The sequence below is a fragment of the Gopherus flavomarginatus genome, chromosome 1 (genome assembly GCF_025201925.1).
Source record: "Gopherus flavomarginatus isolate rGopFla2 chromosome 1, rGopFla2.mat.asm, whole genome shotgun sequence".
Lineage (NCBI taxonomy): Eukaryota > Metazoa > Chordata > Testudines > Testudinidae > Gopherus > Gopherus flavomarginatus.
In genome coordinates, this window is record NC_066617.1 from 364,250,133 (window position 1) to 364,483,094 (window position 232,962).

Consider the following 232,962-nt stretch of genomic DNA (forward strand, 5'->3'; position numbering starts at 1 on the left):
GTATTTTTCAGTCATGTCCTTAAGTACTGTTCTGTGGAGCAGTTATCCTTACTACAGTAAATCATTTGGCAGAAAAAAGCCAAAAGGAGATGCCAATGTTGAAGCTAATAGTTTGGGACAGGGAAAATCTTCAGGACATTCCCAGGGTGAACAGAATGGTGCTTCCCCTTGCAGCTCTGACTCTTCTCTACCCGAAAACTTTCTGGAGAATTGAGGAGAAAAGGGTTATTTATCAGTAGTCACTTCCCTGTCCTCCCAGGCATGAAACCATTTGAGTAGTATTAAATTTTACAGTGGGCACACATGTTCCTCAAAGCTCAGGGTTCTTGTCACTTCTCTAACAGATTCATAGACTCTAAGGCCAGAATGGACCAATGATCATATAGTCTGACCTCCTGCATAACCCAGGACACAAAATAAATCCTGTCTCCCTGCTGACCATCCCTCAGATCCTTACTACTGCCAGAAAACTTAGGACATAGCATCTTTTGATGATTAGTTGACTCCCTGGATGTTTGGCAAGTTTTAATGAATGTGTCCTTAAATTGTTTTATGTAATGCAGAAAGTTTGGAATTACACAATTGGATCAAACAATCTCCCATTGAAGCCAATGGCAAAATTCCAATTTTCAATGGAAGCAGGACTGAGTAACATAAAATAATGGCTACAATGACACATACTGATGAAGTTGTATCATACTGCGCACCCTGTATTTCAAACACCTTGCTTTCATTTTCTTGACTGCGCAAATCTGCAATGTAATTTACACAAATTATGAGCTCTGCAGTGCACTGATGTTCCAATCTCTGCTGGGATTGTTTATCACGAAAATAGCTACATGTGCATGAATCTCTTAGTTGTAGATAAGAAAACAATGTTAATTTAATCTTTGGGGATGTGAAGGTGGAGAAAAGGACTACATAGGTTGTCCAAAAGAAACACAAAGTCTCAATCAATGTATTTGCCAGAGGCTTTATTGCAGAAGTCTTGCATCTATCACTAAGAGTAACATCAGTAAAAGCAAAGCTCTTGTAATCTCTGGAATCACAAGTGAGTTGCAGTTTATATTATTATATTAAAATGTCCATACATTTCAGATTAATGTTTCATTTTTATTTTTTTCTCATAGTATCCAGCATGGAGAAAAACATTTTTAACGTAATTTATGTTAACAGGCACCAAAGGATGTGATTTTTTTTCATTTGATTTACCATGTCCGAAGACAGTTTTAAGAGATTATAACAGTAAACTTTGAATGGTTGTTTTCTGTACTAAGGATATCAGAACTGAGCATCACAGAAACTTAGTGGAACAAGCCTAATCAATGAGACATGATAATAGCAGGGTACAAAATATATAGGTATGACAGAGTAAGTCATGATGATGGGGGAATGACATTACCTGTGAAAGAAAGCACAGAGTCAAACTGAGTAAAAATCTTAAATGATTCAAAGTATACTATAAAATCTCTCTGGATAGAAATTCCATGCTTCAATAATAAGAACAGAGCAGTAGGAATATACTACTGACTGCCTGACCAGGATGGTGATGGCGACTATGAAATACTCAGTAGATTTGAAAGGCTATAAAAATAGAAAACTCAATAATAATGGAGGATTTCAACTATGCCAGTAATGACTGGGTACACGTCTCTTCAGGACAGGATGCAGACATTAGGTTTCTTTATACCATAAATAACTGCTTCTTGGACCAGCTAATCCTGGAACCCACAAGGGGACAGGCAATTCTTGATTTAGTCCTAAGTGGCACACAGGATCTGGTCCAAGAGTTGAATATAGCTGAACTACCTGGTAATAGTGAACATAGTATAATTAAATTTAACATCTTTTTAGGGGGACGAGAGCAAAGCAGCCCACCACAGTAGCATTTAACTTCAGAAAGGGGAACGACACAAAAAATGAGGAAGCTAGTTAAACAGAAATTAAAAGGTACAGTCCCAAAAGTTTCAGAGTAGTAGCTGTGCTAATCTGTATCTGCAAAAAGAACAGGAGTACTTCTGGCACCTTAGAGACTAACAAATTCATTTGAGCATAAGCTTTAGTGGGCTACAGTCCACTTCTTCAGATGCATAGAATGGAACATATAGTAAGGATATATATATACACATGAAAAGGTGGAAGTAGCAATACCAAATCTAAAAGGTTAATTAATTAAGATGAGCTATTATCATCAGGAGAAAAAAAACTTTTATAGCGGTAATCAAGATGGCCCATTTCAAACAGCTGAGAACAGGCATGAGGATACTTAACATGGGGAAATAGATTCGATCTATTGTAATGTAATGACTCCACCATTCCCAGTCTCTATTCAAGCCTAAGTTAATGGTATGTGGCTTATATCACATTGGTAGATGTACAGGTGAATGACCCCCTGATGGTGTGGCTGATGTGATTAGGTCCTATGATGGTGTCACTTGAATAGATATGTGGACAGAGTTGGCATTGAGCTTTGTTGCAAGGATAGATTCCTGGGTTAATGTTTTTGTTGTGTGGTGTGTGGTTGCTGGTGAGTATTTGCTTCAGGTTGGGGGGGGGTCTCTGTAAGCGAGGAATGGTCTGTCTCTCAAGATCTGTGAGAGTGAGTGATCATCTTTCAGGATAGGTTGTAGATCTTTGATGTGCTGGAGAGGTTTTAGTTGTTGGAATTAAAACACATAGTAAGAGGACCAAAAAAGTGCCACCGTGGCTAAACAACAGAGTAAAAGAAGTGGTCAAGGGCAAAAAGGTATCTCTTGAAAATTAGAAGTTATATCCTACTGAAGAAAATAGAAAACAGCATAAACTCTGGCAAGTCAAGTGTAAAAGTATAATTAGGCAGCCAAATAAATAAATAAATAAATGTGAAGAGCAACTAGCTAAAGACAAGAAAATTAATAGCAAAACATTGTTTAAGTACATCAGAAGCAGAAAGCATGCCAAATAATGAAAGGGGCCACAGGACAATCAAAGTGCTAAAGGAGCACTCAAGAAAGACACAGCAACTGTGGAGAAGCTAAAGGAATTATTTGCATTGGTCTTCACTGCAGAGGATGTGAGGGAGATACCCACACCCGAGCCATTCTTTTTAGGTGACAAATCTGAGGAACTGTCCCAGACTGAGGTGTAAATAGAGGAGGTTTTGGAAGAAATTGATAAATTAAACAGCAATCCTAACTTTAACATGAGATTAATTGGTTAAAACTATAGTAAATAATTATCAGACACACAGATGAAAATGATTTGTTGTGGACGAGTCAACACAGTTTTTGTAAAGGGGAATCATGCCTCACCAGTCTATGAGAATTCTATGATGGAGTCAACAAATATGTGGACAAAGGATGCCTGCCCATAAGGGTGATCCTGTAGATATAGTGTAATTGGACTTTCTGAAAGCCTGTCACAAGGTCTGTCACCAAAAGCTCTTGAGCAAAATAAGCAGTCACAGGATAAGAGGGGAGGTCATCTCATGGATAAGTCACTAGTTAAAAGATATGAAACAAATAAGGTAGGAATAAACGGTAAATTTTCAGAATGGAGATATGTAAATAGTGGTGTCCCTCGCTGATCTGTACTGGGAATAGTGCTGTTCAACATATTCATAAATGGTCTGGAGAAAGAAATAAACAGTGAAGTGGCAAAATTTGAAGACAATACAAAACTATTAAAGATAGTTAGGTCCAAAGCAGACTGTGAAGAGTTACAAATGGATCTCACAAAACTGGTTGACTGTGCAATAAAATGGCAGATGTAATGTATTGTTGATAAATTCAAATTAATGCACATTGGAAAACCTAATCCCAACTATGCATACAAAATGATGGGGTCTAAATTAGCTACTACTGCTCAAGAAAGAGAACTTGGAGTCATTGTGGATAGTTCTCTGAAAATGTGCTCAATGTGAAGCAGCAATCAAAAACACTAACGATATTAGGAAGCATGAGGAAAGTCATAGACAATAAGATAAAAATTATAATAATGTGAGTATATAAATCTCTGGTTCTCCCACACCTCGAATATTACATGCAGTTCTGGTCACTCCATCTCAATATATACATATACATATATTACAATTGGAAAAAGTAGAGAGAAGGGCAACAAAACTGATTAAGGGTATAGGTGTTGGAATTAGGGGTGCGGGCACAGCAGCCTGTCTGTCTTGAAGTGGTTTCCATCATATATGGGGCTTACAATTTGGTTCAATGACTCTCAGCACCCCCATTATGCAAGTTGGTCCAGCACCCCTGATTAAGGATATTGAACAACTCCTGTATGAGGAACTATTAAAAAGACTGGGACTTTACATCTTGAAAAAGAGATGACTAAGAGGGGATATGACAGAGTAAGTTCATGGAGGATATGTCCATCACTATTAGTCAAGATGGTCAGAGATGCAACCACGTGCTTTGGAAGGAAAGAATCCTGTGGCACCTTATAGACTAACAGACGTTTTGGAGCATGAGCTTTCGTGGGTGAATACCCACTTCGTCAGATACATATAGCGGAAATTTCCAGGGGCAGGTATATATGTGCAAGTAAGCTAGCTTGCATATATATACCTGCCCCTGGAAATTTCCACTGCATGCATCTGACGAAGTGGGTATTCACCAACGAAAGCTCATGCTCCAAAACGTCTGTTAGTCTATAAGGTGCCACAGGATTCTTTGCTGCTTTTACAGATCCAGACTAACACGGCGACCCCTCTGATACTTGACACATGCTTTGGGTGTCCCTAGCCTCTGACTGCTAGAAACAGGCATTAGATGACAGGGGATGGACTACTCGATGATTGCCTGTTCTGTTCATTCCCTCTGAAGCACCTGGAATCGGCCTTTGTTGGAAGACAGGATACTGGGCTAGGCAGACCACTGGTCTGACCCAGTGTGGCTGTTCTAATGTTATCTTATTTTGTTCTCTTTGTTAAGCTAAATAGATAGATTAAAGGATATCAATCACTACAACGTAGGTTTTCTAATACTGTACTGATTCTCATGACTCTTCTCTGAACTCTCTCCAATATATCAACATCCTTCTTGAACTGTTGCACCAGAACTGGACACGGTATTCCAGCAGCAGTTGCACCAGTGCCAAATACAGAAGGAAAATAACCTCTCTATGCATACTCAAGATTTCCCTAACTATGCAGCCAAGGATCACATTAGCTCTTTTGGCCACAGCATCACACTGGAAGCTCATGTTCGGATGATTATCCAACATGATTTTCAGAGTCACTGCTTCCCAGGATGGAGCCCCTGATGCTCTAAGAATGGCCTTCATTCTTTGTTCCTAGATGTGTATCTTTACATTTAGCTGTTTTTAAAGGATATTGTATGTTTGTACCCAGTTTACCAAGCAATCCAGATCACTCTGAATCAGTGACCTGTCCACTTCGTCATTTACTACTCCCCCAATTTTTGTGCCATCTGCAAACATTATCAGTGATTATATATTTTCTTCCAGGTTATTGATAAAGATATTAAATAGTATAGAGTGAAGAAATGACCACTGTGGGACCTCACTGGAAACAAAGCCACTCAATGGCAATTCCCATTCATAGTTACATTTTGAGACCTAAGTTAGCTAATTTTTAATCCATTCCATGTGTGCCAAGTTAATATTATGTCATTCTAGATTGTTTATCAAAATGTTGTGTAGTGCCAAATCATATGCTTTACAGAAGTCTAAGTATCTAATGTCAGCGCTACTACTTTTATCAAACAAACTTGTCATCTTATTAAAAAATATAGTTTGACAGGATCTATTTTCCATAAACCAGTCTTCTACCAAAACAAAGATGGAAAAAGCAGACCGGACAACTGCTTATATCTATATGTCCATCAGGGCTACTAAACTGATGATCTGGCTAACAAATCAAATAACAAAACCACCACATCCTTCAACTATCCACCAAAATCACCTGAGTCTTAATTGAATAAAGAGAGCATGAGCTAGCACACTTGGCCAGATGTAAATTTGAGTAACCACATCGTTGAGATCCAATGAAAGAGATGCATTGTTCATTATATTCAACATACTACTTAAATCATCTCATTCTCTCCCCAGTGGCTTTATATATACATCCTATGGGATGGAAGGCACTGAAAGTTAACTGAAATTGCATGAGGGCGATGAAGGGGACTTAACTACTGGAATATATCCAATATGTTATTTTATCAACAAAGATCTTAAGCAAAACACACATCATTCATGACTCTACCATCTTCCTTGTAATAATCAGGATGATTTCCTAACTGTGTTTTTCATTCTAGATTTTTTCAACAATCAGACTATGAACAACTGCAACAGTAATTCTTCTGCTAAAGACTTTTATCTCATTGGATTTCCTGCACTTCAAGATTTCCAGGTCCCTCTTTTCCTTGTATTTTTGTTATTCTACCTGCTAATACTAATTGGTAATATCATCATTATAGCTGTAATTGTGGTTGATCAAACACTTCACAAACCCATGTACTTTTTCTTAACTAATCTGTCTGTCTTAGATATACTGTTTACAACTACTACCATTCCCAGAATGTTGGCAATGTTTCTGGTCAATGCCAAAACTATTTCTTTTCATATCTGCTTTCTGCAGATGTATTGTTTTCATGGTCTAACAGTGACTGAATCGCTGCTTCTTGTAGTCATGTCTTATGATCGTTATGAAGCAATTTGTAATCCTTTGCATTACCCAGTTAAAATGACAAAGAGAATAAACATTCAACTGGCAGCATGTGCCTGGGTAACTGCATTGTTAATACCAATACCTGTCATTTTTCAGACCTCTCAGTTAACATTTGGTGAAACAACCACAGTTTACCATTGCTTTTGTGATCACTTGGCAGTTGTGCAAGCAGCATGTTCAGATTTCAGTGCCTCTTTACAAACTTTCTTGGGATTTTCCATTGCCATGACTGTTTCAGTTGTGCCATTTATGCTTGTCACCCTATCGTATGTTCACATCATTATCTCCATTTTAAAAATCAATTCTAAAGTAGGTCGCAGGAAGGCATTTTCTACTTGCACTTCCCATTTGATTGTGGTTGTCACTTACTATTCATCCATTGCTGTGGCATATATTTCCTACAGAACAGACATGCCTATTGATATCCATGTAATGAGCAATGTTGTTTTTGCTATTTTAACTCCTTTGTTAAATCCACTCATTTATACTTTGCGAAACAAGGAAGTAAAATGTGCAGTAAAAAAGATTGTTTTTCTGAAGATCTTTCCTCCTTCTAAAAACTGTAATCTCATGGGGAAATATTAGCTCCAATACAGAAGTTTTACACAGAACCAATACATCACATCAACTCCCTGTAAAGGGGTTACTTAGGGCTTGTGGTATTTTATCATCTTTTCAGAACAGAAATAAAATGTACACTTTGTTAAAAATGTACTTTTTCAAAGCTCATTCAAGATTTTAGGGTCAGTTGAGTTTGAGTTGTGGACACAAAGCTTTGATCCACTCTCTTTTTTTATTTTTACTGACTCTCTCATCCATGGTTTAAATACATTCAGCCAGCAGTGTCCGTTGGATCTGTGCATGCACCTTGTAAGCCTTGTACCCATCCTCCCAAGGCCATGAGGGACAAAACAGTCCTCACCATCACTTAGTTCCTTCACTGATACAGACTGGACATTTGTCCATAATATGTGACTCTCCTAAACAAAAGAAGACATTTAGTATGTCTGTTGCTCACAGGCATAGCTGACTTGCAAGTCACTAGATTTAAAAGCCTAGAAACTGAGACTCTGCCATGAGACTCTGGAGACTGAGGAGTACCCTGAGGAGAGTTAGAGGAAAAAACAGTATTGTTGTTTTCTTTTTTGGCACTGAGCATGAATAAAATTTATAACAACTACTAAAAAAACAAGATCAACACTAACAAAGCAGTGTTAGAAGAGTTTTTCTATCTCAGATACTGTGAAGAAGCATTGTGGACTCCGTAGCTCTATTTCGCTGCCATGGGTGGTAAGAAGGAATTGAGTGGCGATTGGAGCTGGTCCGACCTTTGTGCCTGACGGGTGCGGGGCATGCAGGGCATGTTCACAGCACTAACAGACACTGCTATCTAAATGTTTCCAGCCTCACATGTGTAGGGTGCACATACCTACAGTTGAGTTCCACTTACTGTACATCTGTGCAACCAGGTATATAGGTGCAGTGAGATATTTTGTCTACTGTTGCTCCTCAAGCATAGAATAGGGTGTTTGAGGGTATGACTGACCTTTAATGGGAGACAAGGGATGATGGAAGCAGAAGGTCACATGTGGCTAAACTCTTAAAAGTGAAGCAGTCAAAATGTTATGTGTTAAAGCAGGTTGCCCAGAGGATTCAGGGGGCCTGAGACAAAGCAATCTTGGGGGCCCCTTCCATAAAAAAAGTTGTAAATACTATATTCTTGTGGGGGTCCCTGCAGGACCCAGGGCCTGCGGTAAATTGCCCCACTTGCCCCCCCTCTGGGCGGCCCTGATCTCCATTAGACCTCACCAACGCCAGCCAGGAGCACCCATGTCTGCCCAGGTGCCCCCGACCAACCAAAACGAGTTGGACAAGAGCACCAATGGGGAGATGATGACGGTTAGTAGTCGTATTGCACCGTCTGTAAGGCAAGGCAAGGCAAGGGGATGCTGCTGTGTAGCACTGCAGTACTGTGTCTGCCAGAAGCACCCAAGAGACATACCGTGACGGTGAGCTGAGCGGGCTCCATGCTTGCCGTGGTATGTCATCTGCATGAGTAACCCAGGAAAAAAGGCAAGAAACTATTTTTTGCCATTGCTTTAATGGAGGAAGGAAGGGAGGGGGGCCTGACGACATGTACCCAGAACCACCCTCAGCAATGTTTTTGCCCCATCAGGCATTGGGAGCTCAACCCAGAATTCCAATGGGCAGTGGAGGCTGCGAGAACTGTGGGATAGCTACCACAGTGCAACACTCCAAAAGTCAACGCTAGCCTTAGTACTGTGGATGCACATCGCCGACTTAATGCGCTTAGTGGGGACACACACAATTGACTATATCAAATCGATTTCTAAAAAAATCGACCTAATTTTGTAGTGTAGACATACCCAACTTGGTGGGAAACATCTGAGACAATGTCTCTCATTGCAGGTACTTAGCCTGTGTCTCAAAGTAGCAGGTGGGGATGGACGGAGGCCTCCCACATACCATTTTACAGGGTATTTTCAGCATCACCTCTGATGCAGGCTCCCTGTCCTGATGCAGCAGTATTCAGGCTCTGCTGTGGGACAAGAAGCAGAAGCTGATGGAGGAAGAGACTGTTCTTTAGCAACTGTGGGTCCCTTGTTCTGCTCTCCTCTCTCAAAAAGCAGGGAGAGAGCAGAGGATTCTTCAGTTGGCAGCTGCTCAACAATGTCTGAGGATCTGATGGAATAAGGCCACCCCACTAAGGGGTGTCATGTTTGATGCTGTTCCTGAGTGCTCTGCTCCTTCTCAGCTCAGGTGGGAGTGGGGGAGTGCTCTCCTGGGGAGCTGGAATAGGAAAGGGGAAATGAGGTACATTGGAGGGGTTGTGGGGGAGGCAAGGCCAGATAAGGGATGGTTTTGTGGAGTAGGTGAAGCATGGAGTGTGGTATTGCAAGGAAGGGTGGCATGGAGCAGCAGGGCATGTTGAGTGGGATATTTTTTTGTGGGGGAGGAGAATTAAGATAAGGGGTTCCACTCTAAAACCTCCTTCCATGGGTCCCACTCTGCACTATCTACCTAGTGACTCAGGACTTGGTACTTCTCCTGTTGGTTCTTCTACTGTTCTTCAGCCCAGGTAAGGGGGCGCAAGTACTGTGTAATTTATTCTAGAACAAGGAGTCAAGTGGGGGAGGGCTTCTGAGAGAGGAGGAGATAGGGGCCAAGCAGGGAGGTGAAGGTGTAATCTGCCAAAGAGGAGTATGTGGGAGAACAAAAGCAAAGATGGGAAGGCCATGGGCCTGTTGTGGGGGATTAGATTGTGTCTTAGGAGGGGGCCCAGAGGAGGAAACTGGGGATGGAATAGTGGGGGTACAGGAATGTCTCCTCATTAGTCACTTGGAGCAGGATGCCCGGGACACTAGGAGGCTGGTTGGGTCAGCATCTGTGCATCCAGACACTCAGCCTGTGACCCAAGTTTTGAGAAGGAACTGTGTAACTGACCTCCTGGTGGGGAACAATCACACAGCTGACTTCTCAGGGACAGAGAAAGGAGTAGCAGAGGGTCCAGGCCCAATCCAGGCCCCAGTTTGTCAGGATGCTATTTCTGATAAATTTTTGGAACATAACTGTGTCTCTTTAAATCAAGATGCAGCTCCAATGCCTGCGATAACAGAGGAGTTGGGACCAGGAAATTGCCAGGTGGTAGTCTGCCTGAATACAGATAACCCAACTCACAGAGGATGCGGTGCTTTCCCTCAGGCTGGTGAGAGACTGGGGAGCAGTTATGGAAAAGCTGCTGGGAAAAGGTGCATCTGATCAAAGGGTAAAAACACTTAGCCCAGAGAGCACAGATCACAGCCCTCAAGGGAGCAGGGAAGAACTCAGTGCTGGAAGGGAGAAACACAGGGTAATCCCCAAAAGAGAGCTGGATTTTCTGCATATGTCTAGTCCTGGGGTTGGGAGACCGCTCCCCAAAGGGTCAGCCAATGTACAGGATCCTCCCGAACCCTTATCTTGCCAGATCTTGAGATATCAAAATGCCAAAAACATGATTTAAATTAAGAGCCCACACAAAAGGGAACATTGGAGGAAAAGAAAAGCCAGTGACTGATTACATGGGAGAGAGTCAAAGAACACCATGGGTAATGAACAAACTAACCTCAAAACAGAGTACCTGAACAGATGGCATGGTCCATTTGTGATTAAAAAAAAAGTTGGTATTAATGTTAAGTTTTGGGGATAAAAATTTTGACACCGATGTTAAACCGTATGGTAATGTTAGTTCTCAGTTAATACATGTAAACAGATTCAAAGATTATCACAGCAGAGAAGCCATAACAAACCTGGTTTGCTATGTGTGAAAGGGGAAACTGAAGCAGACTGCCTCATGGCCTTAATTGCTGGATGCCAAGAGAACTATAACACAAACTGCCTTCAAGCTAGTCAGTGACTAACCCTCTTGCAGTAAACTAAGGGGGTAGGTGTGATATTCTGTACCACATGGGAATACCCTGCACCCCCCTTGTTCATCCTTGATTGGGTGGTATCTAATGCAAAGTTTGTCACGTGGGGTGTCTTCGGAGGCTCATGATGCACTGAGCATTGTCATAGTGATGTTCTAGTAATTGTTATAGGTTATAGTTTCATATATATAGTTATGAGGCTGAAAATGTGTCTTCATGGCTTAAAATAAGCCCAGGCAAAAACTCTCCAAGAGAACAGAGGCAGTTCACACTTTATCAGGGCATGTATGGGACAAACCCAGCCCAGCCTCACAGGAACAAAGGACACTGCCCTAGGCAGCAACAAAAGGATCTATTGGACTCTCAAGTGAGTCATGCCCCTTTCTTTGGTCACTTTGGGACTGCGATGAGGTAATGCTCACCTGACTCTGAAGGGGAAGCAAAGCCAAGAGAGAAGAAAGAACATGATAAAAGGGAGAGACGTTTGCCATGCTCTTCCTCTCTCTTCTGCCTCCATCTGCAGACATCACCACCAAGCAATTGAAGTGCTGATCAAAGGGTAGAGCCTGACTGAAGGCCAACCACCCAGCCTTTGGTGAGAAGCATCTAAGTTTGTAAGGGCAATAAAAGTGTTCAGATCAGCTTAGAATGCATTTTGCTTTTATTTCATTTGACTAAATCTGACTTCTTATGTTTTGACTTATAATCACTTAAAATTTATCTCTGTAGTTAATAAATCTGTTTGTTTATTCTATCTGAAGCAGTGTGTTTGGTTTGAAGCGTGTCAGAGACTCCTCTTGGGATAACAAGCCTGGTACATATCAATTTCTTTGTTAAACTGATGAATGCATATAAGCTTGCAGCGTCCAGCAGGCATAACTGGACACTGCAAGACGGAGGTTCCTAGAGTTGTGTCTAGGACTGGAGATATTGGCTAGTGTCATTCGGTTGCACAATCCAAGGAGAAGCTTACGTGCTAGAGGCTATGTGTGAACAGCCCAGGAGTGGGGGTTCTCACAGCAGAGCAGGATAAGGCTAGCTCACAGAGTCAAGGACTGGAGTGACCTAGCAGATCACCAGTCCAGATAACACCAGAGGGGAACATCACAGAGGCCTTAAACTGTTTCATATAATGGAAAAAGTTTGGAATTACACAACTGGATTGAACAATCGCCCATTGAAGCCAATGCCAATGGGAGTAGGACTGAATCAAATATAAAATAACAGTTACAATGGCACATCCTGATGAAAGTTTATCTTGGTGTACACTCTGTTTTTCAAATACTTGGCTTTCACTTCCTTCATTGCACAAATCTTCAATGTAATTTACACAAATTATGAGCTCTGCAGTGCATTTGAGATTCCAAATTCTGCTGGGATTGTTTCTCATGAAAATAACTATGTGTGCACGAGTATCTTAATTGTAAATAAGAAAACAATGTTAATTTCATCCTTGGGGACTGAAGGTGGAGAAAAGGACTATGCAGTTTGTTCAAAAGAAACATAAAGCCTCAGTCACTGTATTTGTCAGAGGCTTTATTGCAGAAGTTTTGCATCTATCACGAAGTGTAACACAAATGAAAACAAAGCTCTTACTATCTTTGGAACTCAAAGTGAGTTATAGTTTATATTTTCATATTAATGTCCATACACTTCAGACTAATGCTTCCTTTTAATTTATTTTTTTTCTCATGGTATCCTGCATGGAGAAAACCATTTTTAATATACTTTATGTTAACAGGCACCAAAGGATGTGATTTTTTCATTCAGTACAGTACAAAAATTCTATTTTTGACAAATGGCCCATTTCCAGCAATTGACAAGAAGATATGAGGAACTGTGTGTGGGGGGGTGGGGGGGAATAAGCATGGGGAAATAGTTTTACTTTGTGTAATGGCCCATCTACTCCCAGTCTTTATTCGAGCCTAATTTAACGGTGTCCAATTTGCAAATTAATTCCAATTCATCAGTCTCTAGTTGGAGTCTGTTTTTGACTTTTTGTTGTTGTAATATTGTAACTTTTAGGTCTGTAATCGAGTGGCCAGGGAGATTGAAGTCCGACTGGTTTTTCAATGTTATAATTCTTGACGTCTGATTTGTGTCCATTTATTCTTTTACGTAGAGACTGTCAGGTTTGGCCAATGTACATGGCAGAGAGGCACTGCTGGCACTTGAAGTTATATATCACATTGGTAGATGAGCACGTGAACAAGCCTCTGATAGTGTGGCTGATGTGATTAGGTCCTATGATGGTATCTCCTGAACAGATATGTGGACAGAGTTGGCAACGGGTTTTGTTGCAAGGATAGGTTCCTGAGTTAGTGTTTTTGTTGTGTGGGCTGTGGTTGCTGGTGAGTATTTGCTTCAGGTTTGGGGGCTGTCTCTAAGCAAGGACTGGCCTGTCTCCCAAGATCTGTGAGAGTGATGGATCGTCCTTTGGGATAGGTTGTAGATCCTTGATGATGCTCTGGAGAGGTTTTAGTTGGAGGCTGAAGGTGATGGATAGTGGCATTCAAGCTTATGTTAAAATGAGTTTGTTAGGCGCCACAAGTACTTCTTTCCTTATTATAGGTTGTTTCCCCTCACTATTCTCCTAGTAGGAGGCTGTTATAGAACCTCACACCTCTGATGGTTAGAAACCTTTTTCCAATTTCCAGCCATTTATTCATGGCCAGTTTATAGCCATTTGTTTTTGTACCAACATTATCCTTTAGCTTAAGCAACCTTCTCCCACCAGAGTGTTTCCTCTCCTGAAGTATTTTATAGAGTTCAATCGTGTCCTCTCTCAGCCTTTGGGTTTTAGCACACAAAATCTTATGCCCAAATAAATTTGTTAGTCTTTAAGGTGCCACAAGGATTCCTCATTACTCTTCCTAACAATGAGATTTATGAGAAAGTGGAATGATTTCCCGGGAGAAAGCATGGAAATCCCTCCCTTGAAACATATTAAATTAGCTGAACAAAACAATGATAAATATATAATTTTGTATGTTTATATTTGTGTATCATATATACCAGGAGAGAAAAGGAAACAGTGTTGTATTGGCTGAAGTGATGGAATAGATCTATCTCTAATTACTATTAATCTATGAATAACTTAGTATTTATTCATTCAGTTTATACAGTACAACTATCAATAACTCTTAAGTCACAAAAAATTAAAAAATATATATAATAATTTCAAAATGACATTAAAAGGCCACCCCAATTCCAAATAAAATCTTTCATGTAAGCTAAAAGACTCCCCTTCCTCTTGGGAGGAAAAAACACTGAGTACAATCTAAAGAATTTCAGGTTGAATGTCTCAACTGATCTCAACTGCTGAGTTGTCCCTTAGGGATAGGGGAGTTTTAAAATTGCCAAGATCCAAATTATAAATGGGTTTATAGAGCAAAACTGAATACTTTGAATTCAGAAGTGCAAGATAATGCACATTGGAAAGAACACCAAGAATTACTCATACCCATTCATGAGTTTTAAAAAGTTATCAGAAAAGCAAACGCGATGTTAGCTTTTATTATGGAAGTGACAAAGCAGGGGTTCTCAAACTGGGGGTCGGGACCCCTCTAGGGGTCACAAAGTTATTACAGGGAGGGTCGCAAGCTGTCAGCCTCCACCTCAAAACCTCACTTTGCCTCCAGCATTTATAATGGTGTTAAATATAATAAAAAAGGTTTTTAATTTATAAGGGGGGGTCGAACTCAGAGGCTTGCTATGTGAAAGGGGTCAGCAGTACAAAAGTTTGAAAACCACTGTGATAGAGGATAATACAGAATATATTATAATGCCATTACATAAACTTCTTGGATGTCCTTGCATTGAATGATGTGTTCAGTTCTAGTCCCAATTCAAAAACTATTCTGCAAGAAATGGAGAAGTCCAGAGATGGGATATGAATATGACTGGAGGCATGTATATTGCATATGAGAAGAGATGATGGGGGTGATTAAGTTTAGAGAGGTGACATAATAGTGGTATATAAAAGAAATGCAAGTCGTTTGGGCACTTTTAGTTACCCTGCTCCGCAAAGCAAAGGAACATTCAAAACATTTACACATTTAAAGCTTGTGCTTCCTCTGATACATCTCCTGATATATTATGACATTGGCTTTGTTTTTATTGTACCTAACTGGAGCCAGGGATGTCTCTGGTGCAAAAGTGTAACATGTGGTCCTTCCCTGTATGGTATACTAAGTAAGTGATTAGCTGAATTCAGGCTATACCTGAAGATGACTTGGAAACTGCAGCAGTCTCTGAAGTATAGCTGTACTCATAGAGGTACATAGATTCAACTTTTTCTAGGACACAGTAGAGTGCTCTCATTCCCAGTCTGATTGTCTCTGGACTGTTGAGGATGATGAAAGTCTCAGGGAAGGAGAACATCAAACTGGAGCGGAGGGAAATGATCTCATAGTTGGGACCCTCCTCCCAGATGATGTCAAGGAATCTTCTTGTACTGAGGATACTTCTTGGGAGGAGGTAATCCCAGTTATTTGAAAGACATGGGTAATAGTTGTATCTGTTTTGCAAAGTGGAGCCGGCAGCAACCAGGGCCGGGTTCAATATCTAGGGGTTCCACTGCAAGAATACAACACAGAACAGGCTCGAGTCCCCACTCAGTAAGCTGGGAAGATTACACACCACTCTTAGGTGCCTCTGAGAGGCAAAACTTCCCCACTCACAAGCACAGAGTCAGAGCATAGAAAATAAACTTTTAATGAAAGGAGGGATGTTACCCGACATTAATTAGGGAAAATGCCACAAGCAGGATTCATAATCATAAAACTGAGATCAGGACACCCATCCCAGAGTGCATGGGGCAGTGCATTCTGTCTTATGCTCTTGAGTTCTACAACCAAAAGTTCCTTTTCTGTGCCCCTCTATGCTCCCTCACCATACCCCACTCACAGTGGTTGTCCTTAGTTAGTGAGGACCCACGGTTCAGAGGTGCACCTGCATGAGTTCGCTTCCCACCCAAGGAAGAAGGCACATTGTTTGCTCCACCATCTGAGCACTTGCTCTGACTGGCTGACCTGCCAGCTGAGGTTCCTCTCTACTGGTCACCCCTCCAGTCACTCATTCTGCTCCCTCCTGCTTGCTGCTCCTGCTGGCTAACAGTCATTTACCTTCTGCTGCCACCTGCCTCTCTGCTTTGACCTCTGCAAGTCAGTCTCTTAATGGTTGTCACCTCTTAGTGATTTTCAGCTTTTAGCCATTTGGGCAGACATGCTGTACTATCGCAAGTGATTTCAGGTCTCATTTAAGTACTTAAAATAACAATGGTTCTGAATGGAGCCTATTTAGCACTATCTATGAACAGGTGGGAGGAACAGATTAAATCAGACCAGGGACCCCCTTAGGGAGAGTCCACACCTCCTAGCTGGGACACCTGTCCCCACCCCTCTTACTTTCACAGGGATCTGGCATTTGAGCTCTTGGCTTAAAGAGGTCCTTTCAGCTGATGATGATCCCCTCATTTGGGACAGGTTAAGCACAGTTCTGCTCCCCTTTATCCATACAATAAAGATAACACTAATAACAACATTTCACTGCACCTGCATTCAGTACTAAAGTGATTTGTTACCCAACAAAGTTGATCACTTTGAGCAACACTATCCTATTGGCTGTATATCTTGGAAGAGTAGCTTTGATTATGTAAATACAGCTTGCTCCTGAAGTCTTCCCCCCTCCCACTTAGCTGTCACAGGAGAGCTCATGCAGACCCTGCTTACATAGTAATAGTGGATTTGATCATTAGAAATATAAAAAGTTGCATTTGTGATGCTTGGAAGAACCACATAATGAATTGCCTGCCTGGTGTGAAGCTCTCAAGACATCTAAAGAGACTTATGTGCAGTGCTGGGGAGAAGCAGTGGTTGTGGTACCAATGACACAGGGAAAGGTAGGATAAAGCTCCCAGAGGACAAATTCAGGCTGCTAGGTAAGAGTTTGAAGTCTATGATTTCTATGGTAGCATTCTCCAAAATGCTTCCAGTTCCATGTGCAGGGCAAGTTAGACGGGCAGAACTGCAGGGAGGAGAGGTTTAGGTTTATTGGAAATTGAGGAACCTTTTGGGAAAGGAGTCTTTTGGGAAAGTAGAAGCCTATAAAGGAAGGATGGGCTCCATCTAAACCAAAATGGAACCAGATTGCTGACATATACTATTATAAAGTTTGTAGAGGAGATTTTAAACTAAGGGCTGGGGAAAAGCTGACAGGTGCAGAAGAGCACACAGTTTCGAAAGAGACATCCCTTAGTGGAAATTCTTCATAACCTATTAAGAAGTTGAGGATGGAAGTTGATAAAGTACAGGTAGGAACTGAAGAGAAACAATCAAATGAAAAGAGTCCCATTAAATTACATCACATGAAGGCAGACAGCTAAAAAGAGACAACTTTTATAAGTGCTTGTATTTAAGTGCTAGAAGTCTAAATACCAAGATGGATGAACTTGAGTGCCCGGTATTAAATGAGGATATTGATATAATGAGCATCACAGTAACTTGGTGGAATGATGATAATCAATATGGGACATGGTCATAGCAGGGTACAAAATATATAGGAATGACAGAGTAGGCCATGTTGGTAGGGGAATGGCACTACATGTGAAAGAAAGCACAGCTTCAAACAGAGTAAAAATCTTAAAGGACGAATAAGAACATAAAAACATAAGAACGGCCGTACCGGGTCAGACCAAAGGTCCATCTAGCACAGTATCTGTCTACCGACAGTGGCCAATGCCAGGTGCCCCAGAGGGAGTGAACCTAACAGGTAATGATCAAGTGATCTCTCTCCTGTCATCCACCTCCACCCTCTGACAAACAGAGGCTAGGGACATCATTCCTTACCCATCCTGGCTAATAGCCTTTAATGGACTTAACCTCCATGAATTTATCCAGTTCTCTTTTAAACACTATTATAGTCTTAGCCTTCACAACCTCTTCAGGCAAGGAGTTCCACAAGTTGACTGTGCTCTGTGTGAAGAAGAACTTCCTTTTATTTGTTTTAAATGTGCTGCCCATTAATTTCATTTCGTGGCCCCTAGTTTTCCTTACTTACTTTCTCCACATCACCCATGATTTTATAAACCTCTATCATATTCCCTTAATTTATGTAAGAGCCTTTGGTGAGGGACCTTGTCAAAGACTTTCTGGAAATGTAAGTACACTATGTCCACTGGATCCCCCTTGTCCACATGTTTGTTGACCCCTTCAAAGAACTCTAATAGATTAGTAAGACATGATTTCCCTTTATAGAAACCATGTTGACTTTTGCCCAACAATTTATGTTCTTCTATGTGTCTGACAATTTTATTCTTTACTATTGTTTCAACTAATTTGCCTGGTACTGATGTTAGACTTACTGGTCTGTAATTGCCGGGGTCATCTATCGAGCATTTTTTAAATATTGGCATTACATTAGCTATCTTCCAGTCATTGGGTACAGAAGCTGATTTAAAGGACAGGTTACAAACCATAGTTAATAGTTCCTCAACTTCACATTTGAGTTCTTTCAGAACTCTTGGGTGAATGCCATCTGGTCTCGATGACTTGTTACTGTTAAGTTTATCAATTAATTCCAAAATCTCCTCTAGTGACACTTCAATCTGTGACAATTCCTCAGATTTGTCACCTACAAAAGCTGGATCAGGTTTGGGAATCTCCCTAACATCCTCAGCCATGAAGACTGAAGCAAAGAATTCGTTCAGTTTCTCCGTAATGACTTTATTGTCTTTAAGTGCCCCACTGGTTGTTATTGTCTTTAAGTGCTCCTTTTCTATCTCTATCATCAAGGGGCCCCACTGGTTGTTTAGCAGGCTTCCTGCTTCGATGTACTTAAAAAACATTTTGTTATTACCTTTTGAGTTTTTGTCTCGCCATTCTTCAAACTCCTCTTTGGCTTTTCTTATTACATTTTTACATTTAATTTTGCAGTGTTTATGCTCCTTTCTATTTACCTCACTAAGATTTGACATCCACTTTTTAAAAGATGCCTTTTTATCTCTCGCAGCTTCTTTTACATGATTGTTAAGCCACAGTGGCTCTTTTTTAGTTCTTTTACTGTGTTTTTTAATTTGGGATATACATTGAAGTTGAGCCTCTATTATGGTGTCTTTGAAAAGCGTCCATGCATCTTGCGAGGATTTCACCTTAGTCACTGTACCTTTTAATTTCTGTTTAACTAACATCCTCATTTTTGCATATTCCCCTTTTTGAAATTAAATGCCACTGTGTTGGGCTGTTGAGATGTTCTTCCTACCACAGGGATGTTAAATGTTATTATATTATGGTCACTATTTCCAAACAATCCTTTTATAGTTACCTCTTGGACCAACTCCTGCGCCCTACTCAGGACTAAATCAAGAGTTGCTTCTCCCCTTGTGGGTTCCCGTAACAGCTGCTCCAAGAAGCGTTCATTCAAAGTAGTAAGAAAGTTTGTTTCTGCATTTCATCCTGAGATGACATGTTCCCAGTCAATATGGGTATAATTGAGATCCCCCACTATTATTGAGTTCTTAATTTTGATAGCCTCTCTAATTTCCCTTAGCATTTCATTGTCACTATCAATGTCCTGGTCAGGTGGTCAATAATAGATCCCTCATGTTATATTCTTATTAGAGCATGAAATTACTATCCATAGAGATTCTATGGAACATGTGAATTCATTTATGATTTTTACTTCATTTGATTCTACATTTTTTTCACATATAGTGCAACTTCCCGCCGCCCCCATCGTTCTGTCCTTCTGATACATTTTGTACCCCCAGAATGATTGTGTCACACTGATTGTCCTCAGTCCACCAGGTTTCTGTGATGCATATTATATCAATATCCTCCTTTATCATGAGGCACTCTAGTTCACTCATCTTATTATTTAGACTTCTAGCATTTATGTACAAGCACTTTAAAACCTTGTCAGTGTTTATTTGTCTGCCCTTTTCTGATGTGTCTGATTCTTTTTTATGTGAATGTTTCTCGTCTGATCTGGCCCTTACATTATCCTCTTGCATCTTCTCCTCCTGCCTAAAACCTAGAGAATCTCTGTCAATAGACTCTCCTCTAAGAGAAGTCTGTGTCCGATCCACATGCTCCTCTGCAGCAGTTGGATTTCCCCATCTCCTAGTTTAAAAACTGCTCTGCAACATTTTTAATGTTAAGTGCCAAATTGTACCATAGAATCTCTATGAATATTCCATGCTTGAACATACCTGTATATATATTACTGACCACTTGACCAGGATGGGGATGGTGACTGTGAAATTATTTCAGCTATCCCCATACTGACTGGATACATGTCACCTCAGGACAGGATGCAGAAATAAAAACATAAATCATAAACATCATAAATAACAGCTTCTTGGAGCAGCTAGTCCTGCAACCCACAAGGGGAGAGGCAATTCTTGATTTAGCCCTAAGAGGACATGAAAGAAGCCCACCAAAGAAGTAATTAATTTCAGAAAGGGGAACTACACCAAAATGAGGAAGCAAGTTAAAAAGAAATTTAAAAATATGAATTAATGAAAAAAGGGTAAACCGTGAGGTGGCAAAATGTGCAGACTATGCACAATTACTCAAGATAGTTAAGTACAAAGCAGATTGTGAAGAGTTACAAAGGGATCTCACTAACCTGGGAGACTGGCCAATAAAATGGCAAATGAAATTCAGTGTTGATCAATGCAAAGTAATGCATATTGGAAAACATAATCCCAACTATACACAGAAAATGATGGGGTTTAAATTAGCTGTTACTACTCAAGAAAGAGATCTTGGAGTTATAGTGAATAGTTCTCTATCCGCTCAATGTGCAGCAGCAGTCAAAAAACTAGCAGAATGTTAGGAACCATTAGGAAAGGGATAGATAATAATACAGAAATTGTTAGAATGCCATTATATAAATCCATGGTATGCCCACACATTAAATACTGCGTGCACTGCTGGTCATCTCATCTCAAAAATGATATATTAGGATTGGAAAAGGTACAGAGAAGGGCAACAAAAATGCTTAAGGCTATGGAACAACTTCTGTGTGAGGTGAGATTAAAAAGTCTGGGACTTTTCAGCTTAATAAAGAGATGATTAAAAGGGATATAATAGAGGTCTATAAAATCATCAGTGGTGTGAAGAAAGTGAATAAGGCAGCATTATTTACTCCTTCAAGTAACACAAGAACCAGGGGTCACCCCATGAAATTAATAGGCAACAGGTTTAAAACAAACAAAAGGAAGTACTTCTTCACATAACACATAATCCACTGGTGGAACTCATTGCCAGGAGATGTTGTGAAGGTCAAAAGTATAACATGGTTCAAAAAAGAATTAGATAAGTCCATGACGGAGAGGTCCATCAATAGCTATTAGTCAAGAGGGTGAAGGATGCATCCCCATGCTCTGGGTGACCCTAGCCTCTCATTACCAGAAACTGGGAGTAGATGGCAGGGGATGGAGCACTCCTTGATTGCCTGTTCTCTTCATTCCTCTGAAGCATCTGGCATTGGCCACTGTCGGAAGACAAGACACTGGGCTTGATAGACCATTGATCTGACCCAGTATGGCCATTTGTAAGTTATGTTCTTTTGTTCTCTTTGTTAATGATATCAATCACTATATAGTCAGACTTAAAGCTGAGTAACTACACCATCTAGATCCAATGAAACAGGTAGTATTGCTAATTGTCATCAACATTGTACTTAAACCATCTCATTTTCTCCCCAGCGGCTTCATATACATAAGAACATCAGAACAGCCATACTGGGTCAGACCAAAGGTCCATCTAGACCAATATCCTGCCTTCCAATAGTGGTAAATGTCAGATGGAAGTTAACTGAAAATGCATGAGGGGGACTTAGCTATAAGAATATATCCAATATGTTGTTTTATCAACAAAGATCTTCAGCACATCATTCATGACCCTACAATCTTTTTTGTAATAATTAGGATTGTTTCCTGATTTTGTGTTTTGCATTCTAGACATTTTCAACAATCAGACCATGAACAACTGCAACAGCAATTCTTCTGCTAAAGACTTTTATCTCATTGGATTTCCTGCACTTCAAGATTTCCAGATCCCTCTTTTCCTTGTATTTTTGTTATTCTACCTGCTAATACTAATTGGTAATATCATTATTATAGCTGTAATTGTGGTTGAGTAAACACTTCACAGATCCATGTACTTTTTCCTAGCTAATCTCTCTGCCTTAGATATACTGCTTACAACTACTACCATTCCCAAAATGTTGGCAATGTTTCTGGTCAATGCCAAAACTATTTCTTTTCATGTCTGCTTTCTGCAGATGTATTGTTTTCATGGTCTCGCAGTGACTGAATCGCTGCTTCTAGTAGTCATGTTTTATGATCATTATGAAGCAATTTGTAATCCTTTGCATTACCCAGTTAAAATGACAAAAAGAGTAAACATTCAACTGGCAGCATGTGCTTGGATAACTGCATTGTTAATACCAATACCTGTCGTCTTCCAGACCTCTTAGTTAACATTTGGTGAAACAACCAGAGTTTACCATGGCTTTTGTGATCACTTGGCAGTTGTGATCACTTGGCAGTTGTGCAAGCAGCATGTTCAGATTTCAGTGCCTCTTTACAAACTTTCTTGGGGTTTTCCATTGCCATGACTGTTTCATTTGTGCCACTTATGCTTGTCACCTATCATATGTTCACATCATTATCTCCATATTAAAAATCAACTCTAAAGTAGGTCGCAGGAAGGCATTTTCTACTTGCACTTCCCATTTAATTGTGGTTGGCACTTACTATTCATCCATTGCCGTGGCATATATTTCCTACAGAAAAGACATGCCCGTTGATATCCATGTAATGAGCAATGTTGTTTTTGCTATTTTAACTCCTTTGTTAAATCCACTCATTTATACTTTGCGAAACAAGGAAGTAAAATGTGCAGAACTACCTGAGGTAAGCCCACACCCCAGCCCCATGCCCCAATCCTCTGCCCCAGACCTGAGCTGCCCCAACCCCTGCCTGCACCTCACATGCTTCATCCCTCACCTCACCCCAGAGCCTACAGCCCAGAGCCCTGACCCCCTCCCACACCCCAACCTCTTGCTCCAGCCCAGAACCCCCTCCCACACCCTGAACCCCTCATTCCTGGCCCCACCCCACAGCACTCACCCCCACCTCACAACCCTCTGGCACAGCCCTGAGTCCCTCCCAAACCCTTCATCCCCAGCTCTGTTGAGTCGTGGGTATCTACAATTTTCTTCAACTGGGTTGCCAGAAAAAAAGTTTTAAAACCACTGGCTTAAATGGTTTGTCTTGTATGAGTTCCTCTGCACTGGGGTGATTTTCATCCTACTGTTATCAAGTATTTTTGAACATACTAACTTTCCTCTATATGTTGAAAGAGACAAAAAGTAATTGTGTTTAAAATTTTGCAATTTAGTTTACAGTTTTCCTGTAAATAGAGATCTGAATGCAGTCAGAATCTGAACTGGGGGCACTAGTGCACATGTACTGCAAAATCTGCTACAGTGAAAATATCTGTACTGTGAACAGTGACTTTATAAAAAGGTATCATGGTTCATTATCATTTGGTGATTCTGGATTAAATTTGTTCCATTTACAAGTGGAAAGAGTTTTTTCTTTTTCATAGAGTATCAGGGTTGGAAGGGACCTCAGGAGGTCATCTAGTCCAACCCCCTGCTGAAAGCAGGATAAATCCTCAGATAGATTTTTGCCCCAGATCCTTAAAAAGCCCCCTCAAGGATTGAACTCACAACCCCGGGGTTAAGCAGGCCAATTCTCAAACCACTGAGCTGTCATCTAAATGACAGCCCTTGGAAACCAACCTGGGAGATGAAGTGAAATTATTCTTCCCTTCTTTTGTACTAATACCTGGGAACCTGACCCAACTAAAGTGTATTAAAGGTGTAATTTGGGTATAGCTGGGCTAGGCTTGTTATGTAATGTGCGATAGATTTAAAAACTATTTTAATAGTAAATAGAGTTTAAAATTACATTTTTTTTATCATGATGCAATGTAAAGAAATGAAAAGGTTGATCCTAAATCATCATAAAGCATTTTATCAGACTGAAATATTGACTCCTGCTATGCATGACAGTAATTAACTTGTATCTTCAGCTGCCTATAATAACTGTCTGTTCACTAACATCTTGCTTAGTAATGAAAGCATTTCCAGCACTAAAACTTCCAGTAAATACACCAAATAAAGGTAAAACTAAAACACGATTCTTAATCCTTTCCTCTCTACATTCCACAAGGTTGAATTGAGCATTCTTGTATTGTCTCAATTTAAGATATTTGTACACGTCAGAAGTTATTTTCCTGACAAAGAATCCCAGCAGAATCTGGAGTGTAATTTCCTAGTGTAGAATCTGTAAATTACATTATATTGTAGATTTCAGAAGGGGTGCGGGGAAGAATGTGAGGAACTTGAAATGCAGTGCATAGACCATGATGAAGTGTCATCTGTATGCAAGAGGAAGTACCATCAGCTCTCTGTTTTATCGTATTGTACAGTCGCAAGATTTCTGCATTTGAAGGAGTCCTACTCGGGGTAGGAGCTCCTCCTTGTGCCTGGGTCGGGGAATTAGCTCTCACCCCATCCGGAATTCCATTCCATCAGTTGCTCACACTATGGCCCCTCTCTCTTTCCATGACTCGGGGTACTCCCTCTTCATGAGTTGGCCTTCCAGACACATCCCGATATTGTCCTCCCTTCTGGAGTAACAATGTCCACCAGACATGCTGTCTGTATTCTGTTTCCGGCAATCTTCCATTCCAGCTACAGGTCCTGGACCACTTTCCCAGTGGCTGGTAGGGGGACACAGCCTGCCCACTACTCCAGGTTCCAGCCCAGGGACGCTATGATTAGTAATCCAGGTCAGGTCAGCCTCAGTCTCAGTTACTGTGTCCCTGGGCTCCTTCCTACTCCATCTCTCTATCTCCTGGGTTTACCACCAGAGCTTCCTTTACTCTCCATGGCTACTTCACACCTTTCAGCATCTTGTCAAATTTCCTACTCCAGGGCAGGGCCGCCCGGGGGGGAGGGGCAAGTGGGGCAATTTGCCCCAGGCCCCGGGCCCTGAAGGGCCCCCATGAGAGTTTTTCGGGGGCCCTGGAGCAGGGTCCTTCATTCGCTCTGGGGGCCTGGGAAAACTCTCACGGGGCCTGGGCCCCTGGAGCTTCTTCCACTCTGGGTCTTCGGTGGCAATTCAGCAGCGGGGGGGTCCTTCTGCTCCAGGACCCACCGCTGAAGTGCCCGAAGACCCTCGGGGGGTCCTTCGGCCCCGGGACCCGCCGATGAAGTGCTGGGTCTTCGGCGGCAATTCGGCAGCGGGAAGACCCCAGGCCCCCTGAATCCTCTGTGCAGCCCTGCTCCAGGGCAGGACACCAAGGCTTATTCCCCCCTGGAATTCCTCCTTGATCCTGGAAAACTCCCTTTCTGTCAAGGGAGGGACTGCAGACCTCATCCCTTCAGCCCCTTTCCTACTCTTACTTTCTGGCTTTATATCCTCTCCTAGCTGGGCTTCATCTGCATTTTATCAGTCCTTGCCTCCTCTCCAGATGCAGCATGTAAGGTTACTGTTCTTCAGTCCAGTTAAGGGGAAGCAAGTACAGTATAATTCTAGAACTGGGAGTGAAGGGCCGGGGCGGGGAGGAGGGGTTAGGATAACAGCTTCAGCTGAGAAGAAACATCTCCTTATGGGGCCTCAGTAGGCCCAGTCTTTGCCACCTACACTCAGGGTTGGATCAGGGTACTGTTCATTTGCTGGATCAGGAAGAAGGCCCTGAGACCATTTAAAACCAGGCTCTACCAAAGTCACACATGCTTATGACATCTAATTTTTTACATCTAGATGATGCATTTTAAGTGATAGTCCAAAACATTAAGAGTGCAAATAAGAGTTAGCATTTGCATTTCTAATTTTTTATCTTGGTTTTCAGAAGCATAATATCCAAAAACATCCCAGTTTTTACTGAGAATGAGAAAGAACAATTGATAGCAGATTATCCATCTTTTCAGGTAAGTGTTTTTTTGGTATGTACCTTGGAGAATACAATATTGAGTAAAATTAAACTATTTCTAAAAAGGTTGGCTGAATAAAAGTTTACATTCTTGGTTGGAAATTCCTCGCCGGTTTATTGAACTACCAGATGAAGGTGTTTTTCTATGTAATGAAGAAAAACATAGACTGGATTGAAAGCTGAGAATTTAGCCCTGGATATTGTTAATAATCCCCTAGTTAATAACCCTGAGGTAAAAAACTGGACCATTAAATTAAAGTAGCTAAATTCTAAATCAAAGGAGGATAAGGATTGTCCAGTTTTTAGGGTGCTATGCTAGAATTTGAGAGTCTGGTTTATGTCCCTGCTCCACCATGGACTTCTTGTGTGATCTTGAGCAAATCATTTAGCTACTCTATGCCTCAGTTTTCCCAATCAGTTTTCCTTCCTTGTAGAGATGTTATGAGGAGAAATGCCTTATAGATTGTGAGACGATTACATAGTACATTAACGGGGGATATATAAATACCTAAGATGTATGGGGGAAAAACTCCAGAAAATTTGCTCTTCAAAAACACAGTTGGCCCTTCTTACACCTTCCTCATTTCCCCCACCTTACCTTCCCTCAGGTCAGTGGAGTTCTTCTCCCAGGAGCGGCTGCCAATTTATTACCTATGAAGGGAAGACAGAAAAGTGACATTTTAGTTCCCCCCCCACCCCGCTTTCCAGAGGTGTTCCTATAATTTTAAGCTGGCTAGCTCCTGTAGACCCACTTGCCATGTGGGCCCTTGTTTGATTTAGGGAAGGCTAATTGGGGTCATTGGAGCGCATGGGCCAGGTCCCCCACTAAATCCTTAAGGAGGATAATGTGCCTTTAGATCCCTGTTTTCTTCCTGCAATTCCTGTGAGCTAGTATGATTATTTTCTAACTTTACTGCTGATATGGCAGCGGAGGTGGCAGGTGCTGAGGCTTCCACAGGTCATGCTCCCTCCGAGCCTCCGTTAAGTCCTGGCAAAACACCTCCAGTTCCCTGGTGCCCCCCGCTTTAGTGGCTTGCCAAGCCCAACATGTTTGCCACAGAAGTCACGCTCCCATGGCAGTCTGTCCCCTTTTATCAGGTTTATACAACGCTAAATACTTCTCATAATTATTCTCCAGAGCTAGGATTGTGTCCCATCCCAAGATCACCCCGGGACTCCAGGGATCTGTGCCTAAATTCTGCAGCCATGCTAGAAACGGGGAGGGCCTGTTACAGCGCTCCATTCCCTTTTCTCTGCTTCCCCTTTTTTTTCCTTCTCACCCTTGCCCTTTACGAACATCGACATGGTGGCCCCTTTTCCCCCTCCCGCCGAGACTACCTGGGGGAAGTTGACCCACGCACTTGGGAAACTGAGGGGGGGAGAATACCCAACACTATCTGGGACAGCTAACCTACTCGTGTGATAGTCGGGTCCCAGAAACACACCAAGCCTGTTCATCGGATACTGCTTCAGCTCAATTTAACCCTTTGTTTCCCGGCCAATGCATCAATTAATGTTACCCATTCTTGGAACCAGCCAAGAAATAATCACAAACAAAGGTTGAAGTAAAGCAGTACTGAGGACTGATTGATTACTTGCTTCCCTTATTCGTGCAATTATACTCATACACACATCCCAGTCATACTGGTGACAGGCTGCAGGTGTGGATGTTGCTTTTGATTTTAGATGACTGAGACTGGCCAGGTTCCAGCTGCCCAAAGATTGAAACGTTAGGCGATGAGAGTCCCTGGAATCCCTTTGGATCTACGGGAGGGCTCTACTGCTTCCGGTCCAGTCCCGAGTTCTTGCTGTCATAGGTTACATCTCCTTGTTGGTAACCATCCTGGGCACCCGTCTTGAGATTTATATCTTCACCCCGATAATATCATCGTTCTATAAAAGGTGACATTTGCTTCTTTGCTTTGCCATTGGTTGTCACTCACACCATCTCACTCATTCCTTACATTGATTGATTACATATTCATAAGCATGAATACAATTGGTGATATAGAGCATTGTAGTTTTAAGGACCTTCCATTGTTACCCGTGGTTTTGTAGCAGCACAACAGGAAACAATACAGACTATATGCGAAAGGGCAGTAATTTGTCCAAAAATTAGAAGGGAAGCTATTTGTTTAACAAAACACAGGATACTGGAAGTTTGTAAAAGCAGTGTTTTTCTTATCAGTTCAGCCATTGAAAGAACATGCGGAACCCTGATGAGATAGTGGTGAGTCAAAACTCCCAAGTGATGTGATTCATGGACAATTTCCTTTTTCTTTTTTTTAACTGTTAGTTTATTTTGTTCTGTTCCACTTTTTAATTTGAATAAACAGGTTTTGGTCTTATTTATGGTTCTCTTTCTGTATTCAGATAAATGTCTTCTCAGAACTTCATAGAATTTCATCCTACTTCTAAGTTGGTCCTGTCCTCTGTATCCCTTCAGGGAGAATTGTATGTCCTCTTCTCTGTTTTTCCTGCATTCTGCCATATATTTCATGTTTTAGGAGTCTCGGATGATGACCCAGGATACTGGCACAGTCAACCCATGCAACACATCTATGCGAGGAGGCAATTCTCTTTTGCAACTTTTGCATAACAAATTTGATTAATATCTGAGCTTCTCACCTTCCAGGACAGCAGACAGGGCCAGATCCATCTTCCAGCTCTGTGGGCCTCCCAAAGTGGAACAATGATCAACAAAAAATGCCATCAGTTTTGCTCCTGGGGAGGTTGACAGATGCTTTTCTGCTTCTTTATATGGACCCCCCAACCTGTATGCCTTCCCTCCAATTGCCTTTCTAACCAGGGTCTTTGTTAGGGGGCTTTCCCTTCACCTGCTCCCCTGGTTCTTGTCACACAGACAGAAAGCAGAAGACCAGAAGTCCAAAGTGCAGGCAATGTAATGTTTGTTGGGGTTAGTTTCAAGCAGGCATATCCACAGCTGTACATGCCAGCAGAGTCTGTTTCCCAGTGTTCTGTTCCCAGCTCTGACATTGCATGTCACCGTTTCCTATTGCCTCCTCCTCCTTCATAGCAGGCCTAAATATACCTGCAGTGCACACTCCTGGTCCCACCCCTTACAATTTATGCTCATATCCCATGTTGGAGGGTCATCAGTCTGGGGGCATTGTCCTACCTCTTTTTTATCCTATGGGAGGGGAACAAGTGAGGTTCTGCTCTGGTCAGGGACAGGCTTTCTTTGGCTTTTAGTGTTCCTTATGCCTCTCCCCAACCCCTTCACTGTGCCGAACTGATTGTTTGACCTTGGCTTGAGAAAGGAGCCAGGCAGGCTTCCCGTGTATGCTCGTATATTAAACTCCCCCTAGACCCTGTAACACTTTTAACACCATCTCTTATCTCCTTTCACCCCATCGGCTTGTGAGCAGGTGTAGCATACAATGTGGTTGTTCACACATATTAGTAAGGAGATAAGAGTATCAAAAAGCAAACCCCAAATTTTATGTCAGGCTAATAAACAGGCCTATATGCTAAAAGTCTTGTTCAAAGTCAAAGACGACCATGCTCATTTCATCCTTATAGCACTGGCATGACCTCCCCAGCCCTTGTTCTCAAACCTACTGGCCTTGTCAATCAAGCCTCCTCTCTCTCTCCTGCTGGATCCAGGTGTGATTTCTCAGGACCATGGTTGCCGACTCCATCCCAGCCTGTGAGCTCTCTGCCTAACAGCACGGAGGACTCATGGTTAACACCTCTGGAGAAGTCCTCTTCTAAAGATGTTCAGAAAACTCTCATCTAGGGGTACCTACCTGGCTAAGTCTGGTGGAGGGAGGGGCCGGGGCTGGCCCTGAGGCAACAGAAGCAGTGGGGATGGGGCTGGGCCTGAGGCAGCGGGCGGGGAGGGAGCAGGACTGGCACTGAGGCAATAGGAGCAGAGGGGGTGGGGCTGGCACTGAGACAGTGGGAGGGGAGGGGAGGGGAGGGGGCGGGGCTTGGCCTAAAACAATAGGAGTAGAGGGGGCGGGGCTGGGCCTGAGGCAGTTGAAGGGGTGGGGGCAGGGCTGGCACTGAGGCAGTGGGAGGGGAGGGGGCAGGGCTTGGCCTGAGGCAGTGGGAGGGGAGAAGGCGGGGCTGGCACTGAGGCAATAGGAGTAGAGGGGAGAGGGCTGTCCCTGAGGCAGTGGGAGGGGAGGGGGCAGGGCTGGCACTAGGGCAGTGGGAGGGGAGGAGGCGGGACTGGGCCTGAGGCAGTTGGAGCAGAGCTGGCACTAGGGCAGTTGGAGGGGAGGGGGCGGGGCTGGCACTGAGGCAATAAGAGCTGAGGGGGCAGGGTCTGAGGCAGTGGGAGGGGAGGGGGGCGGGGCCTGAGGCAGTGGGAGGGGAGGGGAGCTGGCACTAGGGCAGTTGGAGGGGAGGGGGTGGGGCTGGCACTGTAGCAATAGGAGCAGAGGGGGCGGGGCCTGAGGCAGTTGGAGGGGAGGGGACAGGGCTGGGCCTGAGCCAGTGGGAGGGGAGGGACCTGGCACTAGGGCAGTTGGAGGGGAGGGGGCGCGGCTGGCACTGAGGCAGTTGGAGGGGAGGGGGCAGGGGCTGGGCTTGAGGCAGTGGGAGGGGAGCAGGTGGGGCCTGAGGCAATAGGAGCAGAGGGGCAGGGGCTGGGCCTGAGGCAGTTGGAGGGGAGGGGGCGGGGCTGGCACTAGGGCAGTTGGAGGGGAGGGGGCGGGGCTGGCACTGTAGCAATAGGAGCAGAGGAGGCAGGGTCTGAGGCAGTGGGAGGGGAGGGGGGCGGGGCCTGAGGCAGTGGGAGGGGACCGGGCAGGGCTGGCACTATGGCAGTTGGAGGGGAGGGGGCGGGGCTGGCACTGGGGCAATAGGAGCAGAGGGGGCAGGGCCTGAGGCAGTGGGAGGGGAGGGGAGCTGGCACTAGGGCAGTTGGAGGGGTGGGGGTGGGGCTGGCACTGTAGCAATAGGAGCAGAGGGGGCGGGGCCTGAGGCAGTTGGAGGGGAGGGGGCAGGGCTGGGCCTGAGCCAGTGGGAGGGGAGGGACCTGGCACTAGGGCAGTTGGAGGGGAGGGGGCGGGGCTGGCACTGAGGCAGTTGGAGGGGAGGGGGCAGGGGCTGGGCTTGAGGCAGTGGGAGGGGAGCAGGCGGGGCCTGAGGCAATAGGAGCAGAGGGGGCAGGGGCTGGGCCTGAGGCAGTTGGAGGGGAGGGGAGCTGGCACTAGGGCAGTTGGAGGGGAGGGGGTGGGGCTGGCACTGTAGCAATAGGAGCAGAGGGGGCGGGGCCTGAGGCAGTGGGAGGGGAGGGAGCTGGCACTAGGGCAGTTGGAGGGGTGGGTGTCGGAGACGCTGTTTCTGCTCTTGCTGCAGGTGCTTGCCCGGTGTCTGTGAGGAGCCGCGGGGATGGGGCTGCAGGTCTGGGCCCTGCTCCTGCTCCTCAGCCCAGGTGAGGGGGACAGTGAGTCTGGTGGAGATGCCAGAGCGGGTAGATATTTGGGGTCATGCCTGCAAGGCAGAGGCCAAGCAGGGAAGGGGGGAGCCAGGAGTCGGAGCAGGGCTGTGAGGGAAAATGGCCAGAACAGGAGGAGGAGCAGGACTGAGGCACAATGTGGGGAGCGGGCTTGAGGGGAGGGGGAATATGGGGATTGGGGGCAGCAGGGAGCCCTGGGGAGTAAATCAGGGAAGTGGGGAATTTGTGAAGCTGGAGCAGGGCCCCTGGAGGGGAGATTCAGGAGGTGCCAGAGCGGGACTAGGAGCAGAATCTGCTGAGAGCAGTTGAGGGCCCAGAATCAGGCAGAAGGCACAGAGGGGCTGTGGGCCTGAGGGTTTATGGAGGCAAACTGGGAAGGGGGCAAAGGGACTCTTTCGGGGCAGGGAAAACTGAGCACACATGACCAAGCAGGAGGTTTGAGGAATGGACAGGGGGGGATTAGAACCAGGGGCAATGGACTTTGAGGCATTTGAATCCTGGAGCAGCAAGGCCTAGAGCACCAGCTGGAAAGGGGCAAGCTGGAGCAGGGAGGGGGCTGGCTGGGAAGCAGCTGATGAGATATCTCTGCAGGCTGGTACTTGGCTGATGTATATGAGGAGCTTCTGGGACTACCTCCTGGGGGTTGTGGGGCCGGGCCGGGCTGGTGCTGGGTGAGATTTTGCTCCTGCCCTCAATCAGCTCAGCTTAGGTGGGGAGGGGAAAGTGGTGCCTCTCTGAGGGGTGTGGTTGCAGGGGTAAGGGAAGATGGGCAATTCACTAAGGCTGGAGAAGGGACTGAGGAGGGGCCTGTCAGGTGGGATTCAGCAGGGAATGTGGAATCAGGCCCACTGACTTTTTTGTGGGGGATGAGAATGATTTTTGTTAGCACAGAGGCAGAATGGGGTAGGAAAGCAGGGGAGACATGTGGAGTAAAGAGATTGGGGTAATGCCTGTGGTCAGGGGTAGTGTGAAGATTGGGATAGGGCCCACAGAAGTCTGGAGGAGTGTTTGAATAGGGAAGGTGGTGTGGGACCCACAAGGGTTTAGTGTTCTGGGGAAGGGGTGGTTGTGAGGGAGACAGGGCTGCTGCGGGGGTTTGAGAACAGTCCAAGGGGGGCTCAGGGGAACTGAGCATGGAGCTGGGCCTCCTAAACAAAGGTTTTCAGGAGCTGTTGTGAATGGGGAGCTGTGTCAGCTGACAAGGAGTTTGTAAGGGATTGAATCAGGGGCACAGTGAAGCTTAACAAGGTGAATTTGGGAGGAAAGAATAGGGAGGGGATGTGGGGTTTGTTGAAGGCTTTATTTGGGGTATGGAGCAGTGAGGGTAGAGTGAGTTCCTCTGAGGTGTGGTTTGGAATACACAGGAAGGAGGAAGGAGTACAACTTGCTAAAAAGGGATGTTGGAGGGACTGCAGGGAGACTTGGAGCAGAACCTGTCAATGAGGCTTTGAGGGGCACTGAGGAGTGTGGAATAGATCCTGCTCAGGGGGCCAGGTGTACTGGCACAGGGAGAGGGGTAGTAGGGCCTGCCAAGATTAAAACAAAAGTGTTCATGGATGGAGTCTGTGTAAGGCCAGCAGATGGAGTGACAGTCCCTGGGAGAGGCAAATTTTTGGAGCAGTGGAGCAGGGCCTGCAGAGTGGGCAGAACCCGGGGGAGGCAGGTTGAAGAAAAGAGAAGAAAGGGAGAGAGAGACTTGCTTACCTAGGGGCAGAGTAGATCGTGGGGCTCATTAAGGAAGGCTTTGATGTGGGAGCAATTTGGGCATGTAGCAGGGACCTGAGCCATCTGATGAAAGCTTGGGCAGGTGGAGAAGGGAGGAGAGGAGTGCAGCCTGCTAAAGATGATGTGGGAGTGGTGTAACAGGAAGGGGTTGTGACTGTGGAGTAGGGAGTGGCCCTGGAAGGGGTATTCATGAGGGATGGAACAGGTAGAAAAGGAAATGAGTCTTGCCCAGAGTTTTGGAGGACATGAGAAAAGAGAGGAAGACAGGTCTTATTGATGGAGGTATAGTTGGGAGTGCAGAGTATGAATAGGGGGAATATGGCTTGATGAGGGATTTTTGATAAAGGAGATGACACTAAGCTGGGAGGAGAGGTAGATATGCTGGAGGATAGGGATAGGGTACAGAGTGACCTGGACAAATTGGAGGATTGGGCCAAAAGAAATCTGATGAGGTTCAACAAGGCCAAGTGCAGAGTCCTGCACTTAGGATGGAAGAATCCCATGCATTGCTACAGGGCTGGAGACCAACTGGCTAAGCAGCAGTTCTGCAGAAAAAGACCTGAGATTACAGTGCATGAGAGCTGGATATGAGTCATCAGTGTGCCCTTCTTGTCAAGAAAACCAATGGCATATTGGGCTGTATTAGTAGGAGCATTGCCAACAGATCGAGGGAAGTGATTATTCCCCTCTCTTTGGCACTGGTGAGGCCACATCTGGAGTTTTGCATCCTGTTTTGGTCCCCCCACAACAGAAGGGATGTGGATAAATTGGAGAGAGTCCAGCGGAGGGCAACAAAAATGGTTAGGGGACTGGTGCACATGACTTACCAGGAGAAGCTGAGAGAACTGGGCTTATTTAGTCTGCAGAAGAAAAGAGAAAGGGAGGATTTGATAACAGCCTTCAACTACCTGAAGGGAGTTCCAAAGAGGATGGAGTTCAGCTGTTCTCAGTGGTGACAGATGACAGAACAAGGAGCAATGGTCTCAAGTTGCAGTGCGGGAGGTCTAGGTTGGATATTAGAAAACACTATTTCACTAGGAGGGTGGTGAAGCACTGGAATGGGTTACCTAGGGGGGTGGTAGAATCTCCATCCTTAGAGGTTTTTATGGTCAGGCTTGCCAAAGCCCTTCCTAGGATAATTTAGTTGGGGTTGGTCCTGCTTTGAGCAGGGAATTGGACTAGATAACCTCCTGTCTCTTCCAACCCTAACATTCTATGATTTTGATGCGGAGTCAGGGGGCAGACATTCTTCCTAGGAGAGGATTGCAGTGGATGGAACAGGGAGTGTGGCATACTGAGTGTGGTTTGCAGTAGTAGGTGATGAAGTGGTGTCCACTGTGATTGCAGTGGCAGAGAATAGGGCTCATTGAAGAGTACAGTGCAGCAATGGGGATATGGGGCTTGCCAAGATTGAGGGTTGTGTGATGCAGAGGAGGGATGGAGGAGCAGGGATTAATGTGGGGTGTATTAGAAGAATGAAGCTGGATGTGATGGGGTCAGATGGACCAGGGAGAGTGTAGTCTGGTAGAGTGAGTAAGTGTTTGCTTGGAAGAGAGAGCCTGTTGGTGGGGGAATACAGTGGTGTTGGTCAGAAAATCAAGAGGCTGGAAGGGGACTGATGGAGAAATTGGCTTGAGTTCAGGTTGGGAAAGGGAACCCAACGGAGTAGTAATGATACTGTGTTCTCGCTGTGTCTAAGCTTATCACATGATTTACAAACACTGAATTAAGATGCAGAGTTCATCCCTGTCCCAGGAATTGTTCCTCCTTCACATTGTACAGAGTGACTGCTGTATAAAGTGATTTTCAGTGTCAGAATCCAGAAGCACGTATCCAAATAACTGTAAACTTATATTCTATTTAACTTATTTGAAACTATTTCTCTTTCTAGGCTTTTCTGAGACTTTGAAATTATCTTATTCTGAAGTAATAGTTCCAAGAAAGCTGGAACCAAGAGATGACATAGACACCAAGGTAGTACCGCTTTCTAAGAAAATTGGAATTTTTGTGTTGACTCAAACTAATGATCCCTGAATCCAGTCTTTGGTAACTGCCAGTATCAGATGCTTCAGCGGGAGGTGTAACCACCTCTATAATAAAGTGTGTAGGGCAGAAAATGTCTTCCTTCTCCTGAGCAATTAGTGGTTTGGTTCTCCTCTGAAGCACAAGGATTGATAATCTTTAATATAGTCTCTGCTTACCTGTGTAACTGCACTTGACATTTTTAGGAGTGGAACTCAGTGCGCATTAATAACATTTATAAATTAATGGAAGTAAAACATATATTATTCATTGCAAGGAGCTAAGGAATTCAGAAGATACTTATATGGCTCTCACTAACAAGGGGTATAAGCACTACAAAATGTTTAAAATGTTTATCCTCACAACACTCCTGTAAAGTAGGGAAGTACCTCTATGAGTTGGCAACCCCCAATAGCCACTGAAAAGGTGTTGTCCTACAGAGCGATGTGCGGTTATGAGAAGCTATAAAGATGAGGCTGCTGCCAAATTAAGACATTAAGAGCATCATACTCTATTCAATTTGATTCTACCCATTATTCCAAAAACGTTATTCACCCTCAATTTGAGACTGCATAGTAGTGCTGTGGCAGTGGTGTTTAGTGTCAACTGTTAGGCTCTGTCTTCGCTGGGGGCATTTTCTAAATGTTTCCCATTTTTGCTGACACTGATTGAGCTACACCAATTTTAGCAATGCTGGGGAGCTTCATGTAAACAGGATCCTAATACTGCTCATGGTGGTCTAACTGGACCAGTATTGGCAACTTTGGGAAATATTTAGCAAACTTCATTGCTGTAGCAAGGCCTTACATGAAGGTGTCATAACATTTCTTCCCAGATCTGGACCTTAGCGTCCAGAATATGGGTGTTAGCATGAAAACCTCCAAGCTTAGTTACCAGCTTGGACCTGGTAATTGCTTCCACCAGCCAGGAATTATACAGTGCCTAGTTCACTGTGGTCTCCCCAAAACCTTGCCTTGAGTCTTACAACAAAGGGAAATAACCCCCTCCCCTTGTTTCCTTGTTACTTCCTCCCAGGCTCCCCTGCCTGGACGACCCTAGGAGATTCCCTGCTTCAAGTCCTTGAAACACAAATACTGAAAGATCAAATCTCCCTCTCCCCTCACCCAGAGGGTATGCAAAGTCAGGCTTAGTAAATCTAACACAAAGAGATTTTTCCCATGACTTCTTCCTCCCACCAATTCCCTGGTGAGCTGCAGACTCAATTCCGTGGAGTCCTCACTAAAGAAAAACTCCAACAGGTCTTAAAAAGAAAGCTTTATATAAAAAGAAAGAAAAAGGACATTAAAAATAGTCTCTGTATTAAGGTGACAATATACAGGGTCAATTGCTTAAAAGAAAAAATGAATAAACAGCCTTATCCAAAAAGAATACAATTTAAAACATTCCAGCAACTACACACATGTAAATACAAAAGAAAACAATATAAACCTATTGTCTTACTATCCTTGTACTTACAACTTGGAAACAGAAGATTAGAAAGCCAGGAGATAGAAAGATCACTCTCAGAGATGAGAAAAGGAACAGACCAAGAACAAAAGACTCACACCCAAAACTTCCCTCCACCCAGATTTGAAAAAGTCTTGTTTCCTGATTGGTCCTCTGGTCAGGTGTTTGGTTCCCTGTGTTAACCCTTTACAGGTAAAAGAACATTAACCCTTAGCTATCTGTTTATGACAGAAGGGAGAAGAAAATCTTCTCTGAACACAATCTGAGGAAATATATTAATACAATTTTTATAAAATTTAATACAATGTGGAGATTGATTAGTCAGAGTTTTAGAATACTATTGAATTATACTTTTTATTTGAATGTTCTAGGAGAAGGTGTCTTATCTAATTAAAGTAGAAGGAAAGTTCCATATTGTTCACCTACTACAGAAGAAGTAAGTGACTGTTTTCTTCCAAACCTTTCATATACTCTTTTTTTTTTAGAGAAATAAGTGTACATGGAGCTTTACAATCAAGTATGGAGACAAAAGCTCCTGGCCCCAGAAGCTGTCAATCTAGATATGAAGAAATAACAGGAGTGATAAAAGAGTATACGGGATGCAGGGAAAACTGTTTTTTATGGGGACCATTAGTTAGAGCAGTAACAGTTAGGAAGGGACAAGCATCTCCATACTTTGAAATTAAAGCTACTTTTCATGATAAAGTTGATTTTTACATGCTTTCTAACTTTGCCAGGAGCAAACCAATTCACACAAAACTCTACACCCATGTAACCTTATGGCATGGAAGGATATTTCAGAAAGGTTTGAGATACACTAAACAATATATGTTAACTATATGAGAACTCAGAACAGTAGTCTCTTCTTGGAGATGAGCTCTGCATATCAGCGCTAATGAGATTCATGCCTCCCTGTGCTGCTGACTTTTGGCAATCTTCTTGAAAAGAGGTGTCTATGGAGACCACACAATAACTACCTCCCAGAACTACTATTCAGAGCTAATATTGGTAAATGTCATACAATCACATATTGCATTGGCTGCTTCTTCTTGGCATGTAGCTGCAGGTATTGGAGATCCTCATTCTGTGCCTGGAGAGAAATTCTTAATCTGAATCTGAAATCTCCTGTCGTCTGATTCAAGTTACTACAGTTTTAGAAAATGTAGATGCTTTTAGATAGCTCTTGCACTGTTGCTCAGTTTAAATTCCTAGACCAACTGAGACTTCAGTTCCTGGCCCATTTCTGATGAGCAGAGCCCTGTACAGATACAAAATTTACATCTGCGGATGCAGCTATCCACAGGTATAAAGCAGATATCCATGGAGCTGCAGGACTCTAGCGACAACGAGTGAGACCAGAAGGGCCATGGCCAGTGACTTGTGAAAGCAGCAGCGTATCACACTGCTCATAGGAGCCAGTTCCCAAACTGGGCAGTTTCATCAGCATGGCTGTGCTGCCCCCAGCCCTGCCCACTGGGGTGGGCACCAGGCTCACTGGCAGTTGTCCCTGGTCACGCTAGTGCATGCAAACTGTTCACATGGTCCCTGACAGGAGTCGCACATGACTGCTTGGATCAGACTCCTGTCTGGGAGCATGCAAGCTTTTTCACACATTAATGTGACTAGGGGCAGCTGCCAGTGAGCCTGGTGACCACCCCACTGGGCAAAACTGGGGGTGACACAGCAGCACTGGAGGAGCTGGGTGCTGGCTCTGGCAAATGGCAGCTCGACATGCTTCTTTCACCACTGCAGTTCCTGGCTCAATCGCTGGCCATGGCCCTGATGGTCTTGCTTGTTGTCACTAGAGCTCTGCAGCTCCACAGATATCTGCTTTATATCCATGGATATCTGCATCACAGATATACATTTTGTGTCCGCGCAGGGCTACTCATGAGACCCTAAAGATCCAACAAGAAAGTTCAGGTTTAAAGAGCATGTCATATCATTTCATGCACCTCTGTCTTGCCAGAGTTGGAGGTATGTACTTGCTGTCTGATATGCATCAGGGATGTTCAATCTATGGAATGTTGTTCTTTTTGCTGGGCATTTAAACCCTGGGCACGAAAGAACAGATACACTCAGCTCCAAGCTTTTCTAATTACAAGCATTAGAATTTAGCTTCTTGGGGTTCTCCTCTTATCAGGCCCCTTTCCTGTGCAAGGACAGAGTAGGGCATAATCTGCTTTGAAACCTGTTGTATTATTTTGATGGAATATATGGGTCCCAAAAGTAAAAGTGTCACCACGATCCAGTCAGTGTGCAGTGTTAAACAAGGCTTTGGGTTTGCTATATAGAAACCTCAACTGCTTAGTACCATGGCACAGAGGCCATTAATAAAGATACAGCCAAAGAAGGAAAAACAGTTAAAGCATTTGAAATGTAAAGTATTAAGCAAGGCTTTAATTTTAACAACATCTCTCTGTAGCCTTATCTATAGTTATGGGTTACTTTAATCAATTACTGAACCCCAAAGTGAGGGATTACATCTACTTTGATCTGTGAACTCATACCCTAAGATCAATTACAGTAGAGAGGTCATCAATAGAAGAGAGACCCCAGGGTGCACAACAGAGACTACATAGTGCTCTTCATGTAATACAGTACACTCCTCTTATAATAATCACATCCGTCCTGGATTATTTGATACCTATAAGCACTTGATTTGTACAAGTTAATATAGGAATAATTTTTGTCCCAGTGGTTTTGATCACTAGATACGGTTGATTCTTGTATCAGTGATTCTTATAGAGTGCACTGTAATTATTTTTATTGACCAAACAAATAACAATCTACAGATTGCAGTCAGGTGAAGGAGAGAGACAACAATATGGAACATCTAGCATTTCTATTACTAATACCACCCTTTGCAGAGAAACGCAAAATATTGGTCACCATCATCATAATCATCTTCACCATCATCGTCACCAACAGCTGTTATCTTGGAATCCTCCTCCAAGGCACACAGGCCGGGATACAGCCTTTATTATGTGTTATGCTGACGCCCACTGGGGTTCATGCATATTTATGAAGGTTTTAACGCCTTTTCCTTATTTGAACTTCCGCACCACATTACTTTTAGGGTACCACATTTTTCATAGGCTAACTCATTACTTCCCCTTGTACTCATTAGCATTAATGTAACTTTATGACCATAGTAATATATGGTTACCCCAAGGAAGTTTGTAACATTTCATCCTCGCTACCAATGGTCAACTTGTGGCATCTACTGATGTTTCATAGACATTATTACCCAAACTCTGTAATTATTTTCAAAACATCAGCATACAAACATAGACACAAGCTCAGTAGGTTCATTATTAAGTTACCAGTGGTAACTTATCCTAAGGCCTAATATTTGACTTCTGTATCCTAAATATAACTGATATATTTTAACTCTGGCTACACCTCATTCCTTTTAGCTGTAAAGAGCCTTTAGAAGGAGGGGGGAAATTCTGTTTGACAGTTTTTTAAATGGTAATGACTGCCACTTTTTTGGAAAGAGAAGATAGTTGAGATGTGCTGGAGCTGTTATTGCTTTTGTTGTTGATGTCCGATCCCATTTCCTAGAAAACAAGATTCAAATACAGAAAAGGGGAAATAAAATATCAGCAAAGATGAAAAATGAAGCTTCTGTCCTTGTTATTGACTCTCGTTTGCAAACTCTCTGCTGAAAAAACTCAGACATAGCACAGGGTCTTAGCAACCACCCTGAAATGTAGCGAACATGTAACAGCATTGAGCTGTTTAGGGGCATTGCATTTAGGTGCCCTTCTGGTCACAAGCTTACAACAGTGTTGCAGAACGTATGGTTTTAGCCAGCTAATCCATACTCTTATTAAACAGAAGGAAAAAGGGATGTATAAGAAAGAAAAGAAATAAGGTGGAGAAGGAAAAGAACATATATGGGCATGGTAGAGAGACAAAATCTCACTGCCCAGATGGGTTTGGGATTTAGTTGGAGCCAGTGGAAGTGATGCTGTCATCTGGATCCCTCTCTCTGGTCCATTCTGGTCAGGACATCTCTTGGGATTAAAAGAAAGAAGGCTTCGGGTCTCAAGGGACAGTAGAAGGGGCAGATATGATGGTGAATTTCAACTTTTCTCAACTTTCAGTCAGCCATTGGCACAATAATGCCCCGCTCCCCCACCCCCCGCCCCAGTCTCTTCTTTTAAGAACCTTGACAAAGAGGGATGGGTAGACTAGCCCATCCCCTAATTATTTTGTCCACTAATTTATTAGACCTTATTTCTGATACACCAATTTTGGTTTATTCTGGTTCCACACTTTTCCTGTTTACCAAGAAATCTTAACACAATATTTGAGTTATATCAGTGGGACTTCTTGTGGAACCAAAGGTTCTCAAACTGGGGGGCAGGCCCTTTTGGGGGGGTGAATGTATTCGGGGGGGGCTGAGAGGCTTTATGGGGGAGGGGGGAAATGTGCTGCACACATTTTACCCACAGCAATGAATGAACTACCAAAGCTGATTCCTCTGGACATACCAGTCCTCAGATGACAGTGCACATTTTGACAGATTTTTGTTGAGCTTGCATAGCATTATACAAAGCAGCTCACATCTGTACATTAATCCATTTGCTATGATGCAAATTTAATTGCCAGCATAGTCCACAATCAAAGTTTTGCCTTTGCTCTTATTACAATTTATCGTTGGCTACTTCATGCAACAGAAAAAAAACCCAACTCAAGTGAAAAACAGAGGCCAAAACTGAGTCAAGTGAAGCACTGCTTCTGCATATATTGGTATATGTACTTGAGGGGCAGGGAGAGGGGAGGCATATACTATTACAGACACAGTGAAGGGAGGGCACTATCAAATAAGTTTGAGAATCACTGGCTTAGACTAATTCAGTCCTTCTGTCTTCCTTTTGAACCTTTTTGACCAACATTTGTTGCTATAGGTTATTGTGACACTTTATAAACATTTCCTCATTTTTTGCAGCTGAGCTCATAATTTGGTTAAATTTAGTGGTCCAATTATCACACCACCATGTTGGTGGAGCACCTTATATCCAGCTTTGGAGCTACACTAGAACCGAAGAAGCTGGATTTATCTTTAGTGTCTGTCGGTGCCATGGATTTCAGATTTGCCTGGTGTAAGGCAGAAGCTCATGAGTGCAGATGATGATGGTCTTTCAGTGCTGGAGACCTTGTCAGCACTGGAAAAGCTCTAAGTAAACCTGCTCCTTTCAGTGCCACATTTCTCTCAGATCCAGCATTTGTGGACAAATTCCTACATCCCTCTCTATTGCCATTTATAAAATGTCATCAATAATACAGAATTGTCTAATGAGGTATTCTTGGGTTTAATTAGGTAATGTGTGAGTGATGCTTAGTAGATAAGGCATTGGACTGGGATTTTATTCCACTCTACCAGTGATCCATTGGGGAACTTTGGATACGTCATTTCATCATCCTGTGCATTAGTCTCCCCACCTCTAAAATAGACATAATGGTATCTCTGCATTAGGTGCACTCAGTTCAGGTTTTCAATTTCTTCTTCAAAGCTACGAGAGCTGGGAATATTTTTTGTAATTAATGCATAGATTCCAGAGCACAGCTCTATGGCAAGAAATGAATTCTCCAGCAAATTCACAGCTGCAGAGTGCACTGGGTCTTGACTGTAGAGTCACATAGGACCATTTAAGTGGCTAAATACCTAAATCACACTGACTTCAGTGAGAGCCAGACACCTAAATACCTTTGAGGAGCTGGGCCTTAGACTTTATGTTACCAACAGTTCTTCGAGTGCTATCCCTCTGCATGCTCAGTTCAGGGGTTGGTGCCTCCTTGCACTGTCAATTGGAGATTTATAGTAGCAGTGTCCATGTGGGTCACGCTTGTGCAGCAAGCGTCTCGCTATGTCATTGGTGCCGCGTCTAGCATGTGCACGACTTGAGCCCTCCAGTTCCTTCTCAATCATCCTCAGCTGAAGACAGAGCTCTTCCAAAACCTTTAGAAATAATAGTTGAAATAGCTAGTTAGTCATATAGAAAGTTAGTGTTAGTGTTAGAGTTAGTTTTATTACAAAAAACATTTATTTTCTCTAGTTACCCTCCCTGCACTGGGGGTGGTTAACTATTAAGATACCTGGATCCCCAAACTTCAAGCAGTGCGGCTCCTGCCATGAAGCAATGCCTGTTTTGGAGAGGCACTCCTTGTGCATACAGTGTCTTGGTGAGGCACATATCCCACAAAAATGTTCCCACTGTAGCAATCTGAAAGCTAGAGCCTGGTGTAATTGGGATATCAGGTTAAAAATTACCTTGGTGCAGAAATCTCTCCAACTTGAAATGGACTCACAGACTGCCTCTCTGGGCACTCCTCCCATAGGAACAGGAGACGTAACCTCCAAAACATCGAGGACGAGAGCACAGATGTCAGTGCCAAGAGCACTGCAGAAACAACGATGATCTCCTGCCAGGTCGCTACCCCCGATGCTGACACATGCTTCGGTGAGCACCTATGATGCTCCAGGTACCTCTGGAGGTTGGTAAGGTGGCTCTTTCTTGCCTCCCCCTCTCCACCTGCCTGCCTGCCTGCTGTTCGCCTCCGTTTGGCTTCTCACTCCGCTCGCCTCCCCACCAGGCACCCATCTCCTCCTGAAGAGTGGGGCCCCCTAAAGCATGGGGCCTAGGGCAGTCACCCTGATTTGCCATACCCTAGGGACGTCTCTGCCTGTGGGATATGGAGGAAATCCCTGCATTTCTCATTAAGCAGTACACTCATCAAATGAAGACGATAATGAGTTACAGGAACCATGCACTTTCTCGCCACACCATTCATCGCTGAAAGAATAGCGACCACCCTGGAGCCATATGGGGCTGAGATACCATTACAACTAGAAGGCTCAACCATGGTGCGGATCGCCTTGGATGTATCCACCAATGGCCTTCCTAATGCAATGGGCACATTGGGAACACTGGCCAACTTACTGGGGCCCCCACTCCAGGCCACCCAGAGCTCGTAGAAGCGAACTGAGGGCAAGTCATGGCTGACTAACTTAATTGCCTTCTATGATGACTGGCTCTGTGGATGAGGGGAAAGCAGTGGTTGTGTTATTCCTTGATGTTAGCAAAGCTTTTGATACCATCTTCCACAGGATTCTTGCCAGCAAGTTAAAGAAGTATGGGCTGGATGAATGGACTATAAGATGGATAGAAAGCTAGCTAGATCATCGGGCTTAACAGGTAGTGATCAATCGCTCCATGTCTAGTTGGCAGCTGGTATCAAGCCGAGTGCCCCAAGGGTCGGTCCTGGGGCCGGTTTTGTTCAATATCTTTATTAATGATCTGGAGGATGGTGTGGATTGCACCCTCAGCAAGTTTGGGGATGACACTAAACTGGGGAGAGGTAGATACACTGGAGGGAAGGGATAGGATGCAGAGGGGCCTAGACAAATTAGAGGATTGGGCCAAAATAAATCTGATGAGGTTCAACAAGGACAAGTGCAGAGTCCTGCACTTAGGATGGAAGAATCTCATGCACTGCTACAGACTAGGGACCAAGTGGCTAGGCATCAGTTCTTCAGAAAAGGACCTACGGTTACTGTGAACAAGAAACTGGATATGAGTCAACAGTGTGCCCTTCTTGCCAAGAAGACTAACGGCATTTTGGGCTTTATAAGAAGGAACATTGCCAGCAGATCAAGGGACATGATCACTCCCCTCTATTTGGCATTGGTGAGGCCTCAACTGGAGTACTGTGTCCAGTTTTGGGCCACTCACTACATGAAGGATGTGGAAAAATTGGAAAAAATCCAGCAGAGGGCAACAATAATGCTTAGGGGCTGGAGCACATGACTTATGAGGAGAGGCTGAGGGAACTGGGATTATTTAGTCTTCAGAAGAGAAGAATGAGGGGGGATTTGATATCTGCTTTCAACTACCTGAAAGGGGATTCCGAAGAGAATGGATGTAGACTGTTTTCAGTGGTACCACATGACAGAACAAGGACTGATGGACTCAAGCTGCAGTAGGGGAGTTTCAGGATGGATATTAGGAAAAACTTTTTCACTAGGAGGATGTTGAAGCACTGGAATGAGTTATCTAGGGTGGTGGTGGAATCTCCTTCCTTAGTGGTTTTTAAGGTCAGGCTTGACAAAGCCGTGGCTGGGATGATTTAATTGGGAATTGGTCCTGCTTTGAGCAGGGGGTTGGACTAGATGACCTCCTGAGTCCTGTCCAACCCTGATATTCTATGATTCTATGACACTGAAATAGATACAGACCAGGAAACTACATCTCTGGCACATAGTTCTACTTAGGCGATCATGCCACCACCTCCTACCTCAGCGGACGATTTCAAGCAGTTCCAGGAACTGTTTAAGCAGGTCGCCCAAAGCCAGGACATCCCATTGGAGGAACTGCAGACAAATTAGCACAAGATAATACAAATCCTATACCCCTCCTCTACTTCCAAGATCACTCTCCGCATCAATGATGCAATCCTGGAACCAGCTGAGACAGTGGCAGATACCGGCCTCAATTCCACTGACGTGCAGAAGGGCTGATAGGAAGTATTACGTCTCCACCAAAGGGATAGATTTCCTCTTCTCACATCCACCTCCCAACTTCTTGGTAGTCGACGCCACTAACCAATGTGGCAAACAAACCCAGTTTAGATGGACACCACGAGATAAAAAACACAAGAGGCTAGACTTGTTCGGGTGCAAAGTTTATTCTTTGAGCACTTTGCAATTCAGTATTACCAGCTATTCAGCCTTGTTAGCTAAATACGATTATGATAACTATGAGAAACTTAGCTCATTCACAGTGGAGTTCCCTGTGGAGAAACAGTCACAATTTCAAGCGATTGTAAATGAGGGTCAACTCATAGCTAAAACAGCCCTCCAAGCATCTTTGGACATCATGGACACGGCAGCCAGAACCATGGCCATGGCTGTAGTGATGCGCCGGACATGCTGGTTGCAGGCCTCGAGCATCCCTAGAGAACTGCAAATGAAAGTAGAAGACCTACCATTTGATCAAGAATTGTTGTTTTTGAATAACACTGATGAGGTGCTCCACTCAGTGAAGGACTCTCAGGCCACTCTGCACATTCTGGGAATTTATACCACACTTGCAAAGAGAAGAAGGTACCAACCTTATCAGAGAACCAGAGACTCCTCCACCAATCAACAGCAATAATGGCCTTACGATAATCAAAGGCAATGTCAACGCTCACAGCACCAGACAGCACCTCAATCCCAAGCACTGACTTCCCAATTGGCTCCTCCCAAACCACAATTTTGAAGCTTTGGTCTAGAGTTTGAATGACCTCCCTCACTAGGCAGCACTTATGCCCAATACGTTCCCATGTTTTGGCTATCACCTTCACCCATTCTACCACATCTAGACCTCAATAACATTGGACCAGTGGGTTTTAGAAATAGTACTTTTGGGATATACCATTCCCTTCACCTCCCAACCACCTACCCTACCCCCTACCCTGTCCCTCTTCAGGGACCTTTCTTACAAGCACGTATTACCACAAGAAGTCAATCATCTTCTACAAGTAGGTGCCGTGGAACGAGTGCCTTCACAGTGCAGGGGGAAGGGATTTTACTCCCACTACTTCTTGACCCAGAAGAAGAATGGAGGATGGAGACCTATCTTGGACATCACGAAGCTCAATAAATTCGTATGCTCTCAAAAGTTCAAGATGGTCACACTGGGCACGATACTTGCAGCACTGCAAAAGAGGGACTGATTTTCAGCGTTCGACCACCAAGAGGCTTATTTTCATATCACCATTCACACTGCTTACAGGAAATTCCTGCGATTCATAATAGGACAGGAACACTTTCAGTACAAAATACTACCATTCAGCCTATCTACTGCATCAGGAATTTTCTCCAAAACCTTAGCGGTAGTTAAAACATATCTACACAAATAGGGAATAATGATCTTCCCTTACCTGGACAATTGCCTTGTCAAAGGCCCAACTCAAGAAGAAACGCTGGACACAGTCCAAATGGCTATCACACTATTCAGGGATCTAGGGCTACAGACAAGAAAACGAAAATCCACTCTAATCCCAGTCCAACAACTGAACTTCATTGGGGCACATCTTGATGCACAGAAGCCAAGGCATCCCTGCCCCTGACCAGATTCACAACTCTAACAAACTATCTTGGAAGAAGGGTCAGTCCTCAAATACCGGCTTGTACTGTCCTGTAACTACTAGGACACATGACAGCCTTGATGTTCGTGGTACAATACACAAGGCTACATAAGTGCAGTGTACAGATCTGGATGAGCACTGTATACATACCCAGCAAGCACTCTGTAACACAAGCGTGGCTCCTGCATGGTTCATCATGATGAACTAGTCAGCTTGGAACAAGTTAAACACGTGTTACTAAACAGCAGGAAGGTGACCACGCATAATACTTACCTTCAATAATGGAAACAATTTTCCTCCTGGTGTCAAGAAAAACACTTGACGGCTTCCATAGCACCGCTATCATTAGTGCTGGAATACCTGCTGGAGTGGAAACACTCAGATTTAGCAATGAGCTTGATCAAAGTCAATCTTGGGGCCACTATTGCATTCCGTCATGAGATTGATGGGACCTTAATCTCTGTGCACCGAACTACTAAAGCTTCCTCGCGGGTCTCCAGACTATTTACCCAGAAGTTCGCCAACCTACCCTGGCCTTGGAACTAAATCTGGTGTTGAGATGCCGCACCAAATCACCATTCGAACTGCTAGCCACCTGCTTCTTACTGCATTTTTCCATGAAAGTGGCCTTTCTGGTTGCTATTATTTCCACCAGATGTGTGAGTGATATGGGGCGCTCATGGCCGATTCTCCCTATACTATATTCTTCAAAGACAAGGTCACGTGGCATATGCACTCAAAATTCTTACCAAAAGTAACATTAACCTTTCTTATGAATCAACCAATCCATTTTTCCTACATTCTATTCTAAGCCTCATGGTACTCCAACAGAGGCCATCTTGCATACATTGGACGTTAGGTGTGCCCTAGCATTTTATCTTGAAAGGACCAAACCTTTCCAGAAATCTCCTAGACTTTTCATTTATACTAACAAGCATTTGAAAGGCTATGCGATATCCTCTCAGAGTTGTCTAAATGGATCTCCACGTGCATTCAACAGTGTTACCATATTCGGAACATGGACCCTCCTGCACACATCAGAGCACATTCTACACGATCTGTTTTAGCCTCGATAGCATTTCTACACAGTGTTCCAATATTAGAGATTTGTAAGGTGGCCAAATGAGCCTCCATCCACACATTTACTGAGCACTATGCAACCACTCATTACTCCAGGACTGATGCCATAGTTGGCCTAATCATACTCAACTCTACAATTCGGACGAACCTGAAATCTCTCTTGCCTTCTCAGGGGCACAGCTCTACAGTCACCTGAAGTGGAGTACCCACAGGGACAGAACTCAAAGAAGCAGAGAGGGTACTCACCTCATGCAGTAACTGAGGTTCTTTGAGATTTGTGACCCTACGGGTGCTCCACTACCTGCTCTCCTCCCCTGTACTTCAGAATTTGCAGTTGGGACTCTGTAATAGAGAAGGAACTGGAGGGCTTGGTCGTGTGCTCCCTAGACGTGTCACCAAAGGTGCCGTGAGATGCCTACTGAGCATGTGAGACCCACTCAGACACTGCTACTGTAAATTTCCAATTGATGGCGCTGGGGCACACTGACACCTGAAGTGGAGCACCCACGAGGGCACACATCTCAAAGGACCTCAGTTACTGCACAAGGTGAATAACCTTCTTTTCAGATGCATCAAGACTGCAGCAGCAGTTGTTGGAATTTTTGGATCTGGTTTTAAGACTAGGCTATGAGTAGACAATTCAACAAAAATATCTTTATTTCCCAAAGGCTGATCAGCCTCTTACCAAGGGAAGTACATCTCGTATGCTGTACTCAATGTCACTATAAACCCCTACTATGATAATGCTTCCCTAAGACTATAAGCAGTGGCCTGTATGTGCCTTAAAACTAGAAGAAGGACCCACCACATCATCCAGGTGGTCTTTGCTGTCCAACAGGCCTACTGAGCTGAAGCTTGATGCTGAAATCCCCATTTTTGTATTCTATGTCAAAGTGCAAGCTGCACGTATTTGTGTCAGCTGGTGTTCCACTTGTCTCAGATACAGCCTCACACAACAGTTTCTGGTTTCTTCTCAAAGCAGTTTTAACTATCTTGAACTAGTTTTGTGGTTTTAGCTGAGAGAAAAACAACCCCTTTCGTTCTTATAAAAACAACATTAATTTACCTAACAGCAAAGCTAATTATAACCAATTTTATATAATGACTGCCTACCATATATTTATATCAAGCTCCATCTTGCATTATCTATATTTCTTCAGCAGGGTCCTGTGCTTTTGAATTTCTAATTTTTTAAAATCTTTACTTTTCAGAATGTTTATAGCCCCAAATATCCCAGTTTTTACTTACAATGAGAAGGGAGACTTGATAACAGATTATCCATATATACAGGTAAGCATGAGACGTACCTTAGAGGGTACAATACTGAGTAAAATTAAACTGCCATGCTCTAGACTGGATAGATGAAGGTTATCAGCTTTGATAATAAATTTCTGGCTTTTTAACTGGATTATAATTTGAGGGACTTTTCTATGTAGTGAGACAACCATACCCTTGGCTGAAAGCTGATGAATTTAAACTTATGTATGGTTAATAAACCCCTGGCTAATAACCCCTGGTTAATAACCTCACCTTAGACCTTCGTTCCTTCTGAATAGCTGACAGATTGGACAGTTGAGTTCCTCTGTTGATTTAAGGTCACTTGCTAGTTGTGGTACTTGTTCCCAGGTGATGACAAAGCATTCAATATTCTCTGTCGCTGTTTTCTGACAGTTCTTCCTTGGCCTTCCTCGTTTACACCCTGAGGTAAAACACTGAATTTTAAAAATTCATTAGCCAAATTCTACATGAAAGAGAGGACAACATGAAGAAAATGAGCTTTCAAACTGCTGAAGATTGCAAAGATTTTTAAAAAAGGTTTAAAAAATGATTGGCCATTCCCACTCTCTGTTCTCATTTCTGCCTTCCCTTGTTACAAGTGAGCTGGACTCATCTTCCCTGAATAGCTGCAAAATATTTTTGCTTTAAAATCAAATTGCTAGGGTGTGGTGGTTGTATTCTGCCAAGCCCTGGCTGGGATGGTTTAGTTGGCGTTGATCCTGCTGTGAGCAGGGGTTTGGACTAGATGAGCTACTGAGGTCTCTTTTAACCTTAATCTTCCATAAATCTGTGATTCTAAGAAGCAGGCGAAGCAAGGTTATATAGTTTGGCTGTTATATTAAGTCTGATTCATCCCTCTTCCTTCAGCTTCCCTGGTCATAACTGTATTAGAAAAATCCATGTCATTTCCAGTAAGTCTCCTTTTATGTTCATACATCTTCAACTAGTTGTTGAGAGTAAGGTAGCAGAAGTGCAAATAGTAAGGTATTAGGAATTAATTGTGAAAAAAGTGTAATATTTGAGAACCTCTCTTTGAAGCACACTCCTCACCACAGGGAGTGTCCCCCCTGCTGCATTATCTCTGCACTATTGACATGAGTGAAAAGCAGTAAAACTTGGTTTTGATACTAAAGTCAGTAGATCTGAGTACACAGGAAAACAGATCTGCTGAGTGAAAAGATGTCATTCATCACTCCTTTTTCATATTAGAACCCCATTTTGAGACCAGATGCAAATAAATTTAGCCTTTGCATTGTGTATATTTAATTTTGTGTAACTAGTATCTGTTATTCTGTTTGACTAAAATTAATGATAGAAAAGAAAAACATGCTTTTGGATCTTGCAGGATGATTGCTACTACTCTGGATATGTGGAAGATGTCCCAGAATCTGTTGCAGTTCTGAGCACTTGCTCTGGACTCTGGTAATGTAGACTCCTCAGTATGCTAGATTGCAAACATAATGCATTTTTTCTTTTGAATCAGAAAGCTAGATTTAACATAACAGAATAACTGTTTAGAGGCCTTTTACCTTTTCCTAATGCAGATTTTATGCCAGGGGTCAATACGACCCAGCTCCCTGTAGCTCTAAGTGACTCCGATTTGCCATTCCTGGCCAATGGGAGTTGTGGGAAGTGACGTGGGCTACAGGGACCTGATGGCCGCTTCTCCCATTGACCAGGAACGGCGAACCGCGGCCACTGGGAGCTGCAGGGGGCTGTGCCTATAGACGGTCAACGTAAGCAAAGTGTCTCATGGCCTGCCAGCGGATTACTCTGATGGGCCTTGATCTGGAGGTTTCTGACCCATTTTATGCTAATCTGTTGTTAAGGGTCATCTGTTGTTACGACATAGGGCTAGAATCACAAGCCTCTAATCTTAATTTTGTATTTTATTTTATAGACTGTAAAATAGTATGTAGTGCAGCGATGACTGATCTGTGGCTTATAAAACAGTAGATACTGCGGTGATGAGTGATGTGTGGCTTGATGCCCATTCAGGGCTCTTCAGTCTCTTAATTGTGCCTCTCAAAGGTGGCTGAGTTACCAAGAACATTTCTATTCAATTGTAAATTGGAAATGTTTTTCCCTCAATAGCACCTTCCTTTCAGGAGGCAAGGGAGGAAATTTCAGTAAAAGTTCTGCAAAAACTGCGTTATACATCAAAAATAATTCAGATGGAAAATTTCTGACTAGTTCTAATATTTTTGTAGAGTTTTTTTAGTTTTCCCAGATCGCTAAATTACACTTCAATTTTGCAATTCTCAGGGGCTATTTCGTGATTTACGATTTAAACTATGAAATTGAACCTGTTAAATCTTCCTCTACGTTTCAACATGTTATTTATCGAATGGCAGTTGATGAAGACTCGCCTGATCGATGTGGAGTAACTGATGAAGATATGGAAGATCAAGCAGCTAAAGACAGAGAACATCAAATATCTAAGGTTCAAATGGAGAGACAGCTTGTAGTAGATGTAAGTGTTTTATATGAGTTCACATAAAGTAAATGGATATTATGTGGAACAGAGGTAGTCAATAGGCAGACAACAGGCCAAATCCAGACCACCAGGTGCTTTTGAATGGACCCAGAAAACTTTTTATTTTCCAGTGGAAAAACATAAAGAACCACTGCTCTACAGAAGCCTATTAGCAAAGGAAAATGATTATACTTTTATAGTAGTACTTATCTAGCACTGTCAGCTTCATGTAATTCTTTTCAAATTCAGAATGTTGATGCCAAGAAAATAGTATTCTGGAGAATGATAGACTCATAGGACAGGAAGGCACCTTGAGAGATCATCTAGACCAGTCCCCTGAATTTATGGCAGGATTAAGTAATATCTAGAGCATTCCTGACAGGTGCTTGTCAAGGCTGCTCTTGAAAATCTCCAATGATGGAGATTCTACAATCTCTCTAGTTTAACCTGTGCTTAACCACCTGTAACAGGGTTCACATCCTGCCCCTCTTCCTAGGCCCGCTTGCTGCCCCCAGTAAGGCTCAGAGAGGCTTCAGGGTTGTGAAACGCCCGTGTCTTTATTTATATAAGGTTCTCCCACCACCAGTGTCTATCTATATACAAGTCTTGCAGGATTAGTCACCTCCTTTACAGGAAGTCAGTCTTCAGCTAAGATGCCTCCAGTTCCCTCTCTGACTGACTTCTCCTTGGCTGCCCCCCACCTTCTGGCTCCATCCCAGCCTGTGGCTTGTCAGGCCAGCAGGTGTTGCCAGTCCTCAGGCCAGCATCAGGCCTTTTCCATCAGCCCAGATCTGCTTCCCCTGAATGGAGCTGACTGGGCAGGGGCTAATTAGGTGCTTTTGCACCAGCACCCTGCTACACCACCCTAACAGGAACAACATAATGTCCAATGTAAACCTCCCTTGCTGCAATATAAATGCCCATTGCTTCTTGTTCTATCATCGGAGGTTAAGGAGAAAATTTTTTCTCCCTTTTCTTTGTAACAACATTTTATATACTTGAAAACTGTTATGTTCCTTCTCAGTCTTCTCTTCTCCAGACTAAACAAACCCAGTTTTTTTCAATCTTCCTTCATAAGTCATGTTTTCAAGACCTTTTATCCTTTTTGTTGTTGTTTTCTGGACTTTCTTCAGTTTGTCCACAACCCTCCTGAAATGTGGCACGCAGAAATTAACATAATACTCCAGTTGAGTAGAAGAATTACTTCTCATATATTACTTACAACACTCTTGCTAATACATTCCATAATAGTTGGGGGGCGGGTTGCAACAGTATTGATCTATTCATTCATATTTAGCTTGTGATCTACTATGACTCCCACATCCCTTTCTGCAGTACTGCTTCCTAGGCAGTCATTTCCCATTTTGTGTGTATGCAACTGATTGTTCCTTCCTAATTGGACTACTTGGCATTTTTCCTTAAGAAAATTTGTATCCTATTTCCTTCAGACCATTTCTCCAGTTTGTCCAGGTCATTTTGAATTTTAATACTATCATCCATGACACTTACAGCCCCTCCCATCTTGGTATCATCCACTAACTTTATAAGTGTACTCTTTATGTCATTATCTAAATCATTGATGAAGATATTGAACAGAACCAGACCCAGTACTGATCCCTGTGGTGTTACCCAACCAAAAGTTTTCAGAACCAAAAGCAGTGGTAACTTAACTATTTCACTCCAGGCAGTGCTAGGAATAAATCAATGGGAACACAGCACTTCTGGCTGATGAAAATCAATACAAATAAGTGTGCCCTTATCTAAAACTACAATTTATTCGGTTGAATCACACACAGACATAACCAATAAGTTTAGAACATCCCAGATAACTATCTAGAATATGAGATGGGATTGAGTAATTGAGAGCAGGTCTGCAATGGCTGGTTGCTTCCCTGCCAGAAAGTAAGGTGGCAGGAAAAAAATCTCTCAGGATTGCATCAGAGAATTGCTCCAAAATATGCTCTCATATCTAGTACTGGGGTAGCTGGGTTAAGTCTGTATCCACAAAAAACAACGGGGAGTCCAGTGGCACCTTAAAGACTAACAGATTTATTTGGGCATAAGCTTTCGTGGGTAAAAAACCCACTTCTTCAGATGCATAGAGTGAAAATTACAGAAGCAGGCATTATTATACTGACACATGAAGAGAAGGGAGTTACATCACAAGTGGAGAATCAATGTTGACAGGGACAATTTGATCAAGGTGGATGTAGTCTACTCCCAATAATTGATGAGGTGGTGTCAATTCCAAGAGAGGCAAAGCGGCTTTTGTAGTGAGCCAGCCATTCTCAGTCCCTATTTAAGCCCACATTAATGGTGTTAAATATGCAAATGAATTTTAGTTCTGCAGTTTCTTTTTGTAGTCTGTTTCTAAAGCTTTTTTGTTCAAGTATGGCTACTTTTAAATCTGTTATAGAATGTCCAGGAAATTGAAGTGTTCTCCTACTGGCTTTTGTATGTTACCATTCCTGATGTTTGATTTGTGTCCATTTATTCTTTTACGTAGAGACTGTCTGGTTTGGCCAATGTACATGGCAGAGGGGCATTGCTGGCACATGATGGCATATATAACATTAGTAGATGTGCAAGTGAATGAGCCACCTGATGGTGTGGCTGATTTGGTTGGGTCCTCTGATGGTGTCACTAGAGTAGATATAGAGGCAGAGTAGGCAATGAGGTTTGTAACAGGGATTGGTTCCTGAGTTAGTGTTTCTGTGGTGTGGTGTGTAGTTGATGGTGAGTATTTGCTTCAGGTTGGGGGGCTGTCTGTAAGCAAGGACTAGCCTGCTTCCCAAGGTTTGTGAGAGTGAGAGATCGTTTTCCAGGATAGGTTGTAGATCCTTGATGATGTGCTGGAGAGGTTTTAGCTGGGAGCTGTTTGTGATGGCAGGTGGTGTTCTGTTATTTTCCCTGTTGGGCCTGTCTTGTAGTAGGTGACTTCTGAGTACCTGTCTCGCTGTGTCAATCTGTTTCCTTACTTCCTCAGGTAGTTATTGTACTTTTAAGAATGCTTGATAAAGATCTTGTAGGTGTTTGTCTCTGTCTGAGGGATTGGAGCAAATTTGGTTGTGTCTTAGGGCTTGGATGTAGACAATGGGTCGTGTGACATGTCCTGGATGGAAGCTGCACCTATGTATGCTGCAAGCAACAAGGATACTCCGAAGATTCCAACTGACGGAACTGGCCCAGATTTTTCAAAGGTGAAATCTGTACACTATAGGTGAAATATCCAGTGGGGTGAGAAAACTTGCTTAATCTAGATGTTGCCCAGTCTAATAAGATTGAGAGTTTAGACTGCGTGCTTATATTTTATTTTATCTTGGTAACTAACTCTGACTTTTTGCCTATCACTTAAAATCTATCTTTTGTAGTCAATAAATTTGTTTTACTGTTTATTTTTACCAGTGACTTTGTATGAGGTGTGTGGCAAATCTGTTCAGGTTTTGCAAAGGCTGGTGAATATCCACTTTCCATTGAAGAAGTAGTGAACCAGTTAATAAATCTGCATTGCTTGTCTTGAGCAGTGCAAGATGATATATTCCTGAGATACAGTGTTGGGGGCTGTGGGGGCAGGATTGGGCTGGTGCCTTTCTCTGTGTGATTCATGAGTGGCTCTGAGAGTATTCATGGAATTTATTTGGGTGTTGGGCTCGACATGCGGTTGTGCTGAGTGATAACAGCACCTGGAGGGGGTTGCTGCTGATCACTAGCGAGGCATTGTGAGAGACAGCCCAGGCTGGAGAGAGTTCAGGGAGCACAGTGGTCCCACGGTTCAAGGCTGCACCATGGGGATCCTGTCACAACCCCCAGGTACTTTTCTATAGTACTCCTTCCCAGGCACTCATTTTCCATTTTGTTTGTGTGCAACTGATGGTTCTTTCCTAAGTGGAGTACTTTGCTTTTTTTCTTGTTGAATTTAATCCTGTTTCCTTAAGACCATTTCTCCAGTTTGTCCAGATCATTCTGTATTTTAATCCTATCCTCCAAAGAACTTGCAATGCTTCGCAGCTTGGTATTGTCCACAAATTTTATAAGTGTGCTCTCTATGCACTTATCTAAACTGAATTACTGATAACTACTCTCTGGGAATGGTTTTCTCACCAGTTATGTAGTCAGTTTATAGTAGCTCCATTTAGGTTGTATTTCCCCAGTTTGTTTATGAGAAGGTCATGTGAAGCACTCTCAAAAGCCTTACTAAAGTCAAGATATACCTCACTTCACCCTATCCTCTAGGCTTGTTATCCTGTCTAAGAATTATAATTCTGTAAGATTTTCCCCTTGGGTGAGTGACATAATACAGGAGGGTATGGTCCAGGGTTATATTTGTGTGATTCTACATGCATTTAAACACCTCAATTTACTGTACATAATCCTGTTTTACGTGTCTTTACTTCCAGAAAGGTGAACTAAACACTTTGTACACATCTACCAGATATTTAGAGTGTTATTTTGTTGCAGACAAAGCAAAGGTAAGTAATCAAATGATAGTGTTTGTTCTAATTATAATGTCAGACTTACAAGCTATTTTAGTAGTGATCCTTCTGCACTTAAATCTCCCAGTAAAATATTTGTATGAAATGTTGAGGTTTGATGTAAAGATTAGGATGTGAATTATTTTCCTTAGTCATTGGCTAGAAATATATATGCCCTTCAATTGATGAAGGTTGGACATTTTAAAATCAGCAGGTCCAAGTAACTCGTGTCAAACAATTTTAAGAGAGCTGGCTGACAGATTTGCTGAAACACCGATGCTGATTTTTTATAAATCTGAGAACACTGGGGAAGTTCCAGAAGACTGGAAGAAAGTTTATGTTGTGCCAATACTTAAGAAGGGTAAATGGGATGACTCAATTAGTTATAAGGCTATGATTTAGTGACAGAGGTCACAGAAGTCATAGAATTTGTGACTTCCAGTGACCTCCATGACTTATGCCTGCAGTGATCAGGAGCTGCAGGGTCCCCTGCCTGTGGAGGCTGGGAGCTGCAAGGTTCCCCACCACCCACAGAGGCCAGGAGCTTCAGGGGCCCCTGCCGCCTGCACACACAGGGAGCTGCAGGGTCACCTGCCACCCAGAGGGGCAGGGACCTGTGGGGTACCCCTGCCACCTGTGGTGGCCCCTGGAACTCAAAGTTTCCAGGGGAACCCCCAGAGCTCCCAGTCACCGAGGACGGTGGGAGAACTCCCAGGCTCCCTGTCACTGCCATGGCCAGGCAGAGGAGCATCCCCACCCAGGTCCCAGCTTCCCTGCTTCAGGCAGTGTGGCGACCCACAGATCCCCATTTTGTCATGGATATTTTTTGTAAAAGTCACGGACAGGTCATGGTTTCTTGAATTTTTCTTTTTTGCCCATGACCTGTCCGTGACTTTTACTAAGAATATCTGTGACAAAATCTTAGCCTTAATAATAGGCCTGTCACACTGACATAGATCCGGGAAACGTAGTGGACTGACTGGTACAGGACTAGATTAATAAAGAGGTAGAGGAGGGTAATATAATTAATGCCAATTAACATGGGTTTATTGGAGAATAGATTCTGTCAGACTAAGCTGTTATCTTTTTTCACGAGATAACGAGTTGGGCTGATAAAGTAATAGTGTTCATGTAATAGACTTCTTTAAAGCATTTGGCTTGATACTGCACAACATTTCAGTTAAAAAACTAGAATGATACAAACTTAACATGGCACACATTAAAAAGATTAAAAGTTGGCTAAATGGTTAGTTCTTAAAATGTAATTGTAACAGGAAATCATCACTGAGTGAGTGTGTTTATAGTGGGGTCCTGCAGGGGTCATTTGTTGTCCCTATGCTATTTAACATTCTTCTTTGAGTGCTTGCTCATGTCTATTCCATTGCAAGTGTGTGTGCTCGCCACATGCACCGGTGCTGGAAGTTTTCTCCTCGGTGGTATCTGTAGGGGACCGGCTCTGGCGCCCTCTGGAATGGTGTGTGTATGCCGCAGCATAAGGGACAATGCCAGCTCCCTCCACTCTCAGTTCCTTCTTACTGTCAGTGTCGGTGCTGGAACGTATACTTGCCTGAGCAAGCTTACTCCCCTCAACTGCTCATTGTTAACTTTGCTGTATCTAGTTGTTGAAAAGTTGTGAGATGTTAGTTCCCTTAGTGTAGTTAAGTGTTAGTTTGTAGTCCCTAATGGGACTTAGCCTACGGGACGGGGCATGCCCACATCCTTGGGCTTCAGTCCCTGTGACTTGCAGAAAACCTATGCCAGTCAGTGACCGTCCATAGCAGTTGTTTGAAGTGCTTAGGGGAAACCCATGTTAGCAACAAGTATTGCATTTGTAAAAGCTTTAAACCTCGGACCAAAAAAGAGCACCAGAGCCATCCAGATCAGACTGTGCTCCTAGCACCATGGTTTCTGTGCGGAGCACGCCGCTGGTGACGACTGCGGACCGGCGTCGATCCCTGTCCCCAGTACCAGTTAGAAAGCAAAGAAAGGCCAGAAGGGGACATTCTCCTGTGTCCCATAAAGGGAAGGAGAGGGCCAGAGGAGGTCAAAGATCTGTGAGGGGCAACTCTTTACCTCTGGATGGAGGTCGGGCCCCAGCTCCTGCTGAGCAAGCTAGCCCACTCCAGGACTCACCCACCACCCCAGGAAGTGGCAAAGGCATTTGACACCTGGCAGTGTTGTCCACACCGGAGGCCTTTCAGGTCTCAGAGGACATTCTGTCCCTACCGGTGCTGGCCGCGCTGGCCACAGAGGTGTCCCGTTCCAGGGGAAAACCTGCCTTGGGATCCTTCCAATGGCCCCATCGGTGCAGCGCAGCTCCTCACCGCTTACAGGTCAGCCCGCTCATCAGAGTCCCTGGCGTCAATCCTCAGACTCCAGGCAGTGCTCCGCTGGTCGAGGAGGTGATCACCAGTGGAATGGCGCAGACCTACAGAGTTGTGGCACCTGTCCTCTTGGCCCCGGTGCTAGTGATGCCCGAGCTGCTCTCCCAGTGTACAGCACTGCTCTGGCGATTCGAGCCGCTGGTCCAAGGACCCTGTTACAAGTTGCTGGAACACCAGTACGGTTCTCTGGCAATGTGCCCATGATCCCTGATGCGATGGCCTACTCACTACCGTTTCTGCTCCCGCTCAGCAGACCACTTGCTAAGCATAAGGGATAGATTGCTGGATTACCGTCACCAATCTATACGAACGGCACCACCAGTCACTGGAGTCATGGCACCGAGGGTCATCGCCCTTGTGCAGATCCTCAGCGGAGCTCTGGGTTTGGCACCAACAGGAATGGGATAGCAGATGGCCTCGGCACTGTCCCGTTCCCCCAGATGTGGACCTTCCTCCTCAGGCTCCAACAGTGAGGAGGATTCCCTATCAGTGAGTCAGGGCCACCCATTGGGGGCACTATCTTTTGCCACAGCACATCCCAGTGCAGTATGGCCTCAGGGCTAGTGGCCTGCTCCTGGCACCTCGGGAATCCCTGGGGGTTTCCATAGCCCTTGCAGGGGCGTAGATCAATTTCAGGGGCATTGGACAAGCAGTCGGTGATGGTCTAATGTCCTAGATGTGACTCTAGAGTGGAGGAGGCGACACAGGTGGCAGACATGCCAGTACTCACCACCTCTTCATCCTCTCCTGACAAGGCTATTACGGAGCCCTCTCACCCAGTCCCAAAGGATGATGCCAAGGCTCATCAAGAGCTCTTAAAGAAGGTTGCCTCAAACCTGGAGCTTGAACCTGAGGGGTATGGAACAGCTTCCATATGAGGACAGATTAATACGAATGAGACTTTTCAGCTTTGAAAAGAGATGACTAAGGGGGGTTATGATAGAGGTCTATAAAATCATGACTGGTATGGAGATTGTAAATAAGGAAGTGTTATTTATTCCTTCTCTTAACAAAAGAACTAGAGTCACCAAATTAAATTAACAGGAAGCAGATTTAAAACAAACAAAAGGAAATATTTCTTTACAGAATGCACAATCAATCTGTGGAACTCTTGGCCTTCATAACATCCTCTGGCAAAGACTATAACCAGGTTTAAAAAGGAACTAGATAAATTAATGGAGGATAGGTCCACCAATGGCTGTTAACCAGGATGGGCAGGGATGGTTTTCCTAACCTCTGTTTGCCAGAAGATGGGAATGAATGATGGGATGAATCACTTGATGATTCCCTGTTCTGTTCATTTCCTCTTGGAGTACTTGGCACTGGCCGCTGTTGGAAAACAGGATAGTAGCTAGATAGACTATTGATCTGACATAGTATGGATGTTCTTATGTTCTAATACATATTTTGCTCAAATTTATAATTTATTATTAGATAATAAATAATGCTAAGATTTAGCCATGGGTATTTTTAGTAAAAGTCATAAATAGATCATGAGCAATAAACAAAAATTCATGTCCCCGTGACCTATCCATGACTTGTACTATAAATACCCCTAAATCTTTGGTGTTCTGGGGGACTACAGGGGCACAGTTGCTGCTCTGGAGGGGTTTTTGGGGCACCCACTGGTGCTGGGGAGGTCTCGGGGGCACCTGTTCGTGCAGAGGGGGTGTCTCCGGGGCACCCACTACTGCTCAGGGAAGGGGCTGTGGGCACCTACTGGTGCTCAGGGTAGGGGCTCCATGGTGCCTGCTGGTGCTCAGGGGGAGAAGGGTGGCCTAGGACAGTGGCAGCCTCTTCTGGCTGGGGGAAGCCCTGCCAGTCCCGGACCACGTGAGTCGCTGCTGGCAGGAGACAGCCCCATTGACCCAGGACTGTGGTAGCTGCTGCTAACGTGGGGTGGCCCCAACGGCCCGGGACTGCAGCAGCCGTGGCTGGCAGAAAGCAGCCCTGCCGGCTTGGGACCGCAGCAGCTGCTGCTGGGATGAGATGGCCCAGGACCACCACTGTTGCTGGTGGGGGTGTGGTATAGCTGGCCCGAGGTCTGCTGGAGCTACTCAGGTGGCCACCGGATCAGTTGCACTTGCTGGCTGCAGAAGTCATGGAGGTCCCAGAGAGTCACGGAATCCGTGACTTGCATGACCTCTGTGACAGACTCGCAGCCTTAAGAAATAATAGATGATAAAAGGCTTGATGCTCAAATCGGGAATTATAGTAGCTAAACTGTGAGTTCTTAATTTTCTACAAAAAGAACAGGAGTACTTGTGGCACCTCAGAGACTAACAAATATATTTGAGCATAAGCTTTCGTGGGCTACAGCCCACTTCATCAGATACATAGAACCGCTGAACTTGAATTAATATACAAACTAGATACCATTAATTTAGGCATGAATAGAAACTGGGAATGGCTGAGTCATTACACGGATTGAATCTCATGAAAGCTTATGCTCAAATAAATTTGTTAGTCTCTAAGGTGCCACAAGTACTCTTGTTCTTTTTGCGGATACAGACTAACATGGCTGCTACTCTGAAACCCTTAATTTCCTAGAAATTATTAGATATTTTTAAAATAGGCGATGTAATTTCATTGTTGTGACTGATTCAAAAATATTTCTGTGCAGCAGCAGTTATTATACCAATTCCTTGCTTAGAAATAATTAGCCATGTCACCCTACTGTATAATCTGGATGATTTGAAAACTTCTAGAAAAGTTATTATTTTATATTGGGAATATATTGAGCTGCAAGAGAGAAATAATAAGATCACCTTCTGCCTTTCATATTTTATTTACTTAACTACAGTAATTCCTCACTTAAAGTCGTCCCAGTTAACGTTGTTTTGTTGCTGATCAATTAAGGAACATGCTCGTTTAAAGTTGTTTAATGCTCCCTTCTAACATCTTTGGCAGCCGCCTGCTTTGTGTACTGCTTGCAGGAAGGGCATCCCGTTGCAGCTAGCTGGTGTGGGCTTAGAACCAGGGTGGACCGGCAGCCCCGCTATCAGCTCCCCCTGTCAGCTTCCCGCTCCCCGAAGTTCCCTGTGCAACAGCTGCATCCCTCCCCCCACTGCCATGTGCTGCTCCTGTCCTCTGCCTTGGAGCTGCTCTCCGAGACTCTGGCTTGCTGTGAGGGGGGGCAGGGAAGAAAGAGGGGGGCTAATGTCAAGGTGCTCCCTCCCCCCAGCTCCTGCACCCCGCTTAGCCCATCTTCCATAGAGCAGGGGGGTCACACCAGGGTTCAGGACAGAGGAAGCTTGCAGCAGCTGAGGTCTCAGCAGGCTGATCTAATTAACAAGGCAGTGTACTTAAAGGGGAAATGTGCATATCTCCCTTCATTCCTGCTGCCTTGTAGAGTGAGAGAGTTAACCCTTGAGGGCTTAGCCAATTGCTAGTTCATCATTTAGCAGTAAGGGAAATATCCCACCCTCTGACTCCTCCACCTCAGCGAAGCTTCACAATCATCATCACTGTATACCAGTATTACATTGTTTGTTTAAAACTTATACTGTGTGTGTGTGATGTATGTATGTGTATGTGTGTATATATATATATATAGTCTTTTGTCTAGTGACAAAATTTCCTGGGAACCTAACCCCCTCATTTACATTAATTCTTACGGGGAAATTGGATTCGCTTAATGTCGTTTTGCTTAAAGTCGCATTTTTCAGGAACATAACTACAACGTTAAGTGAGAAGTTACTGTACTCCTATCTCTAATTAAATAGTGAGATATGAATACCTAAAAAAAAGGAACTAGCCAAGCCTATACTCTGATATTACTACAAGTTTAGGTGATATATATATATATACAGGCAGGGGTGGGGAATCACACCAGTAGCTCACATTGTAGACCAAGGATCAGCAACCTTTGGCATGCAGCTCGCCAGGGTAAGCATCCTGGTGGGCTGGTCCAGTTTGTTTACCTGCCGCATCCACAGGTTCGGCAGATCGTGGCTCCCACAGACCGCGGTTCACTGCTCCCATGTGCTGGCCACCGCTTCCCGCTGCCCTCATTGGCCTGGAGTGGCGAACCGCAGCCAGTGAGAGCCGTGATCGGCTGAACCAGAGGACACGGCAAGTAAAAAAACCAGCCCGGCCTGCCAGGGGTCTTACCCTGGTGGGCTGCGTACCAGAGGTTGCCAATCCTTGTTGTAGACATAGCCATAAATGTGAAGCTGGAAATACTTCAGCTAAATGCGCTGACAGGGTAAAAATGCTCCTGCACAGGGGCTTGAAGAACAGACATATTCAGCAATACAAAGTAAAACAATCCCTAGAGTGACTCCAGCTAGAGTAGGAGTACTTGTGGCACCTTAGAGACTAACAAATTTATTTGAGCATAAGCTTTCGTGGGCTACAGCCCACTTCTTCAGATGCATCCGAAGAAGTGGGCTGTACCCACGAAAGCTTATGCTCAAATAAATTTGTTAGCCTCTAAGGTGCCACAAGTACTCCTGTTCTTTTTGCAGATACAGACTAACACGGCTGCTACTCTGAATCCAGCTAGAGAGGTATTAAAAAGCCCCAGATAAACCTCCAGAAATGCTTGTGCCAAATGTGTCACTGCAATGCCAGTGTGGATATAGCTACATTGCTATGGGCCATATATAACTCTGCAGTGTGGATACTCAGAGGAGGGTTTGGTAAGCACATAGTTGCATATATGGGAGCTCAGACACCTTTAAACTCTGTAGTGTAGCTAGACCCTAAATGTGTGTCCTTACATTTTCCTGTATTAAAATGAGCTTAGTTAACTTAGCGATCCAGATAGTTCTGTATAACGGAACTGTTCTTATTATAAACTGACCATTACCAACACTCTGTTCCGACAAGCGGACAAATACAAAACGACGTGGATGCACCCTAGGTCCAAACAGTGGCATCTGATAGATTATGCCATTGTCTGAAGGCGAGACATCCGAGACGTACTGATCACCAGAGTAATGCGAGGCTCAGAGTGCTAGACAGACTACAGATTAGTCAGGACGTCTCTTCAACTTTACATCGCTCCCCCTTGGCACAAACACCCTAAGCATGTGCGACCTGCTTTCAACATAGCCAAACTGAAGGATGCTCAGTGTTTCAACAATTTCCAGATGAGTCTTGATGACAAACTGACATCCCACGGACAACTGATCTGTACTGTAATCGAAAAGTGGGACCAGTTCAAGCAGATAGTGACTGACACAGCAATAACATCTCTTTGACCAAAGAAAAGAACACGTCAGGATTGGTTTGATGAAAACCAAGAAGAAATATGCTCAGCACTGGAAGTGAATAGAAAAGCCTTTATCGAATGGCAGAATGATCTATCCTCAGTCTCTGAACAGGACCATTTCAAGTACCTTCAGAGCAAAACACAGAAAGACCTCCGTCCGATACAAGTCAACTGGTGAGAGAGCAAAGCCAAAGAAATTGAGCACTGTGCTGAGACCCACAACTCAAAGATGTTATTCAGTGCTGTTAAGACTGTCTATGGACCTTCTAAACTAAGGACCTCCCCACTGCTCTCATCAGACAACACAGCGCTGATTAAAGATAAAGAAGGCATCAACGAAAGATGGCGAGAACACTTCAGCAACCTTCTCAATAGACCATCAACCGTGAATAATAATGTCCTCAGTGAAATTCCACAACAACCTGCTCTGACAGATCTTGACTCTCCGCCTACTATTGATGAGATTAGGAAAGCTGTTAGCCAGATGAGTTCAGGAAAAGCTCCTGGAAAAGATGGGATACCAGCAGAGATATACAAAGCAGCAGGTCCAGCAGCACTAGCAGCGTTCCACAGCGTGATCATCAGCAACTGGGAGGATGAAAACATACCATAGGACCTCCACAATGCTACTATTGTCTCTCTTTTCAAGAACAAAGGCAGCAAAGCAGAATGTGGAAACTATAGAGACATATCCCTCCTCTCTGTTGGAGGGAAGATCATCCCCCGCATCATCTTGAACCACCTAATAGCCCATATTTCCGAGGCAAATCTACCTGAAAGTCAATGTGGGTTTTCGACCTGGCCGGAGCACAGTCGACATGATGTTTGCTGTCAAACAAATGCAAGAGAAGTGCATTGAACAGAACATGCACCTGTATGCTGTCTTCAAAGATCTGACAAAGGCATTTGATACTGTCAACAGGGAAGCCCTTTGGACTATTCCAACACTACTTGGCTGCTCAAGAAAATTTGTCCAGATTATATGCCTTTTTCATGACAGCATGATAGGCGAAGTATTGTCTGATGGAGCCACATCAGCCCCCTTCAACATCACCAACGGCGTGAAACAAGGATGTGTTCTCGCTTCTGTCTTATTTATCCTGTTCTTTGCATGCGTCTTCAACCATGCAATGAAAGATCTGGATCGAGATATATATTTGAAATACCGGCACGATAGTTCACTTTTTGACCTCCGTCGTCTGAATGCAAAGACTAAGACAGTGCAGAAACTCCATCTTGAGGCACTCTTTGCCGATAACTGTTCCCTCATGGCTCACACTGAAAATGATCTTCAGCACATTGTCAACAAGTTTGCCGAGGCCTCACAACTTTTCAGACTAACTATCAGCCTCAGAAAGACAGAAGTTTTCCATCAACCTGCACCTGGATCAAATGCTTCTGTCCCGAGTATCTCCATTGATGGTATTCAGCTTAAAGTAGTGGAGAACTTTAAATACCTGGGTAGTGTCATATCCAGTGATGGATCACTGGATAATGAGATCAATGCACGAATATCCAAAGCAAGCCAGGCACTTGGCTGTCTGCGTGTCAAAGTTTTAAACCACCATAAAATCCGGATGTCAACAAAACTCCTTGTGTACAGAGCTGTTGTTCTTTCATCTCTTTTGTACGGGTGCAAAACATGGACACTATATAGGCATCACATCAAGGAGCTCGAAGCATTCCACATGCGCTGCCTCTGCAACATCATGAAGATCCGCTGGCAAGACAAAGTTCCCGATCTTGAGATCCTCGAGAAAGCCCAGATGACAAGCATCGAAATGATGATCAGGAAGTCACAGCTACGTTGGACCGGTCATGTCAGCCACATGGATGCCAACAGAATCCCCTGCCAGCTTCTGTATGGTGAGCTCTCCTAGGGCATCCAGCATATAGGTCATCCACGGAAACGTTACAAGGACACCATCAAAGCCAAGCTGCAGTACAGCAGTATCAAACCTAGGGACCTTGAGGATGCCGCCAGTGATAGAACACAGTGGTGTGCAACAGTCAGAAATACCTGCATCACCTTTGAGGAAGACCGCTGCCGGTGTCTACAAGAGGCACGCGAACAACGTCACAGAGCACCAGCAGCGCACAGCCCATTGGCCGTGAACTTCCCATGCACCATCTGCAGCAAAATGTGCACTTCTAGAATTGGCTTGTATAGTCATCAAAGCACACACCATGAGACCAACACTAGATGATCTGCACAGATTTGTCATCATCGGATCGATGGACTACCAAGACATTTGCCTGTATTAAAATGAGCTTAGTTAACTAAGCAATCCAGATAGTTCTGTATAATGGAACTGTCCTTATTATAAACTTTACCAGGGATGAGAAACCAATTTAAAATTATTCAAGATCAAATATGCCTACTGGGAGGGGGGCAAACCCAAAACAAACAAAACTATAAATGTTTTAAGTAGAGAAAACAACACGAAGAAAGAAAATCTCCACACTCTGAATGGAGGTGAATGCATAAGGGAAAATCCAGACATAATGTAATCTTCTCTTCTCTAAAAATAATATCAACTATTATTCCCACTCTTCAGAGCAAGAAGCTCAAATAAGGCTGCAATGAGTAGCAATCAGCTTAAGTGGTGATTTGATCAGCCTATAAAATTGGGAGACGATTTCTGATAGTAGAAGATTCTCTAGTCTACCAGACAAAGACATAACAAGACCTAATGTCTGGAAATTGAAACTAAATAAATTCAGATTGGTAAATTTTAATAAGGAAGTTAATTAACCATTGAAACAACTTATGAGGGACATGGTGAAGTTTTAAAATCAAGATTGGATGAGTTCCAAAAAGATATGGTCACTCCATGCTGAACATGAGCTTCCAATGTGATACTGTGGCCAAAAAGGCTAATGTGATCTTTGGATGCTTTAACAGGAATCTTCAGTAGGAGGAGAGAGGTTATTTTGCCTCTGTATTGGGTACTGGTACAACTGCTACTGGAATACTGTGTCCAGTTCTGGTGTCCACAATTCAAGAAGGACGTTTGATACACTGGAGAGAGTGCAGAGTGCCACTATGAGAATGATTAAAGGATTAGAAAATATGCTTTATAGCAATAGGCTCATGGAGCTCAATCTATTCAACAAAGAGAAAGTTAAGGAGTGACTTCATCACAAACTATAAGTACCTTCACGGAGAACAAATATTTGATAATGATCACTTCAATCTAGATCAAATGGTGAAAATCCTGACAGAATATATTCAGAGAAGCAAAAACACAGAAATATAATTGGCACGAAAATGGAAAAAGTAAATGAATAACAAAAAATGAGAAGTGAAATTATATGTAGGAATATTTGTGTGAATCATAGTTAATTTGGAAAGATTTTTCATGAAACATCTGCTGCTGTTTAAAGATCTCACATAGAATTAATTCTTTCTTCAGAATGGAGAGTCTAAGATGTTTTGGTGTTTTTACTCCTAGTTTCGCCATGAAGATTCCAATGAAACTTTGTTGACATTGAAGATGCTCCAGTATGTACATTTAACAAGTGAGGTGAGTTATTTACTCTTATTTATAATTGTGACTGATGTTATATATCTGCACTGAGGAATCAGGGGACATAAGAGGCCTCCTTAGTCCCTACACAGGTTACTTGTATAGAGTGTTGCAGCTCTGATATAGATTAAGTCCAAATGATATATCACCTTCTTTCCCACTGAAAGCAGGGCCTGGCATAATTTGAGGTGGAATTCTGTATTTTGGAAGAAATCAAGCCAGCTTTGTTTCCATGCTCCCACTAATTATCATCGTCATACCCTATTTAAAAGTTCTAACAGTTTTATCTACTAGGTCATTGGAAACTGGATGGTAAGGGGAAATTTAAATATGTTTTATCGGATCCCTGAGGTTGCTCCACTTTAGGTGAGTCTGCCTCCCTGCACCTGCGATCGGAGATTCTTCGCAGTGCCCATTTGGCCCGTACATGCCCGCCCCCCATTTTGTGTCTCCCTCTAGCAGCTATGTGGCACTGAGCAGCCAAACTGCCCTCAGTTTCTTCTCCACCGCCCTTGGCCTGAAATGGAGCCCTTGGCAGCACCTCCTTAGTTTCTTCACGTTTACCTTTTAGAGTTAGTGTTAGGATAGTTATACAATAGAGTTAGCTATAGCTACTCTCCTCTCCCCCACTTATTTCTTTTTAAAAAATCAATTATTATTAGTTACCGGTAAAATTCTGTTCACCCTTATAGTGTAGTCTAGTTTTCACTTCCTTCACCTGGGGGAATGGTACTGATAGAGGCATGCCCAGATCTCTGGGGTTTAAACGCTGTCTTTCAGGCCGTGAGTCAATCCCGGTCAGTGATAGGTACTCTCAATGTGTTCATTGTCTGGGTGAGAGACATGTATCTCAAAAGCGCGCCCATTGCCTCAACCTCAAGACTTGCACCAGAAAAGAACGGGAGCTCAAGCTAAGGCTTATCCTGATGGAAAATTCACCGCATCCAGCTTCCAACCGCAGACCCCACTCAGACACCAGTCCTCATTGACCCCAGTGGTGGCTTCCAGCAGACATCCTTCATCACCCTCAGTAGTAGTGTAAAATTCTGCCACACTTGAGTTGTCTTTATCTGTGATCCCATGTATGATGAAATGAAGTTGACCTCACATTTAATTATCTCAAATTCATGCTTAGGATTCCTGTTGCTGACGCAGCAGTAGATGGACCAATTGTACAAACTGTTTAGTAGCCTTCCAATTCAAGGGAAGGTTCCTGTTATGCCACATTCCCTTTAGAGATGACCTTTCCTGTTTCCTGGAGTAGAACCACTGTTCACCAAAACATAATCTATCTGCAATGGTGGTATAGACTCCACACTGTAATAGCCATGAAAGATTTGATAAGTGGATCAGTTATGTCTCCAGCCACAACTATGTCCAATTAGCATCAGCTTGGATAAAAGTCTGCAATTTAGGCAGAATACATGGTTGCCAGAGAGGCTGAGAGCTTGAGGAAATGGGGAGCAGCAGACAGGGAAGAAGCAGCTCAAGGAGACAGATCTCTAGGGGGACAGGATTAGAGAGTAGCTCTGTGAAAGATGCTTGTAAACAGGCATAGATGGACGCAACCCAGGGAAGTAGCAGGGGATCGTATGAAGCAGACTTTAGCTGATTAACACAAGGTCCCTGGGCTGCAATCCAGAGGGGAGAGAGACCTGGGTTCCCCTCCCACTCCCACAGAATAGAGGTGTGATTTTTTTGGAGTATGTGTGTGAATGGGAGAAACAGGCCTTACCTGATCTAGTGCTGTTGTTTTCAGGTCTGTCCATTGTCCCGTACTGAAAAAGACCCTATAAATATCAATAGGGATCATAAGAGCCATTATAAATAGCTTTTAAAATAATTGTAGTTTTCAAAATGTCGGGACATACTTATTTAAAAGATGCTTTACCAGAAACTTGAACATTGAAAATCTGTTAGGTTTTTTTTTTAAATAAAAAGTTGAGTGTCCCTTTAAAAATATTAACTTAGTATTAGTGCAGTTAATACATAGGTCTTCTATCAAGCCTCATTTAGTTCAGCGTTCTGCCAACATACTATTGGATTGTTCTCTTAAATCATTAATGGTAATCTCCTGACTCAGTTACAGGAAGCAGCATACATGAGGCCCCCAGAGCTGTGCATGAGAGTGGTGATGTCATGTTAATACCTGAGAAAGTGCAAGTGACCATCATCAGAACAGAACAGAGAGACTGGCTGTATACAAAATACTGCCAAACACCCGAAGTGAACAAATGAAAGTAATAGATATTTTTCTGATAAATTCTTTCAGCTTTAGTAATCATGAGTGTTATTTGCAACTATAATATGTAAACACTTTTCCAGACAGAAATGAGATTTTTCAGATCAACAACAGTGTCCCTTTAATATTATGAGTATATTCTGAGCTCCAGTGCAGCTTCTGTGGCTGAAGAGGTAAAGTGGAACACAGACTGTGGAATGACACCAGCAGTATGGATTATATGAAGGATCATAGCTTCACAGTGTTATATGTAGATGATTTTTTTTAATATTTATGTTTTTAGATGTACCGTCCATTTGGCCTTCACGTTGTTCTGATTGCATTAGAGCTTTGGACAGAAAGGGATCTCATGACAATTACTCACCTTTTGGAACAGGTTATTGTATTTTATTCGACCTATGTTCGAAAATTCCTTATGGGCCGTGTACAATTCGACCACACACAATTAATTGTGTAAGATTCTTTTATTTTAATCTTTTAAAATATGGTAATACTGTTCTCTATATTTGTAACCGTCAATATTAAATTCAGTCCTTGAAGATATTTTGCAAGATTTTGTTTGGAAACTAGACAATGTACCCCGCTGCCCCCCACTCAAAAAAAGGATCCTTTATTCTCCTGCATAGCCCAGCTGGCTATTGCAAAATTAGGTTTTCCTTTGGGTTCTGTAGCCTAAGAGGTGTGAGCAGCCTGATAGTCTCCACCTACTTGGGAAAACCCTCAGTTCATTCTACCTCCTAGGCAACAGCACAGATGGTTTCCAGACCTCCTGACCCTCATTGTACAAAGGAAATGTTAAACCCTGCTCAGATTTAAAATGTTTGGCAAGTCGTACAGTTTTTTGTTCAGTTTGTTTCTTGTAATTGATTTTTGGGGGCAGATTTGCTCAGACTTCAGCTCCATGGCACTCTGCTTTATTCGCAGAACTAGAGCTGCTGCATGGGTGAGAAAGTAGGAGAAGGTCCAAATGTTTTCATATTTGTGATTGTACAAGTTGCTGTTTATTAACAGGGATGCTTGGGCATCATGATTGAGAAGTTAGGAGTCTGTGTTTGAAGATACAGAAAATAAATTAAGCTGATGAATCTTTGGATTTAGTTTCCTCGGTTGTTCTTACATGCTCTTTCATAATGCCCTTCATTCCAGCTCTCCGAGGTCCATATTCACAAAGCACTTCAGCACAAGCCTAACCTTTTAGCATGTGGTTAAATCCCATTGAAATCATTGAGACTGCTAAATTGAAACCTAAAAGTGCAGGCAGCAATAGTAGGAGTACTCAGAGCCCACCAACAGCCCTATCATCTCAAAATCAGGTACCAGAATTCTTGAAGGCAAGATATCCTGCAGCAAAGAGAAAGCAGCAGCTGGAAACAAATAGATATTTTATAACTTCATATAAAAGTTTACAACCTGGGTGTATCTGTATACTTTTGCCAATTACTATAAAATAAATTTCAACTCACAGGGTGATGATGGGCTTTTGTAAGCTGCCATGTTTATACAAATACTTTCATTGCACCTTTTTCTGTACTGCTGTAAACTAGTTAACCAGTAGTGAAGACAATTTGGGCCAGAGCATCAGATAATATAGATTGGTATAGCTCCATTAAAGCCAGTTTACACCAGGTGAGCATCTGGCCCTATGTATGTGAGACTGGGACAACTGCATTCTTACATGTATATTTGTCCTCACATAACATAAGCAGGGACAGCTCCAGGCACCAGCACCCCAAGCTAATTATTTCCAATCCTGGAAATTTAGGCCTAACCTGAAAAAAAACATGATGATTACTTTCCATCTGAACAATAAAATGGCTAATACTGAATGTGATGTGCAGTTCTGCGGTGAGAATGTCGGCCATGAGGCTATCCCAAAGTATCTCAGCATTACACTGGACCAGAGTTTGACCCTCTAACAAGATTTCAAGAACACCCATGATAAGCTCAGGTCTCGTGTCGCACTTATTAGGAAAATGGCCAGAACATACTGGGGCTCCAATCCACAGATCCTATGAACCGCAACAATTGCCTTTGTATATTCTGCAGCTGCATAGTGTGTGCCAGTATGGTCGCACAGAATTCACACTAAACTCCTCAATACCCAATTCAATAATGCCATGCGCATAGTATCAGAGATGCTCAAATCAACTCCAGTTGTTTGGCTCCCGGTCATATCGCATATCCGGCCTCCACAGATTAGAATAGCTGCACAGACATCTCGCTTCCTCAACCATGTCAATGCAAATAATCTGCAGAACCCACCAAAGACAAGATTAAAATCTCACAACCCTCTATGGAACCGCATCAAGCCCCTTACACTTAACTTCGACACTGAAGCTCAATGGAGAGCCACGTGGAGTATTTCGATGGCTCAAAACAAACAGTTCGTCATCAACCACACCAAGGAATCACTGGGTTTTGACTTATGTTGGAAAGACGGGTGCAGACTGAATCACATCAGGACATCTCATGGGAGATGTGAACAAAACCTCTTTAAATGGAAATGAGGCAAACACTTATATGCTACAGCGTGCTGGCTATCAAACCTAGATATAGATTTGTAATTGTTGCTACCAAGGCATATAGAAGAAGAAGTGACTTATCTATTAATATGGTCACTGGTCTCAGCAGAATACACTTCAGCAAAGATGTTTCTAGTTGGTTCTGATGGGGTAGACTTTAGCTTTTAAGTAATTCTGGATTGGTGGACATTTATGTTATGAAAAGATGTATTTACAAGTAAGAACATAACGTTTTCTTATAGATTTAAATACGGATCTTATATTTCACTCTTTTATTTATACTGAATTTATTTACAGCTATAGAGAACAGTTTAACATCAAATGAACATTCTGTATTTACATTTACTTTATTTTGTATTTTAGGGGTGGAAAATATCCAGGGATTGATGGATATTCATATGGAGACCATCTGTGCACTGGTACTCCCTCAGTAGCTACTGTCAAAGTATGTGAAATATAGTCTACAGTATGTACACTTCAAAAATTGATATTTTAATTAATGTAAATATTTTCTCCAGTAACATTATGCTAATAATTGATTGTTTCATAGCATTTAAGTCTAGAACTATTAGAACATCTAGACTGACATCCTGTATATCACAGGGCATTACATTGCACCCAGTTATCCCTATATAAAGCCCAATTTCAGACCAAAGCCTTTCAGTCCTTAGATGACTAAACAGTTATGTGACACAGGCAGAGAAAAGAAGAGACCAAGGTGCCACCAAGGCTCCTGGAATGGCAGAGAATTGACTAGGTGAGCTATGTCTAGATGATCCCAGCACGTGATCCATGTCCCATGCTGCAGAAGAAGGAGAAAAAAACCTCAGTGTCCCAGCCAAGCAGATCTGGGCTAAATTCCATCCTTAAAATCCAGTGATCAATTGCACCCTGAGGATACGAACAAGGCATACTGGCTAGTCATCTAAGAAAGAAGGCTCCCTGCACCTTCTCAAAGTCCTAGTCCACCCATCCCATGTCTCCTCTCCAGCTGTAGATAATTGAATACACTCTGATGCGTCAGAGAAAGGTGGGGAAAAAAAACCAGAGTACATTTAATCAGTTTTGATCAATTGTGCATTTTGGGGGCAGGGGAAATCCTTCCTGACCCCTGCAAACACCTGAAACTCTGAAGCATTCACTTTGATTATATTCCTTGTCCTAATGCAGTGCTGCAAGTGTTATGAGCATGTTGAGAGCACTGCAAAGCTTTCTGTTCTCCACGGCTCATGATGAGAGGTAATGAACAAGGGATGCATAGATTCACAAATGTCAGTCAGAAGGGACCACCATGACCATCCAGCCAACCACCCACACACAAAGGCCATAGAAATTTCTCCCAGAATCTTGATTAAAGCATATCTTTTAGAAAGATACCTATTCGCTATGAATTAGCATCTTATTTCAAGGTTGAATTTGTCTAACTTCAACTTCCAGCCATTGGATCTTGTTATGGCTTTGTCAACAATACTGAAACTCCGCCCGCTCCCCCGCCCATATCTGGTCTATGTGTAAAAAGCTATATACAGCAATCAAGTCACCTCTCAACCATCTCTTTAATAAACTGAATAAACTGAGCTCCTTAAGCCTCACGTCGTATTCATATTCATGCTCATATTCATTCCTCCACATTAGGTGTATGCATGCCATCTGCACAATCTCTGGAGATTTTTCCCTCACAGGTATCCATCGGGTCGGCTCTAGTGCCCTTTGTTGCTGAGCACTCATATGCTGATATGAGGGGCCCAGTTGATTCCGCATCCTCTCAGTTCCTTCTTCCCTACTATGATGGTCACAGGAACAGCTCCTCTTGCTTACTGGTTTCCTTATTCCAGTTCTTTATTTTCTCAGCAGATTAATTTTACGTATTGTTAGTTAACACTTCTAACCTTGTTAGCGGATTTTCGTCTGCTCCAGATACTGGAGCATGCCCCAGTCCCCGGGTTTCAAGCTCTGTGCCTCCTGAAGCAAGCCCATGCTTGTGAGTGACCCACACTCCACTTGTCTGAAGTGCCTGGGGGAGACTCATATTAGGGACCGGTGCTAGATCTCTTGGGACTTCAAGCTCTGTACGAAGAAGGACATGGAGGCCAGGTTGAAGTTCCTCCTGATGGAGGCGGCGCTCCATCCCTAATCAGAGCTGAGCCAGTCTTACTTGGCACTCAGTATCTCAGTGTCAGTGTAGAGTGCTCCTTCTGATGTGAAAGAATCTCTGCACTGTTCTCCGCTGGTACCAAATTAAAAACATAAGAAGTAGCTGACAGAGGGGACATTCTCAGACTCTGAAGAAAGCCAACCACATAGAGTGCGATGAAATATGACCTGAGTCTGGCCAGTCCTCTGCCCCTACTCTGAGGGCAACACCATCAACTCTACCTCATAGGCAAGTTCCATTGAGTCTGGTCCTGGACCATCCCTTGGCACTGGAGGAGCAATGTGACACCAGCAAGATTGTGGTACCATTTATTCTGGAGGCATTTGTCGTGGCCAGGGACCTGCTGGTGCTTTCGGTACCACCATTGCCAGCAGTACAAGAGTTGGTGGCATTGGTACCAGGGAGCAGAAGGGAATGTGTGGCCCTGGGTTCCCGTTTGGTACCAGACCCCTCGGTACCATCTAGAGGAAAACCGCCTTACTTGCCTCAACCCAGGTATTTCCACCTCAGCACCATTCCCCGGCACCGATGGATATCTCCCCTCCATGATCCCCAGAGGAAGGCTTGTCATCATACTTGGAGGTAGAATTGTATTCCCACTCGAGGAACTGCTGTCAGTTCCCCACTGGGCAGCCCGACGAATTGATGGACCTGGATGCAGGGGTGTTGCTGAGTACTTGGCACAATGAGCACTTGCTTATACAGATACAGCAGCCATTTTGGAACCTGTGGGGTTTTCCCCCTATGCAAGGGCCCTCTTCCAGACACTCTTACTCTGTAGTCTCGGAAGGAAGAATGCCCCCATTCTATGACCAGCAGATGACCTGGGCTCCAGTACCAAGCCTTAGGACCTAGATCTCTGGGATCCAGTCAGTGCAGAAGGAGAGGAGCAGGACCCCCTTCCAATATAGGCCTCTTCTTTCTCTTCCCTGGATGAGGCAGTGTCTGGGATGCCTGTATCTTCCCCTCATGATGACTTTGCAGCTGACCAGGAGCTGAAAGTGGAGGTAGTCAAAGAATCCTCCCAAAGCCTGGTTCGTATTCTGTCCACTGCAGGCCCATCGAAAGTGGCCCTCCATCTCAATGAGGCCATTATGGTACCAGTTAAAGCCTTGTGGCAAACCATGTCCTCCCTGCCTCCCACTGCAAAAAGTGCCAAAAAGAAGTATTTTCTTCCCACCCAAGTCTATGAGTACTTGTACACCCACCCCTTCAGGGTTCCTGGTTGTCTTGGTGGTCAATGAGAGAGACAGACAGGGACAGCAAGGAGTGACTCCCAAAGCAAAGGACATGAAGAGCCTAGACTGTTTGGAAGAAAGATTTCTTCTACAGGAGATCTACAGCTCCAAAGCTCCAACCAGCAGGCTTTGCTGGGGAGATACAATTTTAATGACTGGAAGTTGATAAGGAAATTGAAAGACTGTCTTCCCTAGGAATCCAGATAGGAGTTCTCTGCTTTGGTGGAGGAAGGGAAGTCTGTGGCCAGGGCCTCCTCACAGGCCACCATTTTTGGAGGATGGATCCTGGCTTCTGCAGTGCTCATGCATATATATTCTGGGCTCCAGTCCTCGGGTGTACCACGGAGGTCTAACAGTCCATCCAGAACCTTTCATTTGAATGCACTTTGCTCTTCTCCAAACAAATGGATGTGAAGTTTTACTCTTGCTCTTCTCCAGACAAATGGATGTGAAGGTTTTGTGGCAAATTGCCAGTACTGTTATGCTGGGTCTCGCGCTTTCTCTTCTTTGGGGAAGGTTCAGGGTACCATTGCTTGCCTCTGAACCGGTATTTTAATTACCCCACTAGTGTCCTTGAGGAGGGGAGTGGAGAGTGAGGGACCTGGGCCCGCCGTCTTCTCCAGGTCCCAACCCAGGGGCCCTGAGGTTTGTGGTGAACCACTTGAACTAGCGGTTCCTTCCCTTGGGCTACTTCCCTCTCCTGCCCTTCAGCTTGTGAAGGGGCTTCTTGCCCTCCTTCTACAGAAGCCAGGTGCCCCTTACCTAGGGTTTCTTTTGGATTTCTCAGCCCACCGCAGCAATCCTCCAAACTTTCCTTTTGTCTCTCTTCAAAACTGTTCTCTTCTCCAACTCCTTCAAACTGCTCTCTACTCCAGCCAAACCTTCCTGCTCCAACCCCCACACTGTCTGACTGAAGCAGGGGTTTTTATCTCATGACTCACTGCTGGTGCTCTAATTGGCTTCAGGTGCTCTAATTGGCTTCAGGTGCTCTAGTTAATCTATAGCAAACCTTCCTCCCCTTGCAGGGAATAAGGCTCCCTGCTAACACTCTCCTGCTGCCCTCTGGCCATGCTGTATCACAGTTTCTAGAGCCACTCTTAAGTCCCTGGGTCTATGTGCCCCAATGCCTTCGAGGAACACTTCAGGCCTCAACAACCAGTCCATTTTTCATCTCTGCCACCGTGCCAGGACCTGTTTAAGAATCAAAACAGGGGTTATAAATGCAGACATTTGCCCCTGCCCACTTCAGCCTCAGTATGGGCCATCACAGATACTTGGGAGGCCCCAAGCAGAACTTTTGATGTGGCGCCTGAGTACCTTATACCAGTTCCTGTACTATATCTTGTCCACCTTTTGTTTTCAAACCATCTCTCCTGCTTCAGCCTAGTGTGGTCCCTCAGCACCTTGGACTACTGGGTACTGAGTATGGTTTATTCCCACCCCTCCATCCCATCCCCCTTCCCCATCCCACTTCAGGAACCCTTCTCACAAGCAGCTTTTAGCCCAGGAGGTGCAACCTCTTTCTGAGTAGAGACGGTGGAGGAGATACCTCAGAGATTGAGAGGGAAAGGATTTTACTCCCATTATTTCCTAATCCCGAAGGCCAAAGGGGGTCTCTGACCCATCCTACACTTGCATTTCCTCAGCAGTTATCTCAAGAAATTGAAGTTCTGCATGGTCTCCCTGGCCTCCATTATTCCCTCCCTGGATCCAGGAAACTAGTACACTGCCCTTGACTTTAAAGGCACCTATTTTTACATCTCCGTATTTCAGGACCACAGAAGATTTCTCAGGTTCATTGTGAACCAAACCCATTACCAGTTTGCTGTCATCCCCTTTGGCCTGTTGGCAGCCCTTCAGGTATTCACAAAATGCATGGCCATACGGTGGCCTTCCTGAGAAGGCAAAGGGAGTGAGTCTACCCTTACCTCGACAACTGGCTGATCATAGGCTCATCCGAGGCCCAGATGAGAGCCAGCATCCATCTGGTACAATCTACATTCCAAGCACTTGGCCTGCTGACAAATGAACAGAAGTCAACACTCATCCCCGTTCAGAGGATAGAGTTTATAAGTATGGTGCTTGATTGCACCTGAGTCACAGCCTTTCTCCCAGAGGCTTCCGTCCAGGCAGTGCCTGGCAATGGGACCGGCTCTGTTCAATATCTTCTTCAACGACTTAGATATTGGCATAGAAAGTACACTTATTAAGTTTGCAGATGATACCAAACTGGGAGAGATTGCAAGTGCTTTGGAGGATGGGTCATAATTCAAAATGATCTGGACAAATTGGAGAAATGGTCTGAGGTAAACAGGATGAAGTTTAATAAAGACAAATGCAAAGTGCTCCACTTAGGATGGAACAATCAGTTTCACACATACAGAATGGAAAGAGACTGTCTAGGAAGGAGTACGGCAGAAAGGGATCTAGGGGTTATAGTGGACCACAAGCTAAATATGAGTCAACAGTGTGATGCTGTTGCCAAAAAAGCAAACATGATTCTGGGATGCATTAACAGGTGTGTTGCGAGCAAGACATGAGAAGTCATTCTTCTGCTCTACTCTGCACTGGTTAGGCCTCAACTGGAGTATTGTGTCCAGTTCTGGGCACTGCATTTCAAGAAAGATGTGGAGAAATTGGAGAGGGTCCAGAGAAAAGCAACAAGAATGATTAAACGTCTAGAGAACATGACCTATGAAGGAAGGCTGAAATAATTGGGCTTCTTTAGTTTAGAAAAGAGAAGACTGATAGGGGACATGATAGCAGTTTTCAGGTATCTAAAAGGTGTCATAAGGAGAAAGGAGAAAACTTGTTCATCTTAGCCTCTAAGGATAGAACAAGAAGCAATGCGCTTAAACTGCAGCAAGGGAGGTTTAGGTTGGACATTAGGAAAAAGCCCTAGAATCCCTTCCAAACCTAGAATCTATGAATACCATGCCTAATATAGCAGGTCAAGGCCCACCTCATCACGACAGTCAATTTCTGCCTCAGACAATTGGGTCATATGGCTGCATGCACATATGTGGTACAACACACAAAACTGCACCTTAGACCTCTTTAAGCATGGCTGGCCTCAGCATACTCACCAAACCGTCATGATTTGGACTCAGTGCTTACAGTTCCCGCCGAGGTTCCCACCTCTCTAGATTTGTGGAGGGACCCCCAGAGGTTAGCTTTGGCATTCCCTTCATCAGTCCCCAAGCATTAGTATCCCCAATCTTGGATACATTTGAGCTAGGTTGAAGGACTCACCTTGAGCAGCTCAGGACTCAACATCTATGGTCCCAGGAGGTGTTCTCCTTGCATATAAATATCAGAGAGCTGAGAGCGGTCCGCCTAGCATTCCAGGTGCTTTACTTCAGATTGCAGGCAAGGTTGTGCAAGTCCCTAAGAACAACACATAGCTACATTTTACATAGACAGGCATGGATGGGCATGCTCTTCCCCCCTATGACAAGAGGCTATTCACTTGTGGGAATTCTGAGGGAAGCACTTGATCCAACTTGTAGCTTCTCACTTTCTGGGAGCCTGGATCAATGTGGCAGTTCCCCTCAGCAGACCTTTCTCCTCTCACCATGAGTGGTTTCTTTGTCCCAATATAGCCATGACCATCTTCCAGTCATGGAGGACTCCCCTCATAGACTTGTGCTCAACCAAGCAGAACAGGAAGTGTCAGCTGTTTTGCTCTCTATGCGGGCACAGCCTGGGCTTGCTCTCAAATGCTTTTCTGCTCACCCTGGAAAAGCACCTGTTCTGTGCATTTCCTCCCATTTCTCTCATGAACAAAGTCTTACTCAAAGTCAAGCAAGGTAGACTATAGGTTATTTTTATAGCCCCATGCCAGCACTGATTCACCATGTTATTGCACCTGTCAGTAGCAACCCTGATGATGCTTCCTCCCCTCACAGACCTGATCTCACAATATCGCAGCCAATTGCTCCACCCGAACCTCAAGGCCCTCCACCTGACTGCATGCAAACTCCATGGATAAACACAGTGGAGGTGGCCTGTTAGGTGCAAGTCCACCAGGTATTGCAAGATAGTAGGAAACCATTTACTTGATCAAATTACCTTGCCAAGTGGAAGTGTTTCTCCATGTAATTCCAATGAGGCCTCTCACCTGCTAGGTCACTTCTCCAGTCCATGCTGGAGTATCTTCTTCATCTGAAACAGAAGGGCCTAGCCATTTTGTCCATTTAGGTACACCTAGCAGCCATTTCTACTTTCCACCCTCCAGTGGATGGTATGTGGGTTTTTCTTCACAAAATGTCCATTTGCTTCCTCAAGGACTTAAGAGAGACTATACTGCAGATTCACAAATCCATTCCACCGTGGAACCTAAATCTTGTCCTGTTGAGACTCATAGGCCCTGAGTCACTGGCATCATGCCCTTTGTCATACCTTTCCTGGAAAGTTGCCTTCCTGGTAGCAATGACTTCGGCAAGGAGGGTCCTGTTGATCCAGAGCTCTAATGTCAGAACCCCCGTATGTGGTGTTCTTTAAGGACAAGGTGCAACTTCATTCTTTCCTTGCATTCCTCCTTAAGGTGGATTCAGTTCCGCAGTAATCAGGCTATCTTCATGTCAGCATTCTTCCTGAAACCGCACAGGAATAGGGAGGAGCAGTATTTCCACATGCAGGATGTTAGACATGCCCTGGCCTTCTATATCGAAAGGACCAAATGATTCTGTAAGTCCACGCAGTTCTTTGTGGCAATAGCAAACGGGATGAAAGGCCTGTCAATTTCAGCCCAAAGAATATCATCCTAGATCATATCCTGCATTCATACGTAATATGAGCAGGTGGGTGCCCCAACTCCTGCCATCATGACCACCCACTCAACCAGAGCTCAAGCTTCCTCAGCAGCATTTCTGGATATTTCTAGAGGGAGAGCTTGGTCTTTGGTTCATAGTTTTTCATCCCATTATGCCATCACCCAGCAAGCTAGAGATGATGCCTGGTTTGGTAGAGCATTGTTGCAATCTGCATATCTATCAACTCTGAGCCCACATCCTAAGGTACCACTTGTGAGTCACCTAATATGGCATGGAAATGAGCAAGCACTCGAGGAAGAAAAAAATGGTTATTAATCTTTCTGTATGTTGTTCTTCAAGATGTTTCACTCACGTCCATTCCACAACACACTCTCCTGTCCCTCGCTCAGAATTAGCCGGCAAGAAGGAACTGAGAAGATGCAGAGCTGGCAAGGCCCCTCATATGCATGCATGAGCGCATGGCACCAGAAGGTATTAGAGCTGGCCCAACAGATACCACTGAGGGAAAAACCTCCATCAACTGTGCACGTGGTGCACACACACCTAACGTGGAATGGACATGAGCATCACATCTCAAAGAACAACAGTTAGTATCTGTTTTTTTTCCCCAGCCCCTGGATCATTTTTGTGGCCCTCCACAAAACTCTCTCCAGTATTTCCACAACTTTCTTGAAGTGTGGAACTAGAACTGGACACAATATTCCAGTAGCAGTCTTACCAATGCTGTGTACAGAGACAAGACCACTTTCCTAGTTGTATTTGATATTCTTCTTTTCATATATTCAAGGATCGCATTAGCCCTTTTTGCCATGCCGTGCACTGACTGTTCACACTGAGGCAATTAGCTTTGATGATCTCCACGTCCTTCTCTTAATCACTGCTTTCCAAGATGGTGTCTTCCATCCTGTATGTATAGCATGCATTTTGTTCATCTTTCTCAGATGTTCTATCTTACATTTGCCTGTATTAAAACACATTTTGTTGGACTGTAATCACTTAATCAGGTGGTTCAGATCTATTTGTAACAGTAATTTGTCTCCCTCATTATTTACTTCCCCACCAATATGTCATCTGCAAACTTTGTCAAACAAGGTATTATATCATCATTGTGATGGGGTGTACAGGCCCTGAGGTTCACTGCTGGAGACCTTGTGGTCTTGTTAGTTAGTCAATTGCTGCCTGGAGCCAGAGGAGCATACCCAGTGCTCCTGGCTGGCTGAAGGAACTGCAATACCAGGGACAGAGCAGTTACTGGCAGGGACAGGGGGAGCAAGAAGGAGCTCCTGGCTGGCTGCTTAAGAAAGACTTCAGCCTGAGCCAAGGGTGAAGGAAAGGAACTGGGAGGCCATGGAGAAGTGGTCCAGGGAAATGCAGCAATTAATACAGGGATGCAGCAGGTGGCTGCTACTTCTAGTGTCCCTGGGTTAGGACCCAGAGTAGCAGGCAGTCCTGGGTTCTCCTCCCCACCCCCCGAAAAGGATCAGTAATTATGGAACTGTGATATACCCTGGAAGGGGATTGAATTAATTGAACTTGAAGTGCCTTAGCTGGAGACCTATTTCCCCAGTTGATACACCCACAGCTTAGTGTTTTTGTTACAATAGCTTTGTAGGGAACACTATGCCACTTGATCATTTTTACAAGTAAATATGCAGACACTCTCCAAAGTGAGAGGAAATTAATCAATATTTTCTACCTTAGTCCTTACTCTCACCAATATGAAGTCAAGAATGCCTTAGGTCTGTATCCTGTGCAATTATTTAGAAGTATTAAAAAATGTGGACTCTCTACAACCAAGATATGGAAGCAATAGGTGAAAGTTATTTACCTATCTTATCTTATCTGAAATTGATATCAGTGATCCATTATGACAAAGTTCTTTCTGCTAATATTCCAAACATGGGGTCTCCACTTTCCCTCTCACCCATTACCTGCTCTTTACTTTCACACAAATGGTGAAAAATTGGAAGTGGTTTAGATGAGATATAAGAGTGATTCAGTCTGAAAAAACCTGCTTTTTAAATCTCTCACCTTAAAGCAGGAATTGATGTCCTTATAAAAGAAATGCTTTAGCACAACCAGAAGTTTATGGAATAGATGTAGGAATTATTATGTAAAATTCTATGGCTTGGGGACCTTGGCAGAGCTAGACATATCACTTGTGAGTGTTTCATTTTTTCCCACTTCTTAAAATGATCTCAGAGGGCAGTGTGAAGAAATTATTCCTTCACACTGAAAGTTCTCTTGTGGGATTCTGACGTGTTCTAGATATATATTTGCAAATTATGTTATCCAGTGTGTGTTCATGCAGTCACACAGCTCTTAAAATTTGGCTTTTTATGTTCATATGTAATTCATAATTCCTTGTCTTGGTGTTTTGTCTAACTGTGTACAGGCGAGATCTAGATCAGTGCTTTATGATGCAATCAGTGTTGCACATGAAATGGGCCATTCTCTTGGCTTTCCTCATGATAATTCTAAGAGAAATACAGCTAGAGGCTGTGTCTGCAAATGCCCTGGAGGAGGAAAATGCGTGATGTGGTCACATGCCTCGTGAGTAATGCTTGGTTTTAAAGTTTGTAATACAATAATTATGTCTTTTGATAAGCTCATAGTAAAGGAGTCTCCTAAGCTTTCTCTCCCAGATGGTGGGATGGTTATTTACACTGGGTGGCTCCAGCAGAGGCCCCAGTTCCTTAAGTTTTCCAAGAAGGTGCTCCTTGTGTCTTTCTGGATGGTGGAATCAAAAGGAAAGTTAAGTACCCTAATGGACTCAAGAGTTTCCCCTTCCCAAGGCCCCTTATAGGGGGGAGACAAGGTCCACAGTGCTGCCAACAATAGAGGACCTATGTAGTGGGTTTTAAGAAATCTCTCAGGCTGGGCTGCTGAGTCAGGCTTACTCTGTCCAGCTTAATATGGATGTTTGCTGTACTGCCCACAGGTCGGGGAGAAGGTTTCCCTGTGAGTTCCCCCTGTGGCTCCAGCTTAGGGTAATCTTGCTCTTCCCCCTCCAGCTGACTGCAGTTTCCTTCATTTCAAAGACCTCCTCCCTACCGTATATGATTGGCAAGACCAGCGGTGTGGGGCTAGCCCTTCCTCCTCGGCATCTGTGGCACCTTCCTCATCAGTGGGGTCTGTACACCCTATCACAGTCATTGGAGAATTAGGGGGCTGCGGTTTTATTTGTATGAACTGGTTGCCCATGGTGCACATGAAACAGGATGGTCCTTCACCTACATTGCATATCATGTAGGAGGCATGAAAATGTTCTCATATTCAGTCACTGACTTCTCTGCCCTTCCTTTTGACATGGCTATTAGGCTTCCTGTCTTTGAAGAATCAATTAAATTCAGAAGTCTTTTTTGTACATATGATATTTTTCCTTTGTGTTTCTCTCTCTCTCTTTCTCTCTCTCTCTCTTTGGCTCCTTTTTCCACTTTTGACCTATCATCAATTGCTTGGCAGATTACTTTTTGAGTTTAGGTTGAAACCCAAGAATGTCAAGGAATTATGGGCCCTACTCTCCTTTTACTGGCCCATAGTACTTTGCAGCAGTGGTTCTCCTTCAAGTGATTGCAGATGTATACATTTCATTGTAGGTGTATGTGTGACCAGTGAACAAGAGTTGAAGATTGTTGCAATCATTACCACTGAGATTGCAAATATGTGCTGTGTCCTCGGGCTCTCACCTGAAGGGTATAAAGGACAAGGCTTCTCCAGCTCCCTCTCAGTTCCTTCTCTCTGGTTGTGATGGAGTTGGAGCACCCTGTGTTCCTTCAAGCCCTGGTTCTTTCAGGTCTCTTTTTCATCTATTGTTACTTGCAAATAGTTAAGCGGTCGCTAACATAAATAGATTAAGTATTTGTTAAATGTTAATTCTTCTTTGAGTGATTGCACATGTGCATTCCACTCTTGGTGTGTGCATATCCCGTGCACAGTTGCCAGAAATTTTTTTCCCTCAGTGGTACCCATTGGGATGGCTTGAGTGCCCTCTGCTGATGCACAATAGTGGCACGAGTACAAAAGAGCCACCCAACCCTCCTCAGTCCCATCTTACCCCCTGTGACAGTCACTGGAACTGCTCTTTTTGCATTTGAAAGTTCTCCCAGTGGACCATGTTCTCTTGTTTTGTAAATAATTAGTGTTAAGGTTATTAGTATTTAGTTAGTTAGATATTTTTTTCTACCATCTCAGAATTTAAATCAACTCCCAGTATTGTGGGATGCCTTGATCACCCAGCTTCAAGCCCTGTGTTTCCTGCAGTAAGGCTATGCCCATGAGCAACCTGCACTCAACTTGCTTGAAGTGCCTTGAGGAAGCTCATATCATAGAGTGTTGCCAAATGTGCAGACTTTAAGCCTTACATGAAGAAAGATCATGAAGCCAGGCTAAAGTTTATGCTCATGGAAGTGTTCTTGAGCTCTCCATCTGAGCCAGATTAGTCAGACTCAGGACCGTGTGCCTCAATGCCAGTAAGGAGTGTGTCTCCTGCCATACCTGAGTCCTGACACTGCTCACCATCCCCAGTGCTTAAGAAGAGGCATAAGAAGCAGGCCAAAAGGGAGAGATCTCAGGCACTGAAATCTGCTAGGCATGGGGATAAGAGTAGACTGTGGTCCAAGCTCTTCTGAGACTGAAGAATAATACGCTGCTGACTTCAGTGCGTAGGCAGTTTTCATCTAGTCCAGAGACAGAAGGATCTCCTTCCACATCTGTGGCACCACAATGACACAATCCTGATAGCGACCCGCCAGAGGCATTTGTGGCTGCCTGGAACATCCTGACCCTGTTAGTGCTGGTATTGCCAGCAATACAACAGTTGACACTATCGGTGCTGGCACACGCAGGACAACTGGCAGGGTCGCTACTACACTCAGTATTGTACCAGCCTCATGTACGCCTGACAGCTCGCCCTTCAGTACTGTCGAAGAGGGAACCTGCAATGCTTGCTTCTCTGTGGGCCTCTCCATCTCAAGCACCAGTCTCTGACATTATCTGAAACTGTACCTCCATGGTGAACAGAAGGAGAAGAGTCGTCTTCTGAGTCAGAGGTTCAATCCTATGTTTTTTGTCCTCTGAGCCACTGTCACTGCTCCTTCTCCTGCCATTTCCACTCTTCCATGGATCCACTCATGGGAGTACCATTGAGTGGTTGGTGAGGAATTCACTGAGGGCCTACGCCTGTCCAGTGGGCTCTTTGGAATCCATGGGGCTTCCCCCCCCATTTACAGATTGTATTCCAGGCACTCCAATTCATTTACCTCAGAAAGGGAAGTGGCACCTACCCACTGGCCACACCTGTTCTTCTTCAAGTAGTGTCCCTATGGGTGCTCCACTGTAGGTGCGCTTCCATCCCTGCACTGCTAATTGGAGAACTTCAGTAGCAGTGTCCATTGGGCTCGCACATGCACTGTACCTCCTTGTGCAGCACCACAAGGCTAGCCCATGTGCATAGGCTAACCCTCCTCAGTTCCTTCTCAATCACCTCTGGCTAGAGACAGAGCCATTAGCAGTCTGTTAAGACTGCTATCTTAATCTACATACCTATAGTTAGTTAGTCTCCTAGTTATAGTTATAGTTGCAGTTTTTCCCCTTAAAAAGAAAAAGAAACTTTATTTTTCCTCTCATGTTTTCTTCCCCATTGGGGATCCTTTCCCCCAACAAGGTATGCCCCCTTTTCTGGGCTTCAAAAAGTGCTTCACTTGTAAAGAGGTGATTCCAATTGCAGATATATGCACTCACTGCATTCACTGCCTCAGGGAGGGCCACATACAATAGAAGTGTGGTCTTTGCCAACAACTCTGGCCAAGATCCTGCAAAGAGAGAGAGCTTTCTCAGAAGATTATCCTCATGGAGGCAGCTAAAACACCAGTTGCCTGGCTGACATGAATCTTCCATACAGCCTTCTACATCTAAGGACTGAGGACTGAAGAAGCAGGCTGTGGAGATCTCTCAAAAATCATCTAAGAAAAGAGCAGGAAGCCCCCATAGTGAGTCATGAGATAGCTGCAAGCGCTCACCATCTTACTCGGTATCTTTGGCAATGAAGCCATCTCATTCTGGCTCCCATGGCTCATGGAAACCAACAGCAACTGGTACCACTGACAAGTCCATGGATTGGATGGGCACAGGCACTGAGCAATCAGCACCGAAGGACAGGAGTAAGCACTCCTTTAAAAAGACGTTCCTGGTACACAAATCCACAGCAATACCACCAGCAATGGTTCACCCAGCATAGGAGCGAGTGGTGTGGACAAGATCCTCGTCTCCCCAGCACTTCCACCAATGCCGGGATGATTGGTAAAGGCATATGTCTGCCATTCAAGAAACATCTGCATGCCAGATGCACCCAAGTCCCCTCCTCTCAGTAACCAAGACCTCTGCACCAAGCCTCTACCAAGCACTGGAATTAGCCCCGCTGCCATGCCATGCCATGCAATGCCCCTCTGCTCTCAACCGAGGGTTCAGACAGTTATCCTGAGGAGGTAGTGTTACAACTCCTCCCTCCTCTTTATGGTGCTCACTACCAACAGACCTCAAGGATATACCCACAGATGGCTCCACCGCCACCATCCTGGTATGGCAACATGTGGGCACCACCACCAGGCTCTATTCCATCACCATCCCAATAGCCATATTAGGACTCTTGGGCAGCGCACTGCCAGCATGCCTCAAGCTCTGAATCTCGCCCAAGAACCCTTGAGGCACACTCCTTGGACTGCACCATCAAGGGCTGCGGAACCATCTCATAATTTAGAGGAACAGGAAGCCAATACTGATGAGGAAGTGACTCCAAGGACCATATCCTCCTCCTCTCCAGATGAAGCCATCATGGCTTCCCCACCATCTTTAGTGAACGACATTCGTCTCTTCCTGGAACTGGCAAAGAGGGTGTCAGACGCTCTCCAGATTCATAGAATCATAGAATATCAGGTTTGGAAGGGACCTCAGAAGGTCATCTAGTCCAACCCCCTGCTCAAAGCAGGACCAATCCCCTGATAGATTTTTGCCCCAGATCCCTAAATGGCCTCCTCAAGGATTGAACTCATAACACTGGGTTTAGCAGGCCAATGGTCAAAGTCAAGAATACCCACCATCAAACCCTTGATATTCTTCATTCTCTTGCCTCCTCAAAGATCACTCTTCCGATTAATGAGGCCATTTTAGACTTGGCAAAGGCTGTGTGGCAAACCCAGCATCAGTGGCCTTAACCTGCAAGCGAGTGGACAAAAAATAATATGTCCCCACCAAGTAATCAGAATTCCTATTCTCCCACCTGCCACCCAGCTCCATCGTGGTGGACCATGTCAACTCTCACAGCCAAGACACCAGTCAAGGGCTTCTCCCTACAACAGACATTAGAACTACAGGCCAGTCAGCCTCACCTCAGTCCCTGGAAAATCATGGAGCAGGTGCTCAAGGAATCAATTTTGAAGCACTTAGAGGAGAGGAAAGTGATCAGGAACAGTCAGCATGGATTCACCAAGGGCAAGTCATGCCTGACTAACCTAGCTGCCTTCTATGATGAGATAACTGGCTCTGTGGTTGAGGGGAAAGCAGTGGATGTGTTATTCCTTGACTTTAGCAAAGCTTTTGATACCGTCTCCCACAGTATTCTTGCCAACAAGTTAAAGAAGTATCGGCTGGATTAATGGACTATAAGGTGGATAGAAAGCTGGCTAGATTGCTGGGCTCAATGGGTAGTAATCAATGACTTCATGTCTAGTTCACAGCCAGTATCAAGCGGAGTGCCCCAAGGGTTGGTCCTGGGGCTAGTTTTGTTCAATATCTTCATTAATGATCTGGAGGGTGGCATGGACTTCACCCTCAGCAATTTTGTAGATGATGCTAAACTGGGAAGTGTGGTAGATACACAGGAGATTAGAAAGAGGATATAGAGGGACCTAGACAAATTAGAGGATTGGGCCAAAAGAAGTCTGATGAGGTTCAACAAGGATAAGTGCAGAGTCCTGCACTTAAGGTGGAAGAATCTCATGCACTGCTACAGCCTAGGGACCAAATGGCTAGGCAGCAGTTCTGCAGAAAAGGACCTAGGGGTTACAGCGGACGAGAAGCTGGATATGAGTCAACAGTGTGCCCTTGTTGCCAAGAAGGCTAATGGCATTTTGGGCTGTATAAGTAGAGGCATTGCCAGCTGATCGAGGGATGTACTGGTTCCCCTCTATTCAACATTGGTGAGGCCTCATCAGGAGTATTGTGTCCAATTTTGGGCCCCACACTACAAGAAGGATGTGGAAAAATTGAAAAGAGTCCAGCAGAGGGCAACGAAAATGATTAGGGTGCTGGAGCACATGATTTATGAGGAGAGGCTGAGGGAACTGGGATTGTTTAGTCTGCAGAAGAGAAGAATGAGGGGGGATTTGATAACTGCTTTCAACTGCCTGAAAGCGGATTCCAAAGAGGATGGATCTAGACTGTTCTCAGTGGTTGCAGATGACAGAACAAGGAGTAACGGTCTCAAGTTGCAGTGGGTGAGGTTTAGGCTGGATATTAGGAACAACTATTTCACTAGGAGGGTGGTGAAGCACTGAAATGGGTTATCTAGAGAGGTGATGGAATCTCCTTCCTTAGAGGTTGTTAAGATCAGGCTTGACAAAGCCCTGGCTGGGATGATTTAGTTGGGAATTGTTCCTGCTTTGAGCAGGGGGTTGGACAATATGACCTCCTGAGGTCCCTTCCAACCCTGATATTCATGATTCTATGAAGTGCCTTGATTTACTCAGTAGAAAAGTGTTCTCCTCAGGCACACTACAATTTTGAATTGCCAATTACCAGGCCCTCACAGCAAAATACAATTACATAAATTACTTGAAGCTGAATGACTTTATTGAAAAGATGCCAGAAGCACACTGTGACTCATTCAAGGCCATTATCCAAGAGGGTCAATTAGTAGCTAAGACATCACTGCAATCTCCCCTCAACGTGGCCAAAATGGCAGCTAGGTCCATCTCCTTTGTGGGTATGAAGCTCTTCGCCAAGAAGACTGATGCATCCCTTCACACCCTGAAAGAGTTCAGGGTTACCCTGAGGTCACTGGGTATCTCTGCACTGAGACAAAAGAGATGACTTAGCCCCCAATCCCAGCACAGACCACAGACATCTCAGTACCAAACTCAGTGCCACCAAGAGCTGCAAAGAAAAGGAAATTCCCTAAACGCAAACCACCTGGCCCACAACCTTCATTGCAGCCCTCTACGTCTAAGCACCACTTCTGATGGGCATGTCAAGGCACTGTTAGACCACTTCCCTCAATTGACACAGCCAACCATTGTTCCACACCCATTTGTCCACTGATTGACAGCATTCTGCAGTGCCTGGGAACACATAACATCAGACTGATGTGTCCTACCGATCATTCTAACCAGATACTCCATCCATTTTACCTACCTACCCCTTCCATGGTCCCTCTTCAGGGACCCTTCTCATGAGCACTTACTAGGCTCAACAACCCCTCAACAACAAGACCTGCAGAGAAAGAAGTTTTAAGTGTGAACCACCTGTCAGTAACCTAGTCCCAGATTTGGACTTTAGCGTCCAAAATATGGAGGTTAGCATGAAAACCTCCAAGCTTAGTTACCAGCTTGGACCTGGTACTGCTGCCACCACCCAAAAAATTAGAGTGTTTTGGGGCACTCTGGTCCCCCCAAAAACCTTCCCTGTGGACCCCAAGACCCAAATCCCTTGAGTCTCACAACAAAGGGAAATAAACCTTTTCCCTTCCCCCCTCCTCCAGGTGTTCCTGGAGAGATACACAGAAGCAACCTCCGTGAATCTAAACAGAGGGATTCCACCCTCCCCATTCCCAGCCTGGAGAACAGAATTACCGAGTGTCAATCTCTCTTCCCCCCTCACCCAGAGTGAATGCAAAGTCAGGCTAGTACATCTAACACACACAGGTTTTCCCCTGACTTCTTCCTCCCACCAATTCCCTGGTGAGCTGCAGACCCAATTCCCTAGAGTTCCTCACTAAAGGAAAACTCCAACAGGTCTTAAAAGAAAGCTTTATATAAAAAAGAAAGAAAAATACATACAAATGGTCTCTCTGTATTAAGGTGACAAATACAGGGTCAATTGCTTAAAAGAAATATGAATAAACAGCCTTATTCAAAAGAATACAATTTAAAGCACTCCAGCAACTATAGACATGTAAATACAAAACAAAAAACCAACTTTGTACTCACAACTTGGAAACAGAAGATTAGAAAGCAGGAAATAGAAAAAATCCTTCTCTAGCTGAGAGAGATTCAGGCAGAAGACAAAGAACTCAGACACAAACCTCCCTCCACCCAGAGTTGAAAAAAGTCTGGTTTCCTGATTGGTCCTCTGGTCAGGTGTTTCAGGATACTTTTTTTTTTCAGGTGAAAGAGACATTAACCCTTAGCTATCTGTTTATGACACGCCCCCCAAATTGCAGACAGTGGGGAAGCTCACTGGCGGCGATTTCCTTCTAGAACTTTAAAATAAACAGATTACTACAACACATGCACCTTTACATATACCACTAAGTATATAACTAACAGACTTCTACATTTTAAGAACACTTTTTAGCTACTAGATTCTGGGAAACTCTCACGGGAGAGTGCATCAGCTACTTTGTTAGAAGCTCCTGTGATGTGCTGAATTTTAAAATTAAAATCTTGGAGAGCTAAACTCCAACTAAGAAGTTTCTTGTTGTTCCCCTTGGCAGTATGAAGCCACTTTAGTGCAGCATGGTCAGTTTGTAGTTGGAACCGCCGTCCCCAAACATATGGGCGTAGCTTTTCCAGGGCGTACACAATGGCATAGCATTCCTTTTCACTGACTGACCAGTGACTTTTCCTCTCAGACAGTTTTTTGCTGAGAAACACGACAGGATGGAAGTTGTGATCTGTTGCGTCCTGCATGAGCACTGCTCCTATACCACGCTCAGATGCATCCGTGGTTACTAGGAATGGCTTGTCAAATTCCGGGGCCCTGAGCACAGGGTCAGACATGAGCGTTGCCTTAAGTTGGGTAAAGGCCTTTTGACACTCATCAGTCCAGTTAACTGCATTTGACTGGGTCTTTTTGGTCAGGTCGGTCAGTGTGGCAGCGATTTGGCTGTAGTGTGGTACAAATCGCCTGTAGTACCCGGCCAAGCCTAAGAAGGATTGGACCTGTTTCTTTGACCTTGGGACAGGCCACTTTTGGACAGCATCCACCTTGGCCTGTAGGGGGTTTATGGTTCCTCGACCCACCTGGTGCCCCAGGTAAGTCACTCTGTTTTTGCCTATTTGACACTTTTTGGCCTTAACAGTTAGTCCGGCCTGCCTGATGCGCTCAAAGACCTTTTCCAGGTGTAGTAGGTGTTCGGGCTAGGAGTCTGAAAAAATGGTGACATCATCGAGGTAGGCAACTGCAAATTCTCCCAGTCCTGCTAGTAGACCATCTACCAGCCTCTGGAAGGTGGCGGGTGCATTTCGAAGGCCGAAAGGAAGGGCATTGAATTCATACACCCCCGCATGGGTAACGAATGCTGACCTCTCCTTGGCAGGTTCATCTAGTGGTACTTGCCAGTACCCCTTGGTTAAGTCTATTGTAGAGATGAATTGAGCACGTCCCAACTTCTCCAATAGCTCATCGGTGCGTGGCATTGGATAGTTGTCTGGACGAGTTACCGCATTTAGCTTACGGTAGTCCACGCAAAAGCGTATTTCCCCATCTGGTTTGGGTACCAGAACCACTGGAGATGCCCATGCACTGGTAGATGAGCGGATTATACCCATCTGTAGCATGTTCTGGATCTCCCGTTCTATAACAGCTTGGGCATGAGGAGACACCCGGTAGGGTGGGATTCTAATGGGGTGAGCATTACCTATGTCAATGGAGTGGTATGCCCGTTCAGTCCGTCCTGTGGTGGCTGAGAACAATGGGGCGAAGCTAGTGCACAGCTCCTTGATTTGTCACCGCTGCAGACGTTCCAGGGTGGTTGAGAGGTTCACCTCTTCCACGCCACCGTCTTTTTTCCCGTCATAGTACACACCGTCAGGCCACTCAGCATCATCTCCCTGGACTGTAAACTGACAAACCTGTAAGCCTCTGGAATAGAAAGGCTTGAGAGAATTAACATGGTACACTCTAGGCTTTAGTGAGGAATTGGGAAATGCTATGAGGTAGTTCACAGTTCCCAGGCGCTCTTGGACCGTGAATGGCCCTTCCCATGATGCTTCCATCTTATGGGCCTGTTGCGCCTTCGAGACCATAACCTGGTCTCCTACCTTGAAGGAATGTTCTCTGGTATGTTTGTCATACCAGGCCTTTTGCTCTTCCTGAGCATCCTTTAGGTTTTCTCTAGCAAGGGCTAAAGAGTGTCGGAGGGTGCTTTGTAGGTTGCTTACAAAGTCCAGAATGTTAGTTCCTGGAGAAGGCGTAAACCCCTCCCATTGCTGCTTCACCAACTGTAATGGCCCCTTAACCTCGTGACCATACACAAGTTCAAATGGTGAAAACCCTAAACTGGGATGTGGTACAGCCCTGCAGGCAAACAGCAACTGCTGCAACACTAGGTCCCAATTATTGGAGTATTCGTTGACGAATTTACGTATCATGGCCCTCAAAGTTCCATTAAACCTTTCCACCAGGCCATTGGTTTGATGATGGTACGGGGTGGCAACCAAGTGATTCACCCCATGAGTTTCCCACAGTTTTTCCATGGTCCCTGCCAGGAAATTAGATCCTGAATCTGTAAGGATGTCGGAGGGCCAACCTACCCTGGCAAAAATGTCTGTTAGGGCCAGGCACACAGTTTTAGCCCTGGTGTTGCCTAGAGCTACTGCTTCTGGCCATCGGGTAGCAAAGTCCACTAAAGTCAGTACGTACTGCTTTCCTCTGGGTGTCTTTTTTGGGAAAGGACCCAGAATATTCACAGCTACTCGCTGAAATGGGACCTCAATTATGGGGAGTGGCTGGAGAGAGGCCTTGACCTGGTCTTGGGGTTTTCCCACTCTTTGGCATACCTCACAAGACCGGACATACTTGGCAACGTCCTTGCCCATCCCCTCCCAGTGGAAGGACTTCCCCAACCGGTCCTTGGTTCTGTTCACCCCAGCATGGCCACTGGGATGATCATGGGCTAAGCTTAAGAGCTTCCCCTGGTACTTAGTTGGAACCACCAACTGTTTTTGCGGCTCCCATTCTTCCCGGTGTCCACCAGAAAGAATCTCCTTGTATAAAAGTCCTTGGTCTATAACAAACTGGGATCGATTAGAAGAGCTGAGAGGCGGTGGGGTGCTCCGTGCCGCCGCCCAAGCTTTTTGAAGGCTGTCATCTGCTTCCTGCTCAGTTTGGAACTGTTCCCTTGAGGCTGGGGTTACCAGTTCTTCCTCAGACTGTGGACTTGGGCTTGGTCCCTCTGGAAGCAATGTAGGTGATGGGGTTGTTTCCGTTGCTGGTGAACTGCTGTCCGCTGGCGCACCTGAGGGTATCCCAGGCTCTGGCTGAGCCTTTTGGGTATGGCTGTTTGTTGCTTCTGCCAGTTCTGGCTTTCTGGCGCCCTCTGGTGTTGAGTTTGAAGATGTGGTTGCACTTGCTGGTGCTAGTTGCTGTTCCAGTTCCGGGCCTGGGACTGGAGGTGCTGTGGCTGTTTCAGTGGTTGGCATGGAATCCGGGTCCATTACCTCTGTCTGGGTCTCTGGTAACACAGACAGGACGTCTGTGGACGGCTCATGAACAGGAATGGGTCTGGAAGCTTGCCTGGTTTGGCTACGTGTAACCATTCCCACTCGCTTGGCCTGCTTCACCTGGTTGGCCAAGTTTTCCCCCAGTAGCATGGGGATAGGATAATTGTCATAGACTGCAAAAGTCCACATTCCTGACCAGCCTTTGTACTGGACAGGCAGTTCAGCTGTAGGCAAGTCTACAGCTTGTGACATGAAGGGGTAAATTGTCACTTAGGCCTTTGGGTTGATGAATTTGGGGTTTACGAAGGATTAGTGGATAGCTGACACTTGTGCCCCCGTGTCTCTCCACGCAGTAACCTTCTTTCCGCCCACTCTCAAATTTTCCCTTCGCTCCAAGGGTATTCGAGAGGCATCTGGGCCTGGGGATCTTTTGTGTGATGGTGGTGTAATGAATTGCACTCGGATGGCGTTCTTTGGACAGTTGGCCTTGATATGTCCCAGTTCATTACACTTAAAGCATCTTCCATCTGATGGGTCACTGGGCCGAGGTGAGTTACTGGAGACTGGAGAGGTGGAAGAATAGGGCGTCTGTGGTTTTACTTGGGTTGTATGTGGGGTCTTTGGCGGTCCTCGGTTGTAGGGTTTATTGTCGGTGTGCCCCCTGGGGTATTCGTTCCCCTTGACAGTAGCTTTCTTGCTTTCTGCCACTTCCATCCATCTGGCTCCAATCTCCCCCGCCTCAGCGAGATTTTTGGGTTTTCCATCTTGTATGTACCGTGTGATGTCCTCAGGAACACCATCCAAGAACTGCTCCATTTGTATGAGGAGGTGCAGTTCTTCCAAGGTTTTAACATTGTGTCTTGATATCCAGGCCTCATAATTTTTCCCAACGTAGTAGGCGTGTTTGGGAAATGACACATCTGGTTTCCACTTTTGGGTTCTGAAACGCCGACGGGCATGATCCGGGGTTATCCCCATTCTGTATCTGGCCTTGGTTTGAAAAAGTTTATAGTCGTTCATGTTCTCCTTAGGCATTTCAGCTGCCACCCCTGCTAAACGTCCACTGAGCTGTGGCCTTAATTCTACCATGTACTGGTCTTCAGGGATGCGGTACCCAAGACAGGCTCTTTCAAAATTTTCCAAGAAGGCCTCGGTGTCATCACCTGCCTTGTAGGTGGGAAATTTCCTGTGCTGTGGAACAATCATTGGCGCAGGGTTGTTAGGGTTGGCTGTGTTTTGCTTAGCCTTTTCTAATTCCATGGCCTGTCGGTGGGCTTCCCTCTGGAGTTCCAGCTGTTTTTGATGGTCTGCATCTTTGGCTGCTTGCTCTCTTTTGTAGGCTGCCTCTCTTTCTCTTTCTCTCAGCTCCATCTCTTGTAGTCTTTTTTCCAGTTCTTGCCTGTGTTCAGCTTCTTTGATTTGTACTTCGGCCTCCATTTTTGTCTTGGTAGGCATGGTTCCTGTTTTCTTGTGTTGGGGTGCCCTCCGGTGTTTATCTTCTGAACTGCAGGCTCTGTTGCCTCCTGGGGTCTGCCAAGCCACAGTGCCTTTTTCCCTTTCTTCCTAGCTAATTTTTTTCAATGTAAAGTAAACCAGAAAAACCACTTTATTTGCATGTATATAGTGCTGGTATTTGCCTCCTAATGGGAGTGCTATTGTGACAAAAGACCCTTAACAGTCTCTTAATGGTTGCTTGCTTAATATGCAAGCCACAGCTGCCAGAGAGAGCAGAGAAAAAAAAATTCTCTCTGGTTCCCTTTTAAAACCAAACTGTTTCTCTCTGCTAAAAAGCCCCTAGCAGAGAAAAGAAAAATATAATATTCCTAGTGGCTTCTGGATTCTATCTTTCCCAACGCTGCCACTCATGTCAGTAACCTAGTCCCAGATTTGGACCTTAGCGTCCAAAATATGGGGGTTAGCATGAAAACCTCCAAGCTTAGTTACCAGCTTGGACCTGGTATTGCTGCCACCACCCAAAAAATTAGAGTGTTTTGGGGCACTCTGGTCCCCCCAAAAACCTTCCCTGTGGACCCCAAGACCCAAATCCCTTGGGTCTCACAACAAAGGGAAATAAACCTTTTCCCTTCCCCCCCCCTCCAGGTGTTCCTGGAGAGATACACAGAAGCAACCTCCGTGAATCTAAACAGAGGGATTCCACCCTCCCCGTTCCCAGCCTGGAGAACAGAATTACCGAGAGTCAATCTCTCTTCCCCCCTCACCCACAGTGAATGCAAAGTCAGGCTAGTACATCTAACACACACAGGTTTTCCCCTGACTTCTTCCTCCCACCAATTCCCTGGTGAGCTGCAGACCCAATTCCCTGGAGTTCCTCACTAAAGGAAAACTCCAACAGGTCTTAAAAGAAAGCTTTATATAAAAAAGAAAGAAAAATACATACAAATGGTCTCTCTGTATTAAGGTGACAAATACAGGGTCAATTGCTTAAAAGAAATATGAATAAACAGCCTTATTCAAAAGAATACAATTTAAAGCACTCCAGCAACTATAGACATGTAAATACAAAACAAAAAACCAACTTTGTACTCACAACTTGGAAACAGAAGATTAGAAAGCAGGAAATAGAAAAAATCCTTCTCTAGCTGAGAGAGATTCAGGCAGAAGACAAAGAACTCAGACACAAACTTCCCTCCACCCAGAGTTGAAAAAAGTCTGGTTTCCTGATTGGTCCTCTGGTCAGGTGTTTCAGGATACTTTTTTTTTTCAGGTGAAAGAGACATTAACCCTTAGCTATCTGTTTATGACACGACCTCCTCCTCCTACCTCTGTTTCAATGCCAGTTCCCAGGATGCCAGACTCACCCTTTTTTTCCTTTATTTGCAAACTGCCTTTCCTATTTCCTCAGTGCTTGGTCCCATATTACCATGCATCGTTGGGCGTTGATCGTGACAGTAGTCGAGTACACCCTACAAGTTATTTCTGCTCCCTCCTACTTACCCTCCCTTCCTGTCCCTCTTCAGGCACTCCGCTTCTGGTCCAGGAGGTGCCACAAAATTTAAGAGGGAAGGTTTTCTACTCCCATTATTTCCTAATTCCCAAAACCAAGAGAGGACTCACGCCTATTTTACACCTGTCTCAGTTCAACAACTATCTTAAAAAATAAACTTTCACATGGTAACCTTGACATGCATTATTTCCTCTCGGGGTGCTGTAGATCAGTACACTGTCCTCAGTTTAAGAGATGCCCACTTTCACGTGTCGATATACCAAGAACACAGAAAGTTCCTCAGATTTGTAATGAATCATTCTCATTACCAGTTCACAGTGCTTCCATTCAGCCTATCTGCAGCTCCTTGAGTGTTAACAGAACATGTCTTCATGGGAGAAGTGTTCTTTGGGAGACTAGGAGTGCAAGTCTACCTTTAAATGAATGACTGGCAAGTCAAGGGCTGTCCAAAGCTTAGGTTATATCCAGTGTTCACCTCATTCAGTCAGCCTTCAAAACCTTAGGACTACTGATCAATGCAGACAAGTCTATCCTTTGTCTAGTAGAGAGGATAAAGTTTATAGGGGCTATGTTGGACTCTACCCAGGCCAAAGAGTCAAGATCTCAATCTATTGAATCTCTCATGAGATTCCTCAAGATTCATTGGATCACAACAGCCAAAAACTGTATGAAGCTGTTAGAAAACATAGCCTTATACAGTTATGTAGTACCACATGGGAGGTGGCACCTCAGATCCCTTCAGATGTGGTTGGCCTCAATGTACTCTCCAAGCTGTCTGCATCTGGATCTTGTGCTTATGGTACCTTCACAGGTTCTAATTTTGCTGAATTAATGGTTGAATCCTCTCAAGATTTGTGTGGGCGTTCCCCTCCTCTGCCTTCAACTGTTGGTAATTTTGGTCTCAGATATGTTGGCTCTTGGGTGGAGAGCTCACCTGGGGCCACTTTGAACTCAGGGTCTTGGTCCTCAGTAGAGCTTTCTCTTCATATCAATGTCAGAGAGTTCAAAGTGATTCATCTTGCCTGTCAGGTTTCCCTACCTCATGCCAGAGGGAGAAACCTGTTTGTCCTTATGGACAACATCATAGCTGTGTTTTACCTCAACAGACAGGGAGGAACTCAGTCATCCCTCCTGTGTCAGGAAGCAGTTCAACTATGGGAATTTTGCATAGCCCTTTCAGTCAACCTTGAGGCCTCTTACCTTCCAGGGGTACAGAATAAGTTAGCAGATTTTGTGACCAGGTCTTTCTCCAGGCACCACAAATGGTCTTCACCTGGATATAGCTATGTGCATTTTCCAGCAGTGGGGGATGCCACAAACTGACCTGTTTATGAACAAATACAACAGAAAATGGCTCCAATTCTTCTCTCTAAAAGGTCATAGCCTAGGCTCCATCACAAATGCCTTCCTGCTATCCTGGGACAGGAAAGCTTTACTGTGTTTTTCCCCCACTCCCACTCCCACTCCCATACAGAGTGCTACTACTGCCCAACACTGATTCTCCACTCTACTGGAGCTATCGGTGGCAACTTCAATCTCACTCCTGTTGCACCTGAATTTGATCTCCCAGAACTATGGTCAATTGCTGCACCTAAACCTGCAATTCCTTCATGTAATGGCCTTGAGGCTCCATGGTTAAATCCCAAAGAGCAGGCTTGCTCGGACAAGTTTGCAAGGTCTTATTAGGTTGCAGAAAGCTCTTCACCAGAGCCACTACCTGTCAAAATTGAAGAGGTTCTCTGTCTGGGCTTGTCAAACTAGAGTCTCGCTGACACATTTGTCCATCCAACAAATACCTGACTATCTGCTGCACCTGAAACAACAAGCCATGTTCACCACAGCAGAAGCACAAGTGGTGCTGCCAGCACCATTCTTTTTCTTTAGGATTCAGCTGCTGACAAGCCACATTGGCTTGTAGCAATTCAACGGGCATCAATTCAGAAGGTCATGTCACGTGGGTAGAGGGACTGCAGGGACCCCCTTTTCTCCTCTCTTTATTCTCGCAGACGATCATCAATGCAGATGGTAAGATCCACAAGGTCATCTAGGCCCTATGGCCCTATGTATCTCTACATGGACCAGTTCATCTTTAAGCTGGAGTCTTCTCAGGGTGGCCTCAGCTGTTCAAACTCAGTGCAGGTCATTAAAGATGGCTGATACTGACTGCAGAAAATCTTTCCAGTTTGACAGTACCAGGCTATGGACTTCTGGCAGAGGGGACAAAAGAATATAAGAATGGCAATACTAGGTTGACTAAAGGTCCATCTAGCCCAGTATCATGGTCGGGTCGTGCACAGCCAGACCTACTGATAAGAGCCAGAGTCCACACTCACGAGACAGCAGTCAAAAGTCAGCTGGGTCAGGATACTGGAAGGTCAAAAGCAGGAAACAAACTTAAGATCAGAACCACGAGTCAGGTCACGTCAGGATATCTGGGGCTCGGAGAAAGGAGATAAACTGAAGATCAGAACCATGAATCAGATGCTACGAAATCAAGCTGGGGGAGCAGGAAGCGCAAGGTTCACAGTCCAGAACAGGGAAGGGCCCAGTTGTTCAGACACCTTCCTCTTCTTGCTGCTGGCTTCAGTAAAGTCAGCAGGCCCATCAGCTGTTTCAGGACTCTGCCAATAAGACCTCAGGGGCAGAGCTTCAAACTCGGACTGGGCTTCATGGGCCCTAGGTAAGCAGTTGACAGCAGGCTGCTGGGTGGAGGATGGAGTTTGGCTTCACCCTGTGGACTCAAATTCAAGACCCATGAGTCATGAAATGCAGATAGTTCTCTAGGTATGTGTTTGTTTGTTTTTTTTAATAAACAAAGATCATCCTCTGTTCCACTTGATGATGATGATGATATCCACCTTCTTCTTCACCTTCTTCTACATGTGCCAAAGAAGGAATTATTAAATGGCAAGAAAATGCATTAATGTGGAGATAAGGTTGGGACAAAATACAACATGGTTTTAAAAAGGTAAATCATACCAAACCAACCTCATATCCTTCTTTGAGAAGGTAACTGATATTCTAGACAAAGAAATGCAGAGGATCTAATTTACCTCAATTTAAGTAAGTCATTTGATACGGTTCCACATGGGGAATTATTAGTTAAATTGGAAAAGATGGGTATCAATATGAAAATTGAAAGGTGGATAAGGAACTGGTTAAAGGGGAGACTACAACAGGTCGTACTGAAAGGTGAACTGTCAGGCTAGAGGGAGGTTACTAATAGAATTCCTTAGGGATTGGTTTTGGGACCAATCTTATTTAATCTTTTTATTACTGACCTTGGCACAAAAAGTGGGAATGTGCTAATAAAGTTTGTTAGATGACACAAAGCTGGGAGATATTGCCAGTACAGAGAAGGACTAGAATATCATACAAGAAAATCTGGATGACCTTGTAAACTGGAGTAATAGTAATAGGATGAAATTTAAGAGTGAAAAATTCAAGGTCATGCATTTAGGGATAAATAACAAGAATTATTGTTATAAGCTGAGGATGCATCAGTTGGAAATAACTGAGGAGGAGAAGAACCTCGGAGTATTGGTTGATCACAGGATGACTATGAGCCGCCAATGTGATATGGCCATGAAAAAAGCTAATGTGGTCTTGGGATGCATCAGGCGAGGTATTTCCAGTAGAGATAAGGAGGTATTAGTACCGTTATACAAGGCACTGGTGAGACCTCATCTGGAATATTGTGTGCAGTTCTGGTCTCCCATGTTTAAGAAAGATGAATTCAAACTGGAACGGGTACAGAGAAGGGCTGCTAGGATGATCCGAGGAATGGAAAACCTGTCATATGAACGGAGACTCAAAGAGCTTGGCTTGTTTAGCCTAACCAAAAGAAGGCTGAAGGGAGCTGTGATTGCTCTCTATAAATATATCAGAGGGATAAATACCAGAGAGGGAGAGGAATTATTTAAGCTCAGTACCAATGTGGACACAAGAACAAACGGATATAAACTGGCCATCGGGAAGGTTAGATTTGAAATTAGACAAAGATTTCTAATCATCAGAGGAATGAAGTTCTGGAACGGCCTTCCAAGGGGAGCAATGGGGGCAAAAGACATATCTGGCTTCAAGACTAAGCTTGATAAGTTTATGGAGGGGATGGTATAATGGGATAGCCTAATTTTGGCAAGTAATTGGTCTTTGACTATTAGCAGTAAATATGCCCAATGGCCTGTGATGGGATGTTAGATGGGGTGGGATCTTAGTTACTACAGAGAATTCTTTCCTGGGTGTCTGGCTGGTGAGTCTTGCCCACATGCTCAGGGATTAGCTGATCCCCATGTTTGGGGTCGAGAAGGAATTTTCCTCCAGGGCAGATTGGCAGAGGCCCTGGGGAGGTTTCACCTTCCTCTGCAGCGTGGGCCACGGGTCACTTGCTGGAAGATTCCCTGCACCTTGAAGTCTTTAAACCATGATTTGAGGACTTCAGTGGCTCAGACATAGGTCTGATACAGTAGTAGGTGAGTGAGATTCTCCTGCCCTATGCTGCTGCACACACATGTTGTAGGCAACAGCTCACTGTTACTTTGCTTGTGTAGTCCAAGGTGTATGCTGAGTTGGGCCCTTTCTGCTTTCTACTCACCTCCAGCTGTGACTCCTGCCTTGGCTTCAGCCAGGCTTCCCCAGCAATGCCCCAGGTTCACCCACTCTACTTCTCCTCCAATCTGTTCCTCTCCCTGACATGCCCTACCCCCTACCAGGACATGTCCAAACAGAATGCCCCCTTATGGAATGTGAGTATGCGCAGGTATGGAGAACAGAACAAGGACCCATTAAAATAATTGTCCCTGTATAAATCAATGGGACAAAAGTACAAGGTCTGTTGGACTTTATACAGGGCTAAGTCAGCTTCTATGGCTTTTCCCAAACATGTTCCTCTTCTAAAAATTTGTAGAGCAACAACCTGGACTTCAATGCATACTTTCACTAAGTATTACTCATTAGACTTAGAGTCTGTATCAGATGCAAAGTGTAGTATGGCTGTTCTGTTCTTTGAGATGGACTCTGCATATGGATACTCCCTGCCCATCTTTCCCCATTTCCTTGGAATCCTACTTACCAAGGGACATGGGATGTAGGGGAAGGAACTGAGGTGGTTGGAGAGCCACACCCTTTTATACCCTTACCATAGAACGTTAAATTTCTACTAAAGAAGTGTGTGAGTTCTCCAGTGGGCATTGCTAGCTTGGGTTCCACTGATCAGAGCATCCCATGAGTGTGAATATGCTGAATACATCTCGAAGAACTCTGATTGCAGGTAAGTAACCTTCATTTTTCTAAGATTACCTTTCATAGGCCCTTGCTAGGACATTTCCCCGCCCCAGTTCTCCAAAGCCACAATATCTGGTTCTTTCTGACCATTCTTCTCCCTCCTAGCCCCTGCTGGGAGAGAGGATATTCCTTTCAAAACAGCTTTGTCTATCATCATGTTAGAAACAGGATGCAGAAGAAAGAATTTCTCACCTGGGAATTTTTTCTGTGAACCAAGTCCAAAACTACACATCCCTCACACTTCAGTTACTGGCTAACCTAAGCTGAAGTTGTATTTTTGCTAAACTTTGACTGGAGAATAACAGAGAGGAGTCAGTGGAAAAAGTTGAAAAATTCTCTACTACTGGTAGGCTCTAAGTTGATTTACATATACTAGAAGACTACCTGTCTGGTCTGTACTGATGGTATCAGTCTGCAGGAAAGAATGACCCAGGTATGGAATTCTTTTTTTTAAATTGGGATTCATTATAAAATCATAAGTATCTTAATTCATTTAAATTTTAACTTGTTGACCAGAGAATATTCCACTGAAAATGTAATACAGGTTAATTTGGTTCTACAGTATATACATTTTTAATGATCAGTGTTATTCCTGAGCCAAGCATAGTTAATCTGATTTTATATCTAAGTGCATAGTCAGTTGGTCTCCATTCTATGTTGTGTGTTAGAGAAGTTCATTTAATTTTAAATCATATCTTCACATTTTATCTGGGTGAATAGCTTGAAGGTAATACATGTTTTCGCTTCAAGAAGAATGTTGTTTGGGTTGCAAAGTCAAGCACTTAAAAATTAAGAAAATGCCACATTTAAGATTCCCATTACATTTTTGTGCATCCATCTTGTGTGCTGAATGAAGCTATTAGTTCAATTTTCTATTGTTTGAATTTGTCTAGCTTCAATTTTCAACCATTGGATTTTGATATATTGACAGATTAAAGTGCTCTCTAGTATTAGATATTTTCTCCCTGTGCAGGCGGATAATGTGCACAGAGTTCAGTAACTGCTCCAGAGGATTCTATTTTGACACAATAAGAAAACCAGGAAAAACATGCCTGCTTAACATACCAGAGAAGAAAATATTTGGAACACAGACGTGTGGTAATGGGGTACTAGAAGATGAGGAGGAATGTGACTGTGGTATAAATGAGGTTAGCAATTAAATACTTTAGCTTCGTGCACATTTTAGAGAAGTATTATTAAGTTTGTTTCATCCAACTTCAGAACTACTTCGTGAGACATATGGTTTTACGATGGAAGTGCTGTTCATGGTTCCATAGTTAAGACTAAGAGTTGAGTTTTGCATTTAAAATAGGATTCAACTATTTTGTTATTATGTTTGAAGAACACATCTTATGCACATCAAAATTACAGCTTTGAGTACAAAGAAAATTACTCCTTGAGTACACAATAGGTTTTATGAGGATATTTAAAAAAAAACAGGAATATATTTCCCCCTTCTGTTTAATTAATCCATAAACTCAGGGATCACACCATATGACCGGAGAATTGCTTAATATAGTACCTATTTTTAAGAAAGGGAAAAAAGCAATCCAGGAAATTACAGGCCTGTTAGAATGACCTCAATTGTATGCAAGATCTTGTAACAAATTTTGATAGTGAAAGTAGTTAAGTACATAGAGGTAAACAGCAATTAGGGTAAAATACAACATGGTTTTATAAAAGGTAGATCATGCCAGAGCAACCTGATCTCTTTCTTTGTGAAGATTACTGATTTTTTAAGACAAAGGAAGTGCAGTAGATCAAATCTACCTCGATTTCAGTAATGCATTTTATACAGTTACATGTGAGAAATTATTAGATAAATTGGAGAAGATGGGGATTAATATGAGAATTCAAGGGTGGATAAGGAACTGGTAAAAGTGGAGACTGCAACACATCATATTGAAAGGGTAACCATCAGGCTAGAGGGAGGCTACTGGTGGAGTTCCTCAGGGATCGGTCTTGGGGCCAGTCTGATTTAACATTTTTATTGGCACAAAAAGTGGAAGTGTGCTAATAAAATTCGCAGTTGACACAAAGTCAGATGGCCACTATGGAGGAGGACCAGAATATCATACAAGAAGATCCTGATCACCTTGAAAATGGACTAATAGAAATGGGATGAAATTTAATAGTGCAAAGTGCAAGGTCATGCACTTGACGATTAAGAATAAGAATTTTGTTTTAAAAGCTGGGGACTTATCAGTTGGAAACAACAAAGGAGGAGAAAGTCTTGGGTGTATTGGTTGATCACAGGATGACTATGAGCCGCCAGTGTGATTCATCTGTGAAAAAGGCTAATATGCTCCTAGGATGCATCAGGTGAGGTGTTTCCTGTAGAGGTGGGGAAGTGTTAGTACCATTCTACAAGGCACTGGTGAGACCTCATCTGGAATACTGTATGTAATTCTGGTGTCCCGTTTTAAAGAAAGATGAACTCAAACTGGAACAAGTGCAGAAAAGGACTATTAGGATGATCAGAAGAATGTAAAATCTACCCTATGAGAAGAGACTGAAAGAGCTTAGCCTAAGCAAGAGAAGGCTAAGAAAGAGATGGTTTAACCAAGAGAAGGCCTAACCAACAGCAGGCTTAGCCTAACCAAGAGAAGGCTGAGAGGAGATTTCATTGCTCTCCGTAAATACATAAGAGGGATAAATACCAGGGAGAGGAGTCATTTAATTTAAGCGCCAATGTGGACATAAGAACAAACGGCTATAACTGTCCATCAACAAGTTTTGGCTTGAAATGAGATGGTGGTTTCTTACCATTAGAGGAGTGAAGTTCTGGAACATCCTTTCAAAGGGAACAGTGGCAGCAAAAAACCTAACAGGTTTCAAGATTGAGCTTGATATGTTTATGGAGGGAGCTGGTATGATGAGACTGTCTACAACGGAATGTAGCCAATCTGTGACTGAAAGTAGCAAATACCTCTAACAGCCCATGATGAGACAAAGATGGGGAGGTATTTGAGTTATTAGAGAGAATACTTTCCCTGGTGTCTAGCTGTTTGGTTTTCTGCAATGCTAAAGGTCCAAATGACCGCCATATTCGTGGTCAGGAAGGAATTTTCCCCCAAGTCAGATTGGCAGAGACTCAGGGTGGGGGGAGTTTGCCTTCCATTACAGCATGGGGTATGGGGCACTTGCAGGTTTAAACTAGAGGAAATGGTGGATTCTCTGTAACTTTAAGTCTTTAAATCAACATGATTTGAGGACTTCAGTAACTCAACCAGAGGTTATGGTTCTATTATAAGGGTGAATGGGCAAGGTTCTGTGGCCTGCAATGTATGTCCAGACTAGATGAGCATGATGGTCCTTTTTGGCCTTCAAGTGTATCAGTTTGAGCCCAATACTGATCATAAGGCCTACAACTTCCACTCAGATCAACAGAAGTCATGTATAATGAGGCACCACTTTGTGTGCATTTCTTGAGTGAATTGTACTGTACGTATTACTTGCCTACAAACAGGATGAAGCCATTTGTATACAAACCTAGCCCCATCCTCCATGGCCACCGAGAGCCCTTTTGCAAGAGGCCTGTGTGCTTCCACTGGTAAAGGGAGGGTGCAACAGAGGTGGCGGATTGTGCAAAGGGTGTGCAATGCACAAGCCCCCTTCAATCTCTTTACTTCAGCCATTGTGATGTAGCTTTTGTGGAACAAAGAACTGGAAGTCATTGAGTCCACTGCTCTGCTATCGCAGGCAACCCCTTCATATAATCCCATCAAGCTCCATCTTAAAACTATCAGAGGGGTAACCGTGTTAGTCTGGATCTGTAAAAGCAGCAAAGAGTCCTGCGGCACCTTATTGAGTAACAGACGTATTGGAGCATGAGCTTTCGTGAGTGAATACCCACTTCATCGGATGCACTCACGAAAGCTCATGCTCCAATACGTCTGTTAGTCTATAAGGTGCCACAAGACTCTTTGCTGATCTTAAAACTAGTTAGTTTGCCACCTACTGGAAAGCTGTTCCAGAACCTCACACCTCTGATAGTTACTTCTAATTTCCAGCCTGATTTTATTTATGGCCAGTTCATTGTCCTGGGTAGGCTGGCTTCTTTCCTTTTTATGTATCTTCAGGGTGCATGCCACACTTATTCGGTCCTAGTGTTCAAAATTGGATTTCCTAACACTTGTTAATGTCAATGCTCAAGTCTTGTACACAGTAGTCAAGTCTCGAGAAAGACTGATGGGTTAGCCATGCACACAGAAAGAACTGATAGTTTTTTCTTCTGCTTCTTCCTCTCCACCCCTCTAGTGGCACCAAACCTGGACCCTAGCAGGAGTGGTCAGAAGTACTGTCCCCTTACTTCTTCTTTGAATGCCGTCCCTGTGGGTGCACCACTTCAGGTGTTGGTGCACCCCAGCACCATCGATCAAAGATTTATGGTAGCAATGTCCACACATTAGGACATCCTCAGCTGAATATGGAGCTCTGGGGCAGTTTTCGTCACTCTTGCCAAACCTTTAGAAAAATAAGTTTCAGTAGTTAGTCAGTCATTTAAAAAGATATAGTTAGTGCTGGTGCTAGTTTTCGTTAAAAAAAACCCCATATACTTTTACCAGTTTTACCTTCCCTGTAGTTTCCCGGCACTGGGGTTGGATAACCATTAGAAATGCCTGGCTCCCCAGGCTTTAAGCGATGCTGCTCTTTCCATAGAGCAATGCCCATTTCTGACGGGCACTCTTTGTGTGTCCAATGTCTTAGGGAGGCACATATTCCGCAAAAACGTCCCTACTGCAGTAATCTGAAAGCAAGAACCCAATGTGATCAGGATCTCTGCTTGATAATGATACTGATGTGGAAATCTCTCCAACCAGAGGCAGGCCAATGGACGTCTTGGCAGGGACAGGAGACGTGTTCCTCTAAAAGACCGAGGAACAGGGCACAGATGTCTCCACAGAGAGCACCACAGAAACAGAGGTGGTCTCTCCCCATCGGCACCGATGGTACCGTCATCAGAACCACCAGAAATCTACTGCAACAGAGAGATTTGTCGGTCTTGTTGGCACTGCAGTTCCTACTATTTGGTAAAAAGAACAGGAGTCCTTGAGGCACCTTAGAGACTAACAAATTTATTTGAGCATAAGCTTTCGTGGGCTACAGCCCACTTCATCGGACACATAGAATGGAACTATCATAAACAGATAGTTAAGGGTTAATGTCTCTTTTACGTGTAAAGGGTTAAGAAGCTCTGTGAAACTGGCTGACACCTGACCAGAGGACCAATAGGGGGACAAGATATTTTCAAATCTTGTCAAGTATCAGAGGGGTAGCCGTGTTAGTCTGGATCTGTAAAAGCAGCAAAGAATCCTGTGGCAGCTTATAGACTAACAGACGTTTTGGAGCATGTCTTTCGTGGGTGAATACCCACTTCCTCAGATGCATGCAGTGGAAATTTCCAGGGGCAGGAATATATATGCTAGCAAGCAAGCTAGAGATAATGAGGTCAGTTCAAACAGGGAGGATGAGGCCCTGTCCTAGCAGCTGAGGTGTGAAAACCAAGAGAGGAGAAACTGGTTCTGTAGTTGGCAAGCCATTCACAGTCTTTGTTCAATCCTGAGCTGATGGTATCAAATTTGCAGATGAACTGAAGCTCAGCAATTTCTCTTTGAAGTCTGGTCCTGAAGTTTTTTTGCTGCAGGATGGCCACCTTAAGGTCTGCTATAATGTGGCCAGGGAGGTTGAAGTGCTCTCCTACAGGTTTTTGTATATTGCTATTCCTAATATCTGATTTGTGTCCATTTATCCTTTTCCGTAGAGACTGTCCAGTTTGCCCGATGTACGTAGCAGAGGGGCATTGCTGGCATATGATGGCGTATATTACATTGGTGGATGTGCAGGTGAATGAACCGGTGATGGTGTGGCTGATCTGAGTAGAGAGTCCGTATATCCAAACAGTCCTTCAGTGAGAGTGCCAATGCCCAAGATGATGGGGTGTCCAGGATTTCTGGGTTTGTGGATCTTGGGTAGTAGATAGAATAACCCTGGTCGGGGCTCTAGGGGTATGTTGATTTCTTCTGGTGTTAGTGTAGGGAGTGTCCTGAGTAGATGGTGTAGTTTTCTTAGTGTATTCCTCAGTATTCCGGCGTGCACAGGCAGAAATCGTGGAACAACAATATCGCTTGCCTCATAACCTAAGTCGTGCAGAATGCAATGCCATCCACAGCCTCAGAAACCACCCTGACATTATCATCAAACAGGCTGATAAAGGAGGTGCCGTTGTCATCATGAACAGGTCTGATTACCAAAAGGAGGCTGCCAGACAACTCTCCAATATCAAATTCTACAGGCCACTTCCCTCAGATCCCACTGAGGAATACACTAAGAAACTGCACCATCTACTCAGGACACTCCCTACACTAACACCAGAAGAAATCAACATACCCCTAGAGCCCCGACCAGGGTTATTCTATCTACTACTCAAGATCCACAAACCCGGAAATCCTGGACACCCCATCATCTCGGGCATTGGCACTCTCGCTGAAGGACTGTCTGGATATATGGACTCTCTACTCAGACCCTATGCCACCAGCACTCCCAGCTATCTCCGTGACACCACTGATTTCCTGAGGAAACTACAATGCATTGGTCACCTCCCAGAATACACCATCCTAGCCACCATGGATGTAGAGGCTCTCTACACAAACATCCCACACACAGATGGAATACAAGCTGTCAGGAACACTATCCCTGATGATGCCACAGCACAACTGGCTGCTGAGCTCTGTGCCTTTATACTCACACACACTTATTTCAAATTTGATGACAATATATATCTACAGATCAGTGGCACTGCTATGGGCACCCGCATGGCCCCACAATATGCCAATATCTTTATGGCCGAACTGGAACAACGCTTCCTCAGCTCTCGTCCACTCACGCCCCTTCTCTACCTACGCTACATTGATGACATCTTCATCATCTGGACCCATGGGAAGGAGACTCTGGAAAAATTCCACCACGATTTCAACAGCTTCCACCCCACCATCAACCTCAGCCTGGACCAATCTACACGGGAGGTCCACTTTCTAGACACCACGGTGCAAATAAGTGATGGTCACATTAACACCACCCTATATCGAAAACCTACCGACCGCTATGCCTACCTTCATGCCTCCAGCTTCCATCCCGGACACATCACATGATCCATTGTCTACAGCCAAGCACTGAGGTACAACCGCATCTGCTCTAACCCCTCAGACAGAGACCAACACCTACAAAATCTCCACCAAGCATTCTCAAAACTACAATACCCGCACGAGGAAATAAGGAAACAGATCAACAGAGCCAGACGTGTACCTAGAAGCCTCCTACTGCAAGACAAACCCAAGAAAGAAACCAACAGGACTCCACTGGCCATCACATACAGCCCCCAGCTAAAACCCCTCCAACGCATCATCAAGGATCTACAACCCATGCTGGACAATGATCCCACACTTTCACAGGCATTGGGTGGCAGGCCAGTCCTCGCCCACAGACAACCTGCCAACCTGAAACGTATTCTCACCAGTAACTGCACACCGCACCATAATCACTCTAGCTCAGGAACCAATCCATGCAACAAACCTCGATGCCAACTCTGCTCACATATCTACACCAGCGACACCATCACAGGACCTAACCAGATCAGCCACACCATCACCGGTTCATTCACCTGCACATCCACCAATGTAATATACACCATCATATGCCAGCAATGCCCCTCTGCTATGTACATCGGGCAAACTGGACAGTCTCTACGGAAAAGGATAAATGGACACAAATCAGATATTAGGAATAGCAATATACAAAAACCTATAGGAGAGCACTTCAACCTCCCTGGCCACACTATAGCAGACCTTAAGGTGGCCATCCTGCAGCAAAAAAACTTCAGGACCAGACTTCAAAGAGAAATTGCTGAGCTTCAGTTCATCTGCAAATTTGATACCATCAGCTCAGGATTGAACAAAGACTGTGAATGGCTTGCCAACTACATAACCTGTTTCTCCTCTCTTGGTTTTCACACCTCAGCTGCTAGAACAGGGCTTCATCCTCCCTGTTTGAACTGACCTCATTATCTCTAGCTTGCTTGCTAGCATATACATACCTGCCCCTGGAAATTTCCACTACATGCATCTGAGGAAGTGGGTATTCACCCACGAAAGCTCATGCTCCAAAACGTCTGTTAGTCTATAAGGTGTCACAGGATTCTTTGCTGCTTTTTCAAATCTTGGTGGAGGGAAGTCTTTGTTTGTGCTTTTTGTGTTGTTCGTTGTTCGCTCTCGGGACTGAGAGGAACGGGACATCATTCCAGGTTCTCCAAATCTTTCTGAATCAGTCTCTCATGTTTCAAAATAGTAAGTAATAGCCAGGCAAGGCAGATTAATCTTATGTTTGTTTTCTTAACTTGTAAATGTGTCTTTTTGCTGGAAGGATTTTTACCTCTGTTTGCTATAACTTTGAATCTCAGGCTGGGGGGAGGGTCCCTCTAGTCTATATGAATCTGAGTACCCTGTAAAGCATTTTCCATCCTGATTTTACAGAGACAATTTTTACCTTTTCTTTCTTTAATTAAAAGCTTTCTTTTTAAGAACCTGATTGATTTTTCCTTGTTTTAGAATCCAAGGGATTGAGTCTAATCTCACCAGGGATTGGTGGGGGGAAAAGGAGAAGGGATGGTTAATTCCTCGTTGTTTTAAGATCCAAGGAGTTTGGATCTGTGTAAGCCTCTCAAGGCAACCCAGGGAGGGGAGAGTCTAGGGGGGAAAAGAGGGGGATGGTTAATTTCTCCTTGTTTTAAGACCCAAGGGGTTTGGGTCTTGGGTTCTCCAGGGAAGGTTTTGGGGGAACAGAAGGTGTGCCAGACACAGACTTCTGGCTGGTGGCAGCGTACCAAATTTAAGCTAGTAATTCAGCTTAAAAGTGATCATGCAGGTCCCCATTTTTTGGACGCTAAAGTTCAAAGTGGGGAAAAAACCTTGACAGGAACATATAGCTCAGCCATTACACACATTGAATCTATTTCGCCCATGTTAAGTATCTTGTCAAACTGTCTTAAATGGGCTGTCTTGATTATCACTACAAAAGTTTTTTTTTCTCCTGCTGACAATAGTTCATCTTAATTAATTAGCCTCTTAGAGTTGGTTGGGCAACTCCCACCTTTTCATGTTTTTTATTTATATATATGTGTATATATATATCTCCTCACTATATGTTCCATTCTATGTGTCCAATGAAGTGGGCTGTAGCTCACGAAAGCTTATGCTCAAATAAATGTTAGTCTCTAAGGTGCCACAAGTACTCCTGTTCTGTTTGCAGATACAGACTAACCCGGCTGCTACTCTGAAACCTACTAGTTGGTACTGAGGGCTCTCCTGTAAGTTATAGCTTACCTTTCATAATGCTGTACGCTCATCCAGTGAAGACAATGATGATGTGCAGCAACCATGCACTTTCTCACCACATCACTCGTCACCAAAAGAGCAACGACCACCCTAGATCCAGATGAAGTCCAAATGCCCTCACAATCAGATAGCTCAACTGTGGTATGGACCGCTGTGGATGTATCCACCAATAGCCTTCCCAATGCAATGGGCCCAACCCTAGTCAATTTACCAAGGCTCCCGCTCCAGGCCACTCACGGCTCATAGAGGCGAGCTAACATTTAATCCCACATCTCCCATTCTGTGGTCAACGGAGGCTCAGGATGTTGGGGATAACACAGAAACAGGCACAGATCGGGAATTGACATCTCCAGCTCACAATTCTTCCTTCTCCCAAGATGAGGCAATTATGCCACCACTGCCTATCTTGGTGGATGACTGCAAACAGTTCCAGGAACTGTTTAAGTGGATTGCCCAAAGCCTAGACATCATGTTGAAGGAAGTGCAGACAAACCAGCACAAGCTGGAACAAATTCTACAACCTTCATCTGCTTGCAAAAGCACTCTGCCCATCAATGATGTGATTTTGAAACCAGCAGAGACAATCTGGCAGACGCCAGCCTCAATTCCACCAACATGCAAAAGGATGGATAAGAAGTGTTCTTCCTTGCCAAAGGGGTGGACTTCCTCTTCTCACACCCACCTCCCAACTCCTTGGTGGTCAACACAGATAATCAACATGGCAAACAACAACATTTTCGATCAACTGAACAAGATAAGAAACACAAGAGGCTCGATCTCTTCAGGCAAAAAGCTTACTCCTCGGCGACATTTCAATTCCACGTCACCAACTATTCACTCTTGTTGGCTAAATATGATTATGATAACTATGGCAAACTTAGCTCATTCATGGTGGAGCTCCCCAAGGAGAAAAAAATCACAATTTCAGGCCATTGTAAATGAGGATCAACTCATAGCTATCTCAGAACAATGGTTGCACTCTTCACCCTAATCTGGAGAAACTCGACCTTCAAGCGTGGCTCCTGTATGGTTTGATTGCGGCAAAGTAGCCTGCTTGGAACAAGTTAAACACATATTACTAAACAGCAGGAAAGTGACCATGCATAATAACTTCCTTCAAACATGGAAGAAATTCTCTGCCTGGTGTGAAGAAAAATATGTGATGGCCTCCACAGCGCTACTACTATTAGTGTCGGAATACCTACTGGAGCGGAAACATTTGGGTTTAGCAATGAGCTCAATCAAAGTCTATCTCGCGGTCATTTCAGCATTCCATCATGAGATTAACTGGACCTTGATCTTCGCACACTCCATTACTAAACACTTCCTCACGGGTCTCCAGAACATTTACCCAGAAATTTGCCAACCTACTTCAGCCTGGAACCTCAATCTGGTATTGAAGTGCCTCAGAAGACTGCCATTTGAACCATTAGCCACCTGTTTCCTCCTACATTTATCCATGGAAGTGGCCTTTTTGGTTCCTATTACATCTGCCAGATGGGTGAGTGAGATAGGAGCTATCATGGCCAGTCCTCCCTACACAATATTCCTCAAAGACAAGGTCATGCTATGTCCGCCCCCAAACTTTTTACCAAAGGTAACATCTTGCTTTCATGTGAACCAACCAATCCATCTTCCTACGTTCTGTCACAAGCCTCATGGGACTCCAACAGAGCCTGGCTTCCATTCATTGGATGCCAGGCATGTGTTATCATTTTATCTGGAAACACCAAATCTTTCTGGAAATGTCCTAGACTTTTCATTTCCACTACTGAGTGTCTGAAAGGCTGTGCAATATCCACTCAGAGACTGTCTAAATGGATTTCCATGTGCATTCAACATTGCTATCATATTCTGAACACGGACCCCCCTACACACATCAGAGAGCAATCCATACAATCAGTTTCTACCTCGATAGTATTCCTCAACAATGTTCTGATATTAGAGATTTGTAGGGTGGCCACTTAGGCTTCTGTCCACACATTCATTGAGCACTATGCAATCACTCAAAACTCCAGGGCTGATGCCATAGTTGGCCTACCTGTACTCACTTCTATGACTCAGATGAACCCGAAATCCTTCTTGCCTTCTGAGGAGCACTGCTCTACAATCACCTGAAGTGGAGCACCCACAGGAACAGCACTCAAAGAAGGAGAGGGTTACTCACCTTGTGCTATAACTGAGGTTCTTCAAGATGTGTGTCCCTATGGGTGCTCCACTACCCACCCTCCTCCTCTCTACTTTGGAGTTTGCAGTAAGGATTCTGCGGTAGAGAAGGAACTGCATGGTTCAGGTCATGTATGCAATAGATGCGGCACCAATGGCACTGTGAGATGCCTTCTGCATACTCGCAACCCCCGTGGATACTGCTACCGTAAATCTCTGATCAGATGTCAGTGCATTCCAGCACCATTGAAATGGAGCACTCCCAGCGACACACATCTCAAAGAACCTCAATAACTGCACAAGGTAAGTAACTCTCTCTTCTGATGCAAACAACTATTATTCTGATCATAGGGCACTGGGCCTCCCAATGACAGTCAGTCCTGATTTGAGAAGGTCCTTTATATCATGAGTGAAACTCTTCACCCAAGAGTCTACATCAGTGAATATGAGCAACCAGTACAGTTACATTGTCAGAGTGGAGTGGTTCCCAAAGGAGCAATTGGCAAGAGTAAGGCCTGTAGAACTTGCTGCTGGACTCAGTCAAAGGGAATCCACTCTGCAGTTGTGAACCTGGTGGACTCTTGAATCTTGTTCCCCTGCCTGCTGATGTGGTTTCTCTGAACCAAACTATACTTCCCCTAATTTCAGCAAACCGTGGTACTTCAGGACTGCCTTGTGATATGCTTGTCCACCCAGAAATCTTTCTGTTTCTGACTGAGATATTGTTCACGCACTCATCTTACAATCCATGTCCAGCTCCTTATAACTACTCTGAATAACATAGCAAAGAGGTTGAATTCTGGCTTTAAGTGCAAAGTGGAACTCAACCTAAATTATGAAGCACTCCCATATTAGATGTGTTGTACTAATTTAGATGGAATATATGAGTCCAAAGAGTCAAAGTCAAAGCCAGTCACTGTCCAATATTAACCAGTATTAAACAAGGTTTGGTATACAGACACCACAAGCTACTTAGTATCATGGCAAGCACCCCAAATCCATTTAGAAGAAAAGGAAAAACAGTCCAAGCATTTGAAATGTAAGGTCTTAAATATGGCTTTTATTTTAACTATATCCCTTATTCTTTTTCCTTAACTGGACAGAGATTTTAGAAGGAAAAAAACCTCATTTGGCAGTGTTTTAGATGGTGTCAAAGACGGTAATAACTATTCTTTAGATGGTGTCAAAGAGGAAGGTCAGTTGAAATGGGCCGGTACTGTTGTTTTAGCATTTTTTCTTGAAGTCCAATCCTGACTAACCAAGCCAATCACACAAAACGAGATAGAAAAGAACAGCAAAGATAGAAATTGTAACTTCTATTTCTTGTGCTGACTCTTACTTACAACCTTATTATTGGAGAAATACAGGCACAGCACATGGCCTTATCAGCCACTCTGAGACCTGACAAACTTGTACCAACATTGGGCTATTTAGGGCATTGTTTTTAGCTGCCTTTCTGCTCACAGGTTTACAGCCATGTTGCAAAATATATAGTCTTGGCCAGCTAAGCCAGGCTGTTATTAAACAAAAGGAAAAAGAAGAGCAATGAAAAAGAGAAGAAACAAGGTGGGATAGGAAGAGGACAAACTGGGGAAGATTAGGGGTGGGAGTGAAGAAAGATGAAGTATCACATCCAAGCTAGGGTTCAGGATTTAGCCAGAGCATGTAGAGGTTGCAGTGCCCTTCTGGGTTCCTTTTTTTGGCCTACGTTGGTCAGTGGAATCAGTAAAACCCTCTTGGTTTAATTTAATTCACTCTATCTCCATCTTACGTCTTTTCTTAAACAATGTCACATAACAGGTCATTGTGACAATTTATAAACCTTCGCTTTCTTTGAGGACTTATTTCCCCTTTGGTGAACAGCTGACATATATTCCTCTCTATCTGGTACTATTCTCTTCTTGGTTCTTTTAGACTTAGAGTTAAAAGGGTTTAGTCTTTTCTTCCTGGGAATTGGAAAACCAAGAGATACACTCTTGTTTGTGGTAATTATTATATAGCATCACTTCAAAGCCTAAATCATTTAGGGCTTGTCTATACTTGAAATGCAAGGGTGCCACATATACAGTACTGCAGTTCTGTCTACATCATAGTGTTGTATACATCAGGGATGATTTCAGCTTAAATATATCACACAGGCGTGTGGATTTTTCACACACAAGAGTGACTTAGCTGGATCAATCCAACTTTTTAGTGTAGACCAGGTCTTACACTATCATACACCATAATCTACTTACATGGGAAGCTTCTGGGGCTAGGGACATCAAGCTCAGCTTTCTTCAGCCTCTTCAGGTTCCCTTCTCAGAGTTCTACTAACATTTCCTCACTTAGCCCATTCTGTAGGCAAGTCTAACCTGTGACTGTCCTGTCACAGTTACCAGATCTCCCTCTTTCAAGATCCACTTTCCAACTGTCACCTTGACCAACCCCTCCCGTAGTTCAACAGCTTGAGTAACTTCACTGGGGTCAGTGTGACATCAGTGCTAACTCAACCAATCACTACCCATTGTCTGCAGCTAATTTGCCTGCCACAATTCTATTGGCTATAATGACTCTGGTATGAGGTGTGACTGTACACATGTAGCTTTCTTGGCCAAATTCACGGCTCTTTAAAGATGTGGCTGCATACTAGCTTGGACATCAGTGCTTAAAAGGCTCCCCGCCTTGAAAGGGTGCCTTGGCACCACTCCCATTTTGGCAACAGAGCCAGGAGAACTAAGGCAGAAGTACAGGGGATGCCCTTAAAGCATGGAGACATTGGGACTCAGGGACTATGCTATCCCTACACCTAATATCACATAGTACCTGACTCACTAACACAACCCTGCAAGCCAGTGAGTGAATTACAAATTCAGTGTTGTGTCAGAATCACAAGTACACTTTGGTTTCTTTGTGCTACTCTAATGTATTGGTGAATCTACATTTAAAAGTTTACATCAAAATAAAACTATTTAATTTTGTTTTCACGTATCTTAAAATCATTAGAAATATTACATATATCTGTGGTACTTATGTGACCCACGTCACTGTAATGACTAGCACCTCTCCATCTTTTTAATGTATTTATACTCACAACACACCTGTGAGATAGTATTTCTCTATTGCCCCATTTTTACAGATAGGGAACTGAGGAAGAGAAAAACTTAGTGACTTGTCCACACTCCAGCAGAGCAGGGAATTGAACCCAGTGTCCTTTGTCCCAGGCTGCTGGACCATCCTTCCTCTCTTGCTAGCATTCTCTTTGGATTCTTTGTGTAGCAGAAATAGCAAATAATAATAATAATACTTGATAAAAATGCTATGTAATTAGAACTATGGTTAGGTTGACCATATTTCCCAAAGGGAAAATGGGACACCATGTTGGGCTATCCTGAGCCGCCTCCTCCGCCCTCCCCACACTGAGCTGACCTCAGCTGCTCAGCTAGGCCCTGCCTGCCCCTTGCATGAGGCTATGGCTGGGGCTAGCATTGTTGCTTGCTCAAGCCCTGCCTCCTCCCCTGCTTGAGGCTGGCATCACCACTCACCCACTCCTGTACATTCCTCTGCACCCCACTTTTTTGGCAAAAGAGGGCATTTGTCCTGTTTGTTGGCAAGAACAAATGGGGAAAATGCCCACTTTTGCCAAAAAAGTTGAGTTAGCTGGGACAGGGCTTAGAAAAGGGACTGTCCCGGCCAAAACAGGGCATATAACTATTTTGAGAAATGGGAGTTTGCCTCTCAAATTCACTGAGTTTTGTTACCCTTTGAAATCAAACAATAAATGGTAAGAGCTGTGTTATTATAGGAGATTCCCACGCCAGATTTTTAAGGTAAGGTGCCGTTCATTTTGTACTTGAAGGTGTGCCTGCGGAGTGGTTGTTGCCTATCCAATTGTACAATAAAACCAGGTGCTGCTTGTATTTCTGGACTTTGCTGCAAAAACTGTCAGGTAAGAAAAACATATAGTAGGTTTTGTATTTTATGGTAAACTGAATGTTTAATGACTTTCTTTTAAAGTTAACACCAGTGGCAATGCTATTCATTTTCACAGTTTCCTTCTCAAGTATTAGATCTGCTAATCCCATGTAGATGTGTTGGGATTATAGCTGGGCAACTTGTTTTTAGAAAAATAGTTGCCTAACCCTTAACCCAAAACTATTCGCTACTTCACGTAGAGTTCACTGAATGATTTTGACCAAAGCAAAATATCAAAATGTTTCAATGATATTCAAATCAAATATTTTTGTGTTGGCTTTAGGCATTTTGACAAAAGCAAAGGAGGAAAATTTTGCAAAAATTCTAGGGGTAAGGCTCCTTTATAACGATTAGCCCAATGGCTAGGATCCTCTCCTAGGATGTGGGAAGCTGATATGCAATTCCCCGCCTTTGGCTGATGTGGAGAAGAGACTTAAATTTGGGTTTCCTATATTACAGGAGAGTGCCCTAGCCACTGGGATATGGGGTGTCAGTGTTTCTCAGTGTCACCTGTTGAAGCTGTTCCATTTTTAATAAATAATTAAGTAGTCATTGGAGTAGGGACTTGAACTTGGGTCCCCTACATCCTAGGTAAATGCCCAAACTACTAGCCTAGAGAATCATTCTCACATTCCTTCCTAGGCCCAATAACTATCCATTATCATTATTCGTGACTGAATAGTCATTGGGCCAGGGAAAGCTTGAGAATAATTCTTTAACTTGGCAGTTATGGCACTCACCTAAGATAGCAGCTAAACCTGTCAGTGACAAACTGGTGAGAGGGTGAAAGAACTTGCCCATCAACATCCTCTCCAGAATGTTCTGGTTCTGTTGGCAATGCATGGCTCCAAGCCCTATCAGAATGTTTACTCAGCTTTTGGGAGTGAGCTTCCCAGCCTAGGTCATCACACTTGTGCTAACAGTGTGTGCTCTAGTGTGCTGTGCAGACAGTGCTTTGATGTTGTGGCTTGGGCTGGAGCTCAGACTCCAAACCTGGGGTGGGTGGAGTGAGCTTGAGAGCACAAGTTCCAGCCTGAGTCAAAATGTCAAAGCACCATCAACACAGCTAAAAATAGTGCACTAGCACAAGCCCTGCTAGCACAAGTGTGTGGACCTTAGCTGGGAGGCTCGCTTCCAAATGCTGTGTAGACATACACAAAGTGACTTCAAAACATCCCCAAATTGATATTTCCCCCAATATTGTCTTCCTACATGGACTTCTAATTTCTCTCTATTATCCTTCTCTTCCTTTGTCGTCTTCCTGGCATAGCCTGGAGCACCTTTATTTCCAGAGTCATCTGAGCCTAAGAAAAAGAGAGCCAACTCTCCATCTCCCCGTACAAGACATCCTTATTTAGATGGAAAGAAGTTCTTCTGCTCTCTCTGGACACCTCTCTGAGATTCCTCAGATCAACTGGAAAAGACATAGTTGACAGCCAGGCTCCCAACTAAGGGGTCCGCAATAAAGGATAAAGTCACTTCCTCTAGACTCTAGAAAAGCCTATGTCAATAGCAGAGAGTTCTTATGCTATCACTGATGCAATAAATGTGTCATCTGCTGCCACAGGATCCTGTACAGTAGCAGAAAGTGCTTAGATTCAGTCCACCCTATAGATCAGTATCTTAACAGGTCAGGACATACGGGACTCAGCAGAGAAGCTCCCTGGGATTGGAGAAAATCTTTCTCTACCATCCTTTCATCCCTTTACTTCTGTATTCATGCGTAGGAGCCCTCTCAGAGCAATCCATCTTCATCACATCACCCGATCCTTCCACCCAGTTGCTCAGGGAAACTGGGGAAACATTCCAAAGGATATTTTCTGATAGATGTGCAGTGTTGGGCACATGTATAGGCCTTTTCCCCCAGTGCCCAGTTATTCAGAAATATTTTCCACAAGGCTGCATTTACTCAAAGATTCATGGAGTCATCTAGAATCAACATAGGAGGATGCATCCAGACTCTACTTTCAGGCCACGGATAAAACAAAACATATTTTTACAGATCTACTTTGCTGCTCCAGACCTGTCTTTCTTTCGGAAAACAGAAATGTCAGCCTCTCTCTCTGATTTCTCCTTGTGGATATCCAGCCATCAGTTCAAGCACAACAAAGCTGCAACAGAACTCTTCATCTGTTTCTCTCCAGCCCCTCCATGCCGTCCCCACTACCTCCTTTCTTGATCACTGGACAGTACCATCATGTCTGTCCCTTAGGCCTGTAACCTGGGTGCCATCTTTGGCTTAGACCTCTGTCTAGGACCTCAAATCCGGGCATTTTGTAAACTTTGCCAATTCTTTCTGCATAACATACCAAAGATATGGCCTTTCTTTTCCAATCACATACCTAAAGCTCATCCTTGTTTCCATCATCTCAATTTGATTACTGCAACATCCGTTTCTCTGGTCTTGACAAATGCAATCTTTGCCTACTCATATTCTTTCAGAGTGCTGCTGCAAATTTCATTTTCCTAGTCTGTCACTTTGATCATGTCACCTGCCTCTTTGCTTCCCTCCACTGACTCCCTCTTGTCACATTTGTCTTCACCTAATTGTTTTTACCTTCAAGGCCCTTCATGGCCAATCCCCACCATATCATCTCTTGTTTGCTGTTGAGCGCTCAACACTCAACTCCAATCTACCCGTGATGCCAGCCAGTTAAATTTTCAAACGAGGACTTTCTTGCTTTCTCCCTTGCTGTCCCTCATGTTTGGGAGGAGCTCTCCATAAACATTGATTAAAACTAAGAAGTTACCCTCCAAAACCCATCTCAAAACTCTGCTTTTCCTTAATGTCTACCAAAAATTGACAATAGTTAGGCTTCTGGTGAGCTGAGACCACTGCCTAACTAGCTGTCCAATACTGTCAAACTGTTTCCTTGTATGCTCCCACATCTATCTGTATCCATCGTTTGTCTCTTGTCTTATACTTGGGTTCTGGCTCTTTGGGGCAGGGACTGTCTTGTTGTTCTGTGTTTGTACAGCACCAAGCACAATGGGGTCTGGTTCCTTGACTACGGCTCCTAGGTGCTACAGTAATACCACTGGTACTAGGTGCTCATTCTGGAGAGGATATAGATAGGTGGGTCCCATCCCCCTCTCCCCAGTGACTGACAGATCCAGCTTCTGAACACTGTGGGTGAAGTGTCCCCAGCTCTAGTCTCAGCAGACTCAACATGGGGAAAAAAATGAGTAGATGGGCAAAAACTATTTTTCCTTTCTTCATTGCTATTGATTAAAAGCATGAAAAGTTTATCATCATTTGGGAGTGGAAAAGAATCACAAATATTTTAAATATTGGAATTAGAGTGCACTCCTTAATAAACAGCACAAGGAGTATTTATATTGCATCTTCCTCTTATCTTACCTGTGTTAAAATAAATGGCAAAGAAACTGTAGGTGGTTTTTTTCTTACCTGTTAGATGTTTGGGGACTTCTAAAACAAACATATATTAAGAAGGTAAATGGTGGCTCATGAAATAGGCCTCCAGAGAGAAATCACATCCAGATCCTTGTATTCTTATTTTAACAGTTTCATAGACAAGGAAAAATATGCAGAGAAAGTATTGGTGAGTGTGACCTTCCTGAGTACTGCAACGGGACTTCAGACTGGTGCCCAGAGGATGTATTTAAGCAAGATGGAACTCCATGCGGTGACAATGACTGTTGTTTCCAAGGGAGATGCCGTAACCATGAAAGACAATGCAAAGCTATATTTGGCAAAGGCAAGACCTGCATTATTATTTACAAAAACACATAGCCACATCAATTAACTCTTACGAAATTGGCCAGTTCTTAAGTGATACCTAATCTCAAGAGGGCAAACAGACTTTTTGGGCGAGGGGGCTCTGCATAAAGGGGAGAGAGTTTGTGTGGTAGCTGAGAGTGTCTGCAGTCTTGGTTGATCCTGCCTCACATCTGCTAGGAATCTGCCCTTCTCCCTGAGCTTCCCCTGTTTAATCAGTGGATTTTGCATATCACGCCTACAGATAAGGATTGTTATTCTGTAACACTAATCACTAACAGTCTCACTGTGCCCTACTTCCCCTGTTGGTGGATTCTACATACGTCCTCAGCTCAGGAAGCAATAGACGAGGTTTGGAGTGGCTCCTAGTACACAAGACAGCTGACTTTTGGAAACAGGTGGTTTGGAAAGTTGGGGTAAATACCTCCTTAAGTGGTGTGGGTGTCTTCTTTGGCTACAGAAGGTGCTAAGTGAGAGCTAATGAGATGGGAAGCATTTTAAAAAGGAAAGAGTGCTGAGACACTCAGGAAGAATGTAATCATTCTCAATATCTACTTTGGTGTGATAGGGTGGACTAGATCCTGAGGCCCCTTGCTGGAGGCCTTGTGGCCCTGCCTCTTCCCTCCCCAGAAAAGAGCAGAGGAGAAGTCCTCCAGTCAGCCAATCAGAGTTGCTGCTGGAGTGACCAATCGGGCCAGAAGGGCCATATAAACGGAAGCAGCAGAGGCAGAGCAGCCAGTTCCTTCTGGTAGGTCAAAGAGGGAGGACTGGGTGCCTGGAAGAGCAACAGAACCATGGACAGGTCAGTGCAGGCAAGCTGACACCAAGGGTCTAAACCCAGAGTCTAGCCAGACGGGAGGTGGGCTATGATGGGCCCTGCTGTTCTGGTTGAAAACTGAGCCCAGGGAGGGCTGCCGAAAGGACACCAATGGAAGGTACTGAGATGGGCCCTTGTTGGGCTCTTAAACAAGGCAGTACCTCTGGAGAGGAAACCTTGGTTCTATGTCCACATACCAGGGCCGTGAAAAAGAACTGGCGATTGTATAACCCGGAATGAGAGACTGTGTCTGACTGAAGGGCTGAGTCACTGAAGACCTGCTGAAAGAACCATCAGCCAGGGAGGCACTCATGAGAAGCAGGTGCCACCCCATTGTAAGAACTGAAAGAAAAGCAGGCATACACCCAACCAGAAAGGGAGCGCCTGTCAGATATGAGTGCTGCCCTGTTCAAAATTAAGTGATTGCAGGCATGTATCAGAACAGAGAGGGGGTGCTCATGAGAGGCAGGTCTTGATACCATTACATTTGTTCTGAAGGGTTAATATGCTAAACAGATGTAAAATTCCCAGTTTCTATGCATTTGGGTTGTTTGCAGTGCTCATTCACTATTTTTACTAGTTTATGGTGCTGAAGCACACTGCATTTGATTTTTTTTAAAACTGGATACTTTACTCAACAGATATTGACTATATTAGACTGATGAAAAGGTGACAACCCTTGTTCTCAGGGATTAAATGACTCAAACCCCCAGTGTCTAGTTACTAGTTATAAATATTTCCTTGCCTATTTTACACACCAAAGAAAAGATGAAAGCTCTCGATTTTTAAATTTGGAGATTTTTTTTCTTACTATGTTTATGGGTGCTTCCTGTTCTGGAGATTAGATTCCAAAGAGGAGGAGGAATGCTGTTTTCTCAAGCATCAGAGCCCTATAGTTAACTTTTGAGGAGAATCAAATGGTTGTGAGAATTTGGGGAATCAGACATTGGACTCAACTACTTCATTTCTGTTTGATTGTCATGAATGCAGGAAAGGAACATAATCTCTCATGTTCTCTTGTGAGGCGGCTCCTGATTACAGGGAATTATCTGTACTCTCTTGCTAAATTGAGCATTTCCTCAAAAAATCACTGTACTCAAGATATTCTATTTTAGAATTCTTCTTAGGATCAGACTAAAGGCAAAACCAGAACTGTCAGTCAGGATAAGACTTGATTCCCTTACCTATAGTTGCCTAGAAGTTCAGTTCTACTTCCAGACAAACTAAAAGGTAGTCTCCGGAACTCTTCCTTCACTCTTTGAAAAATTCCATGAATGCCTGCCCAGAGAAGCCAAAATAAACCTCTTAGCTGTTCAGACTGCTAAATATAAAAGTGACAGTTTTAGAAATGTCAGGACATAATAACCAAGAGCTAAATTCACAGGATCACCTTGCCCACCTGCTTGTTGATCTCCTCAAAGAATTCTAGTACATTGGTGATGCATGATTTCCCTTTACAAAAGCCATGTTGTCTTTTCCCCAACATACCATGTTCTTCTATGTTTCTGATAAATTCTGTACTTTACTATAGTTTCAACCAATTTGGCTGCTACTGAAGTTAAGCTTACCAGCCTGAAATTGCCAGGATCACCTCTGGAGCTTTTTTTAAAACTCAGCATCATGTTAGCAATCTGCCAGTCATTTGGTACAGGGATTGGTTTAAGTGATGGTTTACATACCACAGTTAGTAGTTCTGCAATTTCATACTGGAGTTCTTTCAGAACTTGGGTGAATACTATGTGTCCTGATGATTTATTATGGTTTAATTTATCAATTTGTTCCAAAACCTGTCTCTACTGACACTCCAGTGTGGAACAGTTCTTCAGATTTGTCACCTGAAAAGAAAGGCTCAAGTGTGGAGCTCTCCCTCACATCCTCTGCTCCGAAGACCAATGCAAAGAATTCATGTAGCTTTTCTGCAAAGGCCTTGGCTTCCTAAGTGTTCCTTCAGTGGCCCCGTTGATTGTTAGGTATGCATCCTGCTTCTGATATGCTTTTTTTAAAAATGCTGTTAGTTTGCATGTCTTTGGCTAGTTGCTCTTCAAATTCTTTTTGACATGCCCAATTATACGTTTACACTTGACTTGCCAGTATTCATTCTCCTTTCTATTTTCCTCAGTGTGATTTGATTTTCAATGTTTAAAGAATAGCTTTTTGTCTATAACAGTCTCTTTTACTCTTTATATCCATTGCCGAATTTTTCCTCCTCTTCCTGTTTTTTTTCTTAATATGGGACATATATATAACTTGATCCTCTTTTGGGGTATTTTTGAAAAGTTTCCATGAAGCTTGCAGGCATTTCACTCTTGTGACTGTTCCCTTTAATTTCTGTTTAACTAACTTCCTCATTTTTGTGTATTTCCCCTTTTTGAAGTTAAGCACTGCTATGGTAGATTTCTTTGGCATTTTCCTCCTTGCAAGGATGTTAAATTGAATTAAATTACATTATGGTTGCTATTACTGAGCAGTTCAGCTACAGTCACCTCTTGCACCAGATTCTATGCACCACTTAGCACTAAATCAAGAATTGCATCTCCCCTTTTATCTCTGCATCCTGTCCTGAGGTGGCATGTTCCCATTCAGTATGGGGATAGTTGAAATCCCCCATTATTACTGGGTTTCTGTTTTTGTTGCCTCTCTAATCTGCCTGGGTATTTCAGTCATCGTCACCATCTTGATCACGTGGTTGGTACCATATGCCTGCTGCTGTACTCCTCTTTGAATTTGTATTCATACATATTCTGTGGAACTGTTTAATTATTTTTAAGGTTTTTACTATATTTGATTCTATTCTTTTTCTCACATAGTGAAGTTCTCCCACCAGCATGATCTACTCTGTCATTCCTATGTATTTTGTACCCTCGTATTACCATGCCCCATTAATTATCATTCCATCAAGATTCCGTGATGCCTATTATATCAATATCCTCATTTAATACTAGGATGTCAAATGAACCCATCTTAGTATTTAGACATCTTCCACTTGCATACAAGCACTATTAAAATTTGTCAGTATTTATTTATCTGCCTTCATGTGATGTAATTGAATGAGACTCCTCTTCATTCGACTGTTTCTCTTCAGTTTTAGCCTCTCCTCTTTACTAGGGTATAGAGTATCCCCTTTAATAAATCCTCCCCTAAAGGATGTCTCTGTCTGAATGGTATAATCCTCCACACCTAATGTCTTTCCCCCAAGTCCTTAGTTTAAAAACTCCTCTATGACCTTGTTTAATTTTACATGCCAGGAATTACTGCATGAGGCTTTCTTCATTTTTCACATATACCCAGTTCCAAAGTACTTGTGGGGGAGGCTGCAGCCAAGAGTTCTTAGGGCTGTGAGATTCACTCAACATCTTCTGATAATGATGTGAAGATTATGGATATTCTGGTATTTGCAAAATCCCTTCCTGAAGATCAGAAAAAAGTTGTCTGATGACCTCATTTCTACAGGACAACTTCTTACAAAAACATGCTTTAAGGGCATTTGATGCCTCTGACACTTGTGCCAGAGCAGTTGCGTCTGCCATCACTCTCAAATGACAAGTGTGGCTTAGATCATCTGGACTCTCTACAGAAACAAAGGCTAGAGTGGAGAATCTTCCCTTCGAAAGAGAGAGATTATTTAATAATAGGATAGTAATAGGACTTTGAAAAAATGAAAGATACTAGGTTTACAGCCAGACCTTTGGGGTTATAGCCAGAGCCCAGACCATCTGTTGTACCAGTCTTCGGCTATCAACACACCCATACTCAATGTTGTCTTTGACGTCTTATTTTTCACATAAGCACAGCTACCATCATCAGCATCCTCAGTAAAGCAGAAGATCTTTTGCAAAGAGAAAATAAACTCCAGGGTGAACATCTGGACCAGGCCTCAAGTTTCATAAGAGTCCTGAGAAGTGCAGACCGTCAGGTCCTGTCTGACAGGACAGCTAGAGTGCTATAATGCCAGAAAAATGGATATTAGAAATAATACACAGAAGATACACTATCCAACTCAATTATCTCCCTTTATCATAATCCCAGTTCAGAGTCAACTCTCATGTGAACCTACTGAGAGCAGAAGCTCTTTCCACAGGAAGAAGAGGTTATAGTACAGGGGAGTCCAGTGTTAAAACATTTTATTCCAGGTACTTCCTAATCCCAAAGAAGGACTGAGATCTCTGTCTTGTAATAGACCCAAAGAAACTCAATTCTTTGACCCTGCCTCAACCAGGCCATCTTCAAGGATCTGAAATGCAAAAAAAAGAATCCTACTAAAAGTGGAAACTAGATCAAATTACAAAGGATAAATATAAACAAAGAACACAAGTATGTAGGGAAATATTAGAAAGGCCAAGACACACAATGAGACTAAACTAGCTAGAGACATAAAAGATAATAGGAAAACATTCTACAACTACATGAGAAGCAAGAGGAAGATCAAGTAAAGGATATACCTGTTACTCAATGAAGGGAGGGGGAAACAATAACAGAAAATGTGGAAATGGTTGAAGTGCTAAATGACGTTTTTGTTTCAGTTTTCACCAGAAAGGTTAGTAGTGATTGGATGTCCACCATAGGGAATACCAGGGAAAATGAGATAAGATCAGAGACTAAAATAGGGAAGGAAGAAGTCAAAAATTACTTGGACAAGTTAGATGTCTTCAAGTCATCGGGGCCTGATGAAAAACATCCTAGAGTACTAAAGGAGCAGACAGAGGCAATGTCTGAGCTACTAGCGATTATCTTTGAAAACCCATGGAAGATGGGAGGGATTCCAGAGGACTGTAAAAGGGCAAATATAGTGCCCATCTATAGAGAGGAAAATAAGAACAACACAGGGAATTACAGACCAATCAGCTTAACTTCAGTCTCCAGAAAGATAATAAAGCAATTATTCAAGCAATCAGTTTGCAAACACCTGGAAGATAATAAAGGGATAAGTAATAGCATGGATTTGTCAAGAACAAATAGCCAAACCAACCCAATAGCTTTCTTTGACAGAGTAACAAGCATTCTGGTGTGGGGGAGTGGTAGATGTGGTATGTATATCTTGACTTCAGTAAGGTTTTTCATATTGTCTTGCATGGCCTTTTCATAAACAAACTAGGGAAATTCAACCTAGATGGAACTACTATAAGGTGTCTGTGTATATGTTATCAATGGTTCACAGTCAAGCTGGAAGGGCATATCAAGTGGGGTCCCACAGGGGTCAGTTCTGGGTGCTATTCAGTTCAATATCTTCACCGATTATTTAGATACTGGCATAGACTGTACACTTACAAAGTTTGTGGATGACATCAAGCTAGAAGGAGTTGCAAGTTCTTTGCTGGATAGAATTAAAATTTAAAAATGATCTGGACAAACTGGAGAAAAGATCTGAAGGAAATAGGATGAAATAGGACAAATGCACAGTACTCCACTTAGGAAGGAGCAATCAATTGCACACATATAAAATGCCTAGGAAGGGGATACCGAAGAAAGGGGTCTGGGGATCATAGTGGATCACAAGCTTAAGTGTTATAGCTTCAAATGGAAGAGATTCAGTCTTTGAATAAAGACTAGTAATGTAGCTACAACAATGGCTCCAGTTCATCATATTTTAGAATAACTGCTGCAGCTGACAAGTATCAGGGGATAGCCGTGTTAGTCTGTATCCACTAAAACAAAAGTTGTCCAGTGGCACCTTAAAGACTAACAGATATATTTGGCCATAAGTTTTCAGATGCATCTGAAGAAGTGAGGTTTTTTACCCACGAAAGCTTGTGCCCAAATATATCTGTTAGTCTTTAAGGTGCCACCGGACTCCTTGTTGCTACAGCTGAAACTTTTATCAGCAATTAATGTCCATCTAGCAGCTATATTAGTATACCACACTCTCATAGATAACAAGTCTGTATTCACACACAACACAGTTAAGACCTTCGTGAAGGGGTTCAGTAAATCTTCCTACACGTTAAAGACCATTATCCAGCATAGAACCTCCAGTAGCCAGTAAAGCTTCCATTTGAGCCAATAGCACAATGGTGTTTATTTTAACTCTCAGTTAAAACAGCTTTTATCACAGAATCATAGAAATGTGGGGCTGGAAGGGACCTTGAGAGGTCTTGCAGTCTAGCCCTCTGCACTGAGTCAGGATCAAATAAACCTAGACCATCCCTGACATGTGTTTGTCCAACCTGTTCTTAGAAAACCTCCAATGGGGATTCCAAAGCCTCATTGGAAGCCTATTCCGTAGCTTAGCTAACCTTATAGTTGGGAAGTTTTTCCTAATATCTAATCTAAGCTCCCTTTCTGCAGGAAATGAGGTAGCCATACCATCTGTGTAGTTACGGTGCGCTGCTCTGTGTTGAAGTACTCTCAGTTCCTAAGGTACTAGCAGCATGCCTGGTGTACCGCAACTTTGAAGCAAGTCCTGTAGGTGGTTTTGCAGCTAAGCCTTGTAGATGATAGCCCTGATAGGTCCCAATAATCACTCAGCCCAATGGTTAAGTGAAAGGGTAATGCACTAGGGCTGCAGGGAAGGGAAAGTCTGCAAATATGCTAGGTATAAAGGCTTAAGAGTTACAGTTCAAAGTTCATAATAGGGGGTTCTTCTTTGGGGCCGTGGGGCAGTCCTATTGAAAAGCAGGGTTCTTCAGGATAGTGCCTGGGGTGCCTATTGAAGTGAATAGGCTCTTGCTGGTTTCCAAGCCATGCTCAGTTTCTCTCATTGGGGCCCTATGCTCTGGCTTCCTGTCACTGCCCTGTAAGTCCCATACAGACTTCCTCCCAGCTGTAACATTCAGCAGTCACAGCCTGTTCCACAGGTGGCTCGGCATACTGTTCCTTCTTTGCAGCTCCAGGTTTGTCATGTGGCTGCTGCTTTTAAACAAACAGAGCCCAGCCCCTCCTGGTTCAGGACCTTTTCTCCTCCTGCCCAGAGAAAAAGGAAATACAGTGTGAAAGGCTCACGGGGGTTGAAGTCTCTTGCTTAGCCAATCCATCATATCTGCTAGAAGAGAGTAAATTGCAGGCCGTCATGGTTGACCCACCTTTCACTCTTTTTATAAAGATAGAGGAGAGCTACATCTCTATCCCTAATGTGGTAACTGAGTTTTAACTTTATCTGTCAATTAACTCACCAGTAATTTTTTCTAAGCTCACACCTGTGCAGGATAAAACACACTTCTTACTGTAGGTGCCCTTTTCAGCTTATTATTTCAATAGGGCTAAATGATTCAGATAGTGCTGTAATCTATTCATTTCTATCCTGATAAAAAGAAACAAGTCCTCAAGTCTCATACACTCTCAGAACTGGTTAAGCTGTACTTTCGTGAGACCTACACTTTAGCATCAGACCCTGTTCTGGAGAGAATTCAGTCCCATTCCACTAGGACCAAGGCAGCTTCAATGGTATGCCTTAGACCAGGGGTTGGCAACCTTTCAGAATTGCTATGCCGACTCTTCATTTATTCACTCTAATTTAAGGTCTCGTGTGTCAGTAATACATTATAATGTTTTTAGAAGGTCTCTTTCTATAAGTCTATAATATAGAACTAAACTGTTGTTGTATGTAAAGTAAATAAGGTTTTTAAAATGTTTAAGAAACTTCATATAACATTAAATTAAAATGCAGAGCCTCTCTGGACCAGTGGCCAGGATCCGGGCAGTGTGAGTGCCACTGAAAATCAGTTCATGTGCCACCTTAGGCAAGTGTACCATAGGTTGCCTACCCCTGCCTTAGACATATTCCTTTTATACAGATCTGTAGTGTTGCAACTTTGAACTCTTCTCAAACATTTTACAAAACCCTACTCTTTGTATTTAGGATCCAGATTTGATGCACAATTTTGCAGGGCAGTACTTCAATATCTCTCTATTATAGGACCCATCTCCATCCAAAGGGAGTGCTGCTAGTCTAACTGTCCCACAAGGTGGAATATGCAGAGGACACTTGAAGAAGAAATGGAAGTTATCAACCTGTAGCCAGAATTCAAGATGTACTCTGTATAGTCACTGTCCACACTCAACCTTCCTCTTCTTTAGAATCCTAAGTACAACCTGAGAATTGGAGGAAGTGGTGGAAGTCACTGAGGTGGGTGAAGTGCCATGCCCCCTGTTATAGCCAGGAGTGGCTCTAGCTTTTTTGGCACCCCAAGCATGGCAGTCAGGCAGCCTTTGGCAGTGTGCCTGCGGGAGGTCCGCTGGTAATGCAGAATTGGTGGTTTGCCTGTAGGAGGTCTGCCGGTCCCGCAGCTTTGGTGTACCCGCTGCTGAATTCCACCGAATCCGTGGGACTGGCGGGCCTCCCGCAGGCAAGCTGCCAAAGGCTGCCTGACTGCTGCCCTCACAGGGACTGGCAGGGTGCCCCCCATGGCTTGCTGCCCCAAGCATGTGCCTGGAGCACTGGTGCCTGGAGCTGCCGCTGGTTATAGCCTTGCTAGGGTGACCAGACAGCAAATGTGGAAAATCAGGATAGGCGTGGGGGTAATAGGAGCCTATATAAGAAAAAGACCCCAAAATTGGGACTGTTTCTATAAAAGTGGGACATCTGGTCACCCTAAGCCTTGCCCTCACAAAATTCAGGAACAGTGAGGGCAGGGGTAGGAGAGTATGTGAGAGTTCCAACTGGCACTGCTACCTAAAGGTTCCAGCATCATATGTGCACGAGGGGTGCCTCCCATGAGTGTGAATATGGAGACTTCGTTCCAAAGAACTATGGTTACAGATGAATAACTTCAGTTTCCCCTTCATGCCTTGAAATGATTGGAGAAATGAATAGAATACATTGTATGCTTTATTTCTGTCTTGTCATTTACCTTGTGCTTTCCTCTCCCCTTGCAGCAGCACATCTGGCCCCATTGAATTGTTTCAAAGCAGTGAATACTAAAGGTGATCGGTGTGGCAACTGCGGTGGGGATGGACTTACTTACAATAAATGTCAAGACAAGTAAGTTTTATATATATAGATGTCTCCGATCCATTGGAAAATGTACTAAGAAGAAACCACTGTAACAAATGAACAAACAAAACCCGTTATTTTAAGTAGCGTCAGAAAATAAATCAGACAAGTGAGAGGAGATGCAGAGCAGCATTTTACGAGCAGTACAGTTTATTTAAACCTTTCATTTTCAACCCCACTGTGTTTGATAAGGCTTGATTTTATTTTAAAGGTATGTGATGTTATGAGTGTAATATAATATCTCATTGAAAAGTGACAGGGCCAGAAAGAGTTAATTAACACACAGACTGACCTGACCCATGGCCCAACTTTAGAAACTGGTTAGGAAGATATGTAAATGAATAGAGCTTTGAAATGCAAGTCTGCCTTGTTAGAGGTAGAAGGGTAGGTGTGTTTGCTCAGGTCTTGTGATGTAAGCAAACAAGTCTTGTCTATTGCTAGAGCTTTGATTCAAAGATCAAAAAAGGAATATTAATGTTTAGGAAGACACTTGAGGGAAATAGTATTATTGTCTCTATGTCTCTTTGAAGGTTGTGGTAACCTGTATCTGAACTGTTTAATGGATAAATTACCCTGTGCTAATTGCCAGGATGTTTGGGAGAAGGAGAGTTAAGCCTATTGTTTTCTCAGGCCAAAAGACTGCTGGAAAAGTATAAGAACCCCGGGACATGATCCTGGTTCATCTCAGATCTGCTTTGGGTTTCAAGAGGGGGAAACTTTAAGCCATAAGGATTGAGATCCCCAGTCACTGACTGGAGTCACCCTGAATATGGACATTGGACTATAACCCATGGACTATATCTAAAAGGACTTTTGGCAACTATAAGCTCATCTCTGCTATGTATTGGAACCTCAAGAATTAAATTCAAATCTGTCTGTATATTGATCTTTTAACCAACACTCTCTCTTTTCTTTTTTAATAAATTGTAGTTTAGTTAATAAGAATTGGCTACAAGAGTGTATTTTGGGTAAGATCTAAGTTATAATTGAACCTGGGTATGTGGCTGATCCTTTGGGGTTGGAAGAAACTTTTCTTTTATGTGATGAGATAAGATTTCAGGAATCATCATCATATCTGACAGGTGTGTCTGGACAGAGGCCTGGGGCTGGGCACTTTAAGGGAACTGCGTTGTTTGAACTTCTAAGTAACTAGTGAGGTACTATAGAAGCTGTTCTGTGCTGGCTTGGTAAATGTAAGTATTGGAATAACCACCAGCTTCTCGGGTTTGTATGCCCCATTTTGTTTGCACCCTAATTGAATGACCTCAGCTGGCTCCCACAGGCAGCACCATCACAAGGTAGTTATACGTATTCTTCTGTGCAGGCCAGGAGGAGACAGAAGCAGTATTGGTACTGGCAATGTGACTCTTCCAAACCATAGCAATTATATTATGACTCCCTCTTACAGACTCCCTCATTTCCTAGCTCCCCTTTGTCACTTAACCTCTGGCTTTTAATGTCTTCTCTCCTAGATCAGACCAACCCTCTCATTAATCAAACAGGGGAAGGATGATCATAAGGCTGATTGAGTCTAATCAAGAATGATCCAGGGAACAAAGGCTCAAACAGTCCCCAAACACACAGTCCCAACTGATCCTGTAACTTTAAATAACCTGAAAGAGAGAGAGAGAGAGAGAGAGAGAGAGAAACAAGCAGTCAGACAAACTCACTAACCTCAAGATTAGTAGTCCTGAACTGCCCATGGGGTGCTTTTCTCTTGTTAAGTTAATAAGAGATATTATTTTCCCAAATTACTGTGAGTCCAGAAAACAGGACTGCTAATATAAATGGGTATAGAAGGGCAATGAAGGGGTGACCTGTCTCCTCTCCATCCAACCCCACTACCTTTTCTCACACAACGCTCTGGGCTGGCAGTTTAGTTTAATAAGAAGTCAAGAAACTTTAATGAAGGTTTGTTTTGTCAACACACAGCCCATTTGGGCTCCTTTCTTGGGGTAAGTATCCAAAAACAAACTTAAAAACAATTTCCCCAGTCACTTACAGAATCCTAAAAATCTATCCCAGGTCATGCCTCTTACCTCAGAGCCTTGGCAAATAAAAAAAGGTTCCTTCCCAGGGTCTCTCTTATCCATTTGACTCTGAGAAGCTGCAATCTATCCATCCTCCCTCCCCAAGAAATGCTTCGACTCTCTTATAGGGAATCAGCTGCTTGGGATTCCTTCCTGTGGCAAGTGTCTCTGGTTGAGTCATTTAGCAAGACTGCTCCAGGCTTCAAGTCTCCTCATATTGGGTTTTTCCTCATATTGAGTTCTTCAGGTCTCCTGCAAGGCAGCTCTCTCACTCCATCTCACTCCTTTTCTTTCTCACAGTTGGCCAAAGAACTTTGTTTCAGGATAGGTGAGTTCTGTTGGTTATTAGGAATAACAGTTTATAATTGTTTATTATGCTCAATCTTAACTAAATCCTATGAACTCAGAGAAAGTATTGATATTATTTAAAATAAGTCATTTGACGAGCTGTTTTAAGACAGGCCAAGTAATGAATGTTAAGAATCTTAAATCCAATTAAATCTCAACTTTTTCTGTTTACCAATAATTGATATTCTCTCCAGGAATTCTATGTTCTCCGGGAATATAGAGTCTAATCATTTGGTACATAACAGGAGAAACTGTTAACAAAAAGCATTTCAGTATCACAATAAAACCAGTTTTTTAATCTAATCTATTGACAGCATTCCAGTTAACTTCCTCTCACCAGGAGGTTGCCTTTGCGTAGGTTTTCATGAGCTTTCTCCAGTGACAGCTTCTTTGTTCTTCTTATGTATCTGTAGCACTTTGTTTGTAGAGATAGACAGGATGAATTAATGGGTGTTATGTGTTGTAGCAGAGGCTGAGGATGTTCATCGCAGAGTTTTTATACTCTTCTTCCTATTGTCATGAAATTATATGAAAATATACCTCCTTAAATCTTGTCATCCTTTCACTGGCTCCATGCCTTCAAGGGCTGGTTTTAGTGACACCCGCAGTTTGTAAATATTCAGTCTGCTTAATGAATATGCAAAGAATGAAGAATGAATATGCCTCTAATTGTCTTTATTCTTCTGTTGCAGAAAAAATATCTGATAACTTTTAGAGTTTTAATTTTCTTTTTATCCTGTCTATTTTCTGAGATATTCCTTAGATTATATTAGAATTCAACAGGAGATATAATTATGTTCCCAAAAAGTCCTAATTCTCCTGTTCTTTATGTAAATTTTTTTAGTTTTCTAAACAGTTTCTTTGGCCTGGTCTACACTACGTGTTTAAACCGAATTTAGCAGTGTTAAACTGATTTAACCCTGCACCTGTCCACACAACGAGTCCCTTGATATCGATATAAAGGGCTCTTTAAACCGGTTTCTGTACTTCTCCCCAACGAGAGGAGTAGTGCTGAAATTGGTATTGCCATGTCGGATTAGGGTTAGTGTGGCCGCAAATCGACGGTATTGGCCTCCGGGTGGTATCCCACAGTGCACCATTGTGACCGCTCTGGAAAGCAATCTGAACTCGGATGCACTGGCCAGGTAGACAGGAAAAGCCCCGCGAACTTTTGAATTTCATTTCCTGTTTGCCCAGCTTGGAGCGCTGATCAGCACAGGTGCTGATGCAGTCTCTAATCCAAAAAGAGCTCCAACATAGACTGTACGGGAGATACTGGATCTGATCGCTGTATGAGGAGACAAATCTGTTCTATCAGAGCTCCGTTCCAGAAGACGAAATGCTAAAGCATTTGAAAAAATCTCCAGGCTATGATACAGAGTCCACAGCACAGTGCTGTGTGACAAGCGTAATGGAAAGCCAAAGAATCAAATGGATGCTCATGGAGGGAGGGAGCGGGTACTGAGGACTCCAGCAATCCCACAGTCCCCGCAGTCTCCGAAAAGCATTTGCGTTCTTGGCTGAGCTCCCAATGCCTGAAGGGTCAAAAACATTTTCCCAGGTGTTTCAGGGTATATGTCATCAATTTACACCCTCCCCCACCCAAAAAAAAGAAAAAGGAAAAAAACGTTTCTCGCCTTTTTTCAATGTCACCCTATGTCTACTGCATGCTGCTGGTAGACGAGGTGCTGCAGCGCTGAACACCAGCATCCCCTTCCCGGTGGACAGCAGTCATATTGTACTGTCTGCCATCGTCATCATCCGCCCGTGAGTGCTCCTGGCTGGCCTCGGTGAGGTTGGCCGGGGGCACCTGGGTAAAAATGGGAATGACTCCCAGTCATTCCCAGCAGATGGTACAGGACGGCTGGTAACCGTCCTCATCATAGCAACTGGAGGCTGAACTCTATCAGCCCCCCCCCTTTCATGTTTAAAGAAAAGATTCTGTACTGCCTGGACTATCATAGCAGCTGGAGGCTGCCTCCCCCTCATTTTATCTCACTAAAAAGTCAGTGTTTCTTATTCCTGCATTCTTTATTACTTCATCACACAAATAGGGGGACACTGCCATGGTAGCCCAGGAGAGTTGGGGGAGGAGGGAAGCAACGGGTGGGGTTGTTGCAGGGGCACCCCCTAGAATGGTATGCAGCTCATCATTTCTGCGGGATCTCTGGGGCTCTGACGCGGAACAGCTGTGCTATCTGGTTCTCTAGTACACTTGCCCCATATTCTAGGCAGGATTGACTCTATTTTTAGACAAAACATAAAGAAGGGAATGACACAGGGAGTCACTCCCATTTTTGTCCATGCGCCCCCGGCTGACCTCAACGAGGCCAGCCAGGAGCAGCCATGACAGCAGCAGACGGTACAGAACGACTGATAACCGTCATCTCATCGCCAATTTACAATGGCATGGCAGACGGTGCAATAGGGATAGTAACTGTCTGCTACCTTGCAAAGGCAAATGAATGCTGCTGTGTAGCACTGCAGTACCGCGTCTGTCAGCAGCATCCAGTACACATACGATGACAGTGACAAGGCAAAACGGGCTCCATGGTTTCCATGCTATGGCGTCTGCTAGGGCAATCCAGGGAAAAAGGGCGCGAAATGATTGTTGCCGTTGCTTTCACGGAGAAAGGATTGAGTGACGACATTTACCCAGAATCACCCGCGACACTGTTTTTGCATTGGGATTTCAACCCAGAATTCCAATGGGTGGGGGAGACTGCGGGAACTATGGGATAGCTACGGGATAGCTACCCACAGTGCAACGCTCCAGAAATCGATGCTAGCATCAGTACATAGATTCATAGATTCTAGGACTGGAAGGGACCTCGAGAGGTCATCGAGTCCAGTCCCCTGCCCTCATGGCAGGACCAAATACTGTCTAGACCATCCCTGATAGACATCTATCTAACCTACTCTTAAATATCTCCAGAGATGGAGATTCTACAACCTCCCTAGGCAATTTATTCCAGTGTTTAACTACCCTGACAGTTAGGAACTTTTTCCTAAAGTCCAACCTAAATCTCCCTTGCTGCAGTTTAAGCCCATTGCTTCTTGTTCTATCATTAGAGGCTAAGGTGAACAAGTTTTCTCCCTCCTCCTGATGACACCCTTTTAGATACCTGAAAACTGCTATCATGTCCCCTCTCAGTCTTCTCTTTTCCAAACTAAATAAACCCAATTCTTACAGCCTTCCTTCATAGGTCATGTTCTCAAGACCTTTAATCATTCTTGTTGCTCTTCTCTGGACCCTCTCCAATTTCTCCACATCTTTCTTGAAATGCGGTTCCCAGAACTGGACACAATACTCCAGTTGAGGCCTAACCAGCGCAGAGTAGAGTGGAAGAATGACTTCTCATATCTTGTTTACAACACACCTGTTAATGCATCCCAGAATCACGTTTGCTTTTTTTGCAACAGTATCACACTGTTGACTCATATTTAGCTTGTGGTCCACTATGACCCCTAGATCTCTTTCTGCCATACTCCTTCCTAGACAGTCTCTTCCCATTCTGTATGTGTGAAACTGATTGTTCCTTCCTAAGTGGAGCACTTTGCATTTATCTTTATTGAACTTCAATCCTGTTTACCTCAGACCATTTCTCCAATTTGTCCAGATCATTTTGAATTTTGACCTTGTCCTCCAAAGCAGTTGCAATCCCTCGCAGTTTGGTATCATCTGCAAACTTAATAAGCGTACTTTCTATGCCAACATCTAAGTCATTGATGAAAATATTGAGCAGAGCCGGTCCCAAAACAGACCCCTGCGGAACCCCACTTGTTATAACTTTCCAGCACAATGGGGAGCCATTAATAACTACACTCTGAGTACGGTTATCTAGCCAGTTATGCACCCACCTTATAGTAGCCCCATCTAAATTGTATTTGCCTAGTTTATCGATAAGGATATCATGCGAGACCGTATCAAATGCCTTACTAAAGTCTAGGTATACCACATCCACCACTTCTCCCTTATCCACAAGGCTCGTTATCCTATCAAAGAAAGCTATCAGATTGGTTTGACATGATTTGTTCTTTACACATCCATGCTGGCTATTCCCTGTCACCTTACCACCTTCCAAGTGTTTGTAGATGATTTTTTAAATTACTTGCTCCATTATCTTCCCTGGCACAGAAGTTAAACTAACTGGTTTGTAGTTTCCTGAGTTGTTTTTATTTCCCTTTTTATAGATGGGCACTATATTTGTCCTTTTCCAGTCTTCTGGAATCTCTCCCGTCTCCCATGACTTTCCAAAGATAATAGCTAGAGGCTCAGATACCTCCTCTATTAACTCCTTGAGTATTCTAGCATGCATTTCATCAGGCCCTGGTGACTTGCAGGCATCTAACTTTTCTAAGTGATTTTTAACTTGCTCTTTTTTTATTTTATCTTCTAAACCTACCCCCTTCCCATAAGCATTCACTATGTTAGACACATTCCTTCAGACTTCTCAGTGAAGACCGAAACAAAGAAGTCATTAAGCATCTCTGCCATTTCCAAGTTTCCTGTTACAGTTTCTCCCTCCTCACTGAGCAGTAGGCCTACCCTGTCCTTGGTCTTCCTCTTGCTTCTAATGTATTGATAAAAAGTCTTCTTGTTTCCCTTTATTCCCATAGCTAGTTTGAGCTCATTTTGTGCCTTTGCCTTTCTAATCTTGCCCCTGCATTCCTGTGTTATTTGCCTATATTCATCCTTTGTAATCTGACCTAGTTTCCATTTTTTATATGACTCCTTTTTATTTTGTAGGTCATGCAAGATCTTGTGGTTAAGCCAAGGTGGTCTTTTGCCACATTTTCTATCTTTCCTACCCATCGGAATAGCTTGCTTTTGGGTCCTTAATAGTGTCCCTTTGAAAAACTGCCAACTCTCCTCAGTTGTTTTTCCCCTCAGTCTTGATTCCCATGGGACCTTACCTATCAGCTCTCTGAGCTTACCAAAATCCGCCTTCCTGAAATCCATTGTCTCTATTTTGCTGTACTCCCTTCTACCCTTCCTTAGAATTGCAAACTCTATGATTTCATGATCACTTTCACCCAAGCTGCCTTCTACTTTCAAATTCTCAACGAGTTCCTCCCTATTTGTTAAAATCAAGTCTAGAACAGCTTCCCCCCAGTAGCTTTTTCAACCTTCTGAAATAAAAAGTTGTCTGCAATGCAGTCCAGGAACTTATTGGATAGTCTGTGCCCCGCGGTTTTATTTTCCCAACATATATCTGGATAGTTGAAGTCCCCCATCACCACCAAATCTTGGGCTTTGGATGTTTTTGTTAGTTGTTTAAAAAAAGCCTCATCCACTTCCACCTGGTTAGCTGGCATGCAGTAGACTCCTAGCACGACATCACCCTTGTTTTTTACCCCTTTTATCCTAACCCAGAGACTCTCAACACTTCCGTCTCCTATGTCCATCTCCACCTCAGTCCAAGTGTGTACATTTTTAATATATAAGGCAACACCTCCTCCCTTTCTCCCCTGTCTATCCTTCCTGAGCAAACTATACCCATCCACACCAACATTCCAATCGTGTATTATCGCACCAAGTTTCAGTGATGCCAACAATGTCATAGTTGTATTTATTTATTAGCACTTCCAGTTCTTCCTGCTTATTACCCATACTTCTCGCATTTGTATATAGGCATCTAAGATACCGGTTTGATCTTGCCTCCCAGTTTTGCTCTGACCCTCCTTTCTCTCTGCCATTATAGCCCACGCTCCCTCTTGTTTCCAACCCATCTCCCAGGTCTTCGTGTTCCCCACTTACCTGTGGGCTTTGCTCACCTGTCCCCATTGAACCTAGTTTAAAGCCCTCCTCACTAGGTTAGCCAGTCTGTGTGCAAATAGGGTCTTTCCCCTCCTCAAAAGGTGAACGCCGTCTTTGCCTAGCAGTCCTGGACGCACACCGCTGAATTAATGTGTTTAGTGTGGCCACATGCACTTGACTTTATACAATCTGTTTTACAAAACCGGTTTATGTAAAATCGGAATAATCCCTTAGTGTAGACATACCCTTTGAAATGCAGTATTTTAAAGAAAGCTCTTGTAGCTTAAATAGTTATTAAAGAAATTGTTGATTCTTCATAATTTTGGAGAAATTATTCTTTTTGTCTTCCTGAGTTGGGTGAGGGAGTTGTTATGTTCTGTTAAACAATTAAGTAATCCCTCACCTATATAAATATTCTATACTTTAAATGGCTTCTTGTATTATTAATCAGTTTATTAGTTTATGGTACTAAATTCCATTCTGGTACATACAACATTTGACATAGCAATGATATTAGGAAATTATATTAGAAGCTTTGCATTTAGGTAACATATGTACAAGTATGCATTTTATAGAGATGTTTGCTATTTCAACCTGTAAGAAATAAACAAAAGGTTTATAATATTTCCAACTATATACATTTTTCTTAAAGGCTTTTATTTGTGAAAAGAGAAGGGAAGAGTTCACTTTATGCTTAGAGAACACAATTCCTCTGTGAAATATCCTGAGTAAAACATCCTCACATTCTTCTTTGAGAGACGTCCCTGTATTGGTGCGTCTCTGTGCCTTCGCTCGGAGATTTTTGCAGCAGTACTCGTACTGGCCACGCATGCGCAGAGCTTGCTCCCCTGCTCTGAGTATACCTTAATGGTATGCATGCGTGGCCAGTCACCTCAGCTCCTTCTCTACCATCCCCGGCCTGAGACAGAACTCAAGAACTTTCTTCCTCTTGTTAAAAATACCCTTCTAGTTTGTTTGTTGTTAGTCGTAGTTAGTTACCATTTTCTATCTTTTTTCTCTTAAAAAATTTTTTTTTCTTCGTTCCTGTCAGCCGCAGCCGCTTCTGACATGCCTGGCTCCCCAGGCTTTAAGCACTGCTCTACCTGCAAGGAGCCTCTCACCCTCTCAGATGGCCACTCAATGTATAAAATGTTTGGGGGAGACAGTCTCAACTGCATTAAACGGAAGGACAGGTTCTTCTTCGAGTGATTGCTCATATCCATTCCAGTTAGGTGTGCGCGCTGCACGTGCACGTTCGTCGGAAACTTTTTACCCTAGCAACTCCAGTGGGCCGGCAGGTCGCCCCCTAGAGTGGCGCCGCCATGGCGCTTGATATATACCCCTGCCGGCCCACCCGCTCCTCAGTTCCTTCTTACCGCCGTGTCAGTCGTTGGAACTGTGGAGCACGGCTTTGCTGTCTTCCACGTCCCTAGCTCTCCTTCGTTTTACAGTTCATAGTTGTAGTTAGTAGTAAATAGTTGTTAAGTATAGTTAGTTAATTAGTATATTGTAAATAGTTGTAAATATTTGTTAGCCGGTTTGGGCCGTAGCCCTTCCCAGCACCGGGCCCATGCCTGGTTCGCCGGGCTTCAAACAATGCGCGGCCTGTAAGAAGCCGATGCCGACCAGCGATCCCCACGACGCGTGCCTAAAGTGCCTGGGGGAATCGCACATCTCGGACAAGTGCCGCATTTGCAAGGCTTTTAAGCCTAGGACAAAAAAGGAGAGAGACCAGAGGTTGAGGACTCTCCTTATGGAAGCGGCACTCAACCCGGCAGCTTCACAGACCGTCGCCTCTACACCGGCACCGGACCGCGCCAGCACCGGAAAGACTCCCCAGCACCGTCCTTCCCTGGCACCGGGTCCCGAAGCAAGGCCCTCGAAGTCTGCAACTCCATCCAGGCAGACTCGAGTGGAGCGCCCGGCACCTACCTCGGCCGCAGCACCACCGACAGGGATCTCGTCGACTCCAGGCCCGGAGGGTCCGTCGAGTCCGGTCCCTCCTAGCTCCCCCATAAGATCTGGGGTTGAGCTATTGGTCCCATCGACGCCGGAGACCTTTGCCTCGGCACGGGACCTAATCGCTCTTACAGAGCCAACTCAGCCTCCACCCCTGGTACCTCCGGTGCGGGTTGTGTCCAGAGGCAAGCCGATGATGAGAGCGCCGTCTCGGGACTCACGTTCGCTGTTGAGGTCCCGTCACCGTGGACGCTCCCGATCCCGGCGCCGCTCGCAGTCCCGACACCGCTCCCCTCGGCGGTACTGGTCGCACTCGCGGCGCCGGTCATCCTCCAAACAGTCCCGGTCTGGTTCCAGTCAGCGATACTGGCACCGGGACTCTAGGAGCCGTTCCCGCCGTCGATCAACTCCCCGGTCAACCTCCCGGCACCGAGCTGGTGGCAGATCCCGGTCCCGGTCGACCTCCCGGCACCGTGTCGGTGGCAGGTCCTGGTCCAGATCCCGATCCCTTCACCGAGTCAGCGGCAGGTACCAGTCCCGCTCCCGGCACCGAGTCCAAGACAGGCCCAAGGAGGCCTGCAACGAGGTTCCAGTATGACTCCCGGCACCAGTATGACTCCCGGTTCCGGTCCCCGGCACCGAGAACATCTTCGGCGTCAGGACGAAGGGATTCCTACCAGCCGCGTTCGGCCCCTCCATGGCCCTCCAGACAGCCGTCTGTATCATCACAGGCGGACAGTGTTTATGCACTGGACACAGACAGGCACGCGGCCCTTTTTCAAGACCCTCCTCAACAGGACCAGGGACCGCAGCAGTGGGGGTTCTGGATGCCCTGGGCATACCACCAAGCCCAGGGCCCCCAACAGCTTCCTCCTAGGCCTGCAACAACTGAGCACAGGGCGCCGGAGGCATCGCTGTCTCGCCCCCCTCCCTCTCCGGACGGGGAGGACAGGTCGAAACAGCAGGACCCTGAGCTCCCTCCAGAGTCAGAGGCGCGGGCTCAGACAGACCCCCCTATGGACACTCTCTTGCCAGGGGTCTCCTCATCGTCTTCTCCTGATGAGGCTGTGGCAGGCACTTCTTCCACCAGCCCTCCCCCACTCGACCTCAGGGCACACCAAGACCTCCTCAGGCGCGTAGCACAGAACTTAAACCTGCAAGCTGAGGAGGTCTCCGAGATCGAAGATCCCGTGGTGAGCATCCTCTCCTCAGATGCTCCCACCAGGGTCGCCCTGCCCTTTATTCGGACTATCCAGGCCAACGCCAATACGATCTGGCAATCGCCAGCCTCCATCCCCCCTGCTGCACGAGGCGTGGAGCAGAAGTACATGGCCCCCTCCAAGGGCTATGAGTACCTCCATGTTCACCCAACACCGTGCTCCCTCGTAGTGCAGTCGGTGAACAAGAGGGAGCGTCATGGACAAGAGGCCCCAGCTCCCAAATCCAAGGAGGCCAGGCGTATGGACCTCCTCGGCCGCAAGGTCTATTCGGTGGGGGCCCTTCAGCTCAGGGTTTCCAACCAGCAAGCCCTCTTTAGCCGCTACGCCTTTAACTCTTGGGTGGCAGCGGATAAGTTTAAGGAGCTGTTGCCACAGGAGGCGCGTCAAGAATTTGCGGCAATTCTTGACGAGGGCAAAAAGGTCGCAAGAACCTCGTTGCAGGCCTCCTTGGACGCAGCAGACTCGGCCGCTCGTACCCTCGTCTCAGGGGTTACAGTGCGCCGCATCTCCTGGCTTCAGGTTTCTGGCCTTCCACCGGAGCTCCAATATACCATCCAGGACCTCCCGTTCGAAGGCAAGGGCCTGTTCTCGGAGGAGACAGACCCCAGACTAAAAAGTCTGAAGGACAATCGGGTCATCATGCGCTCTCTTGGGATGCATACGCCCGGGACACAACGCAGACCCTTCCGGCCGCAACAACAGCAGCAGCGCCGGCCGTTCCCCCAGTTCCGCCAGCGGCAGGACCTCAATAGGCGCCGCGGCAGAAATGGAAGGCGCAGACAGTCGAGGAACCAAGGGGGGCAGAATCAGAGCTCCTCCAAAGCCCCGCCTGGATCCAAACCTTCGTTTTGAAGGTGCACCCGAGGGCGCAGTACCAGTTTCCCCCACGGATCCTTCCCCCCTGTTTTCCAACCGCCTTTCGTTTTTCCTCCAGGCGTGGACCCAAATAACATCCGACCGCTGGGTCTTATGCACTGTGCAGACGGGATACCATCTGCAGTTTACGTCTTTCCCTCCCTCCCGCCCCCCACCCTCGTCCCTCTTCAGGGACCCCTCTCACGAGCAATTCCTCCGCCAGGAGGTGCAGACGCTCCTCGACAAAGGAGCCATAGAGGTGGTTCCGGAGAACGAGAAGGGCAAGGGGTTTTATTCCCGCTACTTCCTCATCCCCAAGGCCAAGGCAGGCCTCAGACCTATCCTTGACCTGCGGGAACTCAACAAACATCTGGTGAAGTTGAAGTTCTTCTTCGAGTGATTGCTCATATGCATTCCAGTTAGGGAATACACAATACGCCACAATACGCCAATATTTTTATGGCCGACCTGGAACAACACTTCCTCAGCTCTCGTCCACTCACGCTCCTTCTCTATCTACGCTACATTGATGACATCTTCATCATCTGGACCCATGGGAAGGAGACTCTGGAAAAATTCCACCACGATTTCAACAGCTTCCACCCCACCATCAACCTCAGCCTGGACCAATGTACACAGGAGGTCCACTTCCTAGATACTACGGCGCAAATAAGTGATGGTCACATTAACACCAAAAGAAGCAACAATTCACAGCTCTAGTTTCTGAGGGACAAATCATATCACGTACCGCTCTTCAAGCGGCCCTCGATGCAGCCAATACTGCAGCAAGATCCACCACCACAACAGTGGTCATGCGCCAAGGTTAATGGCTCTCTTCTTCCTTTTCTCGAGAGGTCCAGAGTACCATTGAAGATCTTCCCTTTGACGGTGACAAACTCTTTGCTTCCACCACAAATGACGTACTTTATTCAATGAAGGTCTCAAGGGCAACCCTTCGGTCCTTAGGAATCCAAACCGCTACGACCAAAAGGCGACAATATAAATTTCAACTTTACCACTGTCCATGCTACCCCGCATATACACAGCACTTCCATAGCTCACAGGAGCAACAACAGCAACACCAGAGAGCCAGATACCAGCATCATCGTCTCAATTCTTCAGTAACGCCTCAACCCTCTCCAGCTAATAAACAGATTTGAAATTTTGGTCTAGGACCTAGAAAACAACGTTCCCACTTAGCGCATACACCACATGTACTTATTTTTGGACACCACCTACGACCAGTTTCCCATCAATGGCAGAGCATTACCAGCGACAAGTGGGTTATAGAGGTCGTCACAATTGGCTACTCTATTCCCTTCCTCTCCTTGCCTCTCACCCACTCACCCTCCCCGTCCCTCTCACGAGCCACTGCTCTTCCAAGAAGTACAACATCTCCTTCAGTTGGGCGCAGCGGAACTAGTGCCCGAATGACACAGAGGGAAGGGCTTTTATTCCCATTATTTCTTAACAGGAAAGAAAACTGGGGGATGGTGACCGATCCTCGATCTCAGGCAGCTCAACAAATTTATCAAAAAGCAAAAGTTCAAGATGGTTACTCTCACCACCATCATCCCAGCGCTGGAGCAGAGCAATTGGTTTTCAGCCCTCGACCTACAGGACACCTATTTTCATGTCACTATATATCCAGCCCACAGACATTTCCTTCATTTTAACCTCGGCTTGACACATTTTCAATACAGGGTTCTGCCCTTTGGACTTTCCACTGCCCCCCATGTTTTTTCCAAGCTCTTAGCCATAGTTACCGCCTACCTCAGGAAACAAGGGGTCATAATATTTCCTTACCTTGATGATTGCCTCCTCAAAGCCTCAACGTTCGATGAAGCTCTCAGATTCACATGGCTCACCATCGATTATTTCCTATCTCTTGGCCTACAAATAAACAAAAACATCTCTCCCACCTGACCAATCCAACACCGTAAAACTACTGGCCACAAAACTTTGCAACAGTCCCCAGGTCACTGCCCAAGACTGCCTACAACTACTAGGTCACATGGCCTTGTGCCCTTTCGTGGTCCAAAATGCATGCCTGTACATGAAGTGCTTCCAAGCTTGGTTGGCCACGGTTTACAGACCGAATGTGCACACTCTAAACAAGCCTCTCTCCATACCTTTTGGAGTCAAAGGCTCTCTACTATGGTGGACAGTTCCCTCCAACCTCTGCTCTGAAGTCCCCTTTCTCCAGGACGCTCCATCCCTCATAATGACTACCAATCCCTCCCTCACAGGGTGGGGCACACACATGTCTCATCACACAGTCCAGGTGCTATAGTCTTCAACCAAAACCTCCCTGCACATAAATGTCCTAGAACGTCGAGCCATACGCAATGCCTGCCATCACTTCCTCCCACTAATCAGGAATCTTTGATTTGTCGATATCTTTTTTTAAAACTGGACACATACTCTAGGCAAGACTTCACCAAGTCAAGCAGAAGAATTAATCCCATGCCTTAAATACAATTCTCTTGTTAACACACCTCAGAATGATATTAGCCTTTTTCACGCTGAACTATATTGTTTCCTACCATAGTGATCTGATCCCTCAGATCTGAACCAGGACAACCATGATAGAGCCAGTGAGAACTCCAATAGAAATGAGAAAACTACCAGTTTTCATTCATACATACTGGAGCACTTTACAGAGGGTAGGAGGGCTGCTGGTAGAACAGTAGACTTACAGTATAAGATCCAAATTCAGGACACAAACTCAATTCCTTATTCTTAGGCATCAGGCTAGGAGTACTGCAGAAGCAGCCTTTCATATTGCTGTGCTATCACCTCTGTACCTTGCTGCTGCAACATTGAGCTCCTGATTGCTACGAAGGGCTGTATTTGGTTCAGAATGATCTGTAATTGTGATGGAACATTACTGGGGTTAACAAGTCACACAGAGAGTGGGTGTTGGAAAAGATTTATGGGAGAGACTTTGCTTCTTCCATAGTAAGACATACCACAACTCTCACACAGAGTTCTTCAAATCTTGTATAAATTTTTAAGCAACTGTCCTTATTTTTTTTCTTTCAGCGATGTCTTGTGTGGAAGACTGCAGTGTGTTAATGTTAAAAAAATACCTCAGATAAAAAGTCTTGGGTCCATAGTTCAAACCCCAGTTGATGATATCTTGTGTTGGGGTACAGAATTTCATAGTGGGAGAGACACGGTGGATGTTGGCTCAGTGGGAGATGGCACAGCATGTGGTGATAACAAGGTACTGTAGTAAGTATAGTTAGATTTGTGAATGGGGAGGAATAGAGATTAATGGAGAGGAAGGCCTTGAACGCCTCTTCCCCAGTACAGGTTTTCTTCCCTTCTCTTACTTGAAAGAGCTTAGAGATATCTATAAGCACAGCCTGTTCTCATCCAGAAGCAGCTGAAGAAGACCAGCTTAACTCTCAACAAAGATCAGCAGATGTTCTGTTTCCTTTTGTGTGGTGGATGGAGAAATGGTAAGTAGGGGTCAGTGTCACAATCCTGCGGTTCTCTGCGCTTTTGAAAATTCCACCTCAGGGCCTAAATACTTTTAAAAATCTGTCCCTAGATGTCTTCTTCCCTCCTGAAGTTGCTAAGCTATGTAAATCCATCTTCATTTGCTCAGTATATGCTAGAGCATGACTAAAAAGACAGTACTCTTCAGGAAGAATGTTTTCCCAAAAAAGTTGATCTTGCAACATGCTCTGAGTATAGTTAGACTTGAATTAAGCCTTCTCTGCCTGGGTTTGAACTACAAATCTAGATACAAAATCCTCAAGTGTCTCTCATAGAGCTGGAAAGTCCTGGGGTCCAGCCCCTTGCCTTCACTAGCAGGACCAAGTACTGATTTTGCTCCAGATCCCTAAATGGTCCCCTCAAGGACTGAACTCACAACCATGGGTTTAAGTGGCTAATGCTCAAACCACTGAGCTATCCCTCCCCACATCTAGGCTGTATTTCAGGAGTGGGCAAACTACAGTCCAGAGGCCACATCCTGCCTGTCAAACCATTTAATCCGGCCCTCCGCTCCCGCTGGTAAGCAGGGTTGGGATTTGCCCTGCTCTGGTACTCCAGCTGGGGAGTGGGATCGGGGGCTTGCTCTGCTCTGCACAGCTCCTAGGAAGCAGCCAGCATGACCCCACTCCAGCTCAAACCCTCCCCCCAGCTCCTCTGTAGAACATGGAGGTGTGGCCAGGTGGTTTTGCACACTGCCTTGTCCACAGGCACCACCCCCATAGCTTCCTTTGGCCACAGTTCCTGGCCAACGGGAGCTGTAGGGGTGGTGCCTGCTGACAGGGCGGTGCACAGAGCAGCCTGGCTGCGCCTCGAAGCCAGAGAGGGGATATGCTTCAGGGAGCTGCTTGAGGTATGTGCCGCCTGGAGCCTGCATCCCTGAGCGCCCCCCCCCCACATGATCCAATCCCCTGTCACAGCCCTGATATCCCTTCCACCCTCTGAACCCCTCGACCTCAGCCCAGAGACCTGTCTTGCACCCCCAAGCCCGCACCCCCAGCTGGAGCCCTCACACCTTCCCCATATCCTGATCCCCCTACTGCCCTCTGAACCCCTCAGTCTCAGCCTGGAGCCCCCTCCTGTACCCCAAACCAGTCATCCCCCCCAAAACCCTCACCCCCCCATACCCCAACCCGGAGCCTCCTCCAACTCCCTGAGCTCCTCATTTCTGGCACTATCCCAGAGCCCACACCCTCAGTCGGAGTCCTCACCCCCTCCTGCACCTCTACCCCCAATTTCGTGAGCATTGATGGCCCACCATACAATTTCCATACCCCGATGTGGTCCTCAGGCGAAAAAGTTTGCCCACCCCCTGGTCTATTTGTTCCATCACATGTAAAGATACAACTGTTGGGATGACTAGGCACTGTGTTATTCTTTCTTTGGCTGGGTATTCAGGAGTTTATCCATCTAATTAGCTTCTTATACGTCCACTACTACTGTATTTTTATTTTGATACCTGAGACTATCTGCACAATACAGTCTCCTAGATGCATAGTACTTGTTTTCTCAGGTTAAGTAAGTTAATTAAATTATTCTTGTCTGAATATTGGTGACATCATAGCAGAATTTTCTGAAGCCTTCAAGATTCATTGTAGCTGTGTTTTAAAAGTGCTTTAAAGTCTGCCTTAAAAATGGAAAAAGTCCCTGGAAATTTAAAAATAACATAATTTTTTCTTCAGATAGTGGCCCTGTGGGTCCTTCACTTCAGGTGCACCCCATATGCCTTTGATTGGAGATTTTTCAGTACCAGTACTTGTCTGGCCCACACATGTGTTGCAGACATCATGTCCCATACTGATGGTATATAGAGTTGTGCAAGCAAACCAATAATTCCTTCTTAGCCACCTCAGCTTGAGATGAAGCTTCTAGCATGCACAATTCTAGTGTTGTCCAAAGCTTAGCTTTAGCATCTTCTAGACTTTATTTTAGTTTAGTGTAGTTATTTATTTCTACTCAAAGTAATATATCGTAACTTATTTTTACTTCATTTGAGGGTTATTTTTTCCAGTCCTTCTCCCGTCTTCCCCTCCTCCCTACCGACAAGTTTCCACTTGGAAATTGTAACCAAGATATTCCAGGATCTCCAGGATTCAAGCACTGCCTCACCTGCTGGGAATCTATCTCGGACAATGGCGGGCATTCCCGGTACATTTTCTGTCTGTGGGACATTGACACTCCACAAAAGTGCAATATTTGTTCAACTTTTAAGAGCACAGCTAGTAAAAAAACAGGGAGATTAGGCTCAGGTTCCTTATGTTGGAACACTTCCTTTTGCCCTACCTTGGATCCAGGCTAAGATACCTGCCCCATACATCAATCTCTTATGAGCAAGTGTAGTTCCCCATTAACATCCATACCTTGTTGTCCCAGACCTTCATGGCAAAAGACATCAGAAGGTACTGGGAAGGTCCCTCAGAAGAGGAGTTCTATTTCTCCTCATAAAGACCCTATTTGAAAAAAAGCCTCTGTCTCCTCAGAAATCAACCGCATCAGATATCTCATGTCCTGGACTGGGTACTGCTGCAGTTCCAAGCTTCTAAGGTACTGGGAGCCCTTCTAAGACTCCAAGCTCTTCAAAAAGCCATGGTCACTAAGCATACCTCAGTACCACCTAAGCATAACTATACTAGCAGAGACTCTAAACACTCTGCTTACAGAAAGGCTGTATTGACAGACCTTCCTGTACTACTTTTGGTACCTAGACAAGCGACCCAGACTCTTTCAGCACTTCTGTAGTCTAATCAGGCATCTCGCGATACTTCGCTACCTCCAAAGCAGTTGATCTGATCTATAGAGACAACTTCCACCAGGCAGGATCTGTCAAAGCTGGCTCCACCATTATGAATCTCACTCATTCTCTGTGCAAATCCATCTGGTACCATAGAAGTTGAAGTATGCAAGAGACTGATTGTCTCAGACAAGCTGGAATCTCCCTCTTAATGGGTGTCAAATGCCTGTTGGTACCGAGATCAAGAGGGTCACTGGGATTGGATCTTTCCACAGTACCATCTGCTTCTCTAATACTATCCAAGCTAGGCAGACCTCCCCCTCTAGATGATGTTGAGATTCCCTCTCTTCTGATTCCCAAATCTCTGTGCAAGGTTCCCCTATTTCCCAACATAGGAACAACCTCCCTGAAACCTTTATGGAAAGAGAGGACCTAGAGACAATACAGCCCTTCTTGTTGGTATAAGCAGCATTAGCTGCCACCTCCTATGCCTTATGAATCCCCTCTGTGGCCACACTGGGACACTTGAGCCACCTATTGACAACAGTTTCCAAGAGCACCAAGTCTTTCTTGTGGAGACCATGGGGGAGATGGTCTCTTGCTCCATCTCTTCTTCCTCAACAAGCTGAACTGAAGGAGATGAGCAAGAGGCAAGAACAAACAAGAAAGTCACTCCACAATCAAGTATCAGCATCTTCTCTCCAGATGAGGCCATAATGCCTCGCCTACCTTTTCTGGCTGACAAAATCTTGACAGAAATCAGGAGCTGATGAAAAAAATTGCTGATTTCCCATAGAAACCAATAAAGGAGTTCCAAGAGTTGAAGCATAAGTTTTAGACATTCTTCATTTGACTGCCTCACCTCGAGGGACTTTCCCAGTAAATGATGCTTTACCAAAACCCACCGAGACCATCTGGCAGACCCTGGCAATAGTACCACCTACATGTAAAGGCTCCAAAAAAAAGCATTACATTTCAGCCAAAAAATCTGAACTTTTATTTTCTCACCCTTCACCTAACTCCTTGGTTATCAAGGCCGTCAATGAACATGGCAGACAATACCACACTAAACCAACACCATATGATCAGGAATAAAAATTCCTCAACCTGTTTTGCTGTAAGACTTACTCATCCATGACTCTGCAGTTTAGGATCACGGACCACTAAAATTTGATGGTGAAGAATAACCACATCAACTATACTGAGTTAAACAGCTTTATTGAGCACCTTCCTGTGTAACATCCTGAATAGTTTTAGGCTATCATAGCTGACAATTAGCTCTTATAGCAAGAACTTCATTATAAGCTTCTATAGATGCAGCTGCTTTTGCAACTTGTTCCTTTTCGATTGCCGTTGTCCTGCACTGAGCACCAAAATACTGTGGAAGACCTTTCCTTTGAGACTGCAGGGGATGTGAAGGAGGTGCCCACACCTGACCATTCTTTTTAGGTGACAAATCTGAGGAACTGTCCTGGATTGAGATGTCAATAGAGGAGGTTTTGGAATACTAATAAGTCATCAGGACCAGATGGCATTAACCCAGGAGTTCTGAAGGAACTCAACACACTGAGTAGTTCAGCAATTTCATATTTATGTAACATGTCATTTAAATCAGCTTACGTGGGAGATGACTGGATGATAGCTAAATGTGACACCAATTTTAAAAAAATACTCTAGTGGCTATCCTGGCAATTACAGGCTGGTAAGCCTAACTTCAGTACAAGGCAAACTGGTTGAAACGATAGTAAAGAGAATTATCAGACAGAGATGAACACGATTTTGGGGGGAAGAGTCAATACGGCTTTTGTAAAGGGAAATCATGCCTCGCCAATCTATTAGACTTCTCTGAGGTCAACAAACATATGACAAGGATACAGTGGATATATTGTATTTGGACTTACAGTAGCCTTTGACAAAGTGCCTCACCAAAGGCACTTAAGCAAATTAAGGAGTCATGCGGTAAGAGGGAAAAATCTCTCATGGAGCAGTAGCTGGTTAAAAGACTGGAAACAAGGGTAAGAATAAATTGTCAGTTTTCAGTATGGAGAAAGGTAAGTAGCAATGTTCCCCGGAGATCTGTACTGGGACCAGTGGTGTTCAGCATATTCATAAGTGATCTGCAAAAGGGAGTAAATATTGCAGTGAAGACAGGTGCAAAGAATTCATTTAGCTTTTCCGCAATGACCTTATCTTCCTTGAGTATTCTTTTAGCAACTCGATCATCCAGTGGCTCCACTGACTGTTTGGCAGGCTTCTTGCTTCTGATGTATGTAATTTTTTTTTTTTTGCTATATAGTTTTTGAGTCTTTTACTAGTTGCTCTTCAAATTTTTTCTGGCCTGCCTAATTGTATTTTTACATTTTACCTGCTAGAACTTATGCTCCTTCCTATTGTTTTCAGCAAGATCTGACTTCCAATTTTTAAATGATGCCTTTTAGCCTCTAACCATCTCTGTTACTCTCCTGGTTTTAGTCATGGGTGGTATTTTTTTTTATATTCTTACTATTTTTTTTTAATTTGGGGTATGCATTTAATTGGAGCTGCTATTATAGTGTTTCTAGAAAGTTCCATTGAAATTTGCAGGCATTTCATTCTTGTGACTGTTCCTTTTAATTTCCATTTAACTAGCTTCCTCATTTTTGTGTAGTTCCCCTTCTTGAAGTTAAGAACTACAGTGGTGGGTTTCTTTGGTTCCTCTCCCCAACCAGGATGTTAAATTTAATTACATTATGCTCACTATTACCAAACGTTTCAACTGTATTAACCTCTTGGACCAGATCCTGTGCGCCACTTAGGACTAAATCAAGAATTGCCTCTCCTCTCATGGGTTCTGAGACTAGCTGCTTCAAGAAGCAGTCATTAATAGGGTCTAGAAGTTTTCTCTCTGTATCATGTCCTGAAGTGACAAGCTCTCAGTCAATGTGGGGATAGTTCAAATCCCCCATTAATATTAAATTGTCTATTTTCATAGCCTCTATAATCTCTAGGAGCATTTCACCATCACCATCCTGGTCAGGTGGTTGGTAGTAAATATATTACTGCTGTACTCTTATTATTGAAGCATTGATTGTCATTATTCTACCAAGTTTCTGTGAGGTCTATTATATCAATAGCCTCATTTAATACTAGGCACTCAAGTTCTCCCATCTTAGTATTTAGATTTCTAGCATTTGTATACAAGAACTTTTAAAATTTGTCATTTTTTAGTTGTCTGCCTTCATGTGATATAATTGAATGGGACTTTTTTCATTTGACTGTTTCACTCAAGTTCCTACTGTTAGATGTTGATAGATGTTTGGCTGCATGTGTGTTCCCTCTGTATGCTGCCCCAGCCCTGTGCGGATAGCTGCCACAGCAGAACTCGAGCGAACTGCACAATGACCACAGGATCCGTTAAGGGACGAAGGCACCTGGCCAGGTTTATTGTTGAGGAAGCATGGTACTAGTATCCCGCAGACTCTAGTGGACCACTAATATATATATATATATATATATATATATATGTATGCCCAGAACAATGGACCAGCTCAGTGAACGGCTGAACTTTCCATTCCTCCCTAGGCCAGACAATGATACTCCCTCTGAGATAAATCTTTATACCCCAATACAAACAAATTAATACTCCCCCTCTGACATAGTTACTGCCCCCTGACGTGGCTAGCTCTTCTTCGAGTGCTTGCTCACATCGATTCCAATTAGGTGTGCGTGCACTGCATGCACGTTTGTCGGAAGATTTTTACCCTAGCAACACTCGGTGGGTCGGCTGGGTGCCCCCTGTAGTGATGCCGCTGTGGCACCAGATATATACCCCTGCCTACCCAACCGCCCCTCAGTTCCTTCTTACCGCCCGTGTCGATCGTTGGCACTGTGGAGTACGGTTTTACTGACCTCCACCTCCCTAGCTACTCGTAGTTCTCTAGTACTTTTTGTGTATATAGTTCAAAGTTATATAGTTATAGTTAATTCTTATCGTTCATAGTTAGTGTTATAGTTAAGAGGGGTTCAGTGATTAGCCCCTTCCCCACACCCAGTACCGGGGCCCATGCCCGGTTCACCGGGTTTCAAACCGTGCTTGGCCTGTCACAAGCCGATGCCGACAGGAGATCCACACGACTCCTGTCTTAAGTGCCTCGGGGAATCTCACCTGGCAGACAAGTGTCACATTTGCAAGGCCTTGAAGCCGAGAACGAAAAAGGAGCAGGACTTTTGGCTAAAACAGCTCCTCATGGAGGCGGCTTTTACCCCTCCGCCTTCAGGACCGAGCGCTGGACAATCGGCAGGCAGAAGTGCCTCCTCGGCACTGGACCACGCCGGTACTGCCAAGGCTTCTCGGCACCGGCCGTCGCCGGCACCAAAGTCAACTCAGCACCACTCCCTCTCCCCAAGGTCGAGAAAGCCTAAGACTCGTGCTGCTTCCATGCCACCTGCACCGCAGCCAGAGAGCTCGTCTAAGTCAGATCGCCCGGCACTGACACCTACCGCGGCACTGACCGTATCAGCACCGTCTATTCCGGTCCTACAAGGGCCGTTGAGTCCGGTGCCTGTCAGCTCCCCGGCGTGAGCCATGGTTGAGCTTACTATTCCATCCACGCCGGAGACATTCTCAACAGCGAGGGATCTGATTGCCATGACAGAGTCGGCGCTGCCTCAACCCCCGACACCGCCGGTGCGGGTAATACAGTCTATCAGCAAGCCTGCATTGATAAGTATCAGAGGGGTAGCCGTGTTAGTCTGGATCTGTAAAAGCAGCAAATAATCCTGTGGCACGTTATAGACTAACAGATGTTTTGGAGCATGAGCTTTCGTGGGTGAATACCCACTTCGTCAGATGCATGTAGTGGAAATTTCCAGGGGCAGGTATATATATGCAAGCAAGCTAGAGATAATGAGGTTAGTTCAATCAGGGAGGATGAGGCCCTGTTCAAGCAACTGAGGTGTGAAAACCAAGGGAGGAGAAACTGGTTTTGTAGTTGGCAAGCCATTCACAGTCTTTGTTTAATCCTGAGCTGATGGTGTCAAATTTGCAGATGAACTGAAGCTCAGCAGTTTCTCTTTGAAGTCTGGTCTTGAAGTTTTTTTGCTGCAGGATGGCCACACTTCAACCTCCCCGGCCACACTATAGCAGACCTTAAAGTGGCCATCCTGCAGCAAGGGGTTTTACTCCCGTTATTTCCTAATCCCCAAGTCGAAGGGAGGTCTCAGACCTATCCTAGACCTGCGAGGACTCAACCAGTTTATGATAAAGTTGAAGTTCCGCATGGTATCCCTGGGGACCATTTTCCAGGCCTTGGATCCTGGAGAATGGTATGCTGCCCTCGACATGAAGGATGCATACTTTCACATCGCCATTTTTCCTCCGCACAGGAGGTACCTCCACTTCGTAGCCAACCGTCAGCACTTCCAGTTTACGGTCCTGCAGTTTGGCCTTTCTACAGCCCCAAGGGTATTTATAAAGTGTATGACTGTAGTCGCCGCCTACCTCCGCCGACGTCGGATACACGTTTTTCCGTATCTGGACGATTGGCTCATCCAAGGGGCCTCCGAGACACAAGTCACCCAGAATGTGGGCATCGTCAAGGACCTATTTACACGTCTAGGCCTGATGATCAATATAGAAAAATCCACTCTGGTTCCCACGCAGAGGTTAGACTTCATAAGAGCTATCCTGGACTCCAGTCTAGCCAGGGTCTGCTTACCATAGCTGCGGTTTCAGGCGATGGCAACAATCATCCGAGGTCTACAGAATTTCCCGACAACCTCGGCTCGCACTTGTCTTGGTCTCCTGGGTCACATGGCTGCCTGCATGTTCGTGACCAAATACGCCAGGCTCCATCGTCTCCAAGCTTGGCTCAACTCGGTAGACCGCCTGGGCAGGGACCCAATAGACACGATAGTCACCATTCCCCCGAGCACCCTAGGCTCCCTAGACTGGTGGCTGACTCCCTCCCTGGTGTGTACAGGGCTGCCGTTCCATCTGCCCCAACCCTCAATGTCCCTGATGACGGACGCGTCATCTCTCGGCTGGGGTGCTCACCTCGAGCACCTTCGTACTCAAAGCCTCTGGTCATCTCAGGAGCTGGCATTGCACATAAATGTCCGAGAACTGAGAGCAGTCCGCCTGGCGTGCCAGGTGTTCCAGCAACACTTACAAGGCCGTTGTGTCTCAGTGTTTACAGACAACACAATGGCCATGTACTACATTAACAAGCAGGGAGGTACACGATCCTCCCCCCTTTGTCAGGAGGCCATCCAACTCTGGGACTTTTGCATAGCCCCTCGGTAGACCTGGTAGCATCCTTTCTCCCAGGGGTTCGGAACACTTTGGCGGATCGACTCAGCAGGTCCTTCCTGTCTCACGAGTGGTCGATCCGCCCGGACGTTATTCATTCTGTTTTCCAGAAGTGGGGATTTCCCCACATAGACCTGTTCGCTTCCCGCGCGAACAGGAAATGCCAGATGTTCTGCTCCTTCCAAGGTCTCTCCCCGGGATCGATCTCGGACGCTTTCCTGATGCCGTGGAAGAGCCAGCTGCTTTATGCCTTCCCACCGTTCCCACTGGTTCACAAGGTCATTCTAAAACTCCGCAGGGACAGAGCATGCCTAATCATGATCGCTCCAGCGTGGCCCAGGCAGCACTGGTACACCACGTTGCTTGACCTGTCGATAGCCAACCTAATTACCCTGCCACTCCACCCAGATGTCATAACTCGGGACCACGGCAGACTTCGCCACCCAGACCCGCAGGCCCTTCACCTCAAGGCGTGGCTGCTGCGTGGCTAAACCAGTCAGAGTTACGTTGCTGTGCATCAGTACGACAAGTTCTCCTGGGTAGCAGGAAACCTTCCACCTGGTCAAGGTATCTGGCCAAGTGGAGCATTTCTCCTGCTGGTATGAAATGCATTATCTTACTCCCATTGAGGTCCCGATTCCCTCTATTTATTTTGGACTACCTCTGGTATCTCAAACAGCAGGGCCTAGCAGTATCATCACTGAGGGTACACTTGGCAGCCATCTCTACCTTCCACCCAGGGGAGGGTGGCCATTCTGTGTTCTCACACCCTATTGTTTCGAGGTTCCTCAATGGCTTGGAGCGCTTATACCCCCAAGTACGCCACCCAGCCCCGACCTGGGACCTCAACCTAGTTTTAACCAGACTTATGTCTCCCCCATTCGAGCCGTTAGCAACCTGCTCGCTACTCTACCTGTCTTGGAAGATAGCTTTCCTCGTAGCCATTACATCGGCCAGACGAGTCTCCGAGCTTAGGGCTCTTACGGTGGATCCGCCATACACTGTGTTCCACAGGGACAAGGTGCAATTGCAACCGCACCCAGCATTCCTCCCTAAGGTGGTTTCGCATTTCATGTTAACCAGGACATCTTTCCCCCGGTCTTCTTCCCAAAGCCACACTCAACACGACGGGAGCAACAACTGCACTCCCTGGACGTCCGTAGAGCACTCGCATTTTATATTGAGCGGACAAAACCCTTTCATAAAATGCCCCAACTCTTTGTCGTGGTAGCAGACCGAATGAAAGGTCTACCTGTTTCCGCTCAGAGGATCTCATCTTGGGTGACGGCGTGCATCTGCACTTGTTATGATTTGGCTCATATTTCCCCAAGCCACATCACCGCACATTCTACCAGGGCTCAGGTTTCATCTGCCGCCTTCCTGGCTCATGTTCCTATCCAGGAGATATGTCGTGCAGCTACCTGGTCTTCGGTCCACACCTTTGCTTCACATTATGCTCTGGTTCAACAGTCCAGAGATGATGCAGCCTTCAGCTCCACAGTTTTGCACTCTGCCACATCTCACTCCGACCCCACCACCTAGGTAAGGCTTGGAAATTACCAAATTGGAATCGATATGAGCAAGCACTCGAAGAAGAAAAGATGGTTACTCACCTTTGTAACTGTTGTTCTTCGAGATGTGTTGCTTATATCCATTCCAAACCCGCCCTCCTTCCCTACTGTCGGAGTTGCTGGCAAGAAGGAACTGAGGGGCGGTTGGGTTGGCAGGGGTATATATCCGGCTCCATAGCGGCACCACTCCAGGGGGCGCCCAGCCAACCCACCGAGTGTTGCTAAGGTAAAAATCTTCCGATGAACGTGCACGTGGTGCGCGCACACCTAATTGGAATGGATATGAGCAACACATTTCGAAGAACAACAGTTACAAAGGTGAGTAACCGTCTTTTATCACTCATTACCTTTTACATGTTGGTTTGATTCCATACTGTCATCCTGACCTTATCTTTTAGGAGGAGTCAGTATGTTCCTGCTACACTTGGGAGTGTTTTTGTACCACCCTTCATATAGGGATGTTCTGGTACCACTTAATATTGGGATGTGTTTGCATAATTACTCTGTGACTAGCACTTCTTCGGAATGTGTATTTCTGCAATATCAGCCCTGTTCTTGACAGATTCTGTGAGCAGGTCCTGCCTCATACCAGGCCTCTAATATAAGGGCTTATGTTTCTGGCTCTCTTCCTACTACACCTACCTGTACTTTATCAACATACATCCTCTCCTCTTTATTAGGATGTAGAGAATCCCCCTTAATAGATTCTCAATTCTGAGATGTCTTTGTCTGTACTGTGTGCTCCTCTGAACCTGTCAGCTTTTCCTCCAGCCCCAGTTTAAAAGTTCCTCTACAACCTTGATAATTTTAAATGCCAGCAATTCAGATCAGTTTTGGTTTAGGTGGAGCCTATCTTTTCCGGATAGGCTCCTACTTTCCCCAAAGATTCTCTAGTTCCTAAGAAACCTAATTCCCTGCTCCCTGTACCATCATCTCATCCATGTATTGACACCCTTCCATTCTGCCTGTCTAACTGACCCTGCATGTGGAACTGGAAGCATTTCAGAGAATGCTACCATGGAGGTCCTGGACTTCAATCTCTTACCTAGCCTCCTAAATTTGGCCTCCAGACCCTCTTTCCTCCTTTCTGTATGTTATTAATACCTACATGAACCACGACCACCAGCTCCACCCCAGCACTGTACATACGGCTGTCTAGATGTCTCAAGAAATCCACAGCCTTCACAACCAGCAGACATTTCACCATGTGGTTCTCCCAGTCATCACAAAGCCAACTATCTATGTTTCTAATGACTGAATCCCCCATGATTATTACCTGTCTCTTCCTAATAACTGAGATTCCCTCCCAAGAGGTATCCTCAGTGCTGGAGGATACCATGATCTAGAAGGAGGGTCCCAACTATGGGATCATTTCCCTCTGCTCCAGTTTGATGTTCTCCTTCCCCAAGACCTTCATCCTTCTCAGCAGCACAGAGGCTGTCACACTGGAGCTGGGATCATTCTAGAGTGTCCCAGAAAGTCTCATCTGTGTACTTCTGTCTCCCGTTACTCCTTCAGTTCAGCCACTCTGGTTTCAAGAGCTCGTATTCAGTCTCTGAGGGCCATGAGCTCTTTGCACCGGATGCACACACGCATGCTACCTGCCCACAGGGTATTCCTACATGCTGTATTCAGTGCAGTAAACTGGATAGCCCCGCTCTGCAGCTGGACTTCTGCATGCATTCTTTTTCTCCTACAACTTTTTTATTTTGGGGGCATTTGTTTTGTTTTGACTCAGAAGACATCATGAACAACAATGTAGCAGGAACTTATTCTATAGTTCCAAATAGGAGCTGGATTTACAGAACCTCAGTCACATTTTTCTGACCATAGGATTTCTAAAGGTGGACCTTTTTGCCACAGCCATCAACAGGAAGTGCAATATATTCTTCTTGAGAGGAGGGCTGGGTACTCACTCCTTGGGGGATGCGTTCCTCATTCCTTGGATGACGGGTTTTCTCTATGGATCTCTTCCAGTACTGTTGATCTTGAGAGTATTGAACAAGGTCAAACATGATGATGTCAGGGCCATCGTTTTAGTTGTCCCAGTGTGTCTAAGACAAGTCTGGTACCTTTACCTGATTCACCTTGCCTCTTTTCTGGTGTTGTCTTCTGCCCATTCCCCACCTGTTGTTTTAGGACTCCAGTCAGACTTTTTCATCCCCTTCTGGGAATTCTTCATCTCAGAACTTGGTTACTCAATGGTTCTCGGAGATAGAGACTTCCTGTTCTGCAGAGGTAAAACAGGTACTGTAAACCATATGAAGATGTCTAAACAAAACACTTATCTTCAGAATTCAGCACTGGTTTATCTGGTGATAGTTTTCACGTGTTCACAATTTCCTCTATGCTGTTCTTGACTACCATTTAGAATTGAAAAAGTCAGGACTCTCCATGAGTTCTATCAGGGATCATTTTGTGGCAATAGTTGCCTTTCATTCCTCTGTTGAGGGATTTTCAGTGTTTGCTCACCCCACAACAGCAAGATTCATTAAGATGCTGATGAAACTTTTTCCACTGATTAGAGAGCCCATCCTTGTATGTAATCTAAACTTGGTCCTTATTTGTCACATAGAATCCTCCTTTGAGACATTTGCCACCTGTCCCCATCTTCACCTGACCATGAAAATGGCTTTCAGAGTAGTATCACTTCTGCATGAGTTGGGGAACTAAGGGTGTTATGGGACATGCATCCCATGATGGCCAAGCAAGCGATGGGTGGGACCAGGTGGGCCTAAGCTACTAATTAGGCTACAATTAGTTAATTGATGAGGAACAGGCTCCCTTGGACAGGACAGGCGGGGCTTCTAGAAAGCCAAGTAGCTGGCTAGAGAGGAGCATGGCAGCTAGGGAAGGGCAGTCACTCCCTGGAAACAGAGAAAGAGTGTTCGTGGCTGCAGGATGGCAAGCTGCACAGACTTCCTGAGAGGCGGGAGTAGAGAAGATGATGAACCCAGAGTAGGGGACCCAGTTAGGTAGGAAAAGCCTCAAGGAAACAGCATTAAGGTCACAGGCAGTACAGGTCTAAGCTGCAAGTTATAGGGTCCCTGTGATGGAACTCAGCATAGAGCGGGGGCTTGGGTACCTCTACCAGACACTGGATAGTGGTTCAGGGCACTGGAGATGCCTGCCAGACAGCTCGTCCGTAAAGACTGTGATTTTCCCCAGAGGAGAGGGACTTAGTAACCTAGATGAAGTGCCACGCCACGGACCTGAAGCAGCAGTACCGGGAGCGAGAGAGGACAAATACGGAGAGAAGACGGGTGGAGAGACTGCTGAGGAGGATGCAGCTGAGAGACTGAGCTAATATCCAGAGCGACGAACCGGAGGTGCCACAAGCAGAGAGGGAACACTATCACTGAGAGGCTTTAATTGATGTTCTTTCCAGTACAGTATTCTTCAGGAAGAAAGTTTCATTACAACCATATCCCAAGTTTCTCCCAAAATTATCTTCTGAATTCTGTATTAATTAGATTATTCAGTCTCCATCCTGAAACCACACCAGACCAGGGAGGAAATTTTTGGATGTCAGAAGGGCATTAGCCTTCTGTCTGGACAAAACTAAGCCCTTTTGAAAGTCTCCCAGACTGCTTGTTTCATTTACAGACAGATTCAGGGAATCCACAATGTCCATTCAAAGACTCTCAAGGTGGATCTCTTCTTAGGTATTAGCCCATTCTGCAAGATCTCAGTCTACTTCTAGAGCACTCTTGAATGATGTTCTAGTGACTGAAATTTGTAGAGCAGTAGCCAACACTATGCCTTGGTTCACGCAGCCAGATCACATACTGCAGTTGACAATCAAGTTGTGTCTTCAGTGTTGGACTCAAATCCAAAGCTCTTTCCAGGGATAGTGCTCAGGAATCTGTAAATTCAAGCATTCTCAGGGACACTACTGAAAGGAGAGGTTACTACCTTGTGCAGTAACTGCAGTTCTTTCAGATGTGTTTCCCTATGAGTGCTCCATTATCCTCCTTCCTCCCCCTTTACTTCAGAGTTTCATTTTGTTGGACTTCATGGTAGAGAAGGAACTGAGGGAAGTTCACTAGCGCAGCTCTATATAGCCCCAGTACAGGGCATGAGGAAGTCTGGAGTGCATGAGTGGGCCAAATGGGCACTGCAACCCAATATGTCCAATGAAAGGCGCATGCGTGTGTGCACAACTGACATGGAGTACCCACAGGGATGCAGCTCTTGAAAAACTGCAGTTACTGCACAAAGCGAGTGACCTCTCCTTCTGCACAGCATCTTTAACTTCTGAACTGGTAACTTTTCCCCCCAACAGCATCAAATAAAATCTGTATTTTGATGCCGGATCCACCCTTTTCCCTCTCATTTCAGTTTACCACTGTCATCCTAGGAATTTCAGGTTGATGCTCCATCTGACCCAGCTGTTAATCAGCTCTTTGCTCTCACCTCCCCATATATCTTCAACCATGGATCAATGTATAAATAGGGCCCTTCCAAATTAACAGACATGAAAAATGCATCACGGACCATGAAATCTGGTCTCCCACATTAAATCTGGTCTTTTATGTGCTTTTACCCTATACTATACCAATTTCATGGGAGAGACCAGAGTTTCTCAAACTGGGGGACCTGACCCAAAAGGAAGTTGCAGGAGGAGGTCACAAGGTTATTTTAGGGAGGATCCTTACTTCTGCACTGCCTTCAGAGCTGAGTGGCCGGAGAGCTGCAACTGCTGACTGAGGGCCCAGCTCTTCAGGCAGCAACGCAGAGGTAAGGGTGTCAATACCAAACGAGGCCGCCTTTACTTTGCACTGCTGCTGGCAGCAACTCTGCCTTTATAGATGGGCTCATGGCCAGTGGCCATTCAGCTCTGAAGGCAGCGCCACCACCTGCAGCAGCACAGAAGTGAGGATAGCAGTACAACAATCATAACTACAATAACCTTGTGACCCACCCCCGTCCCCCTCCATAACTCCTTTTTTTGGGTCAGGACCCCTATAATTACAAAAACATGAAATTTCAGTTTTAAATAGCTGAAATCATGAAATTTACTATTTAAAAAATCTTATGACCATGAAATTGACCAAAGTGGACCATGAATTTGGTACGGCCCTATTTATAAAGCACAAGTCATAATCCTAAATGTCCATTTGATACTCTAGAGACTCTCTTTTGTGAAGCTGCTCATTGGGAATCTCTCCAGCAGGAATTTTCCTTAATCCTTCAAAAGGCAGAGGATATAAAATAACAGACTAATTTTCTATCAAATAATGCTGAAAATATTGGCCAAAAATGATTAAATCTGACCAGGTGACATGGTAACAGGTGAAGGTAAAAATTTTAAATGCAATGCAATGAATAAAGGGTGAGACAGTAAAGGAATGAATACAAAAGAGGAGGTGAGGTACTTGGTCAGAAAATTGAGTTAGGATGATAATTTTAAATTGATGGGAAGCAATGGGGAGATGCTAGAAAAAAGGATGTTGCAGTAGTCAAGAGGCTATAGATGACTTTTAGCTGTTACCGCGTATGGTTGCTCCTTAAAACTCAATTCATACATTCATCCAGCATTACTCTCTTAAGTTGGCAGCTGATGCCTGTTTCAAGAAAGCAATAGTGCAAGGCTTTACACTAAGAATACTTAAATGAGAAATGCTATTGGCCAGAAACTGACTCTTTGAGTAGATTGTCCACATAGTTTCACCCCTTCCACTTCTTCAGAGTCTCTGATATGGATTCTGAAGAAGTGGAAGTAACTCTGTTCTGCAAATGAGCACATGCACAACCTTAACTCTTCCTCTTTTCTAGAGGGTTTTGATTGTGGTGCCAAGATCACGCTGAAAAAAAAAATTATTTAGCATTTACCTTTCTTTTTGACCTATATTGTGGTTTCCACATAGAATAACCAGTCAGAATACAGGTTTTCCTAATGCCATTCTATTATCTAATGTATATTTATTTGTGAACTTTTACAGATATGTATAAACAGGACATGTGTCAATATAAAAATTCTGGATTACGACTGTAATTACACAAAATGTAGTAACAGAGGGGTAAGTAGTAAAGATTTTAACATCCCCAGAATTTCAAAGTATAATATGTAGAACACTGAACTTAGTCTCTTAGCAGTGATGTTTCACATTAGACTTAATTAGATTTCAGTCAGATGATCTTGACAAGCAGTCAGATCTGTAAAATAGCCAGTTCTCATGCCATTTTGGATTTTATTGCTAAAAAATTACTTCTATATGTTGCACTTACAGTCAGCTGGGGAGTCAGTGCAGAACAAGAAACTCAGGTGTTACATTCTCATAGCACAAGATAAAGGCTTCCTGTGGTCTTCAAGAATAGCCCTACGTGGAGTACTTTACACTAATGCATCTTGGAGCTAACAGGGATAGGATTTAGAGGGTTGCACACTTCATTGCTTCTGTAGGCCGAGTTCATTGCTTGCACAGTCTTGCATCCCTCTGTTAGAGAGTGAACTGCTACATAGGGGGAGTGGGGAAAAAACCACAAGTAACTGACTCCAATTAAGTAGTCCCCTCAGAGGCTGATAGGTGTGGGAGGGGTCTGAACCTATATAAGTAAGACCCAGATCATTCCAAGGAGGAGGAGAAAGGTGTGGTGACACTCTAAAAGACTGGAATGCTGAAGCGGTACTGTTGGAAATAATTTTCCTAGTACATTTACTAAGGTTTACCATGATTTAGCTTGTACACAAGTATTCCTTTGTTAGTCAAAAGGCCACTTGGTGTTGATTATATTCAAAATACAAATACCAGCATATTATATTATAACATAAGCCCATGCATCAGGGGCCTGATATGAGGCCTGAGGCCTAAAGCAGTTAAAACCTTGCTGATATGAAGCAAAGTTAACTTGTGAGTAAGAGGCAGGCCCTGCTCACAGGAGTTGACAAGCATAGGGTTGATATTGTAAAAACACATATTCCTAAGAGGTGCTAGGCACAAAACATTTACACAAGCACATGCCAGAACGGTGGTATGAGAACACCCCACAAAAACACATTCCCCAAAGATAACAGGAACATGCTGACCCATCTTAAGGATAAGGTCAGGATGACAGCATAATAAATATAGATGTTTTAATCTAACCTACAGGTTCAAGGCAATGGGTGGCACCCTGATACATAAAGGGTGATACGTAACTTGTTTGTATTAGTGTATAAAGATGTATCTCAGCGGAAGTGTCTTTGTCTGGCCTAGGGTATAGTGGAAAGTCCTGCCACTACCTGAGCCTGTCTGTTATCACAAGCATATATGTGTTAGTGTACCTGTAACCACTGAGCTGGGGCGTTAGCACCGTGCTTCATTGGCAATAAACTTAACCAAGTGCCTTTGCTACGAGCCAAGTCTGTGGATTTATTGGGTGGTTCGCTTGAAGTTTGCTGTGCCAGCTGTCTGCGCAGAGTTGGGACAGTACCCGGTAAAACACACAGGAGAACACGCACACAGCCAAATATCTGACAACACTCTCCTCAGTAAGACTGAATCTATCCCATGCTAACCTACAGGTTAATAAAGCCAGCTTCCCCTGGCTCTGAAGGTAAAACATACTCCTCCAAGATAAAAATGCCCAGATCTTTACTTTTTATATTACAAGCCAGAGAGAAGGAAGAAACCAACTCTGCCATATGCAATCTGCTGTTGCTTTCTCGCTTCCTATCTTTCCTCTTTGGGCTTTCCACATGATTTCACTGGGGTCTCAATAATATTAAAATGTCTTTTATAAGAAATTAATAACTACACATTGGATTTTCTCATCTGAGGGGAAGTTTGCTCTGTTTTCAAAGGCTTTGAGGTCCCTGTCAGATTGAGTATGCAGTGATTCCCTTAAACTTTGTCTTTCAACGGCAACATACAGCCCTAATGAAGTTAAACTAAAAGAACTGATTTAAGTGGTTTGAGAAGTTGGTTCAATTTTTAGATCTTTTGGTCAGCCACTGGATGATAAAGATTGCACGCTAATAAATCAGTCAATACATTAACTGCTCTTGCCAAAGATGGAGACTCTGGATAACTAGTTATCTTGGTGCTCCTGTCAAGAGACTTGGAGAAACATAAAACAGCATCTAAGAAACTACCATTCTTTCTTTTGTTTAGTATGTGATGCCATACAGTACAGGGCAGTAAGATTGCACCTAGAGCTCAGGAAAGCAGTATTTTCATCAAATTGCTTATTTGGTTCATGTTATTTATACCCTTATTCTATTTCAGATATGCAACAGTAAGAAAAACTGCCACTGTAATTTTGGTTGGGCCCCTCCAGACTGTACATTAAAAGGCTTTGGAGGAAGTGTTGACAGTGGACCCCCTCCGACTACCAGTAGTAAGTGCTGTGAAAAAATAAGCACTCTATATTTTATCCTGTTTTTTAGTCTAAAACCAGGAACTTGTGACCTGTATTCTGATGTGGTCACCCACGCCTTTGTCACATCCAGGCTATGCTACAGCAATGTGGTCAGCTTGGAGCAGCCCTTAGAAGGAGCTGGAAGTCATTACTTATATAACACTCAAAAGGCCTGATTCTGATATCCTTACTCATACCAAGTGTAGCCCGATCCATTGATTATGTATTAATTATATTGATTACTTAAGAATTCCCAGTTATCACTCTGAGATTTGACAGGTTCTTGTCCCAAGATCAGGGCCAGTATTATTAAAATTACTGTATAGTTGGGAGCCCTGATGTGCACAGTTGCAACACTGTCACTATTCTACAATAATTTATTAATACATTTAGCAAAGTCACAAACACTTGAACCCAGTAAAGTGAATAGAGATAATACAGCATGTACATGTGAACATCCATATACTCACACCGTCCCTTGAAGAACTGCCTGAAATGTTAACCATTATCTTCCTCATCACCTCCAATGGTCATCATCCTGGCACCTCCCAAGGGCTACACCTCTCTCTCCTCCCACACACAGGCTTGGATGCAACTTTTATAATATGTTACACTGATGCCACTATGTCTAATCCATATTCAGTAGGGGTTTCTCCCCTCTTCCTTATCTGTATTTCTTCACCCTACTAATGTTAAAATGCCCTTCTCCTATTAGTTAGTATTCTAATGATCTCAACTTATTATCATATACATCAGTTCGTTGCTATGGCAGTCTTGTGCTCAGATATCTGCAGACGTTCTGTCCAAAAGCCAGTGTTAGCTCATGTTCCTGTGGTTGGTTGATGTCATTATGGACAAAATTCCCTCTTACACACTCTATTTCCAGTTCCCCAAAACTTAGGGATGAAGTTTAGGCCATTTATCTGTGCCACAGTTCATAGGTCGCAAGCCTTATGTTAACTGCTCAAGCAAATGTCTTACAGGTTACAGGCCTATAGGTTCCTTGCATTACTGCCAAATAAAATAAATGCTAAAGCTAGCCCCTTGGGCTACACAAGTAGCACCTTACTTCACTAATGGATCAGTGGGATCTTGTGGAGTTAAGGTACTATTCATCATGAATGAGTGAATCCGAATCTGACCCTAAATAGACACCAAAGGCAAAAGAGTAGTGTAAAGAAGGTGATGCACTTTTTCCCTACCTAACTTCCAGGGGGTTCCCACCCAACCTCTTGAATTTTTCTTCTTCCTTATGTAGAATTTCTCTATTTTACCATAACCCTAAATCCCCCAGTCCTAGTAGTCACCCATTCCTTTTAACTGGTTATTACTTTCCAATTTTTATAAACTCACTGAATTCCCATATCTCCCCAGTTCTTCTTCGAGAGATGTCCCTGTGGGTGCTCCACTCTAGGTGTCAGTGCGCCCCTGCACCTTTGATCAGAGATTTCTGCAGCAGTACTCGTATCGGCCACGCATGCTCAGAGCCTGGCACCCGCTCTGAGTATACCTCTAGTGAGCATACGCAGCCGGTTCCCTCAGGCCACGTCTACACTACAGCATAAAATCGAAATTATTAAAACCGGTTTTATAAAACTGGTTTTATAAAATCGATTTTACGCGTCCACACTAGGGCACATTAATTCGGTGGTGTGCGTCCATGGTCCTAGATTACCATCAATTTCCGGAGCGGTGCACTCTGGGTAGCTCATTAAAAGAATGAGAGCAATAACTTCGATTTCCGTCCACACTAACCCTAAATCAATATAGTAATATTGATTTTAGGGTTACTCCTCTCGTTGGAGAGGAGTACAGAAATCGATTTTAAGAGCCCTTAAAATCGATTTAAAGTGCCTTGTAGTGTGGACGGGTACAGCGTTAAATTGATTTAACGCTGTTTAAATCGATTTAATGCTGTAGTGTGGACCAGGCCTCAGATCCTTCTCTACCGTCCCCGGCTTGAGATGGAGTTCAGCAGACTCCTTAAAGAATTTCTTTCCTCATCTTAAAATGACTTGTAGTTAGACAGTTTCTTGTTAGTTAGTTGTTAGTTAGTGTTACTTACCCTTTTTCTACTGTTAAAAAAAAAATTGTTCCTTCAGCCGCTTCAGATATGCCTGGCTCCACAGGCTTTAAGCGCTGCTCCTCCTGTAAGGACGCTGTCTCTCTCTCTGATGGACATTCACAGTGCATAAAATGTTTGGGGGAGACCCATATTCCCCCAAAATGTGCTCACTGCACTAAACTAAGCTCCAGAGTGAGAAAGGACAGGGAGCTAAAACTTAAACTTATTCTACTTCAAAAATCCCTAGGGTCCGCCTCAGACCCTGGCGCGGACTCTGCCTCCGCTCACCGACACAGCTCTCCCACTTCTAAAAAGCAGAAGAAAGCAGCAAAACGAGGGCACCTTCTGTCAAATTCAAAAGAAGCCCTTAGACACAAACCTTCTCCGCTCAGATCCACAGTCTCCTTACCGGTGCTCCCCCACCTGAGCACTTTCAACGAGCCGGGCTCCTCCGGCTCCACGTTAAACCCGCCTGTGCTTTCGGCAGCAGCGCAAAGCTCCGGTGCCGAGGCGACAGGCTTTCAGTTACCTGCCTCGATTATGGCACCTATCAGCACCACGATAAACGCGGTGCTGACATTTCAGAACCCCCCTGAGGCACTGCAGCCTGCTATTAATAGCACGGCACCGACTCCGACACCGGCATTAACAGCGTTACTTGGCACGGAGCCAAGACTAAGAACTCCGGTGCAAGCCTGGGTTCCCTCACAGCAATTCTATCAGCCTTCATCTTCAGCTGCCTCAGTGCTGCCGTTTACCCAGTCAAGTGACCTCTTAGTGTCACCTACGCTGCAATTGCCCTTCCTTAAAGACTGCTTCTCCCTTACGAATGATTCAGGGTCCGAACAGCCTTTCTCCAGTGAGGAGGAGTCTGAACTACAGGGTGATGTTTCAATGCAATCAGAATTCCATCCTCAGAGTCCTCTCACCCACGGGCACAGGACTATTGTCTCAGACTATCCTCGAGACCCTGCCTCCTGGTGCGTTAACCCCTGGATGGCACCACCTATGCCTTTTCCACCACCATGGCAATATTGGGCCCCATGGGCACCTTTCCCTTGGCAGCACACCCGCTATTCCAATCTGAGAAGACGCGAACATCCAAATGATAAGACTCACTTGGCGGCACCCTCCCATTCTCAGGATCAATTAACTCCTGCTTCTGACCCAGTACTAACTGAAGTACCAACTGAAACAATGCCTGAAGAAGCTTTACTTCTCTCCCCTCTACCATCCTCAGACGATTTTTCAGAATTCCAGGATCTCTTTAAAAGGGTTGCCAGCGAGCTTAGAATCAATCTAGAGGACGTACTGGACCAACAACATTAGTTAACGGACATCCTGCAACCCTCTTCTTCATCCAGACTGGCATTACCAATCAATGCAGCCCTTCTGGAACCTGCTAAGTCCATCTGGCAGGCTCCAGCCCCAAGCCAGCCTACCTGCAAACAAGTGGACCATAAATACTTCATTCCCTCTAAGGGCTCTGAATTCCTTTTCTCACATCCTGCGCCAAACTCACTGGTAGTGGATGCAGCCAATCAAAGGAACAAACAACAGTATTTCCGCATACCCCAGCCAACAAGGAAGGCAAACACTTTGACCTGCTGGGTCGCAAAGTGTATGCCTCTTCAACCTTACAATTTTGAATTGCCAATTATACCGCAATTCTGGCAAAGTACGACCATAGAAACTATAACAAGTTCATGGACTTTATTGAACACATTCCAGACCAGAAGAAACAACAGTTTACAGCTTTAGTTTCCGAGGGCCAAATCATATCACGCATGGCTCTTCAAGCAGCTCTGGATGCAGCCAATACCGCAGCAAGATCCACCGCTAAGGCGATGGTCATGCACCGAGGTTCATGGCTCTCCTCTTCCCTCTTTCCTCGCAAGGTTCAGAGCACCATAGAGGACCTCTCTTTTGATGGTGATAAACTCTTTGCTTCCACCACGAATGAGGTGCTCCACTCAATGAAGGACTCAAGGGCAACTCTTCGATCCTTAGGCATCCAAACCCCTACAACCAGAAGGCGACAGTACAGATATCAACCTTATCACTGTCCATGCTACCCCCCATATACTCAGCATTTCACAAGATCTCAGGATCAACAACAGCAACACCAACGCCAGAGATCCAGATACCAGCGGCATCGCCCCAATTCTTCCGGGATGCCCCAACTTCCTCCAACTAATAAGCAGATTTGAACCTTTGGTCAAGGGTCTCGTAAACATCATCCCAACTTCAGCGTATGCACTGCCTACATCTATCTTTGGACACCGCCTACAGCCATTTTTGCACCAATGGCAGAATATTACCACCGACAAGTGGGTTCTAGAGGTCATCACAACTGGGTATTCTATCCCTTTCCTCACCTCCCACCCACCCTCCCTGTCCCTCTGCAGGGACACCTCTCACGAGCTACACCTCCAGCAAGAAGTACAACATCTCCTTCACGTGGGGGCTATCGAACTTGTGCCCGAATGCCACAAGGGGAAAGGGTTCTACTCCCATTATTTCTTAACAGAAAAGAAAACTGGAGGATGGCGACCGATCCTCGACCTCAGGAGGCTCAACAAATTTGTCAAAAAGCAAAAGTTCAAGATGGTTACTCTCACCACCATAATTCCAGCCCTGGAACAGGGCGATTGGTTTTCAGCCCTCGACCTACAAGATGCCTACTTCCACGTCACTATCCACCCGGCCCACAGATGTTTTCTTTGTTTTACCCTTGGCTCAACGCATTTCCAATACAGAGTTCTACCATTCGGCCTTTCCACTGCCCCTCGAGTTTTCTCCAAGCTCCTAGCGGTAGTCACTGCCTACCTCAGGAAAAAAGGAGTCATAATATTCCCTTACCTCGACGATTGCCTCCTGAAGGCCTCCATGTTCAACGAGGCCCTCCGCTTCACACAACTCACCATCGATTGCTTCCAATCCCTGGGCCTGCAAATAAACAAAAGCAAATCCACATTAAGTCCTACCCAGCACCTGGAGTTTATAGGAGCAAGCCTTGACTCCACAACCAGACTGGCATCTCTCCCACCCGACCGATTCAATACCATAAAACTGCTGGCTATGAACCTTCGCAGCAGCTCCCGGGTCACTGCCCGAGACTTCCTCCAACTACTAGGGCACATGGCCTCATGCACCTTCGTGGTCCAGAACGCACGTCTCTACATGAAGTGCTTCCAAGCTTGGCTGGCCACGGTTTACAAACTAAACGTGCACTCACTAAACAAATACCTGGCCATACCCTACCGAGTCAAAGACTCTCTCGTGTGGTGGACAGTCCCCTACAACCTCTGCTCTGGAGTCTCCTTCCTCCAGACCTCCCCAGCTTTGATAATGGTGATCGATGCATCCCTCATGTGCTGGGGGGCACACATCTCTCACCAAACAGTCCACGGGCTATGGTCTCATTCCGAGACCTCCCTGCACATAAATGTTCTAGAACTTTGAGCTATACGGAATGCCTGCCGCTGCTTCCTTCCACTAATCAAGAATCAGCATGTACGCATAATGACAGACAGCATTGCCTGCACGTTCTACGTAAACAGACAAGGAGGGGCTCGTTCTCTTTCTCTTTGCTCAGAGGCCATAAAACTCTGGAATTGGTGCCTTGCAAACCACATCTGCATATCAGCTGCTTATTTCCCAGGGGTGATGAACACCACTGCCAACAAGTTAAGCAGACGTTTCCCTTCGGAGCATGAATGGGAGATAGACAAGGGAATCATCTACAACATATTTCGCACTTGGGGTCACCCAACCATAGATCTCTTTGCAACCGCGAAAAACACGAAATGCTTCAATTTTTGCTCCAGGGCGGGACTGGGCAAACACTCCCTTGGAGACACATTCATGATCCCATGGCACCGGGAATTAGTTTATGCATTTCCCCCAATACCATTGCTCAACAGGGTCCTCATAAAGATACGAACGGATCTTGCCAGAGTGATCTTGATTGCACCTTCATGGCCGAGACAACCGTGGTTCCCTTTCCTCACCAGAATTTTATTTGTACCACCGATCTCCCTGCCTCTCATCCCAAACCTTTTATCACAGCAACACAGCCAGCACCTTCACCCCAATCTCTCCATGCTTCATCTCAAAGCCTGGTACCTGCATGGTTCTCCCAACGAAAACTAGACTGTTCCGACCAAGTTCAGAGGGTATTTCTACACAGCAGAACACAATCCACCCATACCACCTATCTCCGAAAGTGGAAACGATTCACAAAATGGTGTTCAACTAAACAACTGTCTCCTACCTTGGCACCTCTTCCCTGCATACTCGACTATCTATTGGACATTAAGCAATCCGACCTTTTCTTCAGCTCCGTCAGAGTCCAGAGTCCACTTAGCTGCCATCACGACCTTTCATGGCACAGTTGACAATACCTCGGTCTTCGCTCATCCCATCACCAAGCATTTCCTGAAGGGACTCCAAACCTTATATCCAGACATTAAGCCACCTAGCCCTCCATGAGATCTTCACTTAGTATTGTCCTGTTTAACTCATCAACCCTTTTAGCCCTTAGCCACCTGCTCCCTCTTGCACCTCTCAATGAAAACAACCTTTTTGGTGGTGATTACCTCCGCCAGACGGGTAGGCGAGATAGCAGCCCTTACGGCAGATCCACCATATACGCTCTTCTTCAAGGACAAAGTTACTCTACGCCTACACCCAAAATTCCTTCCAAAAGTTCACACTTCTTTTCACATCAATGAACCAATACATTTACCAATTTTCTTTCCGAAACCACATGCAAACTCCTTCGAAGACACAGTGCACACACTTGATGTGCGCAGGGCCTTATCCTTCTATTTGGACAGAACCAAACCCTTCAGAAACTCTCCTAGACTCTTGTCTCCATCACAGAGCACTCCAAAGACATGCCTATCTCTACCCAGAGACTTTCGAAATGGATCTCCAATTGCATACGACTCTGCTATCAGATAAAAAACGTTATACCTCCAGCATTGATCAGAACACATTCCACTAGATCTGTATCTACCTCTGTAGCCTTCTTACATAAAGTATCATTGACTGACATTTGTAGAGCAGCCACTTGGTCCTCCGAGCACACATTTGTTAAACACTATGCCCTTACTCAGGGCCCTCTCTCTGGCACTCGATTAGGCAGGGCAGTGTTATCTACTAGATGCCTGCCAGATCCGAAGTCCCTACCTCCTTGAGATACACTGCTTCGAAGTCACCTAGAGTGGAGCACCCACAGGGACATCTCGAAGAAGAAGAGGAGCTTCTTCCTCCTTGTTACTCGCCGTTTGGGAGGTGCCGCAGGCCTCCACTAAATTTTCTCCATTTGAGCTGCTATGTAGCCGCCAGCCATGGGGATTGCTGGATCTCATGAGGGAGACAAGGAAGTAGACCCTATCCCAGACCAAGGGTTTACTCCAATATGTCATACAGCTCCAAGAACTCATAAAAGAGAACCTCAGAGCCATCCAAGGAGCCCAGGTGAGAGGATATAACTGGGGCATACAGGTGCAAACCTTCAAACCAGGAGATCAGGTCCTCATACAGCTCCCCTCCAAGGAGTCAAAATTGCTAGCTCACTGGCAGGATCCTTATGAGGTGATCTGCCAGACAGGTCCTGTCAACTGTGAGATCCAACAGCCCAATTAGAAAAAGAAGCACCAGATTTACTACATTCATCTTCTGAAACCCTGGTGCAAAAGGGAAGGGCTATTGATCATCCTGTACCCCCTGAAACCCAAACTGGGGATGCAGGCCATCATGGAAACAGAAATGGAGACACCCCTGCTCAGGGATACACTTTCAGAGGGCCAGTTGAAGCAAGCCTGGTGTCTCATTGAGGCTTTGCCTAGGACTTTCATAGCCATGCATCAATCCCGGAGAGGTCATCCATGGAACAACCCAGCTGCAATAAGTAGGAAGCGGAGGAACAGGAGGTCCAAGCTATGTTGGAACTTGGGGTCATTAAGCGATCCTCCAGAACTGGCAGAGCCCTATTGTGCTTGTCCCCAAGCCAGACGGGACCTGGCAGTTCTGTATCGACTTCCGGAGTGTCAATGTAATTTCCCAATTTGACGTGTACCCAATTCCGCAGGTAGACAAGCTCCTTGACCACCTGGGAGAGGGACAGTATATTACTACGCTTGTTTTAACAAAGTTACTTTAAGGTGAATAAATGTTCTTTCTCCCTCCACACAGCAATTCCTAGCCTCTCCTCCAGCAACTTCAACATACTTTCATTTAATCCCTCTCTCCTGCATAAATACGCAGTTACACACACACACTGGTGCTGCTGACATCATGGAGATAGCTGGAGGCACCCAGAGACATGAGTTCAGGCTGTTGCTCTGTAGTGTATGTATCACCCAGAATTCTTTGTCCATGTGATGCTTTGTGTGTTAGTGCCATTGCCTTAGAGAAGTGTTTTTCTGTTCATGGGATGGTCACGGGGAAGGACCCTGTCTGTTCTATATACTCCTTCCATGCTTCCTGTGGGTCCAGATCTGCCCCCAGAAGGTAGTTGGTGCAGAAGGCAGTGGCTCTTCTCTTGAACTGAGTGAGTTAGCTATTGGCATATAACAGTAATGTTGTATGATCTGTACTGGGTACCTGTTCATTTGTGGCTGCAGTTCTGGATGTTGGGTATGAAATTTAAAGCTCTGTCTAGCCTGAGATCCAAGTTTTGAGAGACTGCCTCTCTTACAGCGGCAACTAACATTTGCTGGGGTGCTCTGGTTGAATTACTAGGGTCGGCAGAAGCAGAGCATTCTCATTTGAGACCACTTACATATTTGTAGACTGTTGCCATGTTCCTCCTTTGTCATTGCTCAACCAAGCCTGTTTCTCTGTTACTTTTTCCTTGTGAATCAAACCCTCAAGATCTCTAATAGTTTCGTTATTTTTTTTTCACTCCCTGTGATTTGTAAATATCTTTCTGTTACTGTAGTGCTGAGAAATGAACTCAATTCTAGGTGTGGTCACTCTAGGCCCATATAGAAAAGAAGTATTCTTTCTTTACTCCATGATCTGTTGCTTGTGCATACACAATCTGAAACTGCATTAGCTTTTTTTTGGTCAGATATATTGCATCATAATTCACGTGCAATATGCCAATCACACAGCCTGCCCCTGTGCTGCCAGCACGCGGCATCCATGATTAGGGGGGATGCACAGCAGAAACAAACAGCAATGCTGGCATTTTTTGTGCAGACAAAACAAATTTGGAGGCCCTCTTTGCTACTATTGTTAATGTACATATGAGATAGCTGTATGTGTGTGTGATGCATACACACTTCATACAGGGACAAGCCTCTGTTTATACGGAAATGTTTGTTACAGTTGTATGAGTAAGTCCTAAGTAAAATAAAGTGTAATGTTCCGTGTCTGTTTCTTTCCAAGTTTCAAATAGTGACATTGTCATGATTATGGGAATAGCAATTGGAAGCATACTTCTTCTTGTGGTTCTTAGCTTTGCTGTGCATAAGAGAACTCAAATTGCTCAGGTCTTTAGCAAGTAAGTAAAATTCCATTCATATTTACACTATATAAGATTATGACACTTCTACTTATTTCTTATCCCAGCTCCCCCAGTGTTACACTTAGCTGGTCACCTGCAAAAGCACCTCTATTACACTTCTTAACTGGTCCATTATTAGCCTAGGGTGCTGTCACAGATCTGGTTGGGCTTCCTCCTGCTGGACACTCACCAGACTGCTGTGAGGAAATCTAACTTAGGGCCAGTTGGAAATTTTCTTCCAAAACTTAGTTTAGTCAGAAAATGCCAATTAGGCAGAATAAAATGTTTCATCAAATCTAGTACAGATTCTACTAAATCTTCATCAATCACCATCTCCCCGCAGTGCCAGGGGATGGGGAAGGACAGCACTGCTGTGCTTTACCTTCCCACCTTTCCCTTAGCTCCAGGAGGACAGACAGGCTCTGAATCGGAAGTTCTGCCTGCCCACTTTCCCAGCTGCCTCTGGGGGACAGACAGGCAGAGCACCATGACAGCACCTTACTTGCTCTGGAAACTTGAGGGGATTGGCTGGGAAACAGAGTGAAGGGGTTCTCTGCCTCTCCAGCAGCAGGGCTGGAGGCCTCTTCTCAATTTATTGTGAAATTGATGTGAACCTTCCTTGAGGGTAGCTGGGAAGCTAAAAAGTTATGTTTTGTTTGTCTCAAAGTGGATATTTTCTTCAAAGTCCTTTCTTCTTCTTTTTTTTTTTTTTTTTTTTTTGTGGTTTTGATATTTTGTCCAGTTTTGGGAATAAATATTCTCAAAACTTTGAAAGTTTTAACAGAAAGAGACCCCCTCACACACTTCCTCTTTTTCCCCACTTCTAATCCACACATTGAATCCCAGATGCCTTTTGCTTGCTGGGCCAGGTTTGAGCTTAGGCACTGTTGCTGGCTTTGTGCCTCTGGCCACACTCCTGGAGCAGATCTCAAGTAGGAGACCCCTCTTGGCAGTGGTGACCTCTGCAGTCAAAATGCCTAGGTCATGAAACTAGTGCAGTCTCCCCAACAGCTTTAGCACATTCACCAGAATCCCACTGAAGCCTCCTGGTTTACAGTTTACCTTTTCAGGGGTACCTCTAATGAAAGCCAAAAGACATACACAGACTTCCCATTAGTGATGGGCATGCTAGCTGTCTCCCCTGCCTTTCAAGGTGCCAAATCTGTATTGGTTTTGGGAGTAAGTCTAGGAAGAACAGGTAGATGAAACTTAGACTCCTTATGAGTTGGTACTCCCTTTGACCCTCATCGGACCCAGGCCTGCACCATCCCCACATATAACAGTCTTCAGTAACTGAAGTGCCCTGTTGATTTCCATTACAGCCTATTCTCCTGATAGGCCTTCTTGGGAAGAGACAATAGGAGACTCTTCTAAGGCTTCAGAGAAGAAGTTTTCCAATTATCCTCTGAGAGCTGTCAGCTTCAAGAGACCTAGATCACTTCAGAGAATTGATGCCCAAAAAAGAAGCATTGTTGAGACTCCAAGCTCCTTCAGTATTGAGTGCCCAGTACCATCTAAAAAGAGACTTCCAGTAGCTCTAAGTCTCCTGGTACCCACTACTGATGGGAACCACGACTGACCCATGCCAGGTGTCCAGTACCAAAGAAAGCATACAAGAGACATTCTGATATTTCAAAAGTCTCAGTACTGACCTCTGCACCCTCCACACCATCCATGGCTTCTGCATCACAGAAAACTACTGTGCAGTCAGATCATCAGACATCCACAAAGACCAGAGTAGCACTGCTACTGACACCTCTTGGCTTAGACTCTAACTAGTCCCCCTCTATTCAGTTTATTTCTGGTCCTGGAGAAGTTTAACTTTCCTAAAGACCTCTTTGTCTCAGATGAACCCGACTCTCCACTGCTCATAGGTACGCAGGGTCTTTTGGTATACCAGTTGTCCTCTATACTGTCTTTTTCCCTGCTACCAACATACCACCCCATACTGAAAATATAATTCATAGGGGCATACTTAGATTCATTGACAGCCAAGGTCTACCTCCCCACTGACAGATTCATAATGTTAGCATAAGTCAGGACCATTCAGGGGAGTCCATGAACCTCAGTAAGGAACTGTGTACAGGTCCTGGGTCATATGGCAGCCTGCACCTTTGTGACTGATCATGCAAGACTATGTGTCCACTGCTTCCAGAGCTGGCTCAGAATGACCTATTTCCTGAGCAGGCAAATCATGTTTTCCCTCCCCATGAAGAACTCACTAGACTGGTAGAAAAATCAATTCAAAGTCTGTGCTGGCATTCCTTTCATTCACCTACCTCCAACAACAATCTTCACAATGGATACATCTCTCTTGAGATAGGGAGCTCACCTCAGTACTCTCACAACTCAGGGTAGATGGTCACCTCAGGAAACCAATCTCCACATCTACCTTTTGGAACTTAGGGCAGTCAGGAATGCTTGCTTTCATTTCTCACCTCTCAATGGGGCAAATCAATTAGATCATGATGGACAATATGGCCTACATATTCTACATCAACAAATAGGAAGGAATAAGCAGCAAAGAATCCTGTGGCACCTTATAGACTAACAGACGTTTTGGAGCATGAGCTTTCGTGGGTGAATACCCACTTCGTCACTCCAAAACGTCTGTTAGTCTATAAGGTGCCACAGGATTCTTTGCTGCTTTTACAGATTCAGACTAACATGGCTACCCCTCTGATACAGGAAGGAATAATTACTCAAAAATGTTCCAGTATCTGAGAAATTGTAGGGCTGCTACATGGGCTCCATTACATACATTTTCTAAGCACTATGCCTTGATCCATGCCACCAGATTCAAGGTGGCACTTAGTAGTGAGGTACTATTGTTAGTTCTGGACTTAGTTCCGAAGCTCCCTCCTCCTTCTAGAGATACAGATCAGGAGCCACCTGAAGTGGAGTACCTATAGAGACACTACTTGAAGAAGAGGTTTCTCAACTTATGCAGTAACTGCAGTTCTTCAAGATGTGTGTCCCTATGGGTGCTCCACTATATTCCCTTCTCCTCTACTTCAGACTGTTCTCAGTAGGATGTTTGGATGGAGAAGGAACTGAGTGTGGTTCTCCCATACAGCTCTCTCTATATCCTCAGTGTGCAGAACAAGAGCGCATAATATGCACATGCAGGCTGAATGGACACTGCTAAGGGAAATCTCCAATCAAGGGCTCAAGAGGCATATGCGCACCTGAAGTGGACTAACTTATTCTTCTGCAGGAGGTAGACACTCCTCAAAACAAAAGCAGAAGTACTAGCACCTTCAGCGAGAAAAGGAAAGGGGTTTATTCAAGGTACTTCCTTGTCCTAAAAAGACAGGACCCATCTTGGACTGCAGGGAACTGAACAAATTTATCTGCAACCTGAAGTTCAGAATGGTGACCTTCTTGTATATTATGCCTTCTATAAATCCAGGAAATTGGTTCACAGTCCTTGATCTAAGAGAGGTCTACTTCCATGTGAATACTCAACCAGCACACAGGAGATTCCTAAGGCTCATGGCCAGCCAGCAACACTACCAGTATCAGGTCCTTCCCCTTGGACTCTTGGCAGTACTGAGAGTTTTCATTGAGGTACTGTAGGTGTGGAAGTTTACTTTAACCAACACCGGTGGTGAGGTACCTTTTCTTGGACAATTGGCTTTTAAAGAGACAATCTTACCAGGAAACACAGGAAGCCACCACCATGCTTCTAGACCTGGTCAGAAGGCTCAGTCTCAAGGTAAACCCAGGAAAGTCCACCTGCAGCATGCAGATAAATTATCAGAATGTCAGTGGGCAGTGTGAGGGCAAGGGTATACCTGTATAATACAGGCCATAGAACTTCCCCAAAATAATTCCTAAAGCAGATCTTTTAGAAAAACATCCAATCTTGATTTTTAAATTGCCAGTGATGGAGAATTCATCATGATCCTTGGTAAATGGTCCCAATGGTTAATTATCCTCACAGTTAAAAATGTACCCCTTATTTCCAGTCTAAATTTGTCTAGCTCTAACTTCCAGCCATTGGATCCCATTATACCTTTTTCTGCTAGATTGAAGAGCTCATTATTAAATATTTGTTCCCCATGTAGATACTTACACATTGAAATCAACTCACCATGTTACCTTCTCTTTGTTAAACTAAATAGTTTGAGCTTTGAGTCTATCACTATGAGACATATTTTTCTAATCCTTTAATCATTCTCTTGGTTCTTCTCTGAACCCTCTCCAATTTATCAATAGCCTTCTTAAATTGTGGGTACCAGAACTGGCCATAGTATTCCAGCAGCAGTTGAACCAGTACCAGATATAGAAGCAAAATAATCTCTCTACTCTTAATCAAGATTCCTCTGTTTATGCATCCAAGGATCTCATAGTGATCTTCGTCATTTGTGGGCCTTTGGGACATTTAGTAAAGTATTCTTAAACAGTTCTCAATTATCATTCATATTTTTCTGATTTTATTCTTCCTCCCAACTGCTTTGGCTTATAATTGTTTTCAGCTGTGTGAAACTAGACCTTTTAAAGCATCAAATATATGTATCACTGGTCTGGACTTTATTCTGTTTGTACATTATAAAGGTCATGATCTCTTGTGCTTAATTTTGCATTAATTTTAAGTTCTGTGATCAGTTCCTTTTTATTGGTCAAGATGAGATCTAATAAAAAAACCTCCTCCATGCTGAGTGCAACACTCTGAGTTAGAAAAATGGTCATCAATAATATTTAAATATTCCAAGGATGTTTTAGTAGTGGAAGCATGATAATTCTAGCATTTGTCACTCAAATTGAAGTGTTAGGGTTGCATGACTAAATACTCAAAAGTCAGATGAGGCCAAAGTTAAAATTGCAACCACAAAATTATCTTTGACCAGTTGTGAGTACACTTTTATTATACATTCCTTAATTACATGGTTTTATATTATTTTTCTAATAATCTCATATATTAATCACACAGTTGCAACTTTAGATATGCATGTAGCATATTTTAGTCAGAGTCCAATGTAATCCATAATTCTGTAGGTGTGGAATTTGGCAAGGAGGTCCTGCTCCAGGTGCTAATATTAGTTTCTAAAATTCTGTTCTCACACATAAAAAGAAATCCATCGGTCAGAGGTCTGACTTCTGATTTAACCACACCCACCAAAATATCTGAAACTCTGTTGTTTTGTCCAAATTACACTCTCTATATTAATTTGGAACTGCCCCACAGCTTGGTTTGCTGCTTCTATGACAGAACACACAGCCTCTCAGCAATCTGTTCTGCAAGGGGGAGGGGAGAAATATAGGCCACCCACTCTGCACCCACAGCAGTCTTTCTACACCTTCACCTCCTCTTTAACCTTTCCTTCATCTTCAAGGAGTATCTCTGTGGGTGCTCTACTTTAAGTGAATGTGCTTCCCTGAACCTGGGCTGGAGAATTTCCGTAGCAGTGCCCACTTGGGTTACAAATGTGCTCTCCCCATCTCGCACCACTCACGGTGGCTACATAGCGCTGTGCGACCAAACCACCCTCAGTTCCTTCTCCACCACAGAGTGAATTTCTGAACTCCAAAGTAGAGGGGAGGAGGGAGAGACACGCATCTTGCAGAAACTCAGTTACTGCACAAAGTGAGTAACCTCTTCTTCTTTGAGGAATGTCCCTGTGGGTGCTCCATTTTAGGTGACTGTAGCGCAGTGCCACGCATTGGAAGGATGAGGCTTCAGAGTTGGATCTGCAAGTGATAAGACAGCTAGCCCTAACAGAGCATCTGAAATCAAGTTTTTGCTCAATTGGACCTCATCTGCTGGTTGTCTGAATGGGTGAGGGGTGGCATGAGGAGTAAATGTCCCCTTTCTCCTCCTAACTGGAAAAAGGAGGGGTCGATTTGGATGGTGGTGTAGATTGGAACAGTACCGAGTGTGCCAGAGTAACATCTGTACCAAGAAGGGGAGATTCGGGGGTTGCGGAGACTATCAGGACTTTGTGGTAAATGAATTGTAAAACCGTGGCGGGGTGCGACTCACCACTGCAACGCCTCCTGCTGGCTGTCCCGGGGATTAGCTCTGTTCACCTGTGTGCCCTCTTCTGGTCGTGTCTCGTTACTGTCACTTGTGCTCCTGGACCTGTGTTGCACCAAGGACCATGGCATCCTCTTCAGGACACAGCCCTCTGGCTGTGCCACACTCTGTGCTTCCCCCTTACAGGGGAATGTTGCAGTCCCTTAGTCCAGCCACTTTTTCAGTGGCAAGTTTGGGGGAGGGGGAGACCCAGGCCTGCCACAATGCTGGGTCCTGACCCAGGGACCCTATAGATGGCCACTGCTTGCGGCATCCCCTCCGATTCCTCAGTAGATTTTCCTGGGCCACTTCCCTGCTGCCCCAGCACCCTCTTTGCCCTTGCCTGAGGGCCTCAACCTGCAAATCCCTGCAACCTGCCAGGAGCCACCTTTAGCTCCCCAGGTCTCTGCCCGCAGCACTGCTCTGTCCAAGGCAGCCAGTTTACCTCTCTCCTCAAGCTCCAGGAGGGACTGAAGGTGCTCTACTCCCCAGCCTTTCTTATATGGGCAAGCCCAGCCCTGATTGGCAGCTCCTATAAGCCCTTCTGTGATTGGCTGCTTCCTGCGCAGCCTCCCTGGGGCTCTATTAACCCCTTATGGGCCAGTGTGGGGCAGGCACCCCATCACAAGAACTTTGAGCATCGGTACCACAGAAGGTGTTGGTAGTGGTGCTACTGAAGTTGTAGATGTTGTTGGTACAAATGTGGCTGTGCTATGCAGGGATAGAATGCAGTGATACTAAACTGCCTGGTGCTGCATGTTTAAGCGGCTCTGTGCCTACCATGGAGGAGCAAGTAAGCTTCTCTTTGCCATTCCTCTCAGAGCCCATCCACTTAGGGTCTTTGGGTTTTGCAGTATCAGCAATACCAGAGGATCCTGCTGACTCGTAGGTGCTCAACAGTGCCATTGTTGGTACTGAGAGTGTCAAATGAGCTAGGGATTGTTTCTTTTTAGCTGATTCCATGGAAGGGGAGGTTGTGGTTAAAAAGCGAGCAGCCCTTTTTGAGGACAGTGATTTCCTCTGTGAGGATGACAGGCAATGTCTGTTGGAAGCCATCACTGGGGTTGGCAAAGACCAGTGTCTGTGGGAGGGAGAGGGTCTCTGGTCTAGGGTTGGAAGCCAGGTGCAGTGACTTTTTCATAAGGGTAAGTTTTAACTTGAGCTCTCTTGCTTTTCTGGCATGAGACTTGAGATTGTGGCAATGAGATCACTTCTGAGGTACGTGTGTCTCACACAGACAACAGATACATTGAGAGTTCCTGTAACTTCTAGCAAGAAAGTGATTTAAACCCTGGGGATCCAGGCATGCCCCATCAGTAGCGTTCCTCCAGGTGAAGGAGGTTAAAGCTACACTACACTAAAAGCGTGAACGGAATCTTAACCAATAATATTTTTTTAAAAAATTGAAAGAAAATAAATGGGGAGAGAGTTTTAAACTATACTAACACTGTCATAAACAGACAGTTAAGGGTTAATTCCTCTTTTACCTGTAAAGGGTTAAGAAGTTCACAATACTTAGCTGACACCTGACCAGAAGGACCAATAAGGGAACAAGATACTTTCAAATCGGGGAAGGGGAAAAACCATCCTGTGTCTGTGCTGTGTGAGCTTTTGCTGGACAGAGAGAAGGAACCATCCCACTCCTAACAGGGTAGTGAGTAATTAGAGAAGGACTGTATTAAATTACTTTTATTTCTATTTGTAATTTCTTTTGCAAAATAGGGGGAGAATCAAATTGGTTTTCTGTGTAACTTTAAAGTTTTGCCCAGAGGGAAATCCTCTGTGTTTTGAATCTGTTGTCTGTGAGACTATCTTGCTTTCTTATCTCAAAGAGGTATTCCTTTCACTCTTTTTTTTCTTTAATTAAAAGTCTTCTTTTAAGAACCAGATTGATTTTTCCTTATGTTAAGATCCAAGGATTGTGGATCTGGGCTCACCAGAAATTGGTGGGGGGAATTTTTTTGAGTCTACCCTGTAAAAAGGGTATAGAGACTTGGGGAGGGAAATTAGTCAAATCCTGCCAGGCAAAGGGGGATAAGGACTGGGGAAATATTTGGGAGAAGGCAGAGTTCCCAAATGGCTCTCCTTCAAACGGTTTTTTAAAACATTTGGTGGCGGCAGCAATTGTTTTGCCTAAGCTGGTAAAAATAAGCTTAGGGGTTATTCATGCAGGTCCCTACATCTGTTCCCTAAAGTTCAGCGTAGAGGGGGGTACCTTGACAAACAGTAACTCCAAGAGGTAAATGTGAAGCAAGCAAAGAGGTGCAGCCATGGCTCTGCCATATCCAAGCAGAGACTCTCTAAATGGGTTTCCGGGTGCATTCATCTTTGTTACCGCCACGATGATCTGCAACCCTGACCAGGGGCTTGAACACACTCTATCTGATCGCTCTCCACTTCAGTAGCCTTCCTAAACAGTGTACCCATCACAGACATCTGTAAAGCAGCACCTGGGCCTCAAACCAAAAGTTCACAGGGCATTACACAATTGAGTAAGACTCAGTCTCAGATACTCTGCTAAGACTCTCTTATCACCACTTGCAGTTCCAACTGTGGAGCCCCATCCTTCCAGTGAGTGGCATTTCTCTACAGTCACCTAAAGTGGAGCACCCACAGGGATACTCCTTGAAGAAGAGACGGTTACTCACTTTGTGCAGATAGGTGTCCCTGTGAGGGCTCCACTACCCACCATCCTCCCTTCTACTTTGGAATTCAGAAGTGATGGAGAAGGAACTGAGGACAGTTTGATCGCGCAGTGTTTTGTAGCTGCCAGGAGGTGGTGTGAGATGGGGAGGGCGCATGTGCAATCCAAATGAGCACTGCTGCTGAAATTCTCCGATTGCAGGTGCAGGGATGCACATTCATCTGAAGTGGAGCACTCACAGAGACACCCATCTCAAAGAAACTCAGTTACTGCACATGATGAGTAACCCTCTCTTCTCCTCTTCCCTTTCTTCCATTCCTGGAAGCAATCCAGAAACAGAACTGGGGCACAGGGTTCAGGTGGTGCAGCTAATGCCTGAATCTGCAAACAGTCTGAAACAGTAGCGTCACCCAGAATTTCCCACCACATCTTCAAAGGATTTGAAACAGTCATTTCCCTCATTTCCTTGAAGCTGTCTCAGAATTTCTAGACTGCTGTACTGGGGTGGCATTAGAAATGAGATATAGCTTGCAGCACAGTACACAGGGCCCTGCTTGCGGTACTGTATATGCCAGTTAATCATGGGCCAGGAGAGAGGAGAGTCATTTAGATAAAAAAAGACAAAGTAAAATATGCACACCACATATTACAGATTATGCGTAACAACCTAAAGAACCAGTGAAAGTTTGGTGATGTAGATAGGCATAAAGTCTACAGGTAATATAGTTGTGTAGATAACTGCCTCATCCCTTGAAGTGAACATAGGGGAACTTTTCTACAGATTGAAAAGAAAATACTTAGCACTGTATATGGTGCTGTCAACAGTACACTTAAGTAAGCAAAATGAGCGTAAGTATTCAAGAATGAAAACCATGTTAAAAGAGGTTACAAGGCCACCTACATTTATAGGCAATTCAGCTTCCTACTAGGGTGATCAAACCATTATAAAAAATATCATAATCACAAGATTAAAATAGTCATGGTAGTTTTAATCACACTGTTAAACAATAATAGAATACCAATTTAAATTTATTATAAATATTTTGGGTGTTTTTCTGTATTTTCAAATATATTGATTTCAATTACAATACAAAGTACAAAATGTACAGTGCTTACTTTGTATTATTATTTTTATTACAATATTTGCACTGTAAAAAAAAGTGCAATCTACAAGTCAAAGCATGAAGGGGCATACAAATATTTAGACCATCTGGCACATAAATACCTGGCAATGTTGTTCTACAACAGTGCCACGTGAATGAACCCGTTTTCACTTTCAGGTGACATTGCAAATAAAGACAGCGTTACCTCTCGTAAATGTAAACAAACTTGTTTGTTTTAGCGATTGGCTGAACAAGAAGTAGGACTGAGTGGATTTGTAGGCTCTAAAGTTTCACATTGTTTTTTTTTTTAGTACAGTTATGTGAAAAAAATTCTATATTTGTAAGTTGCACTTTCACGATAAAAAGATTGCACGACAGTGCTTGTTTGATGTGAATTGAAAAGTACTGTTTCTTTTACCTTTTTTACAATTCCAATATTTGTAATTAAAAATAATGATATAAAGTGAGCACTGTACACTTTGTATTCTGTGTTGTAATTGAAATCAATGTATTTGAAAATGTAGAAAAATATCAAAAATGTTTATAATAAAATCTATTGTTGTTTAAAAGTGTGTTTTAAAACTGCAATTAATCACAACTATTTTTAATCCAGGTAATTTGCTTTGCATTAATCACTTGAGTTAACTGTGATTAATTGACAGCCCTCCTTCTTATTTAACTCTTTCATTACCTGAACTAAACAGAGGAAAGGCTGTGCTGCTAGTTGGATAAAAAAGCAGTGTATGTGGATACTGTCAAAGGTATTGCAATACAGCAAAAGTAAAAACATAAGAGTAAAAGGTAATGTAAAAAGTCTAAGGACCCAGTCCTGTGTTCCTGCTTGAATGGGCATGGCATTCTCCCTAATGGAGCTACTTGCTGGCCTGGGGCATAAGTGCATAAAGTTATAGTGGAAATTTTACATCAATGTAACTACTCAAGAGTGAAAAATGCATTGCAAGATGCTACACACACACACACATACGTAGAAAAATTGTGTAGTGATCTATGAAATTTGAAAACCAGTATGTGAACATCCAATGCAATATCCTAAGGCACTCACACAAAGGGAAGAGTTAAGGTTGTGTACGCAACCGGGTGAGGTCTGGAGGCATCTGTATTTTTTATTGTCATTTTATGTATTTATTTATTTATTTCTCAAGTAATCCTGGACTGTGTGGTTATTTATATTTTAATTTTATAATATTTTCTAAGGGATAAGATTGATGAATAGTGAGACTTCTATTATAAATCTAATGAAAGAAAGAAAATGTCCTTACTTGAGTGCTTAGCTATACAACATTAAAGTCTCTTAAGCGCTTTTTAAAAATGTTTTGGCATAGTAATTCATATCACATGGAAACCGGTAGGTTTAGCAAATAATGTTTCCATATCAGTCAGTAGCACATAAAATCATAGTATCTAAGAGAGGGTCTTTGTGAAAGTAAAACTGGAAATGTGACTTCGTTGTACTAACTTTTGCTTCTTCAAAAGGAACTATGACTGCTTAGAACTCTGAATGCCAGATGCTGTATAACTGTAGGCAGGATAAATGTGGTAACATAAAGTTTGCCAGTTAGATAGACTATGCTTTAATCATTTTACTGTTTTGTTTTTTTAGAAAAGCCAGAAGAAAAAAAAGCAGTATTCGGTCTAAAAATTAGAAGGGAAGTTATTTGTTTAACAAAACAAAGGATTTTGGACATTTGAAAAAGCAATTGTTTTCTTATCAGTTCAGCCACTGAAAGAGCATGTGAAACCTGCTGAGATAGTGGTGTGTCAAAACTCCCAATTACGTGGGATTCATAAAGAATTTCTTTCTTTTTTTTTTAAACTGTCAATTTATTTTGTTCTTCTATTCTACTTTTTAATTTGAATAAACAGGCTTTGTTCTTATTTATGCTTCTCTTTTTGTATTCACATAAGTTTCTCCTCAGAACTTCACAGAAAACTCCTGCACAACGCAGGCCACAGAATCTCAGCCACCCACTCCTATAACAAACTCCTGACCTATGTCTGAGCTACTGAAGTCCTCAACTTATGGTTTAAAGATTTCAAGGTGCAGAGGATCCTCCAGCAAGAGACCTGTGCCCCATGCTGCAAAGGAAGGCGAAAAACTTGGCTGCTTGAACATGGCATCAGCTATATCTTCTTCGAGTGCTCGCTTATGTCCATTCCACGTTACAGATGCGTGTGCTGCATACACTGTAGCTGGAAATTTTTCCCTTAGTGGTATCTGTTGGGCTAGCTCTAGCACCCTCTTGTGCTGCACGCTCATGCACCAGTATAAGGGGCCTGGCCATCCCCACACCCTCTCAATTTCTTCTTACCACCCATAATGGTCGCTGGAACAACTTCTCTTGTTTCCAAAAGGCATTCATCAGTGGTTCCGTTATTCTCAAATTTAGTTACCTTCAGTTTTGATTTCCTAGTAGGAGTGTACATAGTGTATATAGTAATAGTGTATATAGTTAGACCCCTCTTGTAGCTTAGAGGGGCTTCCTTCACCCCTGGGGCTGGGCCTGGCCCAATCTCTGGTCTTCAAATTCTGTGCCTCCTGTGGCAAAACCATGCCAGTGAGCAACCCACATTCCAAATGTCTGAAGTGTCTAGGGGAAGCTCACATACAAAAGTGTTGCCAAATCTGCCGTGAATTTTAGCCTTGTACAAAAAAGGATAGGGAGTCTACACTAAGGGCTGTCCTGATGGAAACCACACTTAGACCAGTGTCAGAGCTAAGCCGGTCAGACTCATCACCGAGCACCTCAGCTTTGAAAGAAGCACAAGCAATGGCTATCTGAGAGGGGACACTCCCTGGAATCAAGAAAGGACAAGCAAGGCGAGTGTAGTAGAGTATAACCTTCGCTGGGCCACTTCTTTAGCTCCACTTCACAAGTGGCACAATCAACTCTGCCCTGCTTACAGGTGCTGTTGAGTCCCGGTGCCGGACTATCCACTGACACCAGGGGGGCATCCACCCCAGAGGACTTTGCAGCAGCCAGGGACCTGTTGGTTCTCCTTTTACCACCCACCCCAATAAGGCAGCTCCTGGTACTGGCAACAAAGTCGAGCAGAAGGAGCTTGTTTACCCCCAAGCTCCTATCCAGCACCATGTTTTCCAGCACTGACTAGAGGGAAACCAGCCCTGCTGACATCAGTGAAGACTTCACTGGCATCATTCCCCAGATCCTCAGCACTGGGTGGTGGAAGTGAGGGGTATCGCCTTCCCATGGCCTCCTCAAACGGACTTGTCCTCAGAGTTGGAGGTGAAGACCTGCATCCAATCAAGGAGTCATCACCAGTACGTGACTTACATTTCACCAGATCTTGGTGCGTGTGCTCTCCCGCCCCCCCAGCACCTGGCCCGGAGGAAAGTCGCTGACGCAGGCTCAGTCACCGTTTTGGAATCTGTGGGTTTTTTCCCCAGTACCGGGACCATCTTCCAGCCATTCATACTCGGTGGTGTCCGAGAGAAGGGCTCCTCTACTGCATCATACGGCACCCGACCCAGACTCCGGTATCGAGTCCAGTTGATACCAGTCAGCTCTATTTTCTTGGGGAACCAAGGCGCAGTATCTAGCCTGTTTGACTCATGAAAGGCACCCACACACACACACCAGACTCTGCTTGAACCAAAACCGATCAGAGAAAAGGCTTGCAGAAAACAGTGAAGGGCATTGGGAGACACACCTAGACCCCTCCTGACAAGGCTGCCAAGATTAAGACATCTCCGCCTGCATACAGAATGGAGATCAGAGACAACTCCCCTAGCCTTATCTGCATGAAAGACGGGACAGGGATTAGCATACAGAATGAAGAACAGAGAACCACACTGAACTCTGGGACCAGAAAAAGCAGGGAAGCACTGCATCATGGGAATCTCTGCTCCAGATGTTAATGAACCTACACCTGCCCACACCCAGCTCAGCAGTTATCAGACCAATTCTAGTAATGAATCCTTGACTGATATCCAAAATACTGAAGCAGCCTAGTTGCATTGTGAGCTCCCTGGAAGAAGACACAACCCATAGCCAAGAGTGACCAGCTCCTATTGTCTAGCCTAAAGAAAACCCTTGAGTAATCAGTTTAACCATAAACAAATCTAGTGTTCTCCCTTGAACCATTGTTGTTTCTCTACAAAAACTCCCTGCCTGTGTTCAAGTAAGTGTTCTGATGCTTAGATCCAAACTCTGCATCAGTTCCACTGGGACTCCATATTCTCCTGACTAATTGTGCTGGGGACTCTGCCTGTCTCTTGCCCTCAGGACCCTGAGCTACCACCATTACCGGGGAACCCTAACCAGTTCAAGCCTCATGGATTGGGTGAGATCCCCATCCTTCTCTCTCTCTGTTTTCCTTTCTACCTTCGGTATTAACCTTAATAATGTAGGTTATGTTGGTTTATCCCTCCTTGTGTAGTTATCACTATAATTCAATACATAACTTTTATAGTTAAGCTGGTTGCTTCTCTCTCTCTTGCTGAACTTTACTCTTTTGTGTTTTTAGCTTCCCCCATTTATTCTACAGCAACACTTCTTTTGCCTAAGCTAAAGATCCCTGCAGCGCCCAATGTACTGTGGGGTTTGCTCATCAAGTAGGTTACTGCCAGTACAATTGTGATGTGAGAGTGAGGATAGGGACATGCTGAATCTGGGACTGATAAGGGTGGCAGCTTGAAAATGCTGCTTGACACAGTCCATTGAGCCCAGAGACACATAAGGGGGGGCAGCTTGACAGTGCTGCTTCATCCAGCCCATTGAGTGCAGGGACTTATAAAGGGTCAGCTTGAAAGTGTTGATTGACCCGGTCCGTTCAGACTTGCTTGTGTCACTTGTGTTTTCATATGGCGCTCTACTCCTCCCTTATGCAAGTCCCCTCCCAATAGAGCTATCCTGCAGGACCTGGGACCTGAATTCCACAAATGAAGTGCACAGAGAAGACTAAACTCCCAATAAGCCAAGTGAGCGAGCAGATAACGGCCATGCTTGGAAAGTCACAGGGCATGTCTACACAGCCTGTTGAAGGGAACCTCCCAGTCCCAGCTGACAAATTTAGTGTCCACCTCTCTCTCTAGGCTTCAAATCCCAAGCCGCAACTTCAAAGCGCTGTCTACGGAGCTATTTTTAAAGCACTAGTGGGATCCCAGCTACTCCAACCCTTTTGAGCGAGGCTGAGAGGCTCACTTCCAAGGGCTATGTAAATAAACTCACCATGGTCTTAGCAACAAAGGGAATGTTTAGGAAAGAAATAATCCCTACCCTAGTTTTTAATACTATACAGTGAGCTGTGTGAAACTAATAATTTAGATAAACTTACAGTATGACTCCTGAAGCCCCTACTTAAGCAAAATCCCTACTGACTGTGATAGAAGTCTTGATCGATTAAAGATGGCAGGACTTCCCCAGAAACAGTACTGTTCCTTTTTTGTTTGTTTGTTTACAATACTCGGCCTTTCCTAGCACTTCAAGCCTGGTACAGCAACTGGGTGGAAATCAGGACTTGGTTGTGTTGGGTTTACTACAAGGATTCAACAAGTGCCCACCACGGTAGCTGGCCACAATCACGATGTAAGTAGGGTCTGAATGAGCTCTCCCGACAGCTAGCTGGGAGGGGGAGAAAATTCTGGAGCAAACTATATCTACATGAACACACCTACTCTGCCAAGCTATCCAGCAGATAGAGCTGTGCTGCTCAAAGTGATCAACTTTGGCTAGTGTTGGGTTACAAATCACTTTAGTACAGAATCAGGGGTAGTGAAATGTTATCAATGTAATCTTCATTGTCTGAGTAAAGGGGAGCAGAACCGTGCTTAACCTATCCCGAATGAGGGGTCACCCTTCTCTGAAGGGAACTTGCTAAGGCAGGGGCTCAAATGCCAGATCCCTAAGAAAAAAGAGAGGGGTAGAGACAAGTGTCCCAGCTAGGAGGTGTGGATTCTCCCTAAGGGTCCCTTGTGTGATTTAACCTGTTCCTCCCCACTGTTCAGAGATAGAGTTAAACAGGCTCTATTAGGAATTTTTTGTTATTTTAAGTGCTCAGTAGAGCTGAAATCACTTGTGGTGGGACTGTATTTCCTCCTAACCTACTTCAGGTTCTACCACTAAGAGCTGACAATCACTAAGAGTTGAGTGGAACCTCAAGAGGCTGACCTGTAGATTCACAGCAGAGAGGCAGCTGGTGGGTTGGCCAACGGAGAGGAATGAGCAGCTTAGCTGGCAGCGTGACCAGCGGAGCAGAATGGTGGCTGGTGGGGCAGCCAGCCAGCCAGAACAAGTGTTCAGATGGCAGAGCAAGCAGGGCACCTTCTTCCACAGGTGCAAGGTGAACTCACACAGATGCACCTCTGACCCCTGGGTCCTCAATGACCAAGAACAATCACTGTGAGTGGGGTATGGTGAGGGAGCAGAGAGGTGCACAGTAAAAGAACTTTTGGTTGTAGAACTCAAGAACATGAGGCAGAATGCACTGCCCCACACACTCTGGCGTGGGTGTTCTGCTCATAGTTTTGTTTATGAATCCTACTTGCGGCATTTTCCCTAATTGTCAGATGACTTCCCTCCTTTCTTTAGAAGTTTCTTTTCTACACTCAGACTCTGTGCTTGCAAGTAGAGACGTTTTGCCTCTCAGGGCTTGTCACGGAGTGTGGGGAGTCCAGTCCTACACCCCTCTTCCTGGGACCCACAGTGACTCTTAGCCAGCCAGTAAAACAGAAGGTTTATTGGACAACAGGAACACAGGTTACAGCAGAGCTTGCAGGCACAGTCAGGACCCTCCATCGAGTCCTTCTGGGCTTTCAGGGTGCTTGGATCATAGCTAGGATACCCTGAATTCTGCCCACCCAGCCCCAAGCCCAAACTCAAACTGCTTCCCTCCTGCCACTCCCTTCCTTTGTCCCCCTTCCCGGGCAAAGGTCTTGACCTTTCCCCTCCCTTACCTAGCTCAGGTTACAGGCTCCGGTATCGTCCATCCCCTAAAGTCCTCCCCTGCTCTCCCATTCCCCACACAGACAGCCCCTACTCCATCACAGGGCTGGTCTACACTATGGGGGGAAATCGATCTCAGATACGCAACTTCAGCTACGTGAATAACGTAGCTGAAGTCGAATATCTAAGATTGGATTACTCACCCATCCTCACCGCGCGGGATCGATGTCCGCGGCTCCCCCTGTCGATTCCGCAACTCCGTTGGGGTTGGTGGAGTTCCGGAATCGATATAAGCGCGCTCGGGGATCGATATATCGCATCTAGATGAGACGCGATATATCGATCCCCAAGCAATTGATTTTAACCCTCCAATACGGCGGGTAGTCTAGACGTAGCCTCAGAGGCATCCAGGGATAGTGTGTAAGTTTCCTAGGTTACTGGGTAGGGTCTCAAACTGGCTCTGTGCTGTATTGTTGAAAAGGAACCCCTAGATACTGAACAGCCTGGTAGCTGCCAGCTCCACCTGGCAGAAGGGTTACAACTGACTTGAAGAGACTTTGATATTAACTATACATAAGCAAACTGCTAATGAGACATTCTTGCTTCCCAAAGGCTCTTAGAAGGTTCCTAGTCTGGGAAAGACAACTGAAATAACATTATAGACAGATTTAAAACAAACATAAGGAAAGGAAGTATTTCTTAACATAATGCACAAAAGTAAGTATTTCTTCACATAATACACGGTCAAGCTGTGGAACTCTTTGCCAGCTGTTGTGAAGGCCAAAACTATAACAGGGTTTATAAAAGAACTAGAAAAGTTCATAAACAAACTAGGGACATGCAGCCTAGATGGCTGGAAAACCGTTCCCAGAGAGTAGTTATCAGTGGTTCACAGTAATGCTGGAAGGGTATAACTAGTGGGGTCCTGCAGGGATCAGTTCTGGGTCTGGGTCTGTTCAATATCTTCTTCAAATATGTAGATAATAGCATAGAGAGTGCACTTACAAAGTTTGTGGAGGATACCAAGCTGGGAGGGGTTGCAAGTGCTTTAGAGGATAAGATTATAATTCAACATGGTCTGGACAAACTGGAGAAATGGTCTGAAGTAAATAGGATGAAATTCAATGAGGACAAATGCAAAGTGCTCCATTTAGGAAGGAACGATCATTGTTGCATACATACAAAATGGGAAATGACTGCCTAGGAAGGAGTACTGCAGAAAGGGATCTGGGGGTCACAGTGGCTCACAAGCTAAACATGAGTGAACAGTGTAACACTGTTGCAAAAAAAAAGCAGACATTCTGGGATGTATTAGTAGGAGTGTTGTAAGCAAAACATGAGAAGTAATTCTCCCGCTTGACTCCACGCTAACTAGGCCACAACTGGAGTATTGTGTCCTGGTATGGGTGACACGTTTGAAGAAAGATGTGGACAAATTGGAAAAAAGTTCAGAGAAGAGCAACAAAAATGATTAAAGATCTAGAAAACATGACCTATAAGGGAAAACTGAAAAAAAATTGGATTTGTTTAGTCTGGAGAAAATTAGACTGAGAGGGTACATGATAACAGTTTTCAAGTACATAAAAGGTTGTTACAAGGAGAAGGGAGAAAAATTGTTCTGTTTAACCTCTGAGGATAGGACAAGAAACAATGGGCTTAAATTGCTGCAAGGGAGGTTTAGGTAGGATGTTAGGAAAAACTTCCTGTCAGGGTGGTTTAGCACTGGAATAAATTGCCTAGGGAGGGTGTGAAAGCTTCAACATTGGAGATTTTTTCAGAGCAGCTTAGAGAAACAACTATCAGGAATGGTCTAGATAATACTTAGTCCTGCCATGAGTGCAGGGGACTGGACTAGATGACCTCTCGAGGTCCCTTCCAGTTGTACAAGTCTATGAAGAATAGGTCCATCAAGGGCTGTTATCCAGGATGGGCAGAGTGCCAGAAGCTGGGAATGGGTGACAGAGGACGGCTCACTTGATGAGTCCCTGGTCTGGTCATTCCCTCTGGGGCACCTGGCATTGGCCACGCTCGAAGGCAGGACACTGGGCTGGACGGACCCCTGGGCTGACCCAGTCTGGCCGGTACGTTCCGAACCATTCACACAATGCAGCCAACGCGCGGCACCCATCGCCGGGAGACAGTGCGAACACACCACAATCGCTCTACCGGCTCTATCCCGGGGCGGGTTATTAGCGCAGCTGCTGAGGGACGCGGCCCCAGGCACCGGCTGGGTGCCCCGAGCCACTGCCTGCCCACAGCTGGGCTCACCGGCTACACGGCTCGGAGCCCCACGGGGCTGGCCCCGCCCCGAGCACTGACAGCGCCCAAGAGGCTCCAGCTGCCGGGGGAAGGGGGGGGGGCAGAACTCCCTCTGTACGGGGCGGCCCAGCCAGGGAAGGACTCGTATGAGCCAAGAGGCGTCACGTGCGTGGTATCACGTGACTGGCGTTCGCCCCGCCCTGGGCGCGCTGTCGGTCACGTGGCGGGGAGGGACCACGTGACCCTGCGGCCGTTGGGCGGCGCGCGCGCCTGCCCCGGGATGGCGGAGGAGTCTGCGGAGGACTGGCTGGTGGAGTCCTTGCGGCTGTGAGTGCCCCGCCCTGGGGGCCCGGGAGCGCCGCGAGATCCCGGCCGGGCCCCGCCCCGCCCGCCAGGCCCGGGCCCGAGAGCCCCCGTTCGCACCTCAGCCCCGGCCGGGTCACGCGCCGTCTCCGCGAGCGGGAGGGGAGCAGCCGTTGTCCCGGCCCCCAGAGCAGCCTGCGCGGCGCGGGCCAGGTGCCCCCGGGCTCAAGGCGTGGGGTCAGCGGCCACCTGGCCTTGGGCAAGTCACGTCACCGTACCGTGCCTCAGTTTCCCCACGTGAGCAGCAGGGCCGATGATCGTGACCCCGCTGGTGTGGCGCCTTGAGCGCTACCGACGGGAAGCACGAGATAAGCCCTGGTCATTATTATTAGCCCCGTCCCTAACCCATGGAACCCAGAGACTTGCCTGCGGGCTGTGCTAATGCAGAGGGGCTGGGGGTGGTGCTGCACCCTCCGTTTTGAAGTGGTTTCCATCGCGTACTGGGTTTACATATTGGTCCAATGGCTCTTAGCACCCCCACTGTACAAACTGTGCAAATTGTTCCAGTTCTAATGCCTTGTTTGGGTTTTTGGTTTGTTTGTTTTTGCTTTCAGATATAATGATTTGCATGTGTTTGAGCTTCAAGAGCCGACAAGAGTCATTGAATGGATAGGAGAAAAAAGTGAGTTTCCTTGGCAAAATTAGTGGCTGTTTTCAGAACTCAGTGGCTCCCATATTTATTTTTGGGTGAATTTAGTGCTGGTGAAAGTGGCCCGTTTAACAGCCCTGGAGAGAGGAACTCTTTTGTCGGTCCACAGAAATAGGTATAACACTGGCAATTACAGTATAGATTTCGATAAGATTCCGTGGAAAGATTGTGGATAGGTCATCTGCGAATTAATCTGGAGTGAGACAAGCTGGACCAACTTCTGTTGGTAAGGTACACACTTTCAGGTCACACAGCTCTGTGTACCTCAAAAGTTTGTATCTTCCATCAAGAGAAGTCAGTCCAATAAAAGATTACCTCTTCTACCTTGTCTCGGTCATATCTTGGGACCAACATGCCTGTGACAGCACTGCAAGTACTCAACTACTGTAAAAGGGCCACTCGACAGCCATCAGATGGTGATAACTTACTATCAACTAGAGATAGAGGTGCCTCAGAGAAGAGCAATTAGAACGGTCCAGGACTTCAAACACTCTACTAAAAAAGACAGATTGAAAAGATTAGGATCGTTACCTTAGAATAGAAATGAATAAGAGGGGACATGATAAAAGTGTATTAAAATAATGAATGATCTAGAGAAGGTAGATCAGGTGCTTCAGGCATATTCAGTGTTATAAATAATGACAAAATTTTGGCAAGTATTTAAGCTTTGTGCTTCAGGGTTTAAGCCAGTCATTATTAGAGATCAGGAGACCTATGTTCAGGTAGATAATTACACATTTGCAGTTGAAAAGTTCTCATACTTTTATTCGAAGCATTTGGTTCTGGCCACTGTCAGAGACAGCATACTGGGCTAGATGGACTGCTCATCTGTTCTAGTGTGGCAGTTTCTATGTTCCTGTGAGCTGGTTATTGAGGGAGCAGGAGACTGGCCAAGGTCTGGAGTCTAGTGCTTTGGTTAACCAAAGGCGCTGTTGCCATAAAAGCCTTTATGTTTTTCTGCAACCTTGCCTCATTCTAAGAAAATTGTGCTTGTGCTGCTTGTGTTCGCAGTACCCTCCCAGTGGTCTTAACAGGAGCAGCAGTGGAGGGGGATAGGATCTTTCTCAAGCTCATTCTGCTGAGGAAGCATTACGTACAGGTGCCCAGACACACATTCAGTCCTCAGCTGCTGTAGGAGATTGGGAATGCTGCTGTATGGCAGTGCTTCTCCTACATTACTGTGACCTTTCACCCCCGGATGCCTGCACATAGCACTTCATCCAGCAGGATTAGTTGAGTGAAATTGATTAGGTCTGTGTCAGAGACTCCAGTTGTTGCCTCTGGGCAAGTACTATGTGCTGTAGCTGAGATAGTGGTGTGATCCTGTGGAGAGTAAAATGGAATGGGAAAACAATGAAGGAGAAATTTGTTGGGGTGAAAAATACCAAAGTAGAAGGAAGAAATGGGGTAGAAGGGTGAGTCTCCTGTAAATGTAGAGGAGAGAGGTAAATTGATCCAATGGCATCACATTGTGGTTTGAGGCAGATTTCCCACAGTACAACTAACACCGTAACCCTTAAATTCCCTATCAGAAGATTGTTCCTGGTGAATGAGCAGGCTCATCCTGAACTCATCTCCTCATTGTTTCTTTTGTAACTCTAGGTATCTGTGTAGCAGGATATGAAAACTCCAGAAGAAATGAAATTCTCCAGCTCCTGTTGCCTCAAAAACTGTGTGTGAAAGAGAAGCAGGTGATGGTGACTAAGTGTGGTATTCACTTCAAATTCTTTATCTCCCCCAAACGTGTGCAGCCAGCAGACGTTTTACAGAAACCTACAGAAAGACAGGGTCCACCCCCTGAAGAATTTATAGGCTACATGTAGACATGACCTGGTTAGATACACAAGAGACACATTGAGTTCACTCAGTGAAGGTGTCATAAACAGATAGCTAAGGGTTAATGTTCTTTTACCTGTAAAGGGTAAACACAGGGAACCAAACACCTGACCAGAGGACCAGTCAGAAAACAAGACTTTTTCAAATGTGGGTGGAGGGAAGTTTTGGGTGTGAGTTCTTTGTTCTTTGTCTTGGGTCTGTGCCCTCTCCGCTCTGAGAGTGATCTATCTATCTTCAAGCTTATAATCTTCTGTTTTCAAATGTAAGTACAAGGATAATAAGACAATAGGTTTATATTGTTTTTTTGTATTTACATGTGTGTAGTTGCTGGAATGTGTTAAATTGTATTCTTTTTGGATAAGGCTGTTTATTCATTTTTTTTTCCTTTAAGCAATTGACCCTGTATATTGTCACCTTAATACAGAGACCATTTTATGTCCTTTTTCATTCTTTTCATAAAGCTTTCTTTTTAAGACCTGTTGGAGTTTTTCTTTAGTGGGGACTCCAGGAATTGAGTCTGCAGCTCACCAGGGGATTGGTGGGAGGAAGAAGTCAGGGGGAAAAATCTCTTTGTGTTAGATTTACTAAGCCTGACTTTGCATACCCTCTGGGTGAGGGGGGGAGAGAGGTTAGATCTCTCGGTACTTGTGTTTCAAGGACTTGAAGCAGGGAGGGTGGAATCCCTTGGTTTAGATTCATGGAGCTTGCTTCTGTATATCTCTCCAGGAACCCAGAGAGGGAACGCCTGGAGGGGCGGAGGGGGAAGGGAAATGGTTTATTCCCCTTTGTTGTGAGACTCAAGGAATCTGAGTCTTGGGGTCCCCCAGGGAAGGTTTTGGGGAGACCACAGTGAGCTAGGCACTGTATAATTCCTGGCTGGTGGCAGCAATTACCAGGTCCAAGCTGGTAACTAAGTTTAGAGGTTTTCATGCTAACACCCATATTTTGGACGCTAAGGTCCAGATCTGGGAAAAAATGTTATGACAGAAGGCATGGATGCATCTTGACGTTTCTATCTTAGCATGGTGTTGTGGTTGTGAGTGTGGACTGATTTGTCATAGGGCTGGATAAGTTTTCAGGAGGAATTGAATGAGGAGAGTGAAGTGGCTTGGTGAATTAGTCTTAGGAGGTTGTTCCTATCGCAGGGCAGTGTGGATGAATGTGCGGACACCAGCTGCTCTGGAGTTAGTTCGAGCAGATGCCTGGTCTGCTTTGCTTGTTACCTTCTTTACTCGGCTAGTTTAAATCTGGTTGCAGTCATATTTGGACTCAACTCATCTACCTCACTAAGTTCCCAATCCTGCAGACTCCCTGCATGCAGAACAAGAACACTAGCTCTTCTAGCACTTTTCTCTGTAGATCTCAAAGCACTCTACGTCCAACATCAGTTTCATTGTCTTCATTTTACAGAGAGGGAAACTGAGGCATGGAGAAGCAAAGCCACTGGTCTCAGGTTACCCAGCAGGCGAGTGGCAAGTGGGGAAATGAATCCACATCACCTGAGTCCCAATCCAGCGCTCTGTCCACCAGGCCACACTGCCAGTTTGCTCCCTGTGTCTTCATTTGAGAAGCTCTGCTCAGTTCTGACTGACTCTCATCCCCACCTCCAGAACAGAAACTTTTGTGATCTGGCAGCACTGGCAGTGTTTCAGATTCGCACCATTGGGTTTCTGAAGGAACCCCTAGCATCTCCCTGCACTTACAACAAACACCATAGTACCCCCCCTTGCAAACGATTTTGTATTGGTACCTCGTGTACCATCTTGTGCTGTGCTCTCCGCTGATCGCCCAGGCAAAGTGGAAGCAGACTAAGTTAGTACTTAAATGGACGAGCTTCCCAGGACTGCAGAAAATGGTGTTTGGTTACTGGATGGCATGCTCGCCACTGGCCAGTGCCCCAGCGTGTGGGAATGGGGCACTGTGCTGTTGGAGATGCTGTCTTTTAGGTGAGTTGTAAATCCAAAGTCATGGCTGCTAGTGAGAAATGCCTTGGAACCTCCAATGACTCCAGGAGCAGGAATGTTAAACCCTGGTGCCTGGCCACACCTCAGCTCTGATCATCCCCATGCAGTTGTATTGAATATAGTATTCCTTGTGTCTTGTCTCAAACTGTGCAATGATCATATGCTAGGCTTCTCCCCAGAGCTGGGTGTGGAAACACTCCCTGCATATCAGTTTGTTTTCAGAGTGCTTTGGGATCCCACATGATGATAAACTTTGTATAAATCGACAATATTAACTGTACCTGAGTACTTCAGCCCTTACGGACCTTGACTTATTGCCTGCTTACCTTGAAAGGGTGAAGGAATGTTGACCTTAGCGGCATTACGGGCTAAAGAACAGCATCTGTCTGCTTCTGGTTTGTAGGGTTTGTGTCCCGAGAGAGATTTCAAGGTGGAGCGTGGTGGATTTTCCGACGGCCCTGTGTACAGCCTGCGGCATGTGCCAGACACCAGGTATATGGACGAGGACTTTCTGATTCCTGTTGAATGGATGTGTTGGATTTGTTTTGTTTGATGAAAACTCCCCCTTCCCTGTCCAGTTTGAGCCACCTGACAAAACTTGCCAGCTTTTAACATAGCTGGCCAGCAAAATAAATGTAACAAGGGCTCGAAAGGGCCCTCCTCACCCCCCAAACACTCAGCCAGGCTATCTGCCAAGAGAGGTCCAGTAAAATAGGAACGTATGTGAAAATCCCCTAGTGGAAAGGGCTCTGGCTCCTTCCTTCTCCCTTCAGTGCCAGGTCAGTTTCCTCTCTCACTTTCTCTTGCTGTTGCCTCAATTCACCATCTTCCCCCACCCCTTTGCCTTCTCTGATGTGATGTTGCCTCTCCTGGCCCCTCCCCCATGTGCTCCTGTGTATACTCCCCTGTGCATTCCAGTGGCTCACTTCTTTCTCTTCCTCTGGCGGGCCTCCCTGTCTGAGGGTTTTCTACATGGCCTCACCCAAGAGAGGTGCCTTGGGTATCTCACCTGCTGGGACATCTCCTTCCCCTGCCTCCCCAGTACAGAAGTGCTCAAACTTATGTGGTGGAGTGCATGGGGCAGCTGGCCACTCTACTCTTGCTGTCCTGTGTCACGCAGGGGAGAGGAGATCAGAGGAGCCAGCAGAAAGGGAGCAACTGTAGAGAAGAGGCAGTGTTAGCAGCACCCCCTCTTGGTGGGAAACTGCTGACAGCTACATGGGCGACAGAAAGGACTGCCCTGGTGGTGGAATTTTTAGGAGGCAGCTCCTGCAAACAGCCTCCTTCACTGACCCCAGCTCCCTCTCCCCTTTCCCTCTCCTCTCCCCAAGTTCCCACAGATGATTCCCTGGATATTTTCCAGTGCTTTGTCCAGTCTAGTGTTGGAGGCAGAGACTCAATTGCTGACATTAAAGCAGGGCAGGGATGAAAAGGCAAAGCAGCTCTTGATGTCCATTAAGTGTTTGGAGAGCCATTGGGACCTGAGGACCTGGCACCGTCTGCTATACCTTGGACTCTCACCTCTCTTGGGCCGGAGTGTCCCTGCCAAGGAGAATGCTGGACGCTCTGCAAGGACTTTCTCATGGCCATTTGAGGGCCATGCAAACAGCCAACTTCTGTTACCTGTTCACCCCACCTCTTCAGAGGATTCCTGACCCCATGTGCTAGTCTCCCTTCCTCAGTGTTTGCTCACATTGTTCTTCTCAGTCTTGGTATATGCTGCAAATATGCTAAATAAATGACATCGCCCTGGGGCTGCTCTGAGTACAGGGGGAACCAGGCAGACTCCTGCGAGGTCCCCAGATGCAGACAGCCCTAGCATAGCTTAATGCCACAGGTGTGCCTGTCCCTGCCCCAGGTGCAGGATGGGAGAAACTGAGCCTGGGCATGGTGAGAGGAAACAGAACAGACATGCCTGTTATCACCAGCGTGTACCAGTCCTGGAGGGAAAGGCCACTTCCCATTAATGAAGAGCTTGCATCTGCTTTCCTTGTTTTCACAGCTTGCTGGTAACAAGTGGCCCGCCAGATAGTTCCCTACAGGTGTGGCAGTTGGCAGCGGAGGACACTGGTGAGTGCATATCTGAGCAGCTGTTACACACATTTAAATTGGTAGATAAACAGTCTGCTGCTAGGTCCTCTCTGCACAGTCCTCCTGCAGCACGGGTGATGTATAAAGTATCATTGGCAACTTGCTCGGCCTTGCTGCCCAAGAGGACTAGAGCTTCCCTACTACATGGGAGGCAGGAGGTCGTGTGAATTAATCCTCTCCTAGTTGTGGAGCACTTGGAGGCTCCTGGATGGAAGGTGCTAGAGAAGGGCAGAGTGTTAACGTTTCTTATTGAAGTGCCCTGGAATTATGGAGGACAGAAAAGGCTCTGGCCTAAACTCTCAGAAATGGCTGGGCGTTATGGGGGCCCAAACTGAGACCCCGTGGAAGAGCAGGTGAGCGGCATCTCTGAGAGTTGGGCCTCTTCAAGGTGTCTCAGATTGAGCCCCCAAAATCACTAGTCCCTGGAAACTTTGGCCTGCATGTCAATGTGAAATTGTTGTGTAGAGAGCCACAGTTCGCCAGGAGCGAGCTGGGGCTCTGACTCACCATCTGAGCTTTCCATTGTTGGGAAGCTTCTGCTACACAGTGCAGGTTATAGGTCCTGGAGTCCATTTTCAGCACGTTTCTGTGGCTGCATTTAGTTGATCTTCACTCAGGGTTACTAGTCACATGGTCAAATTCCCTGCACTGCCTCTGGCCTCAGAGCTATTTAGCTCAAAGGACAATGTCATGTTTTTAACCACTGGCGTCTGCTGTGCTGTTACTAGGGCGGCAGCCCAGCCTAGTTGGACTGGAAGTTAGGACACCTCGGCTCTATCTGTTCCCTTGCTGCCTTTGACTCGCTTTGGGACAGATTGTAAATCCCTTACTCTTGTTTGCAAGCACTTGCTCACAGGAGTTGTCCCATTCACTTCACTGGCATCGCTCTCCTAAGCAGCGGCTTTCAGCAGTATGAACAAGGGCTCTATGCTCTGACCCGTTGCAAATCACATCACTGCTCTGTGCCTTAGTTTCCCACTTGTCAAATGAGGACCCCTACTTTGTAAAGCACTGTGAAGTCTATGGAAGAGAAGTGCTAAGTATTTATTGCAATTATTTTATTTATTCTGTCATTTACTGAAAACAAGCAACCTGCTTAACACTCTTATATTGGGTTGTCTAGATTTCTAAACAGACCATTTTACCAAGTGTTGTGAAAGGTATTTGTGCCCTTGGAAGAAGATTTAAAATAGCAATTGTGGGTTGAATTGTAATACATTTTCACAAAACACTTCAAAAATGTAACTAATTCAGTACTTGAACTGTTACAGCTTATTATGTGTCTCTTTCAAATAGATGTTATTAAATCTGTAAGTACCATCCCTACGGGAAATGACAGCAAGAAACCCTGGGCTAAAATTGCAACCACTTTGGCCAGAACCTCCTGTGTCCTTCATGGCTCAAGAGTCAACAATGTCCAAATTACAGAGATTGAATCAAAGAAAAACATCTACACAGCAGGTATTTAGAGATAAACCTGGTCTTGTTTGCATTTATAAAGCTGGGGCTGGGGGTGGAGGGAGATTTCACAATAGACTACCTAAGCAGTGCACTCTTTAAACCAGTGGTTTTCAGGGAAGATTTTCAAAAGCGCCTTAATCCCAATGAGATTTATGCACCTGAGCCCCTTAGGCACTTACAAAACTTTATCTTTAACCTTTTCCACATGGCGACCCCATGTCACTGCAGAACATAGCTTTGGCATCCTCCTGTTACCTAGCCATGAAGAACGGATGGTGGTTGCAACGCCATGAACCCAGCTATAACTCCAGGGTTGTGAACCTGTGCTGTAGAGCAAGTAGAATGTTTTCAGACGCTCCTCGGCTGTGGTTTATGCTAGAAAATTGTATCAGCAAAACTCCCCTTTTTTGAGCGCAGCCTGGTGCATGTCCACTTACTTTTTCCTCATGCTGACAAAATCCTTCTCTTCTTTCAGCATAGTTATTCCCCATTTCAGAGTGACACAAGCTCCCAGTTGGTAAAGTTCTGCTGGCACAGTGACAATATGAACACATGCCTGTACCAGTATAAGCAGTCACCTAGCTGCAATCCCACAATGCAACATTCTCTTTGAATGACCTGTCTGTTGGCACTTTTGAACTCCGCTGCGCAGGGGCCATAGTGATTTAGGAACTTGGAACTTAGAACTTACTGAAAGTCAGTGGATCTTAGCCCCTTCTTTAATCATTACCCTAACTCTGTCCAAAGCTTGGATAATTCCACATTACAGGATCAGGGTTCCCAGTCCTGTTGGACTGATATTCACTTACTCAGAAGATGGGTCTGCATAATATCTTTTAAGGCAAAACACTTGGCAAGTAATGCTCAATTACTCACCAGTGGGAAAATCATCAAGAAAATCTCACCACAGTTAACTCTCCTCTCCCATCAGTATAGGTTTAGTGTTAGTTCACACTGGTCTTTGCTAGCTTTTTAGGTACTTTTTCTTTTCTTGTTCTCACAAGCAGGATTACTGTGCAATTTCTTACACATACACAGTTCTCCTTATGCTTACTGTGTTAAATGCTATCAGAACAGTCTCTTAAAATCCACAGCAGGCTTCTGTCAGGCCTAAATAAGTTTTCACTTCCAACAGATCCAACACCCAAGGGACAACACTTGTATTGCCAGTCCCAGTGGCTTTCAGATGTCCAGCAGCTGGGGCTGGTTGTACTGAGGGGGCATTGGGAAGTGCAGGTCTGTAGTGAAAAGTAGTTGGCGTTGTGCGTTTGTGTCTCCGTGATACCATTCTAGCGTGCTGCTTTTCTGTCCATAGCGGAGCTCTTCGTGGTGAGGACGAAAGTATAGCTTGGGGGCTCATGTGTAAGGCTATGGTTTGTCATGGATATTGGGACAGGTCACAGGCAATAAACAAAAGTTCACAGAAGCTGTGACGTGTCCCTGACTTTTACTAAAAACATCCCTGACAAATGGGGAGCTGCAGGGACCCCGTTGTCCAAGGGCAGTGAGCTGGGGGCGGGGGAGTAGAGAACCACCACTCACGGCAGCTGAGCACCTCAGAGGTCCCTTTGCTGCAGGCAGGGAAGGAGTTGAGGGTGGGCGGGAGGGCTGGCTGCTTGCAGCAGCTGAGCAACTGCAGGGGGCCCTTAGACAGCTCAGGGTCCCCGCTGGTGGGAGCTGCAGGGTTCGTTCCACCTCACCCCACCCCTGCCCCTCTGGCAGCTAGTCAGCTGCAGGAGGATCCCCTGCCGCCCGCAGAGACTGGGCTGCTGCGGGGCTCCCTGGTGTCATGGAGGCCTCGTAGCCTTACCTATGTGCAGTTTGGGGAGTGGGGGATTTGGGTTTGGAACTAACCTTGTGTTGGGGTAGATACACCTGTGCACGTCCTCTGCCCAGGGGTCAACTCCCCCCAGCAAGAGCAGAACATGGCCCTTAGCATTTGAGCCTGTACCGTAATGGACCTAGGGCATATGCCAGCTCCCTGCTGCTAGTCCTGCCCGAAAACTGACCCTTCCTCTTTCTAAAGCAGCTTCCAGGTCTGCTTCCACAGAAAGGAATGTGTTTAACCCTGTGTCTGATCTATTTCTCACCCCTCCAATTCCTGAACCCAGTTGTAGCTGAGCATCCTGTGAAGTCTGAGGTTCTTTTCCTCCTCTCTTAGCCTCTAGTAACAGCGATGAGGTCAGCGGCCTGGAATTCCTGGACTGTAATACTTGGCTGGCCTGCTGCGTGAAGGGGCAGTTGTGCCTGGCAGATGTTCGACAGCCGCAGAGTCCCCTGGCTGATACGTCCGTTCCTTCGGCGCTCAGTGGGGAGCAGTGGTGCATGGGTGTCAGTTCTGGTCTGCAGGGCTCTGATGTGAATGCACCCACCATAGCCCGCCTCTCGTCTGAAGGACAGCTCATACTAACGGACTTGAGAAATATCCCAAAGCCTCTGAAATCGGCCAGGTGCAAAGTTTCTGCAGCCAGCCAAAGTGCAGAGTTCCTGTGCGTCTCGTGGGCTCCTGTTCTGGATGGATGCCTCGCCGTTTCAGGTAACTCTCAAAGTGGGGATTTGTTTGCCATGTGTTTTCAGATCTGATTGAGGCTGCACTGAAAGCCCGGTCCCATGGCAATCTGTGTACCCATGATGCCATGCGTTATAATATGGCTTGTCAGTTTGGAGTGAGATCCTGTGACTGCTGATCCCTAGGACCATGATGGAGATAAGCTGTGTGTTTCATCTCCCACGGAGCTAAAATGATGACAAAACTTGATGGACCAGACTCAGCCCTGGTGTAACCCAATGGACTTCAGTCAAGTTACAGCAGGGTGGGGTTTGGTGCAGAGCCTGGGACAAGATGGCAAGTGGGTGCAGCTTCCTCCAAATACAGTCACATGCACTGGCTCTGAGTGCAGCCCCTGGCCTGCACCTGCTTTTGTGCACACGTTTAACTTCGGTGTGCGTGCAGATCCCTGGTTAGCGTGTGTGGTTAGTGCTTGAGCAAATGCATACGTGCAGGTTGGGTCTCCAGTTACTGAAAATCAAGCCCAAGGTGAAATAATAAAGGCCTCTTCTCCATCCCTCCCTAGCTCCATCAATGCTCTGCGCTGACCTGAATTAATCTCAGGTTCCACAGATTGCTCCTGCACATTGCTGTAGTATCATTCAGCACTCACCGTGCAGGGAATTACAAACCAGTCAGCTTAACTTCAGTCCCCACAAAGGTAATGGAGCAAATAATCCAACAGTCAGTTTGCAAACACCTAGAAGATAATAAGGTGATAGGGAACTGTGAACTTGGATTTGTCAAGAACAAATTGTGTCAAACCAACCTGGTAGCTTTCTTTGGCAGGGTACAAGCCATGCGGATGGAGGGAAGTGGTAGTTGTGGTATATCTTAACTTTAGTAAAGCTTTAGATACCGTTTCGTAGTAGTAATCATCATAGGCATTGGACCTCAGTCTGGTTCTGTTCAATATCTTCATCAATGATTTAGTTTGCAGACGGTACCAAAATGGGAGGGGTTGCAAGTGCTTTGGAGGGTAGGATTATAATTCAAAATTATCTGGACAAACTGGAGAAATGGTCTGAAGTAAATAGGGTTGAATAAGGTGGGTTTGTTTAGTCTGGAGAAGAGAAGACTGAGGGGGGCCATAAGTTATCAAGTACATAAATGGTTGTTACAGGGAGGAAGGAGAAGAATTGTTCTTAACCTCTGAGGACAGGACAAGAAGCAGTGGGCTTAAATTGCAGCAAGGACGGTTTCGGTGGGACATTAGGAAAAAACTTCCTAACTGTCAAGGTAGTTAAGCATTGCAAAAAAAAATTGCTTAGGGAGGTTGAGGAATCTCCATCACTGGAGGTTTTTAAGAGCAGGTTAGACATCCCAGGGATGGTCTAGTTACGACTTAGTCCTGCCTGAGTGCCGGGAACTGGATTAGATGATCAATTGAGGTCCCTTCCAGGCCTACATTTCTATGATTCTATACTGTAGTATATGCCAGTAGCTGTCACCCTATTGTATGTGACTTCTCAAGTTGGAACACAAATTCCCTCTGATAACTGTGTGGGAGCTGTTGGTAAAAGCTGCCTGTTCAACAGTGCCAACCGTGTACATCTACACAGATTTAGGATACCAGGGAGTGTTCCTGTTGGGACACCATGAGCATGAGGTCTTGTCTCAACAGGGATGGTATAAACGTAGGTGAATGAATTCTCGGGTTACCTGAGCCTGCACTATATTCTTTACAGTGGTGGATAAATGCCTGGGGTCTCTGACTCCAGGGTGGTAGCCTGTTCAATCTTACCTGTCCTGCCTGGATGGAATGTGTGAACTGGAGCGCAGTGTGCCTGAGTGGAGCTCACATAGCAGGGCAAGTGGAAGTTAGGGCTCCTGGACCAAGCTGAACAGTCACCAATTTCTATACTCTGACATTCTTTTTTTTATTCTTTAAACAAAGGCTTCAATGGGACCGTTGACATCTATGACACACGGAGCTGGCCTGTGTCTGGTGGAGCGGCAGAGTCAGTGTTTAGTCACAAAGGACACATCTTCAGTGGCATGGACAACAGCAGTGACTTTCCTCTGGTTACAACACATGCCTGGCATCCGTGGAAACCAAGAATGCTGTTATCAGCAGCAAGTGATGGCTCCCTGCAGGTCTGGGACTGGGCAGATTCTCACAAGGACAGTTGATCTGTCTTCCTGTTATGAAAACTCAGACTGATTTTTTTCTGAAATCTGCTGCCCTTGCACGTGTAACCCTGTGTATAAGGGACACTCTAGACTGAAGATCATTGTTTGGAATAAGTTTTACACTCTGGATTATTTAAAACAGTATGAATTTTAAACATCTATTTCATTTGTCGCCATTTTTCCTTTTTTAGTTCTTGCATCCTCCTCAGACTGCCCTCATGTGGCCTGTGTCACTTACTGCATCTCAAAGCTGCTGTGAGCTGGCTTCCCACGCAACCGGGGAAAATCTGCAATCTAAGGCCAGGTCCACACTAGAGTGTTAAATCGATTTAAACAGTGTTAAATCGATTTAACGCTGTAACCGTCCACACTATAAGGCACTTAAAATCGATTTTAAGACCCCTTAAAATCAATTTCTGTACTCCAGCTAAACGAAAGGAGTAACCCTAAACTCGATTTTACAAAATCAATTTTGGGCTAGTGTGGATGGAAATTGAAGTTAATGGCCTCCGTGAGGTATCCCACAGTGCACCAGTGGCCACTCTGGACAGCTAAAGGAACTCTACTGCTGGCCAGGTACACAGGAAAAGCCCCGCGAACTTTTGAATTGCATTTCCTGTTTGGCCAGCGTGGAGCTCTCAGCAGCACAGGTAACAATGCAATCTCCTGAGAATAGGAAAAGAGCTCCAGTGTGGAACACACAGGAGTTACTGGATCTGATAGCTGTATGGGGAGAAGAGTCTGTGCTATAAGAATTGCGTTCCAGTAGACGAAATGAGAAAACTTTGGAAAAGATTTCTAATGCCATGAGGCAGAGAGGCCATAGCAGAGACTCGGTGCAGTGCAGAGTTAAAGTGAAGGAGCTCAGACAAGCGTACCAGAAGACCAAAGCAGCAAAGGGCAGATCTGGATCTGGCCCAAAAACATGCCGCTTCTACGCGAGCTTCACGCAATTTTAGGTAACTGCGCCACGACAAGCCCCCCCTTGTCTGTGGATTCAGAGGTGGGGGTAGTAATCTCAGCCACTGCTGATGATTCTGCGGACGGCGAAGATGTGGAGGAGGACCCGGAGGAGGACGAGATGGCAGAGACCACACAGCACTCCATTCCCCCCAACAGCCAGGATCTTTTCCTCACCCTGACAGAAGTACCCTCCCAGCCCTCTCAAGCCAGTAGCACAGACAATGAAGCCGTGGAAGCGACCTCTGGTGAGTGTACTTTTTTAAATGAAAACCATAGTTTAAAAGCAACCGTTTTTTAATGATTGATTTGCCATGAGGGCTTGCATGCAGTAGCTGCCATTAAAGTTACTGGAAAAGTCTGTTAACATGTCTGGGGATGGAGCGGAAATCCTCCATGGACATCTCTATGAAGCACTCCTGGAGGTACCCCAATAGCCTTTGCAGAAGGTTTCTGGGCAGGGCAGCCTTATTCCGTCCACCATGGTACGAAACTTTACCACGCCATGCCTGGAGCAAGTAATCGGGTATCATTGCATGACAAAGCCTAGCTGCGAATGGCCCCGGGGATTGCTGGCATTCAAGAAGTATAATTTCTTTTTCTCTTTCTGTTATCCTCAGGAGAGTGATATCGTTCATGGTCACCTGTTAAAAATTAATGTACTTTATTAAGGGGACAGAGATGACCATTCCTTCGTTTCTGCTTTCTTGCTCCTTTAATAAAAAACCTTTCCTAGCAGTTAGCCATGTGGGGGATGGTAAAAACCTGCAAATTCCTACGGGGAGGTGTCTCTAATGGCGCTGAGCTTTTTAGCATTTGGGCAGCAGGAATTATCTCTGCTAATTGCCAAGGCAGAGGGTGGAGGGGGGAGGCGGTAAAGTGACCTGCCAGTACAGCAGAGATGCAGATTCACAATTTTCCTCTAGTGCTGAACCTTTCTGATGGCATAAGAAAAGAGGCCAGAGTTTTGCTTTTTAGCAGTTTGGCTGCCAAGCGTGAATGCTACCTGTTAATAGCCGGGGGTACAGGGTAATAAAAGAGGTTGCACGGTTCACTGCCATTTGACTTACCATGTCCTCCAGCAAGGTTTTTTGTACTCCCCTGACCTGCATCTGTTGTGTTGATCTCTGACTCCACAGCCGCAAGCACTAAATACTAAAAGAATCCTAAGGCGACCTTGTAGTGAAGTTACATGTGCTACGGACGGTGAATAGTGTGAAAGAGTATAACCATTGTTCTGTGAAATGTCTCTTATGATCCTTCTCTCACTCTTTTCCCCCACACACGCAGCTGCACATTTCTCCAGCCTCCCTTCTCCTGTCCGAAGGATAGGTCAGATAAGGAGGCTGAGGAAGAAGAGGACACGGGATGAGATGTTCACAGAAATAATGGCAGTAACCCGCAATGAAAGAGCTCATCTGGGGGAGTGGAAACATGTGGTCGCAAAGTACAGGGACGCTGCCAGTGAACGTGAGGACAGGAGGGACCAACGTGAGGACAGGAGGGACGCTAAAAATGACATGTGGCGGCAGGAAGATCAGCGGTGGCGGGATGCAACGCTGGAGCTTCTTCGCGATCAGACTGACCTCCTCCGAAGTCTGCTGGAAGAGCTGCGGGGTCACAGAGTGCCACTCCAGCCCATGTTTAACCTTCCTTAGTACTCACCATGTCCCATATCTTCCACACCCAGGCGTGTAAGAACGCGTGGGGGAAGGCTTTCTGCACCCGCCCACTCCACCCCCCGTGGACAGTCCAACCAAAAGGCTGTCATTACATTGAAATGCCCTTAATGGCATTTTTCTTCCCTCCTATACTCCTCCCAAACCACTCCCGGGGTACCTTTTTATTTCTTTTAATCTTAGGACATGCTATTCAAAGGCAGTGGGAGGGTGGGTTGGTAACGATAGTAAGCAAGATCTTCTGGAAGGGTGGAGGGAAGCTCGCGTGCAGCAGCAGGAGTCAATACATGGGGGGGGGGATTAATCAAGGGGAAAGAAACACATTAGTCACACCTTACCCTGGCCCATGATGAAACTCGTTTTCAAGGCTTCCTTAATTGCCTTTGTCTTCCCTCCCTCCCTCTACTATCCTCCCCCAAAAACCCCTAATTATTGATTTTTAATCACAGGCTTGTAAAAGCAAGAGGGAGGGTGGGTTGCCTACAGGGACTGACTTTTAATAAAGAATACAATGTTTTCTACAGACAGTAACTTTATTTTCCATAAGCAAGCAGTTCTGGAAGGGTGCAGGGAAGCTAGCTTGCAGCAGCAGGAGTCAATACATGGGGGGGGGGGGGGAATTAATCAAGGGGAAAGAAAAACAGCAGTCACACCGTACCCTGGCCCATGATGAAACTCGTTTTCAGGGCTTCTCTGATGAGTACCGCTTCCTGGTGTGATCTTCTAATTGCCCTGGTGTCTGGCTGCACATAATCAGCGTCCAGGTGATTTGCCTCAGCCTCCCACCCCGCTATAAAGGTCTCCCCCTTACTCTCACAGAGATTGGGGAGCACACAGCAAGCAGCAATAACAAAGGGGATATTGGTTTGGCTGAGGTCTGAGCGAGTAAGTAAGGTTCTCCAGCGCCCTTTCAAACGGCCAAATGCACATTCTACCACCATTCTGCACTTGCTCAGCCTGTAGTTAAACAACTCCTGACCACTGTCCAGGCTGCCTGTGTATGGCTTCATTAGCCAGGGCATCAAGGGGTAGGCTGGGTCCCCTAGGATAACTATAGGCATTTCAACATCTCCAACTGTAATTCTCTGGTCTGGGAAATAAGTCCCTTGCTGCAGCCGTTTAAACAGAGTAGTGCTTCTGAAGACACGAGCATCATGAACCCTTCCTGGCCATCCCACGTGGATGTTGGTGAAACGTCCCTTGTGATCCACCAGTGCTTGCAGCACCATTGAAAAGTACCCCTTGCGGTTTATGTACTGGGTGCCCTGGTGCTCCGGTGCCAAGATAGGGATATGGGTTCCATCTATGGCCCCCCCACAGTTAGGGAATCCCATTGCAGCAAAGCCATCCACTATGACCTGCATGTTTCCCAGAGTCACAACCTTTCGTAGCAGCAGCTTAATGATTGCTTTGGCTACTTCCAGCACAGCAGCCCCCACAGTAGATTTGCCCACTCCAAATTGATTCCCAACTGACTGGTAGCTGTCTGGCATTGTAAGCTTCCAGAGGGCTATTGCCACTCGCTTCTCCACTGTGAGGGCTGCTCTCATCCTGGTATTATGGCGTTTCAGGACAGGGGAAAGCAAGTCACAAAGTTCAAAGAAAGTGCTCTTACGCATGCGAAAGTTCCGCAGCCACTGCGAATCGTCCCACACCTGCAAGACTATGCGATCCCACCAGTCTGTGCTTGTTTCCCGGGCCCAAAATCGGCGAGCAATGGGTAGAACCTCCCCCATTACCATCAGGAGCTCCAAAGCGCAGGGGCCCGCGGTTTTGGAGAACTCGTTCTCCAAGTCCTCATCACTCTCGTCGCCGCGCTGCAGCATGCTCTCCTGCATTTCTGGCTCATGGTTCAGCATAGACAGCAGGAGAATGCGTGAACTGTTTACAACATCCGCGATCAAGGTAAAGATCTGACCAGGATCCATGCTTGCTGCAAAATGGCGTTTGCTCACTTCACCCAGTAAAAAACGCGCGAAATGGCTGTCTGCTGCTTTCAGGAAGGGAGGGGGTGAGGCTGTACCCAGAACCACCCACGACAGGGATTTTTGCCCCATCAGGCACTGGGGTAGTAACCCATAATTCCAAGGGTCAGGGAACACTGCAGGAACTGTGGGATAGGTACCCAGAGTGCAACGCTCCTGAAATCTATGGACGCCAGGGAACATGGACGCACACCACCGACGTAAGGTGCCCTAGTGTGGACGCGTAAAATCGATTTTATAAACCCTGTATTATAAAATCGATTTTAATAACATCGATTTTAAGCTGTAGTGTGGACGTGGGCTAAGACAGCGACATTTCAGTCAAGATTTAATACCATGAGAATAGTTCCACTGATGAAACTGTAGTGCACCGGGCAATCCATGCTTATGGCTCCTGTGATGTAGACAGCAGCCTTTCAACACTAATACACCTCGCTTAATTTTGAAAGGTGTTTTGACCTTTCTTGTGCAACTAAGACCAAGAAAGTGTGGATAATACCTCATAGCTCATGCATAGCACTTTTCATCAGGATAAGTGTCTGATCATTTTACAAGCCTCCAGTCCCATTCTGTGTGTGTTAGCTGCACGTAATGCTTTACAGACAAAATCCCTGCCCCAAATATCTTACACTCAAATGCCTAAACCCTGCAGCCACGTATGCCAGCGCAGCGTCCCATTGATTTCAATGAAACACCTTGTGAGTATACAGGGCTCCAGTTGTAGACCCAGGGCTTATGATGGAGGACGTCAGGATGAATTGTTGTAACAAATACACGTGACAATGTGCTGTTGAAGTTTGACTTATGTTTAACTGCAGGGTTTTGTGTAGTGTGTGTCACAAAGTGCTGTGTTACAGTCAGACTATGCAAAGGAGGTAGCTAGATTCATAGGTCCTTGGCATCACTTCAGTTCCTTTTTGGCCTAGGTCTCAGCTGCTTCTGCTCTTTTTGTGTCAGCTCTCAAGCTTGTTTGTCTTCAGCTAGAGCTCCAGCCAGTCTTTGCGTTCCTCCTGCTGTATGTAACTCTGCTCCCATGGGATCGTGGCCTGTCCTTGTTTTCTTTCAGCAGCAGTTGGCACCTGTCTTTTGCAAGGTCACTGCCTCCCTGCTTGGTTTGTGGTACTGAGTGCACATACAAACTTGTGTTTGGGATGATGGGGAGGGATAGAGTCCAGGGGATTAAGCTTTAGCTGGCACTCCAGACGCACCCCGCACAGTATTGTGTATATATTGAAAATGCTGGTACTAGTAGAGGGCATAGGCTGATTCCAAGGCCAGACGGGACTATTGTGATCTAGTCTGATCTCCTGTGAAGCACAGGCCAGAGACCTGCATCAAACTAATTCCTAGGGTAGAGCTTTTAGAAGAAATCTGATCTTGATTTAAAAATTGTCAGTGATGGTGAATCCACCACAACACTTGGTGAATTGTTCCAATAGTTAATCACTCTCATCGTTAAAAATGCGCACCTGATTTCCAATCTGAATGTGTCTAGTTTCAACTTCCAACCATTGGATCATGTTAGATTTTTGTCTACTAGACTGAAGAGCTGATTATTAAATATTTGTTCCCTGTGTACCTACTTATAGACAGTAATCAAGTCATCCCTTAACCTTCTCTGGTTCAGCTAAATAGATTGAGCTCTTTTGAGTCTGTTACTATAAGGTTGGTTTTCTAATCCTTTAATCAGTCCTGTGGCTCTTCTCTGAACCCTCTGCAATTTGTCAACATCCTTCTTGAATTGTGGGCACCAGAACTGTGGCTCCTTTGGCCACAGTGTCACCATGAGACCTCATGTTCAGTTGATTATCCACTATGACCCCCAAATCTTTTTCAGAGCCACTGCTTCCCAGGAGAGAGTCCCCCATCCAGTAAGTATGACCTGCAAGCTTTGTTCTCAGATGTACACATTTATATTTAACCATATTAAAATGCATATTTTCTTATGCCCACCTTACTGAGCGCTCCAGATCACTCTATTAGGGACCTGTCCTCTTCGTTATTTGTCTCTCCCCAACTTTTGTGTCACCTACAAACTTTCAGTGATGATTTTGTTTTCTTCCAAGTCATTGATAAAAATATTAGCATAGAGCTGTGAACTGATCCCTGTGGGACCCGTAGAAACACACCTGCTCAATGAAAATTCCCTCTTCGCAATTACATGTTGAGACCCATCAGACAGCTTTTAATCCACTTGTGCGCCATGTTAATTTGATTCCTTTCTAGTTTTTTAATCAAAATGTGCCTTAAAGTCCAAGTATATTATGTCAATGCTGTTATCTTTATCAACCAACTTGTAATCTCATAACAAAAAAGAGCGCAACTTAGTTTGACAGGCTCTGTTTTTCCATCGATCCTTATGAAATGAGACTCAAAGAGCTTGGCTTGTTTAGCCTAACCAAAAGAAGGCTGAGGGGAGATATGGTTGCTCTCTATAAAGATATCAGAGGGATAAATACCAGGGAGAGAGAGAAATTATTTATACTCAGTACCAATGTAGACACAAGAACAAATGGATATAAACTGGCCATCAGGAAGTTTAGACTTGAAATTGGATGAAGGTTTCTAACCATCAGAGGAGTGAAGTTCTGGAACAGCCTTCCCAGGGGAGCAGTGGGGTCAAAGATATATCTGGCTTCAAAACTAAGCTTGATAAGTTTATGGAGGGATGATGGGATAGCCTAATTTTGGCAATTAATTGATCTTTGACTATTAGCAGGAAATATGCCCAATGGCCAGTGATGGAACACTAGATAGGGTGAGATCTGAGTTACTACAGATAATTCTTTCCTGGGTGTCTGACTGGTGAGTCTTTCCCACATGCTCTGTGTTTAGCTGATCACCATATTTGGGGTCGGGAAGGAATTTTTTTTCCAGGAAAGATTGGCAGAGCCCCTGGGGTTTTTTTGTATTCCTCTGCAGCGTGGAGTACGGGTCACTTGCTGGAGGATTCTCTGCACCTCGAAGTCTTTAAACCACAAGTTGAGGACTTCAGTAGCTCAGACATAGGTTAGGGGTTTGTTACAGGAGTGGGTGGGTGAGATTCTATGGCCTGCATTGTGCAGGAGGTCAGACTAGAAGATCATAATGGTCCCTTCTGACCTTAAAGTCTGAGTTGAGGATGATCTTTCACACGTTTTATTTTTCATGGGTCCTTGGGTGACTAAGGAGTCCGATCCTTGAGCCACAGGCTCGTTGGCAGACATTGCAGGTGGTGGACAATAGGGTTGGGCTGCGATTGCTGCGTGACTATTGTCTTTCCTTTCTGGCCTTTTTCTGTGCCCAGGGCAAGGCAGTTTTCCTCACAAATGGACGTTCCCTCTCTGACAGGGATAATGGCAAAGCCTTATCGTGGGCTGCTGTCTCCCGGTGTCTGGTGTTAATGCCACATCTCTTGATGTTTATCCTGAGGGTGTCTTTAAAGCATTTCTTTTGGCCTCCCTGTTTCCTTTCTCCTTTCGTGAGTTGGGTGTACAGCCGTTGTTTTGGTAAGTGCACATCAGGTATGTGCACACAGTGCCTGCTCCACCTCAGCTAGTGCTGGATAATCGGCCTCAACACTGAAGATGTTGGCCTCTGTGAGGACACTGACATTAGTGCAACGATCCTCCCACTTTATGTTGAGGATCTTCCCAAGAAAGTGCTGGTGCTGACATTCCAGGTTTTTCAGATGTTTTCTATAGTAACCCAAGTCTCACAGCCGTAGAGGAGAGTTGGGCTTAGTACTGCTTTATAAACTAAAAGTCATCTACAGTAGTCTCCAGCCTTTTTACGCACAAGATCACTTTGAATTTAAGATCAACCCAAGATCTATCCTGCCCCTTCCCCGAGGTGCCGCCCTACTCACTCCATTCCCCGCTTCCTCCCTCATTCGCTCTCCCCCCACCTCCCTCACTTTCACCGGGAAGGGAGTTGGGGTGCAACAGGGGGTGCAGGCTCTGGGCTGGGGCTGAGTGGTTTGGGGTGTAGGAGGGTCTCCGGGCTGAGCCTGGGGCAGGGGCTTGGGGTGCAGGAGTGAGGGGTGCAAGCGCTGGGAAGGAGTTTGGATGCAGGGGTCATATTGTCACACTGCACCTGATCTGCACCTAAACCACTTGGTGGTGCAGTGGGCTCAGGCAGGCTGCCTGCCTGCCATGGCCCCACGCCGCTCCCGGAAGCGGCTGTCTGCTGGTATGTCTCTGCAGCTCTGGGCAGGGAGGCAGCTCCGCATTCTGTCCTGTAGAACTGATGTGAATGAAATTGTTTTTAGTTATTCACTGTATTATTGTAACTTCTGTTCACCATTTCATTACAATTGCCATTTTGCCTACATTGTAACTTCTGTGCATTATTGTAATTCAAAACCCATTTTAAAATACTTACTCCATTTTGTGGAAGGCTTGTGCTGCAGCCCCCATTTTTGCAAACCATGCTGTAATGTTATTAATCTAGTTTAAATGTGTGAATGAGGTATGTATGGGTGATAGAATCAACCTCCAGCGCCAAGCCCATCCTAATGATAAAGATCAAATACCAATGGCTGAAGACCTAGACAACAGCCCTAAACAAAGTAAGAAGTATCCACCCTAAAAAGAAAAGGACAAAAGAAACAACAAAAGGAAAATCAAAGCCAGGTTCGAGGCTGAAAGTCACGCCTGCAATTGACGGGTGATCCAGCACCAAACCCAGAGGCGACGTGACACAGCAAGACCTATAGACTTTGAATCCAAACTAAAAGCCTATAAAAAGGAAGGGTGAGATGAAAGACTTTGGGTAACGTACTGCTATCAACATCAAGGGGCATCGGTGCGCGCCCGACAGAGACCTGGCTCCTCCTCGTGCTCAGCTTTCCTGGCCAGTTAGCTGCCACGAGCTACGATCCCCAGCTGCGAACTCAAGCTATGAACTCAAGCTACAATCAGGACTGGTAACTATCCAGCTGCTGCAGAACATTTGGGGGGGGGTGTATGTATAAGCATTGAGGGATTTGCTAGTAGTTATAGATCAATAATAAATGTGGCAGCTTTGTCTTGACCCCTAAAACGATCCTGTGTGGCTTTGTCTGTACAACATTATTGGTGGAGAATGCGAAAGGGGGAGCAAGCATAGAATCCACAGTTATTATAAAACTGGTGTGCACACCGCCAGCTTTAGCAAGCCTGGCACTATAGGAAAAAGATTGTAAACTTTCAGTTAATTAACCAAACTCTGAAGGAAATAGGAATTTAGGTTTAAATCTTCTTATAAATAAGAGGTATATACACCCTCAGTCGTAGCAGGGCTGAGAAAAAGGGGAGAGGTTTAGCATCCCTCTCTCCACCCCGGACTGCTGGGGGAAAATATTTGGAGTGGGTATACCCCCGGTCGTAGTAAGGTCAGGCAACAGGAGGAGGCCTTAGAGATCCTCACTGCAAACTGAAAAGTCCTAGGTGCATACACCCTCAGCCGTAGCAAGACTGAGCTAAAGAGGAGAACTTCGTGCTTCTCGCTCTGATCCTGGGAAGGATTTGTATAGTTGGTGTATGAACCCCTGGTGGTAGGAGGCCGGGTGATACAGAGGGAGGCTTAGTGTTTCTCCCTCTGGCCCAGAGAGGGTTAAGTTGCTCCTTCAGGAGTTAAAAAGGGAAAATTGCTATTTGAAAGTATAGTAGTCTGATATTTATCAGTTTGGTTTCTTGTGTTGTAGTTGGTTATGGCACACTTGTTAGGGAAAATGTTCAGGAAGACACAGTCTAAAGACATCTTTAGAGAAAAACAGGGAACGCTATCTTTTGTACAAGAACCCACACCCTTTAAACAAGTACTACAGAGGTTTGGACACAGCCCGTGGACTGAAGGGGGGCTGGGAGATGTGTGTACTATTTCAGATTTGGAGGATAGGCTGGCGAGGTATATAATCCTGTACAAGCCTACTCCAACTAAAAGGGATTCAATCTGGCTTTTGTGGGACGCATGCAGGGATTTATACTCCCGTTTGGCATCCTGCCGGGAGGAGAATACCTCCCTGCATGAAAAACTCACTCATATGGAAAAAGAGGCAGACAGATGGAAAGTAATAGCGACGGGGGGTGCAAAGCCAGTTAGACCCTCTCTGGGAGGCAATCAGGGAGGGCAAACAAAGAGAAAAGAAGTTAGAGGAACAGGTCAGGGAAAAGGAAAAAATAGAAAAAGAAAATCAAGTACTGCAGGGCATGGTAAAGAAGTTAACCATAGAACAAAGTAAAGCTCTCCCCGCTAATCACAGCCGATGCGAGTCCCTTATCCAGCACCTTAAACAAAGGCTTGGATTCGCAAACTGCCAGATAGCAGCGGTAATGGCAGGAGAGTGGGACCCTAGAGTGATGTCCCTGACTGGGAAGATGCCCCGAGGGAATCTAGCAAGGGCTGGGAAAGAGAGATACGGAGCAGCAATCCTGAGCCCCAGGGGCCGGTTGCACCATTACCAGAATTACTGTAACAAGAACAGACACAGCTGCAGGGACTAGCACAGCTACTATAATCAGCCCCGTATCAGCAGCAGATCTCCAAGCGATGGCAAAAATGCTTGGACCCCTTAACTGGGAATATTTCTCAAAATGGACTCTGCGTGTGCTGCAATTGGCAAGCAGAGAAGATTTAACAATCTCTGAGCTTAAACGCCTCATGACTACCTGGGCAGCACCCGAGTTACAGGGAGTCATTGATCGGGTGATAAGAGAAAACAGGGAGAACAATACGTTCCTACCCGTTTGTAAGCCTAGTGGAACAAATGGGTCGCCGACATCTAATGATACAGGCGGCCAGCATGATGCAGGAACCTAATCAAGATCCCGAAGGGTACCTATCCCGCTGGGGACTAATGCAGGTCATGGCAGGCATCACTCGCCCTGAAGATGCCCAAGGAGCCCCTGCAAATAACCCTGATACTGTAGCATATGGCACAGACGCCCTGAGGGACTGTGCTGCCACTCTTCTCCCTTACTAGACTAATAAGCTCAGCATCTGGGCACCTAACCAGCCCGCGAGCATGACTGAGCTCCGAGATCTGATCAAACAGATCACCACTCATTCCGGCCCTGCTCTCCAAATAAAAGAAGAAAGAACTCCCTTCGTGGCTGTGTTTGAGCAAATAACTTACTCCAATGAGAGCGGCAGTACGGGAATAGGGGGCTCCTGAGGTCGCTACTGCGGACGGGGGAATCATAAGCCGCGGGGACATTATTCATGTTCAAACCCCCACTCTTCTGCAAAAAATGATAATTTCCAAAGACCTGAAGGTGAGGGGCAGGATTCCTATGACTCCCAGATCCGCTGATTGGCTTGGCGGACGGTAATGCGACAAGGAGGTGATTGGGCGCAATGGGATGGAGCCCCAACTCGAGATTTAGTCCAAGAAGCCCTACAAGCACAAGAGAATCGGGAGCGTGTAACTAGCATAGCCTCAAGTGTCCCCCCGAGCAATCAGAACTAGGGGGGCCTGCTGGACATGAGCACCCCACAGAATACAGGAGCGCAGCAATGGGGGCTCATCAGTGAAATGCCCTGGGACTCTGGAGGGAGACCGTACATTTATGTCCAGCAGGAGAATCGCGCTCCTGCGCTAGCTCTAATTGATACGGGAGCTGCTGTCTCTTTAATTAAAACCACGCCACAAGCAGGGGAGAGAGTGAAGCAAGTCACTTTAAAATCTTTTCAGGGAAAGTCTAGTATGGGCTGGAAATGGGCACAGGTCCCATTCCCAATACAAGGGTTTAAAACAAAAGGGAACTTAATTCAGATCCCTGACATGACTGACGAAATTATTTTCGGGGCAGACTGGCTGTATCATAACAACATAATAATCGATTTACCTGGGGGCATATTATGGAAACTAGAAATCCCCTCTGACTGCTCCGAACAGGGGAAGCAGAATCTCATCGTAACCAAAGGGGCAGGTAAACGTGTTGCTGCTCTCAGTACAGAGCAAGCCGAGGACGGGCTCAAAATTCCCCACAGTCTGGACACAAAGCAAAACCGACTGTGGAAAGATCAATGCCTGTGTTAAAATCATAGGTGAACTGGTACCCCCTCAAAAACAATATCCCTATGCAAAGGAAGCAGAAGTCCAACTGATACAGACTGTGCAGGACTTGGAACAACAGGGAGTTATTAGAAAAACTAACTCTCCTTTTAACTCTCCCGTGTGGCCAGTATTAAAGGCAGACGGGAAGTCCTGGCGGTTAACTATAGACTATAGAAGGACTAATAAAGGGTCTGTCCCCATGGCCCCAATTGTATCAGACATGACACAGGTTATACAGAAAGTACAAGCCACCTCCAAATACTTCTCAGTAATCAATTTGGCTAACTGCTTTTTTGCTATACCCCTACACCCAGAGTCCCAGGATAGGTTTGCATTCACCATAAAACACCAACAATTTCCGTTTTGCCGACTACCACAGGGTTTTCATGATTCCCCCACCATTGCACACCGACATGGAGTAGATATGTTGGATCGTCTAAACCAGCAGGAAAGATCGTTTGTCTTCTCCTATGTCGATGATATTCTGATTTTTGGGGACACCAGGGAACAAGAACAGAAACTTACTGAAAATGTTTTGGCATTAATCCAAGAAACAGGGTTTAAGGTAAATTTAGAAAAAGCACAACTGGTGCAACCACAGGTCACTTACTTAAGCATAGTGATCGGGAAGGAGGGGAGGCAAGTGGCTCAGCGCAAGGTGAAAGCTTTACTGGATATGTCTGCCCCTACAGATGTGCACTCTTTCCGAGTTCTGCGGGGTGGGTTCAATTTCCTACGGCCACATATCTATAACTAGGCAGAGATCACACTTCCCTTACGGAAGTTATTAAAGAAAAAGACACAATGGGAATGGGGACCAGAACAAGAGTCCGCCTGAAATACCTTAAAGCAAAAGGCTGTCACAGCCCCGGCTTTACGCTTCCCTGATGACTCAAAGCCCTTTGTTATCAGGCTAGCTGCAAATGAGGTTGCATTGGCAGCTACTCTCTTACAAAAAACAATGAGGAAGGCAAACTAGTGCCGGTAGCATATGATTCTAAAAAACTGCAAGGTGCTGACCTGAATTTTGGCCCTTGTGAGAATGAATGTTTAGCAGCCGTTTGGGCAATCCAGTCCTTTGAACCTCTCACAAGCACAGCACCTATCACAATTTAAAGCACTCACACTCCCCTCAAATATATCTTATCTGGCAAATTGATCGGGAGTAAGGTCTCCAATACACACATGGCTCAATGGACTCTCATCCTGGTCAATAGAGGGGTTGTTCCTGAAACAGTATCTAAACCTGATTTATTGACTCATGCTTTAATTGAAAAAGGGACTAAGCATGAATGTCCCAAGGTTACTTTAGAACAGAGAATTGCACTGGTGGAGGCACCCCCCTTAAGAGATTTAGACACAACAGGGCAGGAGAAGCATATCTGGTTTACTGATGGCAGCTCGGTAGTAATTAAAGGGAAACGACGTATTAAGTATGCTGCCATAAACCTAGAGGAGGAAGTGATTCAAGGGTATTTGGATCATGGCTCAGTGCAGCATGCGGAGCTCCATGCCATATATCAAGTGTTAAAGTTATACGAAACCTCTCCCAGACCAATCTATATCTATGCAGACGGTGATTTTTGCGTGAAAGGCGTACAGTATTGGATGTTTGATTGGCAACGGAATAATTGGCAGGGAGCAGATGGGAAGGAGATAGCGCACCTAGACGAATGGAGATGGATCCATGCTTGGGTGACAAGGAACCCCAATCAGTTAAAAATTCGGCCCGTTAAAGCCCACAGCAGAGAGCTCAGCGCTGAAGCCATGTGGAACAGCCGAGCCGATGCCATCGCCCAGCAGCAGAACGTGGCGGTTGTAACTAGAAGCCAGGTTCGCGCTAGTGAACTTATTTCTGATACTCTGCTGCCGTCTAGTGATATCAATAATCATTGCAGCCGGACTCCGGGAAAGACGGAACAGCAGGAGCTAATCAACGTGGCACATCAGTTCATGCATGAGGGGACAGAAGGGACCTTAAGAAGGCTAAGGCAGGTAGCAGACTGGGAAGGGGTGGAGGATGATGTAAAAACATGGGGGCAAAATTGTGTGCGCTGTGCAAAGGACAAAACTCGTCCCCCGCACTGGCAACCAATGATGCACCAGAGACGGTTGGGACCATGGCACAGAATACAGATGGATTTTATTGATAAGTTGCCTAGAAGTAAAGAAGGATTCCAATATTTGCTGGTTATTATAGCTTCATTTTCAGGATCGGTGGAAGCATTCCCCACTAGGGATTATAGTGCTAGAACTGCAGCTAAAAAGCTCTTCACTGAAGTGGTGTGCAGATATGGAACCCCTGAGGTCATAGACTCAGATAATGGAAGTGCATTTGTGGGGCAAATTTTCACCATAATGTTACAAGCCCTAGGGATTACCCAGAAATTCCACATTCCATACTGGCCCCAGTCCTCTGGCCAGGTGGAAAGGATGAATCGCACTATTAAAGAGGCACTGCGAAAAGTAGTAAACCATACTGGTAAGGACTGGCCTGAGAAACTACCTCTAATCTTAGCTGCCATTCGCAGTAGTGACAGGCTGAGAACTAAGATCCAGCCATACCAAATTCTTTTTGGACAATCAATGAAGTTAATGACTGATCCTGAACATTTTACTATACACCCAGAGGATCATCCGACAGCCACCCAGAATGATTATTTCCAATGGCTAAAACAATTACAAGAGGATAAAACCACATTACAGTACAGGATCAATCAGGCTATTGAACATATGAATGAAAAAATGCAAAAACAAAGAACCAATGAACCCACTTTGTGGGAAGTTGGAGATCGAGTAATGTATTTAAAATTAGGTAAGAAGGCTCACACCTTAGAATCTAAATGGGTAGGTCCATATTCCATAGTTGACCGTCTCAGTCCTCTGGTATATCGCATTGAGAAAGATGGTAAACTTAAATGGGTCCATGTATCCCAGATAAAACTGTTTTCTTAATAGCATGTGCTTCATCCCTTTGTAGGTATCACTGTCATCGAATCCCTTATAAGGAATCTAGAGAGCCTCCAACCGGAATACTGGTATCATAAACTAATCAAAAATTTTAATTCCCTCTCACAAACTGCGCAAGCGTTTACAGGAGAACTCCGGTGGAAACTGATTGAAGGACATAACAAAAATGTTACTATTTTGGGGATTCCTGGCACAATTATTCACCTTGGGACATCCAGTGCGCATTGGGGGATCCAGTGGTTTAACTTTACCACTGGAAACCAGATCCAAATTGTACCAATATCTAACCATACGTTACATGGACCCTTTGAACTACTTACATTACATGTCTGGGTAAATATCACACCTTATGATCATGATTGTGTATTTGAGGTTAGCTCACCTACCTAGCCTATAGTAGATTATAATCATCATTGTCACCCCATCCTCCCTGGATACCGTACATTCCCACCCTTTAAACCAGGACCCCTAGAGACCCGGACAATAACAGTATGGGTGAATGAAACCAAATTAGTAGGAAGTATAACAGTGCTGTTTTTAAATGGTCCACAACCCATAAAGGTGCCCTGTCCTCATTTGCTTAAGATGCAGCCTCCCATAGAGGCACAAGTGGCACCATTAATTGTAACCTTACATCTTTCAATAAACTGGACCAGGAATAATTTAACTCTAATTCAGCCAGAATGTGCACACTATAGCTCCCCCCTATTTGAAGCGTGGTTCAAATCCTTACAACCAGAACATCCCTTCCCTCATCAGCGACGAGGGATAACAGATACCTTGTTAGGAGGTATAGGAGCAGGGACCGGAATTCTAAATTCGGTAGATCTAGAAGCACTGAAAAATAAGGCCAATATGGTAGAAACATTGCATCATACTATTGTCCAGGGGCAAGAGCACCAGATTGCTGAATTGGTGCAAACTGGGGTAGACACAATGAACTTGCAATGGCATACTTGGAAACATGTTAACCAGGCATTCTGGGCTCAATATACCACCATGAGGGACATAACGAACAAAACAGCATTAGCTTTGTGGTGTTCTGAACAACAAATATTAGTGATTATGCTGACAGAAAGGGAAATGGACTGGGTACGAGCTAAAGATATGACAGTCTTAACTCCTCTGCTGACAAAACATAAAAATAACCTTTTCCTCCCTTATATTTCTGGATGGTACAAGGCCCTGGAATCAAATGTGTACACATTGACCCTCATGGGGCACATCACTATCCAAGTAATAAGGGTCCAACCCCACAAATATAAAGTTACTCTGTGGCCCTTCATAGCCCTCCCAGTTCTCCAGGGCAGACATCCTTGGGCTCCTCGATTGGTGGGAACATATTTAAATGAACAAGGGGAAATCATAGACCATCGCTTGTGTTCCAGGTGGACTGCACAACAACGGGTATGTCCTACCTTACCAAAATAAGAAGAGCCCTGCTCCTTACAACATAAAAGTTTGGCAACTTGTTACTGGGATGAACTAGATAACAGTACCACAAAAGTGTATTTTGATAGGAAAAGTTGTGTCTGTGCCATTGGATTAGAGAGGCTTGTATGGCAAGACAAATACATCTCAGAACCACCAGTAGAGCAGCGTATATGTAAAAATATGTTAAAAACTCCCACCCTAACATATTACTTCCCAACTCATGAGGATAAAGGAACTAACACACTGGATACCAGTAATATTCTAGACTTTAACTTCACTTTGGGGGTCAATTGGAAAAATCTGTACAAACTAATACAGGAAAATAAACAAATTAGCCAACTGACTGAAACCACACGGACCCAGGTTCAAACACGCAGTTTGGCTATTTTACATCAGGGATCTAATATATTAAGAGTATCTGCACAAGCAGAACAAATCATGACACATCATTGGTATGATATTTTAAAGGGATGGTCCCCCTCTTAGTCTTCAACTTTAACGATTATGTTACATCCAATTGTTGTTTTCTTTATTCTGATAAGCTTAATGTTAATTATAATGTGTGGTATGTGCTGCTGGATGAAAAGGCTGTATTTTAAGCTAAAACCACAAGCTCACTTTGTTTCCCAATATATAGCCTTAAAACAATTGCATAAAATGTGACCCATTCAATGCCTCTGGATTGAAGGGTCAAAAGGGGGATAATGTAGAACTGATGTGAATGAAATTGTTTTTAGTTATTCACTGTATCATTGTAACTTCTGTTCACCATTTCATTACAATTGCCATTTTGCCTACATTGTAACTTCTGTTCACTATTTCATTACAATTGCCATTTTGCCTACATTGTAACTTCTGTGCATTATTGTAATTCAAAACCCATTTTAAAATACTTACTCCATTTTGTGGAAGGCTTGTGCTACAGCCCCCATTTTTGCAAGCCATGCTGTAATATTATTAGTCTAGTTTAAATGTGTGAATGAGGTATGTATGGGTGATAGAATCAACCTCCAGCGCCAAGCCCGTCCTAATGAGATAAAGATCAAATACCAGCGGCTGAAGACGTAGACAACAGCCCTAAACAAAGTAAGAAGCATCCACCCTAAAAAGAAAAGGACAAAAGAAACAACAAAAGGAAAATCAAAACCAGGTTTGAGGCTGAAAGTCACGCCTGCAATTGACGGGTGATCCAGCACCAAAACCAGAGGCGAGGTGACACAGCAAGACCTATAGACTTTGAATCCAAACTAAAAGCCTATAAAAAGGAAGGCTGAGATGAAAGACTTTGGGTAACGTTCTGCTATCAACATCAAGGGGCATCGGTGCGCGCCCGACAGAGACCTGGCTCCTCCTCGTGCTCAGCTTTCCTGGCCAGTTAGCTGCCACGAGCTACGATCCCCAGCTGCAAACTCAAGCCACGAACGCAAGCTACAATCAGGACTGGTAACTATCCAGCAGCTGCAGAACCTACGTGTGTGTGTGTGTGCGTGCGTGCGCGCTCGCATTGAGGTCTTTGCTAGTAGTTATAGATCAATAATAAATGTGGCATCTTTGTCTTGACCCCTAAAACGATCCTGTGTGGGTTTGTCTGTACAACAGTCCCTGCCCCCATCCCTCGCACTTTGCATTGGCTGGTTCAGGGAGAGGGGCCTGCTTCCTGCTCCTCCCACCACAGAGAACCCACCATCAGGAGGCACCCCCAAGCAGCTGCAGGGGGCCAAAGGCTGCTGTGACCCCCTGTTCCCCCCGCCCCCCCCCCCCCGGAGGGGCTTTTCACTGCTGTCTTGCACAGCAGCATGGTGCTGGTCGGTCCATCACACGCAGCGCCTGCTGCTTATGGGACCTAGCAGCAGGCTTTGCTGAGGTCCCAGGCGTACAGACTCAAGACCACTCTCAGGCTCATTGCACATACAGAGGGGGAACTGGATTACCACATGGGCAGGAACGTTCCCCCAGGATACGCAGGCAGGGACCACAGACATTCAGCACCTTTGTGTGGTGCACTGTTGGGGCAGGGCAGCATACCCCACGTGATCAATTTAATGCCAGCATTGAAAGGATGGGACTCAAGTACCTTAGTCCTTCTCAGCTGCTTCTGCCTCCAGACCCAGGAAGACCTGATCATGTATAAAGGGCCTTATTTGGGACCAGACTCTGCGTTCAGTAAAACCAGCCTAAATCCAGAATAACACCACCAAAGACAACGGGGAAGCCAATCTTCTCAGTCCAAAAGCCCTATCACAGCCGCAAGCGATGAGCGCGGCCCCATGGAAAGGCCAGGTCAGTGGAAGAACGGGAAGCAGCACATTCAAAATGTCTTTCTGCAGGCGCAAGGAGGTCCCAGCCATGGACTGAGTGAAAGTTGTAGGCCCACTTCAGGCTTAGACTCAATGGGTATAACCCCTGCGTGAGTCTCGTGAGCCAGACTTGATGGGCTGTATGGAGCTAGAGTATACAGTGCAAGCAAAGTGGCCCAGAGATCACCAAGAAGCTGGACATGCCAGGCCTCGGGGTAGCACATGAACGTATATACTGAGCACTGGCCACATAGTTGGCTCTTTACTGAAAAGCAATTCGGGGGAGAGGGTTCCAGGTGTCAGGGCTGGCATGGCCGATGGTATCACATCTTGGTGAGTTCTTCTGTGCGTGTGCAGGGCCTCACTGGAAGCCAAAGGCTGCCATGTCTGTGCATCTGACAGCAGGTGTCATCCGGCTGGCTAAACTCTACCCCGTGCTATTACTGTAAGTCCAGTGTGACGGTGCACTCTATATGATTTTATGAAACTATGCTAATGAGTGTAAGTATAATGTAACTGGAATATGCTGCATGCAGAAGGTTTCTTGTAAGGTATCATTACAAAGCTTATAATCTACTGAGTGTGTTCATCCTGTGTGTATGAATGTATCATTCTTGTATCTGAAACTAGAAATATGAAATATAACTCGGAGGGCCTATAGTAATTATGCAAAGTGTGGGCCATTAATGGTGGTTTGGAATCTTGATGGCTCCCATTAACCAGGACAATTGACTGTGGATGGCTCTGCTTACTTGCAAGCCTTCCTATGAGTCAGGCCAGGAAGAATGAAGGCTTGGAGTCTCACAGCACATATGACCATGTCACCTGGTACTGGAATCCATCTTAAACCTGGTGCTTTTCCATTTAGAAGGAGGGGTGGGGACCCAGAGAGACAAAAGATTCCCGTCTTGTGTCAAAGCTATGAAAGGAGGGAATAGAACAAAGGAGGCTGCAGTCATGAGAAATCCCCTAGCTACCACCTGAGCTGGAACAACTGCTGTACCAGGGGAAAGGATTATGCCCAGACTAGGAAGGCATCCAGTCTGTGAAAGAAGCTTATTGAAACATCTCTGAGGGTGAGATTTACCTGCATTTAGTCTCCTACTGTATTAGGCTTAGACTTGCATGTTTTTTTTTAATTTTGTTTGGTAATTCACTTTGTTATGTCTGTTATTACTTGGAGCCACTTTAAATCCTACTTTTTGTATTTAATAAAATCACTTTTTACTTATTAACCCAGAGCAAGTAATTATTACCTGGGGGAGCAAACAGCTGTGCATATCTCTCTGTCAGCGTTATAGAGGGTGAACAATTTATGAGTTTACCCTGTATAAGCTTTAAATGGATTTATTTGGGGTTTCAACCTCATTGGGAGCTGGGTATCTGGGTGCTGGAGACAGAAGCGCTTCTCAAGCTGTTTTCAGTTAAGCCTGCAGCTTGTGGGGGACGTGCTTCAGACTTGGATCTGTGTTTGCAGAAGAGAAGCATGTTTGGCTCAACAGGACAGGGTATTGAAGTCCCAAGCTGGCAGGGAAAACGGGCTCAGAGATAGTCCCAGCACATCAGGTGGCAGTTCCCAAGGGGGTTTCTGTGACCCAGTCTATCACATCCTGAATCACTGAATGGGGTTCTTTCAGCTTTACACCAGTCTAGCCACATCAGCATTTGCCCCTTAATGGCCTCATCTGCGGCTCTCAGGACCCAATACTAAGTGAACCCAGCCACCCTTAACCTACAAAACAAACCCTCAGACACGGCAGGGCTGTGGTTTCTTCTCTGAGTTTAATAAACTAGAATAATTTATTTGACAGAACACAGAAACGTCACAGATACAGGGGAGAAACCGAAGAAGCAAGTTCTCAATGAACAGTACAAAGTAACCACTTTACAAAAAGTACCACATTGCCCAGTCAGGTTACCTAAATATAACAACGGTTGGTTTTCTCTGTCTCTCTCTAGCGTGCCCGACGTGCGTATATACAGATCGAATGGCCAATGCACGGTCTCCGAACGTTCATGCTGAATGCAGGTGAGTAATGAATAAGGGCAAAGATTGTTATTGAATAGAACTAACTCATCGGTGAGATCGCTGCCGCCTCGATGAGTGTGTCGGGGATGGTACAGAAGGCGCTGTCTGACTATACATGATCTCATCCACTGTTGTCTGGGTTATTTTTTTCTCCCAGAGGATGGATTGTTACTTCTTTCATTGGGTGTAATGCTACAGAGCTTAACGTCCAACTAGCAAGCCTCAAAGTGTTGCTGGGCCCTCGCTAGAGCCAGGACCACTGCCTAAGCTAGCGAGCACCGCTGGCTGTGAGAGCGCCTGTGACGGGGGTAAATTACCCACTGGCACATGCAGTTGCCCGAAATCCAGCACGGTGTTGGCAGGGAAATTTTACACACACCTGGTGGTGGAAGTGATACACTGTTAATGGCCTGACCCAAAGCCCTCTGAAGTCAAGTGGAGTCTGAATGAGGCGCCCACTAGTTTCAGTGGACTTTGGCTCAGGCCCTAGGGAATTTTCACTGGGGCACGTTAATCACTCTGCTTGGTACAATGCAATTCCACCAGGAATGACTTCAGCCCACAAAGCAAAATGCTGAGCTGAGTTACGCTGGGATCTCTGCAGCAGCTCTGTTGGGGTCAATGGTGCTATTCTGGAGCTACACCTGCGCAAATGAGATCAGCATCTGAGCGCGGGGGGAGGGGGGGCTGAGAGCCACTGAACCATGCTGTAAATCCTGTACATAATGGAATTCACTTCAAGTCACAGGGTGCTGCCGCACCCCCCAGCACTCGCAGTTCCAGCACCTATGGCCTCCGACTCCCCGAGTGTAAGGGACCCTAAGCTGGTAGAACAAACATGCCGATGGACTGGGAGAGAGGCGAATAGCTGGGAAAGCAGGTCACAGCAGCTGTCAGTCAAAGTAGCCTCCCCGCACACACCCGGACCTAGACACCATGCTCACGCCACTTCTCTTTGGCACGCTGCTCCGTCTCAACCACTCGTAACTTCCCTATCCCTAGGGCACACATGGCCACCTTCCCCTCCCCCCCATTAGGTATGGCTCTGACGTGTTCCTCAGCATTTACTAAATGGGAGACTTTCCCTTGGCTACTCCCCACCCCTCCTGCAACCTAGCGAGTGCCCAAACGAACTGTCGCACAAGGCTGCTGTTACTATAAGTGCTTCCCTGCGAGATCTTAGCCAGCGCTGGATTCAAACCAGAGTCAACAGAACGTCCTGAGCCCCACCTGCCAGTCAGCGATATTCCCAGCCGCTGCCTACATTCTACAGTCATCCTGGGCTCTGCCTGCGAGGGAGTGACCATCTGGCAGGAATCAGCCAATGGGTCAGACCAACTAGCTCAGGGGCCTGTCTTCGCCATTGGTCAGGAACAGATGTTTCCATGATAGATGCAAGGAGCTTCCCAGTGGACAGAACATTCTTGCCATAGGGGAAATGTCTTCCTATCCTGCCCTCGCCCACTGCACCAGTTAGAAGTCGGCTAATGCCTGAAGCCTACAGGTTTTGATCCCTTCTAAAAATAAAATTTTTATCTCCTCTCCTGAAATTGTGGCTGTTGTCACATCTGACTTTCAGATCCTCTTTTAAACCCTCCTCTGTTCTGTGCCTGGATGTCCTGTGGTAGTGAGTTCCACAAGTTATTCTTGTTGTGTGTAAGGAATCAGTTTCAAAGAGTGCCCCTTTGTCCTTGTGTTGTGAAAGGGTAAATAAGAGCAGCTGATTTCCTTTCTCCATCCCATTACTTTGTATGCCTTCCTCATGCCCTCTCTTACTCATCTCCACTCTGAAGAGTCCCAGCATTTCAATCTTTCCTGAACCCACTCTTCTGGCCTTCAAATAACACCCCCAAGCCTGCCAACCTCATCTGCAGAAGCAAGACACATCCAGGCCCATCAACTGAGAGCGGCACCAGACTCCGCCAGAACAACAGATGTGAAACCTGCAGACATCTCTCCACTGTTACAGTGACCAGCACTCCCCCCAACCTGCCTTTCACAACACATGGGCCCTACATGTGCCTATCTCAACATGTGATGTACATGACCCATTACAGCAAATGCCCCAACAATAACTGTGTGGGTGAAACCAGACTGTCGAATGAACTCACTCACATAGCAAAATTATGAGACCAAAACACCCTATCATCACAGGTGAACACTTCTCCCACTCCTGCTCCTCAAAGGAAATCTTCACGCTGCCTTCAAAAGACGAGCCTGGGAACTTAAATTGAGAATGCGGCTAGACACCAAAAGGCATGGTCCTGGTTTTATGGCTTGTTACAATTTGTAACCTACTAACCAGCCTTTGTCCTAGGACTGCAGAGGTGTTAATTTCCCACTTCACTGTAATTGATCTCTGGCAACATGTGTTACCTCCTTATGCTTAATAACCTGTCCCACCTTGCACTGAGCTGTCACCCCCTGAGTACCAGCCCCAGACCTTGAGAAGAGCTCAAAAGCTTGGCTCTTTCACCCCCATAAAGGCTATTCCCTCACCCAGCTTGTCGCTCTCATATTCTGGGACCAACACAGTCACAACATTGCGAACACCAGTATCAGCAGGCCTCGAGGTACCCAGAAAAGGCGTGGAGAATATATCAGGTGGAGCGCTCTCACACTGGGTTCTCTGAGGGTTGACAGGAGAAGATGGTTTCTCCTGGGCCCAGAAGAGCCCGCATGGATGCAGCTCACCACAACAGAACTTTATCCCAAGGGGCATCTTTCCTCTAAACTGTCTCTCAAATCATTTAGACAGTTAAATAATCCTTGAGGGCAGAGGAAGAGAGGGGAGCAAATATGGACCAAATCTAGCCCTGAGGGAAGCCCAAAGACATCACTGGAGTTGCACCAGGGATGATTTTTGTCCATTGTGTGGAAAGGAGAGAGAAAATCAACAGTGGGCAGCAGGAGCTGCAGAACAGGTTCCTTCAGTACAGAGCATGGAGATGGGGGTTGTCTGAGTCCTCAGTGTCCTAAGAGGCCCACGAGGGAGGAATGGATTACGGGCTGCAGACTGCCATGGGAGAGCTGGCTATTTCTTTCTCCCAGTGTGAAAGGTTTTGTTTAAATCTAAGCTGGCCGCTATTGACTAGCCAGTGAGAGAGTGAGTGTGCATGTGATATACATACACACGCATGCAGTCTTGGCACAGAAGATAAAAACGTTGCGGGTTTCCAAGACTCGACGATACTTTGGCTTCAACGTGTTATCTTCAGTCACAGGATCAGCCTCGTCCAATCCCATTGGCCCTGCAAATCAAACACCACCGACCTCTCCTGGATTTCTGTCTCCTGCATTCCTAGGGTCAGGCGTGTGCGTGGCCGTGGAGCTGAATAAACGCAAACACCAAATGTGCAGCTCACCGCCCTGTTCCAGCCACTCTGCAGGGACTTGTCCTAAGGCCAAACTCAGCCAAAACTCATACAGGCTGCGGAGCATTTTGCCTTAGTCTCTTATGACTCAAACAACCTCGTCCATAGCCTTTATGGAGGAACTAGAAAGGCAAAGCCTAGGAGGCAGTTACCTCCTTCTAAGGCCTCACCCGAGGACCATTCCCTTGCTCCCGCGCCGGAAGGGACTGGGACTAGCATCCTGCCTGTTTCTCTCGTCATGCCTAGGCCCAGAAATTGCCACTTTCACCTTCCTCCCTTAACCCGAGGGATCCCAGCGCTCAGCACTTCACAGCCCCCCAGCCACACGCCAGACCTATGGGATAGGGAACAGCGTGGGACAGCGCACAGCCTGGTCTATGCACAGCTGTGTGCACCGGCTGGCGGGAGAGAAGGTGGCTGTGTTCACAGTGAGGCACATGTATCCCCGTGCTAACAATTGAGCAGTCGCCATAGACTATCAGCCTGACTGACTGATTCCTGCCTCCTGCAGCTGGCCCCTCTCACCTGCCACAGAACCTCTCACCACCTGGCAATGTCCAAACACAGTCGGTCTCGTCCTTAAAGAGCAATGGTGCCAGTTCGCCAGGCTGAGGCTGGGCCGGCTGGTGCCCACTGCCTCCCATGTGCCAGTGGGCATCAGAACTCACTTGGAACGGCTGCAGCTTGCGATCACGAGCAGCCCAAGTCCATTGCACGGCACACAAGGTGCAGAATGGGAGACAGGCAGCAGATCCCAGAGCAGCGGTTCCCCAGCCCTACGGTCTCCACCCTGGGAGCCAGCGCTCTCAGCACATGTGTCTGAACTGCTGGTGACCATCTCTCTC

At 45.0% G+C, this 232,962-nt stretch overlaps 4 protein-coding genes and 1 long non-coding RNA gene across 6 annotated transcripts; 4 read left to right on the plus strand and 1 right to left on the minus strand.

Moving 5' to 3' along the window:
* Positions 1-6,270: 6,270 nt before the first annotated feature.
* LOC127043913 (olfactory receptor 2AT4) lies at positions 6,271-24,915 on the plus strand. The gene is given in 5 exon segments (XM_050938175.1): positions 6,271-6,361; positions 22,168-22,629; positions 22,632-22,758; positions 22,761-23,029; positions 24,880-24,915. Coding segments are annotated over 5 exon segments (969 nt in total). The 5' UTR covers positions 6,271-6,286.
* A 6,529-nt stretch (positions 24,916-31,444) lies between these two features.
* Positions 31,445-175,377, plus strand: LOC127039436 (disintegrin and metalloproteinase domain-containing protein 20-like). The gene is made up of 19 exons (XM_050933226.1): positions 31,445-31,530; positions 35,171-35,253; positions 37,140-37,204; positions 49,203-49,281; positions 50,615-50,691; positions 51,535-51,742; positions 56,143-56,214; positions 67,275-67,346; positions 69,875-70,044; positions 72,477-72,558; positions 82,677-82,834; positions 103,161-103,335; positions 117,581-117,670; positions 121,223-121,415; positions 131,061-131,166; positions 146,397-146,580; positions 163,392-163,469; positions 165,657-165,768; positions 175,259-175,377. Exons 1-19 carry the CDS (start codon positions 31,488-31,490, stop codon positions 175,375-175,377), a joined length of 2,166 nt encoding a protein of 721 aa, XP_050789183.1. The 5' UTR covers positions 31,445-31,487.
* Positions 169,488-179,117, minus strand: LOC127039806 (uncharacterized). The gene is made up of 3 exons (XR_007771327.1): positions 179,035-179,117; positions 170,717-170,803; positions 169,488-169,876 (listed from the first exon to the last, which is right to left on the minus strand). It is a non-coding gene; the product is annotated as an uncharacterized LOC127039806 (long non-coding RNA).
* A 15,322-nt stretch (positions 179,118-194,439) lies between these two features.
* On the plus strand, positions 194,440-207,530 carry WDR73 (WD repeat domain 73). Of its 2 annotated transcripts, none has more exons than XM_050938793.1 (8): positions 194,440-194,562; positions 195,242-195,309; positions 196,939-197,027; positions 199,540-199,628; positions 201,139-201,206; positions 202,524-202,688; positions 204,850-205,224; positions 207,134-207,530. In XM_050938793.1, exons 1-8 carry the CDS (start codon positions 194,471-194,473, stop codon positions 207,367-207,369), a joined length of 1,182 nt encoding a protein of 393 aa, XP_050794750.1. In that variant the 5' UTR covers positions 194,440-194,470; the 3' UTR covers positions 207,370-207,530. The 2 variants fall into 2 exon arrangements, with proteins under 2 accessions (XP_050794750.1, XP_050794827.1); XM_050938870.1 differs by having other exon boundaries at positions 194,561-194,651.
* Positions 207,531-208,294: 764 nt separating this feature from the next.
* Positions 208,295-210,465, plus strand: LOC127043919 (uncharacterized). The gene is made up of 3 exons (XM_050938189.1): positions 208,295-208,577; positions 209,620-209,946; positions 210,458-210,465. Exons 1-3 carry the CDS (start codon positions 208,295-208,297, stop codon positions 210,463-210,465), a joined length of 618 nt encoding a protein of 205 aa, XP_050794146.1.
* Positions 210,466-232,962: the final 22,497 nt, after the last annotated feature.

What these genes read in the sequence shown, in the direction of transcription:
- LOC127039436 (XM_050933226.1), top strand. Translation starts at nt 31,488, where the DNA reads ATGGGGCTGCAGGTCTGGGCCCTGCTCCTGCTCCTCAGCCCAG. An exon ending in CCTCAGTAGCTACTGTCAAA is followed by an intron (nt 72,559 to 82,676) that starts GTATGTGAAATA and finishes AACTGTGTACAG; the next exon opens with GCGAGATCTAGATCAGTGCT. An exon ending in CAAAATGTAGTAACAGAGGG is followed by an intron (nt 163,470 to 165,656) that starts GTAAGTAGTAAA and finishes ATTCTATTTCAG; the next exon opens with ATATGCAACAGTAAGAAAAA.
- LOC127043919 (XM_050938189.1), top strand. Translation starts at nt 208,295, where the DNA reads ATGCCGCTTCTACGCGAGCTTCACGCAATTTTAGGTAACTGCGCCACG. An exon ending in AGCCGTGGAAGCGACCTCTG is followed by an intron (nt 208,578 to 209,619) that starts GTGAGTGTACTT and finishes CCACACACGCAG; the next exon opens with CTGCACATTTCTCCAGCCTC.
- WDR73 (XM_050938793.1), top strand. Translation starts at nt 194,471, where the DNA reads ATGAGCCAAGAGGCGTCACGTGCGTGGTATCACGTGACTGGCGTTCGC. An exon ending in TGAATGGATAGGAGAAAAAA is followed by an intron (nt 195,310 to 196,938) that starts GTGAGTTTCCTT and finishes TTGTAACTCTAG; the next exon opens with GTATCTGTGTAGCAGGATAT. An exon ending in GTTGGCAGCGGAGGACACTG is followed by an intron (nt 201,207 to 202,523) that starts GTGAGTGCATAT and finishes TCTTTCAAATAG; the next exon opens with ATGTTATTAAATCTGTAAGT.